This window comes from Melozone crissalis, unplaced genomic scaffold (assembly GCF_028551555.1).
Source record: "Melozone crissalis strain CALT ecotype California unplaced genomic scaffold, PUWL_Pcris_2 ptg000033l_1, whole genome shotgun sequence".
NCBI lineage: Eukaryota > Metazoa > Chordata > Aves > Passeriformes > Passerellidae > Melozone > Melozone crissalis.
Genome location: NW_026535811.1, coordinates 16,764,282 through 16,988,721, shown reverse-complemented (window position 1 = coordinate 16,988,721; position 224,440 = coordinate 16,764,282). Strand labels below are relative to the sequence as shown.

At 42.2% G+C, this 224,440-nt stretch overlaps 8 protein-coding genes and 1 pseudogene across 11 annotated transcripts; 7 read left to right on the top strand and 2 right to left on the bottom strand.

The window, feature by feature from the left end:
* The first annotated feature begins 937 nt into the window (after window positions 1-937).
* On the top strand, window positions 938-26,514 carry TTLL12 (tubulin tyrosine ligase like 12). The gene is made up of 14 exons (XM_054281961.1): window positions 938-1,081; window positions 7,840-8,015; window positions 10,025-10,223; window positions 11,405-11,564; window positions 12,153-12,283; window positions 15,021-15,097; window positions 19,131-19,247; window positions 19,375-19,569; window positions 21,084-21,195; window positions 22,062-22,213; window positions 22,286-22,367; window positions 22,593-22,661; window positions 24,147-24,285; window positions 26,118-26,514. Exons 1-14 carry the CDS (start codon window positions 962-964, stop codon window positions 26,267-26,269), a joined length of 1,881 nt encoding a protein of 626 aa, XP_054137936.1. The 5' UTR covers window positions 938-961; the 3' UTR covers window positions 26,270-26,514.
* A 937-nt stretch (window positions 26,515-27,451) lies between these two features.
* On the bottom strand, window positions 27,452-37,051 carry TSPO (translocator protein). The gene is made up of 4 exons (XM_054282045.1): window positions 36,986-37,051; window positions 30,995-31,195; window positions 29,173-29,311; window positions 27,452-28,424 (listed from the first exon to the last, which is right to left on the bottom strand). The coding sequence occupies exons 2-4, from the start codon at window positions 31,180-31,182 to the stop codon at window positions 28,248-28,250; spliced, it is 504 nt and encodes a 167-aa protein (XP_054138020.1). The 5' UTR covers window positions 31,183-31,195; window positions 36,986-37,051; the 3' UTR covers window positions 27,452-28,247.
* A 262-nt stretch (window positions 37,052-37,313) lies between these two features.
* Window positions 37,314-39,757, top strand: MCAT (malonyl-CoA-acyl carrier protein transacylase). The gene is made up of 4 exons (XM_054281911.1): window positions 37,314-37,757; window positions 37,845-37,932; window positions 38,197-38,414; window positions 38,677-39,757. Exons 1-4 carry the CDS (start codon window positions 37,314-37,316, stop codon window positions 39,097-39,099), a joined length of 1,173 nt encoding a protein of 390 aa, XP_054137886.1. The 3' UTR covers window positions 39,100-39,757.
* Window positions 39,758-58,047: 18,290 nt separating this feature from the next.
* On the top strand, window positions 58,048-74,838 carry TTLL1 (TTL family tubulin polyglutamylase complex subunit L1). 2 transcript variants are annotated; one of them, XM_054281969.1, is made up of 11 exons: window positions 58,052-58,113; window positions 60,928-61,004; window positions 61,315-61,447; window positions 62,632-62,840; window positions 64,024-64,204; window positions 65,279-65,413; window positions 65,581-65,689; window positions 68,634-68,777; window positions 70,822-70,908; window positions 72,064-72,227; window positions 73,905-74,838. In XM_054281969.1, exons 3-11 carry the CDS (start codon window positions 61,335-61,337, stop codon window positions 74,032-74,034), a joined length of 1,272 nt encoding a protein of 423 aa, XP_054137944.1. In that variant the 5' UTR covers window positions 58,052-58,113; window positions 60,928-61,004; window positions 61,315-61,334; the 3' UTR covers window positions 74,035-74,838. The 2 variants fall into 2 exon arrangements, with proteins under 2 accessions (XP_054137945.1, XP_054137944.1); XM_054281970.1 differs by lacking the exon at window positions 60,928-61,004 and having other exon boundaries at window positions 58,048-58,113.
* Window positions 74,839-83,921: 9,083 nt separating this feature from the next.
* On the top strand, window positions 83,922-139,443 carry PACSIN2 (protein kinase C and casein kinase substrate in neurons 2). Of its 3 annotated transcripts, none has more exons than XM_054281890.1 (11): window positions 83,922-84,036; window positions 111,511-111,621; window positions 122,605-122,761; window positions 123,492-123,727; window positions 124,395-124,550; window positions 125,607-125,782; window positions 128,197-128,317; window positions 130,392-130,516; window positions 131,190-131,306; window positions 132,254-132,450; window positions 137,285-139,443. In XM_054281890.1, the coding sequence occupies exons 2-11, from the start codon at window positions 111,562-111,564 to the stop codon at window positions 137,395-137,397; spliced, it is 1,458 nt and encodes a 485-aa protein (XP_054137865.1). In that variant the 5' UTR covers window positions 83,922-84,036; window positions 111,511-111,561; the 3' UTR covers window positions 137,398-139,443. The 3 variants fall into 3 exon arrangements, with proteins under 3 accessions (XP_054137865.1, XP_054137868.1, XP_054137867.1); XM_054281892.1 differs by lacking the exon at window positions 83,922-84,036 and adding an exon at window positions 84,423-84,529; XM_054281893.1 differs by lacking the exon at window positions 131,190-131,306.
* A 26,619-nt stretch (window positions 139,444-166,062) lies between these two features.
* On the top strand, window positions 166,063-183,639 carry YBX3 (Y-box binding protein 3). Its single transcript, XM_054282013.1, has 9 exons — window positions 166,063-166,279; window positions 170,325-170,388; window positions 172,097-172,130; window positions 176,858-176,947; window positions 177,587-177,709; window positions 178,907-178,998; window positions 181,036-181,207; window positions 182,616-182,716; window positions 183,124-183,639. The coding sequence occupies exons 1-8, from the start codon at window positions 166,063-166,065 to the stop codon at window positions 182,679-182,681; spliced, it is 858 nt and encodes a 285-aa protein (XP_054137988.1). The 3' UTR covers window positions 182,682-182,716; window positions 183,124-183,639.
* Window positions 183,640-188,615: 4,976 nt separating this feature from the next.
* On the bottom strand, window positions 188,616-189,841 carry SYCE3 (synaptonemal complex central element protein 3). The gene is made up of 2 exons (XM_054282197.1): window positions 189,733-189,841; window positions 188,616-188,798 (listed from the first exon to the last, which is right to left on the bottom strand). The coding sequence occupies exons 1-2, from the start codon at window positions 189,839-189,841 to the stop codon at window positions 188,629-188,631; spliced, it is 279 nt and encodes a 92-aa protein (XP_054138172.1). The 3' UTR covers window positions 188,616-188,628.
* Window positions 189,842-201,518: 11,677 nt separating this feature from the next.
* On the top strand, window positions 201,519-209,683 carry STYK1 (serine/threonine/tyrosine kinase 1). Its single transcript, XM_054282055.1, has 10 exons — window positions 201,519-201,583; window positions 202,934-203,038; window positions 203,902-204,045; window positions 205,016-205,264; window positions 205,514-205,695; window positions 207,425-207,508; window positions 207,740-207,948; window positions 208,157-208,197; window positions 208,479-208,575; window positions 209,021-209,683. The coding sequence occupies exons 2-10, from the start codon at window positions 202,972-202,974 to the stop codon at window positions 209,223-209,225; spliced, it is 1,278 nt and encodes a 425-aa protein (XP_054138030.1). The 5' UTR covers window positions 201,519-201,583; window positions 202,934-202,971; the 3' UTR covers window positions 209,226-209,683.
* A 3,809-nt stretch (window positions 209,684-213,492) lies between these two features.
* Window positions 213,493-219,354, top strand: LOC128940424 (killer cell lectin-like receptor subfamily G member 1; annotated as a pseudogene).
* The last annotated feature ends 5,086 nt before the right edge of the window (window positions 219,355-224,440 follow it).

Genomic DNA, 224,440 nt, shown 5'->3' with positions numbered 1-224,440 from the left:
AGGACTCTCCTCCCAGCACAGTGCTGCACTGCCAGTGCAAGCAGCACCGACGTTGAATTGATTTGAGGATGGGCAGGCAGGAAAAGGAATTTCCACAGTTTGTGGAGCAGATATTGTGCAGAGGGAGCGGTGTGGGTGCTCCCAGCAGCAGCAGCGGCACAGCAAAGCCCTGACCTGTGCTCTGAGCAGTGTCAGACACCCGGCTTCACTCTTGGAGCTTTACAACCATACCTGAGGCAAGGCCAAAGCTACCAGTAATGTTTAAAAAGCCTCAGGTTAAACTGGTTTAGGCTATTCCCCACAAAATCTTGGAAGGAAGAGATTTTCTCAGAAATCTCTTCTAAACCATCCAATGAAAGAACTGAGAAGCCAGCACTCCGCTACAGGTGCTTGCAAAAAACACACTCCCTCTTGTACTGACGTTTGTACTGATGTTTAAATCAGGCTAACATATTAAAATTTCCTTGTCAATGTTCAAAATAAAAAAGCTTTAATTCAATAAATGACTCACACTATGTTTTTCCTGAGCATCACAACTCACACAAAGCAATTCCCACGGCTGTGGCCAGCAATAAGTGCCTGCCATGCCTCACATCCCACCCGGAGCCCACTTGAGAGGCTATGGCTGGGGCCTTCCAGAAGAGTCCCTAAAATACCGGGGAAATAAAAAACATCTTGCGGCCAGCACTGCACCACAAACACTGTGAATTTTATTAACGCTCAAGGGCAGAAGAAGAACAAAAGAGAAGCAGAACCCGCATCTGCTCGGCAGACTGAAGCCTCCTCCGGGCCCTTCTCCTCCAGGGTGTCTGAAACCATCGCGGCGGTCCCGGGGCCCACGGCTCCCACCGCGCTCCAGAGCCGAACCCCGGCGGCTCCGGGAACGCTCGGGGCACGCCCCGAGCGCCGCTCCCGCCTCCCCGCCCGCCCTCGGCCCCGCCCGGCGCGTTCCGGCCCGGCCATGGCGGGAGAGGGCGAGGAGGATCTGGCGGCCTTCGTGGCCCTGCACGGGGCCGCGCTCCGCGCATCGCGGGTCCCCACGCAATACTGGGAGAGCCTGAGCCGCAAACTGCGCGGAGAGGTGGGTGAGCGGCGCTGGGGCGGCTCCGCACGGGAGAGCCGCGCTGAGGGAGCAGCCCCGGGCCGGGGGAGAGCGGCGCTGAGGGGGCAGCCCCGGGCCGGGGGAGAGCCACGCTGAGGGGGCAGCCCCGGAGGGCAGCCCCGAGCCGGGGGAGAGCCACGCTGAGGGGGCAGCCCCGAGATGGACAAGCTGCGGCCGTGGCAGTGGCAGTGGCCGTGGAGAGCCGTGCTGAGGGCAGCCCCTGCAGCCCTGGGCGAAGAAGAGAGGAGAGTCCCGGTGTTGCTTAGCAGGGGACAGCGGGAAAGGCACGGTACGGGTTGTGTTACCGAGACTGCAGCTCGGGGCTGTAAAAGACGTCAGGTGTATTGTACATATCTGATTTCGTCTTTTTGTTGTCGGCGTGAAGTTTGGAAGTGTTTGGAAAGCCTCGTAACTAGCGATACAGTACTGGAGAGAGGTGATGAATCGAAAAAACCACAGCACTCTACCAGCTTCAAAGAAAAAAATTATCTCTGTCCCAGGCAAATGCAGGACAGTGTCCTCAACCCTTCCGCTTTTTATGCTAAAGAGAGTTAAGAAAAAACAGCAGCCGTAGTAGTGTTAGACTAAGGATGTGTCATATCTTAATCCATTATGGTTTGGATTAGCTTTTGCCTGATTTTTAATTTTTTTTTCCAGTTCACTTCCATGCAGATCTGCCCTGTGGTCAGTCACTTACAATTGTGCAGAGCTCAGCCAGCTCATGTCATGTGTGCATGAGTTACCTGGCTTGGGCAGTGCTCTTCAGGTGAAGCTGGCCCCTGGCCCTGAGCTAAAGGGAGTGTGGAGGCACAGGCACACTGCAGGGTGGAGTATCCCTTTTCTCCTTTGTAGCAACCATCTGCTTGCTTCCTGGAGCTTTGTGGTGAGAAAGGGAAGAGAAACAAAGACAAGAAAATGAGTGATTTTAAACAGATTGTAAAGACACGGGTTGTATTTAGACAGTTTTTTTCTGTTTGCACATCTGCAACCCAGCCTCAGTGATGAGGAAAGCTGTCTTTGATTTGTGGGAGTAAAGGCACAAGGAGCTGAGGCAGGAAAGAGAGGTAAGCCAAAACCTTTCGTCTGGAGAATTGAGAGGTCTTGAGGGAGACTGGAGGAGTTCACCTGGAGAAGAAGATATGAATGAGGTGAATTTCTAGTCCTGGGGAGAGAAAGAGATCTGATAACTGGAGAAAGCAACTAGTGGTGCTTTGCTGGAAGGCAGGATAAGCAGTGAAGAAATGGCTGAGATGGGGTGAGAAGTTTGAGCTGGTAGTATAGAATGGTAGAGAAGGCGAGGGAACTGCAGTACACCCATGTACAGGTAAAATAATTTCTAATTACCTGAATGCTTCTTTTCCCCATCTCAGCTCCAAAGTAGGAACAGGAGAAAAGCATTGCAAGTCATGATATGAGTGTTTATAGTCAGGAAAGGTCTGATTATGTTCCTGCTACTTTCAGTCTGTTGTGTGATAGTGTTAATAACAGGAATGTGTGTTTATTATAGAGGAGATTACTGACAATCTATACTATCTCAAGCATATGCCCAGTCACAAACTCCTTGTGGAATTACACCCCCCTCAGTAAGTACTCATGCAAGGAACTTGGAGCAGGAATATTGTCACAGATATGTTTTATGAAAAATCCTTTCCTTAGGATTTTTCCTCCTGAGAAGCTGAGAGGCCTCAGGAACAAAATGTAAACAATGATTATCTGCTGCTGTGGAATGCAACAGGAGCATCTGTGATTGCTCTCATGTGGCTGTTTCTAATGAATGGCCAATCACAGTCCAGCTGTCTTGACTGTCTTGGTCAGTCACAAGCCTTTGTTATCATTCTTTTTCTATTCTTAGCTAGCCTTCTGATGAAATCCTTTCTTCTATTATTTTAGTATAGTTTTAGTATAATATATATCATAAAATAATAAATCAAGCCTCCTGAAACATGGAGTCAGATCCTCGTCTCTTCCCTCATCCTGGGACCCCTGGGAACACCACCCCAGAATATCTGCTGCCCTGCTTAGGTAGGAGGGTATGAGAAGGGATGTCCTGGAAGAGGATGGAACAGAAGGCAGTATAGAAAACCCAAAGTTGAGAGCTGTTATGTTTCCACATGCCAGTGTGAAGCTGGAGGTAGCAAACTGAACCTGTGCTGTGACCTAATGCAGGCCTGAGATTTGTGACCTGTGGCTGAGATCCTTGCTTGTTAGCAGCTTTGCTGGGAGAGTGTGACACTGAGAAGGTAGGACAATAGAGTGAGATGTTTTTATGGAGGCTGGGATGAGGAAAGGCAGAAGGAAGAAAGCACATGCCCTAAGGCAGCAGACTGCTCCTGCCGCTTCATTTTACTTGCAGTAGTGGCTGAGCAGGCTCTTCTGTACTGAATGTCCCAGTGTGTGTGGAAAAAGAGACTTAATTATTTCAGTGAGCTTTGGGAGATAAAGCAAGCTGCTCAGAGTGCTTGTCTCTACTGCTGCAACTTCTGGTTTTTGCCCAGAAGAAGGATCTGGAGAAAATTGGGGTGTCCAGGAAAAGTTAATATGAGGAGTGCTGTGGACTGGGATAACCTCTTGAGGAGGTAGAGACAGAGTCACAGGACCTTACTTAGAACTGGACTATGCAGAATGGCTGGAGGAGCAGCAGTAAAGAAAGAAAAGGAGGTGAGGGGAAGGGGTGAAATGGTTTTGGGAATCTAGGTAATAAAGTATAACTTAGGGGACCCCAGGGCAGTGTAGAACATAGGATGTTCCTTGTGACATGTGTTAAATGGGAGGAATTTTTCCTTTGTCATAACCTGTTGCAAAGATTAAAACTTTCTAGCATAGAACTTGAAAACTTTGCATCTATAATAGAGATAAAAATATCTCTTGCATCAATACCTCTAGAACCCAGCCCAAGCAGCTGTTATTCAACATTGTCGTGTATTTCAAGATCGAGAGTGAATGCACCCTCCCTCCACTGTGTACACCAAAGCCTGTGAGAAGTGGAGGGTTTGGTTGGTTTTGGTTTTTTTTTTAATTTACCTTGGGATCTGCTGGAGCAGGTTTCCTTCTGAGAGCATTATGTAATTGGATTGCTCATTCAAAACATGGTGTAACTGCTTGGTTGGTAAACCTGCCTTTATCCGTTTTGCATTTAACATTCAGCATCTGTTGGGAGGAGATTCTTTTTGTGTTTCTGGCAGAAACTTGAAAAATAAAATATATGCATGTGTAATCATTCACTATAATTGTGTTTCTAGTGTAGTGGATGTTTCTTATGCTCTTGGATAAGCTGTATAGTATGTTTATAAGCCTGGAAAATACAGTGCCTGCATCTAATTTATTCATAATCTTTTCTTTTTCTATTCCAGCCATACACTAAGTTATTTTGCAGGCTTCTCTGTATTGCAGGGAGATTTTTGTAGCCCTCAGATGCTGCTGGCAAAAGACTGCTTAGAGTTTCATCCCAGTTAGAAATGGAGGCTCTTAATTAATTACCAGAAGGAGTGCAGCATGATAATACTGCTAGATTTTATTTCCAGAGCAGTGGAAGGCAGCCTGTTGCTCAGAGGTTCCCTGTGGCCTTCAAAGCAGTTTGCAGTGTGCCTTAAAGGAATTTGCTAGAGATGCCTGTGTGGTAATTGTTGTGACATGTGCCTGCTTTGGTATCAAGTTCTGCGGTTTGCTGGGCTTGGTTGGGTTGGAACTGTACCTGAACGTGCAGAGGGAGGGATTTTTTGCCCAAACATGTTTTGCTTGCAAGCAGTTGTGCCACTGGAATGTGTTGGTACCTTTTTGCTGTCTAGAAGTTACTGGTTGCACTGGTGGAATACTTAATGTGAGCTCTCCCTGTTCTGCTTCAAGCCAGAGATTACTTTTCAGATTGGTGGTGTGATGTTATCCAGCTGGTTTGTGCTTAAGGAGCTTACTTAAGATTCCCTTAATGGAGCTGCTGTGTTAATAGGTTCAGTGTGACAGCCTGGCTCAGAGGGAGGGAGGAAGAGAGGACACACAAAACTGTCTGTGTATCCACACTGACAACGAGGTGCTTCTGCCAAACCCATCAGTGAACTGCTGAACTGCTTGTATTATCAACTGTGAGTTTAAAAACAGCAAAACCCTCACAAAAAGCCACTGATTAAGGTGGTCTTGAGCTGTTGCTGCTGCGAGAAGTGTGATTTGCTTTGGGTGAGGAGTACACATAGTTCACTTTTAGGTGGTTAGAAATTCTCTAGAAGAAATTTTTCATTAAGCATAATTCTGTAAAGGTATTAAAATTGGAGATTTTTTTGCTAAATCCAACTGCTACAGCCTCGTGTATCTGATAATTTGTCAGAGGGAAAGACCAAACTTTGGCTTAGGGCATTCGGAATCCCTTCATTTTTCAGTCTTGAGATGATATTAAATACAAAAAAATAAAAATATAAACGCAACAGCTTCCCCTTAGTGTTGTGGAGGAACTCGATATTCACTGCGGGTGTTTGGTAAACGGGTGGAGCCTGTCCTGAGGGGAGGCTGAGGCTGAGTCAGCCATGGCTGGCCTCCTGTGCCTCTCACAAACTCCTCAAGACAAAAGCCAAGTGTGGAAAGCACACCCAGTGCCACGATGCAGCACATGCCAAGTGGCTCCCACTTACACTTTTCATTTTCTGATGGCTCCCACTCACTTGTCTGTCAATTCCTTGCTGGCTAAGGGGGTTGTTGAGGGTGGCCCTTGATGCAGGCAGGAGCACTGAAGTGTCACTTCAGGGAAGAGAGGAACGTATTTGCTGGCACGCTGCTTTTGCTGGAATTAGCATTTGTGCCCTAAACCTGACCAGGGAGCTCATCCAGCTGGGAGCCAATCTGACAAAAATTAGTTGTGAGCACAGGGCAGGGCTCTTCCTTTTGCTGGGACCTGCCTGCAGCTACATGAATTTCAATAACTACAAATTTTCAAGGCAACCATGCAGAGACTTTAAAAAGCATTGAAAGCTACTATTAGAACAGCAAGAGGTTTTGATACTGCTTACTACTGAGTAATGTCATCCTCTTCCAGCAACTGGAAAACTAGAAATAAATTGGAACTGCTATTTTGATACCTGCCGAAGTGAAAGAAACTAAGTTTCTGATTTTATTCTTTTTTAAATAGGTGTGGCTTTAATCTCTAGTAAGTTTGTTTGGAGAGTAATTTTCTTTACCCTAAAAAGATGTATGTATTAGCCAACATACTGTTAGCATCTCCTTAGCATTTAGCTAAGAAGCTGTGTGCTAAGAAGCTGTTAGCTAATAACAGCTAATAGCTGTTAGCTATTGTTAGCATCTGGAAGGCATCCCTGCCCGTGGCAGCAGGGATGGAGCCAAGATGATCTTTTGAGGGCCCTTCTAACCCAAGACATTCTATGATTTTTTTATCCAACATGGCACCCTCCTCTTTGCTTCCGCCATCCCAGAGGAAAATGCCATCCCCTGTTCCTCAGAAGGGAATTTCAGATACTTCTCCACTTGGATCTGATCTGTGAACTGTGGCTTAAGATGCGAAGTAGCTGTTGCTGTCCTGCTGACTTTCTCCCTGTAATGGTGGACACTCCCTCTTTGAGCAACTGTCTGCTTTTTCTAGGTGCCCTTTCTTCACAGTTGTGGAGTTGATTTCATCACCTTCCTGTTGAGGCTTAGCAAAAATAATTGTCCTGTAGAAACACTCACCTGAACAAATGAAAGCTTGTTGCTGCCACTGCTATTTTACAGCTAAGAAGTTGTCAATATATAGAAGTAATGATTTTAATGATGTGGCATTGCAGGCTTTGTGTTGAACCATTGCAGGTTTGGAGTGTTGAACCAGTAACTCGAGAGCTCACACTTTAGAGCTTTCTCCTTCCCTGCACCTTTTTAGTCATATTAGATTGAGGCAAATGATCTGTCTGCCCATGCCTGGTTTATTAGGTAGTATGTGAGGGATTCTAGCAAAATAATTCTCTCTGAAAATTTTCAACAGTCTTTGGAGGCTTTACCTATTTTTGTCTTCCTGAAAACATATGTTCATTTTGAAATGATGAGAGTTGTCAGCAGGGTCTTAGTTCTGCCAGATATGCAAGCCCACTGTTTGGGAAGGGAGCCCTGTGTGGTGACTGCCCTCATTTCTCTATGTTCTGGATGGAGTTGTTGCATCCAGAGTGGGCAAGAATGTAAACAAACCCCTTTCAGCACCTTAGTAGACATAAGTGTATGAAACTTAATTTTATATATAGCAGTATAAGGAATCTCCCATTTACCTGGGGATGAGTGAGCACTGATAGTTCCTTTAGCAGGGAAAGAAGAGAGAGAAGCAGGCTGAGATTTCTCAACTGGTTCAGAACTCAATTGGGAAAAGCTCTTTTTCTTCAGGGACCTTAATGTACTTTAGTGTGGTGGTAGAGCCTGGGTAACACTCGGTTTTGCAGGTCTTAAATTACTGATTTTAGCAAAGGTTGAGCAAGGGTATTCTGTTTTCAGCCTCTAAAATTCTTAATGAGGTGTTAAACTGATAGACCATCATTAGTAGACCTGCTGCTGCCAAAGAAACCAACAAAGCTTCCTGCCAATATTGACTAAAGAAACTTCCCAAACAAACAGCTCTGTTAAAATGTGAAAGAATAAATACTGTTGTTCATTCATCTCTTAAGTTAAAAATGCCTTTTTTTGTCAGATTACAGGGAAGAAATGTCTGCAGGTGTCTCCTTGTGCATATCAGAGTTCTATCTTATCCAGTTGCATGATATTTTCTGTACTTTCCATCTTAGATATTTGATGCTGGTGACTACTTTGGAATAATGCAAGTAGAAGAGGTGGATGAGGAGGAAGAAGTTGATGAAGAAATGGAAGAAGAATTTAAAAAGAAACCAAATCCTGGAAATGAACCTTGTTTCAAAGTTATTGTAACAAATGAGAATGGACTTCAGGCCTCTAATCCCAATAGGTGAGTTGTGTTTTTGAAAATATTGTTCAGTCTTTGAGCCTAAAATAATAGTGACTTGCCTTGAGACTTGTTGGAACCTATTCAGAAATCCTCTTTTCCACCTCTAAGACATAGCTGCATGTTTGAGGAAATATGCATGCTATGAAGCACCCCTTGCAAAGGGTACTGGGAGCACAAACATCTTAATGTAGTTCCTTTTTCAGTCATGCAGGAAGATACTTAGAAATTGGTTTTTAGTAAATTCAGGGAGAAAATAAGGAAAAGGCAACCTTGAAATGATTTCTGCAGAAATAAAGCAAACCTTTGTAGCTGCAAGACTGTGTGCCTGTGGAAAAAAAACTAAAGAAATACTTGTGATCTTCACAAACCTCATGCCAAGAAGGTACTCACAGTAATATTCTCTGGGCTTCCATTTCCTTCAGTTGGCTGAAATACAATTCAAGAGTGGTCATGTGCATGTGTGTGGAATTTAATATATCAAATTACTGTTCTCTTGCTGACAATCAGCTTATCTGTCATGAGTGTAAGACTAGGAAGCATGTATAAGACTATATAAAGTTGTGTAAGAAACAACTTTATATTATAGTACTGCTTTTTGTGTTCTTACTCGTTTCAGATATAGAGCAGGGTATTTGTCATACATTAATAAAAAGCAGTGAGATGAAGTCATCTCTGCTGGAGATCTAAGTTCAGTTCTGCTCAGTTCTGTAAAATTTCTGTGAGACCATTCATACTTTTTAGATCTTTGGTAAACATGCAAAATCGAAAAAATTAAATTAAGCTTGATGAGTAAAACCAACAAAGATTCATAGGTATGTGCCTTTATACCCCTGCCTTAACCTAAGTAATCACCTTTCTAAATCTGAGAATACACTTGAATTATCAAGTTCAGAACCAGCTCCTGTGATAATCTTGGGCTTCTTTGCAGCATTCAGGTGTTTGAATGTGGGAGCAGAACACCAATACACCTGTTTGCTAACATTTTGAAAGAGCTTGACCTTAGCATTCTCTGGAGTCTTTAATTTTAAAATTAAGTGAGGTTTCATGTGTGTGTGAAATCTGGGATACAATAATTGTTCAACCATATTTGCCCTATGTGACAGCTAACATGTTTTTAGCTTCCTGAAATATAGGTGTTGTGGAGGGTATTTTGTGTGGTGTGGGGATTTTGCTAGCAAGTAGAATTCAGATTTTTCTCTGCAATTGTTCAGTCAGATGATATCACCAAAATGTGAAGAACCCTTCTGTTTGAAAAACTGTGTTTTTTTCTAAAAGTCATGCAGCCTAAGCAAGGGTTAAACTTGTCAAGGGAAGCTGTGCCAGATATGTATGGTTTTATTTTAGGTTAGATTGTAATTTTTTTAAGCGATGCAATTTTTTTAAAAAATAATTTGGTGACACACCCCACCCCTACCCAAAGAAAAAAAACCCAAAATTAATGGAAACAGTCTAAACTTATTGCTCATTTTCTTTTAATAGCACATACAGGCTTCTGATGATCAGACTTCTCCACGAGGCTTTATAGATGACAGTAGATATCACAAACCCTGTGGCTAAGAAGGTCCTCAAGTAATTTTTCAAAACAGTGTATTGTTTTCCTGGTTAAGGCAAGAATATCAGGTTGTTGCAGTAGAGTTCCTAGTGATAAAAAGGGAAGGCATTTGTGTTCTTGGCTTTTAAAGGGAATAAGCTCATAAACTGAGTGCCTGTTCTTTATCTGCTTCTCATTTTCATGGAAATGCTCACTAATAAGTTTTCTCACCATAAGTTTGCTCACCATAAGCTCTCTAGAGCAAAACCAGAGTGTAGATTACTGCTGGAAAGTTGCTCCTGCAATGCCCCGGTGTGTGCTCAGGGAGTGACTTTGTGACTAAGAGCCGATTAGCTATCACACCATCTGCAGGGAAAGGCAGCATTTGTTCAGAGTGTGTGTGTGTCTGTGTCTGTGTGTGAGAGAGCCCTGGGTGTAACCCCACCCGGGCTGTGGTGCCACCCCAACTCTCCTGCAGCGTGTTCCTCGTGGACCACGCCTGGACGTTCCGCGCGGAGCACGCGCGGCAGCAGCTGCGCCAGGTGCCCGGCCTGCTGCACAGGATGGCCAACCTCATGGGCATCGCCTTCCACGGAGAGATCCCCGACGAGGGCAGCATCCAGCACGTGCTGCAGGAGATGTGGAAGTACAGCCAGACCTACCAGCTCTCTCAAGGGGTAAGACTGTGCGGCATGCTAAAAATTTTGGGGTGGATATGTTCCAATACATGAATATTAGCAAAGGTCCTTACAGGTGTTCTTTGTCATTGGAGGGAGAGCAGATGCTGCTTTTAGGGTGTGTGGGTAAGACTACACAAGGTCACCCTGCCCTCTGTAGTCCTTCAGCACTGTGCAAATGTGTCTTGAGCCTTCAAACACTTCAAGTGCACACATGCCATTTTTGAGGGAATACAACCCTTGGGGTGCAGGTGAAAACCAATTGTACCGTTTGTATTGGAGCTCCAATGTTTTTTTGAGTCTTTTGAATTAAAGAGGAGAAAGATGAATTCTTTGGCCTCAGCCCTATGCAGGATGGGCAGGGCTAGCCCTGAGAAGTGGGAGCAAAATCAGACTGCCCCTATTAGCTCAAGGTCTTGAGATTGTTCTCTGGACTCGTCATCTTTATCATTTAAGCTCAAATTTAACTCACAGTAGAATCAGGTCTGAAAAATCCCTGAGAAGGGGATTCAGTGTGACTTTTTCCTTAAATGAAAGGGAAATATGAACAGTATCTCTGAGTCTTTCTATCCTATCTCTTTGTTTCTCAATTTGTCATGAATAAGTTGTGAGTGAAATGGAATTATCTGTGTTACTACTTGAAAAGTGATTTTGCAGTAGACAGTTAATTCATCCTGTAGCTGAACTTTTCTTCTGTTCACTTTTCTAGGAAATATCTCAAGTCTACTCTCTCTGCTCCATTTCTGCCTCCATAAAAAGGCCACATTAGTGTTACCAAGCAATTTAAAGTTTATTTTCTCATTCAGGATTTTTTCGTGATGAGTGTTGCAGGAAGGGGCGCTTTGACAATGCAGCCTCCACACTTGCAGCCAGCTGTTGTTGCAGGTGGCAGTGTTGCTCTCCTTCACACCTAAACTTCAGACACTTTTTAGCTGACTGATTCTGAGAGAAACTGAAGGAAAACTAATCCTACCAAGCAGCCTTCTGCTGGTTTAGCTGTCTTAAGCAGCTGGTTTGGTTCAGGGAAAGTGGGTCTGGTAGGCAATAGCAGTAGCACAAGAAAGAGGAGGCTGAAGCAGGAATCTGAGAAGTGATGTAGGGGTGCTGGCAGTGCCTCTGTCTCATGGAGCTTTTCCTGCACTCCATGTGTGCAAGATATCCCCCTCTGTTTATTCATGCAGACTGCAGAGGAGAAGGTTCCTGTCTGGTACATCATGGATGAATTTGGATCACGCATTCAGCATTCAGACCAGCCAAGTTTTGCAGCAGCACCTCTGTTTTATATGCCTCAACAAATTGCTTACACGATTCTCTGGCCTTTGAGAGACCTTGAAACTGGTGGTGAGTGTGTGTCTGAGGAGCTGGGGTTTTCTTTAAAGCTTGCAATAGAAAATGGGCCAGTTCTTACAAAATCATTGAACATTTCACAGTAGAACAAATGTTTCAAGACCAAAATGGCTGCATTCTTGTAACAGTGTCAAATGTAAAAGTTCTCTTTGTCTAATATTTCTGTATTTTAGGGTACAGACCTTTTAGCAGTCCAAAAATGTTGCTATTGTTTTATTGACAGAGAATTTAAATCTTGCATCACTACCTTAGTGAAACTGCAAATTCAGTCATCTGAGGGATTAAAAAAAATCCCTTAAAATCTGTGTTTGTAGCTTTGAGTCGGAAAGTCGGGCTCTGAAAGTTGGGAAACACCAGGCCAATGATTTATTCCTGTAATCTGAATCAGGGGCCACCCTCTGCCTCCATCACGTGAAGATAAACATCCTAAATAATACCTCTTTCATCATGTTTCATTAATTATCTCTACTTTTTCATTGAAATAACAAAAGTTGTGCTGGTATTGACTGTGCAGCTGTCATTTGAAGATTATCAGTGGGAAATGAAAGGCAGTTCCTAAAGGTTCTCCCGGTTGTGGTGCAGATGAGGTCACTCGTGATTACGCTCACGGGGAGACGGATTGCCTGATCAGGAAGTGTGTTTTGTTACCCTGGCTACCTGAAGTGTTGGATGTCAGCTCTTCCACTCCAGAGCCACCAGATGAGCATTACCAGGTATGATTTTAACAGGTTAATTCCATATCTTATCTCTCTTAAGAAGGGGCAGAGTCTAGAAAAGCATTGCAAGAATTCTGATTTTGCTTTTTTTAAAGACTGATTCAAAGGACAGCCATTAAAATAAAAAAACAATTCAAAGCACAGTGAGACAAGAAATGTCTTATATGTGCTAGTTAAGTATTTAAATACTGAGCAACATAAACAAGTTTTAATATTTTATTGCTGTATTGCATGGCTGTTTTTATAAGCACACTACAAGGTACTTCATATGAGGCATCCATCTTCCAGGTAGATGTTTGATACATTGCCTATTAGGCTTATTGATTGAATTTGTTATTGTAGCATTGCTGTTCAGTCTTGAATTACAGAAGGATTTGTTTTATTATTGTAAGATAAGTTTAATTTTTCAGACTGGATGCTGGGCTATGTTGTGGTTTAGAACTAATAAATATTGGAGCAGAAACATTTTTAAGTTGATGGCACTCTTCTAAAGTACTGATTCAGTTTGTTTCCTTTCTAATAAACGTTTGGGATATTTTAAGGATGTGAAATGAATGTTTGGAATCTCCTTGTCATGAACAATGTCTACATGAGATTCACTTATTAGAAAAATGAGGAAACTGATACTTGTGAGGATGCTACTGGCTACTAATAGCATTCAAAATACAATAGTATTAGTATTGAAGTATTAGAAGTATTACAATAGCTTCTAAACCCCAACCCCGTGTTTCTTTATGGTGAATGAAAAGCAGAAAATGCTCTATCCAGCTTGTTATTAACAATATCTAATCAGAAGTGAAGTTAATCTACTTCTGCTAGGTAAAGTTGTGCACTCATAATAGCTGGGCTGTCTTCTAACCCAAGGCAGATGGATTGGTTGTGATTTTGCATTTTTGGAAGAGCTGTACTTTGCATTAACAGAGGAACAGCAATGCACCCAGAGTTTGTCTTATATGTATTCTGTTGGTAAAAGAGCCTTGGTCTCAGAAAAGGCAACTTTTGCTTGTTTTAATTCTGTTTTGGTATGATTGGGTCAAGTTAAGGAGCTGTGTGGCAAACAAGTCCAGAATCCTCCTTTACCACTCTACCTTAAAAACATCTTTTCAAGGTAGCTTTTTTTTTTAAAACTGTCTCTGCCACTCAGCTGTTGAGGGCAGATGAGAGCTCTACTGATGCTAGAACCAACCAACAGAGCTTTCATTTACTGCTAGACATTCTAGAGTGAAAGAAAGTCTCAGCTAGTGACAAAACAGTGAGGAGTGGCTCAGGGCATGCCACATCCCTAGACACCAAAGGTGACACAGCTAGAAAGAGATACAGCGAGATACAGCTAGAAAGGTGATACAGCCAGAAAGAGATACCATGTTACTGACAGTTCTCATTATATGTAAAATAATCCCAGTTGCTGTGACAACTCAGCAACATTTTGGCGTAACTTTTTGATACCTGTTTTTTATTCTGTTATCCAATTCCGGTTTCCAACACGGACCACAAAGGCTGTAACTAACTTAGATGATACTGTGGGTGATGATGGGGCACTGATTGCAGAAGCAACTGTCAGGGGAGGCAGCTTCTAATGGAATGTCTGGGATGGAGGAAGTATCTCATGGGACTAGGGAGATTTCAACAGCTCCCTGGGTTTGAGCTGCAAAAAACACAGTAATGCATCCTCTGGTACGGTTCTGAGAATTGTAATCTTCTCACCTTAAAAGTACAGGCTCCTTTCTTTTTCTGGAGTGACTGCAACCATTATTGTGTATTTGTTCCTGCCCAGTCTGGATATTTCATGTAGAACAGTGAATTCATGTTACTGCCTCTGTGTCAGGGGTTTAGTCATCATCTTTTGAACTGCTATTTTTATGAAGCTGTCAGAGCTAAACTACCTTTCATATTTCCATCTCAAAATAGATAATTTTTAGGTAATCTCTCACAAGTTTTCAGAAGGTGATGTCTAAGATCTTTGATTACCATTGTGGTTTTGTTTGTCTTTCCACTTATGCAGGATTTTATTGCTATACCAACCTTAAAGGTAAAGAAGTGCATATGTGGCTGGACAGACACCTCACTGCAATTTATGACAGTCTGGATCAGCTGGAATTCAAAGAGCTGTTGCACAGCAGCAGCTGCTTTTCTTTCTCAAGATGTACTTCTCCTGTCCCAGAGTTTCTGAGAGCTGCTTCCTTTTGCAGGGCATCAGCAGGGATGCAGAAGTGTATTTCCTTTTAGCAGTCAGAGGGGGGCTGTACAGGATGGAGAGAGACATTGCAGGCATGGTTACTGCTGAGGACTGCAAAAAACATTTTGCTCATTTTCACAGGAGCAGAATTGACTTCCAACATCCTATAATTTTTTTAGACATCTGTAGCAGAGTATCACAACTAAATGGTCAGTCTTTCATTTTGTTGGAAATACAACAACTTTGTCTTGCATATGGTTGGCTGTGATTTGAGGAATTTTTTTTTCATGTTTAGGAGACAAGAATTTCTCAGGGTTATTCAGCAGTGTTGATGTGCTCTGGTCTTGAAGCCTTATTTCTTACTCCTTTTTACTGTTAGGATTTCCTTCTGCCTCTGTTCTTGCACTGATTTTTTTGTTTTCTGAACAACATAGTACACAACATAATGGAATTGTAACTTTGCTGAAATTCACTTGCACCAAAGAGAATGGAGTAAGACATGAAATTAACTCTTTCATTCTGCCTGGAATTAACTTTTTGTGGTTTTCTGTTTTCTAGGCAATTTTAGCAGAAAACAAGGAAAAACTTCCTGTAGCAATCAATCCGCCAGTTTATGCCAAAGACAAAGTTTTCAAGTACGTATCCACAAACAAAATGTTTTCTTACCACCATTATGTGCAGTAATTGCAGTGTTTCAGGCTGAACAGCCTTTTCCATCTTTGAACTGAGGCAAGTTAAAGGTGGGTTTATATGGAGCCACTTGCCTCAAATTCTGACTTTCTGCTCTTGGATTTATTCTTCAAAGTGAATGAATTGTCACTCACATAATTTCTAAAAAATTAATTTAGTTTGGTTTTTTGTTTCTTTTTTTTAGTAAGTGCCACCTTCTGGTGAAAGAAAAGTTGCAAAAGTTGCATCATGTTTTAACACTAAGTTACACAGTGTTGTTTTCACTAGGAATGATTTAAGGTGTAGAAGAGACACTAAAGACTTGTCTTCTGCATTATAGCATGTATGTCCACAGGGGTTGCTCTGTGCTGTGTGAGTATAACAGACTATTCGCCTTGTTCAGATGGCATTACCAAACAAGAATCCTATAAAAACCTGGCATGTTTTAGATTGGGCATGTGTTTACTACAAAAATGAGCTGTGTGCTGTCAAACCATTTCAGAAGAAAGCTGGAAGAACATTGCAAAGATAAGGGATTTTTTTGAGCAAAAACTGTGGTGCTGCATGGCCAGGCTGTCTTGTTACTGGTTTTATTCCAGGACAAACCATTGCTTAGCATGTGCTGTGAGTTGCACTCCGGGATGTTTGTGCTCTGACACTGGGATCACAGTTCTTGCTTGAAACCTTTTACTTAAATGCTAAAGTTGCACGAAAATGTATTTGGTAGGTGTACTCACACACCAGCTTCTTGTGTTGATTTGTTACTCCCTAGATGAAGTTTACTTGAGAAGAACTACTGAGAATCAGAAGTCACTTCTTGTGGAGAGGCCAGTGGTAGTCAAGGTTTCATTTGTAGTTGAAATCTCTGGTTACATGACTGTGAGGATAAGCAGAAGCTGATACTTTTCATCTGATGTACTCAGATACAGGAGTCAAACGCAGATGCATTCTGATAGAGGCAGAAAGCAACACTTAGGGTGTTGGGAAACACATATTTATCACTGCTTACCTCTTTAGTTTGTATCTTACATTTCAAAAGAATGGCGCTCACATTAGGCAGGGAAGGAGGGGGAAGCACATGAAATTCTTCCTGCTTTTCTTCTAAGAAATTTAATCCACACCCAGTCAATGTACTCTTAAGGGCTTCCCTCCCTTTTCCTTTATCTTGTTCATATCTGGACAGAAGGCTGTAAGGTCTCTCTCAGCTCTGAATTTTGTGTACTAATGTTCCTCCACAGGTAGAGCAGCATCTCAGAGTCCAGATGACTGAGTGGGAGCTGCAGCCTTCCAGTGCTCTTGGCTTTCCCTAAAGGTTTTAGGGCTGTCACCCTGGGCAGACAGATGGGAACATGTGGAGCTGGGTAGATGGGTGTAGCCTGTTAATAATGTTTGTGCTCTCCTGTGTGGTTTGCTGCTGTTTTAGGGGATTCAGAAGACATTTAAGCTGCAAAGTTTAGAACCTGGAACAAACTCTTAGCATCTTGTATCCAAGCAGAGTTAAGACAGAGTGTGGAAGATCAAATAAATGTTTAATCTGAGCTCTAAAAAGCAGGGGAGTGAGTACAAGTAGTTTGATACAGCAAATTTATAGGTTTAATTAGGGCTTGTAGCATAGTAACTGCTGCCCTAGGGAGATTGCTCTATCCAGCTGTGCTGATTGCTGAATGGAAAAAAAGAATCTAAGAACTAAATGCTTCAAAGACAGATTTATTAGGGAAAGTCTTTCCAGTTGGTGTTGGGCTTGATCATCTCTGTTTCTTTTGATCTTCTCTTTCATGTTTCTTTTCAGCTACATCAGTTACTGTTTTAAAATGTCCAAAGAGCTGTTATGAGGCACCTCTTTATTTTGGTTGGCCTTGTCAGCTCTGTGCTGTGGGAGTTGATTCTCATAACTGCTTCTTAGTTTTAGATATTTAAAGTTTCAAGTTAAGTAACATCTAAACATATTTATCTTACTTGTATCATTTCACTGAATGTCATCTTTAATCCCAGAGTTCATAGCATCCCTACCAGGACTTCAGTGAGACCAGGGGAAAAAACTTCAGGGGAAAAGACCCATCATTTGGGAGGCATGGTTAGCTGGCTTCATTAGTTCAGTGTGCCACTGATACTGGACTGAAAGGTCCAGAATAGCTTGGCTGAGAACACAGGATTGCAGTGGAGGTGTTCTGCCCTCTGCCAAAGCCACAATGGGACTTGGTGCATTCCTTACCTGTCTGTATCTTTTTGTGACATTACCAGTGTATTACCTTAGAACAAATGAAATGGCTTTATTGCCTCTCTAATCTTAACCTCCCACATCTTATTGCAATGATGTTCTTGCACTTAAAGCTAAATTGAGCTCCCCTGTTTCTTTTGTGCTGCGTTTTAGCAAGTCTTCAAATATGTAATCCTGAGTGCTCTGACACTGGATCTTTGCAGGATGGTGACTTGTAGGGTGTGTTTGTAAAGAACCAGTTTGGAATTTTCTGAACATCAATTTTAGTGGTTCTTTTGCTGCATGTGTTCTTTCTTGCCTATTTGTGTGTAGATTTTGGATGCTTCAGGACTTTGTTACAGCATTATATAATTGGCCTTTTATCTTTAGGTCACCACTTTGATTTCCTTTTGCTCCAGCAAGGACTAATAGTTGCTCCAAACCAGTGGATGTTAGGGGAGCTTGTGGGTTTGGCAGCACTTGTAGTGGATCCAGTACATTTGGTATTACACTTTCCCCTTGTGTGCAGACTTACAAGGAGAAGCCAAGAAGCCACAAATTGCAGGAAGAAATGCTAGTGGGACTCTGTGGAAATACTAATTTTGTTCTGTTGCAACAGTGAGGAAGGACTGGTGGCTTCTTTCAACAGGCTGATTGCCTTCATCCAGAGTGAAGTCAGCTCTGTCAGTTACAGGCTTCAGCATAAATAGTATAAATATTGTAATATCTCACACAGCTATGCAAAGCACCTTACATACTTTGCTTTTTGAAGAATTTATTTCCCCCTATGACTGGGCTATTTCTGCAGTTTATCATTTTAGAGAAGTTAGAGAAGTGTCTCAGGGGAATATATTTTCCAGTTGGTTAGTGGTGGAGGAGGAGAGGAAAGTTCTACAACTGATAAGAATAGATCTGGAGAGAAGGAAGAATAGAGTAGTTTCTCATGGAAAAAATTAGTGGTTTTTTATTCTGTTCAAATGTTTCCTTACCATGAGAATGATATAAAAAACAGTCTTGCTTTTTGAGTTAACATGCTGAATTCTGAATTAAGTGGCCTCACTTAAAGCTATAAAGTCATCAAAATAACCGTTATTTCTATCTGCTTATTTTAGCATCCAAGTCACTGGTTTTATTTGAGAGGGAACTTTCCTAAGATACACAATAATTTACCTCATTCTTGGTTACATTCTGAAATGTATGTGAGGTTTGGGTTGGTGTTTTGTATGATTTTAAATGAGGTTGAGAGGGAATTTGTATCCAGCCTCAAAGTTTTCTGTAATCCCAGCATATACCTAATGTACCTACTTTCATATGTTTGGGTTATTTACAGTTCTGAACAAACAAAAATAATCTTCTGCAGCTACAGAATTAAGCTGACAAGATTTCCTATGACTTTCTTTCATGTGGGTGACAGCAAGTTGATTTTTAGAGCTCTTTCAGGAGTGAAGGCATTCACAAGGCCACTCTTATTTCTGGATATTTCATGTAGAGCAGTGAATTCATGTTACTGCTTCTGTGTCAGGGATTTAGTCATCATCTTCTGAACTGTCATTTTTATGAAGCTGTCAGAGCTAAACTACCTTTGATATTTCTATCTCAGAATAGATAATTTTTAGATAATCTCTCACAAGTTTTTTATCTATCCCACTTCAATTTATGTTGTTTGTGTGAATCAAGAAGAGATTGTCACAGAGAGTGTATACAGGAAAAACATAAAAGTTTTTTTTCTATTCAAGCATTAGTTGATCAGTTTCAGGAACTAAACTGACATTTTTCTTCTTTTGTGTGCTTCTTTCTTCTAGGGTTTTCACAGACATTCCTCAAGTTCTCAACAGCCTGACACATCCCCGTTTTGTATTCACAGACAACGAGGGAGAGGCAGACATCCTCTACAACTTCTCACACTTCAAAGATTATAGGTTAATTAATTATAGGATTCATTATTCCCCTGATAATACTTCTTTTTAAATTTCTTTGCTGTAAAAACTGTGTTCCCAAAGGCCTCCCCAGCCTTCCCCCTTCACCAAGCACTTGTTTGCATTGTAGGAAGCTGAGTGAGGAGAGGCCAGAGGTAATGGTGAATCAGTTCCCATGTGAGAACCTGCTGACTGTCAAAGACTGCCTGGCATCCATTGCCAGGCGAGCTGGAGGACCAGATGGGCCCAGGTGGTTGCCTCGGACTTTTAACCTCGAGACAGAATTGCCTCAGTTCATCAGCTGCTTCCAGCAACGTGACAGAAGGTGACTTGTGTTTCCTTTTCCCCAGGTTTTGTCCTGTCTTGATCTTGCTTTCCTCAAAGACCAGGAGCCCACATTTTTGTCTTGGCAGCTGTTGCACTACCATGATTTAGCTCTTCCTGCATTTATATTCAAGTGAATTTTACCTCAAAAGTGGAGACTTTTTAGGTTTTTATTTTAGGTAAAAGTAATTAAGCAATACAGTTTGAAACCCAGAAACTTTACTGTGATTTGAATACATAGTTGAAGTCCTTTGCTCTTTTCCTGGTCAGGATCTTGCCTCTTGTGTTTAACAGATATACAGAGCCTCAAAATGTGTTTGCAACAAATGTGGGATTTTATTTCAAGGGAACAGTAGCAGTTGTTCTTGCACTTAAGCCGGAATGGAAAATGTTTAAAGTACTTGGGTTTTGTAAGGTTATGAAAGTAAAATTATTGTTAGACTGGAGCAGTTGTGGAGCTTTAGGGTTTTAAATCCACACTTCTGCTGGTGCAGCTCCCTTGGGTGGAAATTATGGTTTCTCTTCTTGTGAGAGAGAAAGAGAGCATTAACTACTGCTCTGTCTGGCATGGAGTACTGTGGTTGAAAGGTTGCTGCTTTGGTGGTGTCTGTTTATTATGGTGACACCTGCCAGGTGTTTCATTTGGCCATTATTTGCTACACATAATGTCTTATGGACTGGCATTGACCAGGAGAGAGCTCACCTGCCACATGTCCCTTTGGTTTAATTCCTTTTCAGCATCAAGGACTGACAGTGCATGCAGTGTGTATGTAAGCTTAGTGGGAAGGAGGTGGTAGGAATTTTCAAACAAACAAAACAGAAGTTAAATGCTATCTTTAGCTCACTTTATGATACTTTAATAGTTTGAGGAAAGGACATCAAGCATCACCCTGTCCTGACTTGAAAAGATAGGTGGAAAGACCAGCATATTGCTGGATTTTCTCAAGGATATCTCAAAGAATTTTGCCCCAGGAGGTGTCTGGGGGCTAGAAAGTGAGACAATGGTGGTGTGGTTTTATTTTCCTTTAATGTGAGCTGCTGATAAACTCTGTGGTTTTTTCCCAAAGAGATGAGTTCTGGTGTCATTTAATGTGAATGATTTTGAGGTGTCAGTAGGGACCAACTTGGAAAGTTGCACACTACCCTGCCAGAGTGTCCTCAGGCTCCTGGCAGAACAGTTCCACACTGTGACTTGCTTGTGCATGTTCACGGCGATGCTGTTGATGGGTTGTTTTCCCCTTTTGATGGAGTCAGATGCAGTAGAAGGAGATAAACAGTGAGACAGAGTTAGGCCCGAACTAAAAAAAAATTGTGAAAGGTACCACTGCCTTTTCTCTCCCTTATTCCTAAGACCTACTCCTCCCAGTTGTCAGCAGAAGTCTTAATTCTTGCAGTGTAGCCCACAGCTTTATAAAGTATTTTTTCAGGAGAAGACATGTATCCAGCCAAATAGATATTCAGCCGGATGAATGAGGTGGATACTTACAGGTATTGCACTCTCACTCTCTCTCCCAGAGGAGAAGATAATCACTGGATATGCAAACCATGGAACCTGGCCAGAAGCCTGGATACCCACATCACCAACAATCTGAACAGTATCATCAGGCACAGGGAAAGCAGCCCAAAGGTGAGAGGGCATGGTTTTGAATGGGATTCAAAAAGCAGAGCTGAAAAAACTGCTTCATAGAACAAGGTCTGAAAATACAAAGGAAATTTATTCTTCAAAATACATATGCTGGCCATAAGCATACAGTTCAGAGCAGATTCAGTTGCAAATTGGTAAACTCCAATTGTTGCAGAGATAAACTCAGAGCCTGATGTTGCCTTACGTAAAGAATAAAACTTGCCCTGGCAATGAGGGGTACTCCAGTGTGGTGCTGCTGTAAAGCCAGTCCTCAGGCTGGCAGACAAACACACTGGCTATAGTTAGCATTGCTCATCAATTTGGGAACATGATTGCTTCTGTCCCCTGGTTGGTGTTATTGCTCAGTGGCACAAAGGACCACCCTTGCCAACAGGAGATGAATTATGGAGCTTTTTACAGGGAGCCTGCAGCATCCACTTGTACCTCACTGTGTGTGAGCTCTGGAGCTTGCTTCAGCACCATTTGTTGGTGACATGTGGACTGCATGTGTTTTCTGGGGTACAGAAATGCACACAGAATTGCTTCACAATTGTTGCAAAACAGCAAGGTCACCAGAGATCTGTGATTTTTAAAAATGAGAACATCCTGGCCTCCATGTTTCCACACCCTGTAGTCAGAGTGTGAACAAAAGCAACGTTGTCTATTTGTGCACCTTTCTGAGGAAAAGCTGAAATGCAGGCAGGGCTGCCCTAAGTCACCAAAGTGCAGTGACACTTGCATTTCACCTGAGCTGTCCCACGTGCTGTGCTGTAGATGCAGTGACGCTTGCATTTCACCTGAGCTGTCTCACATGCTGTGCTGTAGATGCAGTGACACTTGCATTTCACCTGAGCTGTGCTGTGCTGCAGGTGGTGTGCAAGTACATCGAGGAGCCGGTGCTGTTTGAGCGCGAGGACGTGGGGCAGGTGAAGTTCGACGTGCGCTACGTGGTGCTGCTGCGCTCGGTGCAGCCGCTGCGGCTCTACAGCTACGACGTGTTCTGGCTGCGCTTCTCCAACAGGTGCTGCCCTCCCCTCGCAGGCTGCACTGCTGACACAGAGCCCTTAAACTGAGGAGTTGTTCTGTTCCTTAGGGTGTTCTCGCTGGATGACTTTGATGACTACGAGAAGCATTTCACCGTCATGAATTACGCTCCTGGTGCGACGTTGAAACAGGTGAGCAAACTGCACAAAACACTCCCTCCCCTTTCTGTTGGTAGAAAATCTTCTGCTGTTTGCTGTTAGCAAATAGCCTGTTTCACATCCACTTCAACAGGGTGTTCAAAATACCTGAAGTCCTAAGCAAATACTTGCATTTGTATGAATAGCAAATATACTTGATGCTCTGTTCTCTTGTCATTCCTGACCAAGTCAGCCTTTGATGTTACTGAACTGTTTTAGGTGCACTGTGAAGACTTTATTCCTCTGTTTGAAAAACAATATCCTGAATATCCTTGGACAACAGTACAAGTAAGTCAGCAACTCATCTTTCTCATGTAAATGTTCATTATGTGTTTTGGGTTTTTTATACTCAGCAAACCAGCTTTTCCAGAAGTCTTGAGTTGTTAGGATTTTTTTTTTCTTAGAAGACATGTTTCATGTGGATCACAAAGGAGATCATATGTTAAACTTTACTTCAAACTGTGTAATTTGCCCTCAAATACTTGATTGTTAGAGGATTGTATTTTATAATTTGAGAATTTTACTTCATGATCACACTGCACTGTGATAATTCTTGATGTTGGACGTAGCAATACAGCCAGTCCTGACTACTCTCAAGCAGAGTTTTCTGCTGCTGCCCCAGCTTCTCTCTGTTAGAAGCCTTGCCAGGGCCCTGTCCCTGCTCCTTGCACAGATGACTTTTCACAAGAACACAGATGGCTCTCTCATACCAGGGCATCTTTTTACTGTAAAAAGGAAGCTCCAGATACTACAGTTCCATAAAACATGCAGGAAGGCACATGAGGGCCCTCTCACTGATTTTCATTTTTCCTGTGATTTGTGCTTGAAAGAAAAAGCTGAATGTGAAGAGCTACTTCAGAAACATGCACAAAACTGAATTCTTTCATTCTTCCATATTTATTAGGAGCTGGAAGAAACAGAGTGAATGATAGCTGAGCCTTTATATGTGCATATTCATTCAAAAGTTCATAAATTATCCAACTGTGACTTGATTTCCTAGATTAATTCACATTTGTTTTAACTAGATCCTTGTATACTCAGACTGTGACAGGGTTTAAAATAGTCTGAAAGAGACTACAAGGGGTGAAAAGAGAGATGTAAAAATACACCCTGTAGGTTACCCAAAGTAGTACAGTGTACAGAAAATAGAGGGAATTATTCACTGCAGCATAAATGCAATGCTAAAACTCACATCTCTGTGTTCTTCCTGGTTTATTTCATTTCCAGATTGGATATCTGACTGTTTTTCGAAACACCTATGTAATACATTCTTCAAATTTCTATGTCCACCCCACCTTTCTTTGGGGTATAAATGGGTAGAAGATTTTTCATTGCAGAACAGAACAAAACAAAGCAAGACTACAACTGAATAGGCAGGAAAAAAGCAGGAATTTCACAATTGTACTGCTGGTTTTCACAGAACTCTCCTAGGTTTTCTTTTTCCCCTCCTCTACACATAAGTGCAATACTTGGCATAATGCCTGAGAAGGGGGTTAATTCTAATGTTAAATGCCCTATTTTTAGGATTTCCATAGTATTCATTGGCTCCCCAGAAAAGTCCATGGATGTTGCCTGGTGCTGAGTTCATTCTTTGTGTTGGCATTAGGTCTAAATGCACATTTGGAAGCCAGTACTGTGCAGATTTTCACCTGTTGTATACGGCAATTGATACAAGCCCTTTCAAACACTGCACGAATGAAGTGATTAGAAACATGTGTTGGTTTTATGGAAGCTCACTGCTCATTCAGAATTCACTGCTTTTTCTGTTATTAGGCAAGTATTTTTAAGGCATTTGCTGAATTGTTCCAAGTTGCTACATCTAAGCCTGCCCCTCTTGGCATCTGCGATTATCCATCTTCAAGAGCAATATATGCCATTGACTTGATGCTTAAGTGGGACACCAGCAGAGATGGTGAGAAGCTCTTTATTTGAGTGTTGAATTGTTTATGTTTGTGAACCTTTTCAGAAGTTTGTTCTGTGCCTCCCACTGACACCTGAAGTTGCAAATTTGTGGGGATAGCATCTGCCATGCTGCTTAACAGGAGTGATGCAGCTGCCAGCTGCTGGGCTGCATCCTTGTTTCCCTGCTGCTGCTGTTCTCTGTTTGGAGAAAAACAGAGCAAAACAACAGGGGGGCGGGGGAGGGGACCAAAAGAATCCAATCAAACCACCACTCACACAAAAACCCCAAACAAATGTCTGAAATACCCAACTCCCTATGAAAATCTTGGAGACATCTAATTGCCTGTGGCGTCCAGGCTTGGAGCAGTGTTCGGTTCACAGTGACTTACTGTGACAGGGAAGGGACCACATTCACCATTTCAGTGCTGTTGATGTCCTCAGGGCTGACATTCAGCTGTTCCCAAGTCTCTGCAAGAACACGTGAGTGAGGCTGCTTCATGTTAGTGCCACAGCATGGCTGCCTACCTGAGCCCTTTCTTCCAGGCACCTATGGAGGATGGAGGACTGGTTGCAAAGTCTGCCAGACAGAATAGTTTGTTGTCTCACTGGGAAGCTCAGAAATGTTCTGTAAATGTCCCTGACTCAGACATGTGTTCCTTGTAGAGGTAAAAAAGTAGCAGAGGCGCCAAGACGAATAGAACTGCCAGGGAGTATTGAAGAGAGCTGAGCACACTCTCTTTGTGTGGTACTGGGTTCTCTGGGACACAGGAGAAGTTGCTTGCCTGTGCCCATTTGCCTGCAGAGCAATTAGATGTTGTGTGTTGGGTGAGTGCCCCATGGCCACTGCTGCAGGGACTGATGCTGTGAAGACTGAGTTGCTTTCATGGAGAGACATGATTGAGAAACGGGAGATATAAAATGGAGCCTTTGCTGCTGAGATGAGGTGGAGCAAGGGTTGAATGTGCTGTGCTATGTCCACACTGGATCCAGTTTCACCTGTCCCAGAGGTGTCCTGAATGGGATAAGCAGAGCAGCTCACAAACATTACTGGACTGAGGACAACTACTGCAGTGAAAGAACCAACCTCACATTACATGCCTGGCTGAACATGAGCTGCACAGGTCCCTGGCCTTTAGAAAGTGAGGGGTGGTGCCAGTGGCAATGCTGTAAAGCTGTGGGCAGCCTGTGGACAAAGAGATTTGTTGCTCCTGTGCAAAGCACAGTAGGATTCACTTATCCATCAGAAGGATTCACTTATCCATTCCCTCACTTAACAATCTCAACACCAGACTATAAACAAAATCCTTTGGTTTTCTCTGCACAGAATGCATTTGTTTCAGAACTGATGAAGTTTTAAGAGAAAATTAAATTTCCTGACTTCCTTTAGGAGTGATATGAAGTGGCAGATGGGGGTGGCTGCAGTTAAAGGAACAGGACTGCTAAATACCTAGGAGGTTTAAAGAAAGCAAGGTTTGTACTGAAATGTGAAAGGAGAAGCAGAGTTTTCTTGAAGATGTTTGAGACTGGCAAGCAAAACAGCTGATTCAGGGAGATCATATTGAATGGCTGCAAATTCTCATTCCAGAGGAGGCATTGAATTATCACAGTAGTTCCAGAATCTGTTGGATAATTGTCCTCTGGATAATGATGGTAGAACATACTTCTGTCCCTCCAATAAAAACCAACCCACTGAAACAAAAACATCCTGCTGGCTTGGCAGTTTGGGTCACAAAAGATGCTTTTTCCAATAATTTTCTATAATTTCTGGATTAAAGAAAAATAGTGATTTGGGATCTCTGTAGAGTTTGTATTAAGCAGCAATGTTTGTGTTTGCCTTGACAGGTAAAAGAATTATGCAGCCTCAGATCTTGGAGGTGAACTTTAATCCTGACTGTGACAGAGCCTGCAAATACCACCCTACCTTTTTTAATGATGTCTTCAGCACCTTATTTCTGGATGAAACAGACAACTGCCATGTGACACGCATTGTCTAACCACAGGAGATTTGACTCCATCAATTTCTTTGTCACATATGCTTAACAGCAGGAAATATATTTTAGTTCTATGAGCTGCTGACGCAACTGTTTTTCTGTACTGATCACCAAGGGAAAAAAAATTGTCTCAGAAGAATATGCCATATACTGTATTGATAATCCCTTTGTCTGCATTGTCCTCGTCTTGCTTTTGTTCTTTCTGTAAAACATAGCTGTGTGTTGACAAAGTGTCTTGTTTCTTGAATATAGGATTTGTTTTTCAGGTAGCCTGATTGCTTGCTTGCTGGGAAACATTGCACAAGTTCCTTGTGTCAACATTAAAACTATAATTTACTGAATCGTGTTGGGGTTTGTATATCTCTTTCTTATCTACCCCTCCTATACAAAGGTCTAAAACGTTCTGGTGGGTGGGAAATCATAATAATAATAAATAGGGCATTTCAGTGCAGTGAACTATGGGGTTAATGGGACTAAAGATTTTATGGATCATCCCGTTTTCCTGATTTAAAAAGAGAGAAAACAACCCCACAGCATTTAGGAAGCTTGTTCTGATGGCAGTCATCCTTAGCCTGCCCCCTAAAGAAATCAGATTTTTGAGGATGTGAGCAGGAGGCAATGTCTGGAGCAGCACAGGAATGCAGAAACCTAAAGGAATGAAAGGAATTTTGAAAACTCTGCTTTGAAAACAGTCTTTGGACTTTGAAGTTTAGGGCATAAGAGAGAAGTATTTGGCAGTGGGTTGCCCATTTGAAATGAATTATTCCTACTCTTTCCTCAAATCAGGGTCATTTGGCTGAAATTTAGCTATTATATGTGCAAGCTGCAAAAAATTCTGCTGCCTGCCATGACATATATATTGTATGGGTAGTAGTTACTTAAGCTAGATTGCAGCAGTTAGGATGTGCTCAAGAAGAAAGTACAACTATAAAATTGTGTAAGAGTTCTAAATCTTGCTTCCAGCTTGCAAACATGCAGTGCATTGTCCATCATGATCAGGAACATGAAGGAATATTTGAGGCTATTTCAGGCTGATCTGCAGGAACCTGCTTTGTTCCACTGACTGGAGCATAGGCTGGAGAAATAAACTTGGGAAAATCCAGTGCTGTGGAGGTGGGGCAGAAGGGAGAGCAGGATTGCACAGCCAGAAGTGATGCTCACACTGTGCTGGCCTGCTGCTCAGGGGAACCCCAACTGGTTTGAGCTCCTTACTTAAATTTGATCAAAGAAATGTTGTGACTGGGTTCTCACAGTTTCTTTACAGTTGCTTGAATTTCCTGGTTTGTCTTGGCCATTGCAAAGGAGGAGATGAGATGAATGGGCTGTCTTTGAGGCTGTTGCATCCTGCTGCCTTCAATGTTTTTCTGCTCAAAACAATTTGAAACAATACCAGCAAGGAACAAGGTTATTAAGTGTACATGTAGTTTAATACATTTAGCTGAATGCACATACAGTTCTTCCAAGTGGGAAGGCACAAATTGTTAAACGTTTGTAAATTATCTTAAATGTTTTCAGAGTACAATGGCCAGAAGACAAATATCTGGTGGCTGTAGTGGGACATATCATAGCACAAAAGCACTGTGCCTAGTGGTAAATATGAGAGATTCAGGCCACAATCATCCCTGTCACTGTTAGGAACACCTTCTGGAAACTGTTAAGTGTGTGGCTGGATTTCTTCCTCTGAACATAAGGATGTTTTGAGTCCCTGCTTTCTTCTGGTAATGGTTACAATGCTGTTGTCATGTAACATATAATACTAGAATATGACACTTACCACTTTTCAATCAAGACTTTCTTTTAGTTTGCTATAAAACCCAGTCAGGCATACACCCCTTTGTGGCTTGCCTAGTAAAGTTGCATTTGTTTTGTCAACTTGTAAATACCAAAGTTAGGGCTGAACCAGTTCAGCTAATAATAAACTAAGGCCATAACTTTATATAAAAATTATCATGGAAAAAAGATAGTTTTGGCTGAAAACTGCTTATTCAGGTCTTTTCTTGTTGCGATTGTCCTTCCAGATCCGATAATTGAGTGCAGAAGCCAAGCTTAGCCAGGCTAAGTAAGGAATCATCAAATAAGCTGCTGCTTTGTTGATGTTGTGCCAGGAAGCAGTGGTAGCTGTTGCTGTACCAGTTGTCAGCAGGAGAGTCACCAACCCCTGAAACACAGAAGGTGATTAGTGTTGTTTTACTTGTTGCATTTCTTGTGTGTCACTTTCCACCTAGCTCTGGCACTTATTCTATCCCTCTGTGTGTTAAATCCTTCTCAGAAAACCAACCAGCAGAAAAAGATAGATTTCTGCTGAGTTACAAACCACTTTGAGTCATAAAACCATACAAGAAAGGGCATTACAGCTGGGAGCAGAGAGGAAGAATGAAGTCTCTTTCACCCATACCCTCTTTAGTGGGCGTGAGATACTTCCAAGAGTAATTTGGAGCAAGCAAACCTGTCCAGTTTGTTCATGCCACCTGAAGAGATGAGGTGTGAATGAATCTGTGATGGATTGCAGTCTTTCCCTGTTACAGCATTACATGTACTGCTATTTTATTTTTTGCATTAGCAATTCTTATTTTTGAGAATTGAGCGGTTTCTCTTCAGAGAGCTGCAGAAAGTCTATTCTAAAAGGGGCATTGATCACCTAAATAATGTTGTAATAAGCTGCTTATCACTGCTGCTTGCCAGAGAAACACAGGAATTGCAATAAGGTATAAATGTTTGTTTTATAGTCACACAAAGCTTTTACCAAAGGCTGGCAGAATCTGTAAATCCTCTCAGGTGGGTGCTGGCATGCATTAAAGAGAATTTTAGAAAAGTTCTGCAAGCCATATTTTGCACTCAGGCCCATTTTCAGGAAGAAAAGATGATGACACAAACCTTTCATGCCAATACCTTAGTGTTCCACTTACCCATCCCATTTTGTGAGCTCCAAAAAATATTGGAGTCCATGCCCAGTTTAGTGCCAGGTTCCCTGCATACAGACCCAGAGGAACCACTGACTTTTCATTGAAGCCCCCCAGTTCCTTCCACACAAGGTAGGAGCCGTATCTGCAGAAAGCAAAGGGGAAGTGTCATTCACTACACCATTTAAAGCTACCACACATTCTTGATCCATGAAATAAGTTCAGTGCCAGGGTCTAGATTAACTTGGAAGACTGAGAGGTCTAAGCCTTACTTGGCAAAGTAACTGACAGCATAGGCTTGATCAGCTGCTCTGGATAACATGGAGAGAGAAAAATTCCAATCATTCCAGAATTCTTACTTTTAAGTGCATAGAAGCAGATAACTTACTGCATTTGTCTTTAAAAAGAATACCATGTCGAAACGGAAACAAGTCTAAGATGCAAACACTGAAGAAACTTTGTTTTGGTATTGGGACGTGGTGCTTTTAAGATTTTTTAGAAATAAATCCAACCCCAGTTTTTAAGTAGATGAAATGAATGGCATTGAGTGGGATCCCAAAGCACAGTTCAGTATGGGGAGCAGAGGGAGCAGGAAGAACCCTTTGGTCACTTTCATTACTTTCACACGGACTAAACAATGCAGCTTTGCTACTTTGGCAGTTTGATTGCAGAGAATAATGAAAACAGAATAAAGTTGGGGCAGGGTAAGCATTAGAAACTTCATTTCCTAAGTGATTTCCAAAGCACAGTGTGGACTTCAACTTGTTCATACACCTGACTTCAACTTCAGACCAATACTGTATGTACAAATCTAAGAAGTGAAGTGTCAAGAAAGACAGGTAAGCTGATTTAATCTTGCTGCTAGTTATTTGTGGCTTTCCATATGTTTAAGAGATTCTGGAGGAATGAAATGTCTTGGTCAGTCAAGGAATGTTTGTGCATGATGGATTGGAGAAGGCTGGTAGTAAGTGTGATCTTTCCACTGGGCTGCATGTATAATACATGAGCAAGACCATCCACCTTAGGATACAGTGATTCTGCTATTACCAAAATAAGTTATAAACTGTTACAATCTGGACTTTAAGGTATTTAACCTGCTACCCAGATTTGTGGTGAGGAATCCAGACACAGGGTTACAGATTGTGCAATCAACTTGAAGGGAGTTGGGAAAGCCACCCAGCTCTTTTCTCCTTGACACAAGGCATGTTTTTATTCACAGGTCAGTAATGATCTCATTCAAATGTTAACTCTTCAAATACAGAAGTATTCCACTTAAATAAGTTAAAAAGTACAGTCTGTGAGGAAAAGGAAAAGAGAAGTCTGGTGGGAAGGGACAGGACATGAGGCTATAAAAATTACAAAGCTTTTCTGGAAAGAAAATGAAACCAAAATTAGAGAACATGGGAGTGCCAGTCTAGCATTCAGTTTCATCCATTGCATTATTGAGCCCTGTTAGAACAGTTCTATCCTAATTTCTCCCACCCCCTTTTTTTTTTTTATTTTCTTAAAACTACTGAAAGAAAGAAATCCCAGTGCTGTCTTGCTCTGCTGTTTCCAGCTTGGCATGTCTTCCCCTCAGAATGAATGAGGAAAACAAATGGCAGTTTTTCAAGCTGCTGCTTTTGATGCGGGTACTTCTGCATACAAAATGTCCTATCAAACCCACATGTGACTCCCAAAACAAGTTTTTACCTGTTAAAGAAGCAGGTTGACACAGTTCCTTACTAACATAAAGCCACAGGAGTACAGTCATATCCTCTGGTCCAGCATTATACCAAATGCAACTGTGAGATCAGGCCAGTGCCTTAATACAATGTGATAAACATACCCCATAGATGTATAGAGAGTTCCCCAAACAGGAGCAAACATCCAGTTAGGTGGACACCAGGATGGCTTCTGTAGAGTTTGATACCATGTTGGGATTTCCCTTTTGGTTATATTGCCTCCTAACAATCCTCCTGCATGTGGCAGGAGTGTGAAACCTACTGCTGGGGCCCAGGCTGGTACCACTTCCATTGAGACAGTGAACCTGAAAAAAAACCCAACACTGATTGGCAGAGAACTTTTAAAATGCAACTGCAAAAGTTTCCATTTCCGACAGATTTTAAAAACAGGCCTGTCAGATCTGATCCACAGACCAGTGTTGTCACAGAGAGACTGCAGCTGAAATGAACAGACCTTGTACCATAATCTTACCTGTACCTGTAAAGGAATCTGTCCCTGGGGAGGTGGGAGCCAGAGGGAAGTGGGGCCTTCTCTCTCAGCTGAGTGCATGAAGATTACTGAATTTTACCTACAGAAATATCCTCACTAATAAGTATGGCACAGGAATAAAGCAGTTTGAATGTTATATGAACTGCACTTGGAAAATAAATAAATGCAGTAAGAAGTGTGTATTTCTGTATTCACCAAAAAGCCCATTCCCTCAATGAAGTGGCAGAGCCAAGGAAGAAAAGAGCATGTGCTTTCCTGTGCTCAAGCAAAATAATGTGAGGTGTTGTCTGCAGGATGCTCAGTGGGAGCCAGAGGGATGTGACAGTAGCAGACACCTGAGAAGCTGCCTTGGAACACAAACACCAGGGAGGACAATGAGAAGGTAAGTACTTAACTGATATTTTGCTAAACAAGGAAGTGATCTGGATACATGGGGAGGACACCTTTAGCTCCTTTATGAAGCATTCAATCAGTTGCAGCAATTGTGCTGCCAAGCCCATTAAATTTGCCTACAGAAATAGGGCTAAGTAACGCTTTGCTCTGCTGGGCCATGCTGCTTTAGTTAGGGTACAGGCAGCAGGAAAACCAGCAAGCAAGGAAGGAGGACAAAGTGTCATTGCAGATTTTCTGGCCAGAGGCCAAATGTTACAGAAGACCTGTGCTTAGTTTACTGAAATGTAAACATTAGAGCTACAATAAAAAAAAGGGCAGAACTGAAAGATGTTTTTTCAAATATACAGTAGGCAAATACACCCAATTCCTGTTCATCTGTTATGCAGGAGAGAGATTATGAGAGACTGCAGCAGTGGGGAAAGAGCAACTGCAGAAGGCCCAGGAGAGAAAATAAAGTTTTAGGTTAATGAGCATTTCAGATGCTTGTCAGAGAAAAGTGCCATATTGATACTGTCTTGTCTGTTGTGTTTCCCTGGATTTCAAAGCTTCTATTGCTTTAGTCATGACTGCTGGGGTGAGGAGGCAGGGAGTGGGGAAGAGGAAATCCTACTTGTGACAGATGTGTTTAAACCGATAGGAAATGGCTCAGATGAGGTTGCATTGTCACAGCTCTGACCTGGTGAATTTCTGCTCGGAGATCAGGGTAAGCTTGGGCAGTAAGAAAGTTCTTGCATTATGGTTTTTGTCCCTGCACTCAGGGCTCTGCCCATTTAATGTGAGATTTCAGTGGCTGGGACCACAATGCAGTTTGCATGGGATCGAGAGAAATCCTGATGATAGAAGCAGAGCAGAGTTTTGAAAGCAAACTGAGCATGGAGGGACTGGTAAGGCACACAGGATGAGAAGGCTGAGAGGGGTAAACATGAAGGGGCAGGTAGGCCTGGGCTGTGGGCTTGGGGGAAGTGGGCAATGAATAGAAATATAGACAAAAAGGCAGCAGACAAAGCCATCAGAGATACAAGTCATGGTCAAAAACCAAAAAAAGACTGAATGGGTGAAAAGAGCCAAGCAGGAAGAATTCAGAACTGAGGCTGGGGAGAAGGAGGAAGAGGAGTACAATGTGGAACTCTGCTGTGATAGGACCAATTGGGTCTTGGGTGGAGGATGAACGAGGGAGGGAGCAAAAATCTGCGGGGCTCACTGCTGCCATACTTCTGCCTAGTGGACTCCACTTAAGAGAAGCATCTTAAGAGGAGCAGAGAAGTTCTCCTGTTCTCTTGCACTAAGATCTGTGCAATCTTTATTTCCCAAGAAAGCAGGCTGCCAGCTGCTGTGTGCACAACTTGTCATCCCCACTGACAGCATGAAAGGCTCAGCTTTTACTGGGATGTGAAGCAAGTGCCATGTGCAGGAGCAAGAAGGTGTGATGGGAACAAGAGCTCTGAGCACAATGATTCTTCTTTGGCTGCCTTCAGATGAGTAATTCCCAAAGGTTAAGTTAAAAATTGCAAGTTAATAAGATCTCACTAATTTTTAACCCTTTTGCTTTGCCTACAGGGAGGCCAGGCTCAGTTCTCTACTCATGCTGTGATATGTGCAATTCCAGAGTGGCTGCCAAGTACTATTTTTTCAAAAGTGATAAGCAATAACCCAAAGGGCTTTATGCTTTATTTGGATGTTAACAATATAAGGATGGTCTCCTCACAGCAATCAGCAACAGATTTTGTCAAGGGTTCTGTCAACTTCCTCCCAGGGAACAAAGTCTGAAAGTGCTAAATACTATAAAATAGAAACAATACTGCTCTGACTGTCATTAGTGAATAAATTATGTACCCATGCATGTTAGAGAAAGAACACTGAAATAATTCTTAAGAGAAAGAAAACCAGACAGGCAAATAGAAACAGGGAAGGTGCAAAGCAAAGAAAAGAGAGAAGTGAAGCCACTCATGCACAGCAAAGGGGTGGAAATAGAAATTAAGAGATTGAACATACTGGCAGAAATTGAATTTTGGTGTCCCAGTCTTTTAACAACTATTGCTATTAATGAATTATGTGCTGTATTTTCCAGTTGTATCTCTCAGGATTTCCCAAGCATGGCAAAATACTCTGTCTAGAAGGAAGAATGAAACCATGCAGCAAGTTGTGCTGGCAGCATGACCACAGCTGTCCATCAGCAGTGGGAGTTCTTGTGTTTTCATTCCCAAGAAATTAAATACTGGTATCAACTTTCCATAAAAAAGCACAGGTAACTCAGAAAACAGCATGGAAAAAGCCACATCTGTCTGTGTCTGGTTACCTGATGTAGGTCTTTAGCAAGAGAATGAGTAAAAGGCAAGGTGCACTGGAGAGTCTGTGCACTGGCCAGTGCTTCAGTCTTTGTTTACCTGTGCAGTACAAGAGCTGTGCAATGTTTACAGAACACCCTGTACATTTTCTGAAAGTAATGTGAGCACAGAGGTTCATCAGCCCTGCCTTCCTTTCAGTGTACAGCTGATGATCTGAGATGAATCGGTGAGAACTTGAACACCACAGACTTGCTAACACAGCCCCACTGGCTGCAGTAGCATTACTCAACCTAGAAATAATAACTACTTTCCCAATTGTATTGCAGCTCTAGGGTGAGTTGCACAACATTCTTGCACCCTCATCTTCATACTGAAGAATGCTGGATGTCTGTGAATGGTATCTGCAGTGTACCCAGCAGATATCTGCCTCTAAGAACCATCAAGGTTGGAAACATTTTCTTCTCACACACACTTAACTTGTTTACTTCTTTTCCACTTCTTATCTCTGCCCTGCAATATATTCTTCACCATGCTGCCCCTTTTCTGTTTAGCCCTAGTGTGACTTCAGGCAGCTCCAGCAGAGCAGTGAGGGCTACTTTGCTTTATATACATGTTAGAATAATTATTCTAAGTATTCAAAATATCTGACTTATCCAAAGTTAGTTCCAGCTACATAAAGTAAAAGGAGAAATAAAGGAGGAAAAACTGCAGTAGTTAAACTTGCTGCCTAATGGGCTTCTCTCTGCTGTTTTTCTGTGGTGGCATAACATGAAGAAAAAGCTACCAGAAGCTTTCTGTGTCTCTTTCTGGAAAAAACACTGTGCACCCAAAGAAAGGGATGGGCTGCTCTGTAGGTGGGATTAGATATATCATGACAGAACAGCTGAGTTGCTTCAGCCTGATGAAAAATGAACTGAAACACTTCTTTGCCTTGAGGAGGTCTCTGAAGGACAGGTGCCTTTCCCTCCTTGGGGCATTCTGTCAGCAGGAAGGAGAAGAAAGGTAGGAAAGGAGAACTGCTTTCATCCCATTTTCTTACACCCTTGCGCTGATAAAACTTCTGATTAGTTCCATCCATGTGCAGCTTGGGGCTGGCAATCACATGGGGCTTAAAATTGCATTAAAATCACAAACAAAAAACTCCCAGCAGAGCTAAATCACCCTGGCAGCCCTTGGGTTCCCAGTGCCCAGTGTTTGGAGATGGCCTGACAAAGCTGGGACCATACCATGGAAGGGGGTCCCCAAGACACATACTTTCCCCCTCATCCTCTACCATAAATTTTTTTAAGGGCAATAAAGGCTTTGCCTAGGTCTGAGAGGCAGCATGCAAATTTTCCCCAGGAAGAAGGCTTCCTCCCAAGATAGCTGTCTGAAAACTTAAAGACAACTTTAATTAAAGACATACTTAATTTATACTGATAAACTATTTATGTGTGTTGCAGGTTTAATTCCTGGGAAGCTGCAACACTAAAATCAAATTTATATCACAGCCTATGACAAAAAATACAGCTACCACAAAAAAAAAAAAAAAAAAAAAAAAAAAACAAAACGGCTATCTAATCTCAAGTAAAAGAGACACTTCAAACAATAAATGTTATAGGATATAAATAAAATATAAATACCTAATAAGTGTATAATATGTTTTTATAATATGTATTTAGAATTTTTTAAAAGACGGTATTTATTGAAGACTATAATGTAAGGTATACAGATGGAGACAAATCTCCCTCCCCACTGAGATTTCAACATGGCAGAGCACAAGTTGTGCAAATAAATCTCTGATTTATTCACATACAGGGAACTGAAATGCGTCCTGGAGCAAGATTTTTGCTGGGAGAATTTGCCATTTACTCTCAATCTCTTGTCATTGATGCTTATGTTACAGGTATAGGCAGCCACATGTATGTCAGATATCTCTTATGTTACTGCCAATACATTTCAGCTAACTTGAGCAGCTCACTTCCAGGTATTTTACCTGGAGGCTGACACAAATGGAAGAAATCCTCTTACAAAACAGCACAGAGAATAGAAAAGTGAGAAAAATAACTCAACATAACTCCCTGCTATTATGACACATTTTCCTTCTCTCAAACCGTACTTACAGTCTGTTTTACTGAGCTGCTCTGACTCAATGCTTGATACTGTTTCTCAACCTTACTTCATACAAAGTCGTTACACAATTGCAACTCCGGCACGCCAACTTTCGCTTTTTAAAAAATAATCTTAGCGTTGAACGCTCCAATAACATCCCAGTGCTTTTTGGGCTTTGATTTATAAGTATCACCCAAAAATTTGGAATTGAAAACCAAAGCCCTTTCTTTCACCCTTAAAGAAACGTTCCTCGGCGACACTGAAGGAAGATACCTTTCGTTAAACAGCAGCGTGAAAACTTCTCCCGAGTGCCGAGAGCTGCCAGTCCGGTGGGACCGGAGGAACGGGCTCTGCCCCTCTGCCAGCCGCTGAAAACCTCGTGTGCCGGATCGAAATCAGGAGCAAGCTTCACAGCTTGGTGGTTTGGTTTGTTTATTTTAAAGCACTTTCTACGCTAAACCCCGGCACGGAAAAGCCATGAGTGTTTGCCCACGTCCTGTCCGCCCGTGAGCGGGGCCAGCCCCGCCCGTCTCCAGCCGGTACCGCAGGTCCCGTCCTGCCCGGGGGTCCCGGCTGGCCGGCACGGGGCTGTCGCCAGCAGCAGAGTGCGGGATCGCTCCCTCAACCCTCTCCGCCGACCCGCGGGGGAGCCGAGGGCGCCCAGGGTGCGGCGGGGTCCCGGCAGCAGCAGCGCTGCGGGAGCGCCGGGACCCGGCCGGGGTGGGGTCGGGCGGCCCCTCCGGCGAGCAGCCGGGCCCCGCCGCGGGGCTGCGCCGCCCCTCGGGCTCCCCGTCCCGTCCCACCCCGAGCCGTGCCGCGGGCAGCGCCGGCGTTACCTCCTCCCGTGCCGCGCTGCTGCTGCCGCCGGTCGCGCCTGCTCTGGCCGGGCAGCCAAGCGCCGCCCCCGGGGCCGGCCGGGCGGGCTCCCCCGCCCCGGGGCGGGCTCTCGGCGCTGGGCGGGCCAGGGCGGCGCGCGCGGGGCTGAGGGCTGCGAGCGCCGGGGCGGCCCGACCGGTCTCCTTCGCTCCCTCCCTCCTTTCCTCCCTCGCTTCCCCCTCCCTTCCCCCTCCCTTCCCCGTCCCCTTTGCCGGCGCCCGGCCCGGCAGCGGCTGCCGGCGGGGGCCGCCCCGTTCCCGTGGCAACGCCCGTTCCCGGGCGGCGGCCATGGGCGGCTGGGCCGCGGCGCCATGGCTGCTTGGTGGCTGCAGCGGGCGCGGCGGCCTCCGCGGCGCTGCGCGGCGGTGGGGCAGCTCCCGCCCCGGCGCTGGGGACCGGGCGGTGACCCTGAGCGACCTCCTGCAGAGCTCGGTGGAGGCCGAGGAACCGGGCGCGGCGGCGGCGAGGCGGGAGCGGCGGTGCCCCCGGGAGGGCACGGTGCTGCTCTTCCCGGGGCAGGGCAGCCAGTTCGTGGGCATGTGCCGCGGGCTGCAGCAGTACCCCGGCGTGCGGGACATGTACCGCCTGGCCGAGAAGGTGCTGGGCTACGACCTGCTCTCCCTCTGCCTGGAGGGGCCGCGGGACGCGCTGGACCGCACCCAGCACTGCCAGCCCGCCGTGTTCGTCGCCTCCCTGGCCGCCGTGGAGAAGCTCAACCACCTGCAGCCTGAAGTGAGGGAGCGCGGGGGGTCGGGGCGGCGGCGCCTCGGGCCTGCCCGCGGTGCGGCTGAGGCGGCGCTCGGCTCTCTGTCCCCGCAGGTCGTGGAGCGCTGCGTGGCGGCCGCCGGCTACAGCGTGGGGGAGTTCGCGGCGCTGGTCTTCGCTGGAGCCCTGGACTTTGCCGAAGGTGCCCGGGGGACGTGCGGAACTCCCTGCTAGGATCTCCCAGCCCGGGCCCGTGCTGTTTCCAAAGCGTTGCCTGTTATCACTGTGTCCTTCTCGCTTATTTTTAATTAGAGGAGAAATTTTACTTCCTACTTCGACTGTTCGCTTTAACGCGTGTAACACGGCATTAAAAGCATTGACGTTTCACGACGAGTGAACAGCTGCCCTTTGTTGCGCGCAGGTGCCCGCGCTCACATTTACGCCGCATCTCTGTTTCTCTCCGTAGCGCTGTACGCGGTGAAGGTGCGCGCCGAAGCCATGCAAAGGGCGTCGGAAGCTGTCCCCAGTGGAATGCTCTCGGTTGTCGGCCGGCGAGAGGCAAATTACAAATTTGCCTGCCTGGAAGCCCGTAAACACTGTGAATCGCTGGGTATAGAGAACCCCGTGTGCACAGTTTCAAACTATTTGTTTCCAGACAGCAGAGTCATTGCAGGACACTTACAGGTATTGCCTCAGAGTAACTATTCCTTCCTTTGAACTGAGCATTTCGCTTTTTAAAAACTCTTACTTTGCTCTTCTGTGTGGGTGTTATGTATGGCCTTAGTTTGTCCAAACAAAAGTATTTGATCTGTGGGGTGTTTTTTTTCCCAGCATGTTGGGTAGGGAAAGGAATTCCTTTATCACAGTAACTCTGATGAGGTGATTCTTGTGGGGTGACTGAGAAAACCTTTGTTGTGCAAGACTCACTTCTCTCTCTCTTTTATAGGCTTTGGAGTTTTTGCAGGAGAATGCCCGAAAATATTATTTTAAACGTACAAAAATGCTTCCAGTCAGTGGGGCTTTTCATACCAGACTTATGGAACCAGCAGTAGAGCCACTGGCTGAAGTTCTAAAATCGATTGAAATTCAGAAACCGCTGCTCTGTGTGTATTCCAATGTCAATGGCAAAAAGTACATGCACTCAAAGCACATTCAGAAGCTGTTAGTGAAGCAGGTGGTGTCACCTGTTCTGTGGGAGCAGACCATGCACTCAGTGTATGAAAGAAAGCAAGGAACAGAATTTCCTTACACGTATGAAGTGGGGCCTGGGAATCAACTGGGAGCCATTCTCAAACAATGTAATTTAAAGGCCTGGAAACAATATAAACATGTAGATGCTCTGGAAGATGAGGAAGCAGCGGAGACCTAAATAACCTTTTGAGAAAAATCCACACAACTCAGTTTTTTTCTCATTTAAAAATTTGTGCTCCCGAAAGAGGAAGTCTTAAACATTCATGGCTTCTCATGATGTAAAGAGCACTCACTATGTGCATAATTGCAATGAACGTTTTCCTTTGAATTCCTCAGGTGTGGAAAGGGGAGAACAAAGTTTGGCTCTCCCATCTGTGTTGGGACTGCAAAGTTGTCAATGAACAGGCCAAGTAGCACAGTTTGGCCTCGATCCTGCAAGCAACTTTCCCTCTTGGGTGGCTTTCTTTTTTTTTATTTGTTTTGTTTTGTTTGGTTGTTTTTTGGGGGAGTTTTTTGGGTGTGGATTCAGGTTCCAGTTGGTAGCCTTGGCTGTCGATGCAGGGATCTGCAGGAATGCAGGGGTTGTTGGCTTCAGGTTGTGGAGGGCCCTGCTCTGGGCTGGAGGGTGCATTTAGAGGAGCCATTTGTTGGGAGGGCTTTCAGTGTTCTGATGTTCCTGTTTTCTTACTCAGCTGGCTTGTGGGGTATTCATCTATGTCAAGTTCTCTTACTTTGTGTCAACATTGCCAGGTAGCAGCTGAGTGAGGCAGATGATGTTACTAGAAACATTATTTTCTTAAGGTTAAACTATAAATAAACTGAAGCTTTTCTTGCTATTTTTAATGCTTTGGGGTGCATCATTATTGGCTCTGTCCACATGTGGATGGAAGTAACTTGCCCTCCAGTTGTCCAATGCCACACTGGTTGTGCTAAGTTACACAAGAAATGTTCACTAGGAAAAAAAGCTTTACAAAAATATTATGTACATTTCCTGGCAGCAGGAAATGATGAGCTGGAGATCAGCAGGTTGTCCCAAACCCTTCTGGAAAGAGCTTCCTATTACCCAGTTTTATTTTTTATTTTGGTATTTTTCTGCTGTATTTAACAGATATATAGAAAAAAATAGGATATATTACTTAAATCAAATGACTGACAGTATCTTCAATAATGTATTATGAAATGCTGGAGAACTTCCAATTACAGTACCAATCATTCTGTAACTTCACAATTATGACAGGGAGAGTGAATTAAAAACACTGGCCCTTATTATCATTGCTAAGAGGGCTGTATTATTAAACAGTTCTTTTGTGGACTGCAGCTGGCAGCTGTGCCTGCCCTCACAGTACAAATTCCACTTTTAGCATGTGTAAACATTAACAATTAGTAATGCAGAGTTTTTCAGCTTCACCATTCAACTGCTAGAGGCTGAAGATTAAAGTTTGGAAAAACTGTAAATAAAATTATTTCAGTGAAGGTTCCTGTGTTACAGGTAAGGTGTTAATTATTCAGAAAAGCATGCCAAAATCTTCAGTTAGAAGTATTGGTTAGAATATTGCAACTAAATCCCATTCATATTATTAAACACTGGATTGTCCTGTGTTAGAAGTTTCTGACCACACCTTGTAGGACCAAATGCAAGGTTGATGACTTTCAAACCAGCTTTTATGATAGGTGAAACTGAGTGTGTGCTTTGAAAGTTCTGGACTTTCTTTTTAATTATTTAACCTTTCTGAGGAAATGTTGGAGACCTGTTTTCTATTTGTAGTGTTCTTGCCATGATTTTTTTCCTTTTTTTCCCCCCCTCATTTCACTTTGTTGTACACTTTGCTGGGAATTAAAGCTCTTTGGGAAATCCATGCTAGAAATCTCCTGTTTGCAGACCATTGATAACCTTTGCACTTTTGTCAGCTGAAGAATGCTGAAGGGAAATCTGTATCATAAGAGCATTCCAATGTTGTGGGTCTTGTTTAATTAGTGGGAAGAAGGACCCATCACCACTGTTGGGTGTTTGCTTTTCTTCTGTGCAGTGGTTGAGCCAAGGCTGCTCCTCAGTGAGCTTTGTGTCTCCAGAAGCAGAAGCCAGAGGGAATCATGCTTTTGTGCTGATGTTGCAATTCCTAGGAGCAGAGGAAGTGTGATGGAGGTGTTGTACCTCTGTACGGAGAGTGCTCAGGGCTTGATTTTGTGTGGTGCCCGTCAGCACAGCCTCACCTCACATGTGCAATAACACTGCCTGCCTGGGCAGAAAGTGCCCAAATAATTACAAATCCTGGATCTCAGAGCATTTCTTTAATGCTCTTGCTCCTCTATCCCCTCTGCTTCTGGAAACTGAATATTTGAGAGGTGAGAAACCAGTGTGGCTCCTTCACCTATGAACAAGCATAACAGGATGTGGAAGAAAATCAAGTGCCGTAAATGCTGTCACATATCAGGAAGTGTGCAGCGAAAAAAACAGAATTAACGTTGGGTCCCCTGAGTCACTGTGGGGCTGTGACTAAAGGATTAACTAACTGTGCTCCACAGGTGAAACAGGAGCCTGGCACCAACTGCTCCCTGCTACTCCAGTTGGTGCTGATTGCTGTGGCTTTGGATGCCATTTGCTTTGTGTTTCACTTGTTTCTTTGCTGGGATTGAATTTTGTGTTCCTTGAGACTGTGTTATGCTCCATGCATGCTGGAGGATGAAATTCCCCTCCCTTGTGATTCAACACAAGAGTGGGAGAACGCAGAATCACCCCACACAGCTCTTGGATGAAACAGGCAGTGAAGAGTCTCCTGTTCCTCATTGCTCCCCTGTGCATAAAGGTTATTTATCTAGAAGTAATTATTTGATAGTATTAAATTGATTCAGCTGGGAAGAGTCAATTTTTTCACGGCTGGTACTTCTATTACATATGAATAGTTCATTTATTAGACTCTCCTGATGTTAAATTTTACCCTTTACTAAATAATAACTTTAAAATATTTTTCTATCACATTGCTAATAGAGCTCAAAAGAGCAGTTAATTCACTGATAAAACTTTAGTCTGTTTTTTTGGCTATGTGGGCCAGCTTCTGGCCTGTGTGTGACTCCAGTTCCAGGTGTGTGAACTCTGCTTTTCTAGAAAATACTTGCCTACCTGCTGCTGAAGGGCACATCAGCTTGAGAGCATTTTGAAAAAACACGACACTGAAATATATGCTGCTGCTGCTTGAATTTCTGGGGTATGCTGGAGCCATCACCCTTTATATTTCTTTGCCTGCTTTCCTTTTGCTCTGTATTTCAAGTCATTCAAAGATATTTCAAAATCCTTTGCATGAAACAGTCAAATGAAATAGTCTAGTGAAGCTTCATTTTTTTTTCCCCAGAAACATTTTTTGAGATGGGCAGTTAGCAGAATAATGGGATTTAGGCACCATTCATTAAAAAGAGGAAGCATGTTCCTCAACATGCTTAAATTTGGCTTGATTTGGCATTTGTCTTCACTAAAGAGGGGTTTAAATTCCTTGTCTCATTTAAAACAGAGACTCGAACTTGAAACTCCAACTTCTCTGATAAATGCTTAGCTCACAAATCCATTGAATATTGTATTTTCCTGTTTTAAAAATACACTAAGGGTAGGAGTTGCTTGTCTGGGCAAAAAGCAGGCATCCCCTATGCTGAGGGGAATATCTAAACCACAGAGCTGCACTTTTGTTTTCTCTCACTGAGAGTCTATAGCTGGATACTGCAAACCAGCTTCAAGAGCAAAAAGAGAAGATGCACTCAGATACAGAGAGAACACCAGGCACAAATGGGAGACGTTTAGAGAGGAAAAACTCAGCTGTGCCCTAATAGCCACCCATGGAGTCCAGGAGGGTGACACCTCGGCCATCTCCATCCTGTAAGTTGTGCTCATGTTCCCCTCAGGCTTCCAGTGCCCCCAAGCACGTGCCTCGTGAAAAGACATCCTCTGAGAAAATCCCTTCTCAGAATCCACCAGCTCTTGGGCTTTTGTTCTGGGCAGCTCCTAGTTTTACTTTGAAAAGGGGCAGAAGATACTGCCATTAATGTGTGACAGCAGAGTCTTGGAAAATAAAGCAGACAGCACTGTAAAAGGTTTGAAGCAACAATTTAATTTTAAAAAAGTATCATGGTTTTAATCTTTACTATTGCTTTTACAGTGTTAAAATTTAAAGGATGGCCAGCATGCCTTCAGTTTTCTTCACATCCAGAATCTCTTTAACAAACTCATTTATAGGAAATAGACACTTTATATTGCATTAAAATAAACATAAAAAAGACAGACTTTCTAATTGCTTGGAGTCACATTTCAAAACTAGCAAGTCAGGCAGTTATCCAGCAACAACCTCCTTATTTTAAAAGTTTTTTCTTTAAAAAAGATACGAAAAAGCAGTGACCCAGCACTCGCCTAGGTTTAAATATTAAAGAGATTTTTATCAGTGTAAATTTGAAAAACAAACCAGCTGCCACCACTGGGGTGTTAGTGATGTTGGTCAGTGTCCAGCAATGACCTCCTGTGGTAATTGTGTGTGCTAATTCTACAGTCCATAATTCATGGCCCACCAAAAGGCAGCAACAAGCAAGGCTGCAGGCACCAGCTTCTGGCAGAGGCACCTGACAGGAAGCCTGCAAGTCTGTGGGAAGAAAGGGGTTGGTCATTAGAAATAACAAGCAACAAAAAGAAGGTGCAAGGAAACTAAAAGAGTGCCCATGTGGGCGGTCAGTGTGGGCCCGAGAGCACGGTCTGGTTCTGCTGCAGAAATGCAGAGGGGAATCAGTTTTACTGGGGCTCCAGCCACTAAAGAATCCTCCTCTCTCCTCTGGGTAAGTACTGCTGGCAGCAGCTCTGCTCTGCTCATCTCCCCAGGGAGACCCTTGCAGCATCTGATAGTGGCAGATGCCTCCCCTCTGAACAGAACCCCACGAGTTGTGTGGGATTTGGGTAGTCTTTAAATAAGAAATTTCAGCCTGAAGAGAAAAAAAACAGGGCACCAAGAGGGTACCAACAAACTAAGGGATAAAGCCCAGCCTGAAGCCACATGATAATATTTCACTCCCTGACATGACAAGGGAGTCAGGTGTTTCTGTTGCCTATGTGCCAACAAAAAGGTGGGAGAAAAGGGAGAAAGCGTACCCAGCCTCCATAGCCAGTGATCCGCTTTGTCCAGTTACTGCTCACATCTCCACAGCTTCTTATAACACTTTTAATAACATTCCATGTCTGGAAAACACTGATAGCAACCCTGATGATTTAAACAAAACAAAGAAAGCATGAGGATATAACATTTATTCTAAAAAGTGGCAAATAAAATAGCAATGTTTAGGAAACAAAAACCAACAAAACCCAAACAAAAACCTTTAGTATATTCCTTCCTAAAAGTGTATGTGTACATATACATTTCTCTAAATATTTAGGAAGGAGACCTTTGAAATCTAAAGATAATTTAAGTTCAGAATTAAGTGATAAAGTGACAATCTTTGTGGTTGTTTCAAACTTGGAAGAGCATAGAGCATAACCCAACGAGAGATGTTCATGCCTGATGAATCAGGACAGCAATACAAGACTGACACAGCAGTGTCACAGGCTCTCTCTGGAGTGTGAATCCAGCTTTGCTGAGGTGGAAGGTGCATACAAATGTTATATACACATATATTTACAGGTTATGTTACACAACTGTAATTGAACTGCATTCTGGTAGGTCTGCAATGAGTGACCTTCCCCTCCCAGAAGCAAGGAGAAGATAAGGTAGGGTGCCTGGGACTTCAGACACAGCTGAATATCTCATGTCAGGACACTGCTGCATGTCAGTTAATAACTATGCAGGACAACCCTTCAGCTCACAGCAGATGAAAGGCAGTTCAAACTAGTTCCAGCCATGTTTTCTTGGATGTGCATGGGTAAGTTATTGCACATGCAGTAACATGTTAATCCCACACTGGGCTGCAAGTCTCTCATCACTCAGTTGTGCTTAAAATTGTGTCTAAAGTTACTGTGCCTCTAAGGAATTTGAAATAGCAAGACACTATTGAAGTCTTTCCACTTTAAATGGCTGTAATCTGTTGAAACAACTTACACTTTACATTATTACAAAACCTTTCCTTGTATAACAAGCTGCTTTGCTTTTCTATGTTCTATATGAGGCAGCAGTAGCAGCAATAAATTTTTTATTTTGTGTACAGAAACATTCTTGTTTGTCTAACATGATTATTAAAAGGATCTGCCAATAAGGTAACTTACACTCGTGCCAGGTGAAGCAGTGTTTCTTCTAATGTCCTGTGGTGCCTCCTGTTAAATTCATCTCCAATCAGGGCCAGCTGATGGCCAACCTGAGTAGCTGAGCTGCAAGGCAGGCAGGATGTGCACGTTAGAGGAGAACCTGCAACAGCAATTCTCTAAAAGCACTCTGCAAAAGTCAGGTAATGTAATTCCCCCAACAGCTGGGCTAAACTGGGAATGTAAAACTGAAATGTTGCAGGAGGTTTGTTTCCCATTATTTATGGCTTTATTGATTAAGTATTTTAGGCCCATACATGAAGCTACATATTTGGCACTTTTGAAAAAACATGTTGATTTTTTAGGTGTTTCATTTCTTTATATAAGACAATGAGATTCTGGTTTGGGGTTTTTGATTGTCCTACTCCCTTCCCCACCAAGTCAAAATATTGAAACTGCCTTCACTTCAAACCTTGCAAGATATTTCTTCTTACAAAAATGTTGGCTTTATCATCCAACAGATTTACTCCAATGAGTTCCACCGTGCAGTGTGGGTCTCCAGCTACTGAGTGGTGCCCAGGTACAAACTGACAGAACCTTAAGGCTTTTAAGGAGCTCCTGGGATATACAGAAACGTGAACATCTGTGGCACATGCTGATGCAAAACACTGGTTATGCTTTCCTGATGAAAATTTTCCATTAGATTTTGCTTCTCTTAGACACATGATTTTGTTCTGGTAGACAAATAATATGAACATACATTTTTATTTTAATTTGCATTTCTGCTGAGATCTGTTCACCAGATCTGCGAAATAGTAAGTAGGCTTAAGAGCTTAATTCTAGAGTCTGCTGAAAAAAACCCCTTGGGCTTGGCAGTCCACCTACAAAAAACCACCAGAAAAACCACATAAAGGAATTTTCACAGATGGGGGAGAAAGGCAACCCCTGATTCTTGTACTGGAAAAAATGTATGTATGGGATTAAGAAAAACCCAAGGCAGCACCACCAGTTTGTTGTAAGTGGCGCCTGGAGAATTATGTAAAAATGGCTTCTTCAGCTGCTTGCTGTAACAGGTGGGTCTCTAATGAAGAGCCATATCTGTGCCCCTGTGCAAGATAAAAACTTACAGACATTTAATGCAGCATAATCTTGCATAGTCAGTGTTAGGCACCACAGGTTATCTACACTTGCATCTATTCCACTTCCAGTAGTATGCACTATGATTACTTGGCTTAGCAGTTTTCTGGAAAGTCTGGCACTTTGTACTTGGGGAGGACAGAAGGAGTATTAATATAGTGTGATACCTGATATCAAGCTCCATTTGCTCTGTGGTGTCTGGAATTGTCTGGAGGTTACTGTAGGTTTCCTCTTCTGGTGCTCCATTGGGGTAGCTGGAGAGGACAAAGTGCCTGGGGCTTCTCCTGATTTGAGACATCTTACTCTGCAACAAGTCATGAAAGACAACCTCAGGGCTTCATGTTATGCAAGGTCTTTTCAGTTTAGGTGGAAATCGTTTGAAGTGCTCTTAAAGTTACTCTTTTTACTTCTCCAGTCAGAACACGAGTGTTTCTAAGATTACTATTTTAAGCGTAGTCAAAGGAAAGTTTCAGTGACCCAGCAGATGTCCAGCAATTCAAACAAGCAGCATTTAGATGGCTGCTACTTTATACTGGCTCAAAACAACCCAGAAATTGGAAAATCTCGATAAATATAACTAGTGTAGACAAGTATAGTTTCTCAGTAGTTTCACTTAGTACAAGATGCTTTCCTACACTGTTTGCAACAACCTGCCTGGCGTTAAATCACTGGAGAACCCCAGGCAGCAAAGTACCTACAACAAACTTGAACAGGTTTTCCTAAGTCTAATTCAGGTCCAAATTTACACATCTTCTTCATCTGGAGGCTACCAACATGGAAATTACAAGCAACTCTCCATAGAAATAGAATATAAGAAAGATTTAAACCCATTAATAGCTTTCCACATGAAGGAGCAGACAGTAGGAACCAGTAAAATCAGTAGAGCTGCTTGCTTGTACAATGGGAAAGTTATTCACAACCAGTACCACAAAATCAATGTCAAAATTTAACAGGTTTCAGCACATGTGGCTTGTGTCTAGTATTGCAAGCATTTGTGTAACACAGAGAGCAGTGTTTGGAGAGCAGAGCTGATGTTTTTGTAGTCATTAGGATTGTTTTATTTGGTTTATCAAGGGAAACAACATCAGAGCTGTGGATGGGGATTATTCCAATTACACACGTCCTTGGACACTTGCTGTAGTGGAAGGCTCTGCCTGATGAGGAACTTAATGACAACTTCTGGAGATGCTCTGGTTTTATCTGGCATTGGGTTTGGCCAGCTTTTTCATGGTTTCTTTGCCTCCTGGCTCTATCATTAAAAAACTGATCCTTTTTGTTGATGGAATGATCCTGGACGGCAACAAAGGGAAGTTCTGCTGGCTTGATTTCTTTCTCATTTTAAACACACTGTCAGCAGGTCAAATGGATAAAATGCAAATAAATTATTCTCAGAAATTAAACTAAACCAAGCAGAAGGTAATGTCATAATGCTGCTTGGTATGGATTTGGTTTGCTACATTGCTGCAGTCTTGTAAAACCTTTAAATTTTTCACTTGGGATGAGGTTAGGGCCTTTGTGATCTTCTTTCAATATTTAGATGAAGTTTACATTTTCCACAAAGCAAAATTATTCACAACTAATGTGTATACATTACTGCCTAAGCAAAGTCACAAAAATGTGATACTAAATAAATGAAAATAGGCTTGGTTTACATAAGGGTAGGATCCTCTTACAGTGAACAGTGGTGTTTAATGTGGCTGGAGAAAAGCATGTTGCAGACCAGTGTCAGCTGGCAGATATTATGTGTTTTATACAGTTTGTAGTTTCATCTTCTGGATTTTTTTTCCTTCTATTTGTAGCATTTCTGCTTTACTTACAAAGATGTTTAGAATCTAGGGTTTAAAATATATCCAGAGTTCTGAAAGTTCTGAAAAGCTGTGTAATTTTTGCCATGACAAAGAGAAGCTGGGATCAGGTCCTCTGAATTTTAATCCACCATCTTTGAGGGGAGTTGTGTGACTCAACCCTCTTTCTAAGGCGAAATACCACAGCATTCCTTCCAAGGGAGCACCTATCTGAATGTATTTTACAGGTGAGCTAAAGGGCTCTTTTAATTCAGATAATTTTTTTTTAAAAGAGACAGTAGTTTTAGGTGCTGTATTTCTGTATTTGCTTCAAAAGATGCCCTGTTCCTTTATGTATTGCTGTGTGTCTCTCTCTTACATCAAAAAAAAAAGTCAGGGAAAAAAAGGGTGATGTCCATAGAGGAACTTTGTGCATTCTGGCACCATACCTGATTCCCAGATAGCCAGTCACCCCAAGGGCTTTATAGCTCTGAATCAGGAGCCAAAGCTTCATACTCACACCAAAGTGAAGCTGTGTCACATTAAATCATTCCATATTCACTGCAGCAGATACTTGAATTGATCTTCCATTTCCCAGGGCACCATCTAGACCAGTGGGTTACTGGGCATAGTGGTGGCCAAGGGCTGATCCCGTTCCCACAGGTGCATCCCTGTCCCTTTCTGGTGCAAGGTCCAGTGTGGCACTACTGCAGTACAGCCTGGGTGACCCAGGGCAGCTCCTGGTTTGAGAACTCCACCAGAGCTTGGGCAGGAGCTGCAAGGCATCCTGCAGATCCATAAATGGGAAACTGGGAATGGCAGAGCAGGGTTTGGAGGATCCCAGGAATGCTGAAGTACTCCCTTGGACAATTAAAGTGTCCATTCTCTGGATGCAGTTAATCTCAGTAGGCTGCACAGAGAAACAGTCAAAACACGCAGTGCTGGACTTTTGGAGGCTTAACAAGCCAACTGTTTGGCTCACACGTACAAAGTAAACATCTAGGGATGTCATGGTGTACTCCTGTAGCTTGTGGGTACCAATGGAAATGTATTAATTGTATTTCTTCACAGTTCAGAGAGTTGTTAAAAGTTATCTAGTAAAACAAGTGCTATAGTGGATAAAATGTATTAAGACCAAGCACAAAAGGTCAGCTGTCTCCTGCACATGTATTACTATTTTTACCTTTCACAACAACATAGTGAGGAGGAAAAAATACTAAAAAAAGTATTTTCTTTTTCTCTTTTTTTTCTTCATTTCTAGACTCGATGCTAGTTTCACATTCACAGGGCCATACAACGGAAATGTCTATATATGTGTGAGACGAAAGCTGTGTCCTGAAAAAGACCTATAATAAGTCAACAGAGTACAGAACTCAGACATGTAAACAAACCATACAATACCACAACAAAAGCCCAAAGTGCAACATATGCTACCTCACACCTGTTACCATGATAATACCTTCCTCCCACGGGCTAAAAAAGAGTTGTTGGGTCATGCTCTCCACAGCTCAGCTGCAGCCTTGTATGGTGGCTTTGCCCACCAAGCTGCCTCAATGCAAGGCCCATCCAGCAAGCAGGAGTGCTCAAATGTATTTTACAGGATGGGCAGTACTGAGGCAAAGGTAGTCTGGGAGGGTCACTGTCTTGAAGGTGTACAGGATGGGTCTAATTTAGATTCAGAGCAAAGCTTAGCAATTATCTTCTTGAGAATTAGCTGTCTTCAGGCCATTTACTGATTTCTGTCATCATTAAAAAAATCTGGACTTACAGGTGTAATATAGAAATGCACACAAAAGCCACATTAATATGGACCTGTTGTGTTCCTCAGGTCTGGATCTGTGCAGAGCTGATCAAGAGGAGCGTGTATCCTTCTCCACAGCAGGATATGTTAATCTTCTACCACCCCATCTCACCCTTCCCTTCTTTCTCTCATTTATACAGGAAGAAAAGGCAAACTGATTTTGGTTTACAGAAACCAAAGAGGTTGTACATGTTTGTGAGTAATTGCTTGTGATACAGAGAGTAAGTGTCCACCTCACTACACCTCTGAGGAGGCACTGGCATGACCCCATGACAGCAACAGAGATCATTTCCAAACAAGCAACCAGATCAAAAAAGCTCGAACTTCCCTGTAAAGCTTTGACTGAGCGTGCTTAAAGCTTAGTTTCACTGGTAAAATGCCTTCAGCAGAATAAATAATGTATTTCAAATCAAATACATACTTAATGTTCTGATGAAAAGAGGTCTAGATCCAAATTTTAAAAACAGCTCTCCAAATGCCTAATTATATGATGGAAATTATGGCAATTTATGAACACAAGACTGATTGAATAATGAAGCATCTTCAGTAGAAAGATTATGTTGATGATGTCTTTGCATAGTCAGGTTGGTTTTATTTGTGAGGGTGTTTTTAATCTAGCAAAAGAGAACAGAAAATCTTCTTGAAAAAGGAACATTGCTAAACCAGGCAAGCCAGCAGGTGAGTTGGGGAAAATAAAAGGATCTGAAATTTACTTGTAGTCAGTTCAATTAGATTTGCTGTGTTAACAGATTTTAAAGACAGGCACAATGATTCTTTAGTACAATGCACTGAATGCATTAGTTATAGTTTATATATTATCCTTATGTATTTCACAACTTATCAATGCAGTTTATGTGCACTTTATGTCTTACACATACAACCTGACATATTTTATGTAGATGTGACACCGTAAAGCTATAAATATACCAATACATGATTTACAATACTTTAAAACTGGTTATGAAAACAGAAAACCACTACTGATAATCTAATTCCAGTGTTCAGGCTCAAAATTCCCAGTGCCTGCCTACATAAATATGACTGACAGACAGGACCCTCATCCTTTACCCCCACTCTATCAAAGCCTATCTCAAACTGCTTCAGATTCTACCAGCTGCCCATGCAAACTAAATTTAAATGAAAAACAAATAGAGGCTTGGTTGTTTGCATGTATATCTTCAATCCATAGCCACCTCTTTCAAAACATGACATCATCCTCACGGCTGCAAGCACAAATCTCTGTGCTATTTTACAAGGACAAGTCTCTGACATAAGATTAAGAGCTAGTTAAGGTTTCAGAGAAACAGCAATATTTGGCTTGGAGGAATATACACTTTAAAATCTCAGGCATTTTTTTGTTTGGTTTTCTGTAAGCTCTCCTGTGACCTCTGTCAATGAGCAGCAGTTGCCCTCAACTTCTGGCCCCCTTCCCTGGCAGCCCAGGCACTGTGAGCCATGGGCAGCACACAGCCCGCCGTGGGCACCAAGAGATCCTGCCCCTCCCTCACTGGGACACCTGCCTTGGGACACCACACCTCAGGGCAAAACGTTGGATGTAACCATCAGCAACCTGAGTTTCTCTTAGAAAGATGAGAGGTTAAGTCATCATTACTCATTTTGTGCAGGTTAGTTAACCCAGGGTGCTAGATGAACTCTTAAATCAGTATTAGGTCAAGGAGCAAAGATAAATTAATTCTTTGTCTCCTACCATGTTCTCAGTCAGCTTAACATCAATGACCTTGGAGTCTGTTTACACAAAACACTTCTTAATATTGCCTCAAACAGCTATTAAGGGACACTTTGTAAATCTAAAAAATACACATGTACTTCTTACATTTTACTTCATTTCTGGTTTTATGCTCAGTAAGTTAGTATGACAACATGCCTCCACTGGGAATGTAACAGGCATTCTCTTACCCTAAAAGAGAATAGGAGTTAAACATTTGATTATATTTAAACATAAAAAAGTGTTCTTAAGCAAGTTCTGTAACTTCAGTAGCAAGAGAAATGCATGCAGCAGACTTTAAATGGAGGAAACCTTTTACAGCAAAGAGCACAGCATACAGATATTTTGTATTTCAGTCTCTACTGAAAATGTTTAAGGGTCTCTGAGTGAGACCTCAAGACTTCAAGAACTTCAAGATTTTTATGTATCATCAGCATTTCCATGTCTGTTAGAGCACTCAGAGAGCCCCAGTCCTTACTGTGACAGGGATTGTGACTGTAGAGAACAAGAGATTTCCACCTTAAAGAGTAGATAGCACAGGTATGTCTGCATTGAAAAGCCATCATTCGATAAGCCTATAAAGTATCATTTTCCTTAAAGAGTCTATGGACTCCTTCAGTTCTCACAAACCTATTTCAATGGCTTCTAAACTGAAAAGAAACAAGGAGTGTCTGCTTCTATCAAAATCACCACATTGAGTTCCCAAGAGGTTTCATGGGAAGGGCTAAGAACCTTGACAATGAGAATATATTGATACCACAGTGAAACTATTCTAGTAAAAAAACCCAAAACCACACACATATTCTGCCAGGCTCTGTTCTGTGGGTTTTTTGTGACACCACCACCCATCTCAGGGATATCTACTTGCTGATAAGGACTTAAGGTTTGAGTCAGATTCTGCCCCAACATTTACATTTCCTTTTCAAAACATCTTCTGCCCTTTGTACCTTTCTGTCTCACCAAAAGGTCAAGATTCTTATATAATAAATAAGAACTTGTTTAAAATTGATTATTGAATTGAATGGCCAAGTTGTTGGAGGCAAGTATGACAATATATATGGTTCAATAATCTACGAATGGAAAAATGTTTCTTTGTTCACATTTACTCCAAAATTTTGTGTCTTAGATTTTTTTAATTTTGAAAGCTCCTAAAATAAACTATTCAGACAGAAAAGTTATTATTGGTGTTCAAAAACGTTTGTGGAAAACTCATAATTATTAATGCAGTTGCATAGTAAAATGTGAGTCTTAATTTTAAGATGTGTTCAATCACATTAAAAATTAAAATCTGATGTACTTTTGAGACCTTGTTTAACCACTCCATCCACTTGGAGGGTGAAGTACCTGCAGTAAACCTGCTTGCATCCTCAGCAGATAGATTATGGGATTCATGCCTTGATATTAAACGTAGAATTCAAGGATGCTGGCCACCAAGGTCATAACCTATAAAAATACTGAGGCAGATGCTGAGCTTTAATGGACCAAATAACATTTTTTATTTAAACCTGATAATTCATAATATTAAAAAGCTGGCACACTTGGGAGAGCCATGGGCTGCATTTCCCATCCCTGATCTGAGCACTGCACAGCACCCACACTGTCACCTTGCACCTCCAGCCTGTCCCATTTGGGGACACTTTACTGGACTTGTGGTCAGAAAACTCATCATCTTCTAAGACCTTTGGTGGCATCTTCTACAGGTGCCTCTGGAACCCCAGTCACTGCTGCCACGTTGGGAAGGTGAGAGAAACTGTTGGTATGCAAGAACAGCGTGACTGTGAGTCAAAGAAATGTATCTCAGTATTGATGCTGTCCTTGTTCTGAACATCAGTATAGAGAACTCAAATGCCATGCTGTTTGCAGTTTTACTTAGATTTCCTGTATTGTGTCAAGCTCACAGTTCCTATTCTACTCCCACCAGCTCTTGTTTTGCCCAGCAGGCTGTTACCGTGCAGAAGCTGAGTACATTCAATTTTTTTTTTAGTCTGTTCTAAATGGTCTTATGGTCAACAGCCTATTGATACAGAAATCATTAAAAAGAACTACCACAGACACCTATTAAACAGGAGAAGTCAGCAATTTTGTTAAATTTACTTTTTCAGAGAGATTGTATCTCCACAGAGGTGACATTTTTACATCACAAGATATCAAACACCTTGCATAAAGACTGATTTTCTTCTTCATTATACTCACTGCCAAGTCTCATCCATTATGCATTAAATGAATAAAAATTAATGTGTCCACAATATTTTAATTCAAAATAACTTCGTCCATGTATCTGTGACAGAAAACGACAATGTAATCTACTCTGTCTTCCTGTTATACACGTGTCTGTCTTTCTGCTATGGCCTTGAGAAGCAACCTCAGGCTAATACTTTCCAATTAAACACCTCAAAATCTGTTTAATCACAGAACTCACCATGCTGATGAAATCACTCCTTGTGAAACAACTTAAACATGACTGAGTATACACTGCTGTACAGATTTCTTTCTATCTCTGCTGTTGCAGATCATTCCTGTCATTAACAGCACCGTTTTAAACGTACAGAGACATGGTAAACGAGTTATTCAGGGATATCTTATGTTTAACTCTGGCATATTTTGCTACATATCTTGGACTTATTTTGAGGGCTTATTTCCTGCTTTGCTAAGAGTGAAAGTACACGCACTCCGCTCTTCATTTGCTTAGAACACCGTAGTTGAGTACAAAGCGCACGGGTGCTCGCAGCATCCTTCGGAGGGACGCGGGTCCCTGCTGGGGCCGAGCAGCCGGGGCCGGGCGCTTTCCCGCCCGCGGGCACAGCGTCCATCCCCGCCCGCCGCGGTTGTTACAGGGCATCGATCCCGCCTCCCGGAGCCGCAGATGCGGAGGTGCTGCCCGTGAACGGCCCGGGGCGCGCCGCGGGGCCGGGGAACAGGTGAGGCGGCGGGTCCCGGCACCGCCGGCAGCCCCCGGCACCCCGAAGCGCCCCGGGAGCGCAGCCTGGGTCTGCCCGGCGAGCGCGGCCGGGCTCCCCCCGCTCCCCCCGCGGAAAGGCGCCGCCCGCGTCCCGCCGGGCCCCGCCGCTCACCTGGGCCCGCAGTCCCCGCCGCGTCGCGGGCACACGGCAGCGTCAGCAGAGGGGGCTCCCCGCGCCCCCCGCGCCGGCCGCTCTCGGCGGTGATCCTGCCCGACGGCCCCTTTTGTCCGCCCGCGCCCCGCCCCGGCTCGGCCGCGCCGCCCCGCCCCGCCGGGACACCGCCACCGCCGCCACGGCCACCGCCACCTCCGACCGCCAGCCCTGGCGCTGCCGCGGGAAGCGCCGCGGGGGGAGCGGGACTGACTGCGCCCTGCGCCCCGGGGGGAGCCCGTGGGGCGGGATGGCCCCGGGCGAGAATCGCCCCGCGCTGGGACAGCGGCCGTGGTGGGATGGACCCCTGCGAGGCCACCGCGGCACTTTGTCACCACGGCCCCCTGGCCATCACGGCCCCCTGGCCTCCACGGCCCCCTGGCCGGCACGGCGTGCGTGAGCGTTGCCGCACCGATGGAGATGCCAAGTGGCGGGAGCAGGCCCTGCGGACACCTTTTGCAGAAGGAGCCCTGTTCCAAATGGCTGCCCTTGTCTCTCAGTGGGCCCATGTGGGGTTTTTTTAAGTACGCTGAGCGTGCTGGAACCCGCGTAGGGCTTTGGTTTGGGAATGTGGTGGTGTTCACTTTTAAACAGGGAGGAGCAGGCTTTCCTCTTAGTTCAGCTTAGCAACAAAAATACACTTGCATCCCCGGCTGTCTCGAGGGCACCTGAGGAAAAGGGCGTGGAGCAGAGAACAGAAGCCCTGGCAGCACAGCCAATGCAGAGTTACTGAAAGGTTAAAGAGAGAGATCTGCTGAAACGCTACTGACACCTTGCCCAGAAGGTTTAGTGAGGTCATGGGACTTTCGGTGTTTTTCTTTTGTGCTGGTGATAGCAGTGTTGTGATTCAGTCAGTATCACCCATCACTAGAGAGCACAGTGTACTGCAAAAGAGCTCTAAAGAGCCAACCCCGCTATTGCTCCACACTTTATTGTCATGTCAAACAGCAGACTACACCAGGTAATGTTTGAGAGCGGACTTTGCCCTCTATTTATAGTATGATTTCATCTCTCTGAGTGAAGGTAAACACCAGGAGAAGCAGAACAGCAACATAGATACATCACTCCACCTGGACCTGGGATGCCCTCAAGACTTTCCTGGCTAAGTTTTTAAATTGTGTTTGCCTGTGTTGTGTCCGTGTGTCTTATGCAAACCACTTCTTTCAGCACTGTGCAGTAGAACCCCCCTTGTCTCCCCCCTTCAAGCACCGTACAAGAAGTTTACTCATCTGTAAAGTGAACATTACAAAGCTTATCTTCCAACTCATGCCAAGTGCAGTGTTTACATTCGCACATGCTGGAAGAAAATTGCCTCGAAGGTACAATATAATAAAAGGTAAATTAACCTCTGCACTGTCACCGCTTGCCACGACTTTCTTCTATTCACCAGTTCTGATATTTCCATTCTTGTATTTACCACTTCAAATCAGTAAAAGTTCCTCTCTTGACACTTGTGAATTTTGCACATACAGGTAACCTTGTGAGTTGCCTCAAGCTTAAAATAAAATACCCAAATATCATCATAGGAGTCATTTCCATCACAAAGATAGCACACCAGGGCTGTCACTGCATTTCCTGATACAATAATAGTAAGCACCACCGAGCTGCTCTCAAATTACACCCCACTTCCCTTTTTTTAACAATAATGTTAAAAAGTGGAGATGCCTTAATATTGAAAACCACAGCATCTATTATTAGCTGTGATGTAATACTGTCAGTGTAAATTTCAGAGAGACTGAAAGAAACAACATCTAATACTATGGAACTCTAACATCAATTAAAAACTGCTGAATTAAGGTAAAAAACTCTTATAATTAAGAAATCCAAACAACAACAACAAAAAAAACCAAAAACCAAACACCCCCCCCCCCAAAAAAAACAACCACCAACATAACAACTGTTTCTGTCTTTAATGAAATATTTAAAAAGTGAACTTCCTTTCAGCTTTCCTCTGAAGTATGATGGATGCAGGAACATAAAGGATTGACCAGCATGAAGATGCAGGCTCACTTTTCTAGCTGTCAGCTGCCACAGCAGACATACCTTCTGGATAGAAGGAAGGCTGTGAAGGCTGCTCTCTTCTGCTGCCAGAGGTATTGTTGTGCTAGGAAATTTCCATTGCACGTGGCCATGCACGTGACACTGCATTTTGCAGCTGCTTTCATAGCTAAACTAGGGAATATTTAATAGCTTTGGTTATATGGATTATTAAATTAACTCTTTCCTTGTAGTTGCATCCTTGAAACAGCCTATTACTGTAGCATCACCCAGGAAATCATAATGTATATTTATTCCACTCAGATTATTTGGGGAATTAAGACTCTTATGAATTTGCGGTACTCCAACACACTGCAAACTGTTTATTTCAGCTACTGTCTTACTGTATCTATTTTTTAATAAGTAATTTTGTCTTACAGAGACAAAATAAGTATTAGGTGTAATTTGTCTTACAGAGTCTCCCTCAAAGACTTTTCAGATCTCTGGAGCTTACTCTGTAGTATCTTATTGTTTTGTATCAAGCCCATCACAGAATGCTGGTGACCTTCATATATGGCAGGTGTCTTAATAATCTCTTTTTGGAAGGATTTTTGTATGCGTAGATCAGGCTTCTCTACACAGGAACTAAACCATATCTTCTTAGGCACTATTTTTCTCACTCAGCTCTCACTGAGTGAATTAGAGCTGTTGACCACAGTGTTGTTTTCATCAGCACAGGGTGCCCAGAGCAGCTGTGGCTGCCCTATCCCTGGCAGTGTCCAAGGCCAGGCTGGATGGGGCTCTGAGCGAAGGTGTCCACTCCCCGGAAGGGAGAGAAACGGTTACGCTTACGGTTACGCTTTTAGATCCCTCCAACCCAAACCAGTCTGGGGTTCTGTGATTAAATTTTTTGGGTGAAAATTTGCCTGCTTCCTCTGAACAGTATCTGTACAAAAGCAGCTATTCCTGCAGCTGTAGGGTGAGGAACATTTTAGCACCTGATAGGCTCAAATGCGGACCTGAGCTTTGGCATGCGAGTGTCCCTGGGGGTTTTATATTCTGGAAACGTCCGAGAAGGTTTTGTCACGCGATGGCCTTTAACAAACCCCCATTTACTCATGGACTGATGTTTGTTACGGACTTGTTTCCTCAGGATGGAGCAGGCCCAAGTCGCACACGCTTAGACTAAAACAGCTCCAGACAGCAGGGAAAGCCCTGAGGTGGCTGGGCGGGGTTCGGGGATTTCCCGTCGGGGACTGCAGCAGGTTCCCGTCCCTCGGGGAAGGGCCGGCCCCGGCCTCGCCACGCTCCGCGGCCCGCCCCGCACACAACATGGCCGGCGGCAGCCCCGCAGCCCCGCAGCCCCGCCCCGGGGCGGTGGCCGGAACGGGCGGGGCGATGGCGGCGTCCGGCGGGGACGGCCCGGGCTGAGGGGAGCGGCGGCCGCGCTCCCACGGGCAGGTGAGCGCGGGGCCGGGGCGGGTCGTGGGTGTCCGTCCCCTCCCCGACATCCCTCCTACACACCCACAGCGCCTCTACACATCCCCAGTCCCATCCCCTTCTTCCACAGCCCCGTACCTGTCCTACATACACACCCCACACACATACACACACCCCCACACACAGACACCCACAAGTACACACCCCACACACATCCCCTCACGTACACTCCCCACACATGCACACACACAGACAGAGACACACACACACACACGGACACCCACACACATCCCCACGCGTACACACCCCACACATGCACACACACACACAGACACAGACACACACAGACACAGACACACACGTTCCTTCCCCACACACAGACATCCACACAGACACCCACACGTACACACCCCACACATGCACACAAACACACCCGCGCACACACAGAAATGCACACCCCTCCATCACCCCAAACACACCTGCGCACACACAGAAATGCACACCCCTCCATCACCCCAGACACAACCGCGCACACACAGCCGTGTGGCTCTTTCAGTCTTGGGCTCCTTCTCCTCCCTAACGCTTCGGGAATCTCGCAGAAGGCCCTCCTGGCCTCCTCTGATGGCACAGCCAAAGTGGATTTTCCAGTAGTAAACTTAATAATGAAGCACAGTTACATTTTGTACTGTTGGAAGGAAGCAGCGGTTGCTGGGTCGGGTGCCGGAGGTGCAGCTTCACCCCTGTTTTGCGGTGTGAAGTCTGCCATCAGCACCACGGGCTCCTTAGAGTGGCGGTGATACCAACCAGGCTGCTTTTGGGTCTCAGTTCATCAATTTGTACCAGAGCCACAGGTCTCACATGGGGGTCAGGCTGCTGCCAGGCTTCCCTGCTGCCCGTGGGAGCAGTCTGGGCAGGAAAGGCCCTGTTCTGGAGAAGTGACAGGTCTGCTGTCTCTTGAGTAGGAGCTCTGGTGTTTCGTGAAGGATTTGACTTAATACAAATATGTAGGCTATAGCTGTGTTATGCTGCTCTTCTTTGATGTTTTGTAAACTAAGGGTCTCAGCTGACCAGAAGTTTGAATGTGTGCATCTTTTGTGATGTGAATGTGTGAATGTGTGCATCTATCTTGTGCAATCTCATCGAGTTATCTAGAGTACCTCTTTCCAGATTAGAGGATTCCTCTAGAAAAGTAAATTGTATTAAAATTATATATTTGTTGTGCATTCTTGTTTATGGGTTTTGGCGATCAATTTGTACAAAATTGGAAGATTTTGTTTACAGGCCACTTAAACATCATCTGAGATTGATTAAATTCTCCAGAAACCAAGGATGAATTTTCAGTCTGCCTTCGATTCCTCTGTAGCAGGAGGGATAGGTGAGGCACGAAGATCCCCAAACAGGAAAAGAATTGTGCTCCTGTAATTTTTTTTTTTTATTTCTGGTAAAAGTTGTCTCCAGTGTTTAGCTCTGGCTTAATTTCAGCTCACCTTCCTGTATGAATTGCTCAAGGAGTCAGAGAAAAAGGTACAATGTTAGGTTTGAATTTTGGTGAACCTCTTGAGGTAGCTTGGAGATGTGAAGAATGTTGGTTTAAAGCCTTTTGAAAAGTTTACATTGTGGTTGGTTAATACCATTGTAGCCTTTAATGCTTTTCCTTTTGAAGGGACAATTGTATCGCAGCAGACTAATCCCAGAACTTTTAAAACCACAACAAGGTGCTGTGTGGTATTACTGAGTCACTGATGATGGGTTACGCCAACTTCAGTGCAAATAAATTAATTGTTTCATTTGCTTTTGTTCTGGTAATATCTGGAAGGCCCAGAGAAAGATCATGACCTTGTAGAACTAAGGTCTACACGCAGGAAGACAGACCCTGAGCCTTTGTATACTCTGTTCTATCTAAGCCTGATTTCAGATTGCTTACCAACATGAATAAAAATACATGTGTCCTAAACTTTCTCAAATTGCAGTTTGTTAGTAAACATTTTGGCTTTGTAGGATTTGACAGGATAAATAGTCTGTGTGGGATTATAGAAAGAAACAATAGGGGCCTGAGCTTGGTGGCAAATGTACATTCCCATGTCTAGTCCTGGAAAATGAAGACCCCTTGCATTCCAGTCCAACATGTTACTTGCAGAAATGGCATTATTATGAAATTGAATTAACATTCATTAATTACATTACTACATTTAGTAGAGGTGCTTTTATGTTTTAATTTCCTTTTCAATGGAAAGTTGTGTGTAAAAGGGGCAGTAGATGGTGTTGCTTGTGGATGTGTGATAACCCAGCTCCCCCCCACTCCTTTGCACGGTGAGTTTTGTTCTTGGGAAAGTAATGTAAGTAATAATAACAAATATAGGGAAAATAATAAAAATATAGGGAGAACCACCCCCTAGCCCCATTAGTTTAGTGAGGAAGTGGGATGGGATGCCCAGAGAAGCTGTGCTGTGTCTCTGGGGCTTTTCAAAGCATAAAGGGGTAAAGCTCTGAGCAAACTGTCCACACCTCGTAGCTAACCCTGCACTGAGCAGGAGGCTGGACCAGGAGACTTGCTGGGGTCCCTTCCTGCCAGAATGGTCAGTGATCCTAACAAAAGGCTGAGCTGGGCCAGTGAGAGATCTAATGTAGAAAGTGACATCTGGTGTCAGGAGCTGAACTGCAGTTTGAAGCACTCTTCTAACAGCCTAACATTTAGGGAAATCATCCTGTAAGGGTTTAATGATACCAGTTGCAAGGTCAGTAACTTCAGTTCCTTCCCCTGAGGTACTACAAGTCTTGATTGTTGATAGAGCATGTAAGGGATTTCTCTTGGAATCATGGGTTTTTATTCTACAGGCACCATGTGATCCAGATGAACTTCCTGCTTCAAAAGAAACCAAAAATATGTGTTCCTAAGTTAGAAACAATGCAAGGTCTGTATTGGTTCTTTAAACATTACTCAATGTAGAATAGGGGGGTTCTGTCAGTAGTATATTTAAGGGAAGGTTTTGTGCCTATTTATAAAAGATGGGGAGTGTGAAAACCCTCCCTGTAACCAGTGTCCTTGTGTGCAGTTCTCCAGCTGAGAAGTGCAGGGTTTCAGTCTGAGCCTAGGTGCTCTTTCCCTTGTGTTTTAAGCTAATAATACTTATGTGGAAGTGTTTTCTAGGTGCCACTTTTCTTCTGCTTTTACTTCCCTGGATCCTCCCCTATTTTCAACTTTAAAATTTTCTGTATGAACAGGTTGATTCCACTTTGGGATAATGGCAGGAAAAGTAAAGTGGGTAACTGACATAGAAAAATCTGTTCTAATAAACAACTTTGAAAAAAGAGGATGGATTCAGGTGGCAGAAAATGAAGACTGGAATTTTTATTGGTAAGTATGCTACAATTCCCAGTTTCTTTTATCAATGTTATGGAGGCTTGCCCTGTTACTAGAGTCCAAATTTCTGTAATAAACTGTACTTTCCTTCTCTTCATGATAATAATTCATATTCAGGCTAACTATTCAACATTTCAATACTGAGAGTGAATGAGAAATTAGACCAAGATTGTGGTAAAAGGAGGAGAGTAAATTATCTTTGCATTTGATGTTTGTCTAATATAAGCCCATGAAATGCTGTCCTAGAATGCCGTAATCTATTAATGGGCAGAAACAGTGCTCTTTAAATAAATGAAACAATTTGTGATGTTCCTTTCAAATGCATCAGAATGGCAGTTTGTGCTGCCAAATGTACCCTTTGTGAACCACTTATTTAAATGGACAGGAATCTAAATGGGCAGGAATCTGCTCATGCTTTTGGAATGCAGTTGGGAGAGTGGGGAAACACTCATGGAAATTGCTGTGTTGTATTGTTTTGGGTTCCTTTTTTTTTCTTTCTGAAATGATAATGTAGCAGATTCAGAAAATATTCTTAAATTTTTGCATTGAGACATCTAATATGGAAAATTCTTTGATTTATGTCCCTGCTCTTATCTTCTGTGAAAAGTGTAGTTGATAACTGATTTAATGACTCTGTCACTGCAGCACTTTCATCTGGTATATAACTCAACGACTCAGGTGCTTTTAGCAAGATCTCTTAACCAGTTTTCAAGTCATATGTTTGAATTCCTTTCGTAATCCAAGTAGCAAGGCAGTCAATAAGAGGTTGGGTTTGTGGTTTTTCTGATGAGGAAAGGTGAGTTTCAAGAGTGTGAAGTAACAGATTTAGAAAGAGGATTCTGTGGCATTTGGGTGCACTTCAGTCATTTTTAGGCCCTTCTGGGGATTGACCTGTCAACAAGCCAGAGTCCAGCAGGACCCACTTGTCATCTTTCTGTCCTCACTTCCTGCACCAATTTCAGTGGTAGTGGAGGGACTGATTAAACCTTCAGCAGGATTTCATTTGCTTTGTTGATAGAACTTCAGGATATGTTGGATTGTCACTGCAGCAAAATATTGACTATAAAGAGAAACAAGAGAGAGAAAAGATGAAGAAATTGGAGGGAAAAGATCTCTGATTTGTCGTCCTGAAGTGTGTTTCTTGAGAGAAATCACTTGGTGTCTGTCTTTGGTTTCAGGATGAGCGTCCAAACAATCAGAAATGTGTTCAGTGTGGAAACCGGTTACCGCCTCTCCGATGACCAAATTGTCAATCATTTCCCAAACCACTATGAACTGACCAGAAAAGATTTGATGGTAAAGAATATCAAGAGATACAGAAAAGAACTTGAGAAAGAAGGAAGTCCTCTTGCAGAAAAGGATGAAAATGGGAAATATATTTATTTGGGTATGTTGTTCTTATTGTCAGCATTCAGCTCTTTTCTTAGAGAGTCAATAATTGGAAGAGAACCTGATTTTTTGTGTGTGAAGCACTGAACCTCTGGAGTGTTATGACATTAAAGTGGCTACCTTGAAGTGCTCTGTTCCTCTTTTGGGTTTGATTCATTTGGGGTTTCTCAAAAATTGTTTTGGAGAGGGAAAATTGTGGGTTTAAGATACTTTGCAGTTAGGTTAGTGGTGAAACCAAAGGGCTCTGTTACTTCACATAAGAGAGGGTTACAGTTTCTTTAATTCAAACGTGAAAAATTATTATGTGAAAATATTACAATGAAGCAACAACTAAACCCTTTTGAAGGAAGGCTCTAGACAGAACTAAATAATAAACACCTCAGAAGGGAAATCTGGGAGAAGTTGAGGAACTAATAATGACTGCTAAAAAAAAAAAAAAAGCAAACCAGACAAAAAAAAATGCCCAAGAAACTCAAACCCCAAAACTAAACCAAGAATAGATCAGGAATGAGGAAAGCAGAGTTGGTTTGGAGGTTAAAAAGTATTGAAGTGAAACAGAGTGAGATATGTGGAGTTGAATTACATCTTGGAAAAGTGAAATGAAAACACTTCATCCATGTAAGAAGGCAGGTCTTCAAGAATGGAGTTGAAGATAATTTAATAGCAAAAAGTGAGAAATGTTTTTCTTTAGGTTTCAGTAATCATAGTAAAACTAAGTGTGAGAGCAAAGAAGAATAATAGGAGTTCAGAATAAGATATAATAAATAAGAATAATGGGAGTTACATGGAAATAAAAGTTACACAGCCAAAGGGGGTTTTTGCCTGCACCGAGCATGATAAAGAATGGTGGAAGCTGATCGAGGAAATTGAGAAATTTTAGTTGTTTTGTTGAAATGGTATCTAATACTGCAATGGCACAGCATATAAATGGAAGAAGAAAATCTATTGACGTGAATTAGAATCTATTACTTTGAAGTTAGCATTGTGCAACATTTTGCAATTGTTTAAGTAAAAACTAGTATGGAAATGAGATAAAAAGCAACATGAGTCTTAATGAAGATGGATCATGCCAGACTGGAAAACTGAAAATACAGAACTTTGCTTTTTTAGTCTTTAAGTGTCAGTAGCCTCAACAGATAGAGTGTCTTTAATTGTGCACCCTTTTTTCCCCCCTAATTCAGATTTTGTTCCTGTGACTTTTATGCTTCCTGCCGATTATAATCTCTTTGTTGAAGAATTCAGAAAGAATCCCTCCAGCACATGGATTATGAAACCTTGTGGCAAAGCTCAAGGAAAAGGAATATTTCTAATCAACAAACTCTCCCAAATAAAAAAATGGTCTCGAGACAGCAAAACATCTTCGTAAGTTCTTGAAACCAAACCCTTTATTGTACTTTCTGTAATTAGGTGAACTGCATCAACATGCTGATTGTCTGATGCATAGGAAAAGTATGCCATTATTATTATGATTGCTTTGTCATTTCATAGTTAGGTTTGCATTTAATCTCAGTTGTTATCTGGCTTCCTCCTTCAACAGGTTATAATACAGCTTGTTTTGGTATGAGGAGGTACACAGAACTGTTCAATTAATATTCTTTACAAAATTACTTTCAGTGTTGTTGGAGAAAAACTTGCACAGAAAGAAATTGTTTTGCTTCACGGTATTAAATAACAGGAAGCAAGAGAAAAAACTTCCCCTCAGCAATTTCAATAATTGTTTAATATATATTAAATCACTTTTTAAATTGGTACAAAAGAAGAATGCATTTCTATGAAATAAATGTATTTTCCTTTTGGAACACAAAATAATATACCTCATGTTGATGATCTCCTTCCAAATGGGTGAAATAGGTTAGCAATTTTATGTTTTTCTCTGACTAGAAGTTTTGATCACACAACTAATGGTTTTTCCTGTGACCAAGTGACTGGCCAAATACCATTTTAGAATTTTTCCCCCTGTGTGATTGGAAACTGAAGAATGTCACAATCTGAAAGTTATATTAACTTTTCACAGTGGTTTGCAGTTGCACACCAAGCAGAAATGCAAATATTCCAGTAGTACAAGACCTTGAATAATGAAGGTAATGCACTACATTCTTTTTGTTTGTCTGGAGTTTGCCAAGCTCTAAATTCTCTTTAAGGGAAAAAGACTGGCTTGTAGAGCTGCATTGTGAATGGCTTGGTCAGCTACTGTGTGAGTTTAAATGGGTAATTGGTCTTGGTCATATCTACAGTATTTTCAGCTTTTTTTTTTATAAAATAAGGCCTGATGCCAAGTGTGTATTATTAACCTCCACAACTTTAAACACTGTCTTGGCAAAAGATGCAAGATTTCAGTCAACTCGAAATTTACAGAACACTTCTAAAGAAGCAAAAGACTTCAGGGATTGTATTGTTGCAAATGTCATACTGTGAGACATATTTTGTGTCTTTCAGGTTTGTGTCTCAGTCTTCCAAAGAAGCCTATGTGATTTCACTCTACATCAACAATCCCTTACTAATTGGTGGAAAGAAATTTGATCTTCGTCTCTATGTTTTGGTGTCTACCTATCGTCCACTGAGATGTTACATGTAAGGTTGCTTGCCTTTGTATTTTGTTTAGAGATAATGTCCAGTGTAGTCAAAATAATGTTGTGCCTGTTGCACAAGAAGTTTAACCAGTAACTGGTATCCTAGGATTCTCACTTCCTTGCTTCTAACAGGGATTTAACACATTTTAATGACTTTTTGCATTTAAGGTACAAGCTTGGGTTTTGTCGGTTTTGCACGGTGAAATACACACCAAGTACAAGTGAACTGGATAACATGTTTGTACATCTTACAAATGTTGCCATTCAGAAACATGGGGTAAGTGTGCTGATTTCTTAGATGCACTTTTGTAGCAAGACTGATTTTCTTTAATTGTCCCAGAAACTTGGAATCAAAAGGTTTTGTCATACTACTCATCATCTTGCAATTAAAATACTTCACCTTGCACTTACAAATAAATACATTTTAGAATGTAGACATTTTAGGAAACCACAAATCAGAAGTCAAGAAAATGAGTTGCAGCTCTGTAATTGGTGTGATATTTTCAGTATTGACTCACAGTAGTTGAGAGCAGGGGTCTCCTTTAATTTAAAAGGCAACATACTCACTTATGAACTGAACAATGAAATTTATGAGCTTGGATCATGTGGTTATGTACTTTATAAATAGTGATTTAATATCCCCATCTTCATTTCCCCTTCCCTCTCTCTCTCTCTCTGGCAGTTAGTTCAATTTCTTCTTTCCAGCACTTATTCATCACAGGATTTTCCAGCTTCTTCCAGTGTTTCCCCAGCCTCCTGCCCCTGCCTTCCTTCTGTGGGAAACAAAGGCAATGTGCAGTTGCAAACTTGAGATAAATAAGTGCTGCCTGGCCATCAGGTGGCTTCCTCTTGCATGGACAAAGCTGGAGCTCTGCCTGCAGAACAGTTCTGTCCTGTAATTTGCCATTGATATTCATGTGGAAACATGAGAGCTTTGACAGCCCTTCCTTATGTCAAAGCAGGCCGAAATTCAGCAGTGGGGAGGGAAGGTTAGTGGGGCAGGGGTGACAGAAGTTGGGATAAAGTGTCACTTCCCAAGCCTTGTTCCTTCAGGGAATGACTTGATAATGACTGTCCCTTTGGTGTTTTTAGCGGATGTCTGTGATTTACAAACCATGCCTCTGGTACAGTCATTAAAACTCTATTGTTGCACTTCCTAATGCCAGAAGCTTTATTTTAATGGTATGGAAAATAATATGTATGGACACACACACACACATGCTCCTGATTATATTAATGTAGGTATACACGTGCACTCATACACAAGATATATGCAATGTATCTTAAATTGAAACCTTGCTTAATATGCCTTCTCTGCTGCTGTTCCATAAGATGTGCAGCATAGCAGAACTGCTTTTGTCTGGATATTTCTGCAACAACAATGTAAATGATAATGTTGATAGTTCTTAACCAGGGTAAGTGGTCAAATATGCCATTTTTCAGTACTACAAACATTTTATTGTTCAGTTGCTGATTTGTGAAGTGCTTCAAACATGTTTTGGTTTGACAGGGCACAGTGAGAACTACTTATGGTGAAAGCAGGTCCCATACAACTTTTAGAAAAACTCCTGGTTAGCAGAGAAGATGTGAGGTGTGTGGTACATTGCCTGCCTTGTTATTATGCACCCTTCCATCTTCTCTGCCAGTTAAAGAATGGCCTTCAAGATTTTTCCCAGATAAGAGAAGGGACTGTGGTGGTGATGTCACTTAGAATAAAGGGCAACAGAAATGAGTATAGAAGTAGCAGCCTAAGAATGTGGAATTATTATTAGAATATTTGAAAAGCTTTTTATAAATTGTAAACTACTGATTCTGTTCAGTTTTGCAGAAAGGCAGAAGGGAAGTTTAATGTATGCTACCCATCCTATTTGTTCTGTTTTAAATGTGCCTGTAACTTTGGAGGCTTTTAGACTGTACAGCTTTAGTCTTCTAAAACTGTACCTAATTTGAGCTGTCAATAATTTATAAAAGTATGATGAGGTCCTGGAAATTGTGTGTGTAATACAAACAAAACAACAATAATTCTTATACATAATTATTTTCACTTTGTTTTAATGTCTTTAATGAAACAACTGTAATTATGTAAAGCTCTACCCGGTTGCAATCTGTTTGGATTTGAGTACTTGATCTGAAGGGCAAAGAGGGCTGAAACTTTGATCTCTGTTCCCTTGCTGGAATCTGGTGTCATGACATTTTTATCATGGAGCAGATCCTGAGAACCATGTTTCAGGTCTTTATTTGTACTGTCCAGTTCTTCAAATTTACTAATGGGGGAGCTATAGGAGAAAGCCTAATAATAAGACAGGTGCTTCTCTGACCTTGTCCTAGAGGACGGCAGAATTTGTTCTTCTGAGAGCTTTTTTCTGCTCTATGCATTGTGTTTTGTAATTTAGCAAGCATACAATCATTAATTCTCAGAAATACTCTGAGGAGAACACTTTATAAAGGGACAAAGCATTTGTCCTGAGAGTTCCTTGAGGGCTGAACATGTGCCTTTCCATCAGTATCAACACCCCTCACTTTGCTCTTGTCTTTCCATTTAAAGAGAAATAATGCACAGCCTTGATAGCCTCTGAAAAGACAACATAAGGTATCCTCCTGTTTCCCCCTGTTCATTTTCAGTAATGCTTAGTGGGGTTTTGTACTGAATCACTTGAAAATTTTAACTTTTAAAAACAATTCAGGTGTTGTTTCACTATGTTCTTGAATGTGGCTGTTATCAGTAGCACCATTAAGAAGATACCAGGGAACAGACAAGTTGTGCTTTAAATAAGTAAACACAGACAAACACTTGCAAGTGCTGCATTTTACAACAGTTACCTTCAGTGAAATTCTGCTGTTGCTCATTAATTGTTTTTTCCTTATCCCCAGAGGAGCAAAACGTTCAGTTCTTTCCTTTCACATTTTAAAACTTCTATTTCCAAATCATAACTCATACTTTATTATAAAACTGTCCAAGTACCCAGGTTTTTTTTCTCCTAACAAAGATTTATTACTTTATTTACAATGTGTGATACAAGCATATTAAAGCTATAATAAAAGCAATTGTTTATGTAGAGGGCAGTTCAAAGTTGAGGTGTTCATGAAGCTGCAAGAGCAATTAGCCAGGTTTGTTTTTAGAGCAGTACTTGTAAATATAAGGGGACTTTTTGTGGGGATGAGAAAAAAACCTGCTGAACAACTTTGAAATCTTAGACTGAGTGAACTCCTTAACTCTTCAGGATGATTACAACCATATCCATGGAGGCAAGTGGACAGTGAGTAACTTACGCCTCTACCTGGAGAGCACCCGTGGGAAGGAAGTCACCAACAAATTATTTGATGAAATCCACTGGATCATTGTGCAGTCCCTGAAGGCGGTTGCGGTGAGTGCTGCCAGCGATAGCATTCCTGCTGCAGGCTTCCCAAAACCATTCCTGCTGCAGGCTTCCCCTTCCCAAAGCCATTCCTGCTGCAGGCTTCCCAACGCCATTCCTGCTGCAGGCTTCCCAAAACCATTCCAACTGCAGGCTTCCCATAACCATTCCAGCTGCAGGCTTCCCATAACCATTCCAGCTGCAGCCTTCCCAAAGCCATTCCAGCTGCAGCTTCCCATAACCATTCCAGCTGCAGCCTTCCCAAAGCCATTCCAGCTGCAGGCTTCCCATAACCATTCCAGCTGCAGGCTTCCCAAAACCATTCCAGCTGCAGGCTTCCCATAACCATGGAAGTGAGCTTGCCATTCAAACCCTGCATCTCTTTTCTACTCTTTGAGTGATGGTGTTGATGCTGTTTTCTGCAGCTCTCTTATCTCTTGATTTCTTGATATCTCTTGAGATGAGGGAACTGAATCTTGGGTGGGTGAGTGGGTTGAGCTGTCTGTGGATATTTGCAGGAGTGAATAAATCTCTTTCCTTGAGGGATTTGTGAACTATTTAATATGACTTGATACTGCCCTTGTGAATAGTATTAAGTTCTGCCAAAATGTGTGACGTCATTCCAGCAATAACAAATGTGTCAAAGAAAAAAAACCTCTGGAGGACAGTTTATCAAAGCAAACCTAAGGCTATTAGTTCATCAGAGTTACATAACTACTTTTATGCATATGTCACAGAGTTATCATGAATTTATTAAAAAAAAAAAAAAAGCAGCAGCATCCAGTTCTCTGCTTGAGTGACTTTCTAGTGCTGGGGTAATATTCTGTGATCACATTACAGGGTAGGTACCACTCTGGGAGTCAGCTGGGGTAACTGAGTTGCCAAGGACTCTCCTGGTCCCAAGTACATTGTCTTGTCCTCTCTTTTGGGTTGGTCCTGGCACCATTTAGAGCTGAATCAGCTCACTTGTGCACTGACAATTACTACCTTGCTTTATTGATGGCTTGGTGTTCTGCCAGGGGAATAAGCTGAGTCATGGAAGGAGCAGATGAACACCAGAATCAGCACGAGAAACAGGGACAAGGTCGTGCAGCTAGGATCAGTGGGAGCTGGGGAAGCATGCCTTAACCTGGCCTCTGCTGTGCGTCATTTCTGAAGGTGCTTGGGGGAAGAAAAGGGACATAATCAAATGATAGCAGAACCTTAGAAGAGGAGAAGTGGTAAAAATTATGGAGCATGAAATCTGTTGTTCCTCTGTCCTTCTGACAATGGCACATGTAATTAGATTCTTGTTCCTCCTCCCCTCTTTCAGTCCCTGAAGAAATGAAAAGCTTCATTATTAGTTATGGGGAAAACATCTCAGAAACCTTCACAAAGTTTTCTCTAAAAGATCTAATGAGCTTCACGTAGAAGAAAGTATTATACCGTGCATACTGCAAATGTTTATATAATGCATATATAATGCATAATGCAGATGCTGGAAAGCTCCTGGTTCTCTAGGGGATGTGCATCTAAGCAAACTTGATTCCTGCTCTCTCTTGGCTTTAGGGTTATATTTACCTTGAGTAATTAAAATTTTTAAATGTATTTTGTAATTGTTTGACCTAAAATTTCTGTATAGTTACAGCAGCAGAATAAAAGAAATGTCTTTGAATTGCTTTTCTAAAGTTTAAAGAATTCACAATTATATGAAGCTGTAAATTTTCAAATTTTCTGTTTTCTTCTGATGCATGCAGGCTTTAAATATAGTTATTACTTTTGCAAAGTATAAACCCACTTATTTTCACTATGGAAACATAATGGAAAATTAACATAACTCAATACTTGGCATCAGTGCAATCATTAGTATTGAAATATTTACATCCACCCTCAGAAAAAGAGGCAATGCTGAACCTACTAGTTAGCAAGCTTATATTTGAGTTACAATACTGAAAAGTGTTGTAGAAGATTCATAATGTCATTACATGTGATTTCTAGCAAAGAAAGTAGGTAATTGGGTTACTTACTGAAGAGTAGATTTTAATACATACTACTGCCTTTTCTTTTTCCCCAGCCTGTAATGAATAATGATAAACACTGCTTTGAGTGTTATGGATATGACATTATCATTGATGACAAGCTTAAACCCTGGCTAATTGAGGTAAAGTTCTATAAAATACTTCCTTCTATAAAAGTTCCTTCCTTCTATAAAGTTCTATAAAAAACTTCCTTCTCATTTCACAGAATAAAACTAAGTAGATTTCAATGTAGTCTTTCCTCTTTTTAGATAGTATTTTTTGCTTATCGGGTAAGTGGATTAAGAAAAACACTGGAAAGTGACATAGTTCATGTGATGACCAAGCTACCATGGGCTTTTCTTTCATTTTTTTTTTGGTGTTTCTATTTGTTTGTGGCTTTCTGTTTTGGTTTCTAAATCCAGTGCATCCATGCAACTGCACTTCAGAGGCAGTCTGAATGTTAGCAGCCCTGTTTAATACTGGATCAGTACCTGAAAAATGGGCATTGACTTGATGGAGCAAAATATCAAATTTAATTTTTAAATGGTGTCATGGCCTTAATGTTACAGATTAAGAGGAAACAAAAGGGGCATACAAAGTATAATTAGGATATTTGGAAAGCTTTTTTATTTTTTACATAAATTTCTCTTTCATTTATATACTTTAGCTCTGTATGTTGAATATAAATTTTATCCATCCCTCCTCCTTCTCAATCTAATTTGAAGTGAGCTTCATAAAAAAAAATTCTGTTTATTGCTCTGATACTACTTCTCCAAAATAAGTGTGGAACAAAGATATGTTAGATGAATATGTTGGGTTTAATTAAAACAAGATACAATGTAGTGCTTTGAATAGAGAGCACTCTCCAGCTCACAGTATAACAGGAGAACTCAGGTAAGAACTTAGAGAAAAGTTGTTTACCAGAAGAGAGCCACAGATTTCTGTGGGCAACAGTGGCTCATGTAAACTGGGCAGATTTTAAGGACTCAAATGTATGGGGTCTGTAACCATGTAAACAGAAAACGAAATAAAAATTGTCTTGTCTGATTGACCCTGGTGAATCTCACCTCAACAGAAATCTTCAGGCTGACACTGCAGACACTTAACTGGTGGTACTTTCCTGTCTAAGTAAAACGAAAAATGCCCAGTGGGGAATTCCTTCCAGTGCCTGAGGAACTGAAAGATGTGGTTTGAGCCACCAAGGCTCAATTTCCCGTATGGCACACACAGACATCACACATGCTGTTTGGAGAACACTCCAAAAACTGATACTGACTGGGTTTTTTTCCCTTTTGTAGGTTAATGCTTCCCCTTCTCTTACTTCCAGCACCGCTAATGATCGCATCTTGAAGTATAATCTTATTAATGACACGCTTAACATTGCTGTGCCTAACGGGGAAATTCCTGACTGCAAATGGAATAAATCTCCCCCAAAAGAGGTTCTGGGCAATTATGAAGTCTTGTAAGTTTTATCAATGTTTCATAGAAAGGCCAATGTTTTTCTTTCACCTCACTTTTTTTTGATGTGTAATGTAGACCAAAAAGATAAAGTAAAGTTCATTCTTGATATGAAAAATGGGCACAAAGTACCACTTCATTTCTTTGGAGCTGCATTGGAGGTGAGAGTGCATTAAAACAGAGTTCCCTTGCCTCATGTCCAGAGACAATGTTGCCTGGTAAGCTCCTGCTTGCACCTTCTGAGCTTCTAGCAGCTAGAACTGAGGGACAGAAGCAAAGAGAATGTTTGCCTTCTACATGTGCAGAACTTTAATTTTATGGAGGCTAATATATACATGGTACTTAAACAGTTTAAATAGTTGGTTCTGGTTTAAAAGTTATTTGATGCAAATTTTCTCTCAGTTCATGGAAATAATGCCTCTTGAGTCCTGTGAATAATGAACGTAATAATAAATCATAGAATTGTCAGATATTTTTTAATTTCCTCGATCGGTATTATAAGGAGAGAAATGAAGGAAACTGAGATTTTTATATTGGAATGTCTGTAAGATTTATCTAGGATGGATTGGTTTCATGCAGAAGAACACTGATTTGAATACCATATTGCTGACACAGTTTCTTATCTTTTTTGAGAAAATGTTTGGATAGTTTCTCTTAGCATTAGTGGTGCAGTCGCTCAGTATGTCAGGAATGCCCTTTATGTACACAGCTGATCCACTAGTTCTTGCTCATCTTAAATACTTTTTCTCTATACTAGTAAAAGCAGTTAAATATAAGTGGTCTGAATTAGGATTTAAGATTTAATAAATGTTGTACACATGGTAGATATGAATACCTATATTCATATACCTATATATGAATATAAAGATAGATATAGATATAGATATAGATATAGATATAGATATACACCTATATATTCATATACCTATATATTCAATATCTCTATATGGTTCCTATGAATACCTATATGAATACCTATAAAACAGTGTAACTAAGTATATTTTATGATTTTCCTACAAAATTCTTTAGTATTGTCTTCTGTTAGTTACAATTACATATTTATAACCAAATTCTGCTTGGAATTTGCATAGCAGTTGAAATGTCAGTTTATGCTGAGGTTATCTGAGGCTATAATGGATGTAGATATCTACAGAACCACTCATCATTGTGCTTAAGTATTACAAATACATATTATTAGATGCATTTTGTATGATCACATGGCTGCTTAGTTCAGCTCATTCTTTCCCTTCTCTCTTTGTGATGCAACAGGGGAGTTTTAACACTGCAACTAACAATCCTCCCTTTGAAGCAATAGCTCAGGAGTTATTTGAACTGGCTGCAGGCTCATGTTGTGCTTAACCACAGACCTGCAGAAGTACATGGGGAACTTCACTAGCACAAAATTTCATAAGCTTGGGAGTTTTAACTAAAGCTGCCAGATGACTTGTTTCCTTCAAACTGGCGCTGAAGATATTTCAGGATGATCTGTATTGTAAAATTATAGATTCATAGACTCATAGCTGCATGTCATGCTATGCCTGCATGAAGCCGTATGCAGAGCAGCTTGTATCAAACTCCAGTTCTAGACAGCAAGCAGAATAGAATGTAGAAGTAGAGTGTACAGGGCCCAGAGCTGTTTGTGTAGCAGCACGAGGCACTGAAGGGGTTTCCTGTCCTGCAGATACGATGAAGAGATGGCGCAGAGCGACGGGACTGACCGCGACCTGCGGGGCCGTCCTGGGCAGCCCACGGGGGTCAAAGGAAGCCGCGCAAGAGATTCAGGAAAGCCTGTCCTGACCACCTGGAAGTGATGACAGAAAAAACAGCTGCACTCTTGGTAGGAGGACATCAAGAATAACTTGAGGTTTTGGAACAGATTCCTATGTTTTGCTACAATGCATGTAGGAAATACTAATGAAGACAAAACAGCCTTTGAAAAGTGAAACAAACGCTCAAAACCCAGGAACTGTACTAGACCTATACTGACCTGATAATTATTACAATAGATATAGAGTGTGTATGTATATACAGTTCTGTTTATATGATTTGTATAAACGAATTCTCAATAATGATCAAGAACTTTATTTATAAAGTGGCAACTCAAATGCATATTCTGAAAGAAACTCCTTGCTGTTCTGGATAGTATTTATTTCCTCTAGTAGCCTATCCCTTCCTGCCTATAATAAATGAGCTGTGGATTCTATAAAAGGATGATGGTGGTAAACATTAATTTTTTCATAGTGAGGGTTCATATTCTTGTAGAAAAAGAAAAGCAACTAGAAAAAAATAGCAGTACATGTACTTGAGGCTGTTGCCAGTTAATACAGCTATTGATTTATAACCAGTATTAAAAAATTGAAAAGCAAGTTCTTATATGCTGAGGGTTGGGGGGTTTTATTTCCTTTAAGTGTTCTGAGCTCCTAACTCTCTAAAAGTAGGAAGTTTTATGGACTGAGGAAGTATTTCAATGGTATATTGATGGACTGTTTCACTAGCCATTAATTTTTATTTAGAGATAGTGCATGTCTGTGAAAAACAGAGAGAACAAAGATACTGTGACAAATTTCATTGCTTGAAGCTGATGATAAATTTTTACACCAGAAACTCTCAGTGTATTTATGCCTACATATATACATATTGGCTTATGTATATAAGCCAAATATCTGTATATTTTTGTATATTTAATTTACAGAGATGTTGTTGCACATGGCAGTCTATTTCTGGTAGCTATGTTAACAGTTGTGATGATTGGCTACCAAAACTAAGATGCAAAACTTAGCTACCAAAACTTAGGAGCAAAAGATAAAAATGGATATTTCAGTCTTCTAACAGCAAAGCATATGAATAAACTAGTGGGGTCTGTGATTGGCTGTTGCTTCCACTTGACTTCAAACAAGATATTGGGTGGTTATTTATAAATGGTACATGCATTGGTTGGGTTTATTCTCCTCTCTCCCTCCCTCCCTCCCTCCCTCCCTCCCTCCCTCCCCCTTCTTCCTTTTTTTTTTTTCTTTTTCGTAAAGTTTAACTCTCCCAGGGTTTTTAGTTTCTTGAACATCTAAACCAGACCACCTGCAACTGCACCACTTCATCTGTTTTGGAAGATCCTCCTAGAAGAGGGCAGCAAACCATGGTCTCCAGGACAGCTGAACACAGTCTGGCCAGAGCAGCTTGTGTTGGGGAGGAAGGGCAGGTGTGGGCTGGGCTGACCAATACCCTTACACAGAATCTGGGGTTAATCCTGGCAGTAAAGAATGAAATGTGTCGGCTGAGTAACTCCAAGCAGTCTTCATTAATCTTGTATATTCCACTAAAATAAAATCTAACTGATTCCCTCTTCATCAGCTTTGAATCTTCTCACTGGCCTCTACAAAAGCATATTCTAGTTGACTCTTGAAATAAATAAGTGTGAGGTAAGATGATCACTGCAGGATTGTAAAGCTCACCTAAATTCCAGGTCTCATATTTTGTGGTTGGCGTTTTCTGCTTGGGTTTTTTGGTGTGGGTTTTATTGGTGGTGGTGGTGGAGGGTTGATTTGGTTGTTCTTAATTCCTAACTGTGAGTCTTGCTTGTATATTTGAGCCTTGACAGGCAAGCTGCTCTTAAGCAGAGCTGTAGTCAGATATGTTAATCATCCTAGTGTTTTAATTACTGATATTTAGTGGGCAGATGTTTCCGGTTTTACCCCTAAGTGCCTGTTAGGGATAAAGTGGGAAGTACTAACAGCCCTAGGGACTCTGGACCTGTAGTAAATAGTATTTTGTAGTATGATTACATTTTTGACAAACAGGTAACATAACAAGGGTACTGTGATAGAAGGAAAATGAAGCTTTCTCTCACTGTGATTATTTTCTGTAGTGGCTGGGACAGAGGATGTGTTGTAACAATAGCACTCCTTTCTGGGAAGGCTTAACATGATAGCAAAACCAGGTCTGGGATTTTAGGATTTATTGCTGTGGAAGGCTATGGAGACTGAATCCAGGGGATACTTTTAGGTGTAATTTTACAATGACCCAATACTGATAATAGCATCTAAATAATCTTTGGTTTCCAAAGTGGTTTGGAATGTATGGGCAGTGGTGTTATTACAGCAGATATTAACAACACAAAATAGTAATGGCACTTTCTGTAATATTACTGATATACATGTAATATACTAATATACTGAATATATTAGTATGTAATATACTAATATGCTGGATATCCTTATGTAATTGTTTAGGGGGTTTCTGCTGGCTTATTAAGGGTCAGCTTGTTTAAGCTTGCATCCTCAGTATTCAATATTTGAAAAGTCAGGACTGGAAATCTTGCTGTTGCTTTCAAAGATTTCTGTCCCAGTGTATAGCAGATAGATTAAGCAAAATAAAGTATTTGTAAAGAATTTTTTTATTTGGAAAATGTTTTTGTAGCAGACCTGTAAATCCTTCTCTCTGGCCCAGTGTAGTATTGGGAAAGCATATTTCAAACCCTTGAGGATGAAACATCTTCGTAAAATATCTAGTAAATTATCAGTACTACTTCAAAATAAAAGCATTGAAATATTACTAACTAGCGGGGGGAAAGGAAAATAAAAACCTGATAAGAATCTTTGACTATGTAGTAAATAATCTCAGAACTAGAATTAAGATTTCAAATGTTGCTACCACATTTTAGTTATATCTCCAACCAATGTCTTACTAGTAATTTATCTTGCTCACCCAAACATGAATTTAGTTATGCAATATTCTCTTTAGAGAACAAGAATTCAAAGACACTGCAAATGCAGTGACCCTCTCTTTCTGATCTCATTCCATTTTCTTTTTAAAAACAATAGTCTAGTGATTATATACATCAGACTGCTTTCTCCTCATTTCATTTTCTTCACAGGCTTTTTGCAGAAGTTGAAGTTTGAAGCCTAATTATAATTTCACTTCTAACATGAAAAACGTATGTATGTAAAAGGAGTTTTAAGGAACAAAACTGAAATAACATGGAATTCTAATATACAAAGATTGGTTTTCTGGTTATCAGTACTAAACTGTCCTGGTTTCAATTGGGATAGAGTTAATTTCTTCTCAGTACCTGTTGCAGTGCTGTGTTTTGGGTTTGGAATAAGAACGGTGTTGATAAGTCACTGATGTTTTGGCTTTGTACTAAGTTGTGTTTATCCTAAGTCCAGGACTATTTTTTTGTCTTGTCCCATGCTCTGCTGGTGAGGAGGTGCACAAAAGGAAGAGAGAAGGAGCACACCTGGGAGAGGTGACCTGAACTGGCAAGGATATTCCACACCATGGAATGTCATGGCCAGTCTCTAAACTGGGGGAGTTACTCAACAGATCTGACTGTGGTTTGGGAAAGGGGGTCTGCAGATGGTGAGCAGTTGTATTGTGCATCACTTGTGATTTTTTCATTATTATTATTATTGCTACTACTACTACTACTAGCCAATATTACTTCATTTTATTTTACTTCCAATTATTAAACTGTTCTTATCTCAACATACAAGTTCTAGTTCAATTCTCCTCCTCACTCCACGAGTGTGGGAAGGGGAAGAGAGGGAGCTAAGCGAGTGGCTGGGTGGTGTTTCATCTCCAGCTGGGCTTAAAACCACAACAGAAAGCCCAGGAAAAAAATCTGTAAGTGAACAGCAATTCTTCCTTTTCTATGCAGAACTTGAGGCCTTGTGTACGTCAGTGAAATGTTCTTGAGAAACTCAAAATTAGGAAGCTCTGTTGCTACGTAATGTCTGTTTTTAAGGCTCGTTGAGAAATTCTCAGAAGGAATTTGAGTAAGGAAAGAATCTGTGTTAGCTGGAATGAGTGTGCATAAAGCAGCTTTTCTGCAGACTTGAAGGGTGCCAAGGAAACAAAAACAGTCATAGTTAATAGTTCTGTGGGAGGAGGAAGAGGATGATATGTGGATATTATGCTGTGAGATGCTGGTTCGTGCCTGGTCTTGAAAGGTAAAGGTGAAAATCGAGTTAGGAGGAAGAGAAACTGAAAGGGAAAACTTGAACTGCTTACTCAGAGATAAAATCTTCACCTTTTCACTTCTGCATCTTCAACTAAATCTCTTGCTGTAGTAGGACAGAGCTAATGGTACCAAATGGTGCCCAGGCTGGTGGGAGCCTGGAGCAGGCTCTGCTAAGAGCTGGAACTGAGGTGATGAGGGAAATGTGTTCCCTGCTTGAGGCAGGTGTCTGCTGCAGGAGTTCAGGGGAATTGACTGCAGGAGTGATGCTGACATGTGTAATAAAAGATGACAAACCTCATGTGGATGCTCTCATTCAGAGGTAAGGTAGCTCTTTTTGCTGGACTCTGATTCTCCAAAAGGTTAAAGCCTGTTTCAGCTCTGACTGAGAGGACTTAAATCTGAGTGACTGCGAGCAGACAAGCTCTTAGTTCTGACTAACTAACTGTGGCCTTGGGCCAGTCGTCCTCCAAATGTATCTCACAGAGAACTGTTTTGGCTTTCTGGGGAGCAAAATAAATCGGAAATAAGAGTTTTCAAAAGTTCTGACTTCAGCTAGTATAATAACTTGCCAGGCAGAGCTGATAATAAATGTGTATCTCAGTCCTAAAATACTGTTCTTCATATGCTCCAATGCTCCCTGGCATAAGGACAGTATTGTATGAAGAATTAAATGGACAAGCTCTAAACAGCTACAGGAATTGTTATAATGGCATCAGGGTAGAAGGAGTTTATTGTTAGAGTTGAATAGTGGGGCTTGCTTCCTCGGCACTAACCTTTCTCCCTATTAATTCTTTGACATGGAAGGAATTAATAAGATTCCCAGAGAATAGCTTCTGTACATGGCTTGAGGAACTTAATTAATATAAAAAACCAGTATTATTCCTAAAGCTACTTCACTACTGTTGGCTTTACAATAGGACTTCTGCCTAAAATGTCCCTGTCTCCTGATTCACTTCCTGCTATAAACTCAGCAAGACAATAGACAATTCACAGAAGATATATAGCCCTGCATTTCATCAGCAGAACATGTCAGGCAGAGCTCATTTATCTGTGGTAGAGGAAGGGCTTTACTGTGGCACTCTAAACTGGTGCTGTTGCTCGAGCAGTTGCTGTTGAGTTGGCTTGGATGGAAATGACAGAAGGGAGCTGCCATTCCGTGCCTGCTTTGAGACAGGAGTTCACTCCAGCCTTTGGGGCAGTGCAAAGGACTCTGTGCCCTGTGCTGCAGAGGTATCCATTTATGCTGACCTGTGTGGCTTCTTAAAAAAAAAAAGTCAACAAAACAAACAGAAACTTTATTCCTGTCTTCTCTGCAGAAAACAAATGCGGATAGCTGGGAAAAGCCGAGTTTAGCCACAATGTTGTTTAAAATTCCATTATTAAGAGGAAATAGGAGCATAAATGAATATCTTGGAAAAATTCGTTGTTTTATACTGAATTGTAGGAAGTTGTGTGGGCTAGACTCTATGTTTTTCCACCTTTTTTAAGTTACCTAGGCAGGCTCTCCATACTTGAACTTTCCCAGTAATGACAATCACATTGATACCTTTGCTATTGACAGAAAGTCTAATATGCCTTAATTATTCTGTAATTTTGTACCTATTAAAAGTAAATAATTCACATCTGAGGTAGTCACAGACAATTGCTGTAAAATAGAAAAGTTTGGACAGTATGAAACAGTAATTAAAAACACTCATGAAAAACAAGAAGACAACAAAAAGTACTTCAGACGAGAACATGGCTTTTATTTGAAAGGTTCTTTCCCAGTGAAAGCTGGGGAGTGAAACAGTGAAATTCATTGATTTGAGTGGAATGAAATTTAATAATCTGAAATTTATTGTCATTAGTTGGCATATATAGTCACTAATGGCATTACATTTACAAGCAAAATATGGTTTTTGGTTTTTAAATATAGGATTTAAATTTACATTTGAAGTGTAAATAAAGGTTATAACCCATGGAGTTTCTTAGCAAGAGAGAAAGAGTTTGAAGAGAATTCTGAAATGTTATGGCAGCAGTCTAGAAACACAAAATTTGTTCTGAGTGAAGGCAAGAGACAGAATTTCTTTACAGGGAAAGTACTGGTGCCTGAAAGGACACATGGAATTTCTGAGGACAACAGAAGAAACAAGAAGCATTTTTAAAAATAGATTGTGTTAAAAGTAAAAATAACCGTGGGATACTTAACTAAAATGAGAGGATTTTTTTTTCCCCCACAAACTTCCTGTCCCATTCCTAACAGTCTGATTCAAATGCTCACCAGTGGGGCTGGGGAGACTGTCAGCTGTTCTTCTAAGGAAAAAGGTTAAGGTAATCTTTCACTGGATGTCACATTTTTATGATAACTGAAAATGTACAGAGAACAACTACTTTTTAATACTTAGGAAAAAAACATCAAAGTACCAAAATCAAAATTATTAATATGGTGGAGTGTGATTCTTTACATAAGTAAATTATTCATGCCATCATAATAGTGTCATCTTGCTGGGATCTTGCATCACTGATGATAGATATAATTAGGCCACTAATCTCTTTTAATTCACTGAGAAAAACTTAATCTTTCATTATACATAAAGCCAATTTACATTAGATAAATTGAAAGAAATTGCACTTTATTAACCTTTGAGGTGTATTTCCCCAAGCAGTTTTTCAAGTGCATATATGTATTTATTCACTGCATGTAGCCTCAAGCCCTGTATATATTCATACAGACATTAAACTGTGTTACTATGAGTAATGCAGTGAAATTACTATACCTGCATGTGTATTAACCCCAGTGCAGACAAATTCTGCTTTCTTCACAGGAAGAGCAATAGTGTTGTTTCCAAAAGTACATTGAGGTGACTCTAATAATGTTGCTTCCAAATTGTTTCAAATAAGACACTTGGAATGGGGTAAAAACTTGGCAGTTAAAAATGCATTTTCAAAACTCTGGCAACATTATTGTCTTACTGCTTCCAAAGGTGTCTAGGCATTTTTCATTTAAGTGTCAAAAGGATAGAAAACATCTTGCAAGCAGAAAAGAATACTCAGCAGGCTCAAAAATACTATTCCTTAAAGTGGCGCCTTGAGAAACTTCCAAATATTAAATTAAGATGTTCATAAAAATTGCCTTTTGGTAAGCTTTCTTTTTTCCAGCTAATAGTCTTGATTTTTTTTAATCTCCTATATTATTATTTAATAGCATTTATAAATATATTTTATAGCAGTTATAAAGATGGTAGTTGAATCATACAGATGTTTAAGTGAAACACTGAAAACCAAATCTGAGTCCAGTTGTTTGTAGAAAAAGGTTGTATAAACTCCTCATTTCTGATCAATCTCCATTCCCTTGGAAGCCAGAACCAGTTGAAATTCCATATGAAGGTGACTCCCAAATAACACACTGCCTTTCCACTATGACACAAGGGCTAAATTTATTGTACCTATGTGTGTGTGTGTACATTCTATATTCTATATATATTATATGTTATCTATGTAAAAAGTATAGTAAGTGTATATATGGAAATACAGTAAAATATATGTAAATAGAGTAATACATTGTATACAATTTCCATGTACATATTACAATGTAATATATATAATTATATGTTATACATATATATATGTATATAATGTATAAGCAGTACATCAGCCTACCTAAGTCAATACATGGGAATAGCTGATTTGAAGAATATTTTCTTCCTTGTTACCAGACTGACTGATAGTTTGTGTTACCAGACTCAGGACTTGCAGATACATTTCTTACTGGTTTTACAGTAATTGTGCCCAAACTGGCCCAAGATAAGAACGTGGGCCCTGGTTTTCACAGGGAGTAGCATAGATGCAGTCAGCACAGGGTTTGTGCACAGTGGAGTGGTTTTGGGGCACAAGGTGGTGGCACTCAATGAACTCTGTGTGGAATAGTTGGGGATTTTCTGTGCCAGTTGACCCCAGGCTGCAGGTTCTGTCCTCTGCCAAACTGGAATTCCCTTTCATGGCAGTATGAGCTCTGTCCTATGATTTACGCTGAATTCCCGGTCTGTTTCTTCCATCTTTGAACAAGTTTGAGCATTATTCGAGCAAACAAAGAGATGAATGACTGTTTTGATGTTAGGTTGAAGAAAGTCTAAGTGTTCTGGCATGGAGAATTTCCAGCTTTAACAATGCTCTAGGCAAAACAGAAGCTTAATTCCTTACAGAAAGAGCTGTATTTATGATTGTGTATGTCCCCTGTAGTGTGCTGTAAAGAAAGCTTCATCTCCCATTAATGAGAGAGACTGTAGAAAAATAAAGTGCATCTCTGGTCAGAAGTGTAAGAAACAATAAATTACAAGACTCCTCCTCTCAAATGTGAACTGTTAACTTTCAACACAGGAGAATGAGGAAAGGGAGACTAGGGAAGGGAGAAATCATGTTAAATCTTAGGAAGCTTACCAACCTGGCCAAATTTTACAGTAATGTTAATAGCAATCAATTCAAATCCATTGTCAAGGACATTCAGAAGATAAATTTTATCCCGGTGTTATGGTCTTACAATCCTACTCAACTAATCTAAGTGAACTAAAGTTAATGAGTCACAGACTGAGTGAAAGAGTACAGGAAGACTTGGCGTCGATCTGATTATATGCGGACTTGCATAAGAAACACGGCCAAGAGGAAAGTACTGTTTTGCAGGCCTACCCAGTGATCCAGAGCCCTTGCTGTCCTCGAACCAGGCTGTCCCCGGGGACAGCGCTGGAGGCACAGCAGTGATGAGAAGGGCAGATGGGAGGGAAATGCAGAAACTAACGGCGAAGGCAAAGGCTGAAGGGACGAAGGAAGGTCACCGTGGTGGCTGCTGCTTGGAACTTGACATAGTTCTCTGTCTAAAACAAATAAATCCGAAAGATAGGCGAAGGCCTGCGTACCAGTTCTGATACTGGTAGAGAACAGCGTAGCTCCGCGGCGAGCGGTGTACCCAAGGCAGCCGTGCGATGGCAGAGGCGGCCCCTGTCCTTGAGCCGTGCCCAGGGCAGCTGCGAGCCCGGCCCGGCCCCGAGCGGGCGCTCCCGGTGCCGCAGTGCCGGCGGAGCGCCCCGCGCTGTGCGGAGCGGAACCGGCGCCTGCAGCGCTGCCGGGCGCCGAAAAGTCCCGGACACTTCCCGGGATCTGTCAGCTCGCTCGCATTTCGCTCCGGGAAACAACATCTGCTTATTCACGGTGCCTCGCAGTGGAAACGGGACGCGGACGCAGTGTTATTCCCGCCGCGCCCTGCCACGTTCCGCAGCGCTCCTGTCACGGTTTCCTACACTCGGACACCTGGCTGACGCTGCGGCCGGCCGGGCCGGGCAGCCGCTGCCCCCGGGGTGAGCCCGGCGGGATCCGGGGCGGTCGGAGCCCCCCGGGGTGAGCCCGGCGGGATCCGGGGCGGTCGGAGCCCCCGGGGTGAGCCGGGCGGGGTCCGGGGCGGTCGGAGCCCCCCGGGGTGAGCCGGGCGGGGTTCGGGGCGGTCGGACCCCCTCGGGGTGAGCCCGGGCCGGGGGCGGTCGGAGCCCCTCGGGGTGAGGGCGGGGGGGCGGGGCCGCGCGCGTGGCTCTGGCTGTCCCCGACGGTCACCGGGGAGCGCGCGCTGGCCGCGGGCGCGCGCACCGGCCCTCACCGCCCCCGACGGGGAAGCGGCGTTGATTGGCAGTCGTGGGAAGCCAATAGACGGCGGCGAAGCGGGAGCTTGCCCGCGCTCTCGGCCAATGGGAAGGCGGGTGGGCGGGTGCCAGGGGGCGGGCGGGGGCGGCGGCGCCGAGCGGAGCGCCGGGGTCGGGTCGGTTCCACCGCGCTCTCGCCGTCTCGTCACCCCCCACCCCCGCCGGGCACGGGCGACGGGCAGGTCCCGGCGCTGCAGGTGAGGGCCGCTCCGCGCCCCGGGGCCCCGCCTTCGGGAGAGGCTCGAGCTGGCGGCCGGGTTGGGATCCCCGTCGGAGCCGTTGGGCAATGGCGGGCGGTGGGTCCGGGCGGGGGGAGCCGCCGGTGCCGCGGCCGCGCCGGCGGCGCTGCCCGTGCTGGGGCCGGGCCGAGCGGGCCGGGCCGGGGCACGACCCCCGGGGAGCCCGCTGGGTGCGGGTCGCCCACCCCACGGCGCTGCGGCGGGCGGGGGGAAGGTGAAGCTCTCCTTGCACGGCGCCAGGCGGGGAAGGGCAGGGCCGGGGCTTGCGAGGGATGACGACACTGGCTCGGTTCCTGTAGGAGGGGAGAGCTCCCTGCTCGGGGAAGTTTAGTGACCCACTCGGTGGCGGCTTTGGTTTGGGGAGAAAAGGAAGGCGAGGATGGAGTCCTAAACTTGAGCAGCTGGGTTTTGACTCGAGGCTTTGAAATCCCGGCGCCCCGGATGGTGGCAGGTAACGATGCTGGTTTGGAGGGAGGAGATGTTTTACGGGGAGAGTGAGGTTTTAGGCAGCTCAGTCCCTCCTGAGTATTGGTAATGACCCAGCTCAGTCAAGCTTCTTGGTCTTGCCGTTGCCGCCTTCTATCTTGACTTTGCCTTTTTTGGCTTATGGAAAGAATCTGCTCATGTCCCAGAGCGAAATGCGTGTGTGAGAGACAGACAGACATCTCTTTATGTGCACTGAGGCTACCTGGTTAGGGAAGGACAGGATGGGTACAGTGTCTGCCTGGCTCGCTGTATCTGTCCCTCTCGGCTGTCTCTGCTTGCAGTGACTCAGAAGCTGATAGATTTAGTCATCCTTTTGCCTGAGCACTAGAGGAAGCCAGAAAGACGCAAGTGCCATACGCTGTCCTTTGTAAACTGAACATTTTGAAAACTAAATGCAGCCTTGCAGTTTTAAACGCTTGAATTACTTGATTAAAATAGTAGATTAGCTAGGATAATTTAAAGCTAGTTCACCACTCCTTAAGTTTCCTGTACCTGTTTGTGTAAGTTTGATCATTTGATACACACTGGGGTAAAAAAAACAAGCCATGGATGTGCAAGGCACTTTTGTTTCTGTTGTGCTCCACAACCTCCTGCTTAAAAGGCTATCACGAGACTGCTCTCTCTTGCTGTTGGGGAATGAGTGAGGGATTCCCTTCTGCTAATTGGGATTTAATGCCAGCGTCTGTTCAGCTCTTCTTTAAAGCCAAAAACCTTTCCCTTTTAAAAGTTAAAACGATAGTAGTGCATTATGATGAGCCATAGTGAAGGCTGCAAATTATGTAAGCAACTGAGTTTTCATTCTGGTTTTAGTGCAATAAAAGGATCATTCTCAAACTAAAAGAGTTTGCCAGCTGTGTTTCAGTTGGTCAAAACTTGTTAATTGCATTCTTTACTGTTAAGGTTATTAACAGTGAACGCTCATGTTTTATACCTGTACTTGCCTGAAATTATATTTTGTCAAACTTGCAATTTGCCTTCAAAGATAGTAGTTATATTCTGCCAATTATGGCTGAATCAGCTTAAACAGGAGCACATATTAGCATAAGGAGCATGTCTGCTGAGCACAGTGCAGCATCCTTTTAGAGATCCCTGATCTCTGTTCACCACAGCTTCAGTGTGGTGAGCAGAAGAGGTGTGCAGGTGCCACCTTGCTGTGACTGTTCTGTGCTCAAGTGCTCCACCCTCCCTTTGGGAAGTAGTTTACAAATCTGGATCAATTTTTCCCTTTTTTATGCCTTTGAAATACCATCATAATAAAATGGCTTTTTGATTGTGGTCTAGATCATCGTGGTCTATGGATGTTTTTAAACAGTGCCTTCAGAAAGTACCTGGATGATATCTTTCTGGTGGGTAGATGTCTGCTTTCTTTTCTTGTGACAAGCCACTTGAATGTTGGTCTGAAATCAGTGAACCTGTCATTTTTACCAGGTGACATGTTTGGATGATTTAGTGTCAGGAATGAGAAGTTTTGTTCTCATGGTCTGTTTGTGGAGCATATGGACACCTTTTCCTGCTCTAGAGCTGAGTGAGCTACGTGCTTAAAGATATCCACATGTCAATTCTGTGCTTCTGATGGTGGTTAAAATGAGCCTGGAGGTGACTGTGGTTGAATGGGGAGCCTGTAAATGAAGGCTAAGAAAATTCTGTGTTCATTGCAGGAATGGGATAAAATGCTTAGCCGTGCTGCCAGTCAAAAGTTGTCTGTGCTTGTACAAATCTGTGTTGTAATGCAAAGTAGCTAAAAGGTAGCTTTCTGTTTCTGACTTGGTGTCTGGTTTTCTTACTGTAGCAGCTCCTGGAAAAACTGCATCTTCTCATGCATTACGGCAGGAGAAGAGTAGATGCAGACTGAAGGTGGTTTTTGGTTTGGCTTGGCTTTTTTTTAATATATTTTTTAAACTTCCATATAAACTAATACACGAGTGCCTTTTTAGTTCTTAGAATCTCTGCTTTTAAAAAAATACTACGATTTAATGGCTTTCTTGTTGCCTGAGGCCTGGAATGAAATGTCTAATGCTTGAATTTAAGACTAGTCTGTGAGATTAACAACTTCTTTGTAACATGGGATTTAATTCAAACTCTGTCATAATCCCCAGGACTTCAGGAGGTGACACTGTTTTTTTTCAGCTAAACCCAGTTATTGATTTTTGACTTAATGTAAGGATGAACTATTCCCAGGAGATAAAAAAGGAAGAAGTAGGAACTACAAGAGTGATGTAACTGTGCTGAGGTAAACTGAGCTAAGTGTTGTGTGACTGAATAGAATGCTGTGTTTAATGTGAATGTTACGTGGCTGCTTGGCTCACTGGGGTTGAGAATAACCTGGAGCTGCTGTACCCTGTGGTTGGTTCACAGTCTCCATAGTCCAATTTGTCACAAGACTTGAATGTTGTTCCTTTATGTGTTATCCTTTAAGGTGCCTTGCTTAGGGGAGGGGAATAATCCAAATTTCTCTAATGGTGTTGGTCTGGAATCTGCCTTGATGTGTGCTCCTTGGAGTGTGAGGGATTCTGCTTCAGCCACTGGTGCACTTGCTCAGAGTCCTGTGGATCTTGGTGGACAGGATGTGTCAATATTTGAGGAGGTTCCCAGCCCTAATTAGTAAATAGGGGTAGAACTAACATGGCTGTTGTAACACTGCACAGTAATGAGCTCCAAGGCAAAAAGAAAATGTCTCTCAGGCTTTAAGTAAGGTGGTTTGGCTCAAGTTTTTAGATTATGCAAATATTTTAAAACTGTTATGGCTTACACAAGGTATTGTAAACATTTTGGTAGTATTGGAAACCTGTATCTCAAACTGTTTGGCTTTGGGCCAGTGCTTATTGTTAATCCTTTCTGCTTGTGTAGGACTCTGCTTTAAAGAACTAATTCCAAAAATTTTAAACAACATTCTTTACCTTTTATCTCATACCCTAGAGCAGTGAGTGACAGACTACAGTATGAACAGCAGAAATGGTGTGAATGAGAAATCTCTATGGTACTATTAAATATTTCTTTGACAGAGTTTTACTGAAACCAAAAAGGATGGATTTTAGGTCATCTTTTGACATCAACTTGTAAAGGTAACATAGTACATGCCCTGAAAATGGGCACCACTCAGACTTTTAAGTGACACTGTGGATATGAAAGTATGTTCTAAGTATCTTCTTGTGATTAATGCATCATGGAATCCTGCTGTACTTGCAAGCTCTTAGCTTTTGATATAAAGTAATAAGCCATTTGCTACTAATAAAACTGGCTGCCCTTGCTGTTACTGTACTGTTCATCCTGAAGTCCTTGTTGCAGAAGTGTGATATTCTTTCTGTTGTATTTTACTGTGTCTTTGTGCATGAGTAGCACAAACAGGGCTCATAAGTCTGACTTCCATGTGTGATTGTACATTAATCTCTCCCACATACCAGGTAGATCTATTGCCACCTGGTGATTGTAGCAACAAAATGTGTATGTTGACTGGGCTCCAGAAGGCCTAGCAGAGTTTTTGTGCCTGGCACCTCACAGCCAGGGTTTTGGGTTACAAAATGAGCTTGCACAGAACTTCTTACCTGGCATAGCAATAGCAGGTGAATATCGAAATAAGAGTTTTTTAAAATATTTTTTTATTCTCGATAGCAGAAGAGTAGCCATACTTGATTAACTTCAAAGTAATATGACAAAGAATATAATGAGCTGGGGTTTTTTCTAATTTCTAACTTAATAGGTTAAATAAAAGGTGCAGGGTGAATATGCTTAATATGACCTCTTTAAAAGGGGTAATGTGAAGTACATATAAGTACAAATGAAGTACAAATAATCTGCAGTGAGTCAAAGGACAAATGGGACGTGGTTTTGGTTGGACTTGAACTTCTCATCCTCTCCGTTAATTAAGGCTTTCTTGGCAATTTGACAGATACCTACCTCCCTGCTGAGTGGAACAATGCTGCTTTCTTTTTGGGAGAAATGATAAATGGATAGTTAACAGGTGCAGATCTGTTAAATGAACTCTGTGTTTAATGGAACCACATGTATGCAACATCAACTTGTAGGCATGTTTACTTCCACAGTTCTTGAATAATATTCTCAAATACATTTTTTCTGAAGTGTTCAGGTTCTCTTCATCTCTTAATAGCTAAAGATAAAAGCTTCAAAACTCATTTTTCAATTACCTGAAATAATCTAAGTACTCAAAGTAATCTGATATCTGGTCAACATATAATTGTGCTTAATTTCTAGGTGCTGCTGAACAGCTTGCTTTAAGGTCCAGAGGGAATTCATTTGAAGGAAATCACTCCTAAGTTCTTGCTGTGTTGAGTGAGGTTACGGTTCCATTCCAAAATGTGAACACTGTTCATGCTGTTTTATGTAGGAGAAGCTGGGTAAACATTTCCTTTACACAACTTTTCATTAGTTTTTGTGTGTTAGAGAGCTTCATGTAAAGAATGCTGTCAGTCTAGTGTCATTCAGATACAGATGGAAATAAATTGAGTGGTAAGCTTTCCCTCTTTTGTGCAATTAAATTCTTAGAAACTGTTACACCCACACCTGGGAGTATTGCTTTCTCACTGATTATTATTTTAGGGCTCTGAGAGTTGAGTTTTTTGTTGTTTTCAAAAGCTGGTGCAGCTGAAAGTAGTAACAACCAGCACATACGGATCAAGAATGATCAACCAAATAACTTTAGGTTCGTAGTGCCACTTCCCAAAGCACACTTCCACGCTGTCTTAAGCAAACAGCTCTAAATGGGAAGTGAAAAAAAGTTTTATTCTGTTCCTGTGTCATTGATGGCCTATGGTGAGATGCCCACAGTTGGATGCCAGCTGCCCACCAAACAACTCTGTCACTCTCTTTAACTGGGTAGGGCAGAGAAACTATAACAAAAGGCTCACAAGTTGAGATAAGGACAGAGAGAGATCATGCTCCAGTTATGATCATGGGCAAAACATCAGGGAAAATAACATTTTAAATCAAATCAGAGTAGGGTAGTGAGGAATAAACCCAAATCTTAAAACACCTTCAACCAACCCTCCCCTTTTTCACAGGCTCAGCTTCACTCCTGATTTTCCTGCCTGATTGGCACAGGGTGACAAGGAATGGGGGTTGCAGTCAGTTCTTCACACATTTATCTCAGCTACTCTTTGCTCCTCACACTCTTTCTCTCCTCCCACAGGAGACAGCTCTCCACAAACTGCTTCAACATGAGTTCTGTCAAGCTGCAGTTCTTCACAAACTGCTCTGGAGTGGGTCCTTTCCAGGGAGTCAGTCCTTCAGGAGCAGCCTGCCCCAGTGTGGGTCCCTCAGGGGTCACAGGTCCTGCCAGGAGCCTGTTCCAGCCTGAGATACCCATGGGGGGTCACAGTCCCCCTTGGGCTTTCATGGCTCCCCTCTGGGGTCCTCCATGGGTTGCAAATTTGGCTGTATCCTCAGGAGCATGTGTTGGAGATGGCTTTAATGAATAGGCAGTTTTGGTATGTGGATCATGCATTAGCATTCTATAGACATTTTAAGCTATTATTATTTGATTAAACAGATTTTAATTGCTGTTTCTCTTAAAAGATGTAATTAGGTTGATTATCCAGTTGCTAATAGTATGCAGAAGAAATGCAAAGGAATGATTAATGAACTTAATCCAGGAAAGAACCATTTGTAATCATCTGATCTTTTCTGAAAAACACCGTCCCTAGGACTTGTGTGAATGGATCCCTGTTGGAATTTGATACATCCACAGAGAAAATTTCCCCTTAGGTAAAATGGGTATAGAGTCTACCACAACCCTGTTAGGTGCCCAGTTAGCTAATTAGTCCTGCTGCCCCTAACAGGGTAATCTCTGATGTATAGTCAGATAATAAATACTTCTGACTGCCTACCTAAAAGCACTTTATTTTTATCCTAAAATTCATTGAACACGTTCAGCTGAGTGTTCTGCTCCATTTCAGAATTCCTCAAACTTGATGCTTAAAATATTAGTTCATATTTATGAGATAGGGAAATTAAATTTTGTCTTGGTACAGCCCAATATGAATTGCAAATTAGGATCTTTAGGTTGTGCTCATTTCAGCAAACAGTCTAGAAAGGTTTATCAGCACTGATTTTGTTCTTATTTTATACTTCCTCGGGCTTTTTTAAAATCTGTCTGGGCACTAGATCAGTCACGATTCCTGATCTGTTCACAGGTCACCAATAATAATGGTAAATAGCTTAGCAGGAGCTTGATTAACACATCCAGCTTTGTAATATTTCTTGACTCTGTCTTTTCAGGGCTTAAAACAAGTGTAACATCAGACTGAGCTTGTATTATTCTGCATCTTGATCAGAATAACTAAACCATCACTCAGCATGGCGTTGTCATAAAAAGGAAAGTGATGCTAAGGGTTTGGTTGTGTGGTATCTTTCTTTTTACTATGCAATAATAATTATCAACTTGGTATGCTCAGATGGAATCTCACTTGTTCTGTTTTAATTGATTTATCCTGGTTCTGGCCAGGACAGGTTAATTTATGCAGTAGGCAGGAGGGGCATGGCCTGGACCTGGAGGTTGTTCTGTACCACATCAGGTAATTTTCCAGGGATGGGGGCAAAGGCTCGCTTCAGGAGCATGAAGGAGGGAGTGCCTGGGCATTGCCAGGGTGTTTCTTTGTTCTAAGCCTACTAGAGCATCCCAAATTGTATTTTAAAATTCTTGAACAAAGCCTAGCTTGGGCTCCTAAGTCCTTTTAATTTCTAATTTGAAGGCTAATAATCATACCACTCAGATAAGATTATTTGTCAGCGTTCGTCTTCTGCCTTGTTACTACATTAAAGTGAGTGATAGCATTGTTGTGAAGGTTGTTACAGTAAGGATAGTAAAGAAGCTTTAAATATATTTGCAGTCTACCAATTCAACTATTTATGTGTTCATTCTGCTAACTTCTGTCATTTCTAGCTTTTGTTATATTTGTTACTGTGAACTTCCCCTCTTTTCCACTTCACATAGAGGTGTTTCTGCAGGTAATGTGGTTTTCTTCTTCTAATGTGGCTTTGGGGACAGCTATTAAAAAAAGTCTTGTGTAATTATCTGTTATTCTCATACTATATAGTAATATTAAAATAATGCTGAAGTCATATTGTTTTATCAGGTTGCCAAAGCTGCGCTTCTCTTTTGGGAGTATGGATGCATGGAGTTCCTTCATGGGGAATGCAGTGTGCTGTTGGAGTTAGGACACTGTCACCTGTAAATCCCATACAAATTTAGCAGTTGGGAAGGTGAAATGTGCAACATACGTGGGTGGGGCCAGAGGGTCCCACGAGAATGTGCCATTCTCCTTCCCACAGCAGCTCATTGCAGAAGGAGCTGTGTGTGTGTTGTGTAGTGTGCATTAGTGGCCTCTGGTGGATACCACTTAGTGCTGGTGTGGTGCAGAGACTCTGTGGAGTGTTGAGTGTTCTTTAAAGTTGCTAATATTTAAAATGAGTAATTAATATTATTGCAGAAGTGTCACCACTCTTTTCTTGACCAGTCCTCTCTTCCTACATAACCACATCCAAGCTCTTCAGCTGTGTGACATGTACAGTGAAGTTTCAGTGTTACTAAATGGGCTTGATTTATGTTCCCAAAGGCAATAATCTCTTGTATGCCTGCTGCTTACACGTAAACAATGAAAAAATCTTTTTGCCTTTCTTTCAGGGTGCCAGCCTTTTCTGAAGGGTATCTTGTGTGTGGTCTGTGTAGTTGCCTATTCTTTGTGTTACTGTAATGTCTTGTAGCTTGTTAGTCTGGCTCCAAAGTTTGTTGCTGCTTCTGCTTGCAGTGATATGATAAGTAACTTCAAAACCAGTGATAGTCTGTGTTGTGACTAAAACAGGAAATCAGTTTTTCACTGTTACTCAGCTGTTTGTTCTTGCTGTGTGCCCCGTGGTGGTGGTGGTGTTTATCTGGCTGTGCTGTGTCTGGGGTTGGTTCTTTGGTCCAGCAAAGAACTTTTTATTTTTGCAGAGTCATTTTCAGCTGGATACAGCACCTGACTTCCCAAACAGAATCGATGGCATAGGGATGGGTCAGGAGGGATGACTGGGGATGTGGCACAAACAATATCAGTCACTGTCAGTGGAATGAATTTGTGCCAGAACAAAGTGAAGAGCTACGTATTGAGCTATGGAGTGCAGTGAATGATTTCTGTAAAGTTGACCTGTAAAGTGAATGTTGCATGTAAACAGATGCTTTTATAATCAGATGCATGCCAGAGGTGGTCAGGTGTAATAAAGGAAGGGAATGGAATGGATATAAATGCAACATTGCTGTTTGCCCTGGCAGCTGAAGCTGTGCTGCCTGAACTGCTGAAATACAGCCCAGAAAGATGTGACTCTTCTGCACTCACACTCTACCCTTACACTGCCTGCAGTTAAGAGAATTGCAGATATGCTTGACCTTGTTTCTTGATTTTTACCAATTTTAAATGCATGGGTGAATAGAAAATAAGTATAAAATTATATTAAATTAATCAATTTGAAAGTAAACTTGTGGGTGTTTTCTGGATTTTTTTGCTTAAAATATTTTGGCGTGGAAGAAGACAATTGAAATACTTTTTAAACTTAAACAAGTTCCAAGTGGAAAGGAGTCAAAAGTCCTTGCCTTTTTACCTTTAGAATATTCACTTGTAAATAATGTAGATGTTTCTAAAGTTTAATGCTGATATTTTATTCTTATGTAATGAAATACAGTATTTACAGAAAAAAAGGTGAATGCTTAATAATTGTTTTGAAACTCCTTGGAGATGATTTAGATTAATCTGTTGGCACATTATTGTTAAACCAAGTGTTGAAGAAATAGCTTTGAATTTCAATTCAATATTTAATTTCCAAAATTGATGTAATTTTGTGGACAGAATCAAGTGTGTTCTTATAATGTTAATATCCTCTTTCCTTTTTTTTTTTTTTTCATTCTCCTAGGGTAAAATCTGGGTGTACAAAAACCCCATGCCATTGCTATAATTTCCTAGACTGAAAAACTGCTGCTTCTATACCCTATTAAAACTTCTTCGGGTTTGTGTTTTTGGATGTTTGGTTTTTGTGCTTTATGAGGGTTTTTTGTTAATTTGGTGGATTTTGTTTGGGTCTTGTTGGTTTGGAGGTCTTTTTTGGGTTGATTGGTTGGGTTTGGTTTTGGGTTTTTTTAGAATTATTGGAATTTGAGAAGTAGATTTAGTTAGGTTACATTTGTTCTGTGGTACTGTCCAATCTGCTTTCTTGGCTATTCTGAGAGCACTACTACACCACCAGGTTTATTTTTCTTTCAGCAGGTGCTTAGATTGGCTAGCAGAGAACATCTTAGAACAGTATTGCAGAACATTTTGTAGTTTTCTCTGTTTAATTGTTGTCTGCACTGGTAAAGGTGCCTGGGATATCATGAATGTCTTGTCTCTTCATTGAGCTAGGACCAAATTTATTAGTTACGTTCGTACACAAAAATTTGAAGAAATGAAAGGACTATCCATATGGTTTTAAGCGCTCTGTATGTGAACCTTGAAATTTATTTGAAATGAGATTTGATCATAAAATTGGTTTGAATTTGGCTAAGAAATTCTTTGTCCAAAGTAGTATATACACAGCTGCTTCTGCTTTGGCTTGTTGCATCCCTAGATCAGAGAGCAACATGTGGGTTTAGTCTGTATCAAATAACTCCATTTTTAGCTCTTGGTTTAGAATAAGCTGTTCCATAGCTTTTGGTAGAATGTAAATCCCGTGGTGTGTGGTGCCATGAGTAAAATCTGTGCTGTGCAATGTTAATCCTTGTCAGGTCAGTCCCAAAAGATCCATAACTGATAAACACAAATAGATGAAACAAGGATCATACAGTGTTTCTGAATTTATTTTGGGCTGTGCAAGATAACCTATAGTTTCTATGCTTTATACTTTGATTAGTCTGATAAAATATGATGTGGTTTCTGTTTCTAGAGAGGTCCACTTTGCTGGGTTTTTTTTACTGGCCCTGTACAGAAACTAAAACTCTGATTGGAGACCTCCCCTTTATCCCTCCTCCCCTTTCTTGCAAAAGAGGCTGGATAGGAAGCGCCTTTGTTTCTACTTGTTGTTAGGCATTGCAGAAACACTTTGTATAATTAAGGAAAAGTAGTACTAAATTTAGCATGTAATTAATGTGTTGCTGAACAAAATTACTAGTTTTACAGTAATAATTTTAGAGGCTTTTATGTCACTGCAAAGGTGTCTTTGCACATCAAGAAAGAAATGAACAGGTTTGGAAGTTTTCAAGCACATCTAAAGGTGTTTTATTTGGTTTGGGTTTTTTTTTTTTCATTTGCAGTATTTATTTCACATATTGATTATTTCATACATACAGATAAAATACTATGTTTTCTGAGTGAATATTGCTATCCCAGTATAATATCTTTTGATATGATTTGATATGAGTCGTGAATCATTTTAGTATTTCAGTTTTGAAGTTTATGGTGTGTTTGGGTTTTTTGTAATTTTCAGGGTTGTGTAAAGCATCTAATTTATCTATACTCACTGGGATGCAATTTATTAGGTAGGAAAAATACAATCAAAATCTGTTGTATAAATTGGCTCTTTAAAGCTGAAGATTTTATAAACATGCTTCTCAAAATATGTTTTGAATTTGCCAAGGAAAAATGTATCACATTAATCCTTCAATTTTTTTTATTGCAGTGAATAGTTAGAGAACAAAGTTATGTAATCTCATTTCAGGGAAAAAAAAAAGTTTATGAAAATCTTATGAAACATTCTTTGTACTGCAATACCAATTAACTTGTGCAGCGTTCAACCCTGCAAATGGGGAGAAATAAGCAATGTAGAACTTATAGCTCTTGTTAAATTGCTTTGTCAACTGTTGTTGCAATCCTCCAGGAATCTCCACATTGCTTCCCAGAATGAATTAAATTTGAGCTACTTTTTCTAGTTATGCAGCTGAAGCGGCTCAAGAGAATTATTGGAATGTGCAAAGAATAGCACATTGCACCTAGGCTTTGACATTAGAATTTATGTAGCTGTGAGTGCTGAAAGAGCTCCTGGAAGTCCAACCACATAAGCTTGAAAAGACATTTATATCTTGTTTCCCACTTGGTTTTCTGTCCTAAGGGGAGGGTGGGAAAATCATCTCAGGTGAAAGACAAGTACAAGTAGGGATTTGGCATATATATGTCAAATATATAAAATGAAAATGCAGTGGAGTTTTAGCTAAAGCTAGGCTGCTGAAACTTAAATATTCAAGCAAGAACTTAGGTATTTGAAAATTCATTTAAGAATTTCTTATTTGATTCCTTCTAGTTTTCTCTGGAATTCAGAACATGATACAGAATTACTTGATATCTGTGTTAAACTGAGTAAGCCTTATGGAAGTAACTTGGCTCCAAATCCTGAAATCATTGAGTATATTCTGGAATATTATTGCTGAAATGCCTTAACTAGAGGAATGTAAAATATTAATTTAGAGGTTTTCAAAATTTGGATAAGCTTTCAGTGCCTTTATCTTATAGGCAAAAGTGCTGGCTTTGTACTTGGATATATTGGATCCCTTGAGCCTGAAGTTTTTCTCATAGCTAAAAAGACCCTTCCTATGTAATTGTGTCCTGATTACTTTGTATCAGTGACATTAGGAGGAACTTTTTTCAACCTGTCTATGCTGGTGCTGTCTTCCTTTGACTTTCACCTTTCCAGATGCCAGAAAATGGGCAGTGGTGATGCAATTTAATTGTTGGTTGGAACCATGAGGGAGTTAGTAAAAGTAATCTTAAAGCTAATTTTGCTAGGACTTAGTCACAGCTGTGAGACAGCACTAAACCTGTTCAAATGGCCTTCTTTATTGCTGCACTGTTTTTAGGTTGAAAAGGCTATCTTTAGAAATGTCTTTATTTGGTGAATGTTGTAGGGATATAGTTCACATACTCTCCCACAAGCATCCAGGGAGAACTTTGAAAAAACTGTGGGACTCTTCTGATATTGCATAACAGTCATGCTGCAGTTCTGAATTGTTCCAGTTGGTACCAGGCATCATTACTGAGAGCCTCAGAGTGGAGACCAAGAGAAGATTTGTGTGGCAACTACTGTATCTTCTTTTAGAAAAGGTTCTTACAGCTGAACTGCAGGTGGATGTTAGTTCTAACAAAATGTTGGCTAGACTGGTTTGGTGTCATTAAAATTCTTCAATTTGTGTATCAATAAGAATAGGCACACAAATACTTCTGAAAGAACAGCTGCTTTCCTTTGAAAGGAGTTTTAGGTGTCAGTGGTAGAAATGCAAGTCTGAAATAGTTTGGATTTAGAGCTTTATCTCATGTCAGTGGATGTTACAATAAAAATATGTTCATATGATAAAGAGCAGATAGTTATACCAGGATGTACCATGGCCAGGACAAAGACTAATTGTTGAGTATGTGTGTACCAAATGAGTGTTTTTTCTGGCCTAATTAACCTGAGTATCTGCAGTTTATGTCATGCAAAATGGGCCACAGTGAAAGACCTATGTCATTACATGAATTAAGTATAGTGTGAACTTTTTGTGTTGTACCAGTACCATAAAATTTTTCTTCACATATTAGAATTCATAGTTAAAGGATTAGTGAATGGCTTTGGCTGCAGGATTCATCTGTGTAGCCTTGTACTTCAGCATAAGAAAAAAGAAAAATGGACTAAAGTGTGTGTGTGCAGAAGGTGAAAAAGCAAATTAAATGTAACTGGCCATGACAATGACACTCTAGGTTTTATCTTTCAGGAGTAATGTCTTGTGAATTGGTTGATAATTGATGGTAGAGTCCCCACCACTGAACACTTTGAAGCTGTGGCTGGACAGGGTGCTGGGTGGTCTCAGCAAGGCTCCCTTTCCCATGAAAGACTGGACTAGAGAGGTCAGGCTGCTGCACAGTCTGTGATCATTATAACTTGACAAATACTCTGCTGAAATATTTCTTCTGGGATCTGATTACTGTAGAGAAGTGTGGCCTTTGAACACTCTTTGAAGAGATATTGAGTAATCCAGCCTCATCTGCTTCCAGGCCTAGTTTGCAGGATCCTGTGACCCTCACCGTAATCCTCATCTTTTCCCACTTTCATCAGTTATTGTGTTGAAGTTTCAATTAAAATCTGGCATTAAAAATGCAGACAGATCTAATGTTTATCTTCTGTGGGCCTGAAAAGTAATGGATTTTTTTCCTGATGAAAACAAAGTCTGCTAGACTGTCCTCTGTCACAGTTAACTAGATCATCAATTGTCAGACTCAAATGAGCAGAATTTCCAATGCTGAAGTGTCACTGGTCCATGAGAGGATCAATAAACTTCAACCTTCCTTGGTTTTAAATTGGCATTTTCAGCTGGAATTATGGCTACAGGCTTTTTAAAATAGTGTGATAAATATAAAGTAGATATGAAGGTGTTTTCCCATGAAATATGCTGAATATTCAAATTCTTTGTAGCTCTTATGAGGTAGGCAATTTGTTGGAAGGTGCCAAGAGTTGGACATTTCATTTTCAGTTTCATAAATCACAGGATAGAGAATGAATGCATATTGTCTAATGAATCAATGTCATTAAGCTCTTGAATACTCTACATAGCACATTCTTTACCAATGCTATTTTTTAGAAGTAAAATAAAACTGGTTTTAAAGTGTATTATCTGTTTTTATAATTTTGGGTGACTGATGCATCAAGTAGATATTTTGCCTTGGTGAAGCAGCTCTTTTATCCTTCAGATATGGACAGTTGCACAGATTTTTTTCAGTATAAAATGAATTTCAAGTTAAACACAAAAGGAAAAAAAGAAACGTCTATAGGAGTATTTGTCTGTGTATCCTTCAGATTTTGTATATATCCTTCAGATATTGTACCACAGGTTAATAATACTTAATGACAAGAAAACCCCTACAGCTATACTCACCATCTCTCTTTTGTGCCTTTAGTCTTCTCTTTTTAAATTACACATCTGTCTTAAACATGACTTTGCCTGTTCTGAGATAACCTTAGTAGATACTCTAAAGTATATTTTTAAAATATTTTTTACAGTTGTTCTTTCATGTGCTCTCTACCCTTAAGCTTTAGGAGTAAGGACAAAACAGCTGTGGTCTGAGCCATGATTGTGTGAAGGTTCCTTGTGACCCTGACTCTGCAGCTGTTGTGCTGCTTTTATTAGGAGCAAGTGTTAATGAGCTCATGGCTGGAGTTACTGGAGGGTTTCTCTTTGTGGGTTTGAGAAACTTCTCACCTTCTCCAGAAAGCTTGAAGTGACCAAGGAGTTACCATGGGTACTGTTTATTACTAGAGGGGACATTAGCTTTGTGAGTTTAGGAGATTTCCTGGAGGTGGGCCTACTTTTTCTCACAATGTTTATATATAAAGGCTTTAAGCCTTCAGAACCAGAAGTGAGAAGTGTCTGTACTTGAGTTTCACAGGTGTTCTCAGCTGAAATGCTCTTGACTTGAATTGTGACGCTAAAGAGTGTGATTATGAAAAGCATCATATGTGCTGCTTGTAAAATATTATAAATAATATCTTTCTATATGCAATTTCAGTCGTGTTCTCTTAATTGTCTAATGCTTTTCCCTGCAGTATTTCCAAGTCTTATATATCTATTTTATTCTACCATAATATAAAGATAGTTCAATGTGGAATTTATTATTCATTGAATAAGCACATCACTTGGTTTTCTTATTCTTGGGGAAATAGGAATCTTATTTTCAGTTCAACTTGAAAGGTATTTTTCTATAATTGAAGCTTTCATCTTGCAGCTGTTTCAGCTGTTGAATCATTTAATCCTTTTTTTGATTCCTTTGCTGCTCAGCCTCTTAACTGACAAGCCACGTGGAGATACGGCTTTATAGTGGCAGTCATATGTGGACAGGTGACTCATTTCAGTAACCACCAAGTATTTAATAGAGCACTGGCTGAGATATTATTGTGAGCAGGGACACAGAGCCCTGCCCACGGTGTCATGGTGCAGTTCTGTCTGTGTGCATTGTCACTCCACCCTGGCCTCGGACAGGCCCTGGGGATATCCCAGCTGTCAGCTCAAGTACAAACCTTGGGAGGCAAATGTGGGATGGAATCGAGTGAGACATTCAAGCTGAACTCAGAAGCACGAGATCACTTGCTAGTGATAGTTACTGAAATCCCTTGGAGTTGGACCCTGGTAGTGCCTTTTATAAGATGGCTGAAAATCTCCATGTGTTAAACAGTTCTAGGCTAAAACTCTAGTTTATGTATGGGTTTATATATTTGTGTGCATATAGGCCATTACATATATGGTTTATGCACAAAGTACATATTAGAAATCCAGCTCAAGCTCTTCCTTTTGAGCATGTACAAGTTGGATATTGTAATTCAGAATGATTTTATTACATGATACTGACTTTGGTCTATGGAGATTGCTTCATGATATTATGCATCCTGCAAAAATACCAACTGAATTCTGTTTTCACTTAAAAGATGATGTTGCATTTGAATATAATGACTCCAGACTTTCTGGAGTATAACATTAAGCAGTTTTGTGATCATGTGTAGAATAATTTGCAGTAAACTAAATAGCTTAAGAAATTTGATCACTTTATTCTGAAGCTATTTGTGCCTGCTTTCTCAGCTGTGAGTGTGGGTGTTACTGACGTATGAGTTCAATTCTAAAAGGAAAGAAGGTGTGTTATTGTACCTTTAGTAGCAATTGATTGAGAATCCTTGTGTAACCATTTAAAATGCTGAAGTTAGCAGCATATATGACATAAAAAGCAGTTGTGCAATTCCTGCTTTTACTAAGACTTTGTTTCAATACTGTGATCAACTTTAGTCTTATTTGATATTAGTCTTGTGTGCTTGAATTTTCAACAGCAGGGTTTTTCAGACTCTGCCCTTGAGAGAGCACTAAATTGAACTTGGTTGGGGTTATCTACCTTTCTTTTTTCTGTCTTCTGATTGTTTCCCATATGCAGGTTACATGCTGCTGTTCCAGTGCTCCACAGTCAGTGATGGCACAGCTTTATTAACTGCAAAAACACAGTGGTGATGGTGTGAGCAAGAACTGTTAGCTCATGGGGCCTCTTGTCCCACTTTCCTTGAACTTCAGTCCAATTTAGGTTGCAGAGTCGATGGCTGACCTACTTGTACTTTGGTCAGGCATTAATTTAAAATGACATAAAAAGCTTTCCTTTTCCTGAAAAGTGGCAGCAGAGTAGAAAAGACTACTTTTTGTGAGGTTAGTTGACCAAATTTAAGCACTCATTTCACCTTCTTATGTTTAGGGATTCTACATTTGAGTGATTTGTGTGTATGAGAACTGTGTAAAGTCACATAACTTGTCTTCAGATTGCTGAAAATCATGGGGAAGCCTGGCTGCTCTTTCTGCTGTGCTTTCTTTTCTAAACCCTTAATAAGATTAGTGAAACCTTTGTGAACCAAAGAAAAACTCTCACCTTGTCCCTTGCCTAACCTGGATCTCATGTGCCTCTAAAGCAGCTCCTTGTTTTGCACACTGAAAACTCTTGATTTTTCAGTTGCATTAGGGTTAAGGTAGGTGGAAAGTGTACTGTATGTGTTTTTTAAAAAACTCCAAACAAACCAAAACAAACAACTCCCTCTTTCTCTCTTTGCTTGTCAAATTGCATGTACGGGGAAGACCATTAAATATGATCTCTGATCCTAATATTTAAGTATGATAGTTCCAAGTAGCTTAGACCAATGAGTTTAGTACATGGTAAGGAGCCAGTTCATTATATTTATTACCAAAAAAAAAAAATTACATGTTTTAGGGAATGTTTAATTCTACTAAGTCAGCAGCTCATGTTTATAGATTACTAAGTTGTAAGTAAAGGTCTTCTGACCTTGTTACAGTAATTAACATTTCAGGACCAGAAAATTTAATTGCCTAGAAACATGAGAAGACCTGCCTAAAGTTTACCTCAGATTCACTGAGCTGAAAATCTGTTTAAATAGAATTCAAGAGTTTCTTTTGTCAGTGACCATGTTAATGAAACTAAGTATTGAGTAACCTTCTCTCCAACTTGAACACAGCCCAGCTCTTGCACTGAGGTCGGGGCAGGAACAGGCGAGAGGCAGGATCATCACAGCTTTATTCAGAGAACCGCGCGGTTTTTATAGAGTGGTGCGATCATTTGTGTTCTATTGGCTGACTAACAGAAACGTCTTGCTCATGCACTGTCCTTGAGAGGAACAGAAAAATAAAGTACAAAAACACCACCTGCAAATTGTTTGTAGTCAACAAGTTATCACATCTTTCGTAAAACTCCTCACAAGCCGCTGTGAGGAACGCTTGCTCTGTCCCATGGCATCCACACCAAGTAATTTAAATTCTCCTAATAGTTCTTTCGAAGCTGCATTCAGTTTGCTTTAAAATCTGGATTAATCTTATTTAATCTGAAATATGGAATACAGTCACATGCTCTTTTGTGCTATTACAGTATAGCATTGATTTTAAACACTTGAACAGATCTTTTATTGCTCCTAAATGAATAATTACTTATTTAACTTACTGTAAAGAAGGATAGCTGAAGTTAAATGTGCCTGTTTTCTTTCTGCATTTACAAGTTATATTCTGAAGAGGTCTGTACGTTTTGTATCAGTTCCAAAAATGAAATTGATGAAATGATGCATAATCTGATGACTGTCACAGCTGAAAATGTTGCTTTTAAGTTGTAAGGCCATCTTCTTTAGCAATTTTTACATTGATAGTGTTTTTCCCAAATGCTGAACTACCCTTTAATGTATTTTGAGAGTCAAAGAATGTTGCATGATGATTTGACCTGCTTTTTGTCAGCATGGCTGTGGCAGTGAGGGGATAATGCCTGCAGAAAAAATTGGTAATTATGGAAACTACTGTTTAAAGCCTTTTCCCAGGTTTGATGTGGGCCAGCAGTTATGGAAGTGGTCATTTAATTTCTGCTTTAGGGTACAAGTCCTGGGGTACAGTTCTTTGCCAGCTTTAGCTGTCCCTTGAGCAAAAGCAATACTAGCAATTAATTTCTGTTGTTATAGGCTACTTATGTTGAGGATCTAGCTTAGAAAATTGCTGGGTTTGCTTACTAGAGAACAACCCATTCAGCTCCAAGGAGTTTTGTGTGGAAATGTGATGTCTCTGTACTGTTTATATCAAGTATAACATGAGCACATTGTGGTCTGTTATTTTACTGTCTGGGGGTCATCTCTTTCACCTTCAGCAAAGTCTTTCTGAAACACTCCATAGGAAGGTCTGTTATTCTTTGTGTTTTCTCTTTATCCATGGTAAGGAAATCATCACTTCCCCTTTTCCTTTTATTTATATCTCCAAAAAGTGACAGAAAAATTCACTAGTACTTGAAGAGTTCACAGATTTTCATGGGTTCATCCATGCAGGTTCCCCTGCTCCAATCAGCCTTCCTAGTTTTTGCCAATCATAGTCATCTGTATCTCTCTAAGATAAGCAGAAAATAGGGTATGCTGGCATGCTGTTAATGCACAGATTTAGTTTCTAACAGTGATTTAGGCTTTGGAAACAAGTCAGTGTTAAAGACCAGGCTGAATTTGGTTCAGGTGAGGTATCTGAATTGGTTCTTTCCTCAAGTAAAGAAACGTATCTCCTCAGTGCAGCCTTCGGAATCAGGAAGACTGCCCTGTTTCCCCTTCATTTAGGGGTTTAGATATACTTCTATTCAATGCATGTCAGTATTTCATTAATTAATACTACAGCTCTGTATTTCCTGAGATGGAAAAGTACAGCTTTTGACTATGAAACACTGAAACAACACATCTGTTTCCTAAGTGACGCATCTGCAAAGTGTGCCTACGTGTTTCACTGAAATATTTAAAAACACTCTCTTCCACTGAAGCCAGTTGTGTGATTAAAAATACTTCCCTTTAAAATGGACCACCCATGATCTTACCTAAAGGTTATAGTACACCAAATATTCAGCTTTGCAGCTATACAGAACCACATGATGACTGAAAGCCCTGTGTTATTTTGAGTTCTGCAGTGTGGAGGGGGGAGGAAAGACATTAGCTTGAGCTACAAGGTTTCCATCAGCCCACAGGAAGTGCTAAAGTACACGCTGATGAGAGAATTGTGTGTGTGGATTGGAGGTTGGGCAGTGCTGTGCAGGTACTGTGGTTATCTGTGCAGTTATGCTGCCCAGCTCCATAGCTGGAAAAAATACAAGTGAATTATGGCATGTCTTTTCAGGTAAATAGCTTGTAAACAGAATGTGGAATGACTTTCCAAACAACTGCCATAGTTGCTTTTTCCTACCAAAATGTACTCTACTGTGTCACAGCTGATACAAAAGTATTTTTGGCTGAGTGTGATGACTTGCAATGTGTGTTTGAATGTAAGGGAGTGTGTTAATCATGTTTGAACTGATGGCTCTGGGCTCATACAGCCTGCTGTCCACAACACACATCCATTTCTAGAATGGTTATTGTATTGCTTTTTATTTATGTCCTTTTGTGAGGTTTCTGTTTTGAAGTAGAGCAGTGTTCATGCTGGGTGGTCACATAAGTAAGTTTTGATGTCTGAGGCAGTACTCATTTTAATGTTCTATTTTGCTTATTAATTATAGGCCATTTTAGAGCAGTTGTGTGTGTGTCACTGCTCTCTGAAACTGTTTTGTCAGTGCAGCTGGAAATGCTGTTTCATGGCTCCTCTCCTGGAGAATCCATCAATATCCTGCTCTGCACTCTCCTTGTTTTTGCACTGTTGTAAAATTCTTCTGAAACTAAATATGAAATATATGTTTTAGACATTTCCCTTGACATTTTACAAAAATAAGTTTTCGTTATGAGTGTATATAGCAAGCCATCTCATTCCACTAGATTAGGGAATTAAAGGGTCGGTTAAAGGGTCAATTTTTTATTTTTACAAGTATCTGGACAGTTAAAGATTTCTTGCTAACTAAATGCTTACAAAATGTAATTTGCAAGTTGAAGACGTGGTCTTTTGCTGCCTTTGTGCTTTTATTGAAACAAACACAAAAGCGTATTTATATCAATTTTATTTATTTAGGAGGAATGGCAAAATATTATGGTTAATTTTGTTTTGGGAGACTGATAGGACATATAAATTAGTTTGTGATATCACAGGTGTTACAAAAGTGAACGTTCTGAAAGGATGAAGACCTGTAATTAAATTAAACTTCTTCCTGCATGTTATCAATTTAATCACTTAATCCTAAACAGTAGGAAACCTCTGATTTGAAAAATCAAAGAATATTTTAAAATATTATTTTAATTGACAAATAATCCTGAGTTCTTCTGCTGATTTTCTGGCAGTAACATTTACTCAAAACCAAATTTTATGCACTTTTTTCCTTGCAGTGAAGAAAACATTAATGTGGATTTTTCCCTCATACTTCCAGATTTAAAAAAAGTATAGACTGAAAATATTAAGAATTGTTTTAAATAGATGCAAATGTTTTAAAGCTCCCCACATCACTTCATCAGCTTTGCATCTTAGCTGGTATATCTATGCCATTTAAAGCATGTATTTTGCAGTTAATAATTTCTGTGGTCCGTGTCTAACTTTAAATAAAAACCTCTGCAAAGCCTCTGAAGGCAATTAATAGCTTCCCTGGTTAGAACAAAAATTGCACAATTAAAATAATACACCTACACGCATTGGCTTGTCAAGCTGAGAATAAAAAATAATTTTTCCCCAAAGTCAGTGGTGCTATTTCAGGTATCTCCTGGTTAATTGGAAGAATGCAGAGGGAGGCTCTGCTGGCAGCATGTGGGAGCTCTTAGGGATGGTTAGGTCATGAATGTGCAAAAAACCAGTGTGTGCAACAGCAGCATGTCTAACCAGCATGTCTGGCCACTAATTATGGGGAGGGAGGACAGGAGATAAGAGCTGCTCACTCCAGGGCTCTGCCAGTCTGCTTTGGAGTGTGAGAGCGAGGTTTCATTTTACAGGGGTGAAACACATTGTGCAGGCTAAGAGTCTTCTTGAGAATATTGGGTTGTTGCCTCATGATTCAGGTATACTTCTGTGCTGTGTGTTATTCCAGTTGTTTGATCAGTAATTTCAAGTTTCATTTATTTAATAAAATAATCCATAATGACCAAAATGGCTGTTTTTACTCCTTTTATTATGCATCGTGAAATGTATCTGCTCTAAGATGGCATCTCACAGTGTTAATGTGCCTGAAGAGTTTAATTTTAGAGCCTGTCTCCTCTCCAGAGTTGTGGGGGATTTTTTTACATGTGGTAATTATCATAGAAGTTTAATCTCTTTAGTGATCTTCTGATGTGTGTTGAAACTATGGCTTGAATGTGTGTTCATGGCTTGTATATTTGGGGCAGTGAATGTGTGCTGCTTTCAGTGGTTTCACATTCAGCATTTAACAGACATGGGCATAGGCAAATATAATCCCATACCAAGGAGGTTGTTGTGGAACAAGCAAACTAAAACTCAGGATTTCCTTAATTGAGAAGTGCAGAGAGTTATGTTACTCAGGGTTATGAATGACGACTATGAACTGATAGCTTTTTGTTATTTAATGTCATTTTGTGTTATTTGCTAACTGAAAAATGTCTAGGTGGCAAATTATTCAGTTATCCAAACTAGCAAATCTAGGAATAAACACTGCTCTGAGTCTCAGAGGAGTGTGCCTGGTAGGAAATAAGCTTGCAGAGTCTGTAACAGCATGCATTTCCTAGATTCCTTCCTTTAGTGCTCACGGTTCACCGAATAGGTTGCTGTCAACTTCTTTCCAAAAATCCTTTGGTGCATGGCTCTGCCAACTATAACATAGTGGCTGAATTCCCCAAGAAACAGTGTTTCAATTTCCTTTTATGGACTTTTCTCTAGTGTTTGTTGCTGCAGTTGTTTTCTCGATGGAGACAAAGGGATTATCTTAAATCCCTGTGGAGGAGGGTGCTATTCTGCCTATTTTATAGATTGAAGAAGAGCTAGGCCCGAGCCATCAATTTGAGACTCTACCTTTGAAAATCTAAGGCCTAACTTCTGTTTATAAATGCAGTCATGTCTACTGATTGCAATTAGAAGACTTCACAGCATTGAGTAGCAGTGATTAATCATGGTTTGATGCATTTCTTCCCTCCACCCAGGGGCTGGAGGTTTTTGGTGTCACTTGAATGTGTAAACCAAACCATTCTTTTTTCCTGTGTTTACTTTTCATATTAATTCATGGACTTTACAGTGTCAGTAGCTGTGATTCTTAACAGCTTTTGTTACATGATTTCACAATGTTGCTAAAGAAGTTATGTCACTTTTTTCTATGTAAACACTAAACAGTTTCCAACCTTGAAGAAACTGAGGACTCTTATAGAGCAAGTTCTTTGGACAAAATAGAAAAGAAAGTAAGATCTAAATTGCCTTATTTAACCAGAGAATGCAGTTGGGCATATTCATGGTAGGTACACTTGGTAGCAAACCACAGTAGTTCACACTTAAAGCATAGATTGTATTTATTTCTGTACAAGGAAGTCTTGTTTCCTTCTGTGTGGAACAAAACCTAAGACTTCAGTGAATAATAATGAAAAATATTATAGCTGAAAGTTCTTAGGAGCAGCTAATTGAAGTTGAGTCATACATATACATAAGTAATTCACTCCTTAGTCATGAAACTTGGAATCTTGATGAGTCAGATCCATGGCAACAAATGCTGTCATTCCAGAAATAAGTTTAAGAGGTAATGTTGACCAGGTGCTTTTCCCTTCTAGAGGCTGATAGACCATCTCTGTCTCAGCTTGCATCTCTAGAGTCCTTGGAGAAAATGCATGGCAGTACCATTTGGTTTTCTAAGTATGGATTCATTTTTTTCCTTCTATATCCTGAGGGTAGTTAATCACTGGAATAGGTTGCACAGAGAGGTTGTGCTATCTCCATCCGTGGTGGTTTTCAAGATCCATCTGTATGAAAGCCGTGAGCAACCTGTGCTGATCATGCTTGGAAGATTGTGTCACTCTGAGATGTTTCTGTGTTGTGCACCAGTTTGTCACCTAGGGCCACAGTTTAGTGATGCTTTAAAGCAGCCTATTGTATATGGGACTGTAATCAGATTTTTTTTTTTTAATGCTCTCTTTTTGAGTATAGTGAAATGTATTTTCAAAATAAACATCATCTTCCAAAAGAAGTCAGAATGTTAAAATCTTACTTTAAATAACCCTACCTGTTTCACAGTAAGAGTTCATCAAAGCTATTTGTTATTAAAAGCCTGAGGGAATTTAACTGAAGAATTTCTTTAATAGCTTTTTCCCATCTTTCTTTTAAAAAATGCCTTAAGAGAAATTTTGAGATTCACTGCCTGATTTTAGCTTCTTAACAGTGTGCAGTTGTTGCACCGAAAACACCCCCCAATTATTTCAACATGAAAAAAGCTAGGAATTTTGCTAATTGCTTTCAAAGTAATATCAAAACCAACTTCTTGAGAGCAGAGGCAGTATCTTGTGTTCAGCTGCTTTTGTGTGTGGTATCTGAAGGTCTGCTTGCTCGTTATTAGTTAATATTTTCTAAAATCCTTGTGTGTTAAGCCCTCAGGATGTTTATAGCACTTCTTTTCACACAGTGGGGCACTGGCAGTGAGGAAGAAATTCAAGGTCTGTAGCGTAAAGCATGGCTAGAATGTTCCCTAAGAGGAAGCTTAAAAACAAAAAGCCACATTTATTTATTGAGGTCCATTTCCTTGTGGCAAAGATCAATGTATCCTAATTTACAAGAATTGCTTAAAAGTCAGGGCCAAGAAACTGGAGCCTTGTTTGTTTGCATCATTTCCGTAGCTATTACAGTATGTGCTGTTTAGGATGGAGTTACTTTCTGCACTTGGACTTTGTGGCTTATTTTTAGCCTGTATAAGCTCTTGTGGCTAAAGTGTGCTTGTGACAAAAGGCAGCAGGGGCTCTGAACTGGTAAGGCTTTCTCTGGGCTGCTTTTTTTGATGGTTACAGCGCTGTGCTACTGTTTGCTTAGCAGCTGGGGGACAAGGAAAAGGCACTGAAGAGATGTGCCTAGAGTTGTGGAATGAGGAGAAAAAGAGTGGATGAAGCCAAACTGTTATGAGAATATAGGAAGTGGGTATGGGCACTGTGCTTTCTATGCAGTTATTGATTCTGCTGCAATCCAGCTGGCCAAAGAACCCCCAGCTCTGTCTATGCAGGTGAATCTTGTGGAGAATCTGTGCAGAACTCATCTTTGTTGGTGTATGCATCTAAATTTTATAGATTTTATGCGACATCTGTAGTTGTTCATAGGTTTTCTTTTATAGTAAAATGGAAGACCCTGCAAAACAAAAAAAAAAAAAGTGCAGTGAACTTTATTTGTGAAACCTCTGCAAATTCACTTGGAGGATAGGACCAAACCCTGACGAAAAATGTGCTAAAGGCCTGGCTTCTGTAATAATTTTGTTTTGTGAGGGTAGCATGACTCATACCACTTAATGTTCCTATCTCAGTATACAGTTTATTTTTAAGTAGGGCTGTAAAAACAGTGTTTTTCTGTACCAGTTGTTGCTATGACTTCGCAATGTTTCCCTAAATACGCTTGCTCATACTTTCTCACAGCATAGTATTTGGCACATTAAAGCCTTAATTCCATCAGTATTTCCTGAGTGCTGATCGTTTTAATGCTTCTATGGAAAAAAAGGATAACTCCATGTATTATGCAGTTCTAGTTGAGGAGGAATAAAAGGGTTTTTTAAAACCCAGTCACCACAACCTGTTCCTTCATTTAAGAATATGTTGCTGTGTTGAACTTTTTCAGTCTTTCCATGTAACTTTTCAGAGTAAATTTATAGGAATGATATAGTTTAAGCTATTTTGTTAAAGGTAAGTGGATGCTGTATTGTTACTTCAGAACATTTTCATCGTCTTTTTTATCTGTAGTTGGAGGGAAAAAATACTGCTAGTGTGGTTCGGGAGAGTGGGATGGATGACTGCATGGGATGGGCTGAAACTTTAAGTTTATACTTCAGACTTTCTTTTTCCAAGTTGCTGAACTCTGCAGCTGTTAGACAGATCTCTTCCAAAAGGCAGTGAACACTTTGGTTGAAAGATCTTGCTGTAGAGGAGAAAAACTTCGCTCACCCTTCCCGACAACCTTCGGAACCTCATTCCTGCCTCGTTCTGCATGGCATGCCCAGCTGTTTAATTTTAAACCATTCTTATGAATTGGTCCAGCTAGTTGCAAGCTTACTGCAGTTTGGTTTCCTCCTTATACTGCTTTATAGCTGTCTAAAAAGGATGTGGAAAAATACACTTGTGTTATCACAGATGTAATCTTTGCTTTCCTCAGTGTATTGTAAAAATTGCAAGGGATAAAATTTATCTGGAAAGAACACATTCCATGTAAAGGTGTGCTGCTAGAGAAACTGACAATTGCATAGTGTTTAAACTTTTCCCTCTTGACTCAGTAAAAGCACGGGTGGAAAAGCTGGGTTTTTTGGTAATTACTAATAACGTAATTAAAGATTGTTACACTAATATGTAAAAATAATTTGCCTCTATATGATATTCCTTTCTAGTTTGCTGTTTTGTAGAACCCTTAATATATTTTGGCTGTCTTTTAAAAATAGAATTCTAACAATTGATGTTCCTGTTGTGGTTTTTAGTTCCATATTCAGCGTTAAGGTTATGTAAGCTTTTTGTGAATTGCATTACATAAATGAATTGGGTGAAAAACTGATAAGAAGAAACATCTTGTCTTCCCAGCCAGAGTAATTTTGTTATGTTTGTGCTGCAACTGTCCAAAGAACTATTTTGTTTCAGTAGCTGAGTTTTGTTGTGGACAAGTGCCTACCCTTATGGCATGGTTATTCTCAGTGTATCCCAGAAATGCTAATTTAGTGTTGAATTCTCCTTGCCTGGGAGGCTTTCAGTGCTGTTTCTCTCAGCAGCTTGTCATAACCACTGGGCAGCAAGGTCAGATTTGGAGATGTTTTCAGCCCCCTTTTGTAGGGGCCATGGTACTTCAGGGGAAGCAAGATTGACAAGACAAAAAAAAGAGAGGGAGCTTCAACTTACAGACTACTGGTAAAAGTATTTATCCACCAAGGGGTGGATAATATCTATTTACCTGTATATATCCCTGGTAGTATTAAAGATAAACTTGTCAGGAGACATCCAAACAGGGGAACCTGCTGAAATATCTGCAGAGATCAGAGAGGGATTTGTGTGTGTGTTTTGGGAGGCAGCTGTTTCCTTTCTCTCCTACCTCTTGGTCTCCAGCCCACAAACTGCATTTGTGAATGCAAGTGCCTGGATTTTTGTCTCAGTAATGTTTTTGATGTTAATCTTGCATGTTAGCTTAGGGTAACCCTAACCTTTTTCATACCTAGTCATTCATAAAGTCATCTGCTTCAATGAGGATGGATTATATTTTTCTTCACTGCAACTGTGTCTATAAAAGTGAAAATGCCTGAATTGTTAAAGCAATGACTTATTTCTAATAAAGCTCAGAATTTGGAGCTGATGGGTTTTCTGATTGTTTGTTTTGCTAAAATAGAACAATGACAAGAAGACATTTATTTTTCTTTAAATCAACAAATTTTGGCCTTAAATATTTTCGGTGAGTTTCGTTGTATAACAGATTTCCAGTGGAAAAGGAATAGGACTCAGTGCAGGTTACTGTTGCAGAAGCAAAGGTCAGCTGATTGTCTTGTAGGAATGCTTTGAAAGTGAAGTAGTTAATGAGTAAGCATCTCGCTGCTCAATCTTTTCTTTTAGTTATGATAGGAAATTTTATCATTAAATAAAATCTCATTAAATTATATTTTATCATTGAATTATCATTAAATGAACTCAAGAGTCTAGTGAAATGTGATATAAGCAGATGCATTGAGTTTTTTCTGGACAACCAATGTCAGGATAAGAGCTACAAACGGTGGTGTAGAAGTTTTCTGTTCCAAAATGCCCTGTGTGGTTACCTCTTTGTATTTGGCACCTCTAGATATCAAAATACTGAATGAAGTTGCTTAAGATAATTTTTTTCACAACTTCAAAACTCCATTAATAATGCTCATAATATTTTTTCTTTTTTTTTTACAGATTCTGAAGGTGTTTAAGCTCTGAATACTTACAAGCTCTTCATACATAACAATGTCTGGCTCATATGATGATTCCGTTGGAGTAGAAGTTTCTAGTGATAGCTTCTGGGAGGTAATTCAAATGTTCTGTTCAATATTTTGATTTTATTTTTTACTTGTATTGTAGAAGATCTGATTTTTTTGCACTGTAAGTTGTGGAGAGAGCTGCAATACAAGACACATTGGTTATTGTGATCTGCAGAAATAGCCCTCAGAGTTAAAATTACCTTTTGGATTTTGACCTATTTCTTTTGAGGGCTTTAATGGGCACAAACTTGAGGACCATCCACTTGGGTATGGTATGGAATTTATAATTCAATCTTTGTCAGTTTTTATTGTCAAGGAAGGCCTTATGTAAGTAGCTTTTAAAATGATCAATGTTAAATCTGAAGTAACTGTTCCAAGCTACTGTAAATGTACATAAATTACAAAAGAAAGATATTGTGTGGATGTACTGCCTGTCTCCTCTTTGTATCTAGATAAAAATATAAACTTTCTTGAGACAAGATATTCTTATCTCAGTGTAAAAGCATACATACAGAAAGATAATATGAAGTACTTTGTAATATCAGCAATTTGTACTGCCCCAATCTGATGGAGACTTTCAGATGCTGTAATAATTTAAGCCCTGAAGAAAGGAAAATTCATAAAGCAGAAATATTTTTACAAAAACAAGTCTTTGAGTAAAAAGAAACATTTGGCAGTGTCAATACTGACACAATTGGAGGTAAGTACTCTGTCCAAATTAGCTGTATTCAGTAGGACAGACTTCTGCCATTTGAGAGGGAGCTCTTTTGAGTTTGAACAATAGCAAACATGAAAATGGCTTGGGGGAACCTGTCTGAATTTACCAGGGACCTATGTTACACAGCTTGATTTTGGTGACCTGATATTGTACTTCCTTTAAAATGTAAGCTTTTCTAGACTGCTGAACTGTGCTGTTTGTGGTGACAGCATATTACATTTTGATGCAGATCTCCCATGTTTTTTCAATATATTCTCTAAAAGGCCTAATGCTAGTGAGGATCTGTTGAGTACACTTTTTTGAGGAGATGATTACTATTATGTTAAATATATCTGTCTTATTTATAAAGAAATTCTTTTAAAGTCAGTGTATTTTAAGCCTTGACCCTTTTTGTTGTAGGGGTGCTCTGTAGGATGACTGCAGACAGGCTGTGAGACCATTTGATGTATAACCACAAAGATTGTTCTTGTTAAAATGATAATTGGAAAGTCATGGCAGTCAGGTGAAATTCCAGGTGACAGGAAAGAGTGAAACATTGTACCTGGCTTTAAAAGGGGTAGAAGAAGAACCCTGAGAACTACTGCTCTTGGAGGTGTCTCTCAACTGGCTGTGATCCTGAACAATCTGAGCTATGACACCTGCTTTGAGTAGGGGATTGGGCTACCTGATCTCCAGAGGGTCCTTCCATCCTCAGTTTTACTGTGCGGTTTGTTGGATGCTGAGGAAACTTCCTGAGCAGACTTGCTTGCTAGAAGTGTTTCAAAATAAAATGAGGAGGCAGGCAGGAAAAAAGAATTCTGGAGGGATATTTTGATGTGTGTTGGGATATTTTGATGTGTGTTGTGCATCGTATACTTGGCAGTGGAACATGATTTCTGGCTGGCTGTTCTGTACCAAGCTGTTGTCTTCCATCAAATAATTATGTCTGGAAGAATAAAAGCTGAGTGAATAAGAATGAAATTTTCTCTAAACTAGGATGGTTATGTTTGGACAAATTTGAACTCCAAGAATTAAATCAGATAAAGGATGATCAGAAATGGCAATTACCTTAAATGAGGGCCTTCATGAAGGTTTGTTTAAATGTATTTGATGCTTATTATAGGTGGCTTATTCGTGTTTGTGCTATTGGTGACTTATTTTACATAATTTTGTAAATACTACTACTTACTGTTTCCTTGGACTTGTCTGTGTATTCTTTCCAAAAGGTCAGGACTGCAGTCTGTTTCATAAGCAATGTGAGTAGACTAATGTATAGTGCATGAGCATACCTTTCTTTATCCTAGGATATTTATACCTTTTTTATCCTAGGATAAGGAAATGTTAGACTTCTGTATAGCAATCAGTTGGTTTCTTTATAGATTTTTCTATGCTTTCTCTTTTTTGATGTACAACCACAAAGATTGTTCTTGTTAGAATGGTGCTTAGAAAGCTATGGCAATCAGGTGAAATTCCGGGTGACAGGAAGGAGTGAAACGTTGTACCTGGCTTTAAAAGGGGTAAGAAAGAGGACTCTGGTTACTACTGACCTGTCAAACTCACCTCTGTGCCTGGGAAGATCATGGGACAGACTCTCTTAGAAGCTCTGATAAGGCACAAGGAGGACAGGGAGGTGATTTGAGACAACCAAGGGCAAATCTTGCATGACATGACCAACCTTGTGGCATTTTCAAATGGAGCAGCTCCATCAATGGGCAAGAGAAAGGATTTATGGTGTCATTTATGTGGATTGCTGTAAAGCCTTTGACATGGTCCCCCACACCATCCTTCTCTCCAAGTTGGGGAGACATGGATTCTATGAGTGGATTGCTGGATGGAAAAGGAATTAGTTAGGTGGTTGCATCCCAAAAGAAGCAAGCAGTGGCTCAGAATCCCAAGGGACATTGGTTACAAGTGGTGTCCCTCAGGGGTCCATACTGGAACCAGTATTTAATATCTTCATTAATGGCATAGAGGGATCAAGGGCACCCTCAGCAGCTTTGCAGATGGCACCAAGCTGAGGGTGCAGTGGCAATCCAGAGGGACCTGGACAAGCTCGAGCCCTGGCCCATGGGACTCTCGTGAGGTTTAACCAGACCAAGTGCTGGTGCTGGCCCTGTCTTGGGCACATCCCTGTGTGTGATGGATCCAGGCTGGGGATGAGCAGAGGGAGCAGCCCTGGCAGAAGGACCTGGGGGCTGTGGGTGAGAGCTGGCCCTGCCCCAACCCAGAGCCCCCCTGTGCTGGGCTGCACCCAGAGCCCCAGGGCAGCAGGGCAGGGGGGATTCTGCCCCTCTGCCCCTCTCTGCTGAGCCCCCCTGCAGGGCTGCATCCAGCCCTGGGCCCAGCACAGCAAGGACAGGGAGCTGCTGGAGCCAGGCCAGAGCAGGGACACCAAGGGGATCAGAGGGATGGAGCAGCTCTGCTGGGAGGAAAGGCTGAGGGAATTGGGATTGTGCAGCCTGGAGAGGAGAAGGCTTTGGGGTGACCTCATTGTGACCTTGCAGTGCCTGAAGGGAGCCCACAGGAAAAAGGGAGAGAGACTTGACAAGGGCCTGGAGTGACAGGACAGGGGGTAATGGCTTCACACTGACAGAGAGCAGGTTTAATTTGGATATCAGAAGAAATTGTTCCCTGTGAGGATGGTGAGACCCTGGCACAGGCTGCCCAGAGCAGCTGTGTCTCATCCCTGGCAGTGTCCAAGGCCAGGTTGGACAGGGCTCTGAGCAACCTGGGATAGTGAATGGTGTCCCTGCCCAAGGCAGGGGGGTAGAACTGGGTGATCTTTAACATGCCTTCCAACCCAAGTCATCCCATGATACTTCTGGTTTGGAGTCATCTATCCAAACTAAATTTGACTGCTATTTAGTCTAAAACCCATCCTTTTTTATATGTTCTGAGTTGGTTGATTTGTTTCTGAAGACTGCAACTTTGAATTCTGGTCTTAATCTTTCTCAGAAGGGTTAAACATCTTTGATCAATGTGTTTTGTTTGATTTGATTAGAAAAGCTGTGGTGCCTCTGGAATGCCAGCTGAGTGCTTCATGCCTCAGGTCACAGGAAGTAAAGAACTCCTAATCAGTTTGGAAGTTGTTTTGTTACTACAGATTCTGACATTTATACTCTTGTTAGAGGTTTTTCAAGATTTTTGACACAGTACGTTTTTTCTTTGTTTTTAAAGTCAGCTTGCTGTTTGTTAAAAACCACCTTGATATGTTTTAGTGCCACAGCTGCAAGCAGTGAATGTATTTGAACTTGGCTGTGGCACAGAAGTGTCAGTCTGGCAGGGTGAGCTTTCGAGTTTGTTCCCTCACACTCCAAAATAGTTCAGATTTATTTGCCTTTGAACTGTGCTGCAAAGCCCATCTTTTTCTTAAAGGCATTTGGGAAAGAGTGAGGTGGCTGGCTGTGGAACCTAGCTGAAAAACCGACTGTCAAAGCTGGTTTTTACTCACTGTATATCTGTTGAAACTAAAACATTTTTAGTTGTAGAAAGTTGGTTGTTCTGTTGAGCTGATGAGAACTATACCTAATAAAATGTTGATAAGTGACCTTCAAAGCTTTTGCCATTGCTGTTGACAGAAATTTCATTGTCTTTAGGACGTGAAACACTTTTTTCTCTTATCAGTTTGCTGACTCACTGCCTTTGCTATGGTTTCCTACTAAAAAATGTAAATCTGGAGTCTGTAGTTGCCTGGTAGTAGGTTTACTACTTTAACCTTGTCTGGTTGCATATGCTCAGACTGTCCATGGGGCAGTTCAATATGCAGGTTACTTCATCTGTTAAACTTCTTTTATTGAGTTGCTATTTCAATACTGTTCATGGAAATTTCCAGTTTTGGCACTTAGAGTTAAGTTCAGTGCTGGAAATACAATACAAATAGTAACTTGTTTCCTCTAAAGGTTAGTAGTTTTTATTACAACATAGATATTGTTATCAGGTTCTGATTTGTGGTTGGGAAATTGCTGTCTTTTTGAAAGGGAATTGGAGAAGTTGCTGTTTGAACTTGTGTTCATGGTGATGGCTTACTGTAGATCTGGCAGTCAAAAAATGTGGGTAGGTCAAGGCTCAGGCAGGGGTAGTATCTTGTATCAGAACAGCTGATATGAGTGAAAAAAACCAGGCTTTCAGAATCATCCATGTTTGTTAAGTGTGCCAAAGAAATAGCAGCAGCTTGCTTAATTAAATGGAAGTGATTTTTTCATATTTGGTAAAACCAAGATACTACTTTAAGGCTTTTTGTCTTCTAGCAGGATGACAAATCCTTTTCAGTAGAACAAATGCTTTTCTTCTCCTCTAATTTCTTTAGGTGTTTAGTCAATAAAAGTCGGAGTCTTTAGGAGTCTGAGAATTTTGTATGTGTTTTAATATAGCTTGCTTAGAGAACAAAGAATTGCAAAATACTAAGAACAGACTTTCTGAAGGGTAATTCCCACAATGGCACTGGAGAATTTCATCAAAGTTTCAGTTGTAGTAGTGTCTTAAATTGCCTAAGAGATGGAAATTTCACTCTCCTAATTTATTTTTCTGTCAAGCCTCAATGTACCTTGATGTGTCTGGTTAAGCTCATGACTCTCTCTGGGTGTGGAAATCCTAGAGACTGAGGAATCTTGTTGATTTGCTCCAAGAAGGGATTCCTGTTTTGAATCTGACATCTGTTTTGATTGGCTGACAAGGATGTTGTGCTCTGGGTAATCAAAGATTGTTGCTGATTGCCTCAGGCGGGGTGGCAACAGGTTTTCCAAGGGAAAGTGGAAAAGGTACAGTTTGAAAGTCTTTTTATTTCTTTCTCAGCTATCATATGGAGTTTAAGCATTTGCATGACTGCTGTAAATGCATCATAATCATCTAGGGCACTTTCTGCATCCAAAAATAGACCAGTCCAAAAACTGGTTAGTTCCAACTTTGTGTTGCTTTAGTTAAACATGAGAAGTGGGCATGAGACCTATTGGCCTTGTCCTGCTGGAGTAGTTTGGCATGTCTGTGAAATAATTTGGTATATTAATAATTAACAAAATGCATCATAAAGTTTGCTTTCTGTTTATTAAGCTCCAGCCTTATGCTGGTAATCACAATCAGGGATCTATTAAAAGAAAAATGCCTTGGGCAAGATGAGACCAATGCTCTTGTTCAGTTACATACCTGTGAAGGTAAGAAAGCCAGTGAGTGAGTGTTCCTAGAGATCAAAGTGGGAGTGTATGCATATCTTGCAAGGTAAGACATCAAAAGGAGCAGCTCCCCTGCCTGTGGAGGCACTTGCTTTAAATGAGCTCTAGGTCCCTCAGAGACTGTGTGCTTCCTTATCTCCCTGACTTTCTGCTAACATCAGCAGCATGGAGCCCATTTATTGCAGGGGTGTTTCAAACACCTACTTACCCAAACAGAAATAGTCACTGAACAGCTGCTAAACCTGCAGCTGGGATTATTTTAGCCCTGTGAGTGATTCCCTTGGAGGACAGGACCTGGTGTGCATTCTGAAGTGCTGAACACAGGGCTTTTGTTGCATTCTGAAGGATTTGCTGACAATCCATTAGCACTAGAAGACTTTCAGCCTCTCAAAGTGGAAGTTGATCCCCTGTGTAGTATGGATGAATTAAAATTTAGCCTCTGTTTGCATTGCCATTGTCCCCTGCCCCCTCCTAACTACATAAAAACCAACAAAACAAACAACTAAAAAACTCCTTCCCAAAACAAAAACCCCAACCAACCAAAAAAGACCCAGATTCAACATTCTGGATAAAAATATTTGGATTCTGCAATAGCAGATTCCTGTCACATAGTTGTTTTTTTAAATCTCCTCCTAACTTTGAGCAATGGAATATTTTTCATTTATATTGCCAGTGTTTGCTTTACTGTTGTATTTGGCTTAAGATTTTGTGTGTTTAAGAGCTTCCTCAGGATTTTTCTTGTAACCAGGGGTGAATTTGTATGCATAAACTTAAACTTACTCAGAGATAATGCTCATAGGTGCTTGGACTGTGTGTGCTAATTATGCACCAAGATAATTATTCTTATTTATAAAAGCCACACAGTGGTTGTAGATGTTTAAGCTGGTTGAAATGTTTGGAAACTTCCCGTTTGACGTAGCTGGAAAGAAATTTTGCTCGTGGTTAGATGGAATGCTGGAAATAGTGTGTCCCTGTGTTGGCCATTGGTATGTGTGGGTTTGACTATGAACCTTTAAAGCTTATTATTCTGTTTCATACCTAGGAGTATTTGTCCCTAAAAATACCTTGTTGAGTTTCTTTTGAATGGTTCCAGTTCATAAAGGCTGATTTGTTATGAATAAGCTCTGCAAACTTGGAAAAAGAGTTGACAAATCTATCTTCAGGCATTTGAAACTCCTGAAGTATTTGTGGTATAATGTTTGTCGTGGTGTGCTGAAATTACCTAACAGGAGTTTAGCAATAGCTGAATGTTTGCCACCTTCTGGGCTGCTAACAAATGAGAATACTCTTCTTTTTTTCTCTCAGTGTGCCAGAAAAACCTGCAAGGTGTGTTTAACACTCTAGGCTTTTGTGCTGCTCTATGAATATGCCTTAAAATAAAAAAGAGTATAACAGTTGAGTTGAAGAGCCTATATAATTTAAGACTCTCCCTTTGTGTTTAGTGCTGTGAAATGTTAGAATAGTGAAGTTGCAAACTCTTAGATAAATTCCCACTCAAGATCTATCAGTGGCAGTGCTTGGCTCCCTTGGTAAAAGGCAAGCTGCCTGCACTGCCTGCTGTAGGATGATCAATGCCTCATCAGAGGGTGCCTCTGGGCTTTTTTCTGGACCTTACAGATTCCCTAAATCTTAGATTTGGCAGAGGATTTGAGCTGACATTGCTGTGCTCTTGCCTGAGAGGAAGTTATAAAATCAGAAGGAATGCTTTCTTGGTTAAGCTACATGGAGACCTGACAGCATCTATGGTGCCTGTAAGAGATAAATAGGGCAAAATAGGATCAACTGAGATTCATTAGCAGCAAAACTCAGGGGGGTTTTTTTTGGGTGGTTTTTTTTTTAGTGGAAAAGGGTTAAAACTGATGGTTAATTCAAATTAGAACAGGTAGAGTGACACAAAACTATGAATCACAATTTTTCCAGAATGAACTGATTGCATCCAAGAAGTAACCATTGTAATGGTATTTTTAAGAAATAAACTCTTGATTATTTCCTTTTGAAGTGTTTCTGACAACTAAAGGTAAACAGCAAGTGAATGTGATATCATGTCATAAACTATCTCTTTCAGATGGATGTATTGTTGGTGCTAAAATGAAAGTGGGGTATAGTTTTTAAATATCTATTTTTCTACTTGAAATGCTTGTAGTCTTAAAAGTTACTTTTCTGAAACAAATATTTTATGTATAGGACATGAAGACTTAGAACTTCATATCATAACTTCATTCTTATCTCAGACAGTGGTCTGCTGTCTGTTTAGCAAGAAATAGTGCAATGCTCAGAATGATCAGGAAATTATTCTAACTAGCAAAATCATATATATGTACTGTACAGGGCTAATTGAGAACTCTGAAAATTGCCAGGCATTATGTAAAATGGCTCTGGCTGAAACAAAGAAGCACAGGATTTTTTTGTTTGTGTTGTTCCTGGTGAGTTGCTACAAATAAAAGAATTCTTCATTTTTAATTTGCTCAAATACTTCTTGTGAAGGCGACAAGGGAAGTCTTGCAGAATTTACCATTTACCTCGGAAATTGGAGAGAAGAGTCTTGAATCAAGAATGTATAAGAGTTCATGTTTTTCAGAGTTCAGTGTGTCTTGAGTGTGTTTCTAGATTTTTATTTATTGTTTTAACTTCTCTACAGTTAATCTAATAGTTCCTTGACAACCTAAAGACTGAAGTTATTTTCCCTTTACTTGGCTCTATGGCCTAAGGACCTTGTGTCTCAAATCTTATGTCCTACAGTGACAAGCTGCACATTCCATGTCTCTAAAATATCTCATTGCAGTGTCACTAACTTAAAATGCAATTTTTAAAAGAAGCCACTAGGTTTTCAAAATGTTACATGCCAAGTTATATAACTTATGTTCTCTATCGTGGAACACAGAAAAAAAAATGCCGTTTTTCTAAAATTCTAGCATTCCTGATAGGACAAATTTCAGTGTAAAATGCTTTCTTTGCAATACCAGGTTATTTTCTAGTATTGTGGACCTGGTTCCTCTTTATACTGATTTTAAACTGTCATGCTGAGTTCCTTCAGTCCTCCTGTGAGGAGGGGGAGGAGGTGGTGGGTGAATTATCTGTGGTGTGCGTGCAGCTCTTTAAAGGTGCCCTTATGTGATAACAGTGAATGGTCACAGGTAAACTCAGTTCAGTTCTCTGAATACCTGCCTGAAATTTGGCAACTGCTTGATGTTACCATGAGGTTAGAGTTTGCTCAGAATGAAAGGATTAAATATGCCACAAGGCAGCCAGCTCTCATTCAATATTACCATTTAAAATGCTAATTTAATAGTGAGAATTTATGAAAGGAAATGTTTGTGCTACAGACATAAATCCCTGGGCACATAACTGGAGACACAAATTGATGCTAATATAAGGCTTCAGTAGTTGTGCCAAGCTAAGATAACCTGTTTTGAAAGTCTGCTTGATTGTGAATCTACAGCTGGAGTAATTCTGAGCAGATGAATGATTTGTCTTTCATTACAAAGACTGTTGGAGGTATTTAATTCCCTTAACACTTTGATTACATATGTATAACTGCCTACTTCTCCACTTCCATTTATCCTGAAAATAGAAGGTTATTTTTCATACTTTCTTGGTAATAGATGCAATCAGTTGACATAGCTGCATTGACACTCTCTGGTAGCTTCATATCTTCAGTTATATTGTGGTTTATGTTTAAATGGGCTGGGGGTGTGTGTATGCATTTGTTTACGTGATTTAGACAAATCAGTGACTGCTAACTAATGCTTTACTTATATGCTAACTAAATTCCTTTGATCTGTGGAAATGGATCTAGTCCAAACCAAAAAACATGCTCAGATGAATTCCTTGGAGCCACTAAGAGAAATAGTTTTGTCATACCATTTATGGTTTCGATTTTATTTTTTCCCCCGATTTTAATGAGAAGACCTAGCTTATGTCTGTATTTATAGTATAGTCATTTATTCATCCAGCACTTAGTATAGCGATTTCTTCCACTTTTGAGAGTATTCCCCTGTATACCATTTTTCTCAAGCAAATGGCTTGCATGTGCATCTGCTGACAAAATTCTGAATAAATGTGAACCTAAAAGTTGGATGTTTTTCTCTGTTAGATGTGAAGCAGATATGATTCAAATGTAAAAATGACTAACACACTTTGAGTATTTGAATATTTAATCTACTGCCTTGCTGCTAATCTTTGTTTTTCAGTCAGGTGGTTTGGGCAGATAAGAAACTGGCTGTGATATTTAATAGCCTGTGCAAGTTCTCTTAACAGAGTTCTTAGGTCTTGTTTAATGTTTACAAAAGCCAGCCTGAGTGACCTTGAATTCAGTGAAAATGTTACTCTGGGAGCAGTGTGAGGCTTTCTTCCCTTTCAGACATTTAGATTTGTTATTCCACGTTGCTGTGTGCACAAGAGTGAAAGGGGAGTGTTAATTATATAATGGATGTTCATTATATGGTGTACATTGTGCTTCATGTCCTCATTTTATTACAGGTTGTACATTGAGCAACTGTGGGGGTTTTTTTCTTTAGTATTTACAATTCTAAGTATGGTAACTCCACATCCTTGCTGTCAGTATATTCCCACGTTAAATTCTGGAGTACACTTTGGAAATAATTGCTATCTGGTTTTTCAGCAGCGACTGCATTCTTAGAAACTATTATTATGGTTGATAGATATGTTGCAATGCTCCTTTGCATGTCTCTGCAGTTTTATTAATCCTGAAAGATTAAACACAGCATAAAATTAAGGTATTAGGTACTTGATAATGAATATTGAAGAGGGAAAGAATACTCTATTATTTCTCTTAATTTTCTTCACTATCTAGAGCATTACTAAGAAATAATAATGCAGAACAATTGTGGTGACTGCCCAAAATTACATTGCAGACTTAATAAAATGTAATAAAGCTTTCACTTTTAAAATGAACAACTTTCTTTTACAGGGCAACTTGCAGCCTTTGCTGCATTGTTGCAGTTAGGTTTTATGATTAATTTATGATTAATTTTAATGTTTCAGTTAGCTTTTATGATTAATTGATTTAAGATGAATGAACCTGATTCCATAATTGAATATTTCCTGCTGTATTCTCTTACTCTTAGTTTACAGTATTTCTGTTAATTAAAGATTTATCTTGTTTTCAGAGCTTTCAAGCAGAAATTAAGTCTTTGTCTCTTGGTAGGTTGGGAATTACAAGAGGACAGTGAAACGAATTGATGATGGCCACAGACTTTGCAATGACCTCATGAACTGCATTCATGAACGGGCACGGATAGAGAAGGTCTATGCTCAGCAGCTCACAGAATGGGCTAAAAGGTGGAAGCAGCTTGTGGAGAAAGGTAATGCTGAGTTTGAACTCTGACAACTTTCTCAAATGGAAAAAAATGTTTTTGTATATCTTTGTTTTGGTAAGTACAAAGTAGAAATACTGTATGTTTTAGCCTATGATGGAGTTTTTGCAAGAGGCTCAGTAATGTGACAAATGACCAAGCTTTTTTGGATAAAAACCCAGCCAAGCAAAGCCCTGCTCTTGTGCAAATTCACATGCTTCTTGCTGAAGCAGATGAATCTTGCCTCCAGTACTGAGTTATGTTCTAGAGAACTGTCTGTTTCTCAATAATGACCAGTACAGTTTGAAAAGGGATTCTGAATAACAAGGGGGCAGTGACTGTGGGGTAAAAACTGGTAATTAAAGACCTAGGCATTGCTCTAATGGAAGGCTAAGGTGATGCTAGTTGATATAATCTGGAATAGTTTATCCTTCCATGGTTATTCACCCTTCAAAAAGTATGTTGAGAAACTAAAGGCAGTTCAAAGGGGACCTCACATGTGGAATACTGAGAATTGTGGTACAGGGCTAAGGACTCCAGATTAAATGAATATTTTTTTTTCTGGCTTAAAAGTTTGTAATACTCTAAATTTATATGAAAAAAAAGTTGTTCCCTTTTCTAGGTTTGCATCAATATTGTTTACAAGTGAATATAAGTCAATAGTTTCAGGTAGTTTCTTGGGAATATAAGTTCCATGTGGGTGATGGTTACTGAGAATGACACTTTTTGTTGTGTTTAGGCCCACAGTATGGAACAGTAGAAAGGGCTTGGTGTGCTTTTATGTCAGAAGCTGAAAAAGTGAGTGAACTACATCTAGAAGTAAAAGGTTCACTGATGAATGAAGATTTTGAAAAAATCAAGAACTGGCAGAAGGAAGCCTTTCATAAGCAAATGATGGGAGGATTTAAGGAAACCAAAGAAGCAGAAGATGGATTTAGGAAAGCTCAGAAACCCTGGGCAAAAAAGCTGAAAGAGGTACAGCAGTAGATTATGTATTAGATATCCTGTGTTATAATATACTAATGTTTCAAATCTCTATAAGGGAGTAAACTCCCTATTCTTTCTGCTGGACCCTCCTTTCTCTTAAAGATCTCTTGCTTTCTGTCCTCTTCTGAAAATAGATATTTTTCTCTTGGTCTCTCCTAATCTTGGTGAATTCAGTGAAAATCTGGGAAAAGTGAAATTTAAGCTATCATTTAAACACTATCTTATTTAATGCAATTGAAAGTTATGAATTGCTCAAATAAATGAGGGAAAATGTGTTTGTGGGTTTTCTCCCTCTCATATAACATTATTCTTAAATAATAGGTTGGTAGAAGAAGGGGGAGCAGGTGAACATGAGCATGAGTGAGAAGTGTTTAGTTGGGGACTTTCTGTAAAGCTTTTGTTGAGTCTGTTCCAGCACTTCTCTAAGCTGTTTAAGTGACATTTCTTGTATGGTGAAAGAATGCTCCAATGATTTCCTTATGTTGATTCTTGTGTTGTTCATTCTTTGGCCTAAATGAAAACAATTTCCCCCTCTCCCCCAAAAAAGAAAAATCATCCTGAAAACAAAATCTGACCATTTCTTCATTGCAACATGATTTTATGGCTAAGTTTTTATAGACTGTTCCAGATGCAAAGACTCAAACCCCTTTTGTAGGTGGAAGCTGCAAAGAAAGCTTACCATGCTGCCTGCAAGGAGGAGAAACTGGCTATATCCAGAGAAACAAACAGCAAAGCTGATCCAGCACTGAATCCTGAACAACTCAAGAAATTACAAGACAAAGTGGAGAGAAGCAAACAAGATGTACTAAAGGTATACTGAATGGTTTTTGGTTTTTTGTGCACACCTATAGCTTGTGCATATTAAAGCTTGTTTTTCCTCCCAAATGTGCTGTGAACACCAGTTCACATAGCAGTCAGTTCCAGTTCTGTACCAAAGTTTAATTTTCTCCCAAGAATGTGTTCTTGCCAGATTTTTCTTCTCTGAAGATGAATAATGTATGGCCTCTATTTCATTTAAGTACTTTCAGCAGGGCGCTAAGCACAGTAAGCCAGCAAACTTCTAGGCAGAGTTCTACTTATTTACTAGTGAGGGTTGAGCTATTTCACTCAAGAAGCTGAGAGACAGATGCCTAAAATTTGCTGACAGCTAAGTATGTCATCATTCTTGACTGCAGAATGCATTTTTAAAAAATGAAGCTGATATAATCCACTTAAGTAAATGCTGTTCTGTTACACAGTTTGCTTTATCTCTTCAGTGTGCTGCTACTGAGAGGCTTTTAATGTGTGATGCCTCAAGGATGTCTTTTTCCCTTGAGAATGCTTTTCTGAGATCTGGAATGTTATGTTCCATAAGTTGGGATCTTCTAATTCCTGCCTGTGGACTACTTATGTAAATTACTGCAGAATCTGAGGTTGTATCTGTTAGCTGAGCTCACAGTGTATGCAATTTATGTTCACAAGGATGTACACAGTGTTTGGGGTTTTGGTCATAACTCACAGTACACTATGTAAATTACTAAAGGAGAAAAGACAGCACTTTAAAAGATCTCCAAATACTTTCCATGACTTGAAAGACTTCCTGCTCTGATTTACTCTGTAGCTCCTTTAGTTTTTAACTTCAGAGTTACATTAACATTTATCATGGTTTCTGTTAAAAAGCCAGAGAAGAGGCTTGGAGGTTTATTGTAACTGTTTCTGCAGTTTACTTAGATAATTTTCTTTGTGTCCTAAGGTGGGTACAGTGGTCATGAGAAGAGTTTGCAGCCTGGCAACTTGTGGTCTAAACCTCAGCCATTGCTGCATTGATAGGTCTGTGTGCAGGGCACTAATAAAAAATATTGCTAACAGTTTGGTTCTGTACCCCCAGACAAAAGAGAAGTATGAAAAGTCTCTGAAAGAATTAGATAATGCCACTCCTCAGTATATGGAGAACATGGAGCAGGTATTTGAGCAGTGCCAGCAGTTTGAGGAAAAGCGGTTGCGTTTCTTCCGAGAAGTGTTACTGGAAGTCCAGAAACACCTTGACTTGTCCAACGTTGCAAGGTAAAACTGCTAGACTTCAAAATTAATGCTTAATATACTTTTCTGTGGAAAGTAATAAATGCTTCAAGTAGATCAGAGTTCAGAGTTCTGATTTCTTTCTAATGTGTTGCTTCAGTTTAAAAGCGTAAGTGAAAGAGATTAATTCTTTGTTTTGTCTAAAATGAGGTTAGCACCTATCTCTAACACTTGCCAGAAACAACAGACCCTCATTCTTATGGTGTTTTATAATCAAATATAGTCCAATTAGAAGGGATTCAGCACTTAGAACCAAAAAATGCTGGATCAAAGATTGGGAAAAGAAGGTCTTGGTTTATTATGTGTCTTACATGTTTATTAGAGAACAAACTGGAATTTATTAGTGTAGGACAACATGGAATTTGTAGTCAGTACATTTATTGTTAAAATATTAGAGCTCAATCATGAAATTACCTTGATCTGGGGATGAATTTAAGATCCATAACTTAACCACTGCTGAACTCTTGTCCACCTTAATTTCAAAGTCTGCCCTTTTTACTGGCATGTATATCAAGGATGTCTTGTATTTTGTTCTTTCTGCCCGAGCCCTCACTCTATTCCAAGAAAACTAAACTTTTGCTAGGGAGCTCCAGACACAGGAACACTTGCAATGAGTGCTGTAACCATGGCAATATTTTACATCCCACTTGTAACAGCAGAGTTCATGTGCACTCTGCTTAGCACTTCAAGTGCATAGAGAAAAGGAAGAACTGATTTTAACCTGAGGAGTGTCCCAAACAGGCTTGCTATGCTGTCACACAAATATTAATGCTGGCATGAGGAAAGAGGGTGGCACAGAGGCAAGAACAAAAACAGAGAAGGAATAGGTAAGGGAAAAACCACTTATTTTGGCATCATTACCATTTTGGGTGGCTTCAAAGTTCTTATGGAACTGATGTGGGAGATAGATTCTTTTTACTGTCAGAGTGGATAGATGATAGAATTGCTGCCCATTTGACTCAGTTTCATCAGGTTAAATGAAACTACAAATCAGAAATAAATGAGAAATAGTTGACTGAATGGACAAGGTTGGGGGAAGACCACAGAAAATGACCAAGTGGAGAGGCAATGATTTCCTTTTAAGATCCTTAGAATTCCAGGAGTGATCATAATAAACATCAAAGAAAGAACAGAACTATTAGGGTGAAACCAGGGAAAAAGCAGCTGTAACTGGTGATCTTATTTTTGCCTCTTCAGTACAGAGAAAAAAGATGTAGGATTAGTCATGAAAAGAAAGTTTGATTTTTAACTGTAATAATGCTAAAGAGCACAGTCCAGAAGATAGCCTACCATGCTTTCCAGAGATGGAGACCTGAAGTTTGTTGTTGATTTAACTGATGACTGGTAGTGATGTATTCCCTTTCTCAAAATACATGCCTCTCTATTGCTTGAATACAATATGAAATGACTGCTGATATAGGAAAAAACCCATACTGTGTATATGTTAAAGCAGTCAAGTATTGTATAGAAATTGAGAAATGTGGAAGTGTATTTTGAGAAAGTTTGACTCCTTGACAATGTAGCACTAATGAATTCTAATTCTAAATTTTGTGTGATCTGGTCTGGAAGGATTTTCACAAATACTCTACCTTGAGTATAATAGCAGCTTAACTATATATAAAGTCATATAATAGCAGTTCTGCGTCTCTTATTTTAAGCCTTGTGACTGTTGTGTTGAGATTTTTTTTAAACTCTGAGTTCCATACTGCACCATATTGGTGACTTTAATATAAATGCATTGTCATGCACATTAGCATGTGCATGGTCTAGGATCAGAGCTGTATCTGCAACATGACTTCTGTTAATGAAAAACAACTAGGATGAGATGTAAGAAAAAGTAGTAAGGTTCTTTTTCACAGTGTTTGATTCAAATAGTACAGTTAGTAAAATCAGACAGTACCCAAACCAGGAAAATGTTTAACCCATTTACCTCTGCTGCAGGTTTCGGGGCTTTATTTTTATAATTGCTTACAATCCTCGCTGGATTAAAACAGAAGTTTTCACAGAGTCCTGTGGACTTAGCACAAAACTAGTTTCTGCTGTCTTGTAGATAAGTTTTGAAATTCAAGAAGCTTCCAAGACTGCATTTCAGTTGTTTAAATACAGTCCTATGTATATATATATTTTAATGACAGCCAATTAAATTACACAAGAGTAATAGTTTTTAAATCTGGTAAACAAGGATTTTATGGTGTCATGAACTTTGAGCAAGTTTACTTGTTGTACTACTCTTCCCTTTTTACAGGCTCTTAACAGGTCTGTGAGTTTTAAAAGTCTATCTTGCTATAAATTTCTTCAATACTACTGTGAACTTTAAAATAGATTGTTTTAAAAACTGCTTAGGGATTTGCCATGATTCTAAATGTGATACTAAATTAGAAGACAAATTTGTTTTTCAGTTACAAAAATATCTACCGTGAGCTGGAACAGAATATCAAAACAGCAGATGCTATTGAAGACTTGCGGTGGTTCAGAGCTAATCAAGGTCCGGGGATGTCAATGAATTGGCCTCAGTTTGAGGTAAGGTCACAGTACTTAAACCACTGAATTGTTTTGTCTACTTTTTTCCTCTTTGCTTTTTGTAATGTATCATTCTGGTGTCATTCTTAACTTTAAGCTTCCAACACTGAATCTTTTTGTTTTGCAAGTCATAGTGTTTTCTTATCTCAGTTTTCACTGGGCCATACCTTTTGGAGGTGATTATGTTGAGCACCTATTTAAAGAGAAAAAGGCTAAACCAGGAAACTACAGTGCCTTTTTCTAAGCTTAAGTGATTACTGAAGTTCTTAGCCATTGTTTAGTTGGTACCTCTCTGACACCTGCATATATTATCCTTTATGTTTTACTTTTCCCCTTTGGTGGGAGATTTCAGTTTGAATTTCCTTGCAGTTAGCAGGTAATTGTAGCGTCTGCTGCAAAGACTCTGAAAAAGTCTGAACTAAACAGTTCAAAATTTGAAATTTGATACTTGAAATTCAATACTGCTCTATTTAAAAAAGAGTTCCACCTTTACCCAGTTAGTCATTTTATTCCTGGATGCCATTTTTGAAAGAAAGGAGTTTTTCTAAGTAGTGGTCTGTTACCATAGCCTACAAGAAATATATACAAAAATGTGTCAGTGCAGATCATACTACTCATGTATGATAACTAGAAGTGGAATGAGTTGGACCAGAATCATGGGTTTAGTTAAAATAAGTTCTAGAGATTAAATTAATGGAGTGGAAGCATAAACTCTGGAGTGTTTCACTGTTCCCTTATTAACCATAAAGGAAAATAGCACTTGTTTTGAAAATACTGAGTAACTTTAGATTGGAGGTTTGAAGAAGAAAATTCATAACAGTCCTGTAGAATTTCTTTGCCTGAAACACTGAAGTGCAGTTACTTCTGTGTGGGGAGATTACTATCCTTTTTCTTAAACAGTATAATTAACTAATTAAGTGCTCCTGTTTCCATTTTCCTAATCAAGTTTTTTCTTGTTTACATGCTACAAGGATGATGTAAGTAAAATGTCATGATCAAATGACTATGAAATTGCATTGTAAACTGCAAATATGCATAGGTCAGTGGTCTTTTAACTGTGGTAACTCAGAAATCCAATATGTATTTTACAAAGTTAAAATAATGAGGTATTTGAAGAACTGTGCAGAATGCACTGGACTGACTCTGCTACATGAGAGTGATAGCAACTCTGAAAACTTCCATTTCCTGATAAAAATACATATCTCAAATGCCATCTTTTGCATAGCAAACGCCTGACTTTTTTTACTTTTAAGACTTTGAGGAAGCGTGTCTCAGCATAGGATATTTGCTTGCATCCATTTGCTTGCAGTTTGTTTTCTGTTGGTTCCTGCTTTGTATCAGTATAGCATATATAGTATAACAGGATGTCAAAGCTTAACTTTGACTTGATGCAGGAGCTGTGTTTAGGTCTCACCATGCCTGTCCCATCTGCCTCTGAATGGTTCAAAACATCAAGAAGGGTCTGCAAGGGGCATCATTAGTCTTGTCAAGAATTGTGTTGATTTGAGCGTTAACTCCTATATATGGCTTTTTAGGACAATGAATTTCACTTAATCCAGAATGAAGTACTTTTAGGGCTTAAATCTTAGGAACAGATTTAAATTAGCTTCTTCTTTGTAAGTCATCTGAGAGTTGTTCTTGAGAAGTAAGCCCTGTCTTACAATGCCTTTTTTAATTGAATGTTAGAGTTATCTTTTAAAGCCAGATGTCTTGGCATTATTTGAAACTGTCAGGCCTCACAGTACATCTTTTAAATATCTGTACTGGCCAGCTCTTTTGATGGCTCCAGTTGTGTGCCACATGTCTGGTATTTTAAGTCTTTTCAAGGGTCTCAGAATACTAAACAGAGAAGTGAGGGTATCTGGGATTTTGTGAGTAGCACAGACACCTGTTTGCATTACTGGAGTGGGAACCAGATGACAATTGTACATGAAATGTTTGGAGTGAGTTGTCTTTAGTAATTATTGATAGTGCTGTATATATAGATGTATGTTCCATAAGTCAGTCTGAAAATGAAATGTGGTAATTACTTGTTCAATTTAATTTCTCAATCACATTTTGCATTCGTTGGTAGGAGTGGTCTGCAGACCTGAATCGCACTCTCAGCAGAAGAGAAAAGAAGAAGGCTTCTGATGGAGTGACTCTGACTGGCATCAATCAGACAGGAGAACAAGTTTCACAGCCTAACAAACATAGCAGGTAGCTTTTTTTATGCCTAAAAACACTAATTGGAAGATTGTTGCCTTCAAATGCACTAAGCTCTACAGGATCAAAAAGTCACTGTCCAATCAAATGATAAATTATAATTATCTGCGAGCATTTTTAGTGATGTCTCTGCATTTCACAAATTAATTTGGAAATTATTCTTCATTTTATAGCTCTCTTTCCATTGGGAGCTGAAAGAAACCAAGCTTCATGAGAAACTGAACTTTCTGTACTTGATCTGGTGGTCTCTTCCTACCTTCCCATCTCTAGAAATGACAATAATACTTTGAGATCTTAGTTTGCAAAACATTTAGTCACATCAGAATTCTAGATGTGATTAATACAAAACTGTTAACTTGAACTGCTTTAAAAAGGAATGAAGCTGGCCAAAAAAATTGCATTGCCTTTTATTGCAGGCAGTAGGAAAAAAGAAATTGTGGTCCACAAAAGATATTGTAATTGTGGAGGAATGCTCCATATGTGAGACTTTCCAAGCTTTCTTGAGTCTTTTGCTGCATTTGATAGATGTTTTGGTTTTGTTTAGTTGTTTATTTAAATCTTTTTGACTGAAGGAGGGGTCTGCTAAGAAACTGCTTAGTGGGACACCAGTGGCAGTGTTCTCTTATACAGATAGGGTCACCATAATGCTTTTTCTTTTCCAAATTAGCAGTCTTAGTGTCCAGAGTAACACAGTGCAGTCAGTACAATCAAGTTACAATCCCTTTGAAGATGAAGAAGATACTGGGAGTACTGTCAGTGAAAAGGAGGACAATAAGATCAAAAAGTTGGTGAAATGTTGTTTTTTAATTGTTTTCACATTAGCACTTTCTCTGTCCAGGGTTTTCTATTTTCGGTTTCTATAACACTACGCTGGTCAGTGCATGATGAGTTTTTAAGCAGTTGTGTGAGCAACACTGTAACCTAACTTCTTTCCTAACAGATGCCATATCTGTTGCTTGATCTTTGGTTTCAAACTACTGTGGTTATTGGCAGTTGCTAACAGAACTGCTGTTGCTTTTTTTTCCCTTCCTTTCCCAGTCCTATAAAATGTTCAAACTGATGTGTTTTTCTAGTGAAACTGCTTCTGGAGCTTTACTGCTCTGTGTCTTCTCACTGAATAAATCCGCTTTTAAGATGCTTTCTTTTTTTGTTTAGGACCTTCTCGAGCAGCTGCCTGTTGCTTCAGTGTACAGTCTAGGGATATTCCACTCTATTAACTGGCATGTGCATGCTGAACAGTGAACTTCCCTTTAAATGATGAACTTGTTGCAGTATAATGAAGTTTTTTATTGGTGGATTACAATATAGAAAAAGTGTTGGAAGCTATTGTAGAGGTGCACAGTGGTTTGGGAGGAAGGTTCTGCAAAGCAATTTAAATGTCTTACCTAAACCAGATAATCCCTCTCATTGACTGTGGCATCCCTTTTACCTTTCCAGAGTAAATAATCTCATGGATTATGTGGATTTTTTTGAGAGAGAGGTCCTTTGAGTTTGTGGGGAGATTGACATGTGTGTTAGTTTTTCCTTTTTGTAACTTTTTAAATGCTTTGCAAGAATGTTTTTATTTTTTAATGGGGCATTGTCAGTTAAAGATAGATGAGAAGATACCAGAAAGAAAGTTTCAAAGCTGGGCTTTAGAGTGGAGTTTAATCATATTCAGGGTTGTCTTAATGGTATTTCTAGTCTCCTATTTTAAAAGTGGAAAATAATAACTTCAAATTTGATTTTCAGTGTTAGCAGCTATGAGAAAAACCAAAGCTACCCTACAGATTGGTCTGATGAAGAGTCCAACAACCCCTTCTCCTCCACTGATGCAAATGGAGACACCAATCCCTTTGATGAAGACACCCCTCCTGCCATGGAGGTGAGAGTACGTGCACTCTATGACTATGAGGGCCAGGAGCAGGACGAGCTCAGCTTTAAGGCTGGTAAGTTTGCAATGTTCACTTTAAAATATTTATCACAAAGGAGAAAGGCAGGCAATTTTTTCTCTATTCAACTTTTATTTTCTCTGGATGTACAATTCCACATTCAGGATCCTATCTAACCATCATCCCTCCTACCAATACTTTTTGGTCTCCCCTGTTTGGCAGCACTGACTCCTAAGCTCTTTGAAATGTGTTGGGTTGCCTCTGAGATGCTCCTTTCTTCCTGTCTTAAGTGAAACAAAACTATCTGCAGAACTGAAAATCCTCTCTCTCTGTTTTCTTCCTTGATGACAGTAACAGCTGCTGCTTTTAGCTGTCTGGAAATGCCAACCCTACAGAGTTGTTTTTTAAAGGAAAATACCACAGCAGCTATTCTTGTATTAAATCAACTGATACCTTTTTTGTTTAAATGAAAAGCATCCAATTTTTGGCATCCAGCTTTCTGCACTGCTAACTTTTTGGGGTTGAAAATTTAGCCGTGGACAGATGCCTTTTAAACTGTCTCTGTTCACCCCTCTTCAGTGTATGTTAAGCACAGGGATTGTCTTTACCTGGGTTTTTTCAGTTTTGTGTTGTATTAGGGTACACTTAGTACACCTCTTCCTTCTTAAGGTGTTGTATCTCCCTTGAGCCCTAAACCCTTTTTCCCCTCACTGTTACAGGAGTTGGGAGAACAGAATAGATGCAGCTGATGAGGGAGACCCATCACACACTGTTTCCACACACAGGAAGGTGACATCAGGATGTGATGGCTGCACACCACAGGTGCTGCTGCCTCCAGCTGAAATCTACCCCCTGTTCATGACTTTCAAGCCAGTTGTTCAGCTGTCTTGCCCAGAATTGCAGGAGACATTTTCCAACCAGGAATTCAAGAACAAGATTTTAGGAGTAGTTTAGCAAAAGCAAGCAGAACTTCACTTTGTGCAAATGAGAGAGATAGACACTCTTTGAGTTTGTCTCTTTTCCTATTTGCTTGTCTCCCATCTCCTGTAATAGAAAAACAGGATTCAGGTGTTGAAAAGAAACTCCAGAAAGCTTTTGTCTGCCTCCCTTTCAACTAGGGTTACTTAAAGTTAGTGTTACTTCTATACCACTTGCTGTGGTTCTTAGGTGGATGTTAGGGCTTAAAGTTAGGAAACCAGACCATGTTGTAGCTAATCAGGGAACTGCAGGATGTCTGTTGTGCTGATGAAGGGGCTGCTCAGAATAGTGTGTCATATTCTAAATGCAGTTTGTGCTTTCTGAACCAAACACCCCCCAGCTCAGGCGGTGGTACTGTGCCTTTAACTCACCATTTTCCTTTTTTGTTAGTGAAACCACTGAACATCTGACTTTTCTTCTTTGTAGACAAGTATTGTAGGCTTCCAGAGTGGAGGAATGGGTTACTTGTCCATGAAGTTTGCTAAATTGTGCCCTGACAGAAGTTCAGTAGTAACAAAACATCTGGTACTTCTGTGGAATGCACACAAGCCCAAAATTACTTTTCATTCTATAGACTTTACCTGCTCTGTGTTTATCAGCAGGGGATGGAAGCATGCTAATCCTCTTGAAATATGTCTCTGGTACCTGTGAAGCAGCAAGGGTTTACAGTAATGAGTCTTTCCTTGGCAAAACCATGCAGTGTTTATATACACAGATATAATGGTTTATATACACAGATGTAATGGTTAAATACAAAGTTAGGTGGTGTGTGCTGGAGTACCAGCTGTGTCACTTGCATTAAACCACTGAACCAAGTGGCTCTCACTGTGTGAGGTCTGTAGAAATAAAGCAGAGGAACTATGAACTGTGAGATATATACAGACTTCACTTAAAAAGAGTTCAGTACTTTGAAGGAAGAGCATTAAAGAATATTACAGCACCAAATGATGTCATTGATACAGTTGTAGGAAAGGGATGATGTGCTAGACCATGAATTCTCTTGGAGATGCTGAATTAATAGGATGGCTACTTAGTTATTAGGCAGAAGTGTTAGTGTGACTAGCTTTACATTGAACATACAAAAATCTAAGGAAAAGAACTTACTAGGTCAGGTGGGAGCCAGTTTAAAATGTACTCAATCCTGTGTTCCTCTGCAGATATCCCTAGGCTCCTAAGCAGCTGTCAACAGAGGATTAATACATTTTAAAGATTTGTTCAAATGTATATGGATATTCTCAGATAGGATTTCCTTGGGTATTCAAAGAATTTACCTACAAAATGCTTCTAAATACATCTTACAGAATATATGCTGTCACAGTTTGATGCTGGTGCAATGCCAGTGCCCCCATGAAAATATATTCTCCCTGGTGCCTGCTGTGAGATGTGACCAGGAATAGAGCAAAGCAGGCTCCAATTTAGGAATAAAGAAGAAAAACTTTATTAACCTACAACTATATATAAAAAGAAACACACACAGAACTCAGAATGAAAACCTTCCAAAACCATTCCTCCTCCCCCCACAAAATTCCAATACATCCACCCCTCAGATCATCAACTCTCAGTCCATCACAAGCCTTTAGATAATCAATTCTCAGTTCATCAAGGAGTGAGGAGTCCCTCTTGCACTACAGGCTTCCCCTGGAAACACAGTTGAGACCTCTTGTGTTTCCATGTCACACGTGGCACCGCCCAGAGATCATTTGCCATCGTGACATCTTCCTTCCATGCCCAGTGCTCTCACCACTGCGCATGGACCAGAGCTGCTTCTAGGGTTCCCCTTTTAAGGATGCTTTGCCCAGTTCCAAAAAAAGCACAGTCTCTCACTTTTGGGACACCAGTCCCCCCAAAATTCACCCCCTGGGGCCGAGGGGTCTCAAGAACAGAGATCTTCTCCTCCTTCCCTAAAGACGGAGGGCACCAGCACCTTCCTCACCCATCGCCTCTGTTCACGCACTCCTTCACATCACATCACTGCACTCTCTTGGCTCCAAGCCATTGCCTCCCCCTAAATGCAGTCTCTGTGTCACAGGAAAAATGGTTCTGTCCATGGCTATACAAGAAAAGTCCAGCCAAAGGCCACTCCATCACCTCTGCCCACCCAAGATTCTTCTCAACTTCTCTCATGGCTCATTTCCTCTTATCTCATCTTTATCTCTCTTCTCATTCAACTCCAGGAGGATCCTCATTTGTAAGGTTTCCATCATCCAAGAAAAGGGTTAAAAATCTCAGGCTCTGCCTGTCCAGAGCTCCCACACTGCCCTGCTGGGCACCTTCTTCCTTGGCCGGCTGTGCTATCAACTTTCAAGGTGGCACAGGCACGGTCTCTCTCTCTCTCTCTCTGGTGTGGCTGCCCGATGTCTCTCGGTGCTCCTTCACCCTTCCATCCTGCCGGGGCCTTCACCTCCCCTCTCTGCCCCAGGCCTGGCCTACCTCACCCGCCCGTGGCTTCCCCTCCCCGCCCAGCCCGCAGCCGGCAGGGCAGCTCTGACCTCTTTCACCAAGGGAACCCAAGAGAGCTTCCCCTGGGAGTGCTCTGCTTTTAACCCCCTGTGTTCTCAAAGGTGTATCCATGTCCTCAGTGGCCACACCAGGTGCCAGTATTCAAATCTGAGCACCTATTGGTTTGACCACAGCATCCCAAAAAACTCACTTCCATTTCAAACCAGGACACATGCTCTGCACGGTGTCCATTAAATGTACTTTAATACACAAAACTCGTTTTTTTTTTTGGTGGATTACCTTTACATCTGGTGCTTTTTGTTTTGTTTTTTCTCCTGGCAAACAGCTGTAGGAGGCTTCCAAAGAGCAAGAATAACTTTATTCATATCCTATGAGTGGTTTCATAAGCATGTAAGAGGATGGGGCATAATTATTTACAATATGTCTGTCTCGCCCTCCCGTGGCCTTCAGTGGCTGAGAATAGTGACAGTAAAGGTTGTCCCTGCAATGTTGTCAGAGTATGTTATTGTGTGTTCTGGTTTTATCATCGCAGTGGTTTCATTGTAACTGCTGTGCAGATGACACTTAAAAGTGTTAATATTTTCTTAGGACTCCAGGATCACCAAGTTTCCAAGCCAAGCTTTGATACAAATGCATTTGTTAGGGCATACTGTCATTGAAATGTGAAATTTGAGTACTCTTTGTTTCCACTCTTTATTAACACACGCTTCATGGAAGGTTTGAAATTGTTCACTCCCATTCTGCAGCACTAGAAAAGTTTATGGAAAAGTTGTAACATATTTCCATAAACCAAATAGAGTCTGAAGTGCCAAACATTTGTTCACAATGGGTATTTATTAGTTTTCTGATAAAAAGTAGAAGAGATGAAACTTTAATCTTTTTATGGAAGAGAAAAGCTATAAAGATAAGTATCTTGAGAAGGTTTAATAGGAGCCTTGTCTATTTCTACCAAAAAAATTATAGTCCTTAGGCTAGTTTATATTCTCCTAAACCAAGACTCTCTACTATTTGAGACTGTAATAAGTGATTAATATATTCATCATCTGTTTCCTATTGCTAAGATAAAACACACATCAGTTTTATTTAGGGAAAACATTTGACACAAATTAGTTGCACAGGAGGAAATAATTGTTACTCAATGTGGCCTTTTTTGCCTGGCTGAGGTGGAGCTTCCTATTCTCCTATGGAGCATCTTGGAGTCTGCAGGCTCTCAAAAGTCAAAGTATTCCCTGAGGATGTGGAATATCAGATGTGCATTGCAGTCAAAATGAAGTTATCTTATAGTTCGTGAATGTCTGAATGGATAATCTGGAAGTTAGCAAGCAAATTCTGAGCTGTTTAATCTTTGTAGCATTTTCTTCCATGTTTGCCTTAAAACCTTAAGACAATAAGCCAAATAAAACATTTATTTGACTTTCACTGAGCTGGGGAAAATGTTTCTTCTTTTCTTCAGGCGATGAGTTGACCAAAATAGAGAATGAGGATGAGCAGGGCTGGTGCAAAGGACGCCTGGACAATGGACAAGTTGGTTTGTACCCAGCAAACTATGTGGAACCAATCCAGTGACAAAGGACAAAATAAACACAGAAGTGTCATAAGAGCTTTGTAGGCCTGTACAGTGTATTTAGGTGAAGTGAGAGGAAACTGAATGGATGTATAGAGTGTATATATTTTAATGAAATGTGAGAGCTTGATACCCAAATAAGGCTGAATGAAAGACAAAAGCTTGATATTGTTCTCACAACTTGTACCCAATGCAAAGGAAAGGAGTAAGGCTGAAAAAGTAGTATGATAGGAAAAATACTTTTTAAACTTTTTCTTCCCACATGGTCTGTTATTGTGGATCCTAAATATTTTTGCATTTTCTATGCTTATGCCTCATCCTACCCCAGGTATGTGGCTTATGCTCACTTTTGTTTAATCAATTATTTTAAGTGACCTTTCAGTAACTTGCAACTTGAATTTTAAAGATTGATAAGAGCAAATAAAGAATTAACTATAATAATATCTGAAAGATGCAGTATTTTTTTATTTAAATGCTATGTAGTTAAGCACCTTTTTTATGCTTTATCAATGAATACTTAAATTATGACATAGATTTAGTTACCACTTGACTGAATGAGAGCTTTTTCCATGTTGTAGTAATCTTTCTGTGTTGTCAGCATGGCTTGAAGTTGTAAATGGAGTTGTAAAACAAAATTCTGTATTTAATAAATATCTGTTACAGAAGGTTATTTGTAGCAGAGATATCTGCAGGTGTCATGGGTTGGGATTCTATTACAAATGTTCTTTATGTGGGTTGACACTTGAACTAAGAGTTTTCCATCTAGATCTTAAGTGGCATTCAAGAGAAATATGAATTATGCATAAGCCCCAGAAGAGTGGCTATTTCCAGCACATGTTTGCAGGGAAAAAAAAAATCTCCTTTTAACTGCTAATGTTTTTTGGGTGATTTGAAATGTTAAATCTGTGAAGGCTGATTATCTTGAACAGAGAAGACTGTAAAATAGACTAAATGCTTTTATTAATAGCCTATCTATGTTGTGTATATGTACATATAATTTGATATTCCAAAATATGAAGAGCATGGCTATTAGTTATCAAGCCTTTTGGTGTCAATAAGATTTAGACTATTTTAAGAGTTTAAATTATAGGTATATTTAAATCTGCTTTCCTGCCATATTCATTACTGTACCATAGACAAAGTATTCTGTGATAAGATTTTTCAGAAGTACAGTAAATACACTAATATACTCAAAATCAGTATTTGTGGATAAATTAATGAGTTAAAGTATAAACTAGCTTTAGTCCAAACATGGATTATTGTAGCAGAACACTGTAAAATCTACATTTGTTTGCAGTTACAACTTGGCCAGCTGTAGTTGTGTCAAATATGCACTTGTGACATTGAAAACTGAGTTGTAAAACTACAGCAGATCTGTGTTAAAGCTAAGTATCAGGTAAGTAGATTTGCCATGTTAGGAAGCTACACTGTAATGAAGTTAACAAATCTTTTTTGAGGTAACTATAAAACACTGTTGGTAATCTTGGACCCTATCATTTTTGAGCTTATAGATATATTTAGTCATTATTTTCAGTGAATCCAAATGTGCAAGCTTAGAAAGTGGATATATGTATATGTCTGTCAACAAAAACTTACCAACATATTTGTTCATCCACAGGACAGTTGCTAAAATTGTCAGGAATTACTGGTTTGGGTCTCTGTGTTGTAAAATATTTTAGAAAACAATAAAGTCTGTTAATCTCTTAAATACACAGAATGCACCTTTTACTATTTCAATGTGTGTCAAAGCACAAATAATCTGTGCATTTCATTGCAATTCATAGTGACAAAACCTGCATTATGTAAAAGAGCCACAAGCAGGAGTGTGACATGGGTGACATTGTGCCATTTACAAAAAAGGGAGGTGCCATGCACAGGAATTCTTGGCAAAACATTCCAGCAAAATCTTCATGGAAGAAGAGAAAACTGTCTTTTATGGGCTACAGAGTCCACTGTGATGCTGCTTTCTGTGGTGTTGTCAAGCCTCAGATAGCGTGGGTGAGCAGCTGAGCTTTTTATTTCTTCTTAAATAAAGTATCTGAATATTTTCTGCCTTTGAGTTTTCTTGTTGACTGGCAGTGATTAATGTAGTGATGTTTGTGACAGCTGGCTGAGGATTTTCTGTCATCTCCCCCATCAACACCTGCTGGGCAGCAGATCCCAGAGGAGCACAAACACTGGCACAGGGTCTGTTTGGAGGCCTGGCACCAGTGGTGTCCCCAGGATTAGCTGTTTAATGTATTCATCAGTGCCTTGGGGTGGCTCAGTGGTGGCACGGAGCTGGGAGGAGCAGCCAATCCCCCTGGGGCTGCACAGCTTCCCAAGGACCTCAGCAGGGTGGAGAGATGGGCAGAGGAGCTGTCTGAAATGCAGAAAAGGAAATGCAGGGTCCTGCACCTGGGCAGGAATAACCCCGGGCACCAGGACAGGCTGGGGGTCCTGGTGGGCAGAGAGCTGTCCCTGAGAGCAAGGACACCACTCAGAACTCTGTAAGGGACTTAGGCAGGTGTTTCACACTTCTGTCATCCTGAGTAACTTACTAAATAATCAACTGCCACCCTTCTGCTTAAGCTTTTAATAAATCTGCAAGTCCATTCAGGAATCCCTCTGGAGGACACACAGGTATCCTCCCACTTTTTATTACTGTAGTCAGTAAGTGATTAAATGTTCATTTATTTCATAGCAGTTTACTTCAGCTTTTGTGAGGGACATTAGCAAGAACTCTTTGAACATCCAAGTCACTTGTTACCTCAACTAGATCATCTTGACACATGAAATCTCCAAGCCTGCAAGGTAAAACACCAGATCACTTGTGAAGCACTGTGGTGATAGACACTTCTACAATCTGTAAGCAGAAAACACTGAAATCTGACTGCCCTGGCAGAGATAAAACATGGCAAAGGCAGGTGGGTTTTGCAGTGGGGTGCTGCATGCAGCTGGGGCTTTGTGAGTCTCTTTTAAATCCCAGTAAATAGCAAGAGTTGGCTTTGCACTGGGCATGGTGTTAGGGTGCAGACCCTTCCCAGAGTAGAGAGCTCCATGAAACCTCACCTGGTTGAAGTGATTATGCTTCATGATATTATCAGGACAAACACTGCATTAGTACTAAATAAAAAAGTTGAACTGTTTTCATCAATTAGTTTTTAATGTAGAACTTAAACTTCATTTCCATTGCTGGGAGAAACATTTGAATGCTTCATCCTTCTCTTCTAGGGAAGGCTTTTTCTGTATGAATTATTTATACTGCAGTGATACATCTGTGGCTGCTGTCCCTTTGAGGTTACCATTTGCAGAGGGCTGGCCTGAAACCTGCTGGACTGCAGTTGTCATGAGGCAACATATTTCCAGCATGGCTGTGAGCAGGGACAAACTTTGCTCAGTGTGACTGAGCATCAAGGAGCAACAAGCAGAATTTACCTAAGGGACCCTTTGGCACTGAAAAGCAGTGAAGATGTAGCTGGCATGGCCTGGGACTGTACCTATATCCCACCATTTCTCAGCAGCACCATGAGGGGAAACCAAACAAGGAGGGAGGCTTGATAATAACTGGCAAACAGCACTGATAGAATTTTACAGAACTAAAAGCTTTGAGTATTGGAAATAGCAGCAAATGTTTTGGAGCTTTGAGAAAGTGGCTGTTCAGTGAGGCTGTAATGGCACACAACTCCGGGCAGATGCAAGTGCCAATTCCTGATTACCAAATCAGCCAAAGAACAGACTCTTGTCAGGAGATGATCCCAAATGGTTCTCCCTTGTATTTCTATGCCCTGGCAGGGCTGTCTGGGCAGCTGCAGGAGCCCAAGCCTTGCTGTGGCAGTTGGATAGGTGAGAGTAGGAGAAGGTTACTTTTCCTGTGCTTCATCAGCTCATGGAGCAGTCCTTGTACCCAAAAAACCCAAATAATACAGGAAGAACCCCTCCATTTCTGAATGGCTGTGCAGAAAAGGGGATTAGCACAGGATCAGTCAGGGAGGGAAGGCTTCCAGATGTCTTCAGTCCCATCTCTGGCTCAGCACTGAACTTGGGACAGGTTGCTGAATGTTGCTGACAACCCAGGAGAGAGTTTGCACAGCTGCTGTGGGCAAACTGCTCCAGTATGTGACTGTCCCCATCATGAAACCGACTCCTCTTGGTATCAGATTGGAGCTGTGCTCTGGGTTAGTGTGAATTCAGAGCCCTTGGCTTCTGATTTGCAAACCAGCACTCCCCCATCACACTCTGGCAGTGAATTGCTCCCATTTACACGTGGTTACAGGGCTCCTAATGCAGGCTGCACTTGCCAGGTGAGTATTTGTGAGCATACACATTTAACAGTGCTCTTCCATGTATCTGTTTGTCAGACCAGCTGGCATGGAAGCAATTATTAAAGTGTTCCCTTGTGCTCAGGGAATACAAATATGTGGTCTCGCCACCCTTGGAAACCACCAGCAAGATGTGGTATTGCCACACTGAGGTACAATTGGCAAAGTAGCTCTTGTGGGCCGCTTTCCCACCACTGCAGCTGCTCTCTCTGTGCCTTCCCTCTTTCTGCACTCCACTCACATCACAAACTTGCTGAAGAATGAGACACCCACCTCTATTCCCTAGAAAAAATCATCACTTTTGAGGGTTTATTCTGTTGGCTTCCTTTAGGTCAGTTTGCTTCTCCCCTGGGGCTGGACAATCACCATTTGGGGGAGAATGGGATAAGGGGGGTATTTCCAAAATGTCTTGAACAAATTGGTGTTCATTCTCATGGCATAGGAAATGACAGCACAACACACCATGGATAGTACCTGGGAAGGAATCTGCGGGCCTTGGATTGATTTTGTCAAGATGAAACTCTGCTGAGAGTTTAGGACATAAACAGTACCAGGCCAGGGGAGCCAATGATGTTCACAGTGCTGGTCTGCTACTGGGTCTGAGTAAGAACTTGCATTGTTCACCAAATTAGAGAACACTCAGTGCCTAATCCACAGCCACCCTTGAAGGTAAGTTGTCTGGTTTGGGAGTTTTTTGTGGTTTGGTTGTTTGGATTTACTTTGGGCTTTTTTTTCTATTTACTCAATGAGCAGAGCAGCCAGTGAATTGTGAGTACTGCCTTTTCCTTGCTGGAGATGGACCAGCTCATCCCTTCCTTCATGTTCTCCATTCTCTATGCTATCTGTCTTCCACAGCCTGGAGGCTGCTCTGTCATTGCAGGACCTGCTGAGCTCCTTCCAGTTCACAGACAGAGATGCTTTTATTCCATCTTGTCCAGAACTCATCGCCTGGCAATCAGCTGACCTTGCAGGAATCTGCCACAGAGTGAACTGCAAACCTTGGGACAGAGGTGCTGAGTGTTTTGAGCACTGCCATGGGCTCATTCCCCTCTGGCTGCCTGCATGGAGACCTGTGGGCTGCCTGCACAACGTGGCTTTGAACACATCCCAGCTTGGGACAGAGAGGTAGCACTTGCTGAGACAGGTCAGCAGAGACAGAGGGACAGCCCCCCTGTGGTGTTACTTGCCTTTGGCTACCAGAGATGCATTTTGGGGTCTCTGGACACTGCAGTGGCAGCACCTTGGTTTTTGATGTTAAAAGTCCCAATTTAATGGCAAGATTGTACCACTCCTTTTTTTCTTTTATGGGTTTTTTTTTGATTGGTTGGTTGGTTGGTCTTGGTTTTTGTTATATTTTTAAATCCTTGCCACGGTAACTTGTGCCTGACTCCTGTGGATAAGCCAGGAGCTGCAAGGTCAGGGCACACCTCTGGGTTGCCAGTGTGGGGCCAGCACTTGGCACACGCTGCTGCAGAGATCCCTGTCCCCATGCTGGGGACTGTCCCAGTGCCCTCTGGGGCTGGCCTGAGCAGCGTGGCCAGGACTGGCAGTGACCCCAAACAACTTCCCCAGACACCAGTAAGCACCGGGGCTTCTGAGCTGCTGGAGGAGACCAGGAATCTGCTGATGTAGGCAAGGAAGGTGCTGCAGACTGGAGGCTGGGGCCAAAGCTTTGGAACTGGTTACTCAGACAGCTGGATAGATACCCCTCCAGTCTGTGGAGGGGAACCCAAAACTTGTGCTTGCAAGGGGGTAGAAGGTGTAACAAGGAAAGGGCCTAGCAGAGAGAAGATACTTTGCAAACTCCTGAAATTCAGTGGCACTGAAGAGAACAGGTAGCTCTGTAAGGCCACTGTGATGCTTTTTCTGTATTGGTATCAGAAAATAATTAGAAAGTGTCTCCCACACCTGGTGAGGGTGGAAAGCCTGAGGATGGAGAGCCTCAGACAGTTCCCCTGCACTGAACTGACCCCCATGCAGGACTCTCCAAGCTGGGTTGGTACCTGTGGTTGCTCAAGCAGGTCTGTCTCTTGTCACAGCTGATGTCACTCAGGAATTTAGTGCTGATATCACCAAAGCCACCTCAGCACATTGTGTGCTGCCACTGTCAGGGGGTCAGTGGGACAGAACCAGCTCAGGCATAGAGAACTCCATTGCACTGCAGGGAAGCCTTGCTGGGCTGCAAAGACAGAGAGGAAGGAGAGTCAGAAACATCAGCAGCTTTGATCTCACAACTCTCACATGAATGAATTAATTCTGTATTATTTATGTTACAGACAATATAGCTCACATCACCAAGTTCAGAGAATATTTCTTTTGACTTGTTGAGCATCTTTAAGGGTAAGACACATTTAAGTAAATACAATATACTATGTGCATTTAAGCTGATGGTAAGTTCCCCAACTGGCACTTTGAAGAACTGAGATTATCTTGCCTTAGTTACACTTCCATCCAAATTTTGATATGGATTGTCAATTTATTATTTTAAAATTTTAGTAGAGATACATTTTAGTTGCATACTGCAAGCTTAAGTGATTATGTGGTATCTAAATTGCTGAATTAAATCATTCTGCTAATTGGATTTAGTAACAACTGTCCCCTCTCCTGTTAAAAAATTCCTTGCCTAACTTAATGATTGTGTTCATTCCTGAATGGTGAGGTGGGCTTGTAACCTTTTTGAGAGTTCATCATTTTTGGTTGTTTATCTTTTGCATGTGGTAGGAAAAGCCTTGAGAGATGATTTGCCTCAGAGTACTCCTGGAGAGCAGGTTATAGTCCTGTCCTGCACAGTGCTAAGAGTGACCTGTGGCCCTGTGGCCCTGCCACCCACCCCCCCTGAGAGCAGGCACTGCTCCAAGCTGCTGAATCAGGCACAACTCTGCTTTAACTCTAGCTGAGTTTTTGGACTCTGACATGAGGTGGGAAAATTGGTCACAGGACCAGAACACACAAATACAATTCTGAAAATGCTTTCCACTGAGAGTGCTTTGCTTTCAGCTGGGTTTGGGTTTGGTTTTTCTTTTCCTTTCCACCTCACCAGCCACATCTTTAGGACAGATAAACACTAAAGTGCTCATAAGGAAATGTGCTTTTTTTGTTCTTATTATTCACTAAAGCTCATAAGAAAATGAAGCATTTCCAGTATTGAGATGCTAACAAGACATTTCCTGTGTGCACCTGAGCAGCAACAGCCAAGGCCCCTGCCCCTGCTGCAGCATGGGAAGTCCAGGTTTGCCGCTGTGTACTTGAGGGAGAGCTTGGGAGGCACCTCCTGGAGGGAAGCAGATGCCATCCTCCTCAGGGACAGCAAGACGAGGAGACACAGACCTGCTGGGCTCTCTCTTCCACCTTTCCATTCCATCTCTGCTCCTTGCCCTCCTCCTTGCACTTCCCAAGTCAGGAATGAGTCCATAAGGCCCTTGCACCTTATGGTGGGACCACAAAACCGACTTTGCCTGCAGAGAAGGCTTGAATGGCTCTGTCTGTACATAACACAAACATAAATGTACAGAAATTTGATATTTCCCTGCAGCTGTCCAGGCACTTACACAACCTTCAGGGTAGGGTTTGCCATTCAGCCACAGCCCCTGCTCCTGCACTGTCACTTAACCTCAGGCAGATCCAGTTCACATGCAAACCTCGAGCCCAGCCCCAAAAGGATCTCCTGTAGCCCACACCTTAGCCTGGTATTCATATTTAACACTCCTCCAGAGCCCTGCTGATCCCCAAACTTCAGAAAGCACCTGGCAAACAAAGCCACCTCCCCAGCAGGGAGCAAACAGAGCCTGGTGACAGGAGACAAGACACTGCTGGTATTAAATACCTGTCTGGGTATGCCAGTGCATTCCTGCTTTACACACTGCAATTCATGTTTTAAACAAGCACAATGCAAAGTGCAGGTCAGACATCACCTGGGCAGCAGATATTAGATTTTTACTGAGCCTGGGAGGGGCACAGAACTGTGTGAGTGATGGTTGTCAGTGAGTGGCTTAAAGAGCTGCCATGACTGAGACTTCCCCTGCCATTCAAGAGCTTTTTAATTGGCCTAGTTACAGGGTTTTATCAGATTCCTCAGCCCTAAAAGAAAATTGAGTGATTTTATTCGAGTTTGAAGTTAGCTCAGCTCTAAGCAGAGAGTGGAACTTGTTGACTTTCCCCTGCAAATTTTTCTGAGGCTCTCAAGTGCTGATAGTTGTGAAAAGGAGAGGAAAAGGATCAACAGGATATATTTAGACTTCTACTGTATTTTAATTGCAGTAACTATATTGATTCTCTGTTTATTATATAATAATTGTGATAGTTTTCCTTGCCCTTTATAAAACTATGATCTATGCCATAGCTGGAGCATGATGCTACATGGGATAATCAGAGGGCATTTATGAGGGGAAAGGTGGATCAGAGAGTTCTGCTCCCCAAGGTTTGGCTTTGTATCAAAGTGCACAGGTTGGGCTTTGACCACCACACTGGCTCAAGGTCCCAGGATGATTTTCTCTGTAAAATTCAATTTATTAATCCAAATGCTGCCCAGACATTACTGGGGATGAGTAGGAGCTCAGTTCCTTAGCTGGCTGTGCTCATTGCACTCCTCCCTTTCTCCATCAGCTGTTGTGCAGCTTCTGGATCACCCCAGCAGTTGCTGCTGAGGAGTTCACCTCACACAGGTGTGTCATCCTGCCTGTGGACTGGGGTGCTGTGCCTGCAACCCCTCTTTGGGGAATCTTTGTGGGAGTGAAAATATGAATTTACCGGGCAGAAGTGCTGGTGTTTGCTGCGTGCCCAAAGCACCCAGGGAAAGAGGCATGAGACAAAACAAAAAGGGCTCTCCAAGAAACCATTCAACCATTCCTGTGTGCATGGAAACAGGACATGGCACCAGCACGGGGAAGTCTCTGCAGTGAAAGGAGAACCCACCGGCTGTTTGCCAATTACAGGTTGGATTTTTTTCCTTATTCCCTATCCTTTAGTGCCATCTACTGGCTCTGACTGAACGGCTTCTTCCTTGGCCCTGGAGTACTCTTTGGTGTACTCCACTCACTTAAAGGTACCGGAGTACCTTTGGTGTACTCTTAAAGCTACAAGTTTTGACAAGGGACCCACCCTCAGAGAGGGCTTTGGGAATGAATTAACTGAGAAACATAACACTTGTGGAACCGTAAGCTCAGACCATAACTGGGAAGAAATAATGGACAAAGAAATGAGAAAACTGTTCTGAAAAGTCAGCCCTTAAGTATTGCATTTCAGCACTTTGAAAACAAGTAATTTTGGGTTTGTTTGTTTGTTTGTTTATTTACTTTGAAGGAAAGCTTTTGCTTGGAAAACAACCCCCCAGAACCCTCTCAATGTTTCATTTTAAACAGGTCTATTTAAAAGGGAGCAAAATGCATCTTGAGAGTCAATTACATTTTTGTGGCCTTACCTGCAGCCAGGATTAGCAGAATGACTCCAAGAAACACCTCAAAGCTCTCTGGGAGAAGGAAAGAAACTGCTTGTTTGGACAAGAGCATCCTGCAATATGTTTCTCTCCAAATGTGCTGTCAGGGAATAACACCCTGCAGGTATTGGCTGTTTCATGGCTCCAGGAAACTGCAGGTAATATTATAACTATCAGTGTCCCGTAAAGGGTCAGATGGATATTGAGTCAGGCAAAAATCCTTCCTTCCTTCCTTCCTTCCTTCCTTCCTTCCTTCCTTCCTTCCTTCCTTCCTTCCTTCCTTCCTTCCTTCCTTCCTTCCTTCCTTCTTCCTTCCTTCCGACACTTCCTTCCGACACTTCCTTCCGACACTTCCTTCCGACACTTCCTTCCTTCCGACACTTCCTTCCTTCCTTCCTTCCGACACTTCCTTCCGACACTTCCTTCCAACACTTCCTTCCAACACTTCCTTCCTTCCTTCCTTCCTTCCTTCCTTCCTTCCTTCCTTCCTTCCTTCCTTCCTTCCTTCCTTCCTTCCTTCCTTCCTTCAACCAATCATTCCTCAAAATCTTTGATTTTTCTGTTGATATGAGAAAGACTTTTGTCATGGTTGGGCCTTGACAAATGTCCTCTCCTCTTACACACAGCCTCTGGGCAAACCCACCTGCACACACCAATGCTCCTGCTCCCAGAACAGGAAAGGAGAGAAGGCTCCAAGTGCAGCCCTTTTGTGTTGCTGCCACACAGCCAAGTGTTGAACCACAGCTGCCAGCAGTCCCTTCTGCCAGGAATACAGGAGTGGCCTCCCAGGGCAGGTACCATGTGGGACAGGATCATTATTTTTATTCCAGTACATCCTTTCCCAAGGAAAGCACTGGAGCTGAGCTGAGCATTGGATGACACACCCATGTGGAACAGATCCTCCCCCTCCTTTGTCCCAAGTCCAATGGCAAAGCATGGAATAACTCACAAACAGGGCCTGGAATGAAAATGGTTCTGTTAAAATTAGGCAAAGAATGCAATAAGAAAAAATGGGCATCCTTTTTGTGTATGAAAAAAAATGTAGGGAAAAAAAATGAAAAAGGGCACTTTTATTTGGTGCTAACTCTAATTTTTAATGGATTAAACCCTATAGTGAGCAAACAGAACAAAAGTGGGAAAGCCAGGAGCCTTTGCTTTTCACAGTGGACTTAATTCCCATTTTCTCTTTATCATGGTTTGACCCGGAAACAGGATTTCTGGGATGCTGTAGATAGGGCCAATGAGTACTCAGATTTGAATATTGCCATCTGGCCCAACCACTGGGCATTGGATCCACCTCTGAGAACACAGGGTAAAAGCAGGGCTCTCCCCCTGGCAGGTGCTTTTTGGATTTCCGGCGGGAAGGAGTTGGGTCTGTCCCCCGGCCCAGTTGCTGACTGGGCGGGGGGAGGGGAAAAGCCATGCGGCCCGGCCCGGGAGAGGTAGGCCTGGCCCCCCAAGGGTGGAAGGAAGAAAGAAATGCCGGGAAGCAATGGGCAGCCTGTTCCCCCCCCCCCCCCTCCTTGGAGACAGACAGAGAGAGAGTGCAGCCTGTGTTTGTGGCCGTTACCTTGAAATTTAGTAAACATGTGCTGGCAGCAGGCAGCCCGGCTGAGGAGATGGGGGGGGGTGGGTGCAGCCAGGAGTCCAGACACTTAGAGGAGTTTTTAACCCTTCTTGGACAATGAAAACTTTACCGAACATTAACCCTTCCTAGACAAGTGATGAAGGTCTGGACCAGAGAGAGAGAGAGTGAGAGATGTTGGAAGAATGGAGAAGATGGAGTGGGAGCCATGTTTCCGTGTGATACAGAGACTGAGTCCAAGGGGAGAAATGTCCCAGAGCCAAAGAAGATTCAGTGTGGGTACCCCTCGGCCCCAGGGGGTATATAAAATATGGGGGGGACAGATGTCCCAAAGGTGAGATACTGTGCTTTTCTGGAACTGGACAAAGTATCCTTAAAAAGACAACCCTGGAAGCAGCCCTGATTCTTGTTCGGTGGTGAGAGCACCGGAACAAGGACGGAAAAGGCCACCACGACACATGGAAGGACTCCCTCTCCTCTTGAGGAACTGAAAGTTGAGCATTCTAGAGGGTGGTGCTGGATCCAGAACTGGTGATTCTGGAAGATGTATTGTATTGGGAATTTAGGGGGGAGGAGGAGGAGAGTGTTTTTGTGAGGTTTTCATTTTCCTTGTGTTTTCTTTTTCTTTTTGTGTGTAGTTTAGTAATTGTTTTTGTAGTTTAGTTAATAAACTTTTCTTTTTTTCAAGTGAGAGCCTGCTGTGTTTATTCCTGGTCAAAATCTCACAGCAGACACCAGAGAAAGTGTATTTTCATGGGGGCATTTGGCCTCGTGCCAGTGTCAAACCTTGACACTCTTCTCTTTCAGGACAGGAAAAAGACTTAACTCATCCCATCTTTGCCAAGAGCTTTGGTGTTTGAGCAGCCAAACCCAACGGGCTCCAGAACAGCTGGCCTGTACTGGGGGGCCCCAGGTCCTGCCCGTGGTGTGGGGTGAGTCCCCATTCGTCCCCAGAGTGTCCCAAATGGGAGGGATCTGCCCTGGTTTCAGGCTGTCCTTGCCCTGCTCCCTGCAGTCCCCAACACCTGGGACACAGAGAGAGCCCTTCCAAAGGGGCTCCTTGTCAGGAATGTGGTGGCAGCCCTGGGAGCAGTGGGAGGTGAGGACTGGGGCAGTGTCTGGGACTGATCCAGGGCAGGGCAGTGTTTATCTGGAGGGGTTTGGCCCCACATACTGAGTTTCAGCAGGATCAGGGTCACAGATGCTGCATTTTGTGCATCCTGGGATTTTCTGTCCCTGCTGGAGATTTCCTGCTGGGATGTGGCAGAATTAAACCTGCAGCTCCCATGGGCATTGCTGGCCTTTGTCTCCCTGTGGTGCCATCAAACCATGGGAATTTGCTGCTGTCACTGCCACCCCAGCTGGGGGCTGTGCCCTCCTGCAGCCCTTGCCAGCCCCAACACAAGCTCCAGAGGTGCCTCTGTGCCATGTTGGGAGTGTTTGCTGGGATTGTGCCTCATCCCTGGGAGGATCCTTTTGCTCCTGGGTGGCCAGACAGAGCTTTTGGGCTTGTCAGCTTCAGTTTGAAGGCAGAAGTCACTGAAAGGGAGAAGGACAAGGAGGTTGGTCAGAGTGGTGCTGTCAGACCCCACCTGACAGTCTGGCTTGGTGTGTGAGGTTGTTGTGCATTTGCAATGCAGGGAATGAATGTCCCCTTCCCAATTTAGCCCGGCAGATCCAAGGGCTCTTACAGGAATATTTATCCTTTACTTCCCTTTGTGACAACTTCATCTACACCCTGCCATGAGCAATTCCTTGATTTCTCCTGGAGAAAACCTCATGGCAGAAGCTGCTTGCAGGAGCCCAGAGTTGTGTTTGGAGCAGAGAGTGCTGAGAGCTGCATCTGCCTGTGCTGCCCCAGCCTGGCAACCTTGTCATGGAACAGCCTGGGCAGATGGGAATAGCAAAATCCCTTCCTGGAAGGGGTTTTCTCCTTTGCAGATCAGGCATGGGGCAGGAAGTAAACTTTGGAAATCAGCAGATTTTCCCCAGAAAGCATCACTCACATCATAATGAATAACATGACTGGTGCCCACTGCTCAGGATTCACCCAGCCAAAATCAAGAGCAAAGGTTGGTCTGGGTTTGAGAACTTGAAACAACTTTGAAACAAAATAAAACACCTCTTTCTTTCTTTTCTTTTTTTCTTTTTTTCTTTCTTTCTTTCTTTCTTTCTTTCTTTCTTTCTTTCTTTCTTTCTTTCTTTTTCTTTCTTTCTTTCTTTCTTTCTTTCTTTCTTTCTTTCTTTCTTTCTTTCTTTCTTTCTTTCTTTCCTTTCTTTCTCTCTTTCTCTCTCTTCCTTCCTTCCTTCCTTCCTTCCTTCCTTCCTTCCTTCCTTCCTTCCTTCCTTCCTTTCTCCTTTCCTTTCCTTTCCTTTCCTTTCCTTTCCTTTCCTTTCCTTTCCTTTCCTTTCCTTTCCTATGCTGGACTTGCCTCTGTGGGCATGTGCTGAGCTCTCACTGCAGGGAACTGCCAGGCCTTGATGGCTCTGAGTTCATGTTCTTCTCACTGGGGAATTGGAAATAATTATTAATTAATAGCAGAAAAGTTTTCTGAAACCCTTCCCCTTTCGTGCCCCTCTGTGTGGAACAAGGGCAGAGAGAGCAAGCAGAGGAGCGACCTCGGGCTGGAGAGGGACAGGAGAAAGGCAGAGGGACCTCCCTGGTGTCACCAGGGCACTGAGGGGAACAGAGGGACACTTTGGAGGCAAAATGGAGGTAATTCATGGCAGAGCTGGGGAAAGACCTGAGGTCATCTACAGGGACTCAGTATGGGGATAGTTTTGAGGAAAAGCTGAGGTGATGTTTAGGGAAGAGAAGGAGTCAATATTTTACAGGAAGGAAAATTTTGGGGGTAAAACTGTAGGGAACAGAATGAATATTTTGGGGTAGAAATGAGGTACTCAGAAGTGGACAGGTGGGGAAAATTTTGGAGGCACAACCTGACCAAATCTCTAGAGCAGAGAATGAACACTTTGAGGTAAAAATGAAGTCATGTGTAGTGGGTGTGTAAGAAATATTTGGGGGTTAAAACTGAGATAATCTCTAGGGGAGAGCACAAACAGAGTAAGGTAGCATGAGGGAATCACTTATGGGCAGGTAGGGAAACTTTGGGGGGTAAAAATAATAAGAAATTATCTGTAGGGCAGAGAATGAACATGTTGAGGTAAAAATGAGGTCATCAGTACCAGGCAGATGGAAAATTGGGGGGCTAAATACTGAGAAAAGCTACATGGTAGAAAATCAGTATTGAAGTAAAATTGAGGGAATCCATAGTGGATAGGCAGGGGAATTTTGGGGGCTAAGTTTGAAATAATCTAAATTTTGACAATGAATATTTTTAGTTAAAAATGAGGTAATATGTTGTAGATAGATAAAGAAAATTTTTCTTTAGAAAACTTGAGTAAACCTCTGGGGAGAGAGTGAACACTGACAAACTGAGGCAGGCACTGGGTGCAGGCAAGGAAATTTTGGGGGGTAAAACTTGGGAAAATCTGTAGGGCAGAGAATGAACATATTGAGGTAAAAAGGAGATGATTGGGAGTGGACATGCAGGTGGCAGGCAAACGCTGAGATAATATGTCAGAACAATAAATGTTTTTGAGAAAATCTCTGATGTGATGTGTAGGGGGCAGAATGAACATCTTGGGGATAAGGCAGACATAACTTGTGTGGGTTTGGTTTTAAAATCTAGTTAGTATATCGGGTACAAAATGGATATTTTGGTCATAAAATCTGAGTTACCCTGTGGAGCAAATAATGCATATTTTGAGGTAAAAAGGAGGTAAACAGAATTGGGCAGGTAGGGAAAATACTGGGGGGAAATAGTGAGGTAATGTCCAGAGTAGAGAATGAATACTTGCTTGTAAAAAATGAGGGAAGCAGAAGTGGACAGACAGGGAAAATCTGGAGGGGAAACCTGAAATAATCCACAGGGAAGAGAATGAAAACACTTGTGGACACATAATGAAAATTTTGGGTGTAGAAAGTGATATTTTCTCCAGGATGGAGAATTAATATTTTGAGGTGAACCGACTACAACTAGTAGTGGACAGGGAGGGAAAATATTGGGGATAAAACTTGCAATAATCTGTAGGGCAGAAAATTAACATCTCTAGGGAAAAATGAGATAATTTGTAGTAGACAGAAAAGGGAAAATTGGGGATAAACCTTCAGGCAATCTTTAGGTGAAAGAAGGAATATTTTGAGGTAAAATGAGTTGATCAGCAGTGGACATCAAGGGAAAATTTGGGCAATAATATGCAAGGGTGAGAAGTATTTTAGAGAAAAAAATCTGACATAATTTGTAGGGCACACACAAAGATTTTGAGGATAAGACAGAACCTGTGTGTTTTTTGGTTTTAAAAATCTCAGTAATACATTGGGGAGAAAATGGACTTTTTGGTCATAAAATCAGAGTTAACTTGCAGGTGAAAGAATGAATATTTTTGAGGCAAACGGAGGCAATCAGCAGTGCACAGGAAGGGAAAATGTTGGAGGTAAAATCCAAAGCCATCTCAGGTGAAGGAATGACTGTTGGGAGGTGAACTCGGGACTTGCTGTGTCCTCCTTCCTTGGCAGCAGCGGTGGGGAAGGGAGAAGAGGCCCCGTGTGGGATGAGGCTGGAAAGGGGCAGGAGAAAGGCAAAGGCACCTCCCTGGTGTCACCAGGGCACCTGTGGGAACCAAAAAGGACACTGTGAGGGCAAGTGGAGGTGAGGAATGGACAGTTTAGGGCAAAATCTGAGTTCATCTTCAGGGAAATAAGCAGGGGATATTTTGGAGAGAAAAGCTGAGGTGATGAGTTCTCCCAGCTCAGCCCAAGTTGTGTTTGCACAAAGTGGGACCAGAGGTGAAGGTCAGTCCAAAGCCAACCCTGTTCAACCTCTCAGTCCCAGAATAAATTCTACAAGCTGCCCATGGAGGGCCTAAAAATACATAAAAACAGAAGCAGGAGCATTCCAAGAGCAAACCAGAAGGTTCCTGGGAATCCCATTATAGTGTTGTCACACCTTTTTTCACAGATCTTTAATTTTTTTATGACAACACTGCATTTCTCTGTTGGGATCATTCATTCCATGGGCTATGGGGTTTTTCTGGATTTTAACTTCCTCACAGTGGCCCTGACACTGCTCAGGAGCTGGGAGAAAAGCAGAGTTAGATCTCCTGGCAGGGCCAGGGTGATTTCCCCTAAAACTGCTGCCTACCAGCCTGGCCAGGAGGGATCTGCTTTGGTTTCTGCAGGGCAAGAATATTTTCAATGATTCAGACGAGATTCCAGCAGCCTCATGTCCTGCTCCCAGCCCAGCCAGCTGTGCTGAGGGGAATTTGTCCTGCCAGCAGCAGGGGAAGGACACGAGCTCCCACCCTGGCACTTGGATTGTCCCTCTGGAGGATACTGGGATTTACATCATTCCATACATTTGGCTGCTGAAATTTCCCAGCCCAGGCACTTTAGCTGACAGGGCAGCACAAAGATTGTTCTCTGTGTGGTGCCCAGATTTGGGGTTCAGTATCAGCTTTGCTACTTCACATGAATTATACCCACAGCCCCAGATTCCCTGCTGAATTCCTGCTGGAATAACCTGACAGTGCCTTGTGGAGTGTGGACATTCCCATGCAGAGCTGCCACTTCAACACCAGATGTGGCAGGAACCAGCAGAAGTTCCAGGGAAGCTCATTGAGACCAGGACAAGGACAGGTTTATATTCCATAGAATTTGCTATTTATAACCCTCATCCCCCAGCCCCACTGATGTCCTGGGGGACACTTGGCAGAGTTCCCTGGAATTCAGCTGATTTCATCCCCCTGAGGTCAGGCTCCAGTTGATATTTTAAGGCAGGAGAAGGCAGTGGCCAGGAGCACTCCCTGCCCGTGCTGAGGCAGCTCCCGTGCCCAGGAGAGGACATCTCTCCCTGCAGAAGCTGAGCCCATTTCAGAGCCTCAGCAGTGCCTCTGCAAGTTCTTTTCCCTCAGGAAAGGGATGCACATCCCTGCTTTCAGCACACCTTCAGTGGGAAAGTGTGGGAACCCAGGAAATTCCTCTGGCTGCCCTGGAGGACTTGAGACCCTGTCAGGGGGCTCAGAGACCTTGGCACAGAGTCCAAGACCCCTGTGCCTTTGATTTAGCCCTTGGAAAAAACAATTACCAACCTTTACATGAAGGGTTACAAGCCACAACAGTTTAAGTAGTATGGTAGTGAATTTATCACAGGGTGAAAAAGTAGATTTTGAGGTTTTTAGAATGGGGGTTCAGGGGGCAAGATGGAGGAATCTGGGCATGTCCAGCCTTTCTCGTTTTTCTTCCTAGCCTCCATCTTCTGCTGTGATGTTGGCACTTACAGATTGGTTTAGAGTAGAAGCTCACTGTCTAACATAGGGGACAGGTATTGGAAAGTAACTGTAAATATTGTACACATAGTTTTTAGTATAAAGAGATAACACTGCCCCAGGGGCAGGCAGAGTCAGAACAGAACAGCCTCAGACTGTCTTGCTGAGCGGACCTCGGCGGGACAGGAGAAAGAATTTTATAGATAAGAAACAATAAACAACCTTGAGACTGAGAAATGAAGAGCTCTGACTCCTTCTTCAAGCGTTGGGCTGGGAAAAGAGACTTTCTAACACATCTCAGGATCACTCTGACCAGCTAGAGACCCGGAGAGGAAAGCTTTCCATCAGTTCTGTGGTTCCAGCGGGCTCCCTGAAAAACTCCAAACTTCATGCTAACAAAACTTCATCCCACTCTGACCTTTTATTTTAAGTCATCTCCAAGGGCATTGCTTGGGGTTTCATTTCTGTGGGGGAAGATTCCCTTGACTTTAACACTGCTGATGGATGATGTCCCCAGGCTGGAAGGGAAGGGGTTTGGGGGCTGGGACATACCTGGGGTGTGCGGGAGCTCCGGGAGGTCGGCACCGGGAATTGCTGTGTGAGCCCCTCTGCAAACGCCCCGTGCTGACATTCCCAGGGAATGGCAGCTGCTCCTCGGGGTAATTCTGGGGTGTCAGAGGGTCTGTCTGGGCTGAGGCATCTCCAGGTGCCTGTCAGAGCAGCCCCTGGCCGAGGAGCCGTGGGCAGCCCTTTAGCCACGTCCATCCCAGGGTGTGTGTGCGGCACGGGCAGGACACTGAGGCACAGCTCCTCCCCTGCAGGTACTGAGGACAAGAGGGGCTGGTTCCCCTCCTGGGGCTCCCGCATTCCAGCCAGCTGGGACACACTGAGCAAACACCAGGGAACGTTCCTGGCAGGGAGTGGGAGTCACCAAGGCCTCCATGCAGCTCTGGGCCAGGAAAGCGGCCCCAGCCTGAGCACCTGCAGTGATTTTGGGCTGTGAACACCCACCTGCAGGAAACGCCCTCTGCAGCTGGGGCCAGCCCTGACACTCTCCAGAAGAACTTTGGCCATGGACCAAGTGAACCCTCAGGACTTGTTCTGCTCATTTCTCCCCGGAAAGGGACGTGGAATGGGCACCTTTACAGCTGTTAGATAATTCCTGGAAAGGGCAGGAAGCCAGGGTTACTGGAAGAGTTTTGTGCTGTCATGTCAGGTACCAGCCAGTTCTGCTCTAGAGCCAGTCTAGGGGCTGGTGTGTAAAGCAGCATTAACAGGAAAGAAGGAGCTACATTTGCATAGGAATTCCCTTGCTGGCAACAGCCATCCCCATCCCAGGCAGGACATTCCTCATGAGCCTGAGACTGGCTCAGTGCTTGGAGCAGGGTGCTGACAGGGCCAAGATTCTGAATTCAATCCCCACATGGATCAATCACTTATCACTGTTTGGCTTGATGATCCTCGTGGCTCTTTCCAATCCAGAATCTCCAGTGCTCCGGAAATAAAAAGCAAACAGTTTCCACCGGCTTTTTAAACCTACGGGTTTTTCCACTGGGGAGTGTGAGCCACAGAGAAAGTGGGGGAGAGGAGGGAGAGCATCGAGTCTCGCCCGGCAGGTGTCGGATGAGCGGCTGGAGCCGGACCGAGCCCCGGCGGGGCCCCGGTCCCACACCGGGTGCAGTCCGGCCCCGGCCCCAGCGCCCGTCCCGGAGCGGCTCCTCCCGCCCGCGGCGATCCCGGTGCTCAGCCCAGCCCAAATCCCAAATCCCGCACCCCGCCCGCCGAGGAGAAGCGGCTCCGCCCGGGACCCCCAGCAGACACCGGCAGGGCCCGGACCCAGATCCCGGTGCCGGCCCCGTCTCAGCGCTCCGAGCGCCGGTCCCGCCGCAGCCCTGCTCCGGAGGGGTCCCGGGGGTGGGGGGATCACGGTGCGCCCCAGTGCGATGTGTGGGAGCCGGAGTGGCGGCGCTGGGGGTGAACAGCACTGCGGACCCCGAGCGGGTCCGGCCCCGTGTGGGGACTCCCGTGAGGGCAGGGGGGCGCCGGGCTCCGGCCCTCTGGGCTTTATCCTCCAGCACCCCGAGCCCCGCGGCTGCGGGAAAGAGGGAGAGGGAAGGATGGGGAGAGGGGAGAGATGGGGAGGGTGAGGAGTGATGGAGAGGGGATTGGGGTGAGCAGGGAAGCGGGAGGGGAAGGGAAAGGCCGGGTGGGGGTGTGAAATATTATATGATTGTCTCGTCGCAAATATTAAAATGAATAATATGTGTTATGTTCCAAAGTTATTCTGTATTAATCGTTTTAAAGTAGTGTGGTAAATACAGTTTTTAGGCTATAGCATAATATTAAAATAGAAACTATATGATGTAAGATACTTTTTGTAACTAGCTCAATGAATGGGTAAGATAATCAAGAAATTCTTCACATAGAGATAAGAGTAACAAGACACCAAGATTCCAAGAGAATTATTGACTCCTTATGGGGATAGCCCAGACTTTGAGGGACCCAGACGATTGATTTACAAGGTGAGGGGGGAAGCTGACATTAGGCAGAAGCACCCTTAGTTTGAAAGGAATGTTTGAATTATGTATGAGATATATGAATATGCAATGGGCTGTTGCTTTTAAGGGTTACTATTTTGTTAGCAAAACATGCTTTGGGGCAGACCAAAGCACCCAGACTCCTTTCTCTGCACTTTGGGCAGCACAGACCCACCAGGAGGAACGGAAATCCAAGGGTGGATCCAAACATGGGACTCCTGCTTGCCACTCCAGCTTTTCTCCAGCTTAGCCCTGGGCTGGGAAACGAGAGACAAAAAACATTTAAAAAACATCCCTGCGGTGTTTTGAGGATGCTCAGGCCTGGGAGAAAGCCCTTCCCAGCACCCTCCTGGCCTTTTCCCACTCAGAGAAACTGTGGCAATGCACATCCAGAGCCAAGTCAGCCTGGGATGCTTTCTGCACACCAAACACCACAGTGCCAAGCACCAGGAGCCTCAACATGCTCTGGATGCAATTCCCAGCCTCAGTGAGCCCCAGGGAGTTAAACCCAGCACGGAGGAGAGGAGGAATCCTGCGTCCCTCTGAGCCACCCCACAGCATGGGCAGGAGCAGGACCCCAGCAGGGTCAGAAGCTGCTGGCTTTGGCTGCTCAAACACCAAACCTTTCAGCATTTCTGGGGCAACTGGTGATTTTTCCTGTCTTAAAAGAGAGGAAGAAAAGAAAATTAAGTCCCCTGTGGAAGTCACAGACTCCTGTCTCAGTTTGAGCACACAGATGCTCATCCTCTGCAGCACCTGGAAATAACTTGGAAAAGGCAAAAGTAAAATGATGTTTCCATCAGAAATTGATGTCTACAAACATCAGTTTTTGACAAATTTAATAAGATCACTTTCTTAGACAAACCCCAGGCCATGGAGGTCTCTCCAGGCAGGAGAACTACAGGGAGACACAATCAGGGATTGGCACTTCCTAAAGCCCCCTCTGCACCTTTGCCCTTTATTTGTAAGGGAGGGGTGGCAGCTGTCCAGGAATGCTGCTCAGACATGTTGCACGTGGGGGAAGTTGTGAGGACTGAGGTGGAGAGAGCAAAGAAACAGAGCCTGTTTTCCTTGTTTCTGCTCCTCAGTCACAGGAACTCTGAAAGCAGGGACAGATCCAGGCTGTGAGCACTGCCCTGGCTTTGATGGATCATTTTTGCTCAGGACCCTCAGCTCCATCCTCTCCTGAGAGCAGCAGAGAACTGAGTTAGTCACAATCCAGGGATGCAGCCATTCCAGAGGGAATGGACAGAGACTTTTATCACACACAAAAATCCCACACCATAAACACTGTACTGGATTTCACTGAGTTGCAGCACAAAGCAGCTCACAGCAGCCAAAGGCAAGAGGAGCACACAGCACCACTGAAACAGCCCCTGGGCTTGGAGGAAAACAACCCTATGGAGTCAGAGGGTGGCATTTGGGAACAATCCTGGCTGCCTGGAGGCAATTCAGGCCCCACAGCTCAGGCTGCAGCACAAAGTCAGCGCAACAAGTGATCCCCAGGAGCTGTGGGATGTTCTGCTCCTCCTGCAATGGCATTTATGGCTGAGCAGGTCAGAACAAGGCCTGAGCAGACACGACTGGAGAATCAACACCAAGCAACGACCCCAGTGCTTGGCAGGGGCCTGGAGCATCCCAGTCCAGGCCCTGGGCTTTATGTGCCTGCTTCTACTGCAGTGAACCTGGCATGGGGACTGGTAAATCACAGACCCTACAATGAGGCACTTCCTCAAGCAGAAATAAAATCCAACTGTGGCAAAGCGCACGGCATCATTTAGAAACCCTTGGAAAAGCAAAGGTGGTGTGGTGACCTGGAGCTCCAGGGGACTGAGGAGAAGGTGGGCAAACAGCTGCCAGCAAACAGTTGGGGAAGGTGGGCAAACAGCTGCCACTGCTTCTCCCTCCAACCACTGCAGCAAGGGCAGCTTCCCTGCAATTCCACACTCAGTATCTCTTCCAAGCTCAACAGGCCACCAAAAGGCACTCCAAGACTTTTTTAGTGCTGCTCTTGCCATGATCCTTTGGGCACAAGGAACCTTCCAGACTGTCCCACACCTTCACATCCCACTGGCTCGTTTTAGCACAGCTGGAAAAGTTCACTGTCCCTTTCAAAAGGATCTTTCTGCGGTCTCTTTCTGATGCCAGAACATCCCCAGCTTTGCTTTCCCCTTAAATGTTCTGTTCCCTGCACAGCCAAGGCCCTTCCAGTGCTTGGCAAGTGCCGGCCAAAGAATCCAAGCCCAGGGCCTGCCTGGGAGGGAGGGATGGACGTGCGTGCCCCAGGAAGAGCATCCCAAACCTGTCACTGCCAGCCCTCCCTTCTCACCAGGGCTCCAATGGCACCAGAACTGTCCCTGCAGGCAGAAACCCCCCTTGGGAACAGCATGAGCTGTCTCCAGTGTACCACTGGGCTGGGAGAACAGACCAACAGCTCCCAGGGACACCGGGACACTGTTGAGCCAACAGCAGCTCTGAGAAAGGCACGGAGGCAGCACCTCACCAAAACTACATTAAAACAAATGCCAACACCTCGGGAGTCACTCCAGAGTTGAATTCCTAAAGCAAAACCAAAAGGATTTTTATTTTTAGATGCTTGGGAGAAGTCCATCTCATTATAACCCATTTCTGTGCCTTGTTTCCAGCCCGCTGATGTTCATTTCCCAGCTCTCACCCGGCTGCCAGAGCTGTGGCTGGTTCCACACAGCCACACGAGGCTGCTGCCAGCTGCCATTTCAGCAGCTCCCGGGGACGTGAGCACCCCCCACACCTCCCAGCTCCCCAGCCCGAGTCCGCCCAGCACTCCCAGGGAGCGGCTGGCAGCGGGAAGTCTCCCTGCTGGCCCTGCCTGGCAATCCCTGCCTGGTAATCCCTGCCTGGCATTCCCTGCCCGGCATTCCCTGCCTCCGGCTCCGGCCGCCGCCTCGCACCTGCTGCGAGAGAGGAGCTGCGTCCTGCTGCCTGCTCCCGGCGCCGCTGGGCCACAGCCCGTGTCCCCACAGCCCGTGTCCCCGCAGCCCGTGTCCCCGCAGTCCGTGTCCCTGCAGTCCGTGTCCCTGCACGCCGCTGGCCACAGCCCGTGTCCTCACACCGGGAAACGCCGTGGAAAATCGCGCTGGAAGCGCGAGGGGGGTTCAGGCAATCGAACAGACATCTTTGAGAGGCGCGCGCTCCTTCTAGGACGCGATCTCCTCCCCTACCCAAAGCGCATGCTCAAAACACCGCCATCTTTGGAAGGTCAAATAAGCCCAGTGCCGACAGCCATCTTGGGCGTGACGTCACGTGACTTCCGGTGCAGTCCGCTACCTTGGGGCCTGGCAGAAGTCACTTCCTGTTAAGACACCCTCTTTGGTGTGGTATCACGTGACTTCCTGCTAGTGCCACCACATTGGATAGTGGCAGAAGTCGCTTTCGGATGAGACACCATCTTTAGTGCGGCATCACATGATCACCAGGTTGTTCCGCCATCTTTGGCACTGGCGGAAGTAACTGCTAAGTGAGATGCCATCTTTGGTGTGGCATCACGTACCCGCATCCCTTCGTCACCATCTTGGGTGCTGGCAGAAGCCGCTTCCGGCTGGGCCGCCATCTTTGGTGTGGTACCACTAAGGCCCTCGCTCCTTACAAAGGTGTCTACTCGGCTGCCTGACGCCGACCGCACTGCCATGCCGACCTGGCTCCAGTGTCCATCCTGGCCCTGCCCCGTCCCGCCGTCGCCCTCCCGTAGTGACACACACACCGTCACTTCGGAAAGGACTGCCCAGCCCGGCAATGGCTTCAGAAAGAACCATGAAATTCAAGGGAAAGGCCATTTCCAAGAGAGGTGCTGGGGGGGGCGAAGGCAGCGTGTGCGGTTCTGGGCTGAGCTGCTCACGCCAAGCCCCTGCCTGGCTCTGACGTGCAGCTGCGCAGCGCCCACCGAGGCTCTCCGCAGATCTGTGGTGGGTGCTCGCAGCTCGCCTCGTCTGCCCTGAGCGAGCAGGGAGGTGAGCGGGCTCTGCCAGCCTCCGTGTTTGTTCTACACTCAGGCGCACCTTCAGTGCTCCTCTGTGTGTGGTCTCTGTGCTATCCGAGTCGTTGGTAAAGATGTGGTTTGTGGTCAGTGTAAGAGGCTGCGGTAGGGATTTCTGAGGTGAAATTTAGGTACTACACTTGTCTGTGACTGTCCCCTAAATTACCACTTGCAAAGTCCTTTGCAAACACATTCATCCCGTTCCTTTGCCTCCTCACAGAGCCAGCGGCTGGCTGGCATCCAGTCTCTTTAAAATGGTAAATAAATCAAGGTCCGGGACCAAGCCAGTGTGATTCTCACCACACAGTTCAGCGCTCCGGAGAGCTAATTGTCCTCATCGTGTCCTTCCAGCTATACCTTACACTCTGCTAGAACAACCTCCTGTGCACTTGCCTTATGCCACCTTAACCCCTCAGATGACACCAGGAGCCTTGGTAGGAGCAGGGACACAAAGCAGCAGGCAGGGAACAGGATCATCATCATCATCACCTTTCTTTTCCAATTTCATATCTTTCAGCTCTGGCCTGGAATCAGGTTTTTCATATATCACAGCCAGCCAGCTACTCAGCATTAATTTGCTCAGAGGCTTTTCCTGTGTTTTGCAACACACAAATCCTTGTGGCAGTCCTTTAAATCCTTCCATCTGGAAGGATCCAAAATTGTTTATGAACAATAATTCTTGGGTACCTCAACTTTGAAACACATCCTCTGTGTCGTAGAGTGAATTCAATCCAACAATAACCCAGGCCACGCTCTGGGTTATTTTGGGATGAATTGTTCTTCATTTCCCACAATGCAGCAGATGTATGTAGACCACCATATACACCCACTTAACATATCCAGATGGATCCTTTGACAAATTTTGAAGCATTTTGTTAATTTATTTCGCTTCAAATTCTCGACTAGTGTGATCTCATTTCACAGACTTCTCTCATAAATTGTCCGCTGGAAGTTTTATTTCCCAGGCTCGCCTTGGTGTTTCTCAGATGGAAATCAAGGAACAGTGACAGTAACTGTCAGCTCCTCTGCCAGTAACTTTGTTACCTTGCCCCACATCACCTCCCACGGCTTTCATGGGAAATGGTTTTTATCCTTTACCTACGCCTTATGCCTTACTCTGAAGCATTCAGCTTGGTGGAGCAGCATTTTGCATTTGACTGCTGGACCCTGCAGATACTTAATCTAGAAACCATTTTGATTCTTTTTAGATTAAAGAATTCACAATAATTCCCAATAAAGTCAGTGTCAGGTTTGGGGGTTTCCCCCTTAATGAAAGTCTTCAAAAAAACCCCAACCTTTAAACAGTTCAGTAGATTTTGTAAAACTGCCTCTATTCCAATATTTAAGATGTTATTTGAGAAGCAGCTCTTGACAATATAAAATTAATATGTGTTACACCCTATATTATAAAGGAAAAGAAAAAGAATTCAGCATTATTTTTGTATTAGTATATTATATATACATTACACATATATTATATATACAAATATTTGTATATTATTTGAAAAAATTTCGGTACATGAAATTATTTGGAAATGCTGTGCTAAATGTTAGTTTTTGCAATTGTTGAAACAGAACCTTTTTTCTTTATTGAAAGGGGTTTTTGTTAGTTTGTTTGTTTTCCCCAAGAAATACATTTACAGAAATTGATTTGTATCTGCAAAATGTTTGTGTTTTGATCAACACTACATTTTGTAATTGTAGAATCTGGTAGTTCAATCTGTCTTTCCATTGCCTTATGGGATCAGTGTGTCCTGCTCCAGACCTGCAGGCACCTTGCATATCCCCTACCATGTACAACCTTCATAGTCCTGCTTTTCCCCTCAGATTTCTCAGCTGAGCCTGAGGCCCCTGAAGAGACACCTTATAAATAGAAAAAGTTATTCATATCCATAAATCACCAAATAAACTGTACCTACAAGATCCAGAAGTCTTATGGGATGCTTTTGCCAGTTCTCAGCACTCCAAATTCACTGGGGTTGGTTTAATCCCCACAGGATTCTGGAGGAAGAAGGGAATGAATAATTCTGTATCCAGTCTGAGGGCTACATGATGTGTTGAAAAATTACACACCAAGTGAGGAGGCAAACCAGCTCATTGTGATCATCTAATTAAGAAATATGTAATTATCCCTACACTTAAGGGGTCTGAGCTTCCAGTTTACTTAGGAAGGAAGTCAGCCTCACCTAGATCCATGGGGAGCAACTAATCCTGGATTTCCAGACACATGAAGGACAAGCCAATCTCGACCAATCTGTGATTCTGTATTGCTCTAAGTTCTATGAAACAGTAATTTACAACAAGTTGATGGGAAATACTCAGAGAATGTAGAGGGGTAGAAATTACTTAGCCCATGCAAAAGTTTTTGTTACCTAAATTGGTGGATTGATAGCTTCCAATATAATTCTTGAAATGACTTTGAATACTGAAGCAGAGGAAATGTATTATAAATTGGAAGTTAGAAAAGGAAAAATAAGATTACTTTTTTTTTTCCATATCAAAATAAAAAACCCAGGGGAAAACATTGCCAATTTTCTGTCACAGTATATTTCACAGCTTGTATACTGTAGAGTTTTTTTTGTTGTTGTTGAATGGGGTTTTCAGTAAACTCTAACATTAACTTGAGGAAAAAAAAATCAACTAACAACTTCACTGAAAATAAATTTGATGTATCAAGTGCACATCAGTGTCTTGATTACACATTTTCCATAACATAATTAAACTATCCTGTTGAAATTCATTCCAATGAGCACCTTCTTAGAAATTTTCATCCTGAAAAATGAAAAAGGAAACAGAGTGACACATTCTTCAAGCAATGTAATGAACACAGCATTGGGATAAAAAATATTTTTTGTCTCTTATGCGTACAGAGGGATGCAGTGAGAACTGTAATAGCAGCTGGCTTTGCTGTCTCAGGCATGTTCAGCAAAGGATGCTCTCCAAAGACCTTCTCTTTAGTTGCAAGAACTGTGAAGGAATTATTGAGAAGTGGAGATCAGGAGGGCAGATTAAGGAAAAAACAAACAGGACCGTGCCCTTGCGTGTTCAGGGATACAGATAAGTAAGGAAAAATTTGTGTGTACAGAAACACGTTATTTCCTTGCCTGTGGAGGAAATGGAGAAGGCCATGTCCCCGATGCTCCACTTCAGGCATCCATCTGGGGAAAAATGATGGACTAAATGGGGAGAGTGTGGAATAAAATTGGGTGCTGGTGAGTGCAAACTGCAAAAGAGAGAAGAAACATCACCAAAGCTACACTCGTGGAGGCTGTACAAACACTGGGAGAAGGACAGGGAAAAGGAAGAAGACACAGGCAAGAAACCGAGAGAGAGATACGGGCAGTGGCAGCGAAATGAGGCAGCAGCGGGACAGCAGCGGTGAAAACGAAATGCCCTGGGAGGGTGGGAACTGGAGGACACCCGCGGGAATGAAAGTGCCGACGGGAGAAAAGTGGGAAGAAACAGGGGTGACCGCGCCAATGCACACACCCCGCAGCCCTCAGCGAGCCCCGCAGCCCTCAGCGAGCCCCGCAGCCCCCAGCGTCACACCGCAGCTGCTCAGTGACACCCCGCAGCCCCTCAGCGAGCCCCGCAGCCCCTCAGCGACACACCACAGCCCTCAGTGACACCCCGCAGCCCCTCAGCGAGCCCCGCAGCCCCTCAGCAGCGCGCTCCTGCCTCGCACGGAGCACCCGCGCCCCAAACCCGCGCTATCTCCCTCCAGCGCCGGGCCCGCGCAGCGCTCCGAGCGGGGCGGCCTCAGGGACCGCGCACACGGACACAAGGACACACGGACACACACACACCTGTGTGCACGTGTGGCCACGGACAGGCACGGACAAGCGGCCGGAAAGCGCCCACCCACGCTGTGCAATGCCATGTCCCCGAATCACGGAATACGCCCTGCGCTGGAAGCGACCCACAAGGATCATCGAGTCCAGCTCCCGGCTCTGCGCGGGACCGCTCCCAAAAGTCCCACCCTGTGCATCCCTGAGAGCGCTGTCCAAACACTCCTGGAGCTCTGGCAGCCTTGGCGCTGTGACCATTCCTGGGGAGCCTGTTCAGTGCCCCAGCACGCTCTGGGGAAGAACCTTCCCTGATATCCACCCTGACCCTGCCCTGACACAGCTCCAGCCGTTCCTGGGTCCTGTCCCTGGTCACCAGAGAGCGGAGATCAGGGCCTGCCCCTCCGCTTCCCCTCACGAAGTTGTAGATTCCAGGCGATGAGTTGTAGATTGTAGATTCTCTCGCCGTGCCGTGCCGTGCCGTGCCGTGCCGTGCCGTGCCGTGCCGTGCCGCCACGGGACGCGCACCCGACGCCGCCCGCTGGTTGCCGGCGCGGCCCCTTTAAATGCTAATGAGGCAGCGCGCGTGCCGCTCCGGCCCCCGCTGACTGTGTTAAAACTTCGGCGGGGCCATTTTGGGGGCAGTAAGACCGAGCGCGGCCGAGCACCCAACACCTCCGCCCGGCACCATGAGCGAGGCGCCGGAGACCAGCGCCGCCAGCCCCGCGCCCGCCGCGCCGCCCGTCCCGGCTGCGGCTGCCGCGCCGCCCGCGCCCGCCGTCCCGGACGCCGCTCCCAAGAGCCCCGCCAGCGCCGCCGCGCCGAGTGCGGCTGTTGCTGAGGCGGCCCCCGGCGCCGCCGCCGCAACCACAACCGCGGCGGCCGCGTCGGCGAAGAAAGTGCTGGGTGAGTACCGGGCCCTGCTCGCAACTTGGCGGCGCACCTGCAGCGGGGCGCGGGGTCCGCCGGCGGCCGCCACCCGCAGCCCGGCCCGGCGCGCTCCCCCCGCCCCACGCCGTGAGTCAGGCCGGGCCGCCTCCTCCCCGCGGGCCGGGGGAGCCGCGCGGCGCCGGCCGTGACGCGCTCGGGAGCTGGGCGGGAGCCCGGGTGTGCCTCATGGGCCCGGAGCGTGCGGGACAGCGAGCGCGGCACGGCCGGCTCAGCCCGTCCCGGCACCTGCCGGCGGCGGCCCCCCCGGGAAGGGCTGCCCGAAACCCTGTGTGCCTCTTCTTAATGTTAAGGTCCTGGAACAACTTTTCTATCCATAAAGAATCTTGCTTTAATATGCTTCCAGGTTTAGTGGGGTTTGTTTGTTTTGAGGATTCTTTTGGAGGGGCGGGGTTTGGTTTCTACTTTACTATCAGTAAGAAGGCAAACGAAATGTCATGTTGCCATCTCTCTGCTCAAGCCCAGTGCGTAGCAAGTGTGACTCGTTTTCATTGCGATTAAATAGGATCAACCTGTTGAAAAGGACAGGACTTCAAATGTGCAGGCTGCTGCCGATAGGGGTGTACTGTTTGTAACTGTGTAACTTCTGAGGGTTTGGTAAAGGCAAAGTTGGAGCTGACTTACAGTGTAGAGTCCCAGATTTCCTTAAGGATACACAGGACTTTCTCTTCTGAAAGGGAGAACTGATGTCTTGCTGCAAGAAAGAGAATCCAGGAAAACGATTTCTCTGAAGAGGAGTTAGAAAGAATTCTAGCAAAGCAAAGCTTGGAGGCACAGCTTGTGTGATTCATTTTTTTTTCCCCCTGTTACCTCATTTGTCAGTAATTAGTACACAGGAATCAGCATATCCATATCTGGTGGTATATCTAGTTGCTTCTTGCCTTAATGTGGCTTATTTCATTCCTGATAATGCTTTTGCCTTGTTCACCTATTCCTGTTGCTTGGAGAGAAGGGGTGGGGGGAAGTGAAGGTAGAAGTACCTTTCCTGAACTAGCAGGAAAATGAAAACCACCGTGGTAATGGTTTTGGAAAATGGCCTTATTGCTAGGCAAGCTTTTTATTAAGAATGATGAGGAAAAGGATCACTGTAAATGCTAATTGAAAATTGACTTATATTAAAGTCCACCTCAGATGTCCCTGTTAATGGTCACCTGTGTAGTTATGTTCCCTTAAGCCTTCTTTTACAAAGTTCCCATTAGAAGCAAAATCTTATGCTTGCTTGAGGCATCCAAATGTCTGGCTTCTAGGAATATGGGTAAAGGTTACTCAACTTTCTCTTTTTGGCTGGTCACAGGAAGCTTTGGCTGTCCTTGTTAAAAGGCTATTTTGTCATGGGTAGGAGTGGCTGGTGATTGTTTCCCCTGATAGTGTCAGAGGACAGCATCTTGTACAAGTATGTGGGCTTCCACTTGCTGGTGGGATGTACGTCAGCACACCAACTGCCTTCTGTGACTCATCACTTCAGCTGGTTACTGTGTTCTCCTCTGGGCTTGTCCTCCTTGCCAGACTTCCCTGCTCAGGCTTACCAGTGACTGTGCCATGGATGTTCAGTGTCATGCTTTTGTCTGAAGTTTTTTTGGCCCACAATGATACTTAGGGGAGACTGTAGATGTCTAATTTTGCTAGCACACTGTTTTAGGGGGAATATATTGGAGTCTCCCCCATGGAAAAATGTTGTTTTCAAACTGTGTGCATACTCCTCCACTTAGCAGCAGCTAGCTGGCCACAGAGTGAGTTTTGACAACCTCTCCTTCCCCAGCCTCTTGACCCCTCTGAGGGTTTTTGTCATGCTTCCTAGGCTTCTTCCTAATCTGGTTCAAGTAGGCTGACAGATTCCAGAGCTGTTTTGCAGAGGAGGGAAGGGATGATGTTGAGGGAAGCAGTGGTACTGGCATTGTTTCTCAGAGCAGGCTGAAACCTGCAGGTACCGTTGGCACTATTTCTGTGTTCCCCCTCCCCTCCTGTTGATTTGTGTGAATGCAGGGAGCTCTTGTGGCCAATGCCATTGTGGTAGCAGGAGGTGTCTGTATGTGGTGATGCCCCTATGAAACTAAACCTAAAAGCACAGCTATAAATACTGGTGCTGAACACTGTTTACTGAACCAGTTTGACACTGAAGGAATGTTTTTCGGTTCCAGTGAACAAGAATTCTTGGGAATGCATGTTGTACTATGCAGGGTCTTTTTTGCTAGGTGATATCTCAGTCATGTTAAGACTCCACTGATTCTGAATAAGACCATTTTCTACTAAAAAGTATATTAAAGAAGACCAAAAACTTCACTTCTCAAAGGGCAATGGAAAAGGGCCTGTTATTGGCAGTAATAACAGCAGCAGTGCTACAATGCACTGCTGTTGTCAGACACTCTTACTTGAGGGGCCGTGAGCCCAAAGGTCTGGCTGGCTCCGTCATCTCCTTGTGAATATTTGGAAAGAATACAGGTGTAGAGTAGATGGAGGTAACAATTTACAGTGTGTTCTTGCCTCTAGCAGAGTGGTGTGGACTTCTAAACTGGAGATTCTCTAGTCTGTTTTCCTTTATTGCCTCTTGAGTTCCTGCCACCCCCAAAACATGTATGTGAGGTTTTTAGCAAGCAGTTGTCTGTAGGTGACTGGACCCTTTTCAAGTAAGTACACGGGTTGCTTAAGTAGCTGTAATTGAGCTGTGTTAACAAGTAACAGCTCTTAAATTATGGAGGCTAGAGCTCTCCTTTAACTAGGGGTTTGAAAAGTACAAGTTGGTGGTGTCCATCCATTTGCTGTGAGGTAAGGAGAGGTTGAACTGCCTCCATCACTGTCGAGTTCCTCCTACACATTCCTACAAGTTGGAGAAACAGGTTTTGCCAGGTCCTATAAGACACTGTAGTGTGGCTTCTAAGTAAATGCTGTGTTACTGCCGAGACAGGAGCTTGCCTTGATACTGAAAGTCACGGAACATGAAGTTGGTCACTTTGTAACTACACGGTTGATGCCTAGAGAGGCTGACCTGGAGCAGAGGCTAAACAGTTTTAAAGGAATAAAGCGGGTGTTTATTAAAGGCCTTCAAGGGATGCACCTTGGACAGTACAGAGCCCTGCTGTGGCTCTACCCAAGATGGATGACTGGTCACGAGTTTTCACACTTTTATAAGTTTTGGTCTATTTACATATTGGGATTAATTGTCCAATTACAGCTTCAGGTTATGAAGTCCCATCCTCTCACATTGCTCTCATCAATTTGCTGTTGTTTGTATTTTTGGGCCTGAAGCTGTAGCCTGAAGCTTGGTTCTCAGGCTGGAAAAGGATTGTTTTGTCTAATTCAGCTGTGAAGAGAACTTGCTAACACTTCATATGAAGTTCAGAGTTACTAAGACAGTACGGAGTCTGAAAAATATGAAAGCTAAAACTTAAGGCATCACAATCACAGATCATCTTAGCAGTAGGATTACTAAAAAAAGAAAAAAAAAACCAAAAACAAGTCTTGTGGGGTCTTACTTGGTTATTGTGATGCTGACAATGCAAGAAGGAGCTTTTCCAGAATAAGGATGTACTGCCTTTCCACTAGAGAGGGTTGCACAGTACTTGATACTGCTTCTTTGGGCAGTTCTGGTTTTCAAGGAAGAAAGAAGGGTAACTGTAAGTAAAAGAGGGGAATTGTAGACAGTTTCCTTCAGGTGTATTTCATGTCTAGCTACTAACCTGAAGAGAACTGATGAACTGCAAGTGGGATTTTCAGCTTTGCTGCACATTTCTGGGATAGAGAATAAAAAAAGGGATAGATGTTCTATTCTGAAAATAGGGCTAGGTTTTGTGGTGTGTGGTAAACCCTTGACTGAAGAATAGTGTGTTAAAGTACTGTGTCTTGTTACTGCATTAGAATGAGCTGAACTGGGAGATGAAGGCACACTTTGAGTGTTAAGGGAACAGAATTAGTGTGGTTGCAACTTCATATGCAATTATAAAAGTATTTATGTAATGTTATTGTACTTCCTTATATTTTAGCTTAACTTCTTTAATTTTCTTTCCAGCCACCAAAGTTCTTGGCACAGTCAAGTGGTTCAATGTCAGAAATGGATATGGCTTTATCAACAGGTATGTTTAAATTCTGATAGTTGTATTTATGCTGTACTAAGACCCGTAGTACACAAGATAGGCCACGTGCTACTGATTGCAACAGAGACCTCAGGACCTGACTACAAGCTCATGCAGTTGATACTCAGCTTTGGCCAGGCACTCAGCAATCTTTCTTAAGCACCTCAGCCTCCAATAAAAGGTTATGTGCATGGGGAGAAAACAGAAAGGGTCAAACTCTACAAATTTGGTCTGTTACCTGTTTCTCATGTTTACTTCTGCTACACTCTTAATGAGCTATGTACTCTTTAGTGACTGCCTGACTTTTTTCAAAGGCCTGAGAAAGGTAGGAGGATGAGGGGAAATACTTTTGGGTAAACTTCAAGTGTTAACTGCTTGGTCAGAATACCTCCAGTGGATACTCATTGAGATTCACTGAAAGTATGCCAGGCCTGAGTTTCATAGAAATTTTCTCTTTGTATCTTTTGTTTTTTCCCCTCTTCTCTGGGCACAAACAAATCTCTGAATAGCATTGAGAATCCAAACAGCTGTAGATGAGATTGGTCATCTCTAGGTGGACATCTGTAACCTTAGGTGCAGAAGACCCATGCTTTCAGTTTACTGGAGGAAACTCTGGCTTTTAAGGCTGAAATATCTTTGTGGTTGAGAGGCTTAAATGTTTTGTGTGCTTTTTTGAGGAATGAAACTGCTGCATGCTGAACACTTGTCTTCCCAAAAACACACCTGACAAGTTATTTCACTTGAGTTGTTACACATCAGGCAGATTTGGGTGAGTTGGACAGTGCAGAAAGGGGTAGAAGACCCCACGTTTGTGGATCTGAAGCCAGTCGTGGTGTGGTATTAATCTCCGTCTCTGGAGGTTATTATCCAGTGTTACATAAGCTCAGAAGAAGAGTTTTAATTAGGAAGTCCTCTTAAAATCTGTAATAGCAGTTGATCTAAGAGCCTTCACCTGGTTGTGGTGTATTAACTTGTTAGCTTTCCTCCCAATGTGAAATCTACTATTGCTTCAATTCAGGACAATAAATTTGGGATTACGCATTATCTTCACAAACTCTTTGACCCACCTGTTGTGTGTGTTGAGAAGGAATTGAGTGAACAGATGGCAGGGCTTAGGCTCTTTTTTGTTGTATGGGAACACAGATTCAAGGTCTCAGACTTATCTCTGTGTTTTGTGGAAGCCTGAAGTGTCTGGCCTAATCCAGAAAACCTCACGTTCATATCTGGGTCCTCCTCCTGTGGACTCTCCTGACACCTCTTGTGCCTCTTTGCTTTGAATTTCACTGAAAGGAGATCTCTGTTAACAGCTGTGGCCAGTCCTGTTGATAGTCTTGTTTGACCTCTGGGGTAACAGCTCAGGTTGCAGTCCCTCTGAAAGTGTTTTTGGGGAGTTAGAGTAGTGAAAAACAAGCAGTCCGGTCATCAGCTCTGCCCTGCATAAAAGAAAACACTGAGTATTTGCCAGAAGATTACAGAGAACCTCCCCCATCTTCTCACCCTTTTGAAGGCCTGGGAACCCTTTCTGTTCTCAAGCAAATGACCATAGAAGTTCAGAGCAGGGTTTTGTAGCATAGGCTTAGACAGAATGTATGGAATTCAGGGCATGTGCTACAGGCTAGGAGAAGGAGGGTTTCACTTGAAAAGCCAGGAATTTCTATTAAAGTCTCTTAAGTCTAAACTCTTACGACTTCTCACTTTCTTTTCACAGAAACGATACCAAAGAAGATGTGTTTGTTCATCAGGTAAGACAGCAGGAGCTGTGCTTAGACATGTGTGCTATGGTAGCTTTCTAATGCAGCTTCCTGCAAAGCTCCACAACCTTGTCCTGGCTTCTCCTTAGAATGTTTTCTGCAGATAACTTGAGTGGATGTGTATGTTGAAGTTTTCAGGGAGAAACGTTAGGTTGTTTTCCTTCTATATGAAGGGCTAGGTATTTTAGCCCTTCTTAACCCTTTTTGTCTGCTCTAATTTGAACACTAAAGGTGTTTTTTGGTGTGGTTTTTGTTTGGTTGTCTCCTCTTGGTGAGATGATTCCTCTGTGAATACCTTGCTGCTGTTGTCTGTCCTTCCCCTGTTTCCTCATGCTCTTTGTGCTTTTTGTTTCTTCCTACTCTCTTCACTTGCAGGTCTGTTCTGTCTGCCCTCCCTGGTATTGGAGAGAAAGTGATCTAGTCTGGCTCTTGACCAGCCTGGGTTGCCATCAGCTGTTTCTGCACAAGGCAGCTGCTCTTGGGCAGAAGAGGAGGAAGGCTGTGTGCCAAGTATGCCCAAGCAGAGAGAGCTTGCCCAGCGGCTCGTTATTGGTTAACTTTCCTTGAGCTGTCAGGAGGCTGTTCTAAGTTTATACTGTGACTCTCAGGTTGCAGGCACATAATGGCAAGACAGAGGATGCTGTCTCCATGCTGATGTCAAATGATTAGTTGGCTTAGATCTGGTTTTGCATCATTCACCAGAAAGTGCAATCTTGCCCCTAGAGTTTGGCCCATATAAAATGTCTGCAGGCTCATGTGATCTTTGAGAGCATGAGCTTTCTCTGTGGTGTGACAGCATTTCTATCAAATGTAACCAGGAAGTTTGTTCCCAGAGCTGGTCACTGAGAATGAGGATATGTGCATATATCCTTAGCTGGTGAGTCAACACTGAGAGTTAGTTTAGTTCTTGTGTCTTGATGACTAAATAGTGGTAACTGTGGTAACAGTGGTAACTGTTTCTCTGGGTCATAGGGTGTACACCCATTATCTGAACCTGGCTGGAGCTGGAAGGGGATAAATCTAGTGCCTGTTATGAGAGAAAATGATGTTGGGAAGTGTGCACAGTGCATGTTCTTGGTTCAGCTGGTGGGCTTGAGAGCAAGAGCTGTCAGTGCATATACAGATTTTTGATGGCCACTTTCCTTCCTTAGCAGCCTGTGCTGTGGGCATGCTGACACATATGTGGTCTGGTGGGATTGTGTCCACAGGAGGATGGGAACAGTTCTGGAAGAGAAACGTGTTCTGGATAGGCAGTGCTGCCTTAAAGACAAATGAGGTTTCCTTGATACTTGTGAGACAATATCCTGGAAAATGGCAGTTGTGCTGATGATAGATAACATGGATCAGTGTTATTGTGCTTGGGAGGGCTGCCAGCTGAGACCCAAACAGAAAGGTAGTGTATCTGTGCTGTTTTGTCTCCTTCATCTGTAGAGGAGATTGTTCCCCTAAATGTAAGCTGGTGAGTGTGTGTGGAGAGGGGTGGGCACTTCCCCTCTACTGTGGCTGAAGTCCTTTTGGTGTGAGCAAAACTGGCTTTGTTTCAGAAATACCACATCATGTGCAGGCCTGCATCAGATGAACCCTCTTGGCAGGCTGTGCATGGCAGAGTAGAGGCTTCTAGTGCTGCTCTGGCTTGGCAGCAGTCAGATGTTCCTCATCCTGTACATGGATGTGCTCGCTCCCAGAGCCTGGGACAGCCAGAGCTCCTGGTGAGGCTGTCTGAGGAGGGAGGCAAATCCATGCTGTGAGCAAACATCCTGCTTCAAGCTCCCTCTGTGCTGATAGTGCCCTCGTGCCTGGGAGGGGCTGGATTACACTCCTAATCCCTTCAGAATAAGGCTGACCTAGTTGAATAGATACAGCTTCTCCCTGCCTCCCCTGCATGGAATGGCCGACCTCATGATTGGAATGGGGGTTAGTGCTTGGTGTCTGGCTATTGGATGCTATTTATAACTAGTACAGATTAAAATGCTTTTCTTTTTAGGGCATGCATGGCTTGCTTTGAGTTAACCCTTTGTCTTGCAGGGGCCCCAGGCAGTGTTTTTGGGAAGGACAGCTCTTTGCTTTGCATCCCTGTCTGGTTGGTTGGTGCAAGGTGTGGCCCAGGGCACTGTATCCGTCAGCTACAGGTGCTGTGAGCAGAGGGGATCCATCTGCCTCATGGGCTGCAGTGTGTCTCACAATTTAACTACAGGAAGCGTGTCAGCAGCCAGAGCAGTTACATTTAATGAGGCAGAGTTGAAATCAATGAGCTGTGAGGAGGAGTTAATCTTTCTCTTCACTGCACTGGATTATGTTGATCATGCACAGCCTGAAGTACCTGCACCAGGAATCAGTGTAATAAATTTTGGCTGATACTGGGACAAGGCTGGATGTGCTGATGATGTGGTGGTATGAGCATATGGAAAGAACTCTTTCAAACAAGAACCTGAACTAGCTCTGGAGGCTCTTCTGGTTGCCTGTTCATCAGTATTCCCTCTGGGAAAGGAAAGGCTTTGTTGTTGAGTGTTGTCTGTTAATATGAAACATCTGTCTTCTGAATCAGAGAAGCTGGAGCCTGCAGCATGCTGGTAAACAGTATCAGGGAGAATAGTGCTCTCTTCCCTCTGGATACACAGAGTAAAAGTCTTTTCATCAAGCTTAGAGCTTAGGCTTGTTAGAGGCTTATTTCAGGGATGTTTATCTGCAGCTGAAGTAGTAAAGCTTTAGAGTTTCTGCTTGGATTTCTAGGATTTACTTAAAGTTGTCCTGATTGCCTTTATAAAACAAGCTCCAGCCTACTGCAGCCTCTACCTTCTGCTGGCAGTTGCAGATCTGGATTCTTCAAGTTTCTGCCCATAAAGCTGGGAACAGAACATGTGGAATACTGTTGCTTTTATCTTTCATTATGCTTTTTGAAGGGTATTTGAGGAGCTTCATCTATCTTATGTATACCCTCTGCTGAAAAGAAATTTTTTAGTCTTTTCTTCTTTTGCACTTACAGGGAAGGGGAAAGAGTTTGAAATACAGCTTATTGACATCTCTGTGACATGCAAAGCACAAGTTTAGAAGTTTTAGTCAAATAGTACTTGTTTCAGTACAACTAGTACTAAATCAATAACTTCGCTGCAGATTGAGGGTTTTAGTACTAGGATATAAAATTTATGGAAAAGCAAACACTTTGATCTGATTTTTAGAAGTGCGACAGTTATACTAAAGTCAGCAAAAAGCAAACAAAGTTGTTTGAGGTACTTGTGGAGTCTCTGCTTGCTAAAGTAATTCCCAAAGGAATTGACTTGAACAGGTAATTCTGTTTCTGTATTAAAAAACCCCAAACCTCTTGGAATATTTTTGCTTTGACAATTATAGTATGTACACTCTTGCATCCTTCCTTAGGCTGCTCAGGGATGCTTCAGGATATAGGGAAAGGTATGGCTAGAAGGACGTGCTGGTCTGTGGCCTGAAACACAAAGGAGACTGTATTGAGCAGCAAGGAAAGTAGGTTTCCTAGAGTAGTCAAGATGAGCTTTAAACTGAATAAATTTTTCCTTCAGTTGGAAATATTTTGGGGCTGTTGTTGACTAAATATTGTTGCTGTGCAAAGGTAACAGCTCCACTGATGGTCATTGTGCAGACAGACAGGACAACTGGCTCTCCTGTTTCTGCCCCACATCCAATTTCTTAAGCCATGTTTATGCCCTGTGTTTCCATGTGTGTTTCTCTTTGCTGGCTCTGTACCTCCCTCCTTCATGCTAACTAAAGGTTCCCACATCAGGAATGTGAATTGGTCTTCAATAATCTAGTGCAAGATAATAATCTTTCAGTGAGAAAATAGCGACTGGATTAGCTTGTACAATGCATGTCTTGGTCTTTTCTCCCTGGCATCTTCCAGTTTGCAAAGCCTTGCCTAATGAACAGACCATAGGCTTGTCTTGATAAAAGCCTTTTGTGGAGTCCTAGAAGTACTCCACAGAGTACAAGCAAGGTATTTGTAGACTGAAAATTGCTCCAGGAGTTATGAGTGTTTCCTGTGAGTCTGAGGAGGTGTATAACTGGCTTTGATCCAAACCCATGTTGTTACTTTTATGTAACAATAAGAGTATTATCATTAATAGCTATTATTGTGCTACTTTGGGGTTTCTGTCGCAGAGATGGCTAAGATTCCATCTGTCTGTTCTGGTACTATTCTGTGTTATTACAGACTCACCTAATATTTGTGGTGTCATTTACAGTGCTTAGATAAAATGCTGATTTGTTGCACCAGAGTTACAGTAATTCTTTTCTAGTTGCTATGACTTGCCATGATACCATATAGTTAATGCTTCTACAGAAATGCTCTGGGTCTTGAGTTCTCTTTAGATGGTCTACTGCTCTCCTAATGACTGAAGGCAGGGATCACACTTGCTGCTAGTGCTGCCTTGGCACTGAGTATGAACTCTGTTCATGCAGAGATTTGCAGTAATTTCCATATCCAGTGTGCTGGACAGAGCAGATCCTGGAGCAGCAGGTGATTTATGAACTTATAGATAGTGAGAGAAGAGGAGACCTTGAACTGAGTATTGGTGGGCCTGTGAAATAAGAGACATCAGTCTGTTTGAAATACCTTAGTGCACTGACTGCTCTGGTGTGTAGAGTTGGAATTGTAGCAGAGAAATGCTGCCCTTCCCTCATCTGTGGGGCTAAGAATGTGTAACATAAGTAACATAAAATAATATATTTTTATGCATTTTCCTTTCAAGACGGCGATAAAGAAAAACAATCCACGGAAGTACCTGCGCAGCGTTGGTGATGGAGAGACTGTAGAATTTGATGTGGTTGAGGGAGAGAAGGTGAGAGATCATGGAGCCGCAGGGTGTGGTCCTACAGAGATAATATCACACAACTTTAGCTGTGCCTTTGATGTCTCTGTCTGATGTGTGAACTGCTGGGTTGGTGGCATTCATATAGCTTTTCTGGGGGAAATCTGTTCTTTAAAGGTGTCATTAAGGCATATTTCTAGATATGTATCAAAACTACTAGGAAACTGCATCCTAGTGATTCTGGAATCTGCAGTTGTTCCTTGAGAGAACATGGGAAGCCTACAGCCTGCCCAGTAATTATGAACTGAGGCCTACATTGCACTGAACAATTTGTCTTCGAGTCTGATACCTTAGTAACTGTAAGAACTTTCAATTTCCTTATGCTTCTACTTTCCTGAACATTTTTTGAGGTTTATTTTTGACTGTCAGTTCCTTCTTGCTTCCTCCTCTGAACTCAGGCTGTTGGATAGGATTTCAGTCTCTTAACTCATGATAAATCTCTTGTTTAAGGGGTTGGGAATAACAAGCCTCCTTTTGCCTTGTGCAGGAGGAAGTTCCAAGTTACAGTGATTCCTTATGCAAATAAGCCTCTTTCCTGTTTCATCTTCTCCCTGTAGCTGGTTGCTCTTTTCTCACACCACCCTGGCTACCTTTCCTTTGCCCTTACAGGGTGCAGAGGCAGCCAATGTCACTGGTCCAGATGGAGTCCCTGTGGAAGGCAGCCGCTACGCTGCAGACCGGCGCCGCTACCGACGGGGCTACTTTGGCCGGCGCCGGGGCCCGCCTCGGAGTGTGAGTCCCCTTTCCCTGCATTGCTGCTGCCACACACAGTACTGGCAGGGCTGTTTCTCACCTGACTGTCTGAGGCACTTCTGATCATGCAACATAGGTCTAATAAACTTTCAAGTTATGGTGTACAAGGCATCTCGACAAAACCAGAACAGTTTGGTATTGCAGAGTGGATAGGCAGTATAAAGCTGTTGTAAACTGAGAAGTGTTATTTTTTTGAGTTCTGAGTCTCTCAATTATACCTCAACTGCTGTCAGATACTAACTGTTCCTACTATCTATCCTAGTTCCTTTGGATATTTAGTTATCCTGATCATTTTTATACATGAGAGAACATCACAGATGATTGCAGGGTTTTTAATTGTGTATGGTCATGGTGGTTGTGCAAAATGGCTGTGCAAAATGGGAAGGATGCCTGTCAAACTTAAGGTAGACTACTAAGGGCTGTTAAGACACCACAGCTTTTGCTTCCTGCTGGATCAGATGCAGAAGATGCACTTCTGTTTCTAGGTATCTTGTTAAATTCCTTCTTTTGAGGGAAAGAATAATGCACAAGAAACTCTAACTCATGTAACATTTTCTAAAACAGACATTACTGATGGCTGGCATTTAAAACACAAATCACAAACAAAAATCAAACCAGAAAAAACACCCAAACCAACGTGCAGCTTTATCAATTAGCTACTAAAGGGGAAAGATAACCACTGTATCTCTGAAAGATTGAAAGGACTGTGTAGAAAGATAAACTGTATTACATCACATCAAACACTCTATCTTAAAACATCTTGATATTGTTGTGGGGGGTTCCCTGTGGAATGGGGCTTTGTGTAGAATGTGAAGTGGTCTGTGGCAAATTTCTGTGTTATGTCTGTTAGCTTTTCAAATAAAGAATTGTCCTGATCAGTAGCTGCCTTGCCATAACATGTACCCCTTACAGTGCATTTCATGTAGTGAAATGCAGTTAATATGTTCAGAGAGAATGTTTCTAAGAACAGCTTCTTAGTCTGAGGAGCAGCATTGATGGCTCTTGTTTTGTCCTCATCTTAAGTTTGCCCAAATTTAAGCCTTTTGAGAATCTACTGCTTCTTTTTACCCAATATGCTGGGATTTCTGTGCTGATATATTTGTTTTGAGCTTGCATTCAGTGTTATGGTTAATATACTGCCTGTCAAATACAACACTTGTGTTCTTTGGGTAGCAGGGTGCTGAGGGAGAAATCAAGGATGGGGTCACAGAAGGAGGACAACTTCAGCAAGTGCACAGGAATCCTACCTACCGTCCCCGCTATCGCAGGTGTGTACAGTTCCTCTGCTCAGTCACTTTTGTGCTCTGTACAGGCTTCCAAGTGGGGGAGCACTTATGGTAGGCACAGTGAGAAGCATTTTAATTACTTGGAGAAATTTGTTTCATGTGCTTGTATGTTCAGAATCATAATGGCCTAGAAAGGGCAAAGAATTCTTAGCATCCTATTACTTCTCACAACTGAGCAGCATATTGAAGTCAGCTGCAGTGTCCATGTCCTCCCAGATGAACACTCATACTTTTCTGGATAAGTAATAGCTTATACTTTATCTGGGACCCTGCTGGGGGTGCTGGTGGGTGAAAACTTGTGTGTGTAAGCTGGTAAATGTGGAGTTGCAGCCCAGAAAGCCACCCATATCCTGGGGTGCAGCAGGAGCAGCATGGCCAGCAGGCTGAGGGAGCTGACTGCCCAGTACTTGAATGGGGCTTATAAGAAAGATGGAGATGAACTTCTTAAGAGGGCCTGTTGTGTTTGTTAGCATGAAGGGTAATGGTTTTAAACTAAGAGATTTAGTATAAATGGAAGGAAGACTTTTTTACTATGAATGTGGTAGAACACTGAAATAGTGCTCTACTGAAAATGTTGCCCAGAGAGGTGGTAGAAGCCCCTTACAAGGTCAGGTTGGAGAGTGCTCTGAGCCACCTGAGCTAGCTGAAGGGGTTTGGACAAATTGCCTTTAAAGGTCCTCAAGGGGCTGGTTTGTCTGCCATTCACTCAGTTGCCCCTCATCATATTGTCCTTGTTTATCAAGTAGCTTGTGAAGTCAAACTCCAATACAGAATTTAGAGATGAACTGTAAAAATGATGTAATCCCCATTTTTTCATGTGCATGTTTGTTCAAAAACAAAAAGTAGGAGGTGAATAACAGTGCAACAGCAGCAACAAGCTGAATTTGATAGGGATAACAAGATTGTTCTTAATGTAATGACTTGCCTGTTCAATGCACAATGGATTCATCCTTTTGGAATCTGGGTCTAAAGCCACAAGCCTTCCACCTCTAGTTTGGGTTTTTCTGTTGATGCATATTCATGTTCAATTTGGCTCTTTTATCTAGGACTGTGGGAAATGCGATACTACTGATGCTTGCTGCTTGTTGGCATCCAAGCTGAATAAATATAATTCCTGCAAGTCTTCATTAGTTTTGGGCAGTCAGAGATAGTGCCATAGCAAGTCCAGTGAGGCTTTTGCACGTCATGGGGTTGAATCACAGGCTGAGTAACTTGTCCATGACTAATGGAAACTTGTTATTTTCTGATGCAATTTTCCTATGAGAGGAATGATACAGCCTATCAGTGCACAACGCTTCTGTTTGAGTTCACAGATATTGTTTTTGTTTACAGGCACTCAATCCAGTGACACTGGCACTTTTGTTATGTTCCTTTGGAAAAGCTAAATTGGCTTTTGGGACTTGGTGGCTGTGGATTAGCTAATGGGAACTGGATTTTGGCTGGATTTTGACAGTTTATAAGCATTGCATATACTAGAAATCAGGTGAAATGCTCTTGTATACATCAAGAACATGGACTTGCTAGCTTAGTGCTAATCAGGTCCAGCTCACCTGTGATAGGTGCTTTTCCTAATTGGTTAAGAGGGGCAACATGAGGCAAAGAGCCAAGATCCAGGAATGGTTTTCAGGTAGAAGTGAGGAGGATTGCAAGGACTCCACCATTAATTAGGAATAGGACTAGGCTGGTATTTAGCCATGTCAAAGCTAACTCAGCGCAATCAGCCTGTGTGGCCACTACTGGCTTGTTTCTTCTGCTAGCTAGCAATTCAAAGGGGCTAGCTGCATCTTCCTTGCAGGATAGACAGCAGAATGTGGTGATGTAGCTTCAGCAGTGAAGAGACACCCACTTTCCTTGTCTTTCCTTTCCAACCATATGTCAGCCAAACCCTGAAGGGACGGTTTGCTAGAACTCTAAACCGTTGAGGATGATACTTGGTTTTGGGAGGTTTTGCTGGGCTAAAATTACTGTAGTTGAACCTTTCTTGATTTTGTTCTTACCACCTCTTTCTGCCCCTCTCAGAGGGCCCCCTCGCCCACGCCCTGCCCCGGCGACTGGAGAGGCTGAAAACAAGGAGAACCATCATGAGGCCAGTGCCATGAGCCAGCAGCCGCTGCGCCGCGGCTACCGGCGCCCCTACAACTACCGGCGCCGGCCGCGCCCAGCCAGCGCCCCGCCACAGGAGGGCAAGGAGGTACGGACAGGCAGCTGCTCAGGGCACGAGCACCTCCCTGCCAGGGAGCCCTGGGGGAGTTGGGCTGCCTCAGCCTTTGGGGGCACCTCATTGTGGCCTTGCGGGGCCTGAAGGGAAAGATGAGGCAAGACAGTTGCAAGGGCCTGGAGTGACAGGACAAGGGGGAATGAGTTAAAACTGAAAGGGAGTAGGTGTAGATTGGATATGAGGGAAAAAAAATTTCCCTTATGAGGATGGTGAGGCACTGACACAGGTTGCCCAGGTAAGCTGTGGCTGCCCAATCCCTGGAAGAGTTCAAGGCCAGGTTGGATGGAACTCTGAGCAGCCTGGGATAGTGGAAGGTGTCCCTGTGTCACAGACATCTTTTCATTAAAATCCTTTCGTTAGGATTTTTCCTGCTGAAGCTGAGAAGTTTCAGCAACAAAGTGTAAACAAGGGTTATCTGCTGCTGTGGAATGCAACGGGTGGATCCGTGATTGGTCTCCTATGGATGTTTGGATTTACTGACCACTCACGGCAGAGCTGGGTCTTGCTCTCTGCTGGGACACAGACCTTTGTTATTCATTCTTTTCTATTCTTAGCTTAGCTAGCCTTCTGAGAACTTTTCCTTCTATTCTTTTTAGTATAATGTAGTATATATATTCATAAAATAATAAATCAAGCCTTCTGAACATGGAATCAACATTCTCATCTTTCTCTCACCCTCCAAACCCTTGTGACCACCATCACATCCCTGTCCATGGCAGAGGGTTGGAATGAGGTGATCTTCAGGGTCCCCTTCCAACCCAAACGAGTTAATCATTGTATGTAGCAGAGGTTTTAATGGGATGAATGCCCAAGACCTTCTGTCCTGTGTGAATTTTTAATAAATGTATTCATGTGCTGGATAATTCTGATGACCAAATCTGACATGTTGATTTCCTTGCCTGCTTCTTCTGATGCTCTTTGAGAATAAGCACCCGATCTCAAAAGGAATTTAAAAGGCAGTAGGATAGGGAGTGCTTCTGGATAGTTCTTAATTGGGGTCAGACTGTAACAATTATTTTTGAAGGGCAAACAGTTGTGTTTTCCTGCTTCCATAAACCTTAACTCTGTATGTAGCATGAGACATGGATTTGAAAGCTCTAGATCCATTTCCTGAACTGTTTGAACCAGATAATTACAGGAAACTGTTTGCAAACACAGATTCTACTTTAATGAGGATTTTGCTCATTCAGTGTCTACTTCAGGTGTTCCCTTGACAGAATCTGCTGTGTAATACTCAATTACAAAAAAATACACTAAAATTAAATATTTTCTGGAGATGCATTTTTCTTGATTGTTTTAAAACCTGCATTATGCTGGCTGTACTGCTGAAGAGAGGAAGGGTGTGTTCCTTTGCCTACAATAAGAGTTTGTTGTGTCTCAGGCAAAGACAACTGAAACACCTGCTGAAAATCCTGCTCCAGTGACAGAGCAGAGTGGTGCTGAGTAATGTCCGGCTCCCCAGGCACCTTTACCATCACTCAGGTAAGGAATATGGACTGTTCTGTTTCCTAGTGAAAGCAGAGTGTGTATGCTTCTAGGATTCTGGCCACATCCCCTTGTGTAGGGCTTGATATTTGTGTAAGTTCTAAGAGTGCTGTAGAGGCAAACCAAGATACTGCTTTTCTCTTCTTTCTTCCCTCTGCCTCTGGATTTGTCACAAAGTAAGTTTTACTTTATAATTGATTACTCTTTTTCCAGGAAGCTCTCTGGTCTGTATAGTAACAGCTCTGCTGATGAGTTATTTTATTTTAGGAAGATCCTGATTATGGACAGTATAAGCCAGTTGTGCTTATCCTGCCTGTTATAATTCTTTTCATTTGACATCTTGTCTATTTATTGAGACAGTGAAACTTAAACTGCATTTTTTTTAACATGTGGCTCTTCAACAGGTGTCCTAAAGTATCACTCAAAAGTAACACCAAAGAAACAAACAAGCAATAAATTGTCAACAGTGATGACGAAAGCAAAGATTTGAAATACCAAAATGTAAAAGAAAATTTACCAGCAGCTGAGATCCAGGGAACGCCTGCAAGATAGATGCATGAAGAGAGAAAGAGAGCGCGATTCAGAAAGAACCACCTCCCTAGTTTTAACAGCAACTGTTGAGCTATTTGATTTTGGAGGTTTTTTTCCCTAGAATTTCACTGTTTTGCTAGTATTGATTTTTTTTCAATTTTTCTTTTGGTATCAAACTGAAAAGGGAAAAAAAAAACAACCAAAGAACTAAAATTGAAATAAAATGCTTTTTGTATTGGATGCTGGTGCTAAACCTCCCAAGTGTGAGTTTTTTTTCTGTGCCAGTCCTGTTCACTGCAGGACATGGGGAGGACAAACTTCCGCTTTCCTTGTTAAGATCTATTTGAAACTGTGCAGCATGGGTGACGTTCCTCACAAATAAAAGTGATTTCAACTACCAAAAAAAATCTGGTTTAGAGTATTTTTTTATGTTTGCTTTTAAAATAATTCATTGTTTTAATCTTGTTCCTTCAGTGCTTATATGTGAAAGAGAGCTGCCTCTTTGGTGTGTCTTGCTAGATGATACCTGAGCATGGTTATGTGGATATATACTTTTGTGATTTCTTTGCAGAAGTCTTGGACTAAACAGCTATAACTTACAGTGTTCCCTCTGTTCCTTTCACTGTAATGGTTTAATAGTTGGGTTTTCCTGTTACTGTCTTGTGGCAGGAGTTTAGGGGATGTGGAGTGAGTTCCTGGAATGTTTTTTTTCTCATCTGTTTTACTAGGCCTTTGTGTTGTGTAAACAGTAGAATCCAAGTTTTGAGACTCTGCTCAAGGACACTTGTGTAGTAACTACCACTTCATCTAAGCTTCTGTTTTGAATAATGTTTGACTGGCTTCTCCACTCTATTTCAAACCAGTGAAATCTCTGTACCTGTGCCATCTTATGTTAATGGGCAAAGTACTCAGCTATCTTATAATATCAGGGGTGTTTTAATGTTCCTCCCTAAAATTTGGCTGTATTCCAGGTGTTATCAGTCTGCTTCCAGCTGTTGACTCTGGGTGCATATCTTGTGTCCTTCATTGTCTAGTCCAGCATTTCTCACTGTCTTGCAGTTGCTGTTACCCAAATCCTAGATAAGCATATTTGTTTCTCAAACAAATAATCCTGTTATTATTCAGGAACTGAGCAGAGAGTGCGGGGCATAAAAAATTGCACTCAAAAGCTCTTTGCTTCCAGCTTCTGGGAAGGTGAGCAAGGACTCTTGCATCCTATTGCCTTTGCCTTGGGGACAAGGAGGGTGGGAAGAGGCTGAGTGGTGCCTGAGCTGCAAAGCTTACAGCTGCCTGAATTGCAAGGGATTAGGAACCTTTTAATGGTTGTGAAGTGAAAGCCATAGGCTTGGCTGAGGAAGAGATCTTTACTTGGAAGATGAAGAAATATGTCTGTTTTGACAAAAAATGCAATAAGGTGAGGAAAATATAAGTAATGGTGCCTTAAAAAAAATTCTTAAGCAGGATAAATTTTTTTAGGCTTAAATTTTGCTCCAAACTAAATGTGCAGACATACTGGGGAGAGGTTGATAATTTCACCATAATAAGGAGATGCAAGATATTCATAAATACTGAAATATTAATGCAGAACTTGTCATAAAAACTACTTTAACTGCCTTCAATAGGTGCTTTTCCTTGAGAGATTTGACAGGCTAAAGAGAATTTTCTTAATCTCTGCAAAAATGTAGGTCAGATTGAATCAGGTTAACAAACGTACCGAACTGGCTTTTTTCTTTTTTTAGTGAATGGAGAAAGTGAGGGAGAGATGCAAGTAATGTCCTAGCATTAAGTTCTGTTTGTTATCTCTGTCCTGCCTTTAGTAAGAATGTTTGCATAAAACAGAAGCCAGTGACTGACATAACCTCCTTCATCCCTCTCAGTTCCCTGGTTATGAAAATGTAAGCTTAATTCTAGCAAAGTTTAAAGCACTCACTGAAATTACATCTTAGATATCTTGGGCTGTACATAAGTTATTCCTTTACTAGGCCTCTTATGCACTTGTTAGCTGAATTTGCCAGAAAAAAAATATAAACCTGGTGCTCAATAATGAGGGTCATATCTCTGGGCAGCTTGTGCTGTAAATAAGGCTATGGGTTATTTGCCTCAAGCAGAATTTCAGATGAGAGCTTACTTGTGTTGTGTTGGTTTGATTTTTTTTAAAAAAGATTTTGAGTTTGCAGAGTAGCTGATGTGCTGCAAAAACATTCCCTGTGGCTTGTGAACTTTTGAGGAGGATAAAGAAAGGCAGAAAACAGTTCTGTAGGCCTTCCTTTGTGCATGGTTTCATTTGAACATAATTGCAATACAAGGCATTCACAGCCTGGTGAGAGAGATAGGTGTGCTGCAAGCTTCTGTCTCAGACAGTGCTGCTGCCATGGGAGAACTACACAGGTGCAACAAGTGCCTTGGAAGTGAAACACTTCCTGTTGGAAAAAGTGCTGGAAATAAAGCCTGTGCTACATAGTTTGTTATGAGGCCTGTGAAATCAGCTGTGGATGTCTGAGTCTGTTAATTGTGGATTTTTTACAGAGTCTCTTTGCACATCCCGAGTTCAAAGCCATGGCCTTAGACATCATTCTGCTTTCTGCTGGTTTGGCTTTTTGGAGAACCAGTGAGCCTTCAGCGCTGCTGTGGTTCTGTAGAGAATCTGTAGAGAGAAAGTCCATGCTCTGAAGTCCTCAGAGCTGTAGGGAAAATCATTCTGCTGGAGCTAAGTGGCAGTGGGATCCTTCCACAGGTGTAAATGGGATGAGAAGATTTTGGAGGCCATGTCAAATAAGTGGTAGCTTAAATATTGTTTTGTTCTGTTTGCAATAATGGAGCAAGGCTGCTATGACTGAATTTTGAGTCCTAGAGCAGGACAACCATGCACTGAGCAGAAAATAGATCTTGATGACTTAGTACCACCAGCTGATGAGATGAGTAATTAATATCTTAAGGTTTTAAAATGTGATAGAAAAGACTCAGAGCTTCATATTTTCTGACTAGTGTCAAAATACATTATTCTTCAGTGTTTGGCTGTAAGTTTTGACTTGTAAATGGTGACTTGAGTAGGACCATAAAGGTCCTTAGTGTATCAATTATACACTGCCATTTTCATGCCAGTAGTGCTTATGTGATACAGTTCTTGTTCAGAAAAAAAGATTATTTTAATAGTATGTGTAAATAGATATATTTACATATAATTTTACATATATATTATATATATAATATACATATATATAATAAATCTGTGTTACAGATTCAATTTCAGGAAAAATTGCTGCAAGAATGTGGACTGAAATTTTGAAAATATGCTAAAAGGTAAAACAGCTCATATGGATGCTTGAGCCTTTCTGAGGTAATTTGGACTATAATAAAGAACTGGAGGGCAGTAATAGTAAATGAAATAAATATTCTGAACAGAGCTCCTGGACATGTTCTGACAAGGTTGAGATGCCTGAGTGTGAAATGTTCTCATTTCAGCACTCTTTCAGTTGTTTTACACTGGAAAGAAGGGCACAGTTTGAACCAGAAGAATTTCCATCAGAATTATACAGGAGGCTTTATATAAGTCTCATCTGTTTCTTGGTAAGAAACTGTTAATGGAAACAATACTCTAAAATATTCTCAATGCTCTAAAGCAGAGTATTGAGAATATTTATGGCTCCACTTGATGGCTCTTGGATAGGTTACTCTTGGACATCAGCCTGTTGACCTGCCAACAGGTGCAGTGCGTAACTACACCTCAGATCAGTAAATTTTGCTGTGTCATGAGTGGTAAAAGCATTGCAGCGTTACACCCCACACAACTGCTGACACTTCTCATCACAGGAAATGGGTGCTGGGGAGTTAAGAGATGTCAGCAATCCAGTTTGTGGTACAGTTAGGTGAGCACTAGATGGGGCTGTTACTCCACTTAATTTTTTCTGGAAATTCATGGACACACCCCTATGACAAGAAATAAAGGTGTTGCAATGTGGGCCATCTGGGGTCTGCTGCAGGCTCGAGGGGGGCTGAAATAGGGTAGATGGTGAGTAATAACCCAGTAAATAAATAAAGGATAAAAATAGCAAAGTAAAAATATAAATATCTTGCTGTATAGTTTTTCTAGGAATAAGCACTGCTCCCTATCCCTAACTTTCCTCTCGTAATCGTCACATAACTGAAGAAAATCTTGGGGAGAAGTGAAGACCTACCCATGGGAAAGTCAAGTGTAGAGTTCAAAGTTTGTTCTTACCATTTGTATCTCTAGAAATACTTGGTATTAAAAAAAACCAAACACCCAAAGTTAAATTGTCTGCATATTTTTTACTTTGGTGGATAAACATTTTGTCTGAATTTAGATCAACCACTCTCAAAGAAATACACAGCCTAAACAGTGGCAAACTTTCAGGGATTATTTAGGTGTGATTTAAATCATTACCTCTCCAGAGGAGATGGAGGTGCTCTTGCTTGCTGCATGGTGGTTACTTTCTAGTTAAAAGAGACTGATTTTAATAAAAGGGGAGATCCTTAAAGCTTATTGCAGTGAATTCCATCTCTGATAAATTACTCATTTATGTAAAACCACAAACCATGAGGTGCTGCTCTCAATCCACATCCTGACTGAAGAAGAAATTTTTTTAGTCCTTTTCTAATATTTTACAGTAAGAATGTATGGAGAAAAGCATGTTTTATAACATGGTTAGTATTTTCTGCAGCAATGCCACCACACTCACTGCAGTCTATAATGGTAAAAAATAATTTATTTCATGCCACCTTCAGAGGGTTTGAGAGGAACAATCTTTCTGGGGAAATCAGTTCAAAGAAATGGTTAAAAATCTAATGGAAGAAGATGCAACAACTATAGATGATCTATCTAAATAATAAAACTATGTAATTGAACACCTAGATGACAATACTAAATAAAACCATCTAAAACTATCTGCAGATCTAGAATTTAACCTGTGTTTCATTTGGGAAAGTAAGCAATTCTTCAGTTTTCTTTGAAAGGCATGGGCTAGTGCAATGCCATTAGGCTGGTCCTCTATGCATGGGGAGCAGCCCTGCTCCCCATCTCCCCAGTTTGTTCAGGTTTCTAAGAATTCCAGTTATGCTGACCATGGAGTATGATCTTCCAGGGAAAAGGTCAGAGGGTGTGTCAATTGTGTGTGCAAACTCTACAGGGATTACTGATGGGCATTATGCAACTACACACATTGCTGCCTTTTACCCTCAACTGTATGAAGCTATATGTGTAATCTCATTAAAACAATTCCACAGACATTCACAAATAAATAGTTCTTAGCAAGAGGAAAGCCCATTTCCCACAGTGCCTGTGAAACCTCCACAGCTGGGACAAAAAAGGACTTAGGTGATTTTCCAAGGAATGTCATTCTGGCAGCATGACCAAGTTCAATTTATTCCTTTTTTTCCCCTTCACCTCTAGATTCCAGTAGCACCTCTTGCCATTTCTTCTCCATCAGCTCTTTGCACATCAGGAAAACATCTTCTGAGTGCTGCATGGCGTTGGACAGGTCTGCGTTGCTCTGGATGGCCGTGTAGCTGTAAGCCATCCAGGCTGCACGCACTGCAAACACAACACATATTACTGTTTTCTGGCCAGGAAACAGCAAGGACTGATTCAATAAATAAATTCAATAAGCAAATTCAATTAATAAAATGAATTATTATCACTTTGGATCTCAGAGAAGGCTGGAAAATAAAACAGAAACTGCCTACAGTAATATTAGATTAAATGCAGTGTTCAGTATTACTTCTTATAGTACTTCTTATAGTCTCAAAATAGTTCATAATGAAAGTATACTGATGTAAATTATGAAACAAGGATGGAAACTTCACCTGAAAATGACAACAAAACAGGTAATCAAATGGAAAGGGTCAAGAGAGTGTTTTAAAATATATGAATATTATATAAGGAGTTCTCCCTCCAGACTGGTTACAGCTTGTGTTAGGTGAGCAAGAATAAGATCAAGGAGATTGCAACAGAAATGAAATATTTTAAGGACAACTTAAGTAATGAAATTGATCTTTAAATAATCACTACCTTAAATAATGGAATTGATTTTGAAACAATGAGCATCTGATAAAGCTGAGCAAATAGTTTTAGCACTTATGCACTAATGTACACTTACTTACTTCCCCTTTTATTTTACCAAGAATTCACTATAGTACACTGATCTGAGAGGTGATATGTATCCATTTTTTAGAATTCTCATTTTATAGACTATATTTTAACAATTGTACATTAAAGACCTTAGTAATATTTCATTTTTTAACCAACACTCTGAAGTAAGCATGCATCATCACCTATTGATTTTAATTCTGAGCCATCTGAACCACCTAAATTATCTGCATGCTTTTTCACAATTAAGAACACGAGGCCATTAGTTGACGGTGATTGTTTTAATTATATTTCTATCACACAGAAGTTTACAGAATAAATATAAATCTTCAGTGTCTTCAGTACAAAAATCCATATCATTCCTAATAAAGACCTGTACCTGTTAGTTTTTCCATTTCCTCCAGAAGTTCCTCCATGTCTGTTCTAATGTTCTCCACCATCTTTCCCCTGTTATAATCGTCTCCTTCCTGAGATTCTGATTCAGCCATCTATAAGGAAACCAGGAATTTCCAACTTTATTTTACTCTAAAGTGAGTTGATTTTCATAGTTGGGACCAAGTAACATAGCACTAAAAAAATAAAAGCATATACTTTTAAGATCTACATGTGAATTCAGTAAGAATCTGACTTTAAGGTTACTGGTCATCTGTATGCTGCATATTACTTGTGACTCATTTTGAAATTAGTAGAAAGAATAAGCTAAAATATGCTGTGCTTGTGCAAAATAAAGATTTTTGGTATCAGTAATAAAAGATCATTGTGTCAAACTCTTCACTAGCAAACTTCATTACCCTGTTACAGTTGTCTTGCAGCTTCTCTCCCAAATACTCTGACCCAGGGCAACTCCTTATTTTCAAAGTTAGCCGTAAAATCCCCATTTGTAACCAGTATTTATTTCACAATTGCAGGCTCTAGACAGGTTAAGTACAAACACGAAGTTCTGTCACCATAGAGGCAGATTATGATTCCCTAAGCTGTGCTTAGTTGTACGGAATGAAATTCTAGTATGTAAAAGTGCTTGGGGCAAAAATAGAGTTTTAGAACCGTAGTGTTCACCGAAAATGTAACACAAAGTATTGCCTTTAATTTCCTTTTCTAAAAACCATCAATGGATGGGACAGAACTGTGCAGAAAGAGACGGAAGAGCTTCAGTGTAGTGACTTTATACATCACACTGCAGAGTTTTTATCGCATGATTTCTCAGACTCAGTGGGTATCTGTTTTCCGGGGTTTATTGCAGGTATGTGCGGAAGGAACGCGACCGGTGGTTTGTAATGGCCTTACAGCATTGTAAACCGGCGGCAAACCTCGCACGCTAGGTGTTCCAAGTGTCTCTTCGTACAACGAGGTAAAACTGAGGTTAACCGGCCATGCCCCTTTAGAGCCCAGGCCGGGGTGCTGTCCCACACCACGGGCACCTTTCGGCCGCCGCCACGACCGCGTCCCCCGGGGCGCCGGGGCCGCGCCGCCGGCCGCCCTCACGGACGGGGCGGGCGGTAACGCGACACCAAACGCCGCCCGGCCGCCGTGCCCGCCCCTCCCGCCCGCTCATTGCCCGGGCTCACGAGCTCGGTTGATTCTGTGTTTCGCGAACACAATCCCTTGGGAGAGCTCGGCGGCCGGGAGGACGGCGCCGTTGGCGCTCCGCGGCGCCGGGCTGTGGCTGTGCCCTGGCACCGTGTCCCGGCTCTGGGTCCCGGCTCCGTGTCCCGGCTCCGTGCCCCGCCTGCCCATCGCTTCCAGCGCCGCCAGGGCCGGCTCTGTGCGGCATCACGGACAGAATCACAGAATCACTAGGCAGGAAGAGACCTTCAAGATCATCGAGTGCAACCCATACCCTAACGCCTCAAGCATACCATGGCACCGAGTGCCACATCCAGTCTTTTTTTAAACACATCCAGGAATGGTGACTCCACCACCACCCCAGGCAGACAATTCCAGTACTTTATCACTCTTTCCATAAAAATCTTTTTCCTAATATCCAACCTATATTTTCCTTGGCACAGCCTAAGACTGTGCCCTCTGGTTCTGTCAGTTGCTGCCTGAGAAAGAGACCAACCCCACCTGACTGCAGCCACCTTTCAGGTAGCTGTAGAGAGTGATAAGGTCACCACTGAGTCTCCTTTTCTCCAGGCTAAACACCCCCAGCTCCCTCAGTCGTTCCTCACAGGGCTTGTGTTCCAAGCCCCTCACCAGCCTCGTTGCCTTCTCTGGGTGTGCTCAAGCATCTCAAGGCCCTTCCTAAACTGAGGGGCCAGAACTGGACACAGCATTCAAGGTATGGCCTCACCAGTACAGGGGAAGAATGACCTCCCTGCTCCTGCTGGCCACACTATTCCTGACACAGGCCAGAATGCCACTGGCCTTCTTGCCCAGGGCACACTGGTCCCTTTCTGCCTGGACACTGTCTATCCACACTGTCCCCAGCCTATGGCGTTGCAGGGGGTTACTGTGGCTAAAATGCAGGACTCGGCGCTTGGACTTATTAAATATCATCTTATTGGGCTCTGCCCATCCATCCAACCGAGCCGTGTGTGTGGTCTGGGTGCTTTCTACGTGTGCTACAGCTGTCCTGCAGATAGAGGATGGTTATGTTAATAAAACTGCCAGTCTGCTGCCTTTCAGTGTGCTTAACCATAAAGAAAAAGCAGAGAAGGATAGAGGATGCCAAACGGGACCGGGCTGGGTGTGCTGGGCAGCACGGCCTCCATCCGCACCGCTCCCAGAGCGGTGCCATCCCCGGCCCTGGAGCAGGGGCGGTGCCGCCCTCCGTGCCCACAGCCCCGGCACAGCAGCAGGGCCGCCCTCTGCCGCCAGCCCGGGCCTGCACGGCCCCCGGGCGCGCCGGGCCGCAGGAGCTGCCGTGCCCGATGGGCTGAGGTGGTTTCAGGGGCTCTCCTGACAGTAACGCAAAAGTTCTTCTTAACCCCTGAGTTTAAAGCTGCGTGGAGCTTCTGCTGCTTTCCTCAGGGAGTCTCTCCCTGCCTGCGGGATGGAGGGAGACATCAGACCAGGGCCGGCAATGACAGCTCAACGAGCAGCAGGTTCACGGCTAAGGAGAGTAGGTTTATATTGGATATGAGGAAAAAATACTTGCCATTGAGGGTGGTGAGAAGTTGGAACAGGCTGTCTTGAGAAAGTTGTGGATGCCCATCCCTGGAAGTGTTCAGGGTCAGGCTGTATGGACTAGTGGAAAGTGTCTCTCTCCACGGCACAGGATTGGAAGTGCATGGGCTATAAAGGTCCTTTCCAAACTGTTCTGTGATTCTATGATCTTTGCATCATTGAAACAAAAAAAGCTGGAGAAGGTGTTTGCAGCACTAGGTGAAATCAGGTTAGATTTTTTTCCTGGAGAAAGAGTGACAGAACTCAAGGCTTGTCAAGAATTAATAGATAGGAATGATCTGGTTTATAGCAGAGTCCCATTTCTGAATTGTCCATGGTCCAAGTAATATCCCATTCCAGACCTTGAATGGTTTGGGCTGTCTCTTGTTACTCTTTTTCATCCTCACAAACACAAATTTAGTCCTGTTTTTCAATTATTTGGTATATTAGTATTCTCATTATGCAGCAGACTTGCTCATCTCTTGCAATCACCACTCATTTCACTGCCAACTGAGTAGTTGGTTTGAAGCTGAGACCCTATCTTCAAAATAAAATCAAGTATTTATTCACCTAAGTTGCATGAATGCAACTTTATCACAGAGCATTGTGTTGCTAAAGTTTTGCAGGGGTTCTAAAGCAGCTGAGTAAAATCCCTGAATAAAGGAAGTGATAGAAAATTACTGGATCTTCAGCTGGCTGATGAAGATTGATGCCTAATCATTAGGTCATTTCAATTTTCTACTTTTATTTATTTTCATATGGTGCTACCTTTGGAAATTTCAAATAACAAATACTACAGCGCTGAACTGAAAATCACAACAGAGTTGCCATTAAAAAATAGGCTTGTAATTTTTCTTAAGAAAACCTGCTACTTTGAGAGGCAAAGCTTATGAGGCAGAGCATCATAAGATGCTTAGGATAATGATGGGAGGTTTTGTTTCGCTTTAAGATCATTCCTCTGCTGTGCCATGTTATGCCTATCTGCAGAAACTACATCAAGGATGTGTGTCCCAGAAAAGTGCTGTCCTTCCTCTGCATGGCCCCTTCCCCAGGCACATCTTGTTCTTTCTCACAGTGTGTTGTTACCAACGATCCTTGCTTGGCTCTGCAGCTGCCTGGCTGTTGTTGTTTGAGACTTACACATTAGCCCCTTAGCTTCCGAGTTTCTACACCTCTGTGGGCTTATGTTGACCAAAAGATCAGTCACAGTCTATCAGCTATAAGCCACAGTTTTAGGTCTTATATTAGAAGGTGAAAATAATAAGTTAACTGCTTAGTCCCAGAACCCATCATGAGGCTATGGTGCAGCAGCTGTGTGTGGTTAGGATGGTTTCTACATGTGCTCCAGCTGTCTTGGAGATAAAGAGGGTGGTTATGTTAATAAAACTGCCAGTCTGCTGTGCTTAATCATAAGGAAAAAACAGAGAAGGATAGAGGATGTTAAACAGGCAATGTTTTCTTTGTGGATGCACATACAATACAAGACACAGCAGGAAAAGTCTGTTTTTCACAGGACAATAAATGACTTCTGTCTCTTCACTAAGCAGGGGGAAAGGCTTGTTGATGAATGAGGAGGATTATATAGGCTGAAGCCTGAACTCTGAACCATTAAAATGTCTTATCCAACCAGTCAGACTGGGAGCACAACAGGGACACTGGTGGGGGAAATTAAAAGCTGCAGCCATTGCTGCTTTTGCATATGCTTACCCTGAATATTTAACCCTTTGCCTTTCACACTCTCTTCCACGGTAGGGAGGTGTAGAAACTGAAAGGAGGAAGATTTTCAGTTGCCATATTTTTAAAAAGGAATCTGAATAGGTTTTCCTCCAGGTGCCCTTGAGGAGGGTGCCTGTGGAATGTAACTCATTTCAGTAAGGAACTCATTTAAATGAGGAGCTGTTATTTGCATTTTACTACTGTTTAATGGAGAATGAGGTATAAGGCAGATCCCCTACTCCTTCATGGAGAAAACACTGCAGAGAGTCAATGCAAATTAGTGCCAGAATGAGAGGAAAGCTGAAATCAGAGTCTAGGCCTACATTCTGCAGCTGAAGTGATCTTTCTATTTGAAGAAAATTTTCAGTCTAGAAGATGTCTCTCCTGGTTTCTTGGGGATAAAAATCCATATCACAGGACTGTTTTACTGATACTACTTTGCCCACTCCTGCCAGTGTCTGTAGAAAGATCAAGCAATAAAAAAATCACTCCTGCTTTTCACCATTTTGGACACATGGGTTAACGACAGCTGGAAGAATAATGCTGAGGAGAAGTGTCTCTTAAATTAACTATTGTTTTTGATGCCTAAAGGTATTGGTTGTGCCACAACTAAAATTTTCCCCACAACAACATAATTATATGCAGTGACAAAGTGTTAATAGGAGTAGATGAGTTTGGCCAAAACAGTTGGCAGAGATCACATCATCTGCTGCATCTTCCCCAAGCCACCTGCATCGAGTTGCTGAGTGTGAAATGAAATGAAAGTTTGTCTCTCAACAAGAACTGTTGTTTACTCTTGAAATGCAACTGCCTCTCACTCCTGTGAAGTAGGTAAGCAAATAATCTTGTGTAGACTCATATAAGCAAATAATTCTGTGTAGACTCACATAAGCAGGACTCATGAATCTGAAACTCTTAACACAAGATTTATCAGTGATAGGGGAGGGCAGACCAACAGCTGGGGCTTGCATACATGCATTGGTTGGGAAGAAAGTCCCCAGAACTAAGATGCAGAGGTGTGATGAAGATTAGACCCCACAGCTGCTGAGGACACCAGTGGAGCACAATGGAGACCCCCAGGGCATCATGGCAGGAAAAGGTCACAGGGAAGTTCAGGAATATTGTTTGTCCATGCATTCTGCCAGAACTTTCCAAAGTTCTGTCAGAATGCATGGACAGCCTGAGCAGGAGGGACGCAAAGGGGCAAGGCAGAATGTGAAAAACCCTGTGTTTCTGCTGTCTTCTGTAGCATGTTTTGATATCATTAGTCTTTTATCTCTTTCTTCATTTGCAGACTGTGTTCCGGTCTGGAATGCTTTTTCATTCAGTGCTTTTTCTGAATGCTTTTTCAGCCTCTGGAGTCCTGGGGGTTTTGTACAGATTTTCTATTCCAAGAGCCCATTCTTTTAAAACGTGAACCTGTAGCCAGAAGTGTATGAATTCTGTTCATTACATAACCTGTCCTCTTGATCTGTGTTGGTGTGCCTTTCAAACCCACTGCAGGTGCCTGCCTGGGGGCTCTTTGCTGTGCCTGTAGTCAGCCCATGAGCAGCAGGTGTGTGGCAGCCAGACAGACCTGTTCTGCAAGTGTGTGCCGTCCTGTCAGCTGTGTGTTGGACATCCCTGGGGAGACAGCTGGGGAGACCTAGAGCAGCAAGGAGCCGAAGCTGGGCGGGACTGGAGCAGAAAAATCAGTGAGGAGGAACTTAATCATAAGAATTACAACCCTACCAAAGGTAATCATCAGAGTTACTGGGAGTGGCCTCACAAACTGGGAACCGGCAGCAGGAGAGCTTCAGGAAAGACAACCGCAGGGCAAGGGACTTGGTGTCACTCAGGTAAGTGAGAGAAAGCTCTTCTGGAAGATCAGCCCATGAATATTTATTTCTTAAAATACTTTTAATAACATAAATGTGACCTGAATTAGAAGGTGGTTGTACTGTAAAGTCTAAATGTCTGGGTGTGTGCATGTACATATGTGCATGTGCTTACTGCTGGTAGTGAAGCTACTTACAGCCATTTCTGTGATCATAATGGTGTTGGGGTTTAGGAAAAAATAAAAGAGGGATGTCCTCTACACTCTGTCTGATTTGAATGAAATGGCTCACAGGCCTTTTTTAAAGAGGAAGAAATTAACCAAGTAATTAAGTTTTGTATAAAATTAGTCTCAGTTCACTGAAACAGGGTGATGCTATGCATGTGTGTATAAATATGCCCAGTCTTTAGTTAAGTAATACATGCCTCGGGCTGAATTCAGAACCAATTACCATTTTACTCCCATCACTGTTGCTTGATTGTAATGCAGTGATCTCTAACCCAAAGTGGTGCAGATATCTAGATTTTTATGTGTTTACCTATATGTGCATGAGCTACTGATTAAATTACAAACAAAATCTGTGTTAGATCCACCAAGAAACATCCAGAACTTAGGAAACTAAAACTAAAATTATCTACACAGCTTCAGGTGTCCATGAATTTATGAAACCAGATTTATGTAGGATTTCTGAAACCTTTAAGCAGTAATGTGATGTCATAGAGTGTTTTTATCACACAGTTGGTTTCTCACAACAAGAGCTATATGTATGCATGGTCCTTTGAAACAAAAATCCTTCATTCTTCTCATGTTCTGTCATAGCTTTTGCTGTCACAGTTTTCCAGAATTTCTGTATTTGTGCTGGGGTTTGATACAGGCTTAATACAGGCAGCTACCAGCAAAATCAGAGCTCAGTCAGCAGGGAGACATTTTCAAAAGTAGTATATGATTTTTTTTTTCATAAAAGGAAGCCATAGATAATAGTGTACTGTTGAAAGTTTGGCCTCTAGACTTTTTATGGCCTGCTCATTAAGGGCTTCAGCGTAATGTACTCCGTGGGTTTTTTTTATTATTTTAACTCATTCTTCAGATTACCTGTGAGGAATTACTTTGGGTGGCCTTAGTTCATTGGGAATGTTGAAGATATATGTTAATTTTCCAGAAATTATAGTAGTCCATGTCTGCATTAGAAAAAATATCTTTGTCTTAATCCTTATTCAGGTTCTGTACCATTTCACACTTCTGTACTTAGATTTCCTTATGCAGCACAAATAAATTAATTTTTGTAGATGATCTAAGCAAAACCTAGCACTGTAAGAACTTGTATATCTCCACTGAAATGGTGCCAGTTAGAGGTAACATTTTTAGCATAAAGCACAGCAGCAGTGAGTTCTCCTGACTCATTTTTCAGTGCAGTAGTGACTGTTAACTTTGCCTGTTTTTCCTGCTCTATTGAATGGGAGCCAAGTTTCCTCTAAGTAACCACCTGCTCAAATAGCAGCATGGGCCTCATTATTTGCTGTTTTCTCTGTGGTCTAGCTCTTCAAAAGTGGTCAGCCTAATTTTCTTCCACTCCCTTAATATGCTTCTGTAGCAGCTAGCCTAAGTTTGATATTCCAGTATTGCTTTTAATTTTGGACCAAGAGAAAATATTGTGTTTCTGTATCTGATTTTTGAAACACTGTTTTCTTATAGGGTGTTACAGCTACCAGCTGTTTCAAAAGTGAGTTATAATACTAAATCTTTACAGCTGAGACAGTGCTACAGCAAGCCACAGGATATTATTTTTAGTCCTTGTTCTCAAGGACAGAAGGACTCTGGTGTGGCTGGTCAGAATTTCCCATTCAGCGCAGGTGAAGATGCTGCTTGGTGACCCACAGGTGCATTGCAGTGAGAGATGAGGTGACTCTGTGGGCCAGGGAAACCTTGCAAAAGTGACATGGTCTGTTGGAAATAGTCTCTAAGGTCTTCTGCTGGCAGAAGAGACAAAATATGCAGTCTAACAAATGGATGGCTGAAACCCGTCAGGCTCATTTTTTATTTGTTTTGGATGCTGCTTTTAGTAAACAGTGGACATGGCAGGGGAAAAAAAAATCTCTTTTTCAGTGTTTGCTTTACAGTGGTGCTTTATTCCTCCCTCTTCTCTGACATTCAATGTCCACAACTGCCCACACCTGTGGTTTCCTGCTGCTTTGGTTCCTGAAGTTCCCTGGTGGCTGCTCTCCCTTCCTGCTGCACAGCCAGCACAGTGCGCTTGTGCAGAGCAGTTGCCAAAGCCTTGACTGTTGACCATGTTTAAAGGTCAGATAAAAGAGGAGGTAAATAATAAAAGCAGCAGTGAAATAGTAACGGTCAAAGCTGGAGAGCAAAGTTTTGCCACTGCAAGAAATTGAGTAGCAGACATAAGGTTTAAGGATTTGTCTTTTTCAGTCAGGCAGTGTGCTGGACTGAAGTTACTGAATTACTCAGCTGTTCTTTATGTGCCTGTAGTCACATTAGGGCTGGTCCTCCCAATTGGTGCATGAAAAACAAGTGTAAGAATACTTTTATAATAAAGTGGTATGCAGTTAACGTGGGACAGGATGTCTGGAGAAATAACTGCATTAAGTCCATGTCAGCTCATAGCATTTTTATAGGGTCTAATGAAGATCTAGATGAATCTTAGCCTTTGTTTTTGTCGTATTTAATTAATCAGCTGTTTCTTTAGACCTTTAGCTAATCATTACACAAGGATTTGCATGTTCACACTGATGATGGAAACTGCTCATAGCTTACAAATTAGACATATTCAGGGGCAAAACTGTATATTTGCTGTGAATATGGACAACTTAACTCTCCTGAACATGGCAGGAGAAAGCAGCAGGCAGCTTCTGTGTGGGCATATTCAAGCTGTCTGTTCCCATATATTTCATGGGCGTCTTAAGTCTTGATATTTCTTTTCAGTCTTCACCACAAAGTTTGTCACTCAGGCTTCTTAAGTCTTCATCCTGGCACTTGAAATAACATAATGAGAACTTCAGGCCATAAAATGTCAGAGAGGATTGATGATTTTAGGGCTTTACAATTGTGTGAATGCTTCTGCTATTGCTAAGGGGTCAGTATCCATCTGAGAATGAATGACAGGGGACGGGAAAAATCATGGTAAGGGTTCTGCTGGCACACAGTGCTTGTGGATCTGTGCTGACACAGGGAGTGGTTTCACACTGCAGCTTTAGATGAATTAGCCATTCACCCCTGACTAATACCAGCCACTAAAATGGCAGGAAATCACCATGGCAAAAGAGCAGTGGATTTTTCCTGCTTGGTTAGTGGTTTGAATCAACTTACCATGTGATCAATTGCACAACTGAGGGCAAAACAAGCAATAAGAAGACAGCAAAGACAGGAGATAATCCCTTCTTTTGGCATTGGTGAACACTTAATTCAGCTCAGCTACATTCACATTCACTATTTGGGTTTCCTAAACTGGTTTAAGCAGCTCCCACAGCTGCCACTTCTAGCTGCTTATTCCTGTCCCTGTGTTGCCCTCTGTGCTTTGTCTAAATTGCCAGGGCAGCAAAACAGCTTGGCAAGCAAACACAGCTGGAAACAAAATGCTGCCTTTTCCCCAGGTGTTCATCCTGTTGGCAAATGTGCACAGAGGGGCAGTGTTGGTGTAGGATGGGGGCTAATTAACCTGGCACTGCTGCCAGGCTGTGGAACTGCTGTGCCACGTGTAGTGCACCAAGCAGCCTGCTAGGAGCAGTTTGCAGGTGACTGTAGTTCAACTTCTGCTAAGGTTTTGCCTTGTATTTCCCATTGTCTAAGAGCAGCTGCTTCTGCTATTTTTAGGTACTGTGGTCTTCATTGTATATTTAGTTTTGACATCAGGATTTGGGTTCAGAAGGGTCAGAAGGCTCTGCAGGGGGAGCTGGACAGGCAGGATCCATGGACTTAGGCCAGTTGTGTGGGGTTCAACAAGGCCAGGTCGTGGGTCCTGCCTCGGGTCACCCCAACCCCCTGCAGCTCCAGGCTGGGGCAGAGGGGCTGGAAAGATGGGAAAGGCCCTGGGGGTGCTGGGGAGAGCGGCTGGACAGGAGCCAGGCGTGCCCAGGGGGGCAGGAGGCCAATGGCACCTGGGCTGTGCCAGCCCTGGTGTGGCAGCAGGGCCAGGGCAGTGACTGTCCCCTGGGCTGGCACTGCTGGGGCTGCACCTCAAATCCTGGGGCACTTCTGGGAACCTCAGGACAAGAAATGGACATGGAGGGGCTGGAGCGTGTCCAGAGAAGGGAACGGAGCTGGGGAAGGGGCTGGAGCAGCAGGAGGGGCTGAGGGAGCTGGGGGGGCTCAGCCTGGAGAAAAGGAGGCTTGGGGGGCCCCTCTGGCTCTGCACAACTCCCTGACAGGAGGGGACAGCTGGGGGGGATCAGGCTCTGCTGCCAGGGAACAAGGGACAAGACAAGAGGAAACAGCCTCAGGTTGTGTCAGGGGATGTTTATATTAGATCAGGAAAAATTTCTTTGCTGAGATTCATTAAACATTGGGATAGGCTACACAGTGAAGTTGGTAGAGTCACCATGCCTGGAAATGTACAAAAAGCCTGTGGATGTGGCACATGAGGGCATGGTTTAGTGGTGGACATGGTGCTGGGCTGGCTGTTTGATTTGATTATTTTAATGATCTTTTCCAATCTCTACAATTCTATGAATTCCAGTGAGTGGATTCAGTCTGTGTAAAAGAATATTAAAAAATCCAGTGGAATAAAGAAGCTGACATTTAGTTAAAATTGCACAAATTCTCTCATGCAAATTCTAAATTGAAGTAACACAGTGTATATGTTCATATGATCTAGACAGCACTGATCTTGGTACAGTGTTAACGCCCAGGCAAGGAAAATCAGAATGCCAGTGAGGTACAGATTTTGAACCTTTTAAGATATTTTTGTTACCTTTATCCTGTCTTGGTACTGGAAAAATGTCTTCATCTACTAAAATAAGTAGTTGAGCACTGTCAGTAGTCGTGCTCTGTGTTGAGTATGCACATAAACACGTTAGTTCCACATAGCTTTTGTGCATCTCCCTTTGCAAAAAATATTAAATGTATAATGTGAGTTCTGTGGGATTTCTGAGTTACCATTCTCCTTGTGAGGATAGGAATGTAAGAACTGCAGTGATGTTACTGTTAGACAAGTAAGCTGCAGAAACAGCCTAGTACAGGAATTTATTTAGTCTTGGCCTGAAAAGTAGCACTGAAAGGCACTTCAGAATTACCACAGTAAGCAAAACTTCTTTTTCTGCTTGCTGAGTATTGTGAGAGGATAGAGAGAAAGAGTGTAAGTGGGCTTCTGTAATCAATCTTTCCCAGTGCTTACACCTCCATAAGAAACTGCAGCACATGGGAGTGCCAGAGCAAATAAAGTGCCAGTGACTGCCAGTGTTTTCATTCCTGAATCCCATGGTTCTGCCCTGAGTGTGGTTGGAAAACATGAGTGCCACCCACTGGCATCACTGCTGGGAGGTGCATGAAGAGTAGGGAGGAACCTTTTTTACAGAGAGGGACCAGTGTAGACGTGGCTGCTGTGTCAGAGCTTTTTCCATGGATCTTTGCTGCACTCTCTGTAAGCACAAATGGGAGTGTATGTGCTCTTGTGTGCCTGTGCATGTATGGTGTGTAAATGTCAGTGTGCATTTCTAGTAAGCACCTGTATAAAGCCATTGGCAAGTTTTAAAATGGAGCTTGGACTGTTCATGACTTAGACAATATGACTGCTGGCTAATGGTCCTGAAGTCTGTGTGTACCTGAGAATGAAGGAAGCCAGGACTGGTCCTGTGTATTTGTGTGTGGGTGTGTCTGTGTGTGTGTGTGTATTAGAGCTGAGGTGGGTTGTTTCAGAGTGCTTGCTTTCAGAGTGTACCTGAAAAGCTTGGTATTATTGCTGTGTTATTACTCCTTTGACTGGATTCCTGGTGTAGCCAAGCTTGGAACCAGGTAAATCTGCTAGCACATTAAAAATGAAATTAAATAAAAAAAGGAAACTGACTTTTTGTGATACCTTAAAACACAGGTATATTCCATTTGCCTCTCTCCACTGTCTCTGATGTGCAACTGGTAAAGAATATTTTCACTTATTAATTTTAAGCATGAGAACAAACTGTTAAACATTTCATCACCAAATTCCATAAAATCAATGCCCTGTATTTGCCATTGAGGTTAATTGCCTAAAACTCATAGCTGAAAGCACAGTAGGTGCTTACAGGATAGAAGTCACAGTTCCAATAAAATGTTCTAGATAATTCTGTTTGCAAAGCTGTTAAGTCTTACATTTTGGCAATGTTTATAAGAAGCAGTGACTAAACAAGGTGCATGCTTGTGCAGGCTGTGGATTTTCAGCTACAAATGCAGATGAATTGCAGATGTTGTATTCAGAATACCTACAGACTTGGCAGTGCTCAGGAGTTGGTACCAGAGAGCCCTAATGACAACTCTTTTTTCTCCTTGTCTTTGTACAGCAACAGTAGGAGTTGTGGCAAGGAATGTAGTCAGGAATGGCATTTTCTATGCATGCTGCTGATCTGTTCACTTGTAATAGACCAGAAGATAAAATGCTGAGCCATTCTGGCATCTTAGAAATGTGTTAGCTAGGAGGGTATTAGATGTTCTTTAAATATAATTAGGTTCATATCTATGGATTTTTGTACATATGCCAGCCTTCAGGACTAGGGGTTCTCATTTGCTTGTGGAGCACTGTAGAACAAGCTTAACCCTAAATTCTCTCTGGTCATGCAGTGCATCATCCTTAGGATGTGATAGTGGATGTCCTGTGTCATTCTGCAAGCCTTCAAATCCAGTGCTGCTCCCTGCAGCCACTGATTGTAAGGGGTAGAAAGCTCCCTATTCACTTCACTTCTTGATTCACCATCATCCTTTCTCCCAATAAACTTTGTTATTATTCTTTATGTCTGTGCAGAAAGTGGGGGCTGGAGGCCTGCTTGCTTGTAACTGAACATGGCAGGGGATGTGAAAAGATTCTCACGGATGCTGCTGGAGTGTAATAGCAATGACAAGCTATGTGGTAAGATTCACACATTCCTTTAATAAGATTTCACATGCTTGCAGGAAGGCCAGGTTCACTAAAAAGTGTGCCAAGCCCTTTCTTCTCCTCCACTACATCCCAGCCCACACAGAAAGATTTGATGGAGCTTTCCCTGCGTTGTGTTTCAGGGAAGAAATGTTTATGGGGATGAAGCCTCTGTGGCTGGATTAATATCACATAATTTCAGCCATTTTAGAGAATTACTACTTCGAATGAGGTGTACAGCAGTCATTAAAGATTCCCTGCAGCTTCCCAAAGGACCAGTTTTGTGGGATTTTGATTTCATGACTTTCTGCCATCTTTGGGAACAGAAAAAATGGTCTTAACCACCTCCAAATCTGGGATATGAGAAAGATAGATAGTTACCTTCACAAGCCTTGCTAATTGCAATGTCTTCCAGTCAAATTCCAAAGGTGACCACACCTAGTTTCCTTTAAAATGCTCTGTGTAATTTTACTGGAAGGAGCCGGAGCTGCAATTGCACGTGATGACACAGCAATATCCAGCCCGTGCCATCTCCCTGCTGTCCTGCTGCCAGTGCTGTTTCTGTTTCACTGGTGGATGTGACTTCAAATGACTACAATTCCTGGCCTGCATATTAAAGCATCTAAATAAGTGATGTTGGGTGTAGGAGTATTAGTGACTTCATACTAAACATACAGTTTAGGTACTCAGCACCTTTGAAAAATAAGGTGGCAGCACTAACAGTGTTCAGTTATTCCAGAAGATGGAACACACACTTTTGGGGCTGAAAGTTACTGAAATGGATTGTTCCTACATGGTTACACAGAACCAGTGTGCTGCTTACTCCTTGGTTTTCCATTTTCTTTCTCTGCTGGCAGTTGTGCGTGAACATCAAACGGAAGTGATCGTTGTCCCAGTTCTCCTGGTGGGACTTTTTGTCATTGTGCTCAGTGTGATCCTCTGGCTCCACTGCCGTGGCCTGCGAGCAAAGCAGGAGCAATCAGCACCAGCCAGAACCCAAGGTAAAAAAATGCTTTTCAGCCAGAGGAAAGAGTACTGGTTTCAGCCAATACAATATGGCCAATACAGCCAGAAGCCAATTCAGTTTCCCCATCACTTGAGCTGTTAGGCAAAACCATTTATAAGGATCCTGAGTGGCATTCAGCAATCCAATAAACATTAGAAAAATTGTGAACACTGATTTACTTCATTTTGCAGCAGCAGTGGTGGAAGCTGTAGTGTAGATGGACCTGAGAAAATCTAAAGCATCATGCCATGTGGGCTGTTTTATGTGCTGTGGTAACATCACAAGAGCTGCAAAATGTATTTGTGTAACAGCTCCTGGAGGCTGCTGCAAGGAGAGTTTTACTGGAGTAATTAAGAATGCTAGTAATTTTGGTGTAGATTACACCTAGTTAATCTGTTTTCTGTACTGCCATTTAAGAAATTTAATTTCAAGCTGCTGTCACCCTCTTCCTATGGAGATAACATGAAGTAGAACAGGGTGAGGGGGGTAGTAGGTAGTAGAACAGGGTGAAGTAGAACTGGTGAGGGGGTAGGGGAAGGTTTGTTGGCACACGTGGCTGTGTGGAAATGAAAATACAGTTCTGAACTAATTTTGTATATGTAGAGGGAAACAGATCTTGGGCCTATATTAAGAGAAATAACTGAGAACTGGTAATAAAAGAAAATGTTCATTGCTTGAGCACATGGAATGAAGTACAAATGTGTCTTATCTATAAAGGTTATGTAGTTAAATATGGGAGAAATTTCTAGACTGCTTCTGTGTTTTCATCAAATAGAGTGGGAGATAAATTCTTTGTTGTCTTCAAGGGCCAGGATAAGTAGGATAAAATAACAGTTCCTTATTTTGCCCTGATTTCTGAAACACTGTGGAACATAAATTAAAGAGCATGGAAGGATGAACATTGCCATCTATTACAAGAGTTCATCTGTCTGCTTTTATGCATCATATGTGTTTGCTTTTGTCAGTGACAAGAAAGAATCAGCAGGAACCCTGCTCAACAGAGAACCGCTACATCCAGCTGAGGGAGAGCTCTGTGGAGAGCCTGCTAAATTCTGCATCCTTGACTCTGAAAGAATTAGAGATACCACGAGAGAAACTCTTACCAGACAGCTTGCAGCTGATAAAACTTGGTGCCTATGGGAGCATCTACAGAGCACAGTTGGAAACTGGGAGCTCTGGAAAGACTAAGGCTGTGGTGTTGAAAGCCTTGCAAGGTATGGGCCGTGGCCAGGATCCACTTTGGTACAGTCTCTGTATCCCAGACATGGTGCTGGGCAAAGCGTTGCCATTAGTTCTGGGCAAGAACAAGTTATGTTCAGTACAGTAAGTCCGAGATGTTCTTGTAGGAATGTCTTGGTAGGATTAAAGATTGCTGACCATGTTGGTTTTAGCTGTCAACCTGTTCTTTGCTACTTCCATTTGTTGTTGTTTTGTTTTCAATTTGTTTTCTTTTGTTCTCTCAGATCCAGCTAGTCCCCAGAAAGTGAAGGATTTCTTGGGAAGGATTAAATTCCATCAAAATCTTGGCCATCATGAGAACCTGGTTGAATTGGTTGGATGTTGTGTGGACCAGCTCCCACTGTATATGATCATGGAAGATGTGTCTCTTGGTGACCTGCTGACATTTCTGTGGACATGTCGGAAGGTGAGTCAAAAGAAGTGATGACAGAATAGCTTCTTAAATTCCTTAGGTACATATCTATCCATAAGTCATAATTTTTTTTTTCATCTCTCCATGCATCCCTCTATATCAATCAAAACTATTTCTGTGCTCCAGAGAAGTTCTACACATGTCCTACTTGGCAGACCATTGAAGGGCATTGCAGGCACTGGAATGAGAATGAATTTATAAATTCACCTGAATTCCTAAAGTTTTAAATCACTCCAAATGCTTTTAAGAAAGCAGAGCAGTTACAACACAGGGGAAGGTCATGGGATGATAACTAATTGGTAAAGACAGGAAATAGAATATAAGAATGAAAGGTTGGCACTTGCACTGAAGGGAGGTCAGCTATCTAGGGCATAGTGCTGTTCATTCTGTGTATTAATAACCTAAAAATGGGATGACAATGACGTGAGGATATTTGCTGATGATTCCAGCCAGTAAAGCCAAAGGCAGACCAAAAAGAATTGCAGAAGGATCATCCAAGATTGAGAGACTTGCCAATAAAAAGAACAGGTAAAATTCAGCAGAGTTAAAAATGAAATAATGCACAGGAAGAAGTTTCTTATATATGAGTGATGGCTTCATGTCTGCCCATTGCTGATGAGTGGCAAAATCTGGTGGGATGAGGTCTGATAGTATGAAAATATGCAGTCCAGTGAAAATGTTAACTCAAGCTAAAAAAGAGCCTAAATATCAGGGGAGGTTTAGATTGGATAGCAGGAGGATATTCTTCCCACAGAGCGTGCTGGGGCACTGAACAGGTGCTCCAGGGAATGGTCACAGCTCCAAGGCTGTCTGAGCTCCAGGAGTGTTTGGACAACACTGTTAGGGACAGGGTGGGGTTGTTGGGATGTCCTGTGCAGGGTCAGGAGTTGGACCCTGTTGTCCTTGTGGGTTGCTTCCACTTCAGCATATTCTGATTCTATGACTCATTGTTACAAAAGGCACAGAAACAAAACTCTGCTATTACTGTCTAAATCCATCACTCTCCTACATCTGAAACTCTAAATAGAGAAGGATTGCTTCCTGTCCTGTTCAGCAGAAGGTCCAGGTGGTAGGAAATAAAGCTAGTACATGCCATGTTCAAAACAAACAAATGGAGGTGATTCTTCATGATCTGAGGATTTGACTAATGGAATGCCACTGACTGCTGTGGATACTGACAGTTCATATTAGGTCAGTTATGGAAGGTAACATTTCAAAGGTTACTGAACATGTTGAAACCATAACCATCTAAGGAAGTTTTTAAGTAGAATGTATCTGTGGGCTGTAAAGTGGCACAGGAAGAACATTGTGTGTTTACCTTATTCTCTCTCTCATCTCTCACTGTAACAGGCAGGGTGGTAGGAGAGATGGACCCAGGTGCCCAATTCATGTGTTAGAAATGTGGTTTTCTACTCATCATTCTAATTTATAATATAACTTTCATTCATCTGTGTGGATTGTCATTCTTCACTGTCATTCTGACAATTTCTGTCTAACATTAATTTTTTCCTCACGTGTCAATTTGCCCACTAGTATCTCTAATATATTTGTCTTACTCAATATACCCTCAGCATCACCCATGCATGTCCTCCTACATTTCAGTCAATTTATGAGCAATTGTGAGAAAGAGTGGCATAAGATTAGATAGATTAGAAGAAAACACTCCCCACAATCCTACTGCTGTGGCATTTGTTTGAACCAAGGTCCCTTATTTTGTGTCTAGGATGTAATGGGAATGGATGGTGTCCCCTATGACCTCACTGAGAGGCAGGTATATGAGGTTGGACAGCAGGTTGCAGCAGCTCTGGTAAGTCTGCTCAGGTTGGTTGCATTTTTTCCTTCTTACTTGATTGCAATACAAGTTTGTGCCATGGCTTAAGTCTTCTTGGCCTAAGCACTGAGAATAAAGGCTTTGTGAAAATATGCTTCCTTTATGTTGCTGAGCACATGTAACTCCACAGTGTTGAAGACAAGCATAAACTCAGTGAAAATTTGTATCAATTAAATTTCCTGTTTTCTTTCTTTTCCAATTTCCCAGGCTTATCTTGAAGAAAAGAACTTGTTCCATGGTGACATTGCTGCCAGGAATGTCCTTCTCCATCACAACTTCACTGCCAAGCTCTGTGGTTTGGGCCTGGCCTACGAAACTCACACACACGGTGCCAGCTCAGTCACATGGAAAGTGCCCGTCAAGTGGCAGGCACCAGAGAGGCTCCTGAGCAAACCCCCTACCATCAAGGCAGACATGTATGGCATCATTTTGGGACTAGAAGTTCACCTGTCTCTTTCTCTCCTTTATGTATCATTTCATGTCCTGAAATTCACAGGAAGGCAGATCTAGTTTCAGCATAACGCTCCACTTTTACAGCTCATTCTTTCTCCTGTCTGCAGGCCATGCCTAGTTTTAATGTATTTAAGCCAGCAAAAAACATCACCTTGTTTTCTTTTCTTGCAGATGGTCTTTTGGAATTCTACTGTATGAAATGATTACATTAGGTAAGAAGATTTAATGCTAAAAAAAAATACGTGAGGAAGCAGCAAATTAACAAGACCCAAAATCTCTAACTTTTGGAATGTAAAGTCGGGCCATTTAAATAAGCACCTTCTTTTTTTCCAATTTGCAAAGTCTCATCAATTCCTTTTAGACCTTCTGTTATTGTGAATTGTGGTAGAAAAAACCCCGATTTTGACAGGGAAGGAAGGCAGTCTTGCACAGAAGCTGCTCTTTCCAACCACTGCCATAAAGTTTTCTACTGTTGCTCCTTTTGCCCTTCCAGGTGCTCCACCATATCCTGAGGTGCCACCTTCTGACATCTTATCCTACCTGCAGAAACAGAACATTATGAAGCAGCCCTCGAGCTGCCAGCTAGCCATGTAAGCCACTCTCTTTACGGACAATCGAACATGAGGTTGGCAGAGCTAAATGGAAATGGGACATAAAAAATGAGATTTTACACAAAATTTCTAAGTCTAGAGTATACTGAGAGTAATCTGTTAGCTGAGGAGATTTGTGTCTGCCACATCTCCTTACTGAGTTCTGCTGCATAAAACCTCTGTGGCCAAAAGCTTTCTGTCCTTCTGCTGAAAATGACACTTGTTTCCATTCCCTTCTGTTGAAAATGACACTTGTTTCTGTTTGCTTAAGTGTCCTTGCAATTTGCTGCTCCGGTGCTTCCTTGCAAGGTACAGCACTGCTGGGGAATGATTTTTCTCTTCAAACTTATAGGATATTCTCTGAAGTGAACAAAGTATCCAAAAGGAAGATCTAAGGTACATTTCTTTGCATGAAGACATAATTTCATCATTTCATGATTTACAGGTACTGCATCATGAGGTCCTGCTGGCAGTGGAGTGCAGCTGACCGGCCTTCCCCAGCACAGCTCTTGTGCTCCCTGGAAACAGCCATGAAGACCAGCAATGGGCACACAGTGCTGCAGGTGCCTGAGCCAGTGGTGCCTGAACTCTATGCTGATGCTGCTGGTGTTGATGTGCACAGCCTGGTGAGGGAATACACAATCCTCTGAAGGGTCCTTTCATATTTTGGTAAAGGAGGAAGAAGTCTCAGAGTTTTCCCTTTCTAAATATTTTGAAGCTCAGAATGAGGTGTATATGTTAGAAGGGATCTCTTTGTTCTTCAGACATCTATAAAATCTCCATGCCAGACACAAGAAACTGTTATCATTATTGTTAAATCAACCTGTTGGTGTCATTCTGCCAGTGGTCATTTGGGAGTAAAGTGTGTTTAGGAAGCTGTAGAAAATGAAATGAGAAACTTGAATTAAAGGAGTGTTAGGTTTGTGTGGCAAGGTTTTGGTGATAGGGTGGATGCAGAGATGACTTCTGTGAGAAGATGCCAGAAGCTTACCCCAGCTCCACAATGGACCTGCTACTGGTCAAGGCTGAGCCCTTCAGCAACACTGGTAGCACCTCTGTGATTACATATTTAAGAAAGTGTAAAATATACTGCACAACAGCAGGTGAATGTGAGAGGAGCGGCTCTGCAAACCCCCAGGGCAGGGCAGAAGGAGGGGCAGGAGCTGCTCCAGAGCTGGGATTACCCTGAGATTCCGTGGCTGAGCCCCTGCAGCCCCTGGAGGGCAGGGAGGGTGCAGAGATCCACCTGCAGCCCCTGAAGGAAACCACGCCAGAGCAGGGGGATGACTGGAGGCTGTGACTCCAAGGGAAGCCTTGCTGGAGCAGAATCTGTCCTGGCAGAATCTATGGAGAGAGGAGCCCTGCACCTCATGGAAAGGGACTCATGCTGGAGCATTTAATGAAGAACAACCCTTGCAAAGAACTTATGTTGGAGAAATTCTTGAAGGACCTACTTTCCTTTGGAGGGACCTCACAATGGAGCAGGGAAAGCATGTGAGGAGTCCTCCCCCTGAGGAGGAAGGAGCAGCAGAGACAATGTGAGATGAACTCACCACAACCCCCCATTCTCCCTGCTGGATGAGAAGAGGTAGAGAAATTGGGAGTGAAGCTGAGCCTTGGAAGAAGGGAAGGGTGGAGGAAGGTGCTGCAGGACTTGGTTTTATTTCTCATTACACTTCCTAATTTGATTTGCAATAAACTAATTTTTCTCAAGTTGAGTCTCTTTTGCCCATAGCAGTAATTGGTGAACAATCTCTCACTGTTCTTATCTTGACCTGAGGGCCTTTTGTTTTATTTTCTCTCCCCTCTCCGGTTAAGAAGAGGAAATTATAGAGTGGCTGGATGGGTGCCTACCATTCAGCCAGAGTCAACCCACCATGAGGTTTCTGGAAATTTTTCCCATCTTTTCTGTCCCAGGAAAATGCATCAGTTAGGTATTTGAAAGAGGAGATGTCCTGGGGAACATGCTGGGATGGTATTCAATAATTCTCTGTGATTTCTTCAGTGCTTTATACTCTAGCTTCCCTTGGGAGCATGGGCACTGTTTTCAAACACACAAACCCACAAAAAACCAATCCCCACACCTCCCTGCCCAACAACAGCAAACCCAAGAAAACCCTTCATGTCTGTGGATGCAGAAGCTGTTACACAAATATCATACATCTTCATGGAGAGTGTGCTTTCTGTGCAGGCCAGGTGAGTACTCCAAAGCTTATATGAAACTTTTTGATCATTGATTTTAATGGACATACAGACATCATAAAAAATTATGCTTTTCTTACTTCTATTTCTAAAGGTGACGGTATCTTAGGGTTTTTTTTTTTTTCTCTTACTATTTTGGCACTTGGAGCATTAAAGGTCCTTGCGAAAAAAGACTAAATACACATTAAAGGAATACTTTTACCATTCTGTGTGAAGAGTGGAATCAGTGTTCACTCAGCATCCCCCCACTTAGCATGATTCTTTCCATTCTGGTTTCCATCAAAACTTGTTGGTCTTCTTCCAAAGACAATGGTAAGAAGTTTTCTATTTTTAATGCAAAATGACATGAATGAAATAGTTGTTCTTTCTATGTCGCTAAGGCTTTGTGGGAAATTATGTTTGCTTCCCTAAATAAATGTAATGTGAGTTCATACAGTACATGTGTCACCACTATACACTGGGACATTGCAAAGTCCATTCAAGAGGAAGCAGTCAGCTTTCTGGCTTTTCCCATGGTGTTGGCTAATTGCCACCTGGATCTTCATAAACCAGTTGGTGTAAATCTGACCTGGAGAATTGAGATACCTTCTTTTCCAAATGGTAAAATAATAACATCCTTTTCTCTCTCCCTCACTTGAAGACAGGTTCAAAGCTGCCTGGTAAATTAGGTCAAATTCACAGTTATCTTTGATGAATAAACTATTCATTTAAAAAAGCATTTGATTGGTTCAAACCTCCCACTGAAGAATGGGTATTCAGAAAAGTCTTGCCTGTGAAAGGTGGGTGTGTGGCAGGTAATACAATCCCAGAGCTGTGAAAGCATCCCCAGTGCTGCTGCAGACCTGACAAATAATGCACAGGGAGCCTTGTTAAACAGAGAGCTGAAGGTAACAAATGCAGCACTGTTCTCAGAGCACAGAAAGCAATGCTCTGCTTTACACAAATGCTCATATTTTATTTCTGTTGTGAAAGCTCTGATCAAGGCAATCCATGGGAATTCAGATGCTGAGCACCTCACAGCCTCCAACAAAAGATCTACTTTGGTTTCCCCTGCAAGCAAATCTGTGCCAAGACCCTGCTTATGAAATTGCCCACAAAAAGGCCTTTTCCTGCTGTTTAATAAGATGTGATTTCATTTCCCTTCAATAAAGTGGCCTTATTCATTCAAAGAATGTAAGCATTCTTACTCTGATTTGTCTTCCCCTGGTTAATTTGTGTTGATTTGAAAGTAACTGAATCTAAATTACAGTAAATTTGATGCTGGCATCATGTAATTGTACATGTGGAGTTACCCTAATTTAACTGCTGTCCCTGCTTTTTAAAGTAACCTATACAGAAATCTTTTCCACATAGCAGTCTCCATTTTAGGATCAATGTAGACCCACACATCAGTTTCTCCTTAGTGAACCCACTGAGGACTTGGTGGTAATTTTTTAGTTGTTTTGTGGAGAATCAGGGCTTTTCAGTTTTTAGTAATAGACTTTGTTTTAATTGTTTAATTTGAATATTTTGTTCCCATCAAAAATGTTGCCTTTTTATTATTATATTTCATTTTCTCAAAGATGACAGGGCCATCTGCATAATTTAATTAGTTTCTGATGGATTGTTTCTCTGTTCTTCTTAAATGTAGATTACTTTTCATTGCACATAAAGCCTTATCTCCTACCTGTCTTCTTCAGGCATCTGATCAGCTTTACAGTGAGAGACTGAATTAGATCCAATGGATTTCCTAAGGATGAGGAAATCCTGTCCAGAGCAGGCAGAGTGAAAAAAGTGGTCCAAAAAGTGACAACAGACAGGAGGCACAGATATTAAATTTTCCTGATATGATTTGGCTTCACCATGCTTGGAATTTTTTAAACCACATATGAGCTTTGAAAGTCTTTGAACTGCAAAATCTTCTTTGTGCTACAGTGGGCATGTTGCAAAGGGCTCTTGTTCAGCCACATGAAAGAGAAGTACTGCAGTACTCTTGCTTTTCTGAATTCACAGAATTGTATTTTTGGTGAGGGCTTTGCTTTAGTCATGAGAATGTGAGAGTGCACTGGTTTATGTGCTACCTCCTACAGCTTGTGGTTTTATTTATAGCAGGTGCTGCACCATCAAGAAATAGCAATAATCCACACACATCTCCCCCAACTGTCCAAGGCATATAAAAAGGCTACTTTTTTCACATAAGTTTCATGTTACTCTCATATTTTTGGATGGTTTAACAGGTCTTTCCATCTATGATAAAAGGAGGTGAGCTAGTGTTTTCCCTTTGCCTTGTTTTTAAACAGCTCCTCCTTCTGCAAGGGGCATTTTCCTTCATAGAATCATGGAGTCATAGAATGCCCTGAGTTGGAAGGGATCCATGAGGATCACCAAGAGGAATTGTTCATGCTGATGTTAAACCCAAAATAAATAATGAAGGGATGAAAGACAAATTGCCTGTCTTGATTTTTCATTTTGCTAATCTTTTAATGTACAACAGTTTCAGAAATAAAACAGTGCAGAATTTCACATCCATCCGCTGATATTATGTGGAAAATGCTCCCTCTGTTATTTTATGTGCACCAGGTTTCTGTCTCTGTAGCTTATTATGCTCTTATGCATTTAAATGGACCTTGATTGGGTGACTGTAATGAAGTGGATGTGCTCAACTCCCATATGGCCTTGCAGAAATATTTTTTTATTTGATCAGCTCCCTATGATTAGTTCTTCAAAATTCAGTACATGGAGGTGAAGGATAATGCTTGGGTAGGTAAGAAGAGAATACTTTGATGTGCAAAGGCTATAGCAGAGCTGTCACCACTGGAGAAATCTTTCTTAACTTTCCACCTGAATCATTGCAACAAGAATGAGAGCAATTAGATATTTATGCCTGAGCCTGGTCGTGGTCGATTGTTGCTTTTTTCTTTACACCAATAGCATGTCCACAGCTGAGCTGCAGCTCTCAACTCTTGACCTCAGCCTGTCTTCAAGATAAGCCGATGTTTCCTGCCTGGTTTAAATTAATGTCTTCAGAAAAAACATTTCCTGTGAGCTGGTGTTATCTTTTCAACGCGTGGATTTACTGTGGTTTACGATTTGTGAGAAAAAAAAGATGAGCTAGATACAGGTTGAGTTGTCTGTGATCAAAGGTTTTTTTTTGAATGTGTATTTTTGAAACAAAGGTACTTCAGCTCCAAGCTGGAGAAGAGCATTTAGTTTGATGAGTTAGGTTTAACAGGTGTAGTTACTTAATTTCTTCCTCATGTCAGGCTGAATGTCCTGAAGTTCCCTGTCTTCTTGAAAACATTTGCTGCCACCTTTGTTTTGTGTCCTGCTTTTTTGGAACAGACCATTGTTGAGTTCAGTGGAGCAGCTCCTTGAAAACCAGTCCCATCCTGAGCCTCTCTTCTCTACAGGAATCTCTGCCATGGTGGGATTTCTTCCATGAACACAGACTCCTGAACAGACCAAAATTTTTTCTCTTAAAGTCCAGGCTTGATTGTGATTTTGTTTTTGTATTTTTCTCTTCTTTTCAGGAACTCCAGCATCTCATGATTACTGCCCTGACCAGTTCTTCTCTGTGTTCTTAAAAACAAGAGGAGTATAAGTAGAAAAAGAAGGGAAAGGAAATTAAGAAAAAGTGTGGAAAATATTTATATGTTTGAAAATTAGGCATGTATATTCCTGGTAGCCTATAAAGTAAAAATAATCACACACATTTTAATAGAATTATATTTTCAAATTTTAATAATTCTCAGAATTAACATAATTAATGATTTGTGAAGTCTCCTGTTCTGAAGGTACTATAGTTTCTATTTTCTGTCTGAAGTCCTGACCTAGCTTTAAGCAAACGTGAACACAAATCAAAGAGTTGAGTGGAAAGGCTGATACTGTTGGACAGGTCAGTGAAATTGCTGTTGTAGAAAAGGGCTGGCAGTACAAGCATATGATTTTAGTAATGGATTCCACAGATTGAACTTTTTCAATATATTCTCTTGCTCCATGAACGTGACATTAGAAATAGCTCAGAGTTTGGTGCAACCATGGCAGGAACAGGTTGCCATGGTTGTCACTACAAATCTGAAATGGTAGAGCTTTGTTCTGGAGTGGAAGAATTCAAGTTTCCCATGTGGGTCACCACAATAATTATTTCTCATCTTGCAGTTGCCCTGTTTCAGTCAGAATGGCTGCTTTGCCACCCCGCAGAGTCACATATGGAGAAAAGGACACAGGCACCACCTGTTCTACTGTTACATTTCAGCTTCCTCCTGTGGAGTTAAGGTAACCCCCCTCAATTTTCTTGTCTCAGTTCTCAAACTCTTGTGTCTTGCTGTGTTGTTAATATAAATAAATAAATGGATATAATTAAGGATGTTGATACAGATCAAACACACCTGCATTGCTTTCATTAATGGTGCTTGCAGTGAAAGAGAAATGCAATCTCACTAAAATTATCTCACTAGAATTACCTGTTTGCTAAGTGAGGAAATTTAATTTCTCACCTTTTTTATCTTGGTCAAGCCTAAATTGCTTATTTATGGGATGTGAAGAATGCTAGATTACTTCACTCCCCTGTCAAAGCAAGTTTCCCTCAATGATTTATGGAGCATCCATCAGAGCAGCAGTTTAATCACTAAAGATCATCCTCTTTGTGAGCTATTGTCATTGCTTAAACCATTTTGTATTCCAAAAAGCTGATGTATGACATCATTCCTTATTTATATTACTGTTCTGTTAATAATATGCTCTATCATTAGAAATTACTCCAAAGTGCTGTGATGAAAGCTTAGCCAACCCTCAGGGAAATCCAGATCCACGTCCAGGCTTTGTGGCAGATGGGACTTCTAAATTCCAAGTAAAGCAAAGTTTAAAAAAGCAACACTTAAAAGCATGTGACAGGGATAAGAAGGAGCACTTCTCTCTGAATGTGAAACACAGAACTGCCAAGAAACAGCGAATACAAAGAACAGAGGGGAACAGGGACATCAAGAATAAAGGTAAAATCTGTTAATAATGGAACAGATACATGCATTAGTGAATAAGCAGTCTAGCAGATTTCATGTCTGAATTAGAGATGTGCATTTGTATGCTATGTTTTCCTTTCTGTCCTGCTGTTTGAGATTGGGCAGGATGGGCAGTTGAAGGTAGGTTGAAGTTGCAGATTTGCAGCTCCAACAGAGTGATCTAAGAACTTCTGTTGGTGCTGTATCAAAACACTCATGGTATTTGGACTTCCCTTCAGATGGAAAGCTGAGTTGTGACTGATCAGTAATCCCCTACAATGGGGTAAGTCTCAAGGGAGGGACTCTCAAAGGAAAGTGCAATGTACTGATTGAAGTATGCAGTGACTGAATTTTTTTGATTAACATTTGTATCAGTTGGGTGGATCAGCTGATTATATCAGCTGGCTGTGTGAATTTTTGTTCATGAGTTAATCAAAAGAGTGTGAATGTTTTTCTAAGTTAACCAGACCACCATGGGGACAGTGTGTATACATATATATAGCCTGATTAGCCTGATACATATTTCTTCCTGGTGCTAGTCAGTGTTGCAATGGTGAACATATCATAAATTCTGCCAGTAAGAACCACATTTGTATTGTGATTCATGTCTTTATTGAAATTGCTACATTTTGTTAGTTTGCTCTTGTATTGTGCTTCCAACACATAGCTGTGGTTGATTCTGCTAAATCAGAATCTCATGAAACATCACATCTTCAAATAAGCAAATTTGTAATTAAAGGTTAAATTATCAATGTGTGGAATATCAAAAAGAACCCTGTCAGACATTGTGTGACTCTGACATGAGTGCAGGCTTGAGGTAAACTGACACTGCAGTTTGACATGAATTGTATTTTTAGAGCTGGTCCCATTAAAGAAAACCTCACCTTTCTCACTTTTATGTTCTTTTTCTTCTTGTTAGGTTCTCCTGTTTCATCTACTGTGGAGGCCCTGGGAGGCACCCCCGAAATTAAGGAGACACAAGAATCTCCCCTCAAAAAGCTGTTAAGACCCCATTGGCTCCCTCCCCTGTTCCTATGTCTGTTCCTATGTCCCTGAGCCACTCCCTCCCTATTCCCCTGTTGGCCTTGATCTTTGTCAGCCCGGCCCTCTGGGGACAGAGAGGAACCTGGACTCTCGACAAGTGAGTGCTCTGGGACTCTGAACATCTCACGCTGTGTGGCTGAATTAAACATCTGTGGGTATTATACAAAGGTTCTTTTTGCTTCTTTACCCTGGGCTTTACTAGCAGCAATTCAGGCTGCAACAATCTACTACCTGCTGGATTGTTGCAGTGATTCTAGGGATCCTCTTCATGGCATTGCTGGGAATAACAGGGCATTTTATTACCAAGGGTAAATAAATCTCCTTCACTGAAAATACTTCATTTGTCTGTAGAACTTTGTCAGGGAGCACAGCAGAGCTCTTGAAATCTGCTCATTGGTCCAAGAAGAACATGGACCTCTTCTCTTTAAAAAAAATACATTCTCATGCCTATTTCCATCTGGATAATGGATGCCCTTCACAGATTCCTTCAGAGACTCTGATTTTTTGCCAGTCTCAGAAGAGCTCCAGGGATGGCATCATTGTAACTGGGGAGAATAATTGTCTGAAAGAACACATTTGTGAAATGTGTTTGTAAGGAACTGGGCATGACTCTGAGTGGGAAGAGACATGTACGACTCTTTTTCAGGCTGCCCATGTCCATGCTGCCCTGAGCAGTGGGTGACCTACAGAGGCAGGTGTTACTCCTTCTCCAAGGAGAAGAAGAACTGCAATTCCAACCTGGAATCCTGCTGGGCACAGGGAGCTCATGGTGACCAGCAGTACCAGTGAAATGGTGGGTGCCTTTGCAGGGGCAAGGGCAGGATGGAGTGGGAGCAAGTCCCAGGCACAGTTCTGGCAGCTCCTTCCCTCTGGGAGGAAGGGAGAGTGTAAAAGGCTCCTGGACCCACCCACCACCTCCTTTGCACTGGCAAAGACAAGGCTTTCCCTTAGACACTTGGCAAGAGAGATTTGTTTCTTTCTGCCTGACTCAGCTGAGTTTTGTTTGTCATGAGTTCAGCCCTCAGAACCCACAGACAGAAACAGATGGGAAGCTGCCTGGCACTCTGAAATGCCAAGTCTCACAAAGCAGGTCCCTGTAGGAAGGAAGGGAATAGGTGTGCACACTCAGAAATGGCCCCAAAATTTCGCCTCTCACACAGTGCTTCTTTCTTTACTCTTCAAAACCCATGACTTGACCTGGTTTCTCTGAATCTACTGATCTCTCTGCCTTCCCATCCTTCCTAGGACTTCTTCCAGGTACTACACACCAAATCCCACTGGATTGGTTTACAGAGGGACACCCATGGGGACTGGGCCCAGGAAGACAGCTCAAAACTGAGTGACGAAAAGCGAGTATGGTGTTTCCTTTGTACTTTTAGATAAAACACCTGAATTTTATATTCTTCCCCCCTCTGCCATGAAAAGTCTCCTGGTATTCAACAGAAGTCAGCCAGCAATGATCACGGCTGCCAAGGGATGTTCAGAGTGGCCATGGTAAGGGCCATGCAGCTAAGGGCTTCCTCCTGCCCAGCTGCCGGAGCCCAGTGGGGTGCACGTAGGCCTGGGAGTCTCTATCCCAGGCTAATGGACACAGCTGCTACACTCCTGTCTGTAGTTCCACCAGAGACAGCACACATGCAAGCAAAGGACTGTGACACAGTGATTGTGCCTGTAATCACCACCTGCTTCCAGAGGCTCAGACCCATCCCTTGCTTCACCTCCTCCCCTCTATTTCCTTCTCGTCCCCTAAAAGCTCCTCAACAAGTTTTACAGAGGCCCACCTTGAATGTACTCAAATCCTCCTGCTCCACTTTCACCCTAACTTTCTTATCTGTCACAAAGCCCAGGATGCTCCTGTCCAAAGCTGTGCCTGGAGGCTTTTGATGACCCATCAACTAGTAGCTGAAGACTTTTGGTCTTTGCAGTTTTGTCTGTTATTTCTTGAATGTTTGTGTCTGTGGATTTCTCTCTCATAATTTTGTCCTCATTATGCTGTTTTGCACTGAACGAGACCTTGATTGGATAACCTTAATGAAGCAGAGGCTTCCGCCTTTCACACACCCATACAGATGATTTTAACTGGATACATTAACTGAGATACTTCATACTTTCTGTACCAAATGCCTTTAGTAGAAAAGCAAAAAGTCCCTCGTGGAACAGAACATTTATCTCTGTAGTGATAGGAAATGGAGAGCCCAGTGTGAGACTGGTGAGCTGCAAATCTCACATTGAGCTCCAGGCATCACAAGTGTCCCAGGATGGATCCTCCCTGACATCAGCTCATGAAGTCCAACTGCAGCAGGTCTCTTCCCTCCAAAGATGTGAGATGTTCTTCCCCCTGCCAAAGTGGGGATCCCTCTGTGGTGTCACCCTGCTTGTGTGCTCTGTCTCCCATACGGTCGAGTCCACCAGCCCTGTACAGAACCGCACTGTTCTGCTGAATGGTGCCATCTATGCTTCCAGCTGTCAAGTCCCTGCCCCATGGATCTGTGAGAAATCTGCTCAGTGACCTTTGTGGACATTGTCTGAGGGAGTATTCTTTGGAGAGCTGTGCTAAGGCCTGATTCCTGTGAAGTTTCTCTGAGAAGTGCTGTGCTCCTTGCTCCTGTGCCACCTCTGCACTGCAAGGAATGAATGCAGCTTCCACAGGAGGTCTGAGTGCTGCTCCTGGCTCCATTCAGGATCACTCTGGTGATGTTCACATTCATAGCCCTCCCCTAGTGACAGACAGTCTTCAAGGTGAGGAGAAGGGGGAGGAGAGATTTCTCAGAGTCTCTCAGTCATTTTCAGAGGTACTTGAACGCTGTGATTGCTGTTTTGAAGTCCTAGGCAGAGGTGAGCTTGTAATCTGTGAGCTCACACAAGCTCTGAGTTTATTTCCCTCTTTTGTGACACTGGTGACATGCACCAAAGCTGAAAGCTAGCTTGGAGTTTGAAGCTGGCCTATTTCTGCAAGTGATCAGATGATGTCCATAGGACCTTTCTAACCTAAATTCTGCTGTGGTTTATGTTTGTACCTGGAGAAAACTGGAGCACGGCTCCTAGTGTTACGTTGCTGTGTAAATAGCTGCCAGGGAGTGAGCCTGCTACCCTGCTGAGCTGAAAATAAACATGAATTGCTTCTAACAATTTCTTCAGGAGTCACTTTTTCTGTTTTCCTCCCCGAGATTACTGCTTAGTGCATCCATTGATTTATAAAAAGGCAAAATGGTGGCAGGAACAGAGTCAGGAGAGCAGGAGGTAAAATACTTTGCAACAACACTGCAGCCACAGCGACTGAGCAGTTTCCTACCCCAAGGGATTAAGGACTGACAAATTTACCTTTTTTCTGTAGCCAAATGAGTGCAGCCCTTCATCTGCCAGTCCCTTTGTCCTAAGGCCCACCTCGGCCATGGTTCAAGTGCCCTGCACCACCCCTAGGGGTCTGTTTGTCCCCTGCTCAGTTCCCTTCAGAACAGGTCTCTCCCTAAAGAAGTCCTGCCAAACCCCTCATCCAGAAATTCTTCCCATGGGATTCAGCAGACAGATAAATATAGTTCAAATTTTTGTGACAAGTAGGCCACAATCACAAAATGTCCTGTGCTGTGCAACAGCACTTTGACTACACGATAAGGTGACTGTGGTGACTTTTTAGGGACAATCTGGTGGTATTTTGTGACAGTATTTATTAAAATACTGTGAATTATGTTGTTAGGTTCATTGTCCTAAGCAGTCACAAAATAAATTATTAGAATTAGATGGAAAAAGCATGTTTGTTACAGAAATAAAACTTGTTTTTACCAAGAAAATTGAGATGCTAGTGTAACACCCAGAATGTTTTAGATGACAAAACAGTCGTTGCCTAAAGAATATTTCTGAAAATCTCATCTTTAGTACCCCTTTGGTATTAAATAAATGTAAGGTTAATTAAAGTTATGCAATAGTAGCTTATTATTTTCCTGCATTCTTCATAGCTATCTTAAAGAATGTTTAATTCTCATAATACCTTAGTAATTTTAAAATTGTTAGCCCTTCAGAAACAATTTGAAAAATTACTTCTTTATGTTCTTTAGTTTTCTGTAAGAGCTATTCACTTTGAATTACAAAATCCAGCAGAGCATGTGAGAAAAACAGGAGAGGTGCTCCAAATACTTCAATAAATTCTGCTGTTTTCTATATTTCTTCCTAGCAGAATGTAAAGCAAACCAGGCAGGATCCTTGGCTTTTAGATTCCTCTCACCTGGGGTGTTGTTTCAGCCTCTGAGGAGCACTCTCCTCTTTCATATGTATGATAGCTCCTCATGAATATACAAGTCTTTCCTCTGCACATGCAATTTTTGTCCCGTTCTCCCTATAGAGTCTGAGGCATGAAAGAAATAGGATTGTGTTACTTCTGCAAGTTTGTGACTTTTCCATAATCAACTATTAGATTTATAAACTATACTGACAGCACTGGAGATGTGGGAAATTATTTGGGCTATGGAATGAAATCAGTGTGTACACATTTTAAAGAAAAAATCAATATTACAGCACAGCTTTCATTTAAAGGCACTGTACACTGCTGAGCTGCTCATCAGAAAAAATTAAGGAGAATATTAAATATATCTGCCTTGCTTTTTGTCTTGGTGAGAACCCTGTTGGCTTTCAGTTCTGTGCTGCCTTCAGGGTGTTAAAGGACTAAGCTTTTTCTTATGGCACTTTATACAAATTGAAAGCAATTCTGCTGTGTACACAGTGTCAGATAAAAAAAAAACCTGGAGAAAAAACAAGTTTAGATAATCAGCATTTTAAAAAAAAAGTATCTCTAGTTTATTTTGTTTGGTAATATTAATTACGGAGGAATAAGGGAATTTTTCACTGTGATCTGACTTCTTTTGTATTGCCGGCATTTTGGGTATTAGAGGGGTGAAATATCCATTAATTCCACTATTGTGGTTTGGGGGGAACTTTCAGCTGATTTTCAGCTGAGAACTATTCTAAGAATAGGTCCTGTTTTATGCAGCTAGTTTGGAAAGCAGAAGAAAATATCATGTGTGTAAAAAAACCCTGTCTTATCAACTTCCTACAGGAGCAGATGCTGCCAGATCTGGCAGTTCTTAGCACTTTGAACCTTTAAAATATGCTTTGCAACAGTAATTAACTAGCAGCAAGTAATATGTTTGAAATAAACTTCCAATTATACATAATGTTTCTGCAGACATGCATTTTAATATTTTCAATTGATTTAAATTCCTTTTTAATTTTTCTTTCCTTACTTCTGGACCGGAGTCTTGTCAGCTGACATCAAATAAAGCATGTAGGTGAGTCAGACCTGCTAATTAATTTTGTTACTCTGTTTTTTGTTCATTTTTTTCTTTCAAATTCCCAAGTATTTTGATGAAATGCATTTGATTAGTGTTACATTCATCAGGGAAAAAAAAACTGCTTGAAGGAAAGCTGATTTTATCAAATTACTTGTTTTGATGCCAGGAAAGGAGAGAGATTTTAAGCTGGTGTTTATAGACTAGGCAAAATGTTACTGTGCAACTGTACCAATCTCAGTGCCAGGAATGTTGCCTAGAGCAGATTCTTGTCTCAGATTTTAGATGCAGAGCATGCTCTGATAAAACCCAAACTGGAGCTTTTCTGCAATGCCAGTGAAAGCAGAAACAAGCAGCTAATATTTTTCTTCCAGTGTAAATTCTTAAGGCTCCACTGATGCTCTTTCCTAACCTTTAAAGGCTCTTGGTATTTCTTGCTCCAGAGAAGTGTATTAGTTACTTTGTCATTGTTATCCAGCTGGAAGGATATGGTTATTCTCCTTTACACTGTAAATACTTTCACAGAATTGACAGGATTGACAAGCTTTTGTCTAAATTTCATAGCAGTGAATCCTACTTAATGCTGTGGTCTTGGGTCCTGCACTAATATTATTGAACCTGTCCCATCTGATGACTCTTTAATCTCTGTTCCACACTTTGGAGATTCACAGCTCCTACACCCCACCAGGCAGACAAATAAATATCTTACATTAGCAGTGGTTATTTGAGTCCTTTGACTAAGGCATGGGTTCTTAATAGAAAAAGCTTTTGATAGTTGTTGAAAGTAGAAAACAGAATAACTGGGGGTTTTCTGTCTCACACTAGGTTAGACTAGTTCAACCCATCTCTTTTTCTGTACTTTTTAAGAGGCAGTAGAAAACTCCACAGAAAACACACAATGACCAAATTGTAGCCACCATATATATTTTTTTTCTCTGCTATTTCCCCATGTAAGTTAGTCTTTCATTTTTACTGCTTTCACAACTCCCACATTATGCATGGCTTACATCTTTCATTTTTCCAATCAAAACCATGCCATTTGGAAACATAATATTATTTTCAAACTATTCATGAGTGAATTATCTTCAGTATTTCTGCAAGTACTGATCCAGTTCCAGCAGTATTCCCCCTCTCCTGCTTCAGAGCCCTGAGGTTTTAATGCTTTTTCTACCCTGTAGGTAGCTGATCTGTGATTGTTTTCTGCAGCTTGAAGAACAGCTGCCTTTCCATAACCAGGACAATCCTTTTAGTATCAATCTCTGTAGATTGCTTTGAGATCCTTTGGAAATGGAATTTAGCTTGTCATGTGATGCAACTTGCCCAGAACTATCACTCAGACAAAATGACACCTGAATCTGGTGAGTCCTAGGGAAAACAAGGAAAGCACAAACAGCTGGGGGGAAAGCTCAGTCAAGGCTCTGAACGACACCCTTGCTGTTCCAAATAATTCAGGTACAGATCAGAAAGAAACACAGAGGAACTGGTAACAACCTTACATCACTGTAACATATTAGTGACACCAGGAATGACCATTAATTAACATGTGGAGAAATCTAAAGCAGCCTTGCCTGAAAATGATGACATTGATGACTTTCTGACCACCTACATTAGGCAGTAAAACAATTGTTGCTGAGGTCAGCCATCACACAGCAGGCTAAACTTGAGCTGGAACTGGTACATGAACAAGCTGTGCCAGCAGACTGCTCTTGGACAGTTTTACCAGGTGGAGTAAGGGAACTTGTCATGGCCAAAGCAGTCTTGACTTGGAAAATTTAATTTAATTTATCACCAACTAGAGCAAATTTTTGATTACTGACTTGCCCTTTGAGAAAAAAAAGAAACACTAAACTATTAAACAAATATTTAGGTAAACACCTTTTTTTTCCTCTTCCTTCAAACTTATTTTCAGTCCAACACCACTCCCAAGAAGGTTGAGACCTTTTTGGTCCCACTTACCTTGTTTTTCCCATGCATTACACTCAATCTCTCCCAGTCCCTTCAATGTGGTGGGCAGTGCAGGAGGCTGAGGCTGGAATGCAGTGGTTTCTCTCTGCCAATCCATGCATTTGGCTCATTTTCCTCCACTCTGATATGGGCTTTCCACAAACCACAGTCCCTCAGGTGTGTCCCTGCTCTGGGTGTTGCTTTTTCTTAAATCTGTTTGAGCAGGGCTGTCACACTCTCTCTTAGGGATCTTCTGACTGGCTTTGACAGTCTGAGGTTTCTGAAGCATCCTGGGCTGTTCACATCCATACCAAAGTTATCTGGAAGCAGCTGTGAGGCAGCTCCTGCACATGGCAGCCTGTAGCCTTGCTACAGAAATACTGCTTAGTACAGACTTGTTGCCCCTGGTACCCCTCACAG

Bases quoted from the DNA above. Each gene is read 5' to 3' on its own strand.
- TTLL12 (XM_054281961.1), top strand. From the start codon at position 962: ATGGCGGGAGAGGGCGAGGAGGATCTGGCGGCCTTCGTGGCCCTGCAC. The intron at 1,082-7,839 runs GTGGGTGAGCGG...TTTCCATCTTAG, and splicing joins GCCGCAAACTGCGCGGAGAG to ATATTTGATGCTGGTGACTA. The intron at 8,016-10,024 runs GTGAGTTGTGTT...ACTCTCCTGCAG, and splicing joins CAGGCCTCTAATCCCAATAG to CGTGTTCCTCGTGGACCACG.
- TSPO (XM_054282045.1), bottom strand. From the start codon at position 31,182: ATGGAAGTGGTACCAGCCTGGGCCCCAGCAGTAGGTTTCACACTCCTG. The intron at 29,312-30,994 runs GTATGTTTATCA...TGCTTTCTGCAG, and splicing joins ACTCTCTATACATCTATGGG to ATACGGCTCCTACCTTGTGT. The intron at 28,425-29,172 runs GTAAGTGGAACA...TCTGTGTTTCAG, and splicing joins GAGCTCACAAAATGGGATGG to GGGTTGGTGACTCTCCTGCT.
- MCAT (XM_054281911.1), top strand. From the start codon at position 37,314: ATGGGCGGCTGGGCCGCGGCGCCATGGCTGCTTGGTGGCTGCAGCGGG. The intron at 37,758-37,844 runs GTGAGGGAGCGC...CTGTCCCCGCAG, and splicing joins TCAACCACCTGCAGCCTGAA to GTCGTGGAGCGCTGCGTGGC. The intron at 37,933-38,196 runs GTGCCCGGGGGA...TTCTCTCCGTAG, and splicing joins AGCCCTGGACTTTGCCGAAG to CGCTGTACGCGGTGAAGGTG.
- TTLL1 (XM_054281970.1), top strand. From the start codon at position 61,335: ATGGCAGGAAAAGTAAAGTGGGTAACTGACATAGAAAAATCTGTTCTA. The intron at 62,841-64,023 runs GTATGTTGTTCT...CCCCTAATTCAG, and splicing joins TGGGAAATATATTTATTTGG to ATTTTGTTCCTGTGACTTTT. The intron at 65,414-65,580 runs GTAAGGTTGCTT...TTTGCATTTAAG, and splicing joins CGTCCACTGAGATGTTACAT to GTACAAGCTTGGGTTTTGTC.
- PACSIN2 (XM_054281890.1), top strand. From the start codon at position 111,562: ATGTCTGGCTCATATGATGATTCCGTTGGAGTAGAAGTTTCTAGTGAT. The intron at 111,622-122,604 runs GTAATTCAAATG...GTCTCTTGGTAG, and splicing joins CTAGTGATAGCTTCTGGGAG to GTTGGGAATTACAAGAGGAC. The intron at 131,307-132,253 runs GTTGGTGAAATG...TTTGATTTTCAG, and splicing joins GAGGACAATAAGATCAAAAA to TGTTAGCAGCTATGAGAAAA.
- YBX3 (XM_054282013.1), top strand. From the start codon at position 166,063: ATGAGCGAGGCGCCGGAGACCAGCGCCGCCAGCCCCGCGCCCGCCGCG. The intron at 166,280-170,324 runs GTGAGTACCGGG...TTTTCTTTCCAG, and splicing joins GTCGGCGAAGAAAGTGCTGG to CCACCAAAGTTCTTGGCACA. The intron at 178,999-181,035 runs GTGTGTACAGTT...TGCCCCTCTCAG, and splicing joins TACCGTCCCCGCTATCGCAG to AGGGCCCCCTCGCCCACGCC.
- SYCE3 (XM_054282197.1), bottom strand. From the start codon at position 189,841: ATGGCTGAATCAGAATCTCAGGAAGGAGACGATTATAACAGGGGAAAG. The intron at 188,799-189,732 runs GTACAGGTCTTT...TTGTGTTTGCAG, and splicing joins GGAAATGGAAAAACTAACAG to TGCGTGCAGCCTGGATGGCT.
- STYK1 (XM_054282055.1), top strand. From the start codon at position 202,972: ATGGCAGGGGATGTGAAAAGATTCTCACGGATGCTGCTGGAGTGTAAT. The intron at 205,265-205,513 runs GTATGGGCCGTG...TTGTTCTCTCAG, and splicing joins GGTGTTGAAAGCCTTGCAAG to ATCCAGCTAGTCCCCAGAAA. The intron at 208,576-209,020 runs GTAAGCCACTCT...CATGATTTACAG, and splicing joins TCGAGCTGCCAGCTAGCCAT to GTACTGCATCATGAGGTCCT.